At 41.4% G+C, this 288,358-nt stretch overlaps 5 protein-coding genes across 6 annotated transcripts; 3 read left to right on the top strand and 2 right to left on the bottom strand.

Moving 5' to 3' along the window:
• Positions 1-18,053: 18,053 nt before the first annotated feature.
• foxq1b (forkhead box Q1b) lies at positions 18,054-19,699 on the top strand. Its single transcript, XM_039812332.1, has one exon. It carries the CDS (start codon positions 18,233-18,235, stop codon positions 19,124-19,126), a length of 894 nt encoding a protein of 297 aa, XP_039668266.1. The 5' UTR covers positions 18,054-18,232; the 3' UTR covers positions 19,127-19,699.
• A 4,303-nt stretch (positions 19,700-24,002) lies between these two features.
• foxf2b (forkhead box F2b) lies at positions 24,003-28,161 on the top strand. The gene is made up of 2 exons (XM_039812331.1): positions 24,003-25,570; positions 27,462-28,161. Exons 1-2 carry the CDS (start codon positions 24,595-24,597, stop codon positions 27,632-27,634), a joined length of 1,149 nt encoding a protein of 382 aa, XP_039668265.1. The 5' UTR covers positions 24,003-24,594; the 3' UTR covers positions 27,635-28,161.
• Positions 28,162-41,321: 13,160 nt separating this feature from the next.
• Positions 41,322-43,492, top strand: LOC120564954 (forkhead box C1-A-like). The gene has a single exon (XM_039810225.1). It carries the CDS (start codon positions 41,619-41,621, stop codon positions 43,038-43,040), a length of 1,422 nt encoding a protein of 473 aa, XP_039666159.1. The 5' UTR covers positions 41,322-41,618; the 3' UTR covers positions 43,041-43,492.
• An 11,392-nt stretch (positions 43,493-54,884) lies between these two features.
• On the bottom strand, positions 54,885-238,150 carry gmds (GDP-mannose 4,6-dehydratase). The gene is made up of 11 exons (XM_039811883.1): positions 237,880-238,150; positions 225,371-225,415; positions 219,265-219,352; positions 218,841-218,950; positions 175,684-175,876; positions 174,432-174,536; positions 164,832-164,959; positions 96,651-96,769; positions 95,278-95,374; positions 56,193-56,261; positions 54,885-54,975 (listed from the first exon to the last, which is right to left on the bottom strand). Exons 1-11 carry the CDS (start codon positions 237,976-237,978, stop codon positions 54,913-54,915), a joined length of 1,116 nt encoding a protein of 371 aa, XP_039667817.1. The 5' UTR covers positions 237,979-238,150; the 3' UTR covers positions 54,885-54,912.
• Positions 238,151-248,490: 10,340 nt separating this feature from the next.
• On the bottom strand, positions 248,491-274,647 carry mylk4b (myosin light chain kinase family, member 4b). Of its 2 annotated transcripts, XM_039811556.1 has the most exons (14): positions 260,629-260,742; positions 259,984-260,529; positions 257,944-258,025; positions 256,926-257,322; positions 256,547-256,776; positions 255,706-255,811; positions 254,681-254,774; positions 252,743-252,852; positions 252,433-252,574; positions 251,403-251,473; positions 251,159-251,287; positions 250,833-251,064; positions 250,002-250,050; positions 248,491-249,878 (listed from the first exon to the last, which is right to left on the bottom strand). In XM_039811556.1, the coding sequence occupies exons 2-14, from the start codon at positions 260,506-260,508 to the stop codon at positions 249,868-249,870; spliced, it is 2,178 nt and encodes a 725-aa protein (XP_039667490.1). In that variant the 5' UTR covers positions 260,509-260,529; positions 260,629-260,742; the 3' UTR covers positions 248,491-249,867. The 2 variants fall into 2 exon arrangements, with proteins under 2 accessions (XP_039667490.1, XP_039667491.1); XM_039811557.1 differs by lacking the exons at positions 259,984-260,529; positions 260,629-260,742 and adding an exon at positions 274,309-274,647.
• Positions 274,648-288,358: the final 13,711 nt, after the last annotated feature.

Below are 288,358 nucleotides of genomic sequence, written 5' to 3' on the forward strand. Positions count from 1 at the left end.
ATGCTACGCAGTGTGCTGTAGCTGCTTGGCTTAGTCAGATCAGATCTACGGCCCCGCCTTTGTGACATCACGCACCTCGCTGAGCGTGCCAACGCTGAGCTGACAGAAAATGCCCGCATACGCTGGCACGTTATTGTCGCAACAGAGCGGTGATGAGGGGACTGATAGGCAGCAGCCAGTCGATGGTGGAGCTGCTCCACTGAGAGTGCAGAGGAGGTGAGAAGGAGAAACGTGATAAGGTTGTTGTTACATCTCTGTTTCTGATTGCTGGTAAAGCACATGGTTCCAAGGAAAACATAATAAAAAAAAATAAAAAAAGTACTATGTAGTGAAATGTTATTTGTGCAGTTTAACTCATCCTAAGTATATCAGGAGTGGACAGCAAATAGCATCTGGGGAGCAACTTGGGGTTCAGTGTCTTGCTCAGGGGCACTTTGACATGCGGCTGGAGGAGCGTGGGATTGGACCGCCGACCTTGTGGTTATGGGGTGACCACTCTACCACCGAGCCACAAGCCACAGTACCATTTCACAAATCTTCTTGTGAAATGAAATGTGCAACTTGGTATCACATTCAGCAATCTTTGATCAAAGGGAGACATATTGTAAACAGGATAACACTACTAATACATTTGAAAACAAGGGGACACATTTCTATTTGCATTGGCAATGGTTTTTGGCAGTGGACATTAATTATGCTCTGCAGAATCATCAAACATTTAAAGCAGTTCCCAGGGTAAATGACTTTTGGAGTTCTCCGTAACACCCTTACAAAGCTTTCTCTGTGCTTTCCTAATATGTACGTGAGCATAACAGATCATGCATGGATGTAAACGTTTATATATTCTAATTTTCTCATTTTGGCTTTTACCTGAATTACATAGGAAGTTAGTGTACTGTACTTTGTTTACTGTAAAAACAACCCTATTGACGAATGTTGATATTGGATGATTCTGCAATCCAAAGATTACATTTAAAGACAAATTTTTTTAAATTACCCACACAATATAGATGCATGGCTACTACTAAGATTAGGGAAAGCCCATGGCTATGACAAACAAACTATTGTTTAACTAAGGGCATGTTGAGAAAAAGCTTAGTTATCTATATATTATCTTGGTTGTCTTGACTAAACAGCACAAAACATGCAAACAAGTAGATGTTACAGTCTGTTGCCACTGTCTGCTGAGTAAATGTCAACAGATGTCAACCCCAAAGCTATTTTTGTCTGTCTCTGACATGACATGTCAAACTAAATATACAGGCACACTACCTAGATTTATTTCCACGTGTTCAAATGAAATGAGTACACAATCAAATTACAATAATACTATTGCATTTACATAATGTTGTATTATATTTAAATTCTATTGTAAAAGTATTTTAGCAGTTTAGTTGTGGCGTCTCTGTAGAGAGAGCTTTGATTTAGAATAAAATAAGGCAACAAGTATTGAATATATTGCCTTGCAATTTGTTACAGACATTCATGGTCCCCTGAGAATGAACCCCGATGAATTTGGTGATCCTCTGTCTTTTCCTCTAGTGCATCTATGAGGTTGACATTATGTAGTTTTGATTGAAATATCTTGGCAACTATCAGATGGATTGCCCTGGTATCTGTTATATCATATTCAAGGTCCCTGCGGTGATCCTCCAACTTTTCCTCAAGTACTTTCAAAACTAATGACATTCCAATTCAGCCTCAGCTGTACTTTGTTTTTAGTCCAGGCTAACCCTAACCTAAATAAATGGTAAATGGTAAATTGCCCCTTGGGGGACACAAAGTATTTAGACTTGAGAACAGCAACAGTACAAGAAATAGTAAGTTTACCTTGTGCCTAGACTTGCACTGCACTTTGCACAATTTGTTTTATATATAATATGTCACAGAATGCGAATTGGTGTTGTTGTATATATGGACCGGCCACTGATGTCAATCTGTGTATGTCTTTCTAACATAATATATTAACATATATTTTGTCAAATTCTTTTTTTTTTGTCTACGGTATGTGTACTTCTGATTTCATGTTCGCTTGCTACGAATTGCATTAAAGTATTTTGATTTGAAAATATCACTTTCTAAACATCCACATGATAGCGTTGTACTAACACAGAGCTGCTAACATGGCTGTAGAGACTCTTATTTCTTGTTTAAATGTGTATACACATTTAAACAAGAAATAAGTACACATACTTTGAAGTTTGGTTGTGTAATTTACTGTCAACATGGCCTGAGGCATTTAGAGGAATTCTGAGAGGAGAAAAGGTATCCTCAGTGCCACACCTCGCATGCCAACACAACACTAGCGCTATAAATACACTCGTGATTGTTTTTGAGGGCCAGAACTCAGCCAAAGTTTCCATAGAAATATGAAGCCGCATGCACGCACGCACGCACACGCTTGACAGGTCTACGTCAGATACTCGGAGGTTGTTTGGCTCTTACCTCTGTGGGTCTCAGTACAGGTGCTAAGCAGGAGAATAGCAGGAGGGAGTGGAGGAGGGGGGCTTTAGGTTAAAACCATAATTATAGACTTGTGTTATTTTTAGAGCTGCAGTCATAAAGCTAGCATGTAGAACAAAAAACAACAGAAACTTTTGCAGCACTTAAGCCACAGACAAACATGTCCTCACCTTCTATCCAAATCCATAAGAGTAATGTCAGACCTGATTCATCAGCACGGCATTACAGGCTAAGCCGAAATACCAAACCAAATAAAAGCCAGGAAATAAAAAAAGAGGTTTGTTTGTGACCGTGGAGGGAACCCCCTGTATCTGGTGATCCCTGTGCTATTGATATCTGTCAAAACAACATTTCAGAAGAACCAGTTTTTTTAATAGCACGCACGCACACACGCACGCACATACAGACACACACACACACACACACACAAGCCTAACCTCAACTGCTCAACACACACGCGATGCTCTCAACAATGACTCACAGCTATTACCTGAAACTATTAAGCATTGTGAAACACTATCTGGGTCCCCCTTAAGAGTCACATATTGTCAGTCACTGTTTCCTCATATTTCGTGTTAATCCTTTCTTCAGACAAACACGGGTGAGCAGCTAATAGCACAACTATGTTTGGACATGCTGAGTTGAATGACCATGCTGCATGGGAGAGGTGATCTGTCACGCACACTCTACATAAACAACTGGTAAGCACACCAACCGCACTCCCCACACCACACACACACAATAACCTGGGTCAATATGATAAGATACAAGATAGGGGCTGCATTACACCAGGGGAGAGCCCCAGGTCAATGTCATTCACGAAACATGCTCAACCCGCGATAAGAGAGGCCACAAAAACACGCTAGTTATGTAAAATGCTATCTAAACATTCCATAAAGCAGACAGGTGTCTGGTATTGTTGCTGTGATCTCTCACCTGTTTTGAAGATGAGAAATACACCCTTGACGTGACGTGAATTGACGTGTGTGTGTGTGTGTGTAGGTGTGAGGAATTTATTTTTCCATCTAGAAAATGTTGAGCCGTTATGGTGTGGCCCTGCGCTCAGAGGCCTGCATCTGTCTGGACCAGCAAACAAAATAAACTATAAAGTATAAACAAGCACAGGACCAGAGTCCTGGATTATGCTGAGTTTGACACTTGAGACCAAAAAGTTTAGACCTATGATCTTCCTTTTGCCTTTCCCATTTGCGATTACAATCATACAATTGTATTTGGGTGTGGATCAAACTGGAGATGCCTGTGATTTGGGTTGTTTTTGGCATTGACACTCCTATTTTTACAAGTCAGGACAAGTCCATTTATTTATAGAGCATGTTTAAAGAAAAGTAAAAACCAAAAACTAAGTCGTGAGAGGATTAAAAATGTAGGTAATGAGGCATTCTGCTGAGGAAACTCATTGGATATTAAAGACAGAATATGAGTTACAAAACTCACAATGACATTAGTGGAGAAACACAGAGTTGTTATAAGGTGGAGACAACTCAATGTTTGAGATAAAAGCATGCACTATGATTTCCAAATCCCCCAATAAGAGGAATTGTTTTTCCAACAGACCTAGGATAGATACAAAAAATCTACAAGTGCAAACAGTAGTCGTGTTTCCATCAATGTATTTATTCGCGTTAGAAAATGTTGATGGAAATGGCAGAATTCAAAAAAATGTCATCAAATTTGCAAAAATGTTTTTACGCTCGCTTGAGGTGGTTTTTGCCTTTTTCTAAAAAGAGTTAATGCGCAAAAGGAGAGATGGAAACAGCTTTGCCGAATAAGTTGTGACGTAGCGAACATGTAACTCACATGACTATAGTCCCGGTATCCATCGGATGGGGAAAGGATCGGGATATGGGTCCCATCCAGTGCGCTGTACACTTGTAGCACAAGGTGCGTAGTGGAGTTGCGGTGCGCTATAGCCTGTGCCTCAGCCACGTCGGGTAAACTGACGAATTGGTTCAACAGCTTCAATCGTATGGTCCTGCACACCGCTGTGTCTCTGCCCCAACCCTGTATTCTGCACAGGTGGCCAACTTGTACAATGCTACCTCTCTCTATTTAGCCTAAGAACTTAGCTTCTAAACTCTTTGATTTAGCAGGCCGGTTTGCAATCTACAACCATGCGTAACGTCAACTTGTGACCAAACTCTGCCTTGCGTAGTCTAGTTTATTCGCTCTAAACCAGTTGATGGAAACGCTTCTAATTTGCATTTTCTTTTTTGTTCTTTTTTGCGACATTTTAAAAGTTTGCTTGACAATTAGATGGAAACATGGCTAGTGTTGATTTGTTTGCTGAATCTATAGCCAGAATAATAAATCACTAGTGCAGCTTGCAGCTTTACTAAGTAGGGTTGAACAAAGTAGGGTTGAACAATGAAAAATATTAAATTGCAATTTTTCTGACCAAAATTGCAAATAGGATTTAAAGTGCATAGGTTTTTACTCATAGCATAATCACAAATGTTACTAGTTTCAACATGATTTAAATCGGATAAAAAGATGCAGTTGGTCGTTGTTGATGTCATCCCAGGATTCAGACAGTCAAGTAAACTTGTTTTCTGTAGAAACCAATTCAGCTGAAAAGTATTAAGCTATATCACACTGGCAGTATACTTACCATTACTCAATAATAACTAATGATAACAAAAACATATAATCACATTTAGTTGCACTGACAGAGACACTTTAGAGATAATGCTGTTTTTGTTACTAAAAGGAGCACTCTCCCATACAGACTTATCTTTGACTAACGTTAAATTCTAACATCGTTTTAGTTGAATTGATATTAATAGTTTCACTTGTTAATGAAAACCTAGATTTAAAAAACAAAAATTTGCAGAGGAGATGAGGATAGTTTTTGAATAGTTTATGCAGTAAAATAGCCCCTAACATGAGGGCAAGGCCTATGTAGCCTGAGAGGAGAAAGGGGAAAAACGGTCTTACTGCTGGACACTAAGACAACAATGTTCATGCAAACTGGACATGTAAAGGAGTCAATATAAAGAACCTATAAGCACAAACATATATATATATATATATATATATATATATATATACATATATATATATATATATACTGTATATCTCTGTTTATTTTTCAGAACAGATTCTCTATACCATCTATTTCAGTTCATGTGCCACATACCCCTAATTGGATCTCAAGTGGGGCCAGACCAGTAAACCACTCCAACCAAATTTGCAGATCTCTAAGCTCAATTTTGGGTGCTTCAATCTTTTTTATTTCCTTTGTGTGACAAGAATTACTTGGTGCCAGACAGTTGTAAACCTGAGTCAGATCCTCATTGCATCAGCAGCACTTCAGACCTTTGCTAAGAGACAGAAGGAGCTCCTGAAATAAGAAGATCCAGGTTTGTGATTGCAGCAGCAGGCCTCTCAACCAGCGCTCCATTCGCTCTCTCACACATGGACCACCTGGGTGATCTGTTTATGGAAGCCATCCCAGCTTCTGGCCCCGAGCACATTCGAGCTATTCATGCCTCTTTTGTTTAAAGAAAGTCAATTTATAAAGTCTCCTGCGCAAGCAGTATGCAGATTAGAAACAGAGTGACTTGTCCAATCAGTCCAATGCTTTCAATCTGGACATAAGGCAGCTCAGTCCTATAACATAATCACCAGGACATTAAAGTCTTATTTCACTGTTTTGGATTAACATTATTCCTTTGGTGGATTACATATAAGAGGCATCTCCTAAATCTCTAGAAATCTCATAAAACCTTTCCATGCTCCCAGAGGAACATCATGTAAACTGATGTAAAAAAAAAACCTGAAGGAGCAGGTATTACGTGTGTGCGTTTCGTGCGAGGCCAAAGTGTTTCCACAGGTTAATTTGTAGGGAGCAGCTCCCGCTGTTATCACGCACTGCACAGCACAGCACTTTGTTTTGCCCCTGCCGTGAAAAGTGTTTTCCAGCTAACCCAAACACAGTCTATAGTAACAGTGATATTATCTACCTGAGCACGCGGGGCCCACCTGCGGGGCTCTGACACAGCGAGGGAGATGTTTTACCTCGTCTGCACGAATGGGCCAGGAGCAGAGGAGGGAGGCAAGGGGGCGTGTGGGAGCAAACACACGAAGAGAGGGGCGGGGGGCGTGACGGTGACTTTTTACAAGCTAACACGCATGATGCTGTTTGGGCAGGTTGAGCCTGCAGACTCACTGACTTTTCATCAGCTAGTTTTTCTTCGCCTTAACGGCCACACTGTAATTAATCAGATGTCTGGGTTGGATAGGCACGCAAGGGCTGGGTTCAAGACCTTTTGTTTGGATAGATGCCTGGTCAGGTGTGTAGCTGTATAAATAGTTACCGCCTGTTTTCTCACAACGCCTTTCAGAGAAAGTTCAATTAGAGTGGTGTGGCAGCAACACATCTCCTGACATGAACGAGCCAAACGGAGCCGTAATTATGGTTTTCTTCTTTTTTAGTATAATTGGAGATTATTGGTTTGAGTGTAGCAGAGGTGTACACCATTCACTGACACATGATTGTATTTATACGTCTTCTAATGTAACAGAAATGCTCTCATCAGCACTGGAACCAACAGTTTCTCCCAGTGAGACACACTATGTGGCCCAGCTGAGGGTCATTTGACTGAAATGCTTTGGAATACAATCACACTGCTGCATTCTAATCCCATATTTACCACGTTATCATACCGCTTACCCATGACCGCCCATTCCAGTCATCAAGCAGGTGCTGCAGTTTCTCCCTCTAAAGTTGTTTTCCTCCCCTCCATCCACCTGGCTGTCCCAATGGCCAAACCTGTTTCTCCGGCATGCAGGGGGAGTTTAATTGTAAGGAACGAACATTCAAAGGCCAGATCTATTTCCAAATGAAACAGGAGACTTGGGGATTGTGCCAAAAATCACACCAAAAACGTATGCTCAAACAGCTAAACATTGTCAGCTGACACATGGGTGGCATTCATCCTAACTGATGATAAGGTTTTATTGGATGGATAAGCCTGCCGTTATCTTTCTATTTAAATCAACAAATCCCCTGAAGAACCCATATTTAAGTAATAATTTGCTTATTGTCTGTTAATCCACTACCGGATATAGCTATTCCTTCATACCATAGAACTCCCTTGTTAGCCAAAATCAAACACATACATAAAATAACTATTTTTTGTAATGGGTGACAATAGATTTTGGGCACTCTGGGTTTCTGGAAGTACAATAAAAGTCCCATTATTTTTTTCCATAGACAATGTTATGTGACTCACAGTTGAAGCACTTCTCTGGCTTGGATCAGCATGAAACTCTCCCGGTTAAATCATCAGTACAAACGAAGGAAAAAGCCTGTGTAAAAAATAAAAAGATCAAGACAGAAGTTAAATGTGAGTCCCAAGATGTGTTTTGGCAAAAACAACATACAATAATACATATTATGCGACACTGTCATACATGTTCTACTGTGTCTAACATTTTATATTATCTTATATGGGGGCTGGGGTTTGCTGTGCAGCCATGCAGCTGCTGTTTGCTCTGGTGGATCAATGCAGGAGCGGAGGCAGGACACGTAATGACCCCACAGCCAGCTGGAGGAGATTAGGCCTCCCCCCCACCCCCAATCAAACTTCCGATCCTTAATGATAATAATTTACGAATTATCACCGGATCAATATCTAATAGCACTTACTACAAACAGCAGCATCTGCCCAGGAGCCCAGGTTTCTAATTACCGCTGCAGTGAGCCATGTAAAGTCTACAGAGATCAAAAACAAATCTGATATTTGAGTTGGGGGAAAAAAGGGTGAGTCAAGAGTTTCTCTACTTTGGGCTCAGGACCCACCAAGGGTCAGACAGACAGAGACGTGGTAGATTTCTAGATTGGCATACTGGTATTTCTTGTAATATGTTTGTAGTTATGATTTGGTTTGAAATCTATAATTTCTTTAGCTGCCTCTCTGCACGTAGAAGTAAAATGCTGACAGTTTGATGTCATGAAACAAAAATGGGGTTGTAGAAAAGAAACGTTTGAGAAAATTGGAGGTACACATTCAGTATAAGTGAAGTATAAGCAGACAAAGCCCCACTGATCCAGTGACTGCAATGTTGAAATGACTGATGTGCTTTCTCTTGCTCATTTTCTCTTTGTGTGCTTCCTACAAGCCAAGATAGCCACTAAACTACACTAAGTGGCAACCTGATTAAGTGCTAATCAAAGCCTTCAAATCTGGGTCTTGAAAAAAATGTAGTTCAATCCAATCACTCCAGTGATTTAGTATTACACTTCCATAAAGTTAGTTGACTTGCAAGAGAAAAAAATCAAAGCATTATAGGCCGAACTATTCAAATTTTTTAGTCTTAAGTATAGGTCAAACCCCCCCCCCCCAACATCGGATGCCACATTCCCCATACTGCAAATCAAAAACCTACTTCATTAGACCCTGATATGTAAATGATAAGGTCTTTCTAAATCCAAGCCCCCAGTTTGAAACACAAGCTTTGTGTAAAAATCTGAAGTGTCCAAGCTTTGGTGAAGTCATTTTTCAGACATATCCATCCAGAAGACATTATAATACTCTCTGTGATGTGTAAACTGAATTTAATATGTGGAGTGCCCCTTTAAAATGCTTTACTAATGAAATATCTCAAGATAAGTAAAATATTCGCTTTAATCCACCATCTGTCTTTTCTTTTCTAAATGTTAGAAAACCTTTAACCCGTAATTTATTGGCCCTAATGGCAAAAATGTGAAACATTGCTTCATGCTACATTCATAGTCATGTACTATATAATGTGCTGAATGACCAGCAAAAGGTTAAGTATATAAGCTAAAAAGTCCACAATGTAGGCCTGTGATAGTCCTTTTTAAAATGGTAAATTGTGGTAATACATACTGGTGAGAAAAGGGGGATCTAAATATAACCCAAGGACTGATGTTGTCAATCAGCTAGGTGTTTGTTGGGGTTGTCTGTGGTTATGACTCCTTGGTAACTGCTAAAAATCACTGCTATGTTTGCAGTTAAAGCCCTTGAGCTAGATGTTCCACCTCTCAATCAAAGAAATAAGAGGGGCGGTTGAGGTTCAGACTGTGCAGAAATAGCGCTACGGAGCCCCGCGGTAGGTTGAGAGGCAGGCGAAGCATCTCGTGCAAACCACTATGCGTGAGTAGAGTGTTTGGATCCTATTTCAAGTTTAGACAGAAAAGGGCTGAACGGCTGCCAGGTAAACAGTGCAGCGCAGGTACTGATTTGGCCCTGTGTTTATGCTTACACAAAAACAGCCTACAGCACTGCTGAATGGAGGTAGGTCCTATCAGCTGCAGCGATAAAGCGAGGTGTCTATGGCTAAGATCAATCATTGCTTCTTTTTCTTCTTTATCCACACACCTCACCCTCCCACCCCCTACCCTCCCTCCACGCCTCCCAGCTCGGCATGCGAGGGGACTCTAGCGTGTGAAGAGCTGAATTGGATGATAGCGGCAGATAGGGCAGGTATTGAGCCTGTGTTGCCCGCATGGCAGAGGTTCATTGACAGACACGCACTAACAGTAACATTTTACAGGTAGGATTAAGGGGTGCACTCAGGTCTGCTTTTACCATGACCGTGTTTTGTTTTGGGTTTCTGTAGACTGCAGACCACCATTTGATCTCAGGTTTTTGGAGAATCTGTTCAAAGGCCCCAGAAGTGTTCAGGTGATGGTGTAGACTTTGGGCTGTGCAATGTCAAGGATAACAGTAGGCATATATGCACACTCACATATACTGTTGATGCAGAGTTAGGAAAATGTTTAGAAGAAATGGTGTGACCATCCAAGAGGCACCTCTTCCGTTCTTAGGATTTTCACGTTGTCGTTGTAGCCCAGTGTGGCAAACCCCAATTGTTGGGTTTGTGGTCAATTCGAGATGAGGTAACTTTGTCTGACCAAATGACACTGGAGGTCTAGGGGGTCATTTGAAGACCAAAGGGGTACATGTACAGTATATATTAAATGGGCACTTAGGGACCAGATGGCCACTTGGTTAAAAAGGGTGGCATTTTAGCAAACCAAATTGGCCTTTAAGCTGAGCAAAGGTGTGGTTTAACCAGAAGCTAGTCTGGATCAACAGAAGTACATTTCCAGGATAACGCCTGACATCGGGGATTGCTGTGGACAAAGTACACAAGGCGATACACTGGGGGTGCAAATGTTCCACCAAAACAAGTTCCTTCCTTAACTTAGCGCCGACAAAGACGGTTGTGATTGGTTTAAAGAAATGCAAACAACCCAAAGCATTTGTTTCTCCTATCCTAGAACGTATCAGTGGTGTAGCCAAACCTTACTCCACAGCACTGTGGCGATCTGGCAATGCGAGACCAAACCAGAAGCAAACTTTGGGTCAAAATGGTCACTTAGGGACCAGAGAAGCTCTTTTGCTGACCAGACGAGCGCAAACAGAGCTGCACTTAAGCTAACCAGATGTGCCAATGGGCTGACCATTGGGGAAATAGCACCAACAACAGCTGCTGTGGGCTGACCAGAGGGACCAGAGCTCCACTTGAGGTAAGCAGAGCGGCACGTTGACTGATCAGAGGGATTCTTGGGTTTACCTCAGGGCCCTTTTTGGCTGATCATTGGGGAAACTTGCACCCAACCAGTGCTGCCCTTGGGGACTTAAGATGCATTTGAAAACAAGACTTTGCACATGTAAGAGGACCCACATGCCCCACTGATGTGACATCAGAGCAAATGTTAAGCATGGAAGTTTCCAGTTAGTGGAGATACGTCCTGGTATATTATATATTTTTTTTTAAGACCCTCTTTGCATGCTACAGGTTAGAAGTGTAAATATATATTGCATGTATTAGGCAATAAGATACAGGGGGGACCCAGAACAGAATGACATCACTACCTTTGCATGTGATTGAGTTCCTGGCGGTGCCAGGCTGCCTTTCACCTGTGCTTCACCTGTACTTCACCTTTTTCCTTAATTACTTTAATTATACCCTTGTTGGCTCCGTTTATTTATATGTATCTATTATTTTTTTCTCTCTGTTGGTCTGGCAGGGTGTGAGCACCTCAGGTAAGAATGCAGGAGAACCCAAAATAGCAACATGGGGCTGCCAACTGACTGCAGGATATGCCGCTTCATTTTATCAGATTTCATTTATTAATCGCTGACACAGAAGCAGCAGAGATTTACACTTATTAAACCACACTGACTCTGTGAGTCACTGTATTTGTATGTGTGTGTGTGTGTGTGTGTGTGTGTGTGTGTGTGTGTGTGTGTGTGTGTGTGTGTGTGTGTGTGTGTGTGTGTGTGTGTGGTATCCAACAATACAAACTTGAATGCTACAGGCAGCATCGCTTGAGTGAATTCAATATGTAAAGTTCTTGCATTATGTATCAAAACAGCTTCGTGGGAACTTTTTGTTTGTCACTGTTAAGTGTTCAGGTGTTCCTCTGATTACATGGACTAGGCGCCCCCCCACCATTTATCTTCCAAAACACAAAGGTATGATTCTAGAGAAGCGCAACAAAGCAGGCAGCAAACGTTTAGAGGGCCGCATTGTTGGGTAATAACTGTAATCACCGTTCGAAGAATAAACTAGATGGAATGTATGAGTCTTACTCTTCTATTTGGCCGAAGCACATGCGCCATCTCACACACTTTCACACCCACACCTGAGCAGACGCACAGCTGCAAGCAAACATACACCCCCATACACAAACCCCTGTGCCGGTGCCTACAGTGCTGAGTGCAGGAATGAGTGGAATTGATGTGGAATGTCTGATCTTTTGGTTGGCTGTGAAGTAGACACATTGCCGTACCTAGCTGTGCGCCCAAACCAAGCATGTCGACTATCAGCGGCCTCTGTCAAAGACTAAATCTTCTGCAGGGAATCTTGGGAATCTCAGTTACGCAGCGCTTCTTGTTGCCGTTCCTCCCTGCCCTGCCAACCCACAGCCCGCACTTTGTTTATACAAAGCCATGGGCGCTGGACACCCTTCACTCACAGAAAAGAAAGAAAACAAAGATGAGATAAAGGTAAGAAGTCATCCACAGACATGCAGACAAGGGTTAGCGTGTGAGCGCAGACCGCCGCAGAGGTGGGGTTTTTTTCTTTTTTGGAGCTGGGAAGGATTCACCAGATGAATCTACATCACTGGAATTCCACTCATGTCAGCACTTAAAAGACATTTCTCCTCTTGCTCAAAGGAGACACTTTAAATCTCAATAGGTGAGCTAAAACAACAAGGGGCCCATTTTAGGAGAGACACTTAACAGGTTATATATACCTGAAGTGTTTCTTTAGAGCAGAGTTGACTCTTTTGACCTCAATTACCTTGCAATTAAAGTAATTGTACTACATTATATATATCATTTTCCATTAGAACCTAAAGGTAAAAGATGATCCTGACCTTCTCAAATTACGCAATGTTCTGAAATAAGCCCAAATATCCGGGGAGGAATGATAATACGATACTTTATTCATCCCTGTGGGGAAATTGTCTTCCCACTTCTGATTTCAAATTGCCATGTGGAAGATTAAAACTGAAAACAGGTGTGCTGCCTTTCACACCAAATCACTTCAGCGCAGGTGTGTGTAGCCATCTTGGCAGAGTACCTGAAATCAAATACAGCCTCATCACACTCCTGCAAAGAAGAAAATACACGCAGGCACACCTACCACCAACACCGCGGTGTAAAATTCTCTTTTTGCCTTGCCAGAGTGTTGCACAGTGGCGGTGGTAATGATAGCACACATGGCGCTGCTTTCCCCAGCTCTGGTTTTAGGCTCACAGCGGTCGCCCTCCTGAGTTTCAACAAAAACGTTTTTGGCTTCGGCTCTCCAGTTACTGCAGCAATGTCCCGGTGAGAGCGGGAAGCAGTTTCCAAAATCTAAATTTGATTAGAGGATGTCTGACGACCTTTGGTTTCTCTGACATCCTTTCTCCCATCACAACTACAGAGTTTCGGATATCAAAACTAAGTCCAGACTTCATGATGTACTTGTGTTCCTTAATATTTTAAGGCAAAGCACGTCCAAAACCTTCGATTTACTGAGAAATGTCATTTAAATTGCGTAGCAAAGCAGTAGCGTGATGTATTTGTACCGCCAACCAAAGTCTTCAAAAGGGCGGTAATCAGAATGAAGGGAGATAGTACAAAACATCAGACTTTGACACTGGAGACCAAAGTTCATGTTCTCTCTCCGACAGTTTCCAAGATAATATTTTCCTTGGATAAACTTGAGTTGCCTGAACTTTAAAAAAAAAAAAAAAAGCCATGCTCGAGTGTCTTTGTTCAACAATGGAAGCACTACATCAGGACCATAGCTTCCACTGAGGTCCTCAGTATTTTTGATTTGGAGGTCTGTACAGTTTGGCTGATTTGGGACTTTTAGGTCATCCATCCATTAAACACATCCTCATACCTAAACGACATTATAGATTGATTTCCAAAAATGACACATATGACTGGTTTCTTTACTGTTGCAATGGTGGCAGTTTAATCATGTGGCTGTAATTATGTCACTGTTCTATTTAACGTAACAGGCGCAGCTTTAAACACGTAGGAAACATTGTGAAATGGAACTATTTAAGTTTAGACAACAAAAATACTTAGGGTTAGTAAAACATCAGGGGTTTAGGGATGTCATTGCGTCTTGGACTAAAACTTGGTTCATTTCAAACTGACAGTTGACTTATGGTTTCACACGGGACGCGAGCCCCAGTCTCCTGAGTGAAAGGCGCTCTCGTACTTTGTCACCTCACTTTCTCGTTTGCTCTCGCCATAATTACTACAACCATGAGAGGTCGCAGCTTAACAAGAAACGTAATGTGTGGTCATTATGAGCTGCTTGCGTAATCGACCCATACAGTCGTTTTCTGGGTGAGGATGGGCTGTTCTATTAGATATACTTGTTTATCCTTTAGAGGATCAACTTAGTAGAATAAATAAAGGATTCAGTATTTCTGTCCAGACTTTGGCTTCAGCAGTTAACAGCCCTCTAAGACGCATTTAAACTGTTTTAATGATGCGTTATACATTTTTGCCAAAACAATCCCAACTCAACGTCCAACTACTAGTTTTGTCCAGAGCATTCAAACACAGCCCATGGTCCTCATCAGAAGATGGATCTGCTGGTATGATTTCCCTATAATACTTTTAACACCTACTTTAAACAGCCAATGTCAACAGATCCATCATTCTGACAACTGAGCAAACTGTGATATGGTTGAAAACCATTGGGAAAGCACTATTTCCAAGATCAAGAATTCAAAATTTGACATGTTTGACAGAAGGCCTTAGATTGATTGCTTCAGACATGCGTGTGCACATTAACATGAGGGACTAAATACTAATTGCACCCACTGATTAGTCAGAGTGAACATTAACAGCGGCCCACAGTTAACTGACTCAGATAATGGAACTCATTACAGTCAAGCACACGTATCTGTTCCATTTCTAGTCCCAGAACAGTGAACAGTGACAAACCGACAGTTTAACTTTGTTTCCAAAAAAAGGAGCTATCATCAGGCCTTTCATTAACAGGACTGGAAAAACAGACACAGACTCCAAGTCCATGTAATTAATCTATTTACCCTCTGAATGCTGTTGCTTTCCCACACATACACACCAACAGCTCTGGGTACGCTGAGATCTTTAATCGTTCTTGTCATGTAAACCCAAGCTGATAATTAGGTGATAAAAATTAAACATGTAGACACACAAACTGCTCAGGATGCCAAACAGAGATTCATATCTCACTGCTGCCAGGAACAGATTGGCAGTTTACAGTGACCTTATCTTATATCCTATGGTATCATTGTGAAATTCTTCATTACTGTATGGGTCTCAGCAAAGTCCGAGCAGCTGAGAAGGAGGAGTGCAGCAGAAGACAGTTTAATGATTATTACTGGCCTGAGGCCAAGCGCATAACTCATGTTAAGTCTCCAGCCTCTTTCTGCACCATCGACTGGCTGCAAGCTGTTGACAGGAGAAGAGCTAGTGGGACAAACAGACATTTACTTTACAGGTGTCAGGAACGTCAGTTTACTTAGAACCTGTTAGAGAAGCTACACTCCTTACAAATATTAGCTATTTGTCTATAACTGACTCAACGTCTGCAGACAAATGTGACCTAGCATTGATTTTATGGCTCATATATTAATTGGTCGCCAGGGTGAAAAGGGATAAGTCACCAAAACCTGTGTTGCACAAAGTTTAATAGACTGATGGTCTGAAACTAAGTCAGCAGTATGGGGAGCCCCAAAGAAGTGTAAAGTCTTAATTGTCTCGATTTGTTTTTAAGTTTGCCCATGGAAGGGGAACTGTGCTAACACGCTTATATATTAGTTACTTATAGTTTCCCGTTTTCAGCACATTTTTTGTATCACTTTATATATATGTATTATATTATTACTTAAGCTGTAGCAGCAACCCTCATTCAGGAGAACACTTTAAAGCCACAACGTGTAGAATTTCTATTGTGGTAGTATAATTGTTTTATAATTTTTTTCTGATTGCAGAAATTTTATTTGAAGAAAATAATAATAATAATAAAATAACGTGAAAATGCAGTAAGAACTTACAATTTTTGCGTGGATTTCATAAACTGCAATCACACAATTCCATGCTGTCCGTCTGATGCTTGCACCAGGAAGCTCCAACGTTGGAAATGGTCTAAATCAGGGGTCACCAGCACGGTGCCCACGGGCACCAGGTAGCCCCCAAGGACCACATGAGTAGCCCACAGGCCTGTTCTAAAAATGAAAATTTAATATTGATATTATCTGTTTCCCACCTTGTTAAGTCATTGTTGAGAATTATTGGGAGAAATCATTAACATGATCAGTGTCTCCACATAGATGAGTATCATTAATCATTAATAATCATATATAACTAAAGGCAAACTGAACAACTTTGTTATTTCAGAAGAGTGTATCAAACTGGTAGCCCTTCGTATGACTCAATACCCATGAAGTAGCTCTCAGTTTCAAAAAGGTTGGGGACCCCTGGTCTAAATACTTAAATTAGTAGATTTTACTACTTTTTTAAGCATTTTGATTTTCATTTAATGAGTAACGTGTTAAAGTATGAAACATTTTGAAAAGTAACTCAAAGAAGCGGAGACTGATTAGTTGAATTTATTTTGAGTTAAATATATTGCAGGGCAGGGGTACCTAATAAACTGGTAGCTCAAAAAGCCAAAAGGGACAGGCAGAGACACTCAGTGTCAGTAGACCTGCAGCCTCACATGGGAAATCACCCCCAGCCTCCATTGCAATAATAAAGAATTATGAACACAAAATCTCTTGTTCCGGCCCTGGCTCCTCATTAAACAGTATGAGATTCGAACTGACCTAACTTATGCTATGAGACGACCCAGGTGTTCTAATTGTACAAAAGTAAATGACACTTTTTCTTTATATTAAAACTAAATCCAAAATATACTAATACTAATCCAACTTTAAGCCCATGAAACTCAAATAAAGCAAATAAATTAACAGTAAATAAAACGATACATAAGTACTGCTGTTTGGGATTCCCCTACATTTGACTGAGATATTCACAAATGTTTTGAAAGACAGACACTGCCTCCCTCTCTATTTGCATCACCGGTTCCAACGCAGAGTTTTCAGGCTTCTGCAGCTTCAGCGTTTCTTTGGTGCGATGGTCCTCTAAACTATACGTCACCTCTCAGGCTTTCTGTTTTATATATCCCCTCAACACTCTTGCTTAACCTGAGAGCTAACATGTCATTCATTGTGCGTTACGGTGAAACTCATCCAAACCCATCTCTTATTTCGGTTGTGCGTCCGCGTTACTTTCCCGTTCCGCCGGAGCGCCGATGGAGGGAGTAGCAGGTGGAAGTGAACAACTTGTCTACTTCTCCATTTATTCTGCTCTGTTTTTACTGTCAATCCAGTGTATTTATGATTAATGTTCATATGTTTCAACACTGCCCCAAGGGGCTTTGCTGTTGTGCGCAAAAATCGGCATGTTTCACCACCGAACAACCTAAAATCTAATTCGCTCTATAGCAGTTCTTCCCAAGAAGCGATTAAAGAGAAGAAATAATAAGCCAAGGAAAATGCATTTGAACTACCGGTAATTTGACTTTTGAACTACCGGTTATTTGAATGCACTTTCACTGAGCCTGAAATCCAGACAGAAAAGGAACAAAAAACTTTTGTTGATTAATAATCTACCAGAAAAGCCGCAAAATCTAGTTCAGGAAAAGTTAGAAAACTGTAACAGTAGATGCTATTGTGTCTAATCATGTGTGTGCTAAACCTTTTGAAAAATAAATGATAGATAGATAGATAGATAGATAGATAGATAGATAGATAGATAGATAGATAGATAGATAGATAGATAGATAGATAGATAGATAGATAGATAGAATTGGTTACATCTCAGACTAATTATTTTCATAGTAGTCTACCTGCCCTCTCTCACTTCCCTCCCTCACTGTTTTTTTCTCTTTCTTGGCGTGGCGCGGTAGCGTCCAATTGTAAACACACGCTAAATCATTCAATCGCTTCAATGGATTGGAGCTGGAAACCCCGCCTGTGGGCCGTCCCTTGCCGAGGCATTACATTATAACAAGACAAGCGTGTCTCCGGAGATAGATCTGTATTCTGCTGCTCTAGACTGAGACGCAGGGTGCCTACAACGCTTACGACGAGTCTCTACAACACACAAACACACAGACATTTCTGCTGTCAGGACTGCTACACCTGCTCTGCTGCGCGTCTGAGACACTTAAAGGGAGAAGATAATTTTTTTGGGGGGAAAAAATGAAACTTGAAGTTTTCTCCGCGCACCACTTCGCACAGAAGCCGCTGGAGTTGTGCATGGACCCAGAGGGGGGAGTCCCGTCTCCTCTATCCGGAGACGAGCTCGGGTCGGACGGGGACTGCGTGGCCAACAGCCCGGCACCTGTCGCCCAGAGCGGCGACAGCAGCAAGGGGAAACCGTACACCCGCAGACCCAAACCCCCTTACTCCTACATCGCCCTCATCGCCATGGCCATCCGGGAGTCCAGCAGCGGCCGCCTCACTCTGGCAGAAATCAACGACTACCTGATGAAGAAGTTCCCGTTTTTCCGCGGCAGCTACACCGGCTGGAGGAACTCCGTGCGCCACAACCTGTCACTCAATGACTGCTTCCTCAAAGTTCTGCGGGACCCGTCCAGGCCCTGGGGCAAGGACAACTACTGGATGCTCAACCCGCACAGCGAGTACACCTTCGCTGACGGAGTGTTCCGCCGCAGGAGGAAGCGCATCGGCAAGAGGTCTGCTAAGGAGAGGGAGAGCCCGGACATCCTCGGCGAGGACACCCGCCTCCCTGTCCCGGAGGAGAGAGTGGGGGCCAAGTTCTCGAGCTCCTTCGCCATCGACAGCATCCTCAGCACACCCTTCATACGGAGGGAGGACAGCCACGTTGAGGCAGAAACCCACGCCCCCCGGATCTACTGGTCCCCAGGGGCCCACTTACTGCCTTACACTCTGAGCTATCCGCAGCACACGTACCTGTCAGAGGGTGCGTACAGCAGCACAGGGCCCAGCAGGGATGCACTCACATACCTCCAGCAGACAGCACCGGGCATGGTCGCACCTGAGGCCGGTCTCCACGTGCTCAACATGTCCAACAAGGCGCGAGGTTTCCATATAGACTCCTTGCTCTCATAAAGCACCCGGACTGCTGTCAGACTTGTATGTTTTGACCCATGATATGCACTTTTGTGACCGCTCTTAGCTTCCAGTGCTTTAGCTGTTTAACTGTTTGGGACTCTGTCTGTAGGCTACTGAACGTCATTCTGCAGTGAAACAAATCAAAGGACGTGTTGTCAATGTAAATCTAACTGTGTGGTGACACAGCAAATAGATGCTGTCAGTGTGTGTGTGTGTGTGTGTGTGTGTGTGTGTGTGTGTGTGTGTGTGTGTGTGTGTGTGTGTGTGTGTGTGTGTGTGTGTGTGTGTGTGTGTGTGTGTCTTCATGCACCCATGGTTCATTGGTCATTTCCACTGTATGACGGCAACCAAGCGCCATGTTAAAACATAAAAAACTATTCATCTATTTATATTTTCATGTTTTGTATGACCTGCTGTATAAAATAGTGTTGTATATAAAAGAAATGTTGACTGAGCTGCTTTGAGAATGACGTGGCTGCACTAGAAACGCATGGAAATGCTCGATGTTTTCCTAAGATTGATTCATGCATGCCTGGTATTTTTATGAATAAAAAACGTGAAACAATGGGACCCTGATGTTGAATGAGTTGTTCATTATACGGATATGAAAGGGAGAGGGTGTTTGAGCGAAGCAGGTGTGCAGAGCAGTGGGGGCGGGAGGGAATGGGCCTTACACCTGTTCAACGGGAGAGAAACCTGCGCTAGATTTGACTGTAAAGGCAAAGAAAGGAGTGGGTTGTTTGTCTCATAATCTGTTGAAAATTAACTCCTAAATCATAATCATCAAAGTCAGAAAAACTGAATTTAAGTCCAGCATACTGCCTTATCTTGCTTAACTCTTACACTGATTACACCTCTAGTAGTGATTTTCTTTTAAATTAAAATGTCTAAATATTAGTCAGTAGCTTATTTAAATGGCAAAAAGAGAGTCAGTCTTGATATATTCAAATCAAGGCAACAACCACAGAAATAAATAAACATATCAACTATTTAAGATTAAACATTTAAAAAAAAAACACTGTTGTTATAATTATTATGTTGTGTTTTCCAGTGTGTCATGCACATACATGTGCTCAGCCAACATGGACTCATAAGACTCCTGTGCAGTGGTGAAACATTTGTCAGACAATAACATAACTTCTTAATATAATATTTCAAATAAAGCACTTTGTCTCAGGCTCTGCAAATAAAAACCTGCCACAAAAAAAGGTTTATATGTCCAGAAGGACGTTTTACTAACATTTTCATTATTATTGTTGTAATTATTATATTTGGACAGCCCATTTATATTGATACGTTTACTATTTCGACAAAATAACAATATGAAATATGCAACACAATGTTTACTAAAAATATGAAAATGATTTGATGCATGCAATCAGTTCTACATGATTGTGTGATTAGGGATAACAGTTTCTCATAAACTGATAATAAACAAGAGACACAACAAAGACAAGATGTGTCCGCAGTGATCTCACCGTAAAAGAAAACACTCCATTATTTCCGCCATAAAAACTCAACTATCTATGATTATTTATGTCGGCCAGATGTTCAGATTCATATGCACACACGATATTATTTTCAACAGTATGGCACACTGTCCTGCAGGCTGTTTACTGCTCGTGTCCGGAGGAAGCTGCAGTTGCTCTCCGCGGTCCTGAAACAGACCCCAGACTCGTCAACGGTTGGTCCAGTGACGAGACACATTCGTGTAAAATCTCGAAATAATATTACTCGCTTAAGTTCAATATAAAGACGAGAATACACTTTTTGGACTCCGGCACACAGTTTTCCTAAAATTAAGTTCCTGTTATTTTCATAATAACAGGAACTGTGCATTGTTTTTGTTACATTAAATTAAAAAAACTTTCAGTCCGAGAGTTTTCCTCAAAAAATATACCTGCTCAATAAAAAGCTCATTTTTTTTCTCCATATTATGCAATCACAAAACAAGAAGAATAATACCACAAAAATGAGAGGTCATTTTCAGAAATGTAACAGGACTGATGCCGCTGAATTACAAAAGGTTTGTTATTTTTTTTTTAAATTGAATGTAAATCGAGTTTTAATACTATTCGAAATAACAGATCCTCTATACCTAAAATATGTTAAATGACTAAATTCAAGTCAGTTTTGGAACCTGGTGTAGGAGTTTTGGACGTGAGCTCTTCGGATGCAAGTGCACGAGTCAAAACCAATCTGCACATTTCACATTAAATATCCTGTATTTTTTGTCACTTCCGTCATCTCAGTATTTGACCATGTTGACCCTTAGGCTACAAGTCTGATCAGGCCTGCACTGTACATGTCACCCGCCCCTACTGATCGCTATGCACATAGCCTACAGTACATGATGCTGAGGCTGTGCGCAGAACGCGCAGAGCAGTCTGACAGGTGACAGGTGAGACTTGCTCCCGTTTTCAGGGACAATGCTGCTACCTGCAGGTGAAACGCCGGAACAGCACACCTGTCTGCTCTTAGTGTCCCTGCATTGTTAACATCCTTGTTGTCATGACGCGCATCCTTCATATTTGTAAACAGCCTTTCTCTGTATTTACATTTCCACCAATGCCTGTCTCGACCCGGTCCACATCATCATGTTGCCTTAACAGGAAATCGGGCCTGGCTGCCAACGAATAAGGCCCACAGTGTTATGAAACCAAACTTTAAGTCAGGCACAATGTTAGGAAGTCCAAACAGTCTGTCACTCCGGCAAACTGAACCGCGCCTGACCTCCCAGAGTCCCGGCCAGGCAGCTCCAAAGCTCCCGGCGCCGCCACAGGAAACGCAGGCGGAGAAAACCCCGAGCAGCCGAAAGAATATTAGATTACCGTTAAAAGGAGCTGAACTCAGTGTTTGTTATTGTTTTATTTAATGAATTTTGTTTATTACAGGGCAATATAATATAAAAAGGGCAATCAAAACATGGGGCATTTAAGACAACCCTAATTATTATTATGTATAAACGCTGTGTTTGTATATTATATTGGGGGGAAAAAACCTGTTTCTAAATATGTGTTGGTTATTTTTTTTTTGGTGAGAAATAGAGGACCCTTATCATTTTTATGTAATATACTTCATTTAAATAAAGTATAACTGTCGGCCGTGAGCATTTTATTTCAAAATGGCCCGAAATAGGTTACCCGAGGTTAGACAGCCCGATAAACGTTCTCTCAAAATCGTATCTACCTAATCTGTCACGGACGATAAACAATGTATTTCAGCCTAAACAAGAAAACAAACAGAAGGCCTTATTGTGTCGGCATTAGGCTCATATGGGCCTCCAGCCGTGACTGTATTCCAAAGGTAAACTCTTCTATCAAAAACACCTCTGAATAGCTTTCGTGTTGGCCGCTGGTCACTTGATATTTCCATAAGGCTAAATAAGGAGCTCGTATAATCTCGGTGCGTATAAGCAGCCGGAGCGTCGTCTTCAAAGCGCTCCCAGAACAAAGATTCCCTCTGCAAGCCGAGGCATCCTGATCACGGCGGGGGTCATAAGTTTTGATGTTGCAGGAAATTTCTGGGGCTGTAAAGCTCCTCCAAACTGCTGTGTGTGTGTGTGTGTGTGTGTGTGTGTGTGTGTCATGGTGGAAAATGATTTTATCCACACATCCTTTGTTGTGCAAAGTGCAAAGGTTATTATTGCTGGTTATTGTTTGGAAAATCGTCCAGGCTATATCTAAATTTCAAAAGGTTCTGTCGGCAAACACGTGCACAGACACAGATTTGAGTGTGTGAAATGAAGTTTAAAAATTGGAACAATGTTTATTTACTGCGAAGTTTCCACTCGTGGTGTTGGGGTTTGTTTAATCTCCTACAAACATCATCATCATGGGCCTCTGGGAAAGAAATGACGCAATCAAATGTACATATAATTGCGCTGAAATATTATCTATGCATGGCCAGAAATTAAAAAGCATAATAAAAAGAAATCGTGACAAACATGCGCACAACACATCCAAAAAGCTCTCGGTTTAGCGACAGCCACATAACTTGATGCTTTTTTTTCTTCTTCAATGATCTATGTCGCAGCACGGATGTTGATATTACCTTTATGTGATATATAACTCCATCATGTTGGACAAATTTGTGTGTGATGTCTCCATAGGGGAGGAAACTGTCGACGCCCGCTCGCCTAATTTCGCTTTTCTCTCTCTAATGAACGTGGGGCCCATGGGACCGGCTCTGGCCTGGGGCGGTAAGCTGACACTGGCGCGCTGTGTGTGGTATCCAGGGCCGGGCTTGATGGAAAAAGCCTGCTTCCACTCATGTCAAAGTCATTTACTCAGAGCAACCCCCCGCTTACACACGCACGGCAAAGACCACCACCTCTCCATCTCTCACACTCCTCGACCCAACCCGGCACCGCGACAGTTTGTTTTTGTTATCCTCTGGACCAGTTTGGGAGGAAATTATGAGCAAAACAATACAAATAATACAAGTTGGTGCGTTTTTTTTATTGCTCCACAGCGATGCGTTAGAGTATCATCTGCCGCAGATATGTAGGCCCAAGTGAATGTTTAGGCTCATCATTGTTTCAATTGTAAGCTGGACCTTTTGCACATATTGTGGTGGTTTATTCGTGTCAGGAAAATGTATGATCTGTGGCACATCGGGCTGAAATCACAACTTCATACATGCAGGACCAGAGGGGGAAAAAGCTCATTTTTTAGCTTGTGCGTCTGGCGTGTGGCACTGTTGATTGGGATGTCTGGGGGAGGTTTGATAGATGGCTTAATTGCGTGTAGTCCGAACTTGGAGCGAGAGGGTGGGAGGGGAAGAAAGAAGACGAGGAGAGAACGAGGGGCTTTAATGCTGTTGAGAACGGTAAGTGGACTTGGGCCAGATTTGGCAAGAGGGGTGAGTGGGGGGTGGCTCTATATTCGTCACTGATTTCAGGGAGATTTGCAGGCGCACAGTGTGGATGAGGAGAAGGGGTGGGGGGCTCTCGCAGAGGGAAGAAAGATTTATGAAATGATAGGTGGTCGAGCTTTGTTTGGCTGGACTTTTGCGCGCAATAAGTCGACTTTTTTTGTGTTTCCTCCACTTGAGGGATTATTAACGCGGTCGATGGCCACCCGGCGCGCCACACAGCACCACTTAGCGCCGCTGTGACACAACAGTGGAGCCCCCGTGTCGAGCTAAAGCCCTGGACACTCAGTCTCCAGTGGATAACCAGCTCCCCCCACTCTCTCTTCCTCTTCCTCTCTCTGTCAGTGCGTACTCGCCGTGCGTTCTGCATGCGTCAAGGGAGCACCGTGCGTAACTGGAGACTCGTGCGTAACTGGAGACAGATTTCACTCCATTTTGCGCTGGGATTCTGAGGACCACTGGCGGTGTAACGCTCACTTGCAAGGACACTGACCACTGGATCCCGATTTATTTCTCTTTTGAAACATCTCACGGTTCGTCTTTTCTCCCTCCCTCTCTTCACTCTACGCCAGTCGTACGTCAGAGCTGACATGACGACCGAGACCCCTCAGCAGCAGCTGGACCCTCCGCCTCCTCTGAGATCCAGCCCGGCGTCCGGCGCCCTGCACCCCGCCATGCTGAGCCCACAAGCCGCCACAGAAAGTTCGTCCACCGCCATTAAAGGAAAGAAGACGAGCTCCGGTTTACGGCGACCGGAAAAGCCGCCGTACTCCTACATCGCTCTCATCGTTATGGCAATACAGAGCTCCCCCACCAAACGACTGACACTCAGTGAGATCTACCAGTTCCTCCAGGCTCGCTTCCCATTCTTCAGGGGCTCATATCAGGGCTGGAAGAACTCGGTCCGGCATAATCTTTCGCTGAACGAGTGTTTCATCAAGCTGCCCAAAGGGCTGGGCAGGCCGGGGAAAGGCCATTACTGGACCATCGATCCGGGCAGCGAGTTCATGTTTGAGGAAGGCTCGTTTCGTCGCAGACCCAGAGGCTTCAGAAGAAAATGTCAAGCTCTGAAGCCCATGTATCGGATGATGAACGGAATAGGCTTCGGCACCTCCATTCTCCCGCAGAGTTTTGACTTTCAATCTCCATCCGCCACTCTCGCCTGTCACGGCAACAGCTACAACTTGGACATGATGAGCAATTCAATGGCCGGGGGATACGACGGGCTAAGCAGCGGCCACCACGTACCCCACATGTCCCCGAGCCCAGGCTCCACATACATGGCGAGCTGTCCTGTGCCGTCTAACGGGGAGTACGGACCAGACAGCAGCAGCAGCCCCGTACCGTCCTCTCCAGCCATGGCCAGCGCGCTGGACGGCCACTCCCCGTACGCCAGTACATCCGCACACTGGGCGTCCTCCGGTGGGTCCCCCTACATCAAACAGCAGCCTATAACCTCCAGCAGCCCCGCATCCTCTGGTTTACACTCCGGCATGTCGCCTTACTCCCTGGAGCAGAGCTATCTTCACCAGAACGGCAGGGACAGCCACAGCACCGACATATCAGGTACCACAAACTCACGAAGGCCTATGGCTCCCACTGAGGAAGGCGAACCCCGTCTCATATTTTGGGGGGTTATCATAAAAATAAATTAATAAAAACACATATCAATCCTCACAGCATGTCCACCTCACATGCTAAATTGTGTTTCTATGTGCAGCAGAGGCATGTGACAAATTCCTGAAGCAGTCAAAACTCAATTATGAAATTATATGTTTTATAAATATAACTAATAAAATCAGGATTGCCGTGTTTATTTTTAAGGCAACATGATTCCAAAGGGGAGTTTACATAGCCTATTCGTGCCAGGCGAGTAATACAAATAAATATATAATTTAGTACATTTTAATTATATAGTTTAATTATACTTGACTCTAAATTAGTGTTTCCTAAGCTCGGAAGTTGTGGGTGACAAAATATTTTATCAATTGTTTTTATCAATTTGATTGAATAATAAAGTTAAATTGAATGTTAATTGAAAAAATAAAACACACCCAAGACCATGCACTGAACTGAAGACTCGTTCAGTACAATTTTGTTTTAATTTTCAAAATGTTTTTGAGGCCAATAAATCATGAATATATTTAGATTCTAGGAGCTAAATGTGTAATGTATGTCTCTTTAATCCACAGCCTGCAGGATTTTCTAAATCAGATCTATTCGGTCCAAGTGTTCACGGGATATTTTCGCTGATAAAAAGATTAAGAAAAACACCTATTTTGTGATCGCGTTCTTAATTCACCTTCACCAGTTCACGCTCATTTGCTTTAACATAACACACTGAGGCTTTACTAAAGTCTGGGGATTTCACCGAGGCGAGTAACCCATGCTGGAGCCCGAAAGGGTCCCAGAGGTTAACTAAACAAAACTGTGCAGGTCGGACCACACCGGCGGAGGATTCCACCAGAGACGGAAGGCCTTGTTAAACTTTACGCAGCGTCCTAATTGAGCCTGTACGGGGGATAAATGTGTTGGACTGCGCAGTGCAGGGTCGCTAACTGCACACTGTCAGTCAGAGAGGCATGTGTGTGTGTGTGTGTGTGTGTGTGTGTGTTGTCTGTGAAAACGGGCGCAGGGCAGCGAGCTGTGGCCCGGAGGATAAAGCCTGCTGTCTTCCCCTGGAAAACACAGTCACATCTGGAGTCCTTATGACCTGGACGAAGCCACAGCCTCTCTATTTATTTATTCTCTTTCTGGAAATAGAGGCTCGCTTACAGACACAAAATGACGGTCACTGAGTCTCATTTAAATATTCTTGCAGGTCTGGGGCTCTCCAGGAAAAAAAATAACACTCATATTGATTACTGTTATTGGTTATAAATCAAAAGAAAAGCATTCAATGTATTCCTTAAAACAGCTAAAGGAAGGTTCGGTGCCTTTTAAAGAACACACATTATTGGAAATGATTGCGCTGTCATCTTGTGGAAGGTGTACAGAAGGCACATTTTCAAAAAAACATTACAAAATAAGTTATGTCTGCTCTTGTGTAAAGAAATAACAATTTTCTATAAATGTAAATTAATCCGTAAAGATGTGAGGCAGCTAGGGGGGTATATATTTCGTATAAACAATACATTAAAACAAAGGCCTTATCCGTCCTCATGCAGTCAATTTTGTTAGTTTGTAAAGTCTATATGACAGAGAATACAGATTTTGCGGGTTATAAAACATCTTAAGGTATTTTATATTTTATTTTAAAGATATTTGACATGTAAAACATTCCTTTCTGGTCACAACAAACGACATTTACGCCCACACACTGTTTTCTTGCGCAGAATAATTAAATGCAAAACCTGGTTTAAGATGCTCAAAATAATACCATATGCTATTCATGAAGGCTAATGAATATGCACGTCTTCCCCTCTGTATTTACATGTGTTTACCGTCTCCTCTGCAGTGGGGATTCCACGCTATCAGAGCCATTCCTCGGTGTGCGACAGGAAAGATTTTGTGTTAAACTTTAACGGCATCTCGTCCTTCCACCCCTCGGCTGGCGGCTCCTACTACCACCATCACCACCATCACCATCCCCAGAGCGTCTGCCAGGACATCAAACCCTGCGTGATGTGAGACACACGGGCACGCTCAAACTGCAGCTCTGTCACAGGAGAACAAAGCGAACATTTGTAATTTCTACTTCTTTTTTTTCTTTTTTTTTGGAGGATTCATACGAGGATGTTTCATGGCGTCCGCTCTCACATGTTCGCCTCCTACATGCAGCCAAAGTAGCTTTTCTTGGTTGGACTTGAGAAACTTATGCATTGAAGGAAATGAATGAAGAAATTCCCAGATGCCTTGAAAAAGAAAAAAAAAAAGAAAAAAACCACTCTGCCAATATGAACCCTGACAAGCGCTTTCTTCTTCTACAAAAGAAGCTTCAGAAACACGACTTTTTTTTTTATGTGTGTTTGCTCTTGTAACACGTGCAAACTAATTATATTCTATGTAACTATGTTCTATCCTATTCGAGTAACTACACACACGACGCTTTAGGCTAACATGAACTGCAACAAACCTTGCACTTATTGTATAACCCTTTGCCAACTTTTTTGTCCTGTAAAAGGTTTCAATAAAGCTGATATATATTTTAGGCTACATTCCTACAGACTTCTGTCTTTCCGTGCACATTCATGTAGAAAGGTTGTTTACTTTGCTTTAAAAGGGAGCTGATGTTGAGCTTGCATTAAACAGAAACACACAGAATTCCATATTGAATATTGCTTTCTGGCCGTTTACACATCCAGTTATGGCCAGCAGTGGTGGAAAGTACATTTGAGTATTTTAATGATCTGCTACTTTATTGTACTCATTTATTTGGCAGCTGGAGTTATTGTATTTATCAGAATACGATTTAACATGCAAAACCTGAGATCAGTTCATCATATTTCAAGCATGATTATATAGATTAAACTACTCAACAGTATTTCAACTTATCTCCTTTGCAAAGTGCTACAACATTAAGATTCTTATTAGATTATAATCAAATAATACCATAGACAGAGGCCATTCTACTGCATGAGTACTTTTACTTTTGATACTAGTATATTTAGCAGTTAATACTTCTGTAATAGGTAAGGGGTTAAATGCAGGACTTTTACTTATTAAGGAACATTTGTATATTGTATTACTGCTACTTTTACCTAAGTAAATTATCTGATTATTCCACCACTGATGGTCAGGTTTTGAATTAGTATTATTCTCTAAACTGTAGGATATTTAATAACAAAGGAACGCATACAGTATAATAATCTAATGTGCAACTTAAATAGCTCTAAAAAGGCTGCTTTGAATCTTATTTTTCAGATTAAAAAAATCTTTTATCACTTAATAAATAATGTTCATTTTTAAAGTGATTTAAAAGTGAAATTTCTGTTATTTCAATAGTTTCTGTTTTGGTATGCAGTTTGCGATTATATTGGGGTGTTGCAGTGCTGAAAGAAGTATTCCGATCCTTTACTCAAGTAAACGTAGCAATGCCACTATATTGAAATGAAGCTCCATTTTTCTACCCCGTAAATCCATTACAAGTAAAAGTCCCACATGTAAAATCTTTCTTTAGTCAAAGTACAGAAGTATTATCATCAATTTACACTTAGTTAAGGATCAAAAGTACTCTTTATACAACAGAATGGCTGTAAACACAATTTGAATGTTGCATAAGGTCAAAGTGGAGATACTGTACACTACATCCCGTTGGGTAGTTTAAACCAAAATCAGGAATCATGTTATCAACTGCTTCTTTTCACCACCGTTGATAATGTAGTTGTGTATTAGGAAACATACTTTCAAAGCAATATAGAAAGCTAAAAGCCACACAGGCTGATCATTAAAGTTTGTATACTGCTGATATGAGGTGTGAGGCTCAAAAGATAAACGTCCTTTGAAAGTTAGATTAGAACATAAAAGGATAAAGCCACTTCTAGTTTGACTATTTCCAGGTTTTGCATGTTTTACAGCCACCTCCAGCCTGTCGAACGCAGCTGTAAGTCTTTTGGCATCCTGAGGCTGCTCCTTTCCATGTGGACATCCAGGGTTGCCAACATCTGAAGACGCCATATAAACAAATGAAACGACAGGGCCCGCGTCTATGGAAATGTAACAACTTGGTATTTTTAGAGTGCGGTAAACAGATCAGACTCACAGAGAGCTACCTCTCACACAAACAGAGGGCAGGCTGGGGCGGCTGCACTTGTGCTGCTTCTCTTTTTGTCTACATGGCTTTTGGTCGTGACTCAAATGCAGCATCCCTCATGGCTGACATATGCAGATAGAGATTTGGCAGTGGCAGCTCCTCATTAGGCCACTGACATAATCACAGTCTCTTAAAATGCTCTGTGGAGTCACTATTTGTGTGCTGAATGCGACGTCTGAGAAAATGTTTTCGCTGGGATGTTTAATATCTGTTACCTCAGTGTTTATTTGTCGTGTTAAAGTGCACTATGGGTTTCAAAACTTTTCTCTGGAGCACAGTACTTTATAAATATATTTTGTCATGTTGCTTGAAAGTAATTGTCTAGGAAGTAAGAACAAAATTCAGCCACTTCAAAAAATTCTAAGCTATTACACATGCAAACCACATGCTTTCAGAAGTTTTATTTCACATTTGAATTGGCCAAAAATCCACATGTGCAACACAAATTCACAAATTCTTCTATGATGAGGAGAATAAAGAAAGACGTGGCAGCAAATTATACAGGGGATCATCATACTTTATATCTGCTTGTAAGCAAGCTTCAAATCCAGAATCAGTGTCAGAAAACCCACGGGTGAGGGACTAACTGACTCTATCCTGTTAGTCTTACTGAAGTGGCCTCCCTCTAGTGTTTTGAACACTTTGGGGTCCAACAAATGTCAGGTGGGATTGGGAACGGCAACAGCAGTCACAGTTCAAAAAGAAAAGAAAATAACGTCTTTGACTGGACAACAAAGTCCTTTCTAATTTCCTCAATGCAACCCTCCATGATGAAAAGTCACACAAAGTGGCCCTGCAGCTAGTGGATTTTCCATGACAAGATTTTTGAGGAGTGCTGAATTTTCAATATGGTGGAGTATAGTGTCATCTAGTGGCTGGGACCATCCACAGAGATCATTTCTGCAGTAGGGTGCTATCATGAGGGATACACAAAGCCTAACCCCCCAACCCATTAACTTTAGTACTCTGAGAAAGCAAAAATAAATTACTAAAAGCTACTCACACACACATATATATACACACACACTACCGGTGAAAAGTTTGGGGTCACTAAGAAATTTCCATTCCACTCCATTATAGACAGAATACCAGCTGAGATCAGTTGCATTGTTTTGTTAACCAGGGCAGCATTTGTTGTGATTGGTCTAAGGTCTTGGAATCTGGTTCGGACATACTTTGGGAAAGTATCTAACAGTACAATTTTGAAATTTTTAGATCACATGAAAAGTCACACTTTTATCAATAGTAAAATCAGGATTTTTGAAAAATTTGGAAAATGCTAACGTGTTTATTAAAAGTCTTTAATATAAAATATATTTTAACACTGCATTATGCAACTTGTTATGAGTTCATAGCTACCAAATACTTGATTGTGATTCTTGTATTTTCTGAGATACTTATCAAACTCTAGTCTGCCACATGGGACTACAGTTTTAATTTTTTTAAATTTGATAAAATATATAGACAAACAGTAGTCCCATGTTAGACTGGGTAAACCCAGCCCGATCTGCCGGTGATTTGATTTCGCCCTGCAGCTCAGGCTGGAAGCCTGTACATTTATCTATCCTGCTTCCGTTACAAATCTTCGGGGACCAATCACAAACTGGCTTATCCACCTGGCGTGCTATTGGCGGGTTTAACACGATGATAGAGAAGCGACAACAAGCAGCTTTTTGTTTACATTCAACATGGCGGCCACCGAAGCGCAGCAACCCGTTGATGCCGCTGTCGCTGCTGTTTTAAAAGATTTCAAAGGAAAGTTTTCTCTGAAAACAGAACAGAAACTTGCCCTGGAACAATTCCTACAAAAGAAGGATGTGTTTGCCTTACTACCGAATGGCTTTTATTTTCACTACCGACCGGCTTAATTTACCAGCTAGCCCCGCTGGTGGCCAAAAGAATGGAGCTCAGCTCAAACGTACAGATCGTTGGTCTGATTGGTTGAAGGAATATCCAATTGCGTACAGAGTCATTTGAACTATGCCCGTTGATCACGCCTCTTGTGCAGAGAAAATACAGAGCAGACTCCCCAGACTAATGTTCAATCTTAAAGGTCCCATGGCATGAAAATTTCACTTTATGAGGTTTTTTAACATTAATATGTGTTCCCCCAGCCTGCCTATGGTCCCCCAGTGGCTAGAAATGGCGTTAGGTGTAAACCGAGCCCTGGGTATCCTGTTCTGCCTTTGAGAAAATGAAAGCTCAGATGGGCCGATCTGGAATCTGCTCCTTATAAGGAGCAAGGTTACCTCCCCTTTCTCTGCTTTGCCCACCCATGAGAGAGAGACATCATGGCTTTCAAACGAGCAAGGTGGCAGTTAGTCAAGGCCACACCCCCACCCTCCACCTTGTCCCCCCTTCTCTCCTCCTCAATAGCTACAGACACAGAAATGGTACATCCTAAGGAAAGCTCATTGTGGGACTGGCTCTAGTGGCTGTAATTCTGCACCAAGGCTGACTTTTGGGAAAGAGACTTCAGATACAGTATTAGGGGACCACTAAGGCCTATATAAAAGAGACTTCAGATACAGTATAAGGGGACCACTAAGGCCTATATAAAAGAGACTTCACATACAGTATTAGGGGACCACTAAGGCCTATATAAAAGCATACAAAGAGCACCATGTCATGGGACCTTTAACACATTTTTCAGCCAAACGGTTTGATCGATTTGGATTTCAGTAGCGGGAACAAAGAGGTTAATATGGGGCATTCTGGTCCCTGAGGATCTGGGGCAGCAAGAGAGATGGTGGCTGCCACTCTTGTGAACACGCATCTCCCTGCTGTCTGAGTTAATGGTGTTTGAAAATCTTTCAACTTGCTGGCATAGTTCGCTGTGTAACTGTTGCAACCACAAGAAACCACGATGCAGGAGCTAATTTCACTGGTATCCCAGTGAGTTCCCTGGATTACACACTTCTACGCCAGGTTTGAGCACACATATGTCTTGGAGCAAAATCAGCGTTGAAGTTCAATTATCCAGTCTAAGCTAATTAATGAGCGTACGTTTGTATATGAGATATTTATATACAGATGCCTCGGTAACCGCTCACTTTAACATTTTCAAAACTGAGCAGCGCTACACCAATGAGACCATCAAGTGCAAATGATAAAGTATTTTGTTTAAAAATACATTTTGATGGCATTTCTGGCCTCCAGAATGTCAGAAGATCCTAAAACACTCTGAATCAATCTCAAGGGAGCAGGAAGACATGCACGGTCAAGGAAATCCAGATATGAGGTAAGATACAATGCCATGGGACAGAGAGAGGAGCAGACAAACCGACCAACCAAGTTATTATCTTCCCTTTTATTTTGTTATGACTGAGGCTGACTACTTTCCCAACCCTCAGTCCTTTAACCAAACTAGGCTAAACAAGTCCCAGACCTCTCTCTGCAGCCTACTGCACCCACACACATGAAAGTGATCTCTCATTATAATTCTGGATTAGATGGCAAACAAAATTCAAAATGTCAGTGTTTCTTTAATATGGACCACAAGCTGGCAAAATCCCACCACGGTTGAGTCCACACAGACAATGGATTACAAATGTGACCCAGCTTGCTGTATCACTGAAGAAAAAGGTATCTTGACACTGTGAAAAAACTTACTATTCAATTGGCTAAACCTTTATGTTTTAATTTTTTTTAAGTTAAAAATAAGAATAAACTGAACTGACTCTATCTCCCCGTCCCAAATAGGAGTACAGTAGTCAATTTCGGTCCCCAAAGTTACACTAGTGTACCCCCTAGGACTAATTATTGTACCTCAAGGTTTCCAAGAAAACGAAAAGGGTACAACTGTACCTTAGAGGGTACCGCCCCAGGGAAAAGGTGTTGGAACCCTAAATGTACACATTTAGCATATTATTTCGTAACAAGAATTAGTTTAAAGCCCTGGGAGGCTGTAAAGTTCATTACACATGAACACTAAATGAAAAGACAACTTTGGTATTCTTAGATACTCAGTGCTTTGAATGCTGATGTCAACAGGCTAATGCTACAGCTAGCATGGGGGCAACCATGAATGGAAATGGGAATGCATCCGAGTTGTACAACCGACAGACCATCCAACTGACATTGCCAGACCTAGAACCACCCAGCTAGTTACAGGCCAAGAATCCTCAGATGTAGGCATCAGTCAAGCATAACCTGACCGTTTAACAGAACACAGTTGGGTTGATGGGCTGGAAATGGTTCTTGAGGTGTGTGTGTGGGGGGGGGGGTGTGTGTGTGTGTTTTTTTTTTTTTTTTTTCCCCCCCCGCGGGGCCCCCCTTTTTCCCCCCTCTCCCCCCCCTTTTTTCCTGCTTTTTTTTTTTTTTTCCACCATATGGTTTAGCTCAGCTCTCCACAACCTCACATCCCCATTTACACCTTCTCCTTCAGAGCCAGAGAAAGTATTGTCCTCCTATTGCTCAGCCTGCACCGTGGCAGCTATGATCCGGATTTTCTCTTAGCACCAGCTTCCTTTTGCTGATCTAGCTGGGAGGCCTGACTCTTCTCCATAGCCCTCAGAGCCACTTGGTTGACATTTTAAAAGTTACCTCCAGCTGCTGTACTTTAAGGAGAACCTCCTTTTCCACAGATCCTTGTTGTAGGTTCAAGATGGTTTCCTGACTCTCTGTAGTCTGATCGCGAAGAGCTGAAGCTTTTTGTGGCGTTGCTTTTTTAAAAGCTCTAGCTAATGCTGAAGCATCTTCTTTTACAGTTCAAAGGCATTACAGTAAGCTTGATATCCTGTCTTCTCACTGCAGCTGTGGCTTTTTCCAAGAAGCATGTTATCTGGAAAATATGCTTAATAAAACCCGGAAGCTCTGCAGATCTGGAAACTGGCGTAAGAAAAGACCTTTCCAGGTTTTAATCTACAAAGTTGTTGAAAGGACTCAGCTAACCTTCTGCCTGGAAGAGAAAATAAAAGAAAGGAACAAAAGGAAGACCAGCTCTGAAGAAGAGGGTGATGTTGTTTGCTGGTATTACACTAGAGGGCAGAGTTTAGCAGCAGTTTGGGTCTGCTTGTACTACGTTAATTTGACTAACAAACTGCGGTACCGCTTGTTGTTAACTAATACAATACATATCTAGACGCAAAATGACTAAACAAAACAGACTAACAAAACTCATATCAGGAAAAATAAAGTTTGATTGTGAATTCCATTAGCATTTTAGAGACATTGTCCATTATCTCATATCTGAAGGATTTTTATGATGATGCATCTTCTGTCTTTCCACTTTGAGAAATATTGAAAACTTGATTTCTATGTTATAAAATCAATTGTTTACGCCTAATCTTTTTAGTTTGCCAATTTTACAGTCAGGTCACACAGTCCACTGTACAATGCTGTACAGATGGATTAAATAGTTTAATGACTGAACAATGAACTTAATCCCACAATACTATTCAGGCTTTTTCTCCATTGATGTATGGACACATATAGTCTAAAGTTCAAAAGAGACAGTTTGCAGTTAATTTAGTGAACACAAACTGAGTCAAATAGATCTAAATGTTTATTCTGCGCAGTTTCTATGCTAATCTTGATTTCATTTGAAATGGCGTGCAAATAAAGATGGATAAGACTGTTTTTTTGTGTCGTTGGAGAAAATGATGCCGCTCATCAGGGCAGCTAAATCAGAAACAGCTCAATCTTAAGAAAACTTTTCTTCAGTCATTTCCCATGCCCTTACAGTATTTGGATTTTCAGAGAGCCTCGACACATTCATCTGTCTGCTCTTAAATGTCGAGTTTTGGGGTAAGAAAAAGGGGAAGCTGCCACACTGAGGCGCTTTGTGGCCTTGAGAACAACTTTACCCCCTTCAAAACCAGTCACAGCCGAAGAACCAAACACAAGATTAATGCTTTGCACATGGATGATTGGCAGCTATTTATTTGAAAACCAATTCCAATGTGCTCTTTGGGCGCATGAGTTTGAGGTCCTGGGATATTTTGGAAACTGTCTGTGTTTAATTAGGCACCTAATATAAACACTGTCTATGACACACTGAAGTGCCTGCAAAACAATTTCAGAAAAGACCACAAACTGATGTGAGGTCACCAGTAAAAATACAGAATTCAAATACTCTATACTAATCTATACTCATTTTTTATGGACATTCCTTATAGAATTGTGGAGCTTAATAAAACTAAATGTTGCTCATAAATCAGGGTTTCCTTCTTTTACTTCTTTGTTGTTGCAGCGGCCCAGGTTCGAATCCGACCTCCGGCCCTTTGCTGCATGTCATCCTCTCTCTCTCTCTCTCTCTCTCTCTCTCTCTCTCTCTCTCTCTCTCTCTCTCTCTCTCTCTCTCTCTCTCTCTCTCTATCTCGCTCTCTCTCTCTCTCCCCACTTTCCTGTCTATCCACTGTCACTATCTAATAAAGGAAAAAGCCCCAAAAATAATCTTTAAAAAAAAAAATGTCCTTGTTGCTGCTGCCATTGGTGCATGTGCATCAATGTGGCAGCAGAGGGCGCTATGTTACTACTTAATGACAGTTTGAGTGTCATAAAATGACTTACAAGCTGGAGAGACTGGTGGCAACACAGGCATTCAGTGATGATGATGATCATGATCATAATGACTACGATGACTACGATGATGATGACGAAAATGATGGGGTTGATACCTGGAAATGAAAACCAGATATAAAGCTGATGTTCCATTGCATACAGTTGCTGTTTATTTACTATATATATCAGGGAGTGCCGCACTTCATGTTTCAAATAAAATTCAACATTAAGCCTTTTTTCTGACCCGTTTTCAAAATTTCTATATCAGAAATATGGGTTTCTTTTTTAACTACTACCAATTTGATTATATCCTGACCGAACGTTGACATACACCAGTCTGTGATTATTCATCCGTTCTGATTTTTTAACTCAAGAATTAGGTATAATTTCCTATAAATTAGGTTAATTGGCCATGACTTTCAAAAATCAGTGTAAAACTAGTGATAATAAGTAGGTGTTAGTGGTGTTACTACATGGTAGTGGGGGGGGAAAGCGCTGAAAACATTGAAAAAGCGTCAAAAGGGTTGAAAAAAAAGAGACAGAAACATCACCAATAAATGCATCAAAAAAAAAGCCTGCGTTTCTTTGGGAACATTCAGTGGTTGATAGACCTTTATTGCACAGATCCTGTATTTGCTCTCTTCGTCTCACCTGATTGATTGGCAGTCGTCATCCGTCTTCAGGTGATGAAACTCACTTGATATGTTGCACCTGATATGATCAGAATGAAATATGATCCTATCAACAAACTTTTGTCTCTGTCAAAATCAATTGAACATGAACTCAGAGGTCTTTGACTGTGTGAAGCTCCAACCTTAAACTCAGACTACTTGATGGCAAAAGAGTAAAAACCAGTGGGGGGAAGTAACTAAGTACATTTACTCTACTGTACTTAAGTATGATTTTAAGGTACTTGTTATTTACTTGAGAAGGCCTATTTTCATTTTATGCTACTTTATACTTCTACTCCTCTACAATTCACACATATAATCGATCCCTCTAGATATTTAAATAGTTCAAATTAGCTCCACGTTTACCAGCTGCAACATTAAAGTGATGAACACATTAATGCATCAATAATTATAATCCAATAATAATATAGATATTATTCTGAAATGTGCCATTCTGCATAATGATTATTTGTGTTTTTTGTACTTGTAGGCTTTATTTTGATGCTAATACTTTTGTAGCCTACTTTTACTTAAATAAAATGTTGAATGCAGGACTTTAGCTGTAACAGATTATTTGTATTTCTACATTGTGGTGTTGGTACTTTTCTTTTTGTAAAAGATCTGAGTAGCTCTTCCACCACTGGTAAAAACTCACCGACTAGGGGAGACCGGGGATACTTTTAACATTTTCGACATTTCTGTCTGTATCTCAGAGCTCTTTTTTAACCCAGCGCATTCAAAATATGTTACAAACTAGTTACATATGTCTGCTATTAAATGGTGTAGCTGTTATCTTTGTAACCGAAACAGAAAATGCATGGTTTACTCTCAAACACGAGGAGTGAAATGTTACAATGTACCCCCATAGCCCGGGTTAGTTGTGCCATACCCTGGGGTAAAATGTAACATTATGAAATTAGGAATATAACAAAAACTTGATATTGAAACTTTCATTCAACATTGAAATTACTTTTTTCATATAATATTTGTGTTTGTATAGGTTGAGAGCCACGCCTTGGTCTGTCTTTCTTTTCCAATACCGATATTTAAAGAAAAAAACGTAAATACAACCTACCTTGGGGTAGGTTGTAACATTTTGTAACCCAGACTCTTGCTACAACTAACCCAGACTATTGTCGCCATGAACTAGCTAACAGCTAAAAACATTAGCACTAACAACCTGCATTAAATATATCTATAAAGACACACAATACACGTGATTTAAGTTTGTTGAGTTTAACTATAAAGCCGACAATGCTATCACAAAAGTAAATGAGTTAAAATAATAATACTAAAATAAATAAAATAATACTTTCTTACCTAAACAATTGTTTTTTTCTTTCTAAAACGTGCAGTGTCATCACAGGGGGCAACATTACGAATCCCACTATGGCCACTCCAAGACCCGCCCTAAGAAGCAGCTTGATTGGTTGGGGTTAGGCATTTCACCTCAAGTGGTTAAGGTTATGATAGCCGATTGGTCAGGGGATAGGACCTGTACAAATCAGGTTACGTTGCCTTGCGTAAGCATGGACGCCTGGCCAATAGTAGCTATTGAAGGGCGGGTCTTGGCGTGGCCATAGTGGGAATAAAAATATCGCTCCCCGGTCTCCCCGTTTATATACTGTCTATGGGTCTCCCCTACTGACAACATGCATTTATCATGCACTTTTGCGTGCTGGCCATTGGGGGGCAGGAGTGTGTCGTATATTAGGAGAATAATTTCGACAAAATAAAGCCTTCAAGCTTTCTCTTAGCAGGATTTTTTGTTTCAAACTTATCTAGTAAATATCTAATTAAATTATCTTAACCATTAATTTATATTTAAAAAGAAAAAAACATTATCACTGTAATACTCCTTTAATATTTACATATGGACGCGTAAAACCGGTGTGTTTTTTGTATTTGGTCCAAGATATAATCTCAGGATGTGGTTGATTTTCATTGGAATCTCAGTAGTGACAGATGGCAAGATAGTGCTGCACATATGAACGGGTGTAAATCCTGTTCTCTCTCAGAACTCCGGCAACAAATGCTATGACTAATTCAGAAAGTAGCCTTACAAATATTGTATCAACCAGTAGTCTATAGCCACAGTCTCATCTCATTCATCCACCTGCGGGTTGCTGGTTAACTTCCCTGCAGGCCAGGGTTTCCCTCCACACACACACACACACACACACACACACACACACACACACACACACACACACACACACACACACACACACACACACACACACACACGCACATACACACCGAAAGATGCTGTGGAGAAACTTGCGAACCTCGGTGTGTCAGCCGGGCTCACTGGGCAGCCGTGTCCGGTACAAAGGCCTCACCGGCCGGACCTCACAGGTGACACAGTCCGCTCTGCATTAGCTTCCTCGCGAGAGTCCTGACAACACATGCAAATCACAGAACAAAGAGCAGAAAGAAAACACATAAGTGTGAAATTAACTCTTGTCAAAGATTATCAGTTTTAATTATTATTTTCTCTTCTTTTGTTACTTAAATGAAAACTCTACACATTCTGAAAGAGTTTTTCTCTTGATCAATCAGGTCAAATTACAAAATAGGGATATGATAAATAAGCTGACTTGTACCTTTTATTGCATTAGGCCTATATGCAATTTTTTATGATTTCCATGGGCTCTTAAGTGTGTCTTATACCAATAAACTACATGTTTTTTTTGTTTTTAAGTTAAAAAGGCAAAGTTTGAACTCAACTAGTCTCTAAAAATGCAGCCATGCCTTATGATATCCTGATTTATTAGTCAGTAAAGATATTTAGGAAATATTTTCGTTTTGGAAACATTTGTGAAATTTAAAGAACATTCAGGTGAATTTGTTAAACTTACATTTAGTTGAATCGATGCATGAGATAGAAGAGTTTTATAAAGTCTATACAAAAAAAGTAACGCTCAGGAAATTCTAGGTTACATTATTTACAGTTATTATTTTACTACCTTTAATAAACTATAGTTTGGTAACAACAACAAAATAAAACAGAGAAACTCCGGCTTTGGTTACATTAATGTTGCAAATGCCACATGCAGGGCTGCTTCATACGTTTCAAATAATTCTATACTAAAACACACTAAGACATTTTACTTTTCTGATACATACATACACAACAATTTATATTTAAAAACGTGAGGACAGATTGTTTTTTCAACAAATGTTATTCATAAAAAAAACTGAATTAAATACAGAACTATGAGTGGCAAAGCGGTAAACGCCCTCTTAGTAACAAATCACCAATAAAAGAAATAAAGAAAAAAAAGGGACAAACGTTAAATAGTTGTTGTTGTTATTGTATCCTGCAATTTGTATACGATTTTCTCAGTTTGATAATTAACTGTTAATTAATGTATATTATCTGTCAGTTTAAAAAAGAAGACATCCTTCCCTTAATCGTCTTCATCTTTATAATGTTTTTAAACGATCATTTGAATCAGGCTGGAAACACACGTATGTTGTTCTTAGGCTTTGCAATCAACACAACGAAACATAACTTTCCAGAAGCCACGGGGTTCTGATGGCTCCGTTGACACCCGTTCAGTGTGAATGACATTTGGAGGTCTTCATCTTAAAATCCCACCTCAGTCCCAGCAGCCGCTCGCACCCAGGGGACCTTTTCTCACCCATCTCGACCAAATGAGGTTAATTTAACCTTTAATTAGTTTCCATACACCGCCCACCGGCGCGGTCGGGGGGCAGGAGGGAGGCATCCCCACTCTTTCATGTCCGTCTGTTTATTCAGAGGCTCAACTGCAGCTGACGAGAGCTCCTCACAGACTGCAGCCTCATTAGGCTCCTTTTGCATTCCTAATCGCTAATACCTTCGTTCTAATTAGAGGTGTAGGCATCCAAACATATTGTAATAATATACATGTAAACTGTTCATTTTGGAAAAGGCCTATAATTCCAGGGCCTATAAGGCCTCATATGACACAGATATAACAGAATATACTTGTGAATGGCCTTTTTTGGAGCTCTGTTTTGGATCATTTCTACTTTTACGCAGATTGGTTAAATTTAATTAAATTTCGGAGCTGAAGAGGAGGGTACACACATTTGGTTAGAAGTTTTAAGGCTCGTAACCCTACAATCAACTCATTTTCTCGTTTCCAAAATAGATTCAAGAGAAGTTATTTTATGGCTCGCAATATGATGCATTAATACAAATAATAAATGTCTCGCAATTTGAGTCATTAAGGGAATTTGTCAACATTCTAGGCACACCCTTAACAGCATTTTAATAACTCCATGTCTGAGCTGAGGAGAGGGAAGGAGAGGGGGGCGGCGGAGGAAGAGGAGGAGGGGTGGTGTAGTAACTTTTGTCGCCATGCAGCTTTTCCACAGGTTCATTTCGTCCTCCAATTGGATGATGGAGCACACATTCGGGGAGGAGCAGTCAGAGCAGCCAAAAGGGAGGAAAAAATGTGAAGGGTAAAAAAAAAAAAACTTCCTTGCTGTGTAGACTCATGCTCCTCCAGCCTTACTTTCAGTTCACTGCAGCAGTGTGCGCTCTCTCCGGTTCACCGTGGCGAGTTGTGGCTTAAAAAAGGACTTCCAGACGATACAGAAAGAAAAGAAAGCAGTCATAGAATCGGAGCACACGCCGAAGTTGTGAGAGTTTCTGGGGGGACGCAGTTTGGGGAGGTTTTACGCATTGCGCAGGATGCAGGCGCGCTACTCCGTCTCCAGCCCCAACTCTTTGGGAGTTGTACCATACATCAGCAGCGACCAGAGCTACTACCGGGCCGGCGGTGGATACACCGGGATGCCTGCGCCCATGAGCATGTACTCCCATGCAGCCCACGACCAGTACCCGGCCAGCATGGCCCGGGCGTACGGACCGTACACCCCTCAGCACCAGCCGAAGGACATGGTCAAACCTCCCTACAGCTACATCGCTCTCATCACCATGGCCATCCAAAATTCACCGGAGAAAAAGATCACCCTGAACGGAATTTATCAGTTTATCATGGAGAGGTTCCCCTTCTACCGGGATAACAAGCAGGGCTGGCAGAACAGCATAAGGCACAATCTGTCTCTCAACGAGTGCTTTGTCAAAGTGCCCCGGGACGACAAGAAGCCCGGTAAGGGCAGCTACTGGACTCTTGACCCGGACTCTTACAACATGTTTGAGAACGGCAGCTTCCTACGGCGCCGGAGGAGGTTCAAAAAGAAGGACGTGCAAAAGGACAAGGATGACCGGGACAGACCAGGCAAGGACCCCTCTGCCCGCACCCCGGGCAGGGAGCAGGACCCGTCTGTGCAGGGCGCTCAGCCGGTGCGGATCCAGGATATAAAGACGGAGAACGGGACCTCAACGCCGCCGCAGGCCGCGTCCCCGGCCCTGAGTGCCGTTCCCAAAATCGAGAGCCCCGACAGCAGCAGCAGCAGCATGTCAACAGGCAGCCCGCAAAGTGTGCCCTCCACCCGGTCCCTCAGCATGGACGGACCCGAACACCACCAACACCACGGCCAGGCCCCGGCACAGCAGGGCTTCAGCGTGGATAACATCATGACCACCCTGCGGGGGTCTCCGCAGGCCGAGCTCTCCCCGCCACTCATCGCCTCCTCTCGGACAGGTATAACCCCTTCACTGTCGCTCAACTATTCCCCGAACCAGACATCCGGGTACAGCTCAACGCCCTGCAACCAGAACGCCCTGGCCAACTCCAACGCGACCTATCACTGCAACATGCAAGCCATGAGCCTGTACGCGGGGGACAGATCATCCGGCGGCCACCTGGCGCCGTCCTCCACGGTGGAGGAGGCTCTGCCCGACTACTGCATCACCACGACCACCGCGTCCCCTCTCGGACACAGCAACCTGGGCCAGGCGGGCCAGGAAGGCCACCACGGGCACCAGGGCAGGCTCGCGTCCTGGTACGGGGACCTGAGCCACTTGAGCCCGGGTTACCCGGCGCAGCAGCAGAACTTCCACTCTGTGCGGGAGATGTTTGAGTCCCAGCGGATCGGGCTGAACGGCTCCCCGGTCAACGGGAATAATAGCTGTCAGATGGCTTTCCCATCCGGCCAGTCCATCTACCGCACCTCAGGAGCTTTTGTTTATGACTGCAGCAAGTTCTGAAAGCTAAAAGTGTGTATTTTAAATTAATAACTCTAATATATGTTTTATATATTTTTTTTTTGTACTTTTGGTCTTTTATTCACACTCCGAATGGACATAAGAGACTCAGAGACACGTAAGAGACACGTAAGTTTTCTTCCCTCTCACTTTGAGAATTGTTTATAAAAATGGCTCAAATACCAGCTTTTATGACCATAGACTGTAAATTATAGCCTAATATAGTAATTTATTTTTTAGGGCAAGGGAGGGGTTGGATATTGAGGACCAAACGCTTACAGTTTTTCCAGTTTTCTTATTGCTGCCTTTATTTGTCCCAGTTCTTGTATAGAAATAGAGAGGGGACTTTGTAGACTATACTGACTTATTTTATTCATTTTGTCTTATTTGTTAAAAACTATTTTGAAGGCATTACATTTTGTTTGTTTAATAAAGTGCCGTCTATTTGATCCTAATTGGAGTGATTTATTAGCAGTGGTAGGCTAACGCTACAGCAAGGGAGTAGCCAAGGCATGTTTTATTTTTTAAATTAAGAGATAGTTAACAAGAGGGCAAAGTGGGTTTGAGTGTAAAATATTTAACATTATTTTTGGAACTTTCTAAATGCTCTAAAATGGTGGCCACTAAGAAACATTAACATTAAGAAAATGCAAGAAGTGTGTAGTTTTTGTCTGCGTGCATTTAAGTCTCTCAGGAGATCCACATTATTTGAATATTCTCTTTTATGTAAGACAAAACCAATGAAACATTATTTAAGGTTCTTAGCACCTTTTTGTTCGAAGAAGGAATATTTTTATTTAAAGATATGATGGGGGTCTGCTACTTAACGCCTCAGAGGCTAAATGCAACCTCTCCAGCCGAGGTTACCTACAATATCAGACTGTGAGAGATGAACCAGATGCATGTTCATTTTGCCTTTCAGTATAAAAGCTTTAGGCTAACCTGCAGATTGTGTATTTTTGTACATGCATGTGTACAGTAAATGCACGCGGGGAATAAATACACGCGTGGCAGCAGTTGAGCGGGGCGGTTTGAACTCACTAAAGGCCTTGTTAGGAAACAAATCAGTCATTACAAACCGAGCAGGCTTCCGTCTGACTGCTGTTTGTCAATCAGGGGAGGTTTTGGATGCAAACAAAAAAAAAGAAGCTGCAGCTGCATTTGTTTTGGATGTGTTCAGAGGTAGCCTACATTGTGCTGCAGGCTGGGGACGGTCTGACGGCTGTCTGATCCAATCACAGCAGCAGCACTGAGCTGTTTTGACTGATTGAAATATTGCTGCTGTCAGATGTTTATTTATGTTCTTGATGACATGGGGAACCCCCCCTCCTCCCCCCCCTCAAAAAACAACAGCAACACACACACAGATTTCTATGAAGATCAAAACTTTTCATGAAGCGGTTTTTGCAAATCTGTATCGATCCGCTGCATGCAGCGTGCATGCTATTATTATCAGTATATTATTATTAGAGAAAGTTATCATTATGGATACTGAAATAGACTTGTGTACTCAATGGTTTGGCCCACGCACAAAATAGGTAACAGGTGACGTAAATGTTTATAAGAAATTATAATTAAAAATTATTCTGGCAACACCATTAAAATCAGCAATAATAATAATAATAATAATAATAATAATAATAATACATTGGACAGTTTGAATGTTATCTAAGAATAACCTAAAAAGTTTAAAGTGTTGGTTTTATTTGAGCTCTTGGAGACATTTTCATTATCTGGCAGACAGTAAAACACCTCTCGACACGGAGCAGTGTGTGTGTGTGTGTGTGTGTGTGTGTGTGTGTGTGTGTGTGTGTGTGTGTGTGTGTGTGTGTGTGTGTGTGTGTGTGTGTGTGTGCCTTGCAAGGCCGAGGCCAGGCGGTGAAAGCTTAAACGTGACTGTCAATTTCAGGCCTGTGTGGATGAGATTTTAATGAGTCAGTAAAACTAAAAATTCCAGCGCAAACGCTCCCCCAGGGCCACCAGTCAGATGAGTCAAGCCCGTAAAGCTAACGTAAACAATGTGCCGCACCTTCCACAGGGGGGTTTAATGTAAGTTTAACTGCAAAATGACATCATGTGCACAGAAAGTTGCCTAGTAATAATAATAATAATACAAAAAAATAACTAGATTACTGCTTCTAAACAAAGTCTCTGTGATTTATGTGGCACTCAGGGGTCAGGAAGGAAAATCCCGTCACGGATGAGAATCATTTTTCATTGTAAGGACAAGACAGGAGGAGGTGATGGAGGTCAATGGAGAGGATGTCAACAATGCACTTTAGGAAAGGACGGCGAGAAGGCTGCAGTAAAGCCTGTCACTACCTTATCTAAACCACCTTCACTGGGACTCTACAGTGTATTGTTACGGCAGTTTAATAGGCACGCAGCGTACAAATGAAAAGACTCCCAGAGGAGGAGAGGAGGGCTCTGTGGACTGGAAACGGCTGCCAATGCGCGTAACAAGCGCACAAAAGGCCTAATTAAAGAAGGATTAGGTTCTTGTGCCATGTTGTGTTGGAGGGATATTATTATTCAGTTAACTGACATCAGGTTAAAAATATACATCGCCTCAAGGGATTCGAGTGGTGTAGGTGTCTGCAGATGTCCTATCGGGTGAGTTCACCGCAGTGTTCACACTGCGATGAGCATTCCAAAGACGAGTGTCTTATTAATGTAGTCTACTGCTGCGTTATAGCGAGTTGTAAAGCAACCTGAAAGCCCACATGTCATGTAGGCCTATTAACTCTTTGGCACATAGTATTTAGTAGTGTCGTATTTAGGTGACAGGAAACATACCATGCGCATATCTTGCGCAGCCAGTAATTTGGATTTTGAAAACGCTTCTTTATTCACCGAAGCACCGCTGTATTTAACGTTTTTTTTTTTGGGGGGGGGGGCATTCCTGCCTTTATTAGAGAGGAAAGCTGAGATATGAAAGGGGAGAGAGAGGGGGGAAGACATGCAGGGAAACCGTCACAGGTCGGATTAGAACCCTGGACCTTCTGCGTCGAAGAATAAACCTCTGCACATGTGCGCCTGCTCTACCAACTGAGCTAACCGGCCACTTTGACGTATTTTTTAAACTTTCATTTTCAGCACATTTTTTGCAGCTAGAGCCAAAACGCAAATATTAAAACATTCCCGCGGAGATGACTAATAGGCCTATAGCCTATAATCGTGTTTGCATGTTTTAATGTCTAAAATCCCTAAATATGAAATGTAGCCTAATCGTGCTTGTGAGACCCTATAACGCTTATTTCAATTAGTATAAATATGTATTTTATATCAAAACCTTACAAGGACATTGGAAGATCACAGACTGAAGGCGTTTCACTTTAAATGCAGAACATTTATGGCCGCTTAAAACTAATGTAGGCCTAATTGTAAGACTCTCTCACTGTTCAGTCTGGTGTGTTTGTGTGTGTGTGTGTGTGTGTGTGTGTGTGTGTGTGTGTGTGTGTGTGTGTGTGTGTGTGTGTGTGTGTGTGTGTGTGTGTGTGTGTGTGTTTTGAGTTTTCTGCCTCTTATGTTGGTCGAGGGCGTGTGCCCTGAAAACATCCATGAAGTCCCGCAGAGCCAATTCTGTGTGTGTGTGTGTGTGTGTGTGTGTGTGTGTGTGTGTGTGTTTTATGTGTGTGTGTGTGGCCATCATATATATATATATATATATATATATATATATATATATATGATGGCCGTCGTTCAACACAAGTAAGGTGAAATAAAATGTTAAAATATGTCCTCAGATCAATGTCACGATGATGATTCTTTTTATGCGTCACTGACTGTCTGAAAACTTTATTTATATTTTTCTCCGTCCCAAATTCTACAGCCTGAATTATAAATTTACTCCCACAGACGCCTTATTCAACTTTAGTGAGGCTTTGTGAGCTTCTTTTTTTTATTATTATAATTGTGTAACAACACTTCTCTCTTATGGGAGAGCTGTAATATTAAAGATGGTATGGTTAGATTGGTCATTTCTATTTGGTTTTTCTAGCACATAAACCCCAGCTGATAAAAGGAAAAAAATAACATTCTGTTATTTTTAATTACACATGATAGTAAGTCAGGCCTCTAATATGAAATGATGAAAACATAAATAAATTTGTTACTATCCAGCAGGCCTAAATAACAATGTTACGCTTTGAGTAACACAGTATAGCCTACACAGCATCATACCAAATATAGATACCGAATTGAGATTCCTTAGAATGTGTTTTTATGACAAAAAAAAACATGCTGTGGTTTTTAAGTCTGTCAAAATGTTCTCAAAGCAGTTGAAACAACAATAATGTACAGTTTTAAAATTGCTGCTTTGATCGAAAGCTTTTCTTCCTCCTTCTGGAGGTTTAATCTGAGAGTTTATTTCCCCCTGAAGTCCATTAGATCTGACAGAAGAAAAAAAAAAACAGAAATATTCTTATCTTACAAGGACTTATGGAATCATAAGTTTAAATCGACCGTTTTATCTCCTTAAAATGTTTGTTTAGCTGCTTGCAGTTCTTTTTTTTATTATTATTTTCTTTACATTCGTGGACCAAATCCAGAATAGCTTTACTTTGTTTGAGCGCCAGCAGTAAAGCTGATCACAAGGCTCGGCCTAATTGTCGTTGAGCGATCCGCGGTGCACCTGCGAGACGCTGCAGGCTCAGTGTGTGTGTTGTCTGCTCTCCGCCCGGATTCAGGGGCCCGGACGACCTCAGGGCCACATCTGGTCCCAACGCAGAGTCCGCGCACAGACGCAGCGGACGATCACAGACACACTTTAAAATGTCCTGTGGCACACACACACACACACACACACACACACACACACACACACACACACACACACACACACACACACACACACACACACACACACACACACGCACGCAGGCAGGCAGGCAGGCAGGCAGGCAGGCAGACAGGCAGGCAGGCAGGTAGGCAGGCAGGTAGGCAGACATACAGACAGACAGACAGACAGACAGACAGACAGACAGACAGACAGACAGAGGCGATCCCACTCACACTGCTGAGACACTCAGGCCTCCGGACAAGTTGAATGTCAAACAGCTCAACCCCAAAGTAATAGTACTACTGTTGGAGAGTATAGCTAAGTACACATACCAAAGCACATTATGGAGTATATTTTCTGCTGCTTTATACGGTAGAAATACTGCCACTTTTACTCCACTGTTTATCTGACAGCTTTCGTTACTTTACAAATTAAGATTTTATAGGCTGTATAAAATATCAGAGATCATAAATGTGATGCATTGCTTTAAAACAATGTCAACAATTTACAAGGTTAACTCTGATTAACTTGAATGCATCGGATACAATAATCCAATAATTTACTTATTTTAATATTAGCCTAACAGTGACAGATAACAGCTTTGACTAAGTTGATTAGTAAGCATTTTCGCTGATAATACTTTTACTTAAGGGCTTATGTAGGATTTTGAATGCAGGACTTTCATTAATTGTAACGGAGTGTTTTTACATGTGCTCTTTTTACTTAAACTAAGCTGATCTGAATACGTAGCCTATTCCACAACTAGTTAATTCCCCAAAATACTGAAATACACAAATCCACCCACAGCTTTAGGCTATCTGGGGCTTCACATACGATGATAGGCCCAAGAGACACAATATTATCTATTAAGCCTATATGTGCATTATATTCATATATATTTAATATTCCAAGGGGGCGAAAGAAAACGAGAACTTGGCTGAAAATAGCACTTTGTAGGCTAATTACAGTTACGGACTTATTTTTTGCAAAAACAAGTGAGAAGAATAATCTTTAAAGATGAGTGAGATTCACGTGCTGCCATGCAAACCGCATTGCTTGGAAGAAAATTTTTGAATTATTCCCCTCAAAGCAGTTTAAAGATTTTAATCGCGAATTAAGGAGGCAAACTATTAAATATGTTAAGAAGACAGCTCAATAGGTTTAAATAACCTATGTAATAGGGAAGTGTTTTTGCTGTTATCAGTGTAAAACTTAACGACTATCATCAGGACCAGAGCAGGTCGGGATCCAGGCTCTATTGGAGCCAGTCTGGACAGACAAGAGGCGTTTGAGAGCGGGACTCCGTTCCCCGGGAAAAAGAGCGCAGTGTGCTCGCAAATAAAAACCCTGGAAAGCCGGAGCGAGCAGAGAGGAGAGAAACGACAGGAGCTGGGCCAGCCGACCTCCGCACAACCTGGGCAACACACACACACACACACACACACACACACACACACACACACACACACACACACAGGGACACCTAATCGACACACACACACACACACACACACAACAAACCTAACACACACACACACACACACACACACACACACACACACACACACACACACACACACACACACACACACACACACACACACACACACACACACACACTTAACAGACATACCTGTATTTAAATGGAGGAAGATTTGCTACTTGCTGCCCTTATTTCTCACACGTTCACTGGTAGGCCTAAAGGGATAAGACACACACAAAAAAAAGACATAACCATCTGCGGCAAACCTCCATCTTTATTTTTATTTATTTATTTTTTATAAATCTTTTTATTTGCAATTGCTTACAGACATTTGGCAACAAACATTTAGTTTTTTTGCACCCCCCACATACTGCCTATGCAAATAATAGTTATACTGGGAAAAAAAGTACTTATTTCCAACATATATACAGGGTATTGTACCAAGTAGGCGATAAAGTAAATAAATACACATAAAATAAAAATATATATTAAAATAAAGTAACAATATAAAAAATAAATATAAAAATACATATTTAGAGGTACGAATAAAGGATGTCTGTGGATGCACAAGTATATAGGCTAATTTGCCTTATCATTATACTCTAGTATGCTGAGAGCTCAAACAATGGAGCAGGGTTAGTTATGGAGGATGCAGTTCCTTCTTAGTTTTCGGAAAGAGTCTTGAGCCTTTCAAAATAAAACACCAAAGCATCCCATCTCTTATGGAATTTGTGGATCGACCCTCTACTGGAATATTTAATCTTTTATAACTTTAGAAATAGCATCATGTCATTCATCCAAGCTGAGGCTTTGGGTGAATGTTCTGATTTCCACTCTTAACAAAATCCTTCTCCACGCAAGACGAGTTGCAAAGGCAAACTTGTCTACTTGTCATTTGTATACCTTCCTCTGGAACACCAACAATAGCAATTTCAGCACTAGGCCGAATATCTCTGTCAAATGCCTCAGATAAGCTCTGGAATACCGTAGTCTAAAAAGTGTTCAGCTTGTTACAGACCAAAACATGTGGGACAGGTCTTCCTTTTCTGTGTGACAACGATCACATAAGTCATTTACGTTAGGGTAGATCATGGACAGCCTGGCCTTAGAATAATGTTCACGATGAAGAGCCTTAAATTGAATTAAACCAAGGTGAGCACATGATGTTGACCCATTTACCCTACCCAAGGCATTATTCCATAATCCATCAGATATAACTATTCCAAGCTCTTCAAACCAGTCTGCCCAGTCTGCTCGGATCGTATTAAGTGATAATTCACTAAGAGACATGACAGTATTATATATCCTTGAGGTAAAACCCTTAACGAGCACAGGAATTTGCAAAATGATATCCAGTCCCGTTCTTAGCGGTAGACTGGGAAAGGATGGGCTAATGGATCGCACAAAGTGACGAACCTGGAAATAGCGGAAAAGGCTGCAGTGCTATAACTTTAATTTGGCGGAAAGGGCATTACAATCACATTTGGGACCTGTATCCAATAACTATTTTTTTGTAGGTTTGCTGCCTAGTGATAATACATGAGGTTAGGCAGGGCCAGTCCCCCCTTCGCCCTATGCCTTTGAAGGAGCACCTTATAAACCTTGGGGTGCTTGTTGCCCCATAAAAACAGATCTGAAAAAAGATTTTGAGAGGAAGACAGGGTTGCTCTGAAACGGATATAAACATTTGGGCAGTACGTTCATTTTAATACACGCAATTTTGCCTGCCAGAGACAGATTTTATAGACTCCACTTCTGGAGGTCAGTTTTAAGATTGTTAATCAAGGTAACATTTTTGTCATAAAGACCAGATAGATTACGGGTAACATTGATTCCCAAATATTTAAATCCTGACCTAAAAAGAGGGAGGGGCAAGGCTGACTCTGCAATTGTAAGGGATGGATTATTGACCAGAAAACGTTTAATTTATAACCTGAAAAACTACCAAATTGATCCAGCATTTTCACAATGTCAGAGGCGCATGGCACAGGGTCCGAAATGTAGAGCAATAAGTCGTCTGCGTACAAGGACACTCTATATATATTCCATATTTCCTCTGTAGATTCCATTAAAGTGGAAAGTGGGAAGGGTTTGGAACATAGTTTATTAGTCATTACCGAAGCGAATCCATGATACAAGTTTTGGTCCAAATCCACATTTTTCCAATACCGTAAAATAAATATGGCCACTCAACTCGGTCAAATGCCTTCTCCGCATCCAAGGAGATCACCACCTCGGGAGTCTCAGAGGATGCCGAGGAGTGAATGACGCCAAGGAGCCTGCGTATATCGGTAAAAGAATGACGACCTTTAATAAAGACCAGTTTGATGCATAGAAATTACAGTATGTCTGTCATAAACACTGAGTAAAGGTTAACAAGTGGTTTGTGTGCTTATATCCATACCAACAATTAAAAAATAATAATGCAATAATTCACATTTGCGTTGAGCATTGGATCAACTAACAATAACCAACGAATATACATTGCGGTGATCAGTACTATTCCTTTATGGCCAAATTCTAATTCAGTAGTGCATTTGTATCATGTCTAGTGGGCCAACATCCCCAGTTCTCGCGATCACCCTAAAATCAGCTCTATATGTACATGTTACAAGGCATTCATTAGCTCAATACACAGTGTAGCTTACCTATTGCGTTGAGGTAATTGAGATTCAGTTCTCTCCAGGTAAGAAACAAATAACAATAAAAGCAAAGTAAGATCTACTTCAAATTAAATTGTTCAGTTGGCCGTCGGGTATCCTGTAGACAGTCCATTAGCATAAAGAAGAAAAGAAAAATCCTAGTAGCAGTGTTCAGATCAGTTATTGTGATGCGTTGGCGATCCCTTGGGAGAGCTGCTGTCCGGTTGCAGACTAATGTTAACGTCCCATTTAGTCATTGCAAACAATGGGGTGAGAAAGAGGATTAGAAGAAGTAAAAAAAAAAAGCTTAACGCCATTGAATGCAGACCGTTTCTTTGCGAGGGTGGTACTGAGGTCCGTATATATCCTCAATGTAATAGAAGCTAACTTGCTAAATAAGCGAACATTAGATCGTGTGCACGCTTGTCTCTGCTGCTTACTCATTTTGTCCCCTCGAAAGACCAGGAACGCCAACTCCTACACTTCAATAAAATCTTGGTGGAAAGTCATCAGTTATTTGGATAATTAAAGGTCCCATGCTCTTTGGATCCTTTTATAAAGACCTTAGTGGTCCCCTAATACTGAATCTGAAGTCTCTTTTATATAGACCTTAGTGGTCCCATGATACTGTATCTGAAGTCTCTTTTATATAGACCTTAGTGGTCCCCTAATACTGTATCTGAAGTCTCTTTTATATAGACCTTAGTGGTCCCCTAATACTGTATCCGAAGTCTCTTTTATATAGACCTTAGTGGTCCCCTAATACTGTATCGGGGAGGGGGGGGGGGGAAAAAAAAAAGGGGGGGGGGAAGAAAGATTTTATAAAAAAAGAGGGGGGGGCTAATACTGTATCTGAAGTCTCTTTTATATAGACCTTAGTGGTCCCCTAATACTGTATCTGAAGTAAAATTTTTATATAGGCCTTAGTGGTCCCCCTATACTGTATGGTGGTTGGTTTTGAAGTTTTTTTCCCAAAATTCAGCCTTGGTGCAGAATTACAGCCACTAGAGCCAGTCCCACAATGAGCTTTCCTTAGGATGTGCCATTTCTGTGTCTGTAGCTATTGAGGAGGAGAGAGGGGGGGCAAGGTGGAGAGTGGGGGTGTGGCCTTGACCAACTGCCACTTTGCTCATTTGAAAGCCATGATGTCTCTCTCTCATGGGTGGGCCAAATTCTCTGGGCGGGCAAAGCAGAGAAAGGGGAGGTAACCTTGCTCCTTATGACCTCATAAGGAGAAGATTCCAGATTGGCCCATCTGAGCTTTCATTTTCTCAAAGGCAGAGCAGGATACCCAGGGCTCGGTTTACACCTATCACCATTTCTAGCCACTGGGGGACCATAGGCAGGCTGGGGGAACTCATATTAATGTTAAAAAACCACTATGGCCACGCGAAGATCCACCCTTCAATAGCATTTATTTGCCAGGCGTCCATGCATACGCAAGGTAATGTAACTCCATTTATACAGGTCCTATCCCCTGACTAATCGGCTATCCTAACCTTAACCACTCAAGCTCAGATGCCTAACCCCAACCAATCGAGCTGCTTCGTAGGGCAGGTCTTGGCGTGGCCATAGTGGGATTCATAATTTCGCAATCGGGAGCCCACCTACTCTGCGTCTCACAACTACATTGCCAAACCGAAGGTCCCCCAAACCTCCATCTTACATCATTTATCACAATTTTGTGTAGCCTCAGACAAAGATTAGAACAACATGTAAATAGACCAGTCTTTATTGTAGCAAACCGTTTATTTGTTCATATATGTCACACTGTTAATAAACCCGTTGATTTCTATTTTCCAATAAATTATCAAATCATTATATTTATTTATATATTCTGCCATTTCCTCCACCGACAGAAAAAACGTCAACTTTGACGTTTTAACCAAAACAACCACAATGAAAAAGAAGAACAAAAATCATACATAAACCCTTAAAACTTGCCATCATATATAAATAATGACATGATTAGCATGGAAATATACAAAGTAGGGCTGTCAATCGATTAAAATAAATGAACTAATTAATTGCACAATTTGCTGTAATTAATCGCGATTAATCGCTTTTTTAAATTGGGACTGAAGCTTGTAATAATGGGTATTTAAATGCTAAATCACTTAACTTTGCAAATATGAAGAAAAAAACAAACAAGGAAAGGTTCTGCTAAGTTCAGAATGTTTAATATCTTTCAGAACAATTTGGCTTAGTCCTGCTGAAGGCTGCTGGAAACTGCTAGAAACTGTCCGACTTGAGAGCAGATTTTTGTCACCGCCCCCGGCTGCTGTCGCCTGCTCTCGTCTACTTTACAGGCGAGGCGCAGTTCATCTCCAACGAGTCTATGTTCAGTCGGCGGCAGGGCAGTCGGGACTCACCTGGAAATGGCGAGCGGAATGAGGTGACTAGTCTCTCAAAATCTGACGTAAATCTTCTAAACTGACCTTTGTTGAGCTGAAATGAAGACAGATTCAGCAACTGCACGGCCTATTTCTCGCTTAAAATGTTTTCAGAAACACGTTTCAGTGAACTATTTTAGTACAATATGAGATCGTATTCTGAACGGCCACCATGACAGTCTGGCTCTCAATATCCGGAGAAAACAAACCCATGTGACGCGTTCGTCCAATCAGCTGCCGGTTTTCATTACTTGGGCAACAATACAGAGTAGCGCCGCCTGCTGTTATGTAGACGTATTACGTTTCTCAGCCGCCACATGAAGTAAACAAACACAGCTGCGTTAATTTCGTTAATTTTTTTTAACGAGTTAAATATAAAAAAATGAACGCAAAAATTTACGCGTTAATTTTGACAGCCCTAATACAAAGGCATCTCTGCTATGTGATAACAAAACAAAAAATAAAATGTTAGAAATAGACCCAAGACACAAAGGCGATACAAGGTTAAGTTAAACCTCCTCAACAAAGAAGAAAGGACCCAATTAATTTGGTCCCGGCTGGATTGACTGATTTGGACTCAGGCGTTTGGGTTTTTCTTCATTAGCTCGACGTCCGCATCCACCATCTCCTTCACCAGCTCCTGCAGAGGGACAACGTTACCATTTACCATTCATCTTTAATGACATACATCTCTTAATAAAAAAACAGTAAAGCAACTGATTGTAATTAAAATGCTTTCTTTAAATATATTTACATTGTGGTTTATAGTAGGCCTGCCATTAATGACGATGCTAACTCTGTTCAGTATCAGCAATAATTCAATATAATCATTTGTTGACTTTCTGCCGAAATGTACTTTTTAGAATGACGAATGATGAATTAGGCTGGATATTAAACCTCCTTGTTTTTTTTCTACACCGACCAAAACATGTCCAGTGCACAGAATATGGAAAACTGTAAAGTACCGAAAACTGGCATTGAGAGTCAGGTCACATTCTGAGTGTTGTTCACTTATTTCCTGATTTCATTCAAAATGTTGGAAATTGTATACCTTTTTTCTCGTTTTTGCTGCTTGTGTTAACACAACTTTTTTTTTTTTTAAAGATTATTTTTTTGAGTATTTCCACCTTCAATGGATAGCACAGCTATAAAAGGCGCCAACAGTATATGAACATATCATGTTATTGTTTTACTTAATTATGTCTATATTAAGGCTTACAAGCAAATAGTAAATAGATATCATTAAAAAAACAAAAATACAGTTGAACACAGCTTATAGTTTATATGTGGCTTTGAATAAGTTTGCCATATCTTGAAATATATTAGAACATATTTTGGTTTGTTATTTTTATTAAATTCCATGCTGTCCATCATGAAGTTCTGGTTAAAATCTTTTCCAAAAAAATTTCATATTCCTTCCCGTATAACATACAGTAGGTTCACATCAGATTACTGTCTAAGACATAAAAGTAGGCCTGTACTCGCATTTGGTGCCAATTTGTTGGTTTTCAGTTGCTTCTTGTGCGGGTTACATGGGCCTCTGTAGTCTGGTCACAAAACTATCCATCTCACTAGCCCACCCACATAATCTGCTTAACCCACCCACCTTCTACATCTGTAGATCCATACAGAAATACAGATTCAGACGCTTCAATCTCCAGCAGAGTCCATTGTTTTCTAGATCTGCCAGAAATCCTTCAAAGATATTCTTTGGTTTTTTATCTTGTCCCGCCTGTGGCTGAATTATGTCTCATCAAATCATTCCATGTCTGTACTTGTGTGGCAAAATATCCTCATTCATAGGACCATATTGACTTCAACCACGTCGTCCAGCTCTATCGGATGTGTGACACGCACCTCAAAAGTAACCTTTGGCTTCCAACCCAACCTCTGATATGCTTTGGTACTGTCGCCTTGCAGGAAGTCCTGTTAAAAAAAGAAAGAAGAGAGAGAGAGAGCGAGAGAGAGAGAAAGAGAGAGGGGGAAGAAAAACAAACAAATCATCCATCATGTCTGATCTGATGAGGAGAACCCTGCAGCCAGCTGATGTGTCTTCCTCACATGAAGACATACTGGATTCAACTCTATGTCCAAACTTGACGTCTTCAACAGGATGCAAGGGATGGAGGGTGATGCACACACACACACACACACACACACACACACACACACACACACACACACACACACACACACACACACACACACACACACACACACACACACACACACACACACACACACACACACACACACACACACTCCCTCTCTCTCTCTCTCTCCTCTCTCGGGGAAAAAGGGAGGTCACAGAGTCTCGCTGGCCATCAATCCCCCCTCTCGGCTCCCCACCACCAATCTGTCCAGACAGCCCCCGTCGGTGCCAGAGGATGATGAATTGTGGGACTCTGGTGGTGTAACCCCCAGCCCTGGACCCCCCACTCACCCTCCCTACCTCCTCAACCCCTTACTCATTTTCCCCCCTGTTGTGTTTTGCACCGGGTTCAAGATCCAGCGAGACCCTGCTTGAGACCACCAAAGAGACAGAAAAAAAAAACCTTTATGTTTATAAAGCTCTCTCTCTCTCTCTCTATTCTATTTCCATCTTAACTTTTGGGGGGATTTTTTTTTTCTTCTCTCAGGCATCATCTTTATTATGTTTGTATCAGAATCACACATGTTGGCCTCAAGGGGTCTAATAAAGCGTTGTAGTGAAACCTGATACTGAAGAATCTCCTTTTTTCAATTAACTGATACTGTGGTGATTAGGTTTCCTAATCCTGCAGCTAATTCCAAAATGAATGAATCCTCCAAGAAAATCCTTTGTTGAAAGGATGACAAAGACTTCTGTTTTGCTTTTAGAGCTTTCTCAAAAAGAATGTGCTGGTCTCACACACTTTATGGCCAAAAGTATGTGGACACCCACGCATTTCACTCACATGTGATTGCTGAGCATCTCACTCCAAACCCACTGGGCAGTTACTGCTGCTATAATAGCCTACACACTTCTGGGAGAAGCTTTCAACAATATTTTGGATGCTGGATGCAGGGATTTCCTTCAATTTAGACACAAGAGCATTAACGTTGACTTATAGTAATGCTTTAAGGGATTACAGTGTAGCTACAGAGTATGTGCATGTAGCCACGCAGTAACTGAAAAATGCAACTACATGATGGGGCAACGGTGGCTTACGGAGATACCGCGTGGAAATCTGGAAGAACTTTGCCGGTAGAGAAAGTTAAAAACGTCCGTTATCTTGTCCTTTTCATTAACAAACATTTAGTAAAGCCATCTGCTCTGCAAATCTTCACAGTCACTCTCCATCATGGTGAACCAAAGAACCTAAATATGGCAACTGCATGGAATAGTATATATTAGTATGCCGGAGAGTCATACTTCTGTTTCTATAAAGTCAAGAGAATGAATGTCTGTTGTCTGAACATCTTTTATATTTGTTAATTTAAAGGCCCTTCTAGAAATGGGCGTTGGAAATTAGCAGTAGCTATAAATGCTGTGATACATTGCAGTGGATATCTGTTGTGCAATTCTCTATGCAGACTGTATTTGTCCCTATAAAATAAACAATAAATGAAATGAAATAAGCTCATTCACTATTGAAACAAGGCAGACCTTACCACTGTTGCTTCTATCACAAAGTAAATGAAAGAATGTAAACTCAGTTATTGTGGGGAAAATAATAGAAAACATGATACGGCCCGATCCAATCCATCCGACTATTGTTTCAGTGATGCTATTAACAGGTGAAAATCAAAAGCTGAACTACAAATGAAGACCCAGGTTATCCCAAAAGGTGTTGGATGGTTCTTACACACCAACCTGCTTTAACTATTATCCATTAATCCATTAATTGGAACTAAGATGCCTAACCCAAACCACTAAAAAACAGCCCGAGACCTCGAAGTACACAGTCGGCCAAATATAAAAAGGAGAGAAGTGACGTTGAACCTCTTGAAAATGTCTTTTCTGGGTGATCTTATTACAGAGGAACGCTCACAGCAGCACTGGCATAGTTCAGCCCTTTAGAGAGCAGGGACCCACATCTCAAGAGAGGCTCCATGGTGCTTAATCACACTCTTCTGATTACACACAAAGGCAAGAACACTGAACACACACATAGTGAACAAGTACAGGCTGATTCAGGCTGGGACGCTGCTCAGTTTGAAAACGCGGTTCAATTCTGGGTCCTTTTATTTTTAACTTCACATGGTGCACATACAGGCAGCCCAGCAGCAGATGAAAGCCCATTTTCTCCTCCGTCTGTAACGGCAGCACAAACAGCTCTTTCTCATGTGAGCAGCTCTGTACATTACTCACATCCATTTTTGGCTCTGAAGCCATAACTGGAAACATTTTCAGACTAATTACCTACAGCAATGAGACATAATTTATCATGGAGCTGAATGTAATTATTATAGGGTGACTTACTCCACAATTACATTAAATAATCCACTTGCCTCATAATTATATTGATTAGGGTTTGTAATGGAGAACATTTTCGTAGCTGGCATAAAAGAAACATCAACTGTTCTCGTCACGAACACTGAAGCTGGTCTGAAGTGTTACAGAGACTATTTTTTTTGTTAGAGACTAAACCTGTTTTAGGATTTGTGTCCCACTTTTTATATGTCCCTTGTTGATTGGTTACTAAATGCCACGAGGGCGGGTCTTATGTGATATGAGTCTGTCCAAGGCCGATGCCAAAAAAGGGAAGATAAATGCAAGCAAGTTGGTGTGCTGCAGAGTAGTGAAAAAACTAAGACTTTTGTTTAGTGATTGTGTGTAATATGTTAATCCCATGAACTGAAACAAACTCAAACTCAAAGCTGTGATGCAGTGTCCCATTGATTAAAGCTGTAGTGTGTAGTTTCTGTCACCGCCATGAGGAATTTTAAGTAACGACAACAAAACCGTCGGTGCACCGAGTCAAGGTGCAATCAGTCTTTGAGTGACTCAAGAATGTGTTTCCTGTTTCTAGTTGAGATTATTATTTTGGGCATTTTTAGGCCTTTATTTTGACTTGACAGATGAAGACATGACAGGGGAGAGAGAGGGGGGAATGACAAAGCACCGCAGGTCGGAGTCGAACCCGCAGCCCCTGCATCGAGGAGTAAACCTCTATATATGTGCGCCTGCTCTACCAACTGAGCTAACCCGGCCACACCTTTGCCAAACTTTAACCAGCAAATTTGTATGGGCAACCAGTAAAATTGGTTGATACATCTTGTGTTTGGAGATGGAGAACTTATTATTCTAGCTGTGTGCCACCATGCTGTTTTGTACAAGATTACACAACCAGAATACAAACTTGGCTGCACGCTGGTCCACACCGACTCTCACGGTCATGGGCAGATGACGATATTTACATCACACGAACACGGAAAGCATAAATTGGCTTATTGGCCGAGGGATCAAGACATGAGAACCCTCATTTTGGTAAACCTGTTCTAAAACAGACACATAAAATCATTATCAATTATTAATGTAGTTTCACCGCATGAAAGGTGATCATTGTTTTTACCTGTACATTAATCACATGTTTTTGTGACTTCGCCACTGGTAAAAATCCAGCTGACCGCTCTCTTTGCTGACCAGCTACAAATCATTGAGAGACCTGGACCCACAAAGTAGGGCGGAGCATTGAACCGCCATACTTTTTGAGTGTCAACATCAGATGCTCCGTCAAATTGGTCTTTTTGTTACGTATTCTTGATCGGATATCATTTTTGATGTTATTTATGCAAAGTTCTTGTATTGCCGCTTGCGTTAAAGACATTAAACACCAAGATGTCGGGCGTACTTTGTTAAATGTACAATTCCTTAAAATACATTTTTTATTCTTTACTGAAACTCTGGTATTGTATTGCACCCATATCGAAACAATATCGAAACATTTCAAATGATACCCAAGGCTAAACAGGAAGAGCGCAGAGACGTGCCTTGTATTATCATCATCATCATCTTCGTCATCATCATAGTCATGCCTGGCCTCTGAAATCTCCATCTGAGCTTGGCAGGAGAACATCTGTTGAAATTAGACTCTTGTCTGCTAAGTCTGCCGTCTTAGCAGACAACCACACAGTTCAGCATCCAGGAAGTTAATCCCGCGCCTGGTCTTTCTCAACCAGGATTTCTGCAGGTGACAGACATTCTCACCCTCGTAGATCCGTCTACAGAGTGCGGCTCAGTGGAATAAAAGCTGCTTCCAAACTGCTAGCAAGAGCGTTCTGCGGCCAAGTGAACTCACCCCAAACAGAGCATGTAGCAAATAATTCAACACGAACTACTAACAGATGGGGGCACAATATAATCTTCATATGGATCCGATTTGGAACCAAACCCAACGTTTTGGTACATCCTGTTTAAAGCAGCACTCTGCCCATGTCTGAAAATATGCAGCAGTGATAATAACAACAACTGGTAGAAGTAAGCCGAAGATTAGCCGTGACAAAATGTGCCCCTCACTCTGCGAGCATTAGACATTTTTAGAGATTAAATGACAATTTGAACTACGCCAACTCACCATCTGAGACTATGTTACAGGCCTGTGAGTGAGCATCACAGTCTCTGAGGACTGATGTGTATCACGAGTAGGAATTAAGAGTGGGAAAGCGCATATGCAAATGGTTTCATACGTGAACGGAAGCTGGAAAAATTGAGACATGTTTTATTTGTTTATGATGTCTCTGATGGATTCAGAGCAGGCAGAGTAGTGGGAACCCCGAAACATCACAGCTGTTACTGGTAACCATTATCATCATGATGCCCATCACCACCTACACCACGCAACAGTGTGATCATTTGCAATTTACTCATAACCGTAAGCTCAATGTTACTCAACAGGGACACCATTAGCCTTGGTGGTTGTTGCTTACGTCACAGCCATGACATGCATGCTCTAGCGTGTTCAAAATATAGATATGGATATAGACTACCCTAACTCTAATTAAACAGGTTTTGTGCTAAAACATAAACAATGTAAATCATCTCTGTAATTGTCTTGGAAGGCATGGACAAAGAATGTCATCTTGGCAATATGTGGCACCAGATCAGACAATGCTAATATAGGTAACATGACATAGAACTTATTTTGTCATTTGGTTTGGAGTACTGGTTGAATATTTTGTTTTATCAAAAGCTAGCTGAGAGAGAGGGCATAACCTTGGCTCTCTATAGGACTGTTATTGATATAATCTTGTTGAGTTCTCTTCAGCTTTAATACAATTTTTAACTTCAATATCTGCTTGCCAACTGCATGGCCTATCATTCCCCATCTCTCCCTTCTTGGCTTTTTCCTGACACTCTCCACTCTATTAAAGACTAGACGCCATAAAAAATAATCTTTTGAAATGTAACAGTGAGAGACGAATAGAGTGTGATCATGGTTCATGAAGCACACAGGCAGTAAAAGGCACTCAGAGAAGGCATTTAACGCAAAGGAATTCTGGTATCAATATAAGGCCTTTCCATAAATCACACAGCACGCCGGGGCTGACCTCCAAACACATAAGGGCACGCACACAAACATGTAGCTGCGTACACACACACACACACACACACACACTACTTGTATGAAAAACTTCTCAATGTCCCCAATTTTATTTAGTTTTCTTCCGACTGTAAACCCACAAACTTATGGGAGACACATCAAAGGTTCTCAAGAAAACAACTCTCTTCTCTCTCCCTCTCTCTCTGAGGAGGGCATGCTGGGAGACTATGATGTGGTTTTGGAAGTCCAGTAGCGTCTCTGGTATTTGTACAGTAGTGGACACGAGGCTGTGAATACAGAGACGTCAAAGAATCTCAGATAAAGCGGCCGAGAATGCTGTGAGAGTCAGGAGCCCACGGACACCATGTCCCCCAGCAGACCCAGATGTTCCGACCAGACCCGGATGCTCTGACCTTTCACCTCGCTGGGGTTTTGATGGAAGAACTCAACCCTGAACCTGAGCTTTTTATACCCAGCATGACTTGCCATTACGACAGCGATGGGGACACAAAGAGGAAAAAAAATCCACTTTCCCTCCAGAGCCCCGTCGCTGCTGCCTTTCTGCAGGAACATGGAGGCCGCTGTGTTGACCGCGCGACCAGGTGTGTGTGAGCTGATATAAGTGTGTGCAGGTCGGGACACACTCCCAGCGAAAAAAAGAAAAGGCTTCATCACTCCTAGTTGTTCAGGCTCAGAGTCACAAATCTGTCACTGTTCAATTTCTAAGGCACCTCCACCAGCATCGCCTCGACTTACTTTAAAGCACAAAAGGCCCCCAGTTTCAGCTGGAGGGAGGAAATAAGAGACTTATGAGGTAATGTGCATACAAATGGTTGTCTATGTTATTTAAAATCCAGAATTATTCTACTTAGTGCAAACCTTGTAAATATGCTTTGACAAAATATGCTTAATGATATTGCAAATAACTAATTTGAATTTGACTGAATGTATTTGTACAATCAGACAGGAAGTGCATTTCAAAAACGCAACATCAGAACAGTGTTTCTTTGCCGATTAACCTAACTGAATTAATTAAGTTGACGATTAACTAGACAGAAAAGAAGACAAAACTGTGTTTTTAACAAAACCTTTCTAAAAAGTTTGCTTTTCTCTTTGAAAATTCTAGAGTTTGACTTCTACAGGGCTTCAAACCTCTTCAAATGAAACAATCTGAGATGTAACCTCCCACAGCTAATAGCCACTATTAGAATATATTTACATATTACGCAAAAAGTGATCAAGGGTCGAGAGTAGACCTTTCTTGGCTTCAAGGGTCACCAGCCAAAAAGGTTGGGAACCAGTATACTACAAGTTAACGTACATAAGATAGATTTATATATATTTTTTATATTTTGATTTTGTTTAATTTTCACTTTTAATAATGTCCTTACATCAACAGATTATACTGTAATCACCACTTTGTCAATTTGTGCTAATTAAAAAAAGAAAGGAGATAGAGACTTCTGTGATAAATGTAGTGATTGATTTTGATTTATTTTATTAATGCATCATATTGCATTTGTATTTATATTTTTGGATTGCTCTGGAACTATATCACTGTCATGAAGCTCACTGGATTGAACTGAGCGAGATTTCAATGTTACAATCGACATGTTTTACATTTTTAACATCTTAAAAATCTGTTAATTTCTCTTATATTACCCCTTCAGTTGCTTTAAAAATAATGGTACCGTTTGCATGACAGCATCACATTTACTCTGCATCAGCTTGTTCCAGCGCTTGATTGACACTGTGTGATGTTTACAGCGAGTGAAATACGTAACCCAAGACTTCATGTTATCTGTTCCTTCAAACTGTACATTCTACATTTAGCCTGCTTTATTTGGCATCTTAGGAAATCCTGGCATCTCAATAGAATATTAAATGAGGTTCTGTGGGTTTGATTTTGATTTATGATGATGGAGGTTGAAAAGGTTTACTGTTTGTGTCCCTGTGTGTTTACAGACTTTAGCAACACAAATCACCGATTGTATGTGAATTCTTTCATTAAGCTAATAACGCATCAGATGCTGCGTCTTTAGGAATCCAAGACAGTTATTAGCCACTCCCAGCAATAGGTCAAAGGTCAGGTCCTGTGTGTGTGTGTGTATATGAGAGAGAGAGAGAGAGAGAGAGAGAGAGAGAGAGAGAGAGCGCGCTGTGTGAGTTATAGCTCAGGTTTCCTTCCCTGACTCCCCATGCAGCTTGGCCTGCACACAATGTGTTGAGTGACCTCTGAAGGGTGGCCCTGTCACACTGATGAGTATGTACACTACACCACACATAAACACACCCCACAGACATGTATGGCAGCCTAAAATCTTTAAAGGCTAAACATCTCCATTTACAGACAGACCGATGCAGGACACCACACACACACAAAACAAGAAGCAATTAGCTCGAAAAGCAGGAAAGTGTGAATCTCCACAGGAAGACAGTGAAAGCCACTCGTGATATTAAAAAGCCAAAACATCCCGTCACAAACTGTCACTACACTTCATCTCCTCGTCTCTTCTGGGCTCTGCTGTGTTGATTGCTCTCCATCAGTGCTCATTAAAATTCCTGGGGGAGCCGTGTGATAAATATTTACGCGACTGAGGACACACTCCACACACACTCCAAACACACTCGAGCGGCTGGATCTGACTGCCGATAGTGTTAAGTGCCCAGAAGGCTCTGGCAGCGAGAGAGATCCGCAGCCCCGCTGCGTGGTTGTATACGCGAGGCATTTACTGTCAAGATAACGGGAGGAGGGCGTCGATTTATGGCCGTTAATCAAGGCCTAAATGTGTGTTTCTGTGTGTGTGTGTTCACGTCCAAGGATAATCTTTTAATGTGTGAAGTTTATAGAAATGAAGAGGAAAATATCGCACATTTGCACATCTGGATGTAAACGCATTTGCACACACACACACACACACACACACACACACACACACACACACACACACACACACACACACACACACACACACACACACACACACACACACACACACACACACACACACACACACACACACACACACACACACACACACACACACACACACACAGTGTAACCACAGTGGAGCTGGACTCCTCACTACTGTTCCACTAAGCTGTTGCCGAGCCACCCCCTCCTGTATTCTATTATTCCTGCGGACGGGAAACAGATCATAATTCCTGGAGTCAGCAGAAAGCTGCAGACTGAGAGAGGGAGAGATGGAGATATAGAGAGAGAGAGAGAAAGAGAGGGGGGGGTATAGAGAGTGGGGGGTTAAGGTGACTGTTCACTTCCACTGGGGTCAAACTGAAACTGTGCAGTTAAGTCATTTCCAGTGAAAAGTGAAATGTGTGTTTAGTCTGTTTGCGCGTTTGTATAATATAGTTTGGGTGAAGTAGCGCTTTGTGTGCGTGTGAGGAGTGATTTTCTATCAGCCTCTGGGTGTTTCATATTTCAGGAGACATCAAAGTGGAACATAATTTCCCTTCTTTAAACAATCTTTAAACATTTGTTACAATCATGCTACAAAAAGAAAAAGAGAGAGAGGGAGAGAATAAGTGAGAGGGAGGGAGAGGGAAATGTCATCCAGTCTTATCTTAACTGTTGTGTAATCTCTGTGAAGCACTGAGGGGGCCTGTCTGGGCTTTGACACCCAGCCGCGGTGTTTAGGTAGAGGATGATTGTTGAACAGCTTCTTGAACTCAGTTTTTTTTTTTGGAGAAAGAATCGTGCTCCATATTCTCCTGTGAAAATCTCTCTCACCAGAAATAATGCTAACATTGCTAGATGAAGCTCTATGTAGAAGAGGGTGCAGACGGCATGGCAAAACAGGCAAACCACAAAGGCAAATTGTGCTTAATGTCTCTTATTTTTGGTATGGTTACTCAATGTATTGCATAAATGTTCATTCCTATTTTTGATAAAACAAAAAAAAGAGTCTCCACTGACTAAGGTCTGAATGTGGGAGTAATGGACACAATGGTATATTGTACTTGTGTTCTTGCACAACTTCACTTCAGAGGGTGCTTTTTAAAGACACCCTCTGCTACACACAAATATATTTTTTGAGGAGACATAATTTTGTCTTTGTAACACAGACCTCCAGGGTCCCCGGGCCTCACTGAGAATCACTGGTTTAGATCACTGGAATAAACTGGACCTGTTTGAAACCCTGTGTGATTGCTAAGGTTGCAGTGCACCCTTGTAAAGCTGTGGCTGATGGGTAAAATGTTATTATAATCAACAGGATTGCTCAATTACACAAAGCACAATAAACATATGCCACTTTTTCTCAAAAGTTTTTGTATCTGGATTAGTAATGTTCCACTTTATCTACAGTTTACAAACGTGTCTCTTCGTGTATTAGTATGAATTCAGGAGAAAAAAAATGCAGTGGTGTTCCTGCTGGGTGGTAAGGACGGCCGCCCCAAAGGAAAAGCAAAATAGCAAGATGATTAACAGAAAAGCCGAATAACCTAATTCTCCCAAATAAAATGATCTTTATAAAAAAAAAAAAAAAAAAGTTCAGACTTTTCTCGAAACTCAAAGCTTTTTTCTGCTAGACTTACTACATGATTTCTCAGATTTTCAGGGACAATCTATAGATGTACTGTATGTAACCAAGATTTTGGTCATCACTACAACAAAGTCAGACGGGGAAAGAAACACAAAGCAGTCAGGTGACCAGATTTTCAGCAAGACAACTGTGTATCTATATTATTTAAGTGAAAGTCTGGGCACCTAAAATTTGGTGTAATCCCTCATTGCACAGGAAAACTGCATGCCCCCCTGTGCTATAGCCTTGGCCTCTATCACACGAACACGATCTACATTCGGTCACCCATCAGCCCCCATAAAACACAAACACAGATTACATACATACTACATAGGTTACATACCAACCTCCATTTTAGGAGCTGTTTTGGTAAAGGTGACTAATAGAGGGAGAGAAATACAGAGGGGAGTTATGGTTGAAGGACAAACACACAGTGCAGCTCACACACACACACAGTGGATGTGATATATGTGGTCTAAAATTCAGGCCTTGGCTTTCGGCAGTGTTGGGGTTAGGCGAGGTGGTCCAACACAAAATCTGCTGTCTGCAACTCTCAGCTCCCAACACACTATTTATTAGTCTCTCGGTCTTTTTCACTTCAGCTGCCTTCAGAACATGCTAACATACATTACAAACTCCTCCATCCTCTCTGACTCTCACAGCCATCGCTCATTCTCTGCATTCACTCTGGGTCGCTCAGAGCAATGCTTTGCAAAGCTAAACATGATCAAAGCCATTTCCATTTTGGATGTGTTTCCAAGTTGGTAAATTACCAATACCACAGATTTGATAAGCACCGAACTGAACACACCTCTTAGCAAATCTTTTCTATCGGCTGTTTCTGTTGATATTTAAAAAAAGATTTAATCAAAAAGATTCTTCTGACTTATCTTCTATATTGTTTTATATTAATATCAAAACAATGAATGTTAATATTTAGCTTCACAGAAATTTTCCTTTTCAACCAAACCTTTGAAAAATATGTTTTTGTTTCCTCCAGCGGTATTTAGCCATTGGAAAGTTTGGGATTTTTTTCTTCTTCACCCCAACACATTGTGGTAAAAAATGATCAAACTCAACAGTAACATCTTCTTCCAGAGACCGTTCTCTGGGTATTCTGGATAATCTACAGACTTCTCTCAAACAATTTTACTCGGGACAATTTCTTAAAGTGGTTCCAGTGAAAACTACTGCTAAACAATTTAGCATCTCATTATTAAATAGAAATGGAGTAAAAGCAGTAGGTAAAAGGAGGGCAAGCAGGAGAAAGAGGGCGGCTTGAATGGGCATGCCCATCAGTCTTGGGTCACTGGATTTCAATCCCTGCCCCTTCTTCCCCTTGCCATCTCTGTCCTACCTAACCAGCGTGGAGGGAGACAGAAGGAGAGGAAAAGCCTGGTGTTGATGTTGGGGGGGGTGGGATGACATATGGGGAGGAGGAGGGAACAGTCTTCTATAGGCTACATCTCCTCCCGAACGGCGTTTCCTCTCTGAGCAGCATTCCTCATCTTATCAGCCCCAATAATCTGCCGTTCTCATCGTGCCCAAACAGGGAGAGCCAGAGTGTGTAGGAGAGACTTCTTCACCCGCTCTCTCTCACACTAACTCTCTCTTTCTACGTCTGTTGGCTGGTGATAGAGTGATAACACCGGGAGAAAAACAGCGAGCTGTCTGCCGCTCAGAGGAAGTGGTCGCTCCGTCCCGCAAACACAGCATGCTCCAAAATCCAAAGAATCGGAAATAGAGAGCAAAAGTGGAAATGGACTTAACACAATCAAGTACTGTGCACAAGTACAATCTTGAGGTACTTGTACTTTACTTGAGTATTTCCATTTCATGCTATTTATATGATATACATTGCTTAATTTCAAAAGGTAAACATACTTTTGACTAAAGATTTTTCATACAAAACGCATGATTTAAAAAAAATAAATAAATAACAACTGTGCTAGATTAAACTACCTTGACCAAATGCCCCCTTAAAATGTTGCTTATATGTTAATGCATCAGTAATCATCCTGGAGGGGCAGGTGTATGAAAAACGTCTCCCAGCCTTTTATGTGTGCTCATGTTAATGGCGTTAGTGAAAAGATTATGGTGCACAATGTAGAATACAAAGTGTCCAGACTTAGGCCACGAGTAATGTAGTCCTTCCTACCTGTGACTTCTAGCTTGCTATAACATACAGTACTTATAATAACATAATACTAAAAAAAAGAGACATTCTGCACAACATTACTGAAACGTTTGATACTGTAAGAACATGTGGTTGATAATAGAACTTTAAAGAACACTATAGCATATCACAACTTGGGTTTTATTTTTGTTGATCTGGCCATCGGTTCTTCTGCCTAAAATAACTTATGAACACAGCAACATGCATGGCTAAAAAAAAAAAAATAAATAGGTCAGACGGGGCAAAGAACAGGAGCAGTCAAATGATCACACAATAACTTATGTGGAAGAGAACAAAAGTCAAAAGGTACAATTATCACCTGAATTGTGCCTTGTGAACATCAATTACAGGTTACAGACCGATTTACCGGTTGAACCTGCGTAATTATGACTGTGCACACTCACCGTTTTATTGTGTTTGTTTATTGTTTACAACCTGTCTGATTGTCTGACTGCCTGTGTGCAGTGTTATTGTAACTGATAGAACCAACGACTGGAGCTATAAAAGTAAGACCCAAGTTGTAATAAACTGTAATTTTCCTTAAAATACATTTTTAGTGCATGACTTTACTTGAAATAGAGTGTTTTTTTTTCATTTTGGTACTACTCCTTTTGCACAAGTAAAAGATGTGAATGCTTCTTCCACCACTCGAGTTGAGAGAAGCAGTTAAGGAGGGAGGTGGGAGGGAGCACAATATGACGGACGAGCGAGCTCAGAGAATGATTGAGTGAGAAAGAGAAATAAATTGAGCAAGAGTGAGAGAGTGGGAGAGAGGGAAAGAGGAGAGAGAGAAAAAGTAATGCGACAGAGCAGCCTTAGGGTTACAGGAATGTGGGGGCTCCTGAGTTCAGGAGGGTTCGAAAGTGTGTGTGTGTGGTTCGAAAGTGTGTGTGTGTGTGTGTGTGTGAAAGAGAGACATATGAGTGTGTGAATAGTGGGGCAGCTGAAGAGAGCAGCCCCAGAATTAATTACCCAATCAAGATAACAAGCCAGGGAAAGACATTAAAGAGGTCACACTACAATTAACCTCTTAGTCTAAACCTCTCACTCACACACACACACACACACACACACAGAGGGAAAAAGGCAAAGAGGTGGAGGGTTCTTTGCAAAAAACAGTGAAAGAAAGTCACAGCTCGATATCACCTCCCAGGACGGACATTTGCTGAGCACTCGACCCAATGGGCTTTTATTTTGAAGCATTTCCTGTATTCTGTTATTTTTGGGGAAGGTATGGCGACTCTACCTGTCCCGTTCCAGAAACCCTGGCAGAGCCGGGTTGTTCACTGTGGGATATTGAGTGAGTCGGGGGCTCGAGTGGAGTGGAGTCGGATGTGGTTCACACATTCCACCAGAGACTCAGATTACACTGCAGGAAACACCGGCCCTGCAAGACACACACTGCCTGACTCTGATTTATAAACACACTGCTCTATGGGACACACACACTCTTGCAGGGACACACATTACAATCTCAGCGACTCGCTCTGAGCCGGTGCTACACCTCCATCCCACACTCACTTTCCTTCTCCTTTCCTTCCTTCCTCCCTTTCCTGTCATTCTCAAACTCGCGGCTGTTAGCTACGCTAACGTTTTCTGCTTCTGTTGCTGATCACAATGAAGACAAGAGACACCAGAGGGATGACATCATCTGAAGTAAAGATGATTTCATGTATTTAAATTGTGGTTTCTCAGACTGACAAATATCACAGTAGATTGCATACCAAAAATGTCATCAAATAATCATAAATTCAACACTGGCACAGTCTGAAATAAGGTTTATGGTTTAAAAAGACACTTGCTGCCAAGACCTGCCTTGATTAAATGGGATTCTAGGCAGTCCGTCCTCATCAGAAAATCAATTGCATTTGTCATTTGTTTCATATTCTTAAAACGAAAATGTTTATGATTTCTATGATTATGATTTTTAAAACATGACAGGGGCCACAGGTGACACATTTCACTAGCTGCAAGAGTAAAACAGCCTGACAGAACTGATGCAGTAAATCATTAAAGCTTTCATGAATTCAATGCAACCCTGTATTTCTGTAAACTTCGCTCATGGCAGAACGATGGATTTAGTATCCTTCTCATGTTCAAACTTTTCTTTCTGGTTAACTACTGAACTTTTCTTTCTGGTTAACTACTGAACTTTTCTTTCTGGTTAACTACTGTGAAGACTGCAGACAGGACACGTTGCCCAATCACTTCATTCAATTTGTGCTCAAGGAATAATTGCCATCAATCAGATGGGAATTTATTAGGAAATTTAAAATAAAAACATGTAATATTTGCTATCACATTGGTTTGCTGAAATCTTTTTTCAGATACAAAAATGTGATGACTGCACGTTTGTTGTTGTTCACTCTTCTTCTGAAAAGTGCAGGGTTGGGCGAAATGATGATGTACCACGAGACAACATAACTGTCACCCATCACAGTTTTGGAACAACGTGACACAGTACTTTCAATTTTCGTGTATTTACTTCACATAATTTGTCAAAAAATGGACATTCCCACTTCCATATTTTAGCCATAACGTGATACATCGGAAGAAGAACTAATTCTTACTGGGGTAGAAAGCAGGAGGCTTTATGGGAAATGTATTCCAAACACTGATGTTCAAAATATACAGAGCCTGAGATAACTTTTGGCAGATTGATTGCTTTCTATTCTCCTTCTTATAATCCTCACATTACAGCCCAACATTCAAAACAGAAAACATCATCATTTATATAAATATCACACAGTGTAGGCGAGGGCTGGTCCCAGTTCAGCCCGAGGCTTGAGGTCTAAGAACCTGGCCAGATCCTCCTCTCTTGACAGTCTGACGGCCATGTTCTTTGGGGAACTGCTCAGTGGAGAACTCTGGGTAATCAAGCCCAGCTGGGACTCAGGGGGCAAAGACACAGGCTGACATAGCTCACCCTTTTCTCCCTCACCTTGTCAACAAGGCTCTCTCCCTCTCTTCCCCTTCTCTTTCCACCTCGTCTGGCAGGTTTCTCTCGTCAGGCCTAGCGCCGAGTAAGGCTGGCTGATAGCGCAGGAATCCAGGCCCACAATCCTCGGTGCTCCCTCGCTATCTCGGGGGCAGACCGCGGCCAGCGGATTACTATAAAGGTGCTGAAGATACACCTATCCATCACAGTGCTGACATCATGGTACAAATAACTGCAAAGTATGCAAATACAGGCATCACAGAAATAACCAGACTCTCAGACCATTGGATAGCTGCCTACAGCCTGAAGCAGAACTGGAGACACTGCCTTCGCTTGGCAAGAGACCACGCGTTCCTGCCTTAATAACAACCTACTCCACTGTTTGTCACCTTATTTCATCAATGCTCCTTTATATTAGTACACCTTCATATCTAACGTGGCTCCACACTGCTGCCATGTCTCTCCGTTTCTCTCTGGGAGCAGTACCGGGTCAGTCTGTGGGTTGGACTGCTGAGGGGCCCAGGGTGGTTCCGCTCTGACGGTAGGAGGAAACTCCTTCAGGAAATACCAAACTGCCAGACACACACACACTCCACAATCTCTCTTTCTCCTACAAGCAGACTAAAGCTCCTGCACAAAGTGCTTGGGTTAAGAAGCCCAGCATTCTTATTTCAGTTAGTTCCAGCAGCGTCAGACCAGGCTTCAAACACAATGAAGCCATCACAAAACACAGCTCTGCTCGGAATAGTCTAATATTTACAGGTATAGTAGGTTGCAAAGCCTAAACTTGTGGTGTTACACAACCCAGTGTTTGGCTGGCGGCCAGACTTTTTATGGCATCAATTACAGCTAACTTTAACGAGTCAGCTCAATTAAACAATAAATCACTGTAGAGCCAAATTTCTGCCAGCGAGAGCCCAACCTCTCCACTCACACTAGTACAATTTGATGAAGTTATTTGTTACCCGAAGACTGAGACAATTAGGTAAATTAGCATCTAAGCAAACAGACACCTCAAGATTTTACAAACATTTACAAGAGCTGCTGGGATGCAGTCGGTTTGTATTAATCAAACAGTTTGGGCTACTACTGACAACATCTCATTTTATTCAAATAAGATTAAAAACTATGTAAATAGATTTAGACTAGAATTTCAGTTGTCAAATTTCTTGAATCAAGAGATATTAATAGACAGACTATTTTCACTGTAGGTGAAACTGCAACAGGAACAAGTACACCTCCCTCTCCTCAATGTCAGATGTGGGGGATTTTCTGCAGACTAGGGGAAGACCAAAAGAGGAATTAAATCCTGTCCTCCTCCCCTTGACATATTCAAATCCTTATAGGTTAGTGATGACTCAACATCCCCAGTCTGTTTTGCATGCCGTTGATATCAGTGACGCTCGTCTCTCCTTTAGAATCAGCAGTCTCTGTACATGAGCACCCTCTCATTTTCATATTTTCTTGTAATCTTAATGGGATAAAACAATAAAGTTCAAGAGCGAAAATAAACTATTTATATGTAGATGAAACCATGCCAAGTGGCCGTAGGTTAGAAATCAACGCTGTGGTTTCCATCATGGTATCTAACAGATTTGACGTCTCTTACTGATTTGACTGGCAGAGCTCAGATTTGATAAGACAACTCCGTGAATGCAGGGGAGGTTTCTGCACTAATATTAGTAAAATGACAATTATAGACATTTCTTGTGACAAGTTGAGCCTTATTTTATATAATATAATGTGTTTAGGTTTACTGCCATGGGCACAACACGCAGCTGCTACAGCGGAGACCCAGGTTCACTTCCCAGCTGTGCCAATTGCTGCACTGGTGACTCCAAATGCATGGAGAGGGTTTACACTTCTTTTTCCTGGTTAATCAGGTGTAAAGCTACCAAAATAATCCATGCCTTTTTAACTCCTAAATTGAGCTGAACAGGGCTGCACAATACATCGTTTTTATATCAACTGGCGCAATATACTCATCGCAAAAGAATGCGGCATATCGCGATAAACACAAAACAGATTTTTTCTTTTTGTTGAAAGAAAATTATCAGTAGAAAACCGCACATTAAAATGTAATGCAATTCCTTTTTTAGTGGTGGCTTTTATATTCAATAAAACTTTTTGGGAAATTTATTTTTTTGAATTCAACAAGCATGTGTTGTATTTTAGAAGAATGCTGAAAGCAACAGAACTTCAGAACTGAGTCCACTTTACTATCTGATTAATTAGCAGAAGTAATATCGTTGTAGTGACATGCAACAACGTTATCGCATATTTTCCGCATATTGTGCGGCCCTAAAGCTGAATTAAAAAAGGCAAAAACTAGATTCAAGAACCTTTATTTTGAATTTCTAAAGTTTAATTGCTTATTTTAAGTCGTTTACCAGTTTAAAACGGTCAGATACTGTTCGTGGCTGCCCTTTGGTTTAGCTTTTTTGTTAGATATTTGCAAATTTCTCTAGATTACACGGCATTTGACAGTTCTTTTTTGTTTGTTTTGCAGTTCAGCCCTGCCTAACATCAGATATGTTGTGATTCTGACTGCAAAGTTAAATCTATTTTCAAAATGTAAAAGTTTAAATGTTTTACACATATTTCAATGTAATGTTTGTCTGAAAATGTACCTTTGTGTGTGCGCCTACATATGTGTGTTCCCAAGTTGCAGCACTGTGGCTGACCACAGGAAGCTCTAATCAGCAGCGCGGCGTAGCTGCTACCTTCCCTTTCCCCCGGTGGCCTCCTCCCCACCCCTCTCCTTTCCACAAAAGAGATACCAGGATCACATTACAGACTCTGAAGGTTAGGGGTCAATCCCATTTTTCAGTCCTCTCTGTCCCTTTTTCCCCTTACAGATCCTTTCCCAGGGGTTAAAGCGTCCCGTCACCTAAATTCACATCAGTTCACGCGTGGAGAGGGAGATGTAGCTGTCGGAAACCCTCCGTCTTCTCTCCCACACTCTCCTCCCTCTCCTGTTTTAGTATCCCCTTGACAGACAGTTCTCTGATCTCAGGGACTATTCACACAAAGAATTGGACATGGTTAAAAACATGTTGGCCTCTTTGTGTCATTGTGTTGCCGTGTCTCTGTTACACTCCAGTTAAAGTCTGTATTTTAGTGCTGCAGAGGATCGGGTTACTGGGAGGTAACGCTGAGCCGGTGATGACCTCCTGCAAAGGAAACCAACCATTTAACAATACTAATGCAAAGTAGGAGGAGATATTTTTGGCATCCTGGGTTCCTGAAGTAAAAGTCCTGTTCATATTCTGCAAAATTAGCGCTTCTCCACTGCAGCAACTTAGCCTGTTGCCTGAGGCATCTCAAAATGTGAACTTAGATCCCTAAGATCCTTAAGTGCCTTTGGTGCAAGGTTGTTAAATGCGTTTCTGCATTTTTGTTTATTATTATTTTTTTTAAATGGGACATTTAGAATATACTTTATGAGAAAGACAACAGCTGGAGTGACTTAATTTTCATGTGCTGTAGAAAAACAAAAAAAGTGTCGTGGATATCGGATAAACATAAGATACGGGTTTATATGCCGTAAAAGAATCCAGCGCACTGCTGGGGCCGACACAAACCCGTCAGTGGCCAAAAACAGAGTCAAGCATGTCAAACTATTTTGTCATTTTTATGGTTTGCTCCACAGCACACTTTGTAATGCTTTGTGTTTCTGTAATCTTGCTACATCTTTTTAATTTTGTTTTGGCTGCCTGCTGTATTCCCATTTCTGCCAGAGGTCCGGGGTTGTGCTTGTTGTAGTCGACTTTGTTGTCATGTGACAACATCTGCTTGACCAGTCACCAACCCTTTAAAGTACCTGGAACGTATAACATTTAGTATAACATTCTGAGCAGTGCCAACATTTAGGACACTTTCCAGAACAAATGATGAGCAGTTGTGTTAGAAAATATTTAGTTCTTTTATAATACATCAAAAGATGAAGGAGCATTTTGGAGGAATGTAAAATTCTGTTGCGTGGAAACCTGATAAAAACATCCAGCAGGTTAAATCAGCTCATCTTTGGGGGGGTCTGGTTAACTTCTGGTTGAATTCATCAACTATGGCTGCGTTTTGTTAACAATTGCTACAACAAAATATTTGAATATTTGCTCCAGCTCTGATTCTAGCCTCTGATTTGCTCAGAAGAAACAAACATGATTTCTCATAAACTGTGGTGGAAGAAGTATTAAGAGCCTTTACTGAAGTAAAAGTATTAATACCACACTATACAAAATACTCCGTTACAAGTAAAAGTCCTGCATTGAAAGTGTTACTTAAGTAAAAGTATGTAAGTATTATCAGTAAAATGTACTTAAAAGTATTAAAAACAAAAAAGGTACTCAATGCAGAGTTACATTACACTACTGCTCATAAATCAAGCTAAAATAATAAAAAATGGTGGCCATATAACATAAACCTATAGCAACAAGGAGAGTCCTGCGTGAGCCCCCATATCATTCAAAATAAAACGTTAAAATGGGAATTAACAGTGTTGAAAATGACATCTGTCCCCAGCGGCTCTGTCCACTTTGCAACTCTATACATGTGGCCGATTGGGAGAAAAAGAATAAGAGCCAAACAAGCCACTTAGTATGATATACACATGGCCGACAGCAGAGCGGTGCTTTAAATCATAGCTTCTATACTAAAGAAAACCGCACCCAACCCTAACATGAGCACGATGGTGAACTGTGCATGAGTGTGCTCTCCCTCAACACAAATCTGCTTTTGATCAAATCTTTGTTCCTCAAGTGCATAATCCCTTTTAATTACAGTTGGACTCTCAATCAAAAAAGGGAGCACGAGCTTAATGTCACTGAAACTGACAGGTGGTCATTCACACACACACACACACACACACACACACACACACACACACACACACACACACACACACACACACACACACACACACACACACACACACACACACACACACACACACACACACAAAAAAGCACTAGACTTAGTGAGATTTATAGCCCACTTGGGTGTTTTTTCATTTAATATACATTTAAAGACATCACTCCTTTAATATATTTATCGAAAGTTCTGTAACATTTTTTGTCTTAATCTACTTATTGTAGATTATACGCATTTAAAAAAAATAATAATAATGTCAAGTTAATCATCAAAGCGTCATTGAACTGAACTGAATAGGGAGGGAGAGAAAGAAAGAATGGCTTCATGAGGAGAGAGTGATAGTTGGTGTTAACGATCAGAGAGGAAGTGGCCCTCATCAGATAAGCAGGTCTATGGAAATGTGAGTACAGACATGACGAACAAACCTGCCAAACAGTAGAGGGAAGCTGCCGTTACCATGACTACACATCAAACCCTGCACTTTTACTCCATGGCATACTTCATGGCTCAGTGGCTGAATGGATAACAAAAAACAGGAAATAAACTGAGGTAAAAGATGATTTCTTTTTTTTTTTTTGTCGATTTTGAAGTATAAAAGAAAACAGCCATGCAAACTAGAGCTATGATCGGGCACAAAAAAAATCAAAAAAAAAATCAGGCCCGACCCTACATGAACCTTCATAGTTTCTGTCCGAACCGTGGCAGAACCTGAATAAAATAATTTATATATTTATAATATATAAATATAAAAAAATAATCTTAATAATATTATCTTAATAATATCTTAATAATATTAAGAAATTTATTTCACCGTGAAGTGAACTAAAGTCTTTTCAGTGCAGTAACAGACATTTGTGACATGATCTCCGACATGCACGTTCTCGGATGTTCAGCACAGCTCAAACACTGTCAGATGCCATATTAAATAGAGATTGTACAACATTTCTCCTCATTAATGAGAGGCGAAAGTCGGGAGTCTCGGGACTGTTTGAGGCAACTGCTTTCATTGACATGATTTTTTTTAACAGCAGCGGAAAAAAATTCAATGAGACAATAGTCAAATGTGGATTATCAAAGTCTGCTTAACAGTAGGTATTTGATTATAGGGGTGGTGATGGCGCAGTGGATATAACATGCCTTTGGTGTGGGAGACCTTGGTTCGATTCCCACTGCGATACATCTACCAATGTGTCCTTGAGCAAGACACTTAACCCCTAGTTGCTCCAGAGGCGTGCGACCTCTGACACATACATACATATATATATATATATATATATAAACACACACACATATATACATATATATACATATATATACATATATATATACATATATATACATTATATACTATATACATATATATCTTATTATATACTATACTATATATTTTATACACATTATATAGCAATTCTAAGTCGCTTTGGATAAAAGCGTATAATGTAATGTATAGCACAAAGCATTCCTGCTCAACAAAAAAAAGAGAAGGGAAATTAGCCGACCTGATTCAATCGGGTTCGGGCAGAGAATAAAATGTCTGCAAACAAGACGTGTATGGTCATTTACATGCAGACGTATAAGCAAGTTCTACTTCCCAGTCTTGTGAGCAGCTGAACCATTGAGTAGCATGAGCAAAGCAGTAACAAAGAGAAGAGTTAATGAATAATATCAAAAAAGATGGCCTAAATGGACTGTATTTATATAGCGCCTTTCTAGTCGTAACGACTACTCAAAGCACTTTAACATAGTACAGGAACCATTCACCACTGACACACAGTCACACACTATGGCCGAGGCTGCTGTACAAGGTGCCACCTGCTCATCAGATAAACATAAACACAGCATCGGGAGCGATTCAGGGTTGAGTGTCTTGCCCAAGGACACTTCGACATGGAACTTCAGGGCCCACCAACCTTCCGATTGGTAGGCGACAGCTCTTACCACCTGAGCCACAGCCTTGCATGGTGAGAGGAACTGATTTGGGTTAGGATAATAACACCTGATGCTTTACTTCTATTTCAGTCACCATTTCCTTTGTGCACTACACCTGAAAGAACTGCTGTTGTTTTAAAACTGTAACTTGAAACTTGCATACGTCATTGATGCGAGGGGGAAGAGGATGTCCAACTTCTGTCCAAACCTTCCTGTCACAACAGATCCAGATTTACATTCCTCTCTTTCTCATTTTTTTATACAAACCATTACAGGAGAGCTGTGATGTGGGGCATACTTTACAAATGCAGTCAAACAAATAACTGGATTGAAAAATATGAATATCAGAATACTGAATCGGATATTCAACATTGATGGACAAAGACTTGACTGAATATCCCTAGCATTAAAAAAACAATCAATCAATCAATAAAACTATCAAAGGTTTCTGGGTCTTGAGTCACAAAAAAATCGTATCTAAATATTTATGGAAACTGGCTGACAAGCTAATGGACGCTGACAAACTTAAATACGAGTACAAATGTGAGACTACTTCTGCTACCTTGTCTTTTATCGTTCCCTATCATTTTCCATCCGGAGCAGCAGAGCGCCTGGCTGTCAGCAATCTTTCCAGACAGCAGAATTCCAGGTAAGGGAAAAAGGGAATGGTTTTACTGTGAACCATCTTGGAAAAGGACACCCAATTCCTCCCTAATATACGGAAACCTTTTAGAATAATGCTACTATTTCATGCTTCCTTTGTGTGAAAGTACCGTGGACCTCTGCCAAACATCCAGACTCAGCACTGATAGCCGTTTCGTGTGTCAAGTGCCATAAATTCAGCCAGCAGACCTCGACAAAGCTTGTTTAATGGATAAATCTTACTGCTCATAAAAGCATTTGCTCCTTTATGTCTGTCTGGTGTTCAAACATTCACCTCAATCCATCAACGCTGCAAACTGCTGTCAGAACACGAAGGCCTCTCCTAACCTCACATTTCCCCTTATCACTGGCTTCTACTAAGAGGAATCTGAGGAATCCTGGAGCTCAGTCTGTTCGCCAACGCCCAATACGACACGGTGAATAACAGACACACGCTGCTTTTAAAACACAGACTAATTTCTGACACATAAATCGCACAAATTGATCACAGATGCTGGTGCTAACTACTGCGGCTGAGAAACAAGTGTGGAATAAAACAACATAATTGACAGTGATGTGTGATCTGAGCTTTGGGACGATGTTGTGCATGATAATAAAGTCATACACTGGCTCACGGCCGAGTCCGACCGCCACCTCTTCTCGTTTTAAGACCTATAGTACAGTATAGGAACTCCACCCAGTGAAATGGGCTGAGTTTGCTGCCTCAGCACTTCTCCATCCAAACGGCTGCGGTTCAGTTAGAGGTCTTGCTGCCTCGGCCCCGAGATGAAGCACCTAAGAAAGAGCCAGCAGTCCAAACCGGCCCCTGGCTTCCACCGCCGGCCTCTGACTGACACCACTACCCTGCCAGAGACATGAAGCAGGATAATAATAGCTGCTCATTCCTCCCCCTTACCGACCAGTCAAGCCCACATTGTCCAAATCCATATTTAACGGCATGATAAAGGTGAATACCTCAGTCCACAGGCTTACTGAAGTCTGATCTATGGGTCCAGTTCAACATATTTAGGCAGTCACTATCTTGGCAGGTCATTGACTCCGACTGATGGATTTTGTGACAGCCTTGTAATAAAAGCGAAACAGTCCCTTAAAAGGGAAATTCCATTTTATTCATGACCATGGCGTTACTTTTGTCCATCTTTCCTTCTGGGTATGAAGACACCATAGTTACTCATTCTGATTGCTAGAAACAGCTTTAGGGGACCACTAAACTTCTCGTTTCAAAGTAGTCACAAATCTAGGTGTCAAAATAGACAATGGTTTTAAACTTGATAAACATAAATAATGTTGTTAAAACCAGCTTCTAGATTAGATTTAGATATATTTTTTTTTATTGATCCCAAAAAAATGGGAAATAATGGTGTTGCAGCAGCAAAAATATCAGACACACAGCACACATACAGAGAACACATACAGAGTATATTCTATCACGCTTTTATTTCAACTCGTTTAGACTGTAATGCACTTTACATTGGCGTAAACCAAACCTCTCTTTCACGCTTACAGTTAGTACAAAACTCATCTTTTAACCGGAACTCGCAAACATGAACACATAACACCAGTCTTGGCCTCGCTACATTGGCTCCCGGTCCATTTTAGAATACATTTTAAGATTGTATTGTTTGTTTTTAAATCACTGAATGGTTTGGCACCTCGCTACATCTCAGACCTCTTACAAGTTTACGTCCCCTCATGGTCACTTAGGTCTACTGATCAACTTTGCCTGGTCGCTCCCAAAACCAGGTTAAAAACTCGGGGCGACCGCGCTTTTTCAGCTGCAGCCCCTAAACTGTGGAATGAGCTACCTCCACAGGTCAAATTGGCCCCGACCTTCGAATCTTTTAAATCTAGTCTTAAAACTCATTTGTATTCCCTGGCTTTTAACCCAGCATGAGAACTGTGTGATCGTATGTTGATCAATGTGTTTTATGTGTTTATATGTGTTATCTCTTGTTCAGCACTTTGTAAACCTTTGTTTTTTAAATGTGCTATGTCAATAAAATGGATTGGATTGAAAGTAGAAATTCCCAAATGTCTACTCTAAAAATAAAAGGAAGGGGTACAAGCAGCATCACCACATGAACTTTCAGGAAAGGTTTAAACAAGTCCTCACTTAAAATCAATTACATAGAAAACATCAACAGAAGCGTACTCCAATTGACTGATATATTAATGCTTTTCTTCAGCTTGCAAACTACTGACACTGGAAGGGCATTTGCCCAACCTATACCTTCATTAATGATGGCTTTTTGGATTTCTGTTTATTGGATTAAGTACCCAGCTATATACTGTGACGCCTAGCATGTTGAATCATCATTAAACTCAATTACTTAGACTATATATTGTAACAGAACTTTTGAACCGAGGAAAATCTCCGCAAAGCAATGTACGTTTGAGGGACAGATTGGGATAACTAACTTTCATCTGTACTTCTGACTTTGATTTCCCTCTTTTTTTGGCTGAATTTTCCAAGTTGAATTCTGATATGTCAGACTGCACCGTTTGCAGCCCATCAATGGTTCAAGTTCATAGTAGATTTCCTCTTCTTCAGGACTCTTGACAACTTTGTCAGGGTAAGTGCCAGTCACACTAGACGACACTACAGGAAGCAGTACATGAGTGGTGGCATGGTTTGGGAGTGAAATATAAAGCTGACTTTCGCGGAGCAGAACAGTGAGCAGAAACGAGAGGGGGGAAAAGGGGCAGCATGTCATTACTCCTTTCCACACATTTTCCATCACTTTTCTCCTTGTTTTTATATTACAGTGAGGTTGACAGGTATGTCATTTTGATAGATCGGTTTTGTTTTTTGTTGCCTGTGTTGTCCTGTAGACATCGACTTTTAGGGGGAAGTCTAAGTGCTCTTCATTGTAGAGCTTTGTCTTGCAGTTTCGCCATAATTTTGCAGCTTTATAATCAACCTGGTGGTTAAAATGCTATAATAACCCAAAGGAATAATGGCCACAAGAATGAAAATAAGACCCACATTCTAAAACCTAAAATTTTCCTTGAAGAAGTAGAATATGAAACAGCTGATGGACTCAATAGCCTCTTGTGCTATTAAAAACCTCTCAACTTGATGCCTGAAAAGAATTACAACCTAATACTAGGAAACTCTAAAATAGCCACCATATTTCAGGCTTCATTAAATAGCAGATATTACGCAACAAAACAGGCCAACTGTTAAAACTCTTCTCTGGGGCACAGGGACAGAAGACTATGAGTTACTGCCTGCCAGGAGCCATTATGTCAGCAGCACACACGTGTGTGGGGCCATACCTGTTTTTCTCATTGTTAGGATAAAGAATTTGCGCCACAGCGGGATATGACACTGCGGTTGCTGCAATCTTACTGCGTCTGTGTCTACCACTAGTGTTATTTTGCACTAGAACGTTCAGAAAGTAAAAGCAGTAACTGGTGTGGATTTAAGAAGGGTTATATGATGTCTGCTGAAAAACAGACACTTGACAGCAACTCAAATGGAGCTTGTCTCATCCTTTTCCAATCAGAGAAACTGTAATACTCATTCTGTGTGTGGAGACAGCACTACAAGGACCCTGGGAGTGGATTTATGATGTCTGGACCGCCTGCATGGAGTCAAATGAAACCCAACACCAGCTCTGTTTCTTCAACAAGGCCTGAGAACCAAGCACCTCATTTCTGCTGCTAAAAACGAGACCCTACTGACTCTAAAGATGTCACTATCCTTCACCAAAGTGCTTGTTGCATGGTCAAACAGCGCCTGTAAACCCCTCCTCCAACCCCTTTTGGCATCGTATTGGGGGGGGGTGACTGCTTCTGACTGAATTTAACTTTTCCAAAACCAACAATTTGACAACCACAGCTTTTCACTTTCGACTGTTGCCATTCGGAACGGGTACAAAAACTTTTGCTTCCCAACGTAGACTGACAACACCTTGTACTAACTAGTTCTTCTTGAGCATACCCTTGCCTTAAGGTCCCAGGTTGTCCATTGTGATAGTCATGTTGGTGAGAGTCTCATCCCTACTTTGCCAGCCTGTAACTTCTCCACCTTTGCTTGTATAGCAAGAGATATGTAGTAATAAAACCCATTAAATGTTTTAGATGCATGCTGTTTCAACTCCCACAGCTGCAATGTAACATTAATTTTTTTTATATAGAAAGTAGGTAATCTTGTTTTAAAACTGAATAATAAAGCTAAAGTTGGGTTTTCTGAAATTAAACTCCATCTATAGTTAATATTCAGAGATAATGGGGGTGTGGGGGTTCCACAATAATGCCCATTTGTTCAGCTTGGTACCACCGAGCAGACTTGTTAAATACATTGTGTAGCTTTAAACTCTTGAACTCCGATTTTCCCCTCTAAATTTCTTTCTTAAGCAGCCTTGACATTAGAAAATAGAGGCCTTTTCCACATTGTATGACAACATCACACATATATTACGTCTCTGCTTGTTGTAACACTTCATTGAAACTATATGATGCTTACACTAAATGAATTATTTAAACCACCATGTTTTCATGGCTGCACCATAACATCATTTGGAATCTTTCAAGCGGTCATGTGATTTTGTACACACTACACATTTTCCCACAGTTTCGTCTGACATGTTTTATATCCCTCGAGTCCTCGAGACATTGACTAGAAGTTAAAACAAAGTTTTGTGGGTTTGAAACAATGGTCCAGGTTGAAAAGGGTTTAAGGAAAAATGTTCTCAAACACACTGTGACAAAGTGATATACAAGTACAATACATTGGGTTTTTCTTTGTCCTGGAGATACTTTGAGAAAGATAATTAAAGTGCCCATATTATGAAAAAAACACTTTTTCTGGGATTTGGGGTGTTCTTTTGTGTCTCTGGTGCTTCCACACACATACAAACTTTGAAAAAAATCCATCCATGCTGTTTTGAGTGAGATACGGTTTCTGAATGTGTCCTGCTTTCAGTCTCCTAGTGAGCTGTTCAAAATCGTCTCGGACTGTGACGTCACAGTCCGAAATGAGCTGGCTAACCACAACCGTTAGCTCGTAGCGTTAGCCGGCTAACGCTAGCATGCTATGTCGTTCTCAATAGCAAAGCACTGCTACAACACACACAAGTTCACCATAATCTACAAAAGAACTACTTACATGTGCGCCCTCATTTAGAAGTCTCCCAGCTAATCCTGCCTTGTAACTGACTGAAGTTGTAGAAACAGGCTCTCTTTTACTGTCTCTAGAGTTAGCTAGCTGACATGCTCTACATCTGAGCTACTGCGCATGTGCGAGTACAATCAAAGATAGTACAGAAGAAGAAGATAAAAAGAGGTCTCACTCTGTAGCTAAAACAGAAACCAGGTGAAAAGAGGATCTGCAGCAGTGAGAGAGAGCTGTGCAGTACAACAAAAATATGGTGTTTTTTGAAAATTAAACCATGTAAACCTATTCTGGTACAACCTTAAAATACAATTATGAACCTGAAAATGAGCATAATATGGGCGCTTTAAAGTGCAGCTAAAATTCAGCCTTGCAAAGTATAAGTGCTGCATTTCAGGTTAAGTTCTGTCCCTCAGAATCAGACAGAAAATAGCTTTCTTTCTGTAGCTTTTAATCCTTTTACAATAATATTCAACAACCACACAGGGAGAAATCCACTGTAGAACAAAGGAAGAAGGATGTTGTCATGGTCACAGGTTATCATTTCTCATTTTTGAGGCAGGTCCGTCTTATATAATCTATATTAAAAATATAGGACTGAGCCTTGTAATGCTACTTAAGGTATTCATAATGCTATTTATGGTGTGCATATTTCTGTTTTGGGTGTGTTTGATACGGTTATAGTGGCTGCTTACAAACAGTACATATTTGAGACCTGGAAAAAAAGAATGTGTTCATGTTTGTTACTTTTGTTTTAATATTTTATCACAACGCATAGCATTTCTAACTGTACCTGTATGACATTGTGCCATGCATCTTCAAGATGAACTAGACTAGCTTATTGTATGATAATGTGGTTTGTGCACATACATGTCCGGGCCTTGTAGCCACTCTGTGATGGCTCTGATTGGAGTTTTCAACAAACCACTGCTTGCAAACAAGTTTTCTCGCAAACTATGTCAAACCTCTGCTCAGTTCAGGCCCTGTCTGTTGGAGCAATCAAAGGACGCTCTGTGAGACTCATGAGATCACTAACTGAAGTAGAGTAGGCAGGTCACAACACTTCATCACAAAGCCACATGGAATGCATTCAACATCACACACTGATGATATCTAACTGTGGCGTTGGAGAGTATCCAAGGGTGGACTTGTCCTTTAAACTCAATAAAGCTTGACAATGCAAAACAATATTTAGTAACCAGATCAGTCAGGTTTGTCTTTGTCATGATGATGACTTCAACAGGTGGATTGACAACAGTCATAAAAGGTTACCACAACACCAGCAGTCTTCATTCTCCTGGATCACTGGATCCATTGTCTGAGCTCCTTGTCCAACGACAGGAATGACGACGTATGAGAATATGCAGTAGAGTGTGTTTTTGGTGAATTCGTTACGCACACCTCAGTACTGGAATGAAAGCCATCCGAGGCAAGAAGGAAGTTTAGAATCAAGATTTCGCATACGCACATGGACAGACGGTTGACAGATGCAGAGGTGTGGTTTGTCAATAGGGCTATATTTAGGGTTTGATGTGGGAGCTTGTGATTCTTACCTGCAGTCTGAATAAAATAAAAATAAAAAAATGGGCCTGGTAACTGCTCTGTTAAACTCTCACAGGTGTGAATGCAACCTACATTTTGCTACATATCCTTTCATGCCTGTTTCTGCTATGATGCAACAAATCCAGAGTGAACCAATGTGAAATTTAGCAATCCGAAAACTCTTCCTGCCAATGAATAAACAATGGCTCCACTAACCAGCGAGAACATGGTCTGATGCAGTGTCAGGACGTTGCTCGGGATCAGAGCAAAGATAAGAGCAGGATTTATTTGATCAGTGTCTTTCCTCTATTTGAATGAACACAAAGATAATCCTTAACCTGGAATGACAAACTGTCTATTACAGTGTGTCTGTTTATGTGTATACAGCACACACTCGACACTCCCGAGACTTTTCGTTTGTGTTGCACTGGAATGAACTTGCATATTTAAAATAAAAAGGTTGATCCATCGCGTGTACATGACTGCAACGCAGGGAACGCTGTTACAGGACTCTAACAAAGCCTAACTTGCTTTTCTTCCCCGTTTTTGATACATGGGAACTCTCTGTCAATCAAAACACACCACAGAGAAAAATATGCTTCAACTGATTCCACTGTGAACTGCAGTGATGTCAGTGTGATGAGTGATGAGTATTGTGCTGAAATAGTTGATTAATTAGAACAGAAAATGAAATGACAATTTTGACAAACGATTAAACTAAAAGTCATTTATCAAGCTTCTCATCTGATGTCACTTTGGGCCCTGGGAACTAATGTGCATTTCCTACGATTTACATACATATTCTAAATATTAATATGATCTGATTAAGGAAGATTATCGATGGAAAAAAGATCAGATAAAATTAAATGGCTTTAACTTGGAACTCAAGCAGAGGTGCCTCTGCCTAGCCCGCCTTACAGCTGCCAAGAGACTGATAGCTCGTAGATGGAAATCTCTCGAATAAAGATGACTTCTAGATTGTATTGATAAAGTTAGTGTGGCCGTGGAACACAGGGGAGCAATGCACTATGCTAAAACTGATGACATGTCATGCTGGGAGCATGCTTTTGTCACTACAAAATCCTATAGATAATCTGGTCATCCAAAAAGGTAAAACTTTGCTGGATTTACTCTGGTTTGATTGTCTGGAATGATTGACTCATTTTTCCCTAACTCCTAATAAACTTGTAACCCCATTACTATACGGTTTTGATTAAACTTCAATAATAAATTATCAAAACAAGTAGAATATTATTAGTTGCAGTCCTACAAAACTCAGAGTTGATTTCGATCATCAGTCCTGTCTGCCTGATGTCAAGATGAGGATTCTGATTCTGGTCTCTACAGCAGAGTGAGTAGGTGGTAGGTAATAATGGGGGCAATTGTCTGCCTGCTTTAACTTACAGGAGGATAATCTCGCCTGGAAGGGCATTCCTGTGTTGCCGACCAGTGTTCGTTACATCACTGTGACCGTAACACAGACAGAAGTGCAAAAAGGGCCAAAAGGGTGAGGAGGTGTCCTTGGAAAATGACAGTGTAGGAGTTCTGCGAAACACCGATGGGATAGATGGAGATAAAGACAGACTGAGAGACAACTTCCCATTCATCACCCCTTCTCCTCCTCCTCTGCATGAGAGGTTGGACAAAAAAAAACAGCGCTGTCACTCAACTCATAGCAGTTTATCCCCCGCAGCGACACATGAACTTGGAAGTATGACAACCGGGCTGCATTAGCACGGATGCGCTCAAGTGCGTACATGCACGTAGACACACACCAATGCAAATACGTGCAGTGTGCACAAACATAATCGTCACGTCATGAACACTCCAGTGCTAAGGGAGACAAATTGGGATCTGCAATAAATATTTGTGATTTATTGATGTTTAAACAAAGAAAAAGAGAGAAACTTCTGCAGCTATTATCAATCACATGACACAAGTTGTTGGGTAACTGTCCGATGAACTGAACTTGCGTTTTACACTTATTTTAATAAATCTTGGGCCAAATGAAAATACTATATTGGATACATTATGTTATTGGGAGTATTGAAGAGAAACGAATTGAATGAATTAAAAAAACATTAGTTATAACATTACAACTTAAATGTCATTTTAGATTTTGTATTAGAACATCTGTTAAAAGAGTCCCCTTGTGCACTACCCTATCCCACCCATACGGTTATATTTATTTACAAATTTACATACTGTAATTACACCTGTATACATAGCCATATTCTACTGCTCTTCATACTATTCATCCTGCACATACACTTATCCTTACTACTCTTATGTTACCACACTGCACATAGCTGTACATATCTGTCTATATGGTTCATACAGAATCTCCATATTGATTCAGTTTTTCTTATTATATATTCTGCTAATACACTGCATATATCTAAATTATTCTTACTACTATTATAATGTCACTGCTACTACATTGCACATATCTGTACATGTTGTTCATACATTGTTCATATTACATAGCCATATTTATTCTGCTCTTATAACACTGCAATATATTTCTTGTCCTGCCTATGCACCACCTGTCTATACTTTGTATATCACATTGCACTTTTCTGCATTTTTGCACTTCTGGTTAGACGCAAACTGCATTTCGTTGTCTTTGTACTTTTACTCTGCACAATGACAATAAAGTTGAATCTAAACTAATCTAATGTAAGTAATGTTGTAATTGAGTATTTATGACTACTTAGTGGAAATTATCAACTCAGAGTTCATTAGTAAACTGCAGTAAGGATTTATCTTTGATAATGTAACATTTTGTAATAAAGAGGGGCTCTCTAATTATTTTACACATTACAAAAGATCAGCTCCAGAAAAGAGCCACAGCTTTTGAGACTTCATTTTTTAATTTATTTTTAAATAAAGCCATTGATGTTTATCAAACAGGGATGGTCCAAAAAAAGGCAATACAAAGTTGCAATACAGCAGAAGTTTGTAAACCGAGCTTGGTTTATGTAGTTAGGCCCGCTGATTTTGGCAACGCACCAACACGTCAACAGTAGCAACAGAAAATGTGAAACAGCTCGTTGAGGCAATAAAGCTACTTAAAGAAGCAAAATGTAGTGATTTTCAAATGCAGCTTGAAACTACAGGAGCTAAAACAAAAAGAAATATGATGAAGAGTATATATCGAGCTGTGTTTATTTGGACTGGCTCAAGAGACTCACCATGGCCTCAGTGTATGATTTGTAAAGAAGTGCTAGCTAATGAAAGCATGTGTTTCAAGGACAGAGTGGTGAAGGAGTTTTTTTGGAGAGACCCAATGTGGAAACATTCACACAGAAATATATAAGGTTTAAGATATAGTAAAGATGGTAACCGTACCAAGAGTACCAGGATTATTGGGAGAGGGTTGGGGAGTGGTGAGGGTGCAGTTGACTCTACCTTTGTCTGAGTAGGGGCTCACAGTGTTAGACTTTGAAATAGGAAGTGTAGGATTCAGTATTTTTGGTGTTTGATCCACACTAGGGAGTAAAAATCTGGCCTCCACGCAACAAATGTGATCTGACATAACTCATAAACCCCCAACTTCATGTGTGTGCAATACCAAATCACTGAAGTGACCCTATAACTGCTTTTGTAGCCTGAACTTTTCTTCTTCCTGGCATATTCTGTAACAGTCTTCCCATGTTAAAAATATGCTGGGAAAACACACGCACACACACGATTACTCCACCTAATTCATCTATTATATTGTACTAATTCACAAACCTATTGTCAATTTTAGCATCTCTGTAGTTACCTCCATATGCTATGTTTACACCCAGTCAGTGATCATTTCCAGCCTTGTAAATCTCCTAACAAGGTCTAAACACAACCGTGAGAACCAGACAGAGGAAACCCTCTGATCATACTAGAAATATCCACGACCTCAGCACTGTTTATTGCCTGGCAACCAAAAGTAATCCTAACTATTAGAGCATAATACATGACACACCTTTGCAAAGAGCTCAGGTAGAGGCTGCTCTGAGCCAAACCTCAGTTTTGGCAGGATCCCACAGGCTGACAAGTGTGATTGAAAGCTCTGCACAACAAATACAATGGAAACAAACGGCAGCCATGACAGTTGGATCAGTTTGAAACTTAGCTGATGGGTAACTCATAACACCCCCGACAGCTTCAAACCACACGTCTTTTGCTTTTACATGTGAGTATCTGCGAAAAAAAAGGTGGTAGCTTTGTTTCTTTATTTTCAACCAGCATGTTTCATATGAAGTAAACAGCTTCCATGAGCACAGGGAAACTCGGCACCACCTCTGCAGCCTTAAGGCATTATATTCCAAATAAACACATGCAAGTGAATCACTCACACACACACACACACACACACACACACACACACACACACACACACACACACACACACACACACACACACCACATGTGAAGCACACCTGCATATTTAACCCGCTCTCACACCGCTCTGGTTGATCGCCCCTGTCCCAAGGGGCTGGGGAGATAAATGAGCCCATGTCAGACACACACACACTGACAGGGATAATGATGAATTACATATATATTAGTGCACACAGCCTGAACACCCACTCCTCTTAGGTACAGCCACAGCCAAACACAAACACAAACACACACACACACACACACACACACACACACACACACACACACACACACACACACACACACACACACACACACACACACACACACACACACACACAGGCCCCACATGGAACCAAATTTTCTTGCATCTAAATAGCAAACACTACCAAAAGAGTTTGAGTCTGTGTCAGCGGGATTCTTATTGCACACACACGTACAAACACACACACACACACACACACACTTGATGACAGGTATTTCCACTTCAGGAGAGCCACAATGCTGAGCTGTGAGCCCGGTGTCAGTCACTTCCTGTCTGAAGGGGTCAGAGGTTAAACACTCCTCAGTCCCTTTAACCCCTACCACAGAAATAAAGAGACAGTGAGAAAGAGCAGAAAAATCCCCTCTGTAAGTGAACTGCTTCCCTCTCGTTATCCCTGCCGTCTTTCCCCTCGGTTCCCTCTGAGCTACACATGTTTCAAGTAATAGAAACCGCTGGATATTCTACTTTTAACCTGGAAAGTGAAATGCAACCTCAGACCCAAAGAATAGAGGAAGCGATTGACAGACAGAAGAACAGCTTTAAAAATTGAAACCTTTAATCCAAAAAACATTTCTAGGTTCTGAAATGTTAGGATGTTCTGCTTTTTTCCGTTTTATACCACTGAAAATGGAATATCATTGGGTTGTGGACTGTTGGTCGGTCAAAATAATAAGACGTCACCTTGGGCAGTCGGAACTAGCGATGCCTGATGAAGAGAGCAGTGTTTTTATTAGTCGACTAATCAAACCATTTATAAAGCGATAGTCGTAATTTTTTTATGCAAAGGTAACAGCCTCTCAAATATTGAGATTTCCCGCATATTAAACTGATTTTCTTTGGGTTTGGGACTGACAAAAACAACACTTTTAAAAAGGACAAAGCCTTGGACTTTGAGAAACTGGGGTGAATATTTTTGGCTTTTTTCTTAGATTTTATAGACAATTTAAAAAATAATCTGCAGATTAGTTGATAATGAAAATAATAGTTAGTTGCAGCCCTAATGATGAAGGTCAGTAACAGCAATATTGCATGTTTAATAAGTGCTGCAGTGAGTGTGCAGAAGTAATTTCTTTTTTTTTTTCAATATCTCTATATGGTGTGCAGTAGACAAGGCTTGGTTTGACCAAACACTTAATGCCAGCAGAGCGATTGGATTGTGTGACAATGTACAGGAATTTCTATTTTTCTGGTCTATTAATCTATAAAATATTGTTCACATTTGACATCTCTCAAATTTACCAAAGTACCTTCACAGAAATTATTTTTGTGTTGTTCTGGCCGGATCTTGAAACCTTTCAATGCTGCCTGCAAAAATTCCTTTAGCTGACAAAGTCTGTAAGCAGATGTTGCAACTAGTGTTAGCTTTATCGATTGACTGGGTTGCCTGATGGGGTAGGTAGGCATCAACACTACAGGATATATTGTCCATTTGTCCATGTATCACAAAAGCTCTTGTGAAAGACACTGAACTGTTCCTTTGCTGATAGGTTACCATTGGCTGATTTGACCAGTGTCTGGAGTGGTTTTCAGTGCTGTTTCAGGGTTAAGACCTTGAATGAATGAGCCGACATGCACAAAGAATATAGGCTCAGGTGTGTGACCGGTGCTTACATCGCCTCAGCAGGCCTTCAGCAGGGCTTCCTTGCTAATCCCCCACCATCACTCAACTGGATCTCAGCTTTAATCTCGCCAGGCCAAAGCTCAGCAGAGGGGCGCTCCTAGCTTTAAACTGAGAACCTGACAGCTAATCTCAGCCACAACACCCCTGGGTAACCCTACTCCGTCCCAAGGGGAACAGCCACAATGCCCCTGGGCCACAGCGATGAGAGAAAGACCTCCCAAATATCAAAGACACTTAAAGAGAGATGGAGAGAAAAAATGACTGCTCATTTTTTGGTTTCACAGCTGTTATAAACACAGGTACATGCACACTTGTCCATGCGCAAGCTGGTACAAAGAGACACACATACTTTGTGCTTTCAAAGCAGTTTCCAATGCAGCAGAATTGCCTCAACAGCTGAGTGAGTCAATCCAACATGCCCAAAAACGCCCTCGCTATTAAAGTTACAGTGCCTTGCGAAAGTATTCGGCCCCCTTGAACGTTTCGACCTTTTGCCACATTTCAGGCCTCAAACATAAAGATATAAAACTGTAATTTTTTGTGAAGAATCAACAACAAGTGGGTCCCAATTATGAAGTGGAACGAAATTCATTGGCTATTTCAAACTTTTTTAACAAATAAAAAACTGAAAAAGTGGGCGTGCAAAATTATTCAGCCCCTTTACTTTCAGTGCAGCAAACCCTCTCCAGAAGTTCAGTGAGGATCTCTGAATGATCCAATGTTGACCTAAATGACTAATGATGATAAATAGAATCCAGCTGTGTGTAATCAAGTCTCCGTATAAATGCACCTGCTCTGTGATAGTCTCAGAGGTCCGTGTAAAGCGCAGAGAGCATCATGAAGAACAAGGAACACACCAGGCAGGTCCGAGATACTGTTGTGGAGAAGTTTAAAGCCGGATTTGGATACAAAAAGATTTCCCAAGCTTTAAACATCCCAAGGAGCACTGTGCAAGCGATAATATTGAAATGGAAGGAGTATCAGACCACTACAAATCTACGAAGACCCGGCCGTCCCTCTAAACTTTCAGCTCATACAATGAGAAGACTGATCAGAGATGCAGCCAAGAGGCCCATGATCACTCTGGATGAACTGCAGAGATCTACAGCTGAGGTGGGAGACTCTGTCCATAGGACAACAATCAGTCGTATACTGCACAAATCTGGCCTTTATGGAAGAGTGGCAAGAAGAAAGCCATTTCTTAAAGATATCCATAAAATGTGTCGTTTAAAGTTTGCCTAAAGCCACCTGGGAGACACACCAAACATGTGGAAGAAGGTGCTGTGGTCAGATGAAACCAAAATCGAACTTTTTGGCAACAATGCAAAACGTTATGTTTGGTGTAAAAGCAACACAGCTCATCACCCTGAACACACCATCCCCACTGTCAAACATGGTGGTGGCAGCATCATGGTTTGGGCCTGCTTTTCTTCAGCAGGGACAGGGAAGATGGTTAAAATTGATGGGAAGATGGATGGAGCCAAATACAGGACCATTCTGGAAGAAAACCTGATGGAGTCTGCAAAAGACCTGAGACTGGGACGGAGATTTGTCTTCCAACAAGACAATGATCCAAAACATAAAGCAAAATCTACAATGGAATGGTTCACAAATAAACATATCCAGGTGTTAGAATGGCCAAGTCAAAGTCCAGACCTGAATCCAATCGAGAATCTGTGGAAAGAACTGAAAACTGCTGTTCACAAACGCTCTCCATCCAACCTCACTGAGCTCGAGCTGTTTTGCAAGGAGGAATGGGCAAAAATGTCAGTCTCTCGATGTGCAAAACTGATAGAGACATACCCAAGCGACTTACAGCTGTAATCGCAGCAAAAGGTGGCGCTACAAAGTATTAACTTAAGGGGGCTGAATAATTTTGCACGCCCAATATTTCAGTTTTTTATTTGTTTAAAAGGTTTGAAATATCCAATAAATTTCGTTCCACTTCATGATTGTGTCCCACTTGTTGTTGATTCTTCACAAAAAATTACAGTTTTATATCTTTATGTTTGAGGCCTGAAATGTGGCAAAAGGTCGAAAAGTTCAAGGGGGCCGAATACTTTCGCAAGGCACTGTACATTTTCATCGTTGCTTGCCTAAATATGAGCACCCATTCAGCACCAACTGGCAGGATGCAGCCTACATTACTCTTCAAGAGGCGGACTGGCTTGTTTCCAGTTGTTTAAAAGCATACAATAAGCAGCCAGAGGCTGTCAAATGGACCCATTACATCTGATAAGTGTATGGTCCCAGACACAATGACCGGCGATCAGATACATGCAGAAACAACATGTCATATAGAAGAGGAAATATCTGCTGCGCTGTGTCATGAATTGCACAGAACTATATGAATTACATTTTATCATAGTAGATCGACTTTATTCTGCAGCAGGGAGTGCAGTTTGTTGATATGGTCTGCATTCCTGCATGATAAACTGCACAGCAAGCAAAAAATCTGAAATAAACTGAAACAAATGCTTATGAGAAACAAATAGTTGGCAATCATGAAGTACAACGTTTGTAGTTAATTGGCTAAAACATGCAAAACCACCAGTATGGTCCTTATCATTAAGTGACAAGTTAGCTTGGGCTGAAGTCAAGAGGAAAAACCCTTTTGTTTCTGACACATCTCTAAAGTCAACTGTACAAACGAAAGTACAAAGTTTGAAGATCATGATGGCCCGTCAGTTATGGGCTCACTCAAGGCAATATCAACAACAACAAACACAACACGCATGATTGGGACAACTAGTGTCAACCCAGCTGTAGCTGTGGCCAGAGACTGTTTAGAACTTAAAAAGAAAGAGCTCAAAGTGAGAGAGGGTCATGTTTATTACTCATCACCCATGAACATTCTTTTTAAAATATACACATTTTAATGGCATTTTTGCCTTCATTTAATAGTACGACAATATACAAAATAACACAAAAACAAGAAAAACAGGGAGAGAGATGGTTTCGAAAATGGAGGTTGTGGTTGCATACAGTACTGTAGCATGCATGTTAAACCACCAGGGCACCCTGAAAACAACTATTTTATAGCTAAATGCTTGTTACGTTAAATAAAGGAGCATATTTCAAAAATAATCTTGATCCACTTACTCGTTTTTTTATAAAGCTAGTGAATGGATAAAGTGTCAGCTAATACGTTAATGTGTGTGCACATTAAGTTCCTTCAGCTAAAGTATGGAGCCATTAACGCTAAATCAAGTAAATAATATCTAAAAAAAAGTTCATTTCAACCGTATAATATGTGTTTCGGAAAAATACTGTTCCATGAAGAAGATATTAATGCTAAATGTTAATCGACAGCGAAGAGCAAAACCAAATTCAGGCCAGAAGATGATTTGAACAAAGATGAACAACACATAGGTACACACAAAGACAGACGGGGAGAAATCTGACTTACCACTTCTGTGGGACGGAAGTATTTTGGGTCCACGTTCACATGTACCACTCCCGTCTCTTGGCAGCGGCCAACCTCCTGCTCATCCTTTCCCTCCCACCTGGAGGGACACAAATCTTAGCATGAAAGGAAACTTTTCCCCACAGCTGCTGGAAGCTTCAGCTGCCTGTTCCTTCGTCTCCCTGATGACTTCTCGTGCAGTTTGTTTCTTTAACGACTCGTGCAGACAAAACATGTCACCTGTCTTTTTTTTTCTGAAATCAACACACACCTTCACCAACATGTCAGAGTCTTCCAGGACACAAGAGGGAGGTGAATAAGAGGTGAGACAGAGGACGGGACTGAGACGTGGCATTCAACGGGAGACAGAAGTTTCGACAATATAGCTTCTTTCAGACATACAGTAGAACCCGTGACATTGCTGGCTTCATCTATCCAGGAATGTTCTGTCATGGCTCTTTTTTTTTCATTCTTTTTTTTTTTAATGGCATTTGTAGGCCTTTATTAGATAGGACAGCTTTAGACATAAAAGGGGAGAGAGAGAGGGGGAACGACATGCAGCAAAGGGCCCCCCCTGTCATGGCTCTTTTCAAACATGAACCACTACAGAGAGAGCTGCAATGTGTGATATTCAGAATGCATGAGTGAAAGAATTTGAAAACTTATTTTGAAAATGAAAAACTGGTTCTGGATCTCCATTGCTTAATGGATGGCCATCCTGCTGCTTCTCATGCAAAAAAAAAAAAAAAATCATTTTTAAACTCTGCAGCCTTTTTCAGTCAGACAGTAAAAAAGCATGATTACAAAAGTTAGAAATGGAATTTTTATGTTTAGAGGCATTTTGCGGTGTATATTTAAAATGTTTTGCTTGGTTAGCTGGATGAAAGTTAAAACGTGGAATTAGCTGATAGTCTGATGATTACTGTGCTTTTCTGGGGTGTTTTTGTCTTTTGAACCTGATTACAAGGTATAACAATAGATACATTTGTATAGCCTTGTCTCATGTGATGTCATCGTCTCTATATATTCACAGTAAAATTGGCTCATCGACATTATTTTCTAGTTTGTTAGACCTATTTTACTTACTTTAGAATAAGAAATGATGATTCAATCACTCATTTATTTCAGGGCTCCTAAGAAGACACAAACTGTGCATTAAGTATCTATGAGTTCATGCTGTGATTTTTACGTTAATGTGATGGCATTCAAATCCGACTGGAAAAGTGCTAAAAAGGTCAGAAGGTACGTCCTGTGATTGTTGTGACTTTCATGGAAAAGTGACATGGGGGCTTATTCATGATACGGACATGTAAAATCGCCAAAACATGTATGGAAATGTCTGATTGTGTACCAAATGTGTATCTGTGTGCACTCACACAATGGTCTTCCCCACACGTTTGAAGGCCTTCTCCACAAACTCCCTCACACTGTGCACCTCCCCCGTCGCTATGACCAAATCCTCTGGCTCCTCCTGTTGCAGCATCAGCCACATAGCCTGAAAGAAAGAGTGAGACAGGGACAGAGAGGTTAAACCACTGAGAGATCATAAAGACAGTTCAGCGCTCAACACTGGACCCTGCCCAACTTAGTCCTGACAGACAGGAAGTGAACCTGCGACCTCTGAGCGGGGCATTCGCCCGTACCTCTGTCCTGACGTCACTGCAGGGGCTCATGGGACAAATATCGTGGGAAAGGAGGACCGAGCGCTCCCACAGGCCCACTGTGCTGCTGGCACACACAAAAGCACACACGTGGCCATGAATGCACATGCACCTATGCACGCAAACACAACTGAGACATGGCCCAACCGATACATTACACCACAAGTTAGTAGCAACGTTAAGGAGATGATAAACTTACAGAAATAAAACGTACAGCAGCATCTAGTTCTGACTTGTATTTCTAACTACACAGTGCAGCCAGTATTATCATTAGCCTATATAACCCAGTGAAAGCTGATAGTCTGAGTCCCTTCATGGACCCAGCACTATATTAAACAGCCAACATGGGCGTCTGTGCGTGGTTCCATAATATTTATGGTGAACCAGAGCCAGCAGGTCAGAGCCACTGACCTCTGGCACGTCTAGCCTGATTAGTAGAGACTCAACGGGAACGAACAGACAGACAGACAGACAGACAGACAGACAGACAGACAGACAGACAGACAGACAGACAGACAGACAGACAGACAGACATTTTATTGATTCCGTGTATCGATTTAAGTCCTTATGTGCTTCGGATTCTTGGCATACTGTTTGAGCAAAGAAGGAAACCAAAGTATGTTAAAAGCTAAGTTTATTCGTTTTAGTAGATTTGTGTTACCATTTACAGTCATAAATGTCAACATGTTCTGCAACCATAATTCATAAATCATGAAACTTCATACTGAAAACTCAATGCAGACATAAGACTTCCTGTCGATGGCTCAGTCCTAATGATTTTGTTGTGCCAGTTACACCTTCTTGTAGTCTCAGTAACTGACATAGGCACAAAAAAAAGTTCTACATAGAGAGATGATGTTTTTGTGCATGTTTCAGTTGAAAATATTTGGAAGAGGTATGATAAAATACTAAATAGATTTAGTGAGCTGATTTGATGAAGAGATAAATGCAACAGGTGCTTTACAGACGTTTAGTCTCAAAACTAACTTACTTGAAGGTAAGTGACAACTTTTACCTCTTCTGCTGTATGGAAAACTACTTGTGCAATGAAGTTTTAGCCACATTGTTAACCACTAGTTCTGCTCTGGCCTATTGTAAATGTGTCCAACCACACACACTGTCTGTTCTCCACAGCAGAAAGGTGGATAGGTGTGGAGTGGGTTTCCTCTCTGTCTCTACAGAGGTAACTTAAACACTTTGCCTGTCTCGCTCTCCGAGGATCACAGCAGCACAGTTTATGTGCTCTACTTGGATTTGTATTGAATGGTGTGTGTTCCATTCAGCCACATCAGGATGTTTTATGTGATACAGTTGGACAGAGCAGAGACTGGCTGTCTCCCTCCGCACATGTAGCAGATTCGGTGTTCCCTCTGCAGTACTACTCATAGGTGTGTCTTTTGCAGAAACACACAAAGAAAAGACTAAAAACCTGAGTTCCCAGGAGCTTCAATGTTCATTACACCCCACAAAAAAGCACGTGACGGAAACATTCTTTTATTCATTTTAGAGAATAAATGTATGTCAGTATATGTCATAACAATCTACCTATAAGATTTAAATATTTCATTTGCATAAGTAAACATTTTTGTCATAAATTGGTGCTAGACGAAATGTCAGGGTGCCTCAAAAATATAACAATATATGATATGACAGCCATGATTATCAACAGCAAATTTAATGTGAATCTGCTTCAGACTGATCTTCTGGTGATCATGACTATTTATATAAGTTTTAATGGCACAATGGCCGTTAGACATGTTGCGTACAGCGTACAACGTTTACATTTGACGTGTTGGTGTTGCTAAAGGAGGCTTTTTGTGTCCAAAATGGGAAACGTTCATTCTCTGGGGAGCAGGAATACGTTAGGTTATACTTAATAGCAATACAAAATATTTTGAAATTTCTTGTGTATAGGCACAACATTTTGACCTGTGACAATGGCAGAGGATGAACAGAGGACAGGTCAGGGTGGGTCATCCAAATCATTAGGAATGATTTTTTGGGGACAATGAATAGAGATTTTTTTTTTTTTAAATGTTATGGCAATGATATCTTACTCTGGGCCAATCAGAAAAGACTGAAGGGTCAAGGTAAGTTGTGATACTAAAGTACTGTATGTGCAGATTGTGGCTTTGTATAAGCACATGCCTAGCTCTGAAACACACCCACACCCACACACACACACACACACACACACACACACACACCCACAGTGATGGAATGTTCCTCCTTAGGGAGGCGAGGCCATCCTATCTGAGGATCGTTCAGGGTCAACTGGCCGCTCAATGCTGACGGCTCCCCTGAGCCTGACCTCTCACCCTCCGGCCCCGTTGAACACAACAGATTCTCACACTGCTACATGAGCCAATAATTGCATCCCAGTGTATGACTGACAGCAGGACAAACAAATCAAAGCATGTTTTCACGACCAGAGCGCCATCAGAATCTGGGTTTCCAATTGTTTCCACATTTTGGGTTTGTTAAGTTAATAGGAGTATTACATTATTTTACAATACCAAGTGCATCCTTGGATGTGCGCAGGCATGAAATAATCAAAACTGGGACGCACTCATAGAAAAACAGCCTCATGGTGCTACAAGAGGTCTACAACTGCACAGGGAACCTTTAAGGAAAAAGAAGGGTACAAAAAACATACATGGAAAGTCTTTTTTTCTTCCTTTACCATAAATGATAAAGCAAAGCCGAATTTCAGCACATGTAAAAATGCATGTTACTAATCCTAAAAATAAACAACAATTAGATGGTTAATGCACTGACAGATTTACAATAAGTCAACTTTATTTCTATACTTTTTTTTATGGAGGTTATTGATGGATATTAAAACACGGAGAAGCGGAGAACAAATCAACCACAATTGATTGGGTTTTCAAGCAAAATGGAAAATTTAAGTAATAAGACATTTCAGCTTTGCTGCTGTTCTCTGTTATATATGACTGTAAAAGGAATATCTGAGTTTTTGACTTTTGGTCCACTTTTTAGGCCATTTTCTAGATCAAACAAAAAAAATCATTACTTGCTTCTTGCAGCCTGACATACAATATAGTATTTAAGAAAACAAACCATACCGACCATAGATCTTGCCTGAGAATTAATTCACATTCTGCCATTTTAAAATAATCCAACCTTTCCCTTCTCGATGTGAGCAGGATTAATTATCACTAGAAACGGTGAAATATCAAAACACTGACATCTACACTGTAAAACTGTTTTGATCATCTTGACTGGCTGATTATTTGAACTTGTAATGAAGCAGGCTCTTTCCCTTTTCCTGCAGACCACGCTGATGAATGTGTGGCCTGTAGTAAACTGGAGTGTGATGATGGGAGTTGGGAATGCAGCTCGGCTTCTCTCGCAGCCAGAGAAAATGTTTACGGCAGGAGCTGAGTGATATGGCCTCTGCTGATTTTTTTTTTAACCAGGAAATGTGATAAATAATATGATGTGTATTTGTCTGCTCGTTGTAGTGGGAATAGAGTGAAATCATGGGAGACTGTGGTTCATTCTTCTCTCTCCGTTCAGGGATAACAGCTTAGGGGAGAGTGCTGGCTTCACTGCGGGTTTTCCCACATTGAACTAATTTTTTTCCTCAAACTCTTTTACCTCACCCCACCCTTCTCTCTTTCTCCTTGTACCCCCTTTCTCTCCTCTCCTCTGCTGCCCTGCTGTCTCTTTCAGTGTCTCTCAGCATTGCTCTGCTTCATTAGATATCTGATAAACAGCTCAGAGGCTCAGCCCTTCACACTAAACCCGTACCTTCCTGTTCACATGGCCACAGGATGACCCCCATCACACTCCGTACTCGACCAGCTCAGAGACAGACAGTGACCCCTCCAACCACCCGCAACCCCTTTACCTGAATTATATTCTGACACACACAAGGAAGAACCTGGTGACCAAAGTTCAAATGCTCTATTTCTCGTTCACAGACGGTCGTAAAACATGCATGTATATAATGTCTGTGACATTTTCAGATCTGGTTACAAGTTGGTAAAATACCCAGTCTTGTTAAGCTTTGTTGCAAAGTCGAACACATTTCTGAATATTTAAGTAGGATTAAAATACAGTATATACCGTTAGAAATGTGCCATACTGTTTATATTGCAAACCAATGAGTAGGACTTTTTTTATTGGATTTGCCAGATTTTTACACCAACGTGATGAAGCATCTCGATCCGTCAGATATTTAAAATATATAACATAGATTAAACAATATAATCCTAAAAACATAACAACTTAAAAATAAATTCAAATAGAGAGAATAGGGTTTTAAATGAATGAATATGATATGATGAGTCAAGGAAACGTGCTGCTAACTTGTCTATAAGCTTTTAGGTCTCCTCAATGGTACTGCAATTTTCAAAATAAAACTAAACTTGTAACAAAAAAAAAAATAGTAATCATTGCATCAAATAGAAAAAAAGCAGCAATCCTTCACAAATCAGTAAATTCTTTAGGATGCGCATTTCTGGTGAAAACGGTCACTTTAATACAGTAGGAGTTTCATAACTTTAGCATTCAGCTGTGGTGGCTGCCACTTCTTTTTTCCTGAAAGTGTATTATATTTAATCCTTTCCATATGCCCCTGTCAGATAGAGGACAGATAAAGCACAACCAAAGCTACTAGGCTGCGGGAAAATCCCTGGTACAAACCAAAGGTCTGCTGACTCAGAATAGTTATGTATAGGTCACATAGTGCTCACTCTCAGCACTGTGATACCAAAGGCTGCAAAAATGCTGTTTCAGGCCGTGAACTTTTTAATGCTTACGCCTAACATGTGCTTGTGAATGCAACAGACTGTCATAATTAAAATAATTTATCAATCTCTGTAGCGTAGATTAATTTGCCCTAGATGCTATTACAGCACAGCATCTCCAAATAAATAAATACGTGTCTTGCTCAAAGACACTTCAGCAAAGTGGATGGGAAGAGGAACCAACCACACCAAATACCAGCTTAAGTGACGACTTATCTGGACCTCACTTCTCTACGGCCAGCTGACCCCCTCCATCCTCCCCCTCCCCCTCCTCTGTGTCTCTTGCTGCCCTCCCAGCGTCCCAGATTTTTACGCCCCCGTCCTCCGTCTCTGGCTTCTTGACTACAGCTGACATGTGGAATGGCTCACAGTAAACACTTAATGGAGCTGCTATTATGGTCGCAGAAAGCCATCAGGCCCAATCACGGCCTGCTAATGCCATTAACCCCCAGGGTCACACACACACACACTTTATGCCTCACCCACACGTGCAAACATATGACAAAGCCGCTTTTACATGAAACCACAAATGCACTACTGCAGGGATTCATTCAAATTCCTGTACAAATACAGACAGAGCTTAAAGGTAAACATTGTAAATTTCAAATAATCTATCTATCTATCTATCTATCTATCTATCTATCTATCTATCTATCTATATATATATATATATATATATATATAATATGGCATAAATGGATTGGCCGCTTTTCATTTCTAATCACTTAAAGCCACATGACCATGACATGACATGAGTGTGTCTGAATGATTGCGGCTTTGCCAACAGGCAGTGTATTCTCACAGAATTTAACATGGGCCCTAATGGTATAGCACCGAGAGTTTTGGAGAATCTTCCACCCTACAGACCTTGACCAGAGCGGCTTTTCCAGATCATTAGTAGCTTAAGAGGTTCTCAGCTCTGTTCCACAACATGCTTGCATAGCTGCCAGACAAGAATGTTGAAGCCTGAAAAATAAGAAGAAAAGTGTTCTTATTTTGGCGTGGGCCAGAGAGAAGCCTTGAATTGGAGCAGACGCAGCTCCGGCCTGCCAGCCCAACCTCATACCACTGATGAGATTAATGACCTGCGCTCACAGCTATGATACAAGACATTCATGCATCAGGGTGGGACGTCACAATTGGGCTCCAACGTGGTTTCGCTCATGTACGTCATGAGTCTGTGTTATCAGCTGGTCTTTTCAGACCCACATCCATCAAGGCCACTACTTCCCGGATACACTGGCAATCATCTGCAGCCATCTTGTACTGAGATTAGGCAAATAATATTGAAATTACGACTCCAGAATGACTTAGGCCCCAAAACTGATACAGCACTGAGGCCAGATAACCTCCTACTACTGTAGATGTTTACATATGCCTATATTTAACTCCAAAGTTCTAATTACAGCTTGCATCACAACAATTCAGAGGATGACAAACACCATGGGTCACTCCCTCTTCCCATACACAGATCTCCATCTTGACTCCAGTTTTAGTTCTTAAACCCTGGCCAATGGTTGAAGCCAATCTTATCCTTATACTTGACTATGGAGAAATACTTTCTACTTGTTATGTAACTGCATTTCGTATACTATTTCCAGAGCACAATGAACAAACCATCGTAAAAAGATGCTGCAATGGATTAGACCTTGTCCATACTAAGGAGGATAAACTTGATAACACGTATTTATCGCCCAGCTTCGGCTCTTTCATTCCTAGAAACAATAATGTGGTCCGAAGGGGATATACTGTACATAAAAAACGCCGGTCTTGCCCAAAATTGGCAGTGAACAACGGAACGCATTTACACTGACAGAAGAAGCAGAGATGTGTGATTAGGGTTGGGTATCGTTTGGTTTTTTTTCGATTCCGGTGCTAAATCGATACTTTTAAAACGGTGCCGGTGCCTAAACGGTGCCTGAACCGGTACTTTTCAATAAAGTTAAAAAAAAAGAAGAAGAAAAAAAATAAGGGTAGTAAACAACAGTCAGTGACTTGTTTATTGCTAAGGCCATGGTCAAAATTAAAGATTTAATAATAATGTAATAACTATAACAATAACAATAACTTATTTCACCAGTATATTGCTGTTGAACCCCAGATGGGAAAAGGGTATTTTACAATTACTGTGAATGCACCACGAGGCTACCTGTTTTAAGTGAACGCACCGTCTGTGTTGTTTAATTCCGACAACGGTAGCTGCGAGTGAACGCACCGTCTGTGTTGTTTAATTCCGACAATGGCAGCTGCAAGTGAACGCACCGTCTGTGTTGTTAATTCCGACGACGGCAGCTGCGAGTGAACGCACCGTCTGTGTTGTTTAATTCCGACAACGGCAGCTGCGAATGAACGCACCATCTGTGTTGTTTAAAGTCAAGCACCGAAATGAGGCACCGAAACTTTCGTTCTTATTCGGTCTCGTTACTACCGTTTACGTCGGCACCGGTTCCCTATTGGCACCGAGTTTCGGTACCCAACCCTATGTGTGATGCAACAGTCAGTCATTCATATAGGTCATACGCAAGTTTACCAGTGAAATGAAGCCGCAGTAACAGTGGCTTATTTACTTCTGTCCACAATCAAGATTTGTCTGAGGAGTCTGACAACAGTAAAATATGTCAATGAAAACACCTGTACTATGTTTGGCTGTGCTAAAACGGAGAGCACAGACCTCCACTATGGACAAATGCCCTTTCGTGAACAATTATTTGTGTATCCGCCTCGTGATTCGGATCCGCTCCCAAAGTTAATGGGTTTTACTTCCTTGGCTCATGCTACACTCTTCCACCACGTTTCATTAAAATCGGGCCAGAAGTTTTTTCGGTAATCCTGCTGACAAACAGACCAAACTGAAAACATAACCTCCTTGTTGGTGGTAACGGCCATGGATGGTAACTTATCCTGAGATGAAGAATTTGTAATTTGCAAAGACAAATTCAAGCATTGTTTTTTTCTCAAAAATGTACCATCTACAATTTTTTAAGCGTCACAATTGTGAGCTGCAGTTGAAACTGTTGCGGTGAACGTCTCTCTAGTAGACACCAACAGTGACCCTGTCTTTCAATGTCATTTTGGTCTTTTACCATCATTTTTTGGCAACAAATTGATTACCATCAACACTGTTTTTTGGCAACAAGCCTCTCTGCGGTATCGTCCCCTTAAGGGATTTAAGTGTTATGTGCACCTCTACATACAAGTTTATTTATTATTTAACTGAACCTGTAATTCTATGTTGTTATACACTACCGGTCAAAAGTTTGGGGTCACTTAGAAATTTCCATTCCACTCCATTACAGACAGAATACCAGCTGAGATCAGTTGCATTGTTTTTTGAATCAGGGCAGCAGTTTTCAGATTACATTATGTGCTTACATAATTGCCAAAGGGTTCTCCAATGTTGTAGAAAGAAGTGGCTGATCTTTAATGCAGTATCTATCTACATTGCCCATTATCAGCAACCATTCATCCAATGTTCCAAAGGCTCATTCTGTTTACTAATCTGATATCATTTTGAAAGGCTGATTTATGAATTAAAATAAAAAAAAAAAAAAATTTTTGAAATCTGAAATCGAAAAGATTGTGATTATGGAGCAATATATTAGTAACTGAAACTGGTGCGCTGTTTTTAAAATAGTGTATTCAATGGATATGTGTCTAATGGTGGAGTGGTCTTAGAGAGTTTTTTTTTTTTTTTTTTTTTTTTTTTTTTTTTTTTTTTTTTTTTTTTTTTTTTTTTTTTTTTTGAAGAATGGACACGTCTGACAGCTTCCTCTGAAATTCTGCTCTCAAAGGATCCTTTTGTTCTTTGAGCGTACGTGCCGTAGTACAAAAAGCACACACCCTACACACACCCACACACACACCTCTGGGCTTTGACAAGTGGTTTCACTCTACAATATGTTAAGTGGGATCTTATAAACCAGGTGATTTGTGTCCTACCTGCCTCTCTAAATAGCACAACATAACATAAGAACTGCACAGCGCCGCCAGCACAACACTGTCACACAATCCATATCAGTACAAACATTGTGACATAGCACAGTAGCTGGGACAGAAAGGAGAGGTAGTTTCATAAAAGTCTGCAGGATTAACTTCTTTTCTCTGTGGCTGGGTATTAAAACTTAATACTATTTGAAAACTGAGCGAAATGTGTCTGTTTTGAGCATCAAAGTGCATTTAAAACTTGACACTTTTGGCATCAAATTAATGGTCAGATTGATGAGAACTCTATTGTTTGATTAGATATTTCCAGATCTAAATCTGGAAATTTGTCTAACTGTGGACATTAAGTTTTAGGTAAAATCAGAACAGAGGTATACAGTTTGGCATATTTTATTGAATGAAAAAAGAAGACAATTAAAATGTGTTTATATTTACCAAACTAAGGTCTTATTTTGGTGTCAAATCTAAGGTACCATTACTGGCACCGAAATATACTTGGGCCTACTTTTGATAGACCACAGAAACTCAAATTTCAAAGACGTTGCAGCATATTAAACCGGAAATAATTCCTAACAAAAGCATCTGGTGTACATAATAAAGGCTACTTGAATGGTAATTATATGTTGAAGAGAAAAATAACAGAATTGAAGTATGACTAAGATGTCTTGAAATATTTCTTTATCTATATAAATATTTAGCTACTATGTGATATTTGGAACACAACAGCCAAACAAACAATCAAAACTTTCCATATTTCCATATTTTCATATGTTATATATAACATACTATGGTTAATAATACTGTGGTTATACTGCATTCACCCTACTGGGGGATGTACAACATTTAGAGCACTAGACTATATACATATGTGGAGCCAAATGTTGATTATATACTGACAATAACATTTTAAAAACAAAATGTTTATATTTATTACAAAATAATAGCTTGTTCCAACTGGAAATGTCTTACATATGTCTTTAACGATAAAAAAGCTAATTACACAGAATCACCCAAACCATAAATAGAGTTAGCTAGAGTTAAAATGTCAATACAGTATGTGCAGCAGGTCACTTGATACAGAAACATCAAGACTATGTCATGAAATGATGTTGCATTAAACAGTATTTCCTGTGAGTATACTCGTAATGGCCATAACAACCCAATAACACAAAACTCATATGTTTCTCAAATTGGGCCTGCCGAGACATTCAGTCTGAGGCTCAGTGACTAAGTCCTGCCACCCATTACAACCCAGTACAGATAAACCAGCTGGTAAAAATAACATTTAAATGAATGCAGTTGAGCACAATAAAGGCCTACACCCTTTCAACAGACAGCCAGAGGGACCAGATATAGAGTGGGAAAATGGATTAAAAGCACTGAAATGGAGACTGGTGGGCTCACATTCCTGGAGTTCCTTTCATCGAATGAGTTTTCCTTTCAAACATATTTTATGCAACTTTACTCGATTATGTTGGACTACAGTCTATTTTCTCATTTAAGGACTAGGCTTTTTTATTTATATGTCCGCCTGCATCTCACAATACTGATGGTCTTGTAATGAGTCAGTAAAGGGCAGGACCTCGAACCAGACCAGACCTAACCAGACCGTACCAGGACAAATTGGGCTACAGCAGCCCAAACGAGACTGCTGTATCTCTCACACACACACACACACACACACACACACACACACACACACACACACACACACACACACACACACACACACACACACACACACACACACACACACACACACACACACACACACACACACACACACACACACACACACACACACACAAAAAGCTAACTTTCCCAGGCTCCACCTCAGGGAGCCCACATCATCAAATGGCTGCTATGGAGCTGTGATTTTTAGCAGCACGTTTTTTTTTCCTGTTACTGAGCCCCCTATTTTTAGAGATGGCTGAAATTATTAAACCCCTCCTCCTCTTCCCCCACACAAACACACTCCCTCCTCCTCCTCCTCCTCCTCCTCCTCCTCCTCCTCCTCCTCCTCCTCCTCCTCTCTCCTGTTGTGTTTTGACCAAAAAAGTCAGAGACTGCAGCGTTTCTCCTCGTCAGACAGACTGTCTGGACGTCGAGTTAAAGACAGACAAGGCTATATTTACAGGCCGACTTCACCCCATACGCACACAGAGACACATGCACACGCTGCTGTAACATGGACGGGGATGACGCAGAGATGGCCGCACCTCGGCACTGTCTGTTTCACTCTGACCATGTTCTGCTGGCCGAGCCTCACAGCAAGTGGTTAACCTCAGAGGATGCTCTTTCGCAGTCAACAGCCCATTACCCTGAAGAGGTCACACAGTCTGACAGATGAGGGAGGTTGCAGTCGATCACAGAGGGTCCAAAACATTGTATTCACACAGTGCTGATTCTGGTGAGTCCCCAACGTCTTTTAAATCAAGACTGTGTCCAAGGGAAAGACAACTTAAAGGAACACACCAACATGTTAAAGCTTTTTACTCAAATCACTCCCATAAACCTAACTTAGCCTAGGACAAAGCATACAGTATTTAAGGCTCACTAATTATTAACACAATGTATCTTAAGGCTCACTAATTATTAACACAATGTATCTAGGTTATTTAATCTGTAAACAAATATTCAAAATGACAATTTATGGTTTCAGGGGGGAGTTACATGCTGGAACTATTTCTTGGCGAACATCAGCTGGGAGCAGTAACTTTACAGAGTCTTGTAATCACAGTGAGGTTGCCAAGTCTGGTACTTTCATATCAGTACAGAGAGCTACACCAAAGCCTAAGCTCACCACTTGGATCTGGCAACCCACATCCTAGCCAGACATGCTGCACAGAAATGAATTGTTATTTGTTAAAGAGGTCTGAGTTAAAAATCATGTTATTAACTTCTGATTCTCACGCAGATTGTAAGGATTTTTTTTTATTCAAACATCACCTATTTTAATACTCATAAACTAATACATCTTTCATACAAAAACTTAACAAAAAAGAAAAAAAGTTACCGATGTATTAAAGCTATAGTGCATAGTTTCTGCTGCTCCCATGAGGAATTCTAAGTAATGACCACAAAACTGTCGGTGCATCCACATGCTACAAGCCTTCCGTGACCGCACACTGCCCCAGAGAGAGTTGTGTGCAGCCGATAGTCTTAATTAGCTTTGTAGCAACTCATTTGGCAATGGCTTGATGAAACGGACATTCATTAATATCAAAAAGTTACGCACTAAAGCCCTTGCACACGTATTGTCCATCCCCTCATTTTTTCATGTAGTTTGCTTGATATACATCTCCTTTAGTTGCACCAGCACAGGTGGTACTTGTTTTTTTCCAATCATTCATATGAGTACATAGACTCTAATGACCTCACATAAATCTTAACGCTGCCCAACTCCAACCTGAGCACAGGTCGTTCCAGCCCTCTGTGTGGGTGCACAGGATCTTGAAGTAATCATACACAACAAGCATTATCCTAAAAGCCAGAACATTAGATTTGGTTTCAGCTAGAAGGGGGGGGGGGGCAGGATGAATTGTAATGACACAAGTGTACTTGATAGGCTTGTTTAAGGTATAAGTAAAACAAACAGAAGGAGCACTCTTTGGAACGTCTGTCAACAGCAGAAATCTCTCTAAGCATTCAACCGTAACAACTGAGCTTTGTTTATGCAGCAAGAAGAACAGTTGACTAGACTTCTACAGTCTTTAAACGGGCTGGCTGTGGCTCAGTAAGGCCCGGCTATGGTAGAGCGTTTGCCTGCCAATCGGAAGGTTGGTGGTTCGATACCTGGCCCTGCAGTCCCATGGCAAAGTGTCCATGGGCAAGACAGGTGCAAATCCCGTTCTTCAATATTTCGGTGATATCTTTAAATAATAAGCAGTCACTCTGTGAGGTGGTTGGATTTTCTGTGGATGATGACTTTAATTCTAATAGATGTCTTCATCAGACAACGTAGCTTCCAGCACAGTTCTTCTCCAAACAAACCACTGTTGCTGCTGATGAAAACATTAGGGATGTTTTTTTGGCTAAGACACCTACATGACAGCTCCAGCCTTAGAGTTTACCACAACACCTTGCTTTTGTGATGTACCACATCAATATCTTACAGATCACATCAACATGTAGATGGATACATTCTGACGGAGAAAAAATAAAATCATAAAAAGGAAAACAAAATTCTCTCGAGCCTGCAGCCATTCCTTTGATATTATCAGTGTAGTTGTGCATCTAAACATAGCCACATGCACGGGGAAGTACACACACACACACACACACGACTGTGACCTCTGGCTGTATGAACAGTGAGTCCTCAGTAAACAACCTTTCCATGTTTTCACCAGAGGAAGGGAAGGGGTCTCATAAAGACTGTCATTCACTATTTAATGTTAACACACACACCCATGCACACCCACCCTCACACACACACACACACACACACCCACGTTGGGCCCAGCTCCTTGTAACGTGGACAGAGCTGCTGATTCTTGGAGCTCTGCGATAGCGTCATTTTTACACCGTGAGAACATGAGAAACACATTTCTCAAAGGAGCCCTCTTATTTGCCGTGGGTGTGTTACCATTTTTGTGGGGGGAACCGGAACACACACACGCACACGCCAGTTAAGTTAAAAGTTAAGTTAAATATAGTAGATACATGCTAATCTGTCATAGCTGGGTTATGAATAGGCAGTGTACAGGGGCTTGAGAGAATGTGAAAGGAGTTTAAAAAAGTCGCTTCAGATTTTCTGTACTTTATTTAACGTAGTGTAACCCAGTATCACACATGCAAAATGTACACACACATCCTCGGCTGTCAGAGAGAGGGTATCGATAGCAGAGGGACGAGTGATACTGGGCCAGAAAAGCACTTTATTTATTTTGCCCTCTTTGAACAGGCAGGAAGAAAAACAAACATCAACAGGGGGAGGAGAGTGATGTGAACGCTGGATCCCGACTTAAAGGACCCGCTGACTGGGTAGCTTTACTTACAGTATATATCGCTCACCACAAACTGCCTGCCGCATGGAATATCACAGCACTTACTTCCTATAGAGGGAAAAATCTGCAGGAGGACGACTAGCACAGACGGGGAATGGACGGGGAATAGGGCATCAACTTCTCCATTTTATTAGTGGTGAAACAATTGGTTGCTTAATCAATTTGGCAATTTTGTTAACATTAATCACAATTGCAATTGTGTAAAAAGTAATATATAAATGTTAATGTTAAACGTTCATTGGTTCCGACCTCTCAAATGTGAGGATTTGCTGTTTTTATATCATTCTGTTGGTCGGACAAAACATATACTTGGAAAACATTTCCTAGGACTCCGAGGAAAGTTAAAATAAAGGCTAACTAGACTTGGTAAAGGTGACGAAGACATTTCGTCTCACTTCTTCAGTTCTGACTCAACGGTAGGGAAGCCCAGCTATCTGTGGGGTCGTCGTCAAGATGATCGATACCGCTTTGTTCGTCCGTGCTGTTAGGGCTGTTGTGACGTCCTTATGGTTGTTGGAGACACTCGAGGCCAAGTCTGAACGACCATAGTTGGCATTCTAAACGGATGCCAAATGCGAGGCAAGACCAATCACACAACGCAATGAATCAAAGAATGCCTGCGTTGATTAGCTGCAAGCAAAACCACACATTTTATTCTAGATATGGGGGAAAAAAAACTGCGAAAAATGCAGGTTTCGTTTGACTGGAGAGGTTTTGATACTACTTGGTATTGGGTTATTTCAAGAACTGATAGCCAGCTGTAATGATGAATCCATTTTTTATAAATAAATTCAGAATTCAAGTCCATAAACTACAGTATGTCAGATGATGTACCCTCCCTTGCTACAAACAAGTCATGCCTATAAGTGGGACCGTCATACTAAGCCCTCTCAAACACTGCAGAAAGATAACAAGTTAGTTGACAAGATGCCTTCACAAAGTCTAAGCTGGTTGGCTAATTTATCTTATCATCTCTCTTATTTATAAAAAAAAAAGATGGCGGCGGTCTTGGAGAACAGGCAGTTATGTGAATTAGGGATGAACAGATACTACATTAAGTCAGACTCAGTGGTGAGTGAAACCAAAGCAAAAGGACAGACACAGAGCTGTAGCGGAGCCAAAGTAGCGCACTTTTTAATTAATTCACTTTATCGGTTATCAGGCAAATAAAACGCCAATACAGATAATCTGCAAACTGCCCAAAAACAGCCCAATAATCGGCCAGGGCCGATAATCGGTCTATCCCTAATGTAAATGTGACTACAGGGAGTGCTACTGTACAAAAAGGCTGCACACAAGTCAAAAAGGAGTGCTCCTTTTTTGCTATCCTCATCCAACCCACTGCACCACCATGCCACCCACAGCGAGCTGCTACACATTTTCATTATTTAATTAGTTAAAATGTACAAATGGACTTTAAATGTCAAAATTTAAACAATATAAAGCAGTGACCTTAATGCAAGGGGGACGGAAGAAGGGATGTGTAACAGGGAGGATAGTTCCCCCCCCCCGTAATCAAGCCCAGGGTATGTGTGAAATGGAGATAACACCATACACAACACAGGAAGCAAATTGTACATATGTTTCGTTATCAGTGATAGTGTAATGTGATTGGCTGCAAGAGCAAGTCTGATAGCAGGAGATAGATTTAGTTTAAACCGTGGGAAAGGTAATATTTTATTCCACGAAATCTGAAAACAGATATCACTCTGGGAAACTGGAATCAGACAGACCAGATGAACAGATGAATGAGGTGTAATCATGAAAACAAAAGGGAAGAAAGGAAAGAGTGAGTCAACAGAGAGTCAGAGATTCAGTCTGGAGAGTGACTCTTTTTACAGGGTTTAAGTGACAAACCAGAAGCAGGGAAGACAGTAAGGGGGCAGCAAGTAAACTGTCCGGGTGTCAGTCCAAGCTAGCTTTGTGAATTGAATTTCCAGACTTCTTCGACAGGTTGGGTTTAAACTTTGACCCCTTGGACCTCAAGGCTGAAACCAGGAGCAGCACTGCCAGAAGACGACTCCGTTTACACTGTAAATGCTCATAAACGCTCCACTGCTGTTCCTCTGTCACTCAGAACAAAGTCTGCTTTCCTCTTCACAGCTGTGTGTGTGTGTGTGTGTGTGTGTGTGTGTGTGTGTGTGTGTGTGTGTGTGTGTGTGTGTTTGTGGCTGTTTGTTGTCTTTTAGAAAAACACCCATGGTTCCAGGCGCAGTGATCTCATATGAGATGCTATCAGCCTGTTTACTGTTTCTCTGCTCCCCCGAGTCCCCTGCGGCCACTACATCGCTTACAAATTGGACAATCAAGAGCAGGTGTGTGTATGAGGTACAAATATGTGTGTGTGAACCACTAAAGCAGCCCAGTTGGAGTTTTAAATGCAACTACATCCTCTCCCCCTGCGCCTCAAATCTCCACTGCAGGTGGAAGAGTCACTCCTTCCCTGGTGTAAGCAGGGTGCACACAGACGCCCAGCCTATAAACTTTTAACGGTATTTTGTCACATATTTAAGAAAGCTGTTAGTGTATTTATGGAGGTGCAGGGGCCACGAGCCCTCCGGGATGCTGCCGTCCAAATGAGAGCCATGTTGGATTGATTAGGCAGTCTGGGAGGGGCTGCAGGGCAGTAATCATTTGACACCAACAGTTTGGAGGGCAGATCTTACACTGCAGTCAATGGACTCTGGATAAAAAAAAAAGATAATAGCCATTTTCTTTACATCTGGGCATATTTTTAAATTTTTGGTATAGCAAAAAGGTTCTCAGGCCATTTGAAGACCAGTTTCCATCATGTTCATTTGAGTTTCCTACAGGTATTACATTTTTTTCACATCCTCAATCCATCCCGATTCAACTCAATGTCACATTGTAGCCAATAATCCTCGTTTCCGTGCAGTATAGGGCGGGACTAGTCTCGCTTTGCCAGACCCTCCTCCAAACCGCTGGAGGAGGGTCTGGCTACTCCACATAGCATTTGGGATGGGAGGAAAACGTGCTCTGGTTTATTGGCATTTCTTTAAACCAATCATAATCGTCTTGGGCGGTGCTAAGCACCGGAGAAAAGCTGCGGTGCCTCTGCAAAATAGGCTCGGAAGGAACTTGTTTCGGTGGAATATGTGTACGTTTAAAAGTTGCTTTAGTCGTGCAACAGAAAACTTAGATTGGACAGATTGTCTAGCTAGCGGTCTGGATTTACCCTGCAGAGATCTGAGAAAAGATTAACCATAGTACTCATAAATCGACCAGAGTTTAAAATGCCAACACAAAGAAAGCCCAAGGCAATGCATATCCGGCCTAAATGAGTGAAATCCGGCGGATTTTCCGGCGGCAACGGAGCAATCCTGGAGGTGGAACGTCAAGGATATAGACTAGGGTGGGACAGACGTAGTCAAGAGATTGATGCAATACACTGTCCAGGTTAGGCCGTCTGTCAGAGAGAGGGTCTGTTCCATATGTTAGCCAGGGGCTTGTGAATGCTTTATGTCAGCCTAGTCTCCCTTGGAATTAACTTCATATTGTAAGATTCTGCAGCACACTATTCATGTCCAATGTCAATGTTGAGTGCCAATGAAAGAAGTGGTGTGTCCCTTTTTGCAGCGAGATAGAAACAATTTCTGCGGGTGTCAGAAATGGCGGTGAATGGGCACACAGAAAGTGGGCTTTAAGTAAAAAACCAGCATGTGTTTTTAGTCTTAAACCAACAATTAAAATTGTGTTTTGTCAACATGACCATAACCTTTTTTTCTAACTTTAACAAAGTGGTTGCCTAAGCTGAATCAAACTGTTTCCTTACTGAAGTTGTCGTATGTCGGTATAGAAAGAATCAAAGAAGAAATGGCAAAGGAGGTTCAAAAATGTTAGAATTGAAAATAATGTGGGTTTTACAGAAACGTCCAACATCAAGGCTGTCTGACGAGTGGTTTGCCTTATCTTCGTATGCTGAGACAACACTGATAAAGTACTGGGTGACAAAGAGAGAGAGAGAGAGAAAGAGAGAGAGGGAGGGGAGGGTTGTGAGCTGGTCGGGGTCTTTGGGGACATCTGGGAAACTGCACATTCATCATTTTCACAAAACATGGAGGTGGGCACAACATAATATTTTAAAAACAGATAAAATCCCGCTCCATCCTCGGTCCTCTTTATCTCTCTTTCAAGTGACTATTGATTCATTAACGTTATCTGACCACGGCAGCAGGAGCAAAGGGAGCCATGAAACACACACAAACACACTCACCTTTTCCTGAAACACACTGGCGCGCACACAAGTTTCCTGTGGGAATTTATTTTCATGTCAGCTATCTGCGATCACCTGCTGTACGCTGCTGCTGCCAGCCTCATCCTCCAGCTTCTATAACGTCATTAAAACATCACCGTCTAATACAGAAACCAGAACGAAAGTGAGGACTACAAAGATAAAAAAGATGGAAAATTGGATGGAAAACATTGGGACGTGGAAGGTTACAGAGAAGAATAAGGCCAGGAACTGCAGTATAAAGTTTTTACCCGAAAAATAAGCAGAAAAGAGTTAACATCAAGATGAGTGAGGCACACCTGGGAAATGAGCAATACAATGTAATCTGAATGTTTGATATCAAGAAGTAATATCAAGTATAACTTTAACAACACTGACACACACACACACCTGAAGTGCCATAGTTACAACAGTTACGGTTTTAGACAAATGAAGACTGAAAGTAAACACGTGCGTTGATTTTGTAGTTTCATTTTAGTTTTTTTAGTAGGATCCTCTAAAAGCTAAACTCGATCAATCGACATGTTCATTTTTGTCTAAGAGGCTTTATTATGGTCATTTGACTTTCCTTCCATCCTATAATTTGGTCAGTTAAGTATTAAAATAAATATAAATTAATTATTTTCTCTGATACGCTCTCACTAGTCTATTTCGACGGCGTTTCATTTACAGTTTTAGGTTGTCTGTTTTTCACCGAATATTTTAAATATGGAACTCCCTTGAAAAAGAGATTCTGAATCTCAATGGGATTATTTCCTGGTAAAATAAAGGTTAATAAAATACAGGATTGTTCCGGTACCGCCGGAGTTTCCGCCGGATGTCCCTCATTTTCGGCCAGATGTCCCTCAGCTTCCGCTTTCTTTGTGTTGGCATTTTAAACTACAGTTGATTTGGGAAACATCCTCCAAGGTAGAACTGACAATCAAATTATATTGATCTTTTGTTGAGTAAAATTCTCATCACACACTCAACAGACATTTTAATTCCAGAGTCCGTCTCCCTACGTGCACATGTTCCACCAAAACAAGTTCCTTCCCGAGGCTATTTTGCAGAGACAACTTTGCTCCGTCCGGCGCTTAGCGCCGCCCAAGAACATTGCGATTGGTTTAAAGAAATGCCAATAAGCCATAGCACGTCTAACTCCTATCCCAGAATGCTGTGTGGACAAGCCAGACCTTCCTCTGCAGCGCTGTGGAGAAAGGTCTGGCAATGCAAGACTAGGTTCTCACTAACATCACTTCACCATCAAATGCATCATTGCTTGTCAACAAAAATGTACTGCCACAATTCTCACACACACACACACACACGCGCCAGTGTTATCAGCAGGGAAACTAGATCAGATGAGAGCGGCGTCCCTGTTGATACTGAGGCGATAACATCCGGACATTAACACAAATATTCAGGGCCACATGGCACTGTAAAGGACAAGCGATTACCAGCCAGTGTCATCAAAACATTGCACACACAATCTCTGAGCTCATCAGAGGTGTGTGTTTTTTAAATGTTCCTGTAATGTGTCCAATGTGTAAGATAAGACAGGAGTAGTGTAAACAGTAGAGTGTGTGTATGTGAATGCAGTGCCTCCAACATGTTGAGCATAGGAAACAGATGCCTCACCCCTGGCTATGAAGAGAGAGAGAGAGAGAGAGAGAGAGAGAGAGAAAAAGAGAAGAAAAGAAAGAAGAGAGAGAAAGAAGAAAGAAGGGAAGAGAAGAGAAACGGGGAGAGAGGTTGTGTTTGTATTGGAGCTTTCAGCAGGGACTCTGCAGTCTTGTGGCTTTCGTTCCATATCGTTCCACAGTCAGACGCCCAGTGGGGTACAAGGATAATAAAGCAGCGGTGAAGTTGGGCCATTTTCAGTGGTTCATGCTGACCTTTGCAAATTCTTCACATATGGCAATCTGTGCGTCAAAGGTTCTCGAGAGAGGTTTTAAAAGTCTGCACGGTTACCCTGTGAAATACACACGGAAAGTTAAAATGGTACAGTAGCGGTGTAGAGTTAACTTGTAACCGCTACAGCTGATGGAGAGGACCGGTGACGCACTGGTGACACCCAGGCTGCAAACATACACTGACTTTTTAAGTGTTTACATATATGAAACTTATAACGTTCAGCGTTTTTGTTGTCGTTGCTCAGACTGTGAAAGAGAGGTGTTAAAACAACACCGTTTATTTCAATAACGGTGGACAAAATATTTGAAACATTGATACCATTTAAGGCAATTCACAAAAACACTTTTGTCTTGCAAAGCTAATTATTAAATTATTAGTTCCATAATGCGTCCAAAACACTTGCTTTCTCTGAAGATAAACTGCAAAATCGGAGGTCTTCCGTTTTTGTTCCGTCAGCAGAACTTTATCAAAAATAAACTTTTGGAATCTGTGAATCGATTTAGAATCGGAATTCTTATGTGAATCAAAGATTTTCTTCTACCCCTAACCACCAGTGACCAGAAAATTAAGATAGATAGATAGATAGATAGATAGATAGATAGATAGATACACACACACACACCTTAAAGATTATTAGGAACACCCGTAAGATTTGCACATTGCAGCTGCTTCAATGCATTTAGGGGTGTGGTCCAGGTCTAGACAATCTCCTGAACTCCAAACTGAATGTCAGAATGGGAACGAAAAGTGATCTAAGTAACTTTGAGCGTGGCATGGTTGTTGGTGCCAGACGGGCTGGTTTGAGTATTTCCCAATCTGCTCAGTTACTGGAATTTTCACGCACAACCATTTCTAGGATTTACAAAGAATGGTCTGAAAAAGTAAAAACATCCAGGATGCTGCAGTCCTGGGAGGCCAAAATGCCTTGTTGATGCTAGAGGTCAGAGGAGAATGTGCAGACTGATTCCAGCTGATAGAAGATAAACTTTGACTCAAATAACCACTCGTTACAACCGAGGTATGCAGCAAAGCATTTGTGAAGCCACAACATGCACAACCTTGAGGCGGGGTACCACTCATCTCCACTAAAAATAGGAAAATGAGGCTACAATTTGCATGAGCTCACCAAAATTGGACAGTTGAAGACTGTAAAAATGTTGTCTGGTCTGATGAGTCTCAATTTCTGTTGAGACATTCAGATGGTAGACTCAGAATTTGGCGTAAACAGAATGAGAACATGGATCCGTCATGCCTTGTTACCACTGGGCAGGCTGCTGGTGGTGTAATGGTATGGGGGATGTTTTCGTGGCACACTTTAGGCCCCTTAGTACCAACTGGGCATTGTTTAAATGCCACAGCCTACCTGAGCATTGTTTCTGACCATGTCCATCCTTTTATGACCACCATGTACCCATCCTCTGATGGCTACTTCCAGCAGGATAATGCACCATGTCACAAAGCTCGAATCATTTCAAATTGGTTTCTTGAACATGACAATGAGTTCACTGTACTAAAATGGCTCCCACAGTCACCAGATCTCAACCCAATAGAACATCTTTGGGATGTAGTGGAACGGGAGCTTCGTGCCCTGGATGTGCATCCCACAAATCTCCATCAACCGCAAGATGCTATCCTCTCAATATGGGTCAACATTTCTAAAGAATGCTTCCAGCACCTTGTTGAATCAATGCCACCAAGAATTAAGGCAGTTCTGAAGGCAAAAGGAGGTCAAACACGGCATTAGTAGGGTGTTCCTAATAGTCCTTTAGGTGAGTGTATATATATATAAAAATAACATCAAAAGGAAAAGAGAGAGATCCAAGGCTACACCTGCATACATTTTAGATGAACTGAAGTAAATCATTTTGTCCTTATAAGCTCCTGACATGTATCAGATGCCGTTGAGATACAGTGAAATTAACTCATCAACAATTAGCAGACCTGACCCCTGGTCTATGGTCACTGAGAACATACAAAAAAAAATGCCCATCCATCTTTTCCCTCCCTTCTTTTCACATCCATCCATCTCTCACAACGTTCTCCCTCTCAGTTTCCTTCACCCAATCATATCTCATTTTGCCCTCCCCCCTGCCAAACTAAATGGATCCATCGCAGTGATGGTGCCTGAGGGTGCACTAACTCTGCCCTTACACTTCTGCTCTAGCCCTTCCTGTGGAGCTGCAGTGGGAGTCACTAAAGGAAGTCTTCATCTCAGAGGACAGCCCACTTCCTCCTGAGAAAGCCGGAGGGAGTTGAGGGCTGAGAGTGAGAGAATTACAGGACAACAAACCTGTTTGTTTGCAACAAAGTGAACAGAAAAAGAAAGGGACCCCTGTATGTTTTCAGGCAGTAGTTCCAAAATGTTGGCTGACGTTCTAGGTTATGCCTTGAAAGCCTGAACAAGCCTAAAATAGATTTAAGCGTTGTTACAATCCATTCACTGTTTGTTTTTTTAAAAAGCCAAATGGACTTTTTGTTGCAATGCTAAACATCTGGTGAAATAAAAGTGAATGATGTTAAGTTGGCATGTTTCACAAACCTATCGACTGACAGTGTTGACATTGGACGATACCGCAAAACGGTTAATTACGCTATTGAGCGTTCAATACGACAACCTTTGAAATGACTATTTAGTTATTTCTACAATATCCGTGCATGGCGACTACAGTATGGTTAAGGTTGGGACACTAAAACACTTGATACATTTTGGGAAAGATCATGGATGAAAATTAATTGTTGGTCTGCGACGGGACATGAGGGTCCTCTCCTGCTACAAGCCCATCCACTACTACGCCCCCCACATTCTTTGCCTCGCCACATAAGAAAAGAACACCATTTCCTGCAGCTTACTGAAGGTTGGCACTGGACGCTGCAGAATCTTTCAACATGATCGTAACTCATAGGGATAGAGGGCCGATTTAATTAATAAGAACAATTGTGTAGCCAGAGGATATATCAGCTGGTCTTTGCTCTAAAGGAGGCTCCTGTTGAGGCATGATTAAGGTTTGGGAACAAGCTCAAACATTTAAAAAAGTCTGATTTCAAATTCAGTGTAATGCAGCCAAAAGAGAGGGGATTGGCTGGGCAGTAAACAGGTGGGTGAACATGTGTGCAGTGCATGTGTATACTAGCAAACTTTATCCAGGAACCTCATTGTTTCCTCATCACGGCTGAGTAAAACTTCTGTCAGACTCTCAGTAATGCCGCATAAATCAGTGGAACCACTTAATATTTCATCTGCTGCTGCTGGCCAAAGGCCTTGGCATCTACAGCCACAAATTTCCAGCGTTTCAGCTGTATGAGCATGCATAAACATTCTGAGTAATGAAAACATGCACCTGTACTCACACACACCATAAACACGCACACACATAAAAAAAAAATACTGTAGACCAAGCTACAAAGTCAATCCGGCGGTGTAGTAGGACAGGGTTAAACAATTCATCTTTGCAACCAGCCTGAACAATAGAGCCAGTGTGATCTGAGGTATGTACTGTAATATGAAAAAAAATAAAATCTGTCACTCTTATTCACTTTCTTTCCCAAAAGTAAAAACACATACTCGTTCTGTCTCTACACCGCATGCTATTGTACAAAAACCTCAAAGGGCTACATCCACTTGCAAACTGGAACATTCCTATCTGTGGATGCAAAACGTGCGCAAAAAAATTCACAAGAAACAAAAGCACTTTCTGTATGCTAGCGACAGTTGGCAGGGAGCGCTGTACAGAACAAACGACACGGGTGTTTTGAATTTCCCCCAGGCACACTCACTGGGACTTAGTGGGAAATATTTTCCTTCCTATCACACACACAATTGCCTGAGGGTGTTTCCCTGCATCTACATATTCAAAGAATCCTTTGTTTTGATAAGATAACAGTTTAGACTCCGAGGGAGGCGACGGCTTGAGTGAGGCACTCATGCAACAACAACAATTCCTCTATTTGTATCCGTAAACTGTGATAAAAAGGCTCTGGTCATCTGTGTGTGTCATACTGAGTTTATTATACACAAAGGGACGCCAAAAACACCAGCACTGAGCTTTCCCATGTATTTCTCAGATAGATTTTGTTTTACTGTAAATCACCCTTGACTACGACTTTTCCATTACAACTCATAACTGGCACTTGAAGCCTCCATTACCTTCACAATCATCAGGATCATGTCCAGTCAACTCTCCCCAACTCAGACCGATCTAGGGAAGCAAATCAGAGCTGCCTGGAAAACAGTAAACAACTCCGCTAATATTCATACAATTAAGAGATGCTGGTGATATTTTATTTTTTAAACAATTTGAGTTAAATCTGACATTTAAAAACAAGTGGGGGCTGTAATATCATAACTAATCAAAATAGCATTTTGTTTTTACACGACTTACTACTGATAAAACAATACCATTACTGTTAAAAACGACACCCCTTATTGAATGAGACGCCTACAAGCTGTGGGTTTACCTTAGAAATATGAGCAGCTATTCAGCCTGTCTTCGGTTGTGATTTATGCAAATGCTAACTGGTGCTATGTGGTGGTTGGACTAGAGGGATATTCCCAAGAGTGAAAGAGTGAGACCTTCAACAGCCCCCCAAAAGAAAGAATGTCCTTCTCATTTATTTAATTATTTTTCTTTAAGTCATAGTATACTATGTAAAAACATTACCGCTCTAAAATGTAGTGGGGGAGAAGTAGAGATTAGATTAAAATGAGACTGTACAGTAACAGCAGTAACATTATAGTTACACTACAGACCTTGTTCAACCTGTTTTGGCAAGACTATATTCAATTGTTATAATGTCATTCAAGCGAATGTAAGAAGAAGAAAGTTCAAGAGGGGAGTACAGAACAGGGGAGTAGAGATTCAGATCTGGATGGGGTTAACCTAGAGTGGACCCTGCGGGTGGGTGGTATAGAACCAGAACGGCTTCTTTACATACTTGAGTTAAAACCTCGTTAAAAGCCAATTAGGCAAAATAATAATCTACGCCAAATTAAACAGAACTCACAATCTGCAGCGCTGCCTTCTACCAAAAATAAAAATGAAAGGAGATCATTGTGAACAAAGGAAATATGATCTCCAGTTATTTTCTTCTCTCTCTCAGTGTGTGTGTGTGTGTGTGTGTGTGTGTGTGTGTGTGTGTGTGTATGTATGTATATGTGTGTGTGTCTGAGAAGAGAGGCTGGTTCCCAGGCTTGTGGACCACCGGAGTGAGCAGGTCCAGCTCCGAGGCAGTAAAAGCCCCAGGCGCTGTAAAGGACAGAACTGGACCAGGTCTTCTTTCAGAGCATGGGGGGCCATGTGTGAAATGGAGGGGAGTCTAATTGCTGGGAATCCAACGGCCTCAACGAATACAGCAAGTGGCCATAAAAGCACATGGTAGTGATTAGGCCACACAGATAAGCATCTACAGTATGTCCTTCCGTCTTTTTCTTGCTCAAGTGCACACCCACAGAGCTATTAAAAAAAAAAGAAAAAAATGACGCAAAACAGGCATCTACAGATAAGAATCTGATAACCACGCACACAACCTAAAAGGAGCCGAGAAACACCTGCGGTCATGACTTCATACAGGTGTGGTGACAGCTAACCGCTAAATGTGTGTTCTTCATGCTGAAATGGCTCTGATTAATAGTTTTCCGTGCCTCAATCAACAGCCATGTTTGCGTCAAGCACACGTCAGAATCTGCCATGATTGACAACAACAAACTAGAACTGCAAGCAGTTATGACGGGGCCCAAGCCTCCGATGCCAGTCGCCTCCGATGTCAGTCGTCCCCGACGCCCCGGGGAGCCGCGCCAGTCGCCCCCGATGACCCGGGAAGCTGCGCCAATGCGGGACCCGAAGCATTACGTAGGGGGCAAACGTTGGTGAATATCGAGAGGTTTGATGCACAAGGTCTGCGGTACTCTGCCATGGCAAATGTAGTGGTTAACAGTTCATCTCCATGCATATATAGACTACCTTTAACAATTCTCTACTATAAACAAACTTCTTAACCCCCATGACCACATGGGACAGCAGAGAGAAATGAGAGAGTGACTCAGAGGGTGGAGGGGGGGAGGCAGGTGTGGTGGTTGAAAGAGCAGGGGAGGTGGTCAGGTTGTTGTAAATGGTGTCATAGGCGCCGATTGATGTTTTCCTCCGTGGGTGCTCAAAGGCGCACGTCATTTAAAAAAAAAAAAAAGTAGTCAAAAGTTGTTTGCATTTCAAAACCTTAGAAAATGGACAGCGGCTGCCACGAACACACGCGCCTATTAACTCGATAATTAAGCCGTAAAGTAGGCTTTCAACTCAGGACAGCGCCGCTGCTCACAAATACAGATAGGATTGGAGATGAGAAGTTTAACTGACCTGTGTAACCGCGATCAGCTTCGTAGGAAATTAAGAATCAGTGCCACTGACATAACCAATCACACTATGATGGACTCTCCACTAAGCACCAACTGCAATGTTTAATTGGATGTAACAGTATGGATTAATTTTACAAAGACCCGAAAAACTCTGGACTTCTAGGCTGAATGCAAAACCTTCTGTAAGGGCTAGGAAGACAAAGCAGCAGAAAGGGGCAACTGTTAGCTTTTAGCTCCAAAAGACCCTACGCTTCGACTATTTATAATTATGAAGTTATAAAGTTATTATTAAGAAGTGCCGTTTGGCATTGCATACAACATGCTCGACCTCAGAAGGGATTAAAAGGCCCAAACTGGTATATGTTGACTATAGCGGCCGATCTTCGCCAAATTTGGCACAGAGCCTCAGAGCGGCATGCCGAACGAGTGTCACAAGTTTTGTGTTGATTGCTTTTACTGTAGCAGAGATATTGCAATTGCAAATTTCCCATTTAAATGCATTGAGTTATTGGGCGAAACAAATAAACGTTGCTTATAGCGCCCCCTAAAGGCCGATCTTAGCCAAATTTGGTACAGAGCATCGCAGTGGAATGTTGAACAAGGATCTCAAGTTATTTGCTGATAACATTAAATGTAACCGAGATAGGATATGATACGTGTGTGGTAGCTAGCTGGGAAAATTTGTTTGGTTGTCAAATTGGCATACTTTAACGTAGCAAAATTCTTTCCATAACGTTTTGTCAGGTCCATCTGGAGATGCTAACTACCAGGTTTCGTGCAGATCGGTCACACGGCCCTAGTGACCAATTTTCCTAAAACGCGTGGGGCACCTCCAGAGGGTCATGGCAAAGAATAATCTAAAGTTTGGCGTTGATTGCTTTCATTTTGGCCAAGATATGGCAAAGTTGGTGTTTTCACAGTTAGCTACACAAATTAGTTTGTGCGTTATATGCGCAATTTTTATCATATAACAATTCTTTCCATAGCTTTTAGTCAGGTCAGTCTGGAGAGGCTACGTACCAAGTTTCGTGAAGATCGGTCGCACGGTCTAGGAGGATTTCGAAAAAGTAGGTTTTTGATAAATCGCGATTTTTCACGCATAAAAGTCTAGGCGGAAATGGCCGTGGCCTATATCACGTGATTCAGTTGGATCCAGTGAACGCGTAGATGTATGGTTTTTGAACCATACAGTTCGGAAGTACGGTGTGGGAGTTACAGGGCCAAACGCGTTTTTTTCTTTTCGTTGCGGGGTTTTGGACCAGTCCTGAAAATGGCACCCCCCCACGATGTACGGTTTAGGCTGCAGTCAGAGTTTTAGGCGGAGAAGAATAATAAAAATCAATAGAAAAACAATAGGGTTCCACGCTCTTGCCATGCAACACGCGGTTCCCATGCCCCCTCGGGCTTGGACCCCTAATTATCGATATAATAATATACCCACTGTTGATTCTTAAAGATCATTTTTGGGGATTTTTGGCCTTTAATTGATATGACTGTTGTAGACAGAAAAGGTGGGAGAGGGGGAAGACATGAAGGTCGCAGGGCCGCAGGTTGGAATCGAACCCTGGGCCGCTGCTGTAAAGACTGAGCCTTGGTACACGGGACCCCTTTGCTGTTGTTTCTACAGTTGATTTGCATTCCTTCACTTGGCAGAGGATCATTTGGACCGAATTTAAACATATACTGTATTAGCATTAATATCCAAACTTGGGATATCACATCCTTGATATCTGGAGCTTCCAGTGGATGCGGCAGTAGAATCTGAAGCTCATGTTTGTTTGAACGCAGAAGCAAAAGCAAAAACAACTATTCCTTCAGTTTCTATCTTGACAAAGTGGGATTGTATGCATTTCCTATTCGCAATAGCAAGCACATGAAGAGGTGGGCTTTTTTGGGCTGTTAAAATACTTGAAATATGAACTTCAGTGTAGGATTTTGACTGAAACAAAAAGTGAAAATGTGTAGGTTATTTTGTAGTTATAAAACCAAAACAAGACAGACAAGTTCTGTCTTTCCACTGCCATTGTTTAAACATGGCACACTGCAGTGCCAGAGCAATTCTGAACATACCAAAATAACCTTCAAATACCTAATCATTATAGAAATAGAAAGCCTCTGTGTAGTTTCAAAACCAATGTGCATCTGACTATGTTGTTACAGCTCTAGCCTAACACGGAAGTCACTGCTGTTTACCTAGCGATCACCGATTGATTCCAAATTTAACAGATTTCTACGTGACTCAATTGAATCAACTGTTTTAACCCTTGTGTTGTCTTCCCGTCAACCTTGAAACCTTTTATTTTCAATGCCTTTTTTTCAAAGTTTGTTCTTGCTTTTTCCAACGTTTTAAATTGTAAAATTTTTCTTCGACACATTTTCAGCGCTTATTTCTACATCCCATATTTTCTGATATAAAACAAAAATTGAAAACGGGTCAATGTGACCCGAAGTCAACACAAGGGTTAAAGCTTTTCTTCTATGTTCTAACAATAACCTGTGTCAGTATCGCCGTTTTGATGTGGTCACATGGGATACATAAATGTACTTTTGAAGGTACAAATTGTAGAGGTACAAAAGGTGTGTTCAAAGAGAAAATGAAGGAAATTTTCACCCCACGTCATTCGATCGTTTTTTTAACCACTGGACTGTGTGCAGTCTGCGTTGATTCAAGATTCCAAATCCTTTATTAATCCCACAATGGGGAAATTCACACCTTTCACTCTAAAGATAAACAAACAAATTAATGTAGGTAAAGAGGATGAATAGTAAAATTCACCACAAACACCCAAGATACCAACTTTACAGACGATACCTAGAAACAGACACCTGAAGGAACTCCAGTCCTTCACTATGTGTATATTTATGAAACAGATTCACAAAGCAGCGGGATTAGCATTCAGATTATGCTTAAATTAAAAGATTTTGAGCTGTTTGTGTCCATCGAACTGGCCTGGGTGAATTCACGTCTAATCGTACAGTAGGCTACTGGGCGTATACTGGGAATTCCTTGACGGAGGTTTTGTAATCCGAAAAGCACTTTTTTTGTGGTTTTCTAAGAGTTGTTAATGTAAGCTACTGCTGCTGCACTGTCAAGGCTCAAAACAGCATAATCCCGCACTATGAAGTCAAAGAAAATAGATGCACTGTGGAGGGACATCTACAGTGGCTTTCATATTTGCTGTACAAATCCTCTCTCTCATCTCTCCACTAATCCACCATTCACTGCTGCAAACTTTACATTCCTGCCAACAATTACTCTCCTCAAATCCAGATGTAGATCCTAAAACAACCTCAAGCAACATCACCTCGCCCCTGCAACACAAAGAAGTAAAACAACCTGCTTGTTGATTAAAAGATGCGATCAACGCTAACTGGCTAAATCAGTACCATGTGGCTCACAGGGAGCCTCCCTGCCCTTTGCTTTTCAATATAGTTGGATGAACATCAGAAAGGATGGGCTGACGAGATACATATGTCTAACACTGCATTACCACATGTGGGTGTACAGCAGCAATCCCTTTAGGTCAAGGGTTGCACATTTTTCAGTTTGAGATCCAAATTATGTCTAAACAGTGATACCCTGGGAGCAAAATGTATCCGAACACAGTTCTTCCATCAGGCATTTGGGGTTCTAAAAAGATGTTCCAAGTTCTTGGAAATGCTGCATTAAATTACTTTAAATTAAACACTTTTGTAAAGAGATCAGGGGTATCTTAACTGGTACATTTGCTACTACAAAACCAGCGAGATCCACAGGTACTGTAGTTTAGTCTACGTGGCTAGAAACTTAAGCAGACATTATTGCTGTGTAAGCACTGGAGCTGTTCCTCCTTGGAATGTCTTTGTCTGTTTTCCAGAGGGAAACCGTATCCCCGGTATTCCTGCCTCCGTTAGGCCATCGAGGAACGCCAGAGAGAAAGCGAGCCCAGCCCGCCCAGCACATACCTCCGGCCTCCCTCTTATTGGAAAACTGGGATGGCGCACAGAGGAAATGCCTGGCATATTCCCAGAACAAAAAGGAGTGATTTAGACATTGAGGGCAAAGAGGAAAATATATTGAGTTAAAATTAAAGACATTTTTGTCATATTCAATACGCAAAGTCAAAAATCAGAATCAGATGAGGTTAACTAGGCTGTAGAAACAAGAGAGCTGGGTGATACTTTCAACCTGCTTTGGATACAGCTCTAAGCAGTTCAGACATATACGGTGTGTGTGTGTGTGTGTGTGTGTGTGTGTGTGTGTGTGTGTGTGTGTGTGTGTGTGTGTTTCTGAAGTGTGTTGTGACTTGTGAGTGGTGTAGACATTAAGTGGCTGACATTAGATCTAGTCTTTGTGGGCTGGTCCACTTGTGTGTCTCCTGTGTGTGTGTGTGCATATGTGTGTGTGCGCATGTGTGTGTGTGTGTGTACACACACACACACACACACACAAGTGCTTTCCAGAGCGTGCACCTGTGTCATATAAATCCTCTATGAGCTTGCTCCCGTAGCAGCGCTACATTTCCAATAACAGTCACAGAGAGGGCTCGAGGCGAGGGGCGGAGAGATGGCTACTGTACATTGCTGTAATAGAGCACAGCTGTGTATGCATGAGTGCATGTGTGTGTTGTACGCACATGTGTTAAGACCGTCAGAGAAGTTTCACGGACGAGCGCGTGTTTCTGAGGGAGGGAGTTGGTTGGGGAGCTGCTTGTAAATTTAAGAGATTGGATTTTGATTGCATTTGGCTGCAGCTGAAACAAAGCAAATCACTTTTTGATGGGTAACCAGAACAACTAAAGACGTCTACTATCTTTCTGTCTGAAGTGTGGTAAGTGTGGAAATGGTAAAATTAAAAATAAATTGCGGGATTGCAGGAATACAATATTTTATTAAACATGATTGCACTGACTTGCCCATACATAGCTAGAAGTGCTGGTTATTATTGGCATTTTTTTATACACACCAATATTTTACCCGAATTTGGGTTTTGATACCAAAACAATTAAACAAAAGAAGCCAAAGTTCTCAATTATTAAATGCTGTCGCACATGCAGCCTATAATAAAATAGTCTGGCTTAACAACACTGTGATTTAATTTAGAAACGTTCTGATCAAAGATTAAATAAAGAAATTACATAAATAATTCAGTCCTTGACAGTTCTTAATACTCCGTTTAATAAACATCTTTCGCTCCAAAAAGAAGTACTGAGGTTCTTTACCCAGACCTGATATTTACAACCAAGCCCAGTGGAAGATGTAGGAAAAAACTGAAAACGCTGACAGCGAATGTACTGTCTGAATGTACAGATAAGTACATCATGAGCATGTACCATTTGCAGCTATAGTCACTACACTACATTTATAGTGATGTGTGACATTTTATAGTCACACATCACTACATTTTAGCATTATGCTGATTAAAAAAACAAAAACATTATGTTTCCTACTTAACATTTGTACACGTTTGTTAATGCAAATTAGTTCTGTATAATCTGTGTCTGTTGGTTTGACTATGAAAATGACACATGGACCCATAAAGAAAGAGCACAGAGTAAAGAGAGACTTAAAGTGTATAATAGAGAGAGTAGGGAAGGTCCTCGCCATCCCAGCCTAGCAGCGGGCTGTGTGAGGGCCCAGGATGCCTCTCTGTGTTTTAACTCTGTGGTTTCACTCCGGAGTTCTTCTTCTCTCCTGGGAAATAAAAACATTCTTGTTTTCCCTCCAAATGAGCATTCTGGGGGCAGCCAGATGTGCAGGAGGGGAGGAGGAAGAGGAGGAGGAGGAGGCTCCTCTTCTCTCAGACTAAACTGAGGGGCTGGGCGAGGGGACCTCCAGCACAAGCTCCTCTCCTCCAGGAGAGGCAGCCCGCAACCTCGCCTTTCACCTCTGACCCCTCACCCCTGACCCGAGGGATGGGGAAGGGAAGGGGGGGGAAGCTGAGCTGTTAAGAGCTCAGAGAATGTAAACAGCCAATCACCACATACAGAGCGACTTTCCCCAGAGTCTTTTTTTTGTGTGTTCTTGCTGGAACAAATCCAAACAGATGATGCAGATATGCAGATAGTGTTCTTCTTTGCACATATGCATACCAATACTTTATATGTGTGCTTGTTGAGGGGTGGCACTTTTTTTCTTATTATTTTGGTCTTCCTACGAGAGAATTGCGTCAGCTATCTATTTCGGCCTGTTGGACGATCGGGAGGAGAATACCATCAATCCTTCCGGGACCTCGCGAGAGACCACCGGCTAACACGGAGGAGCTGTCTGGGAGGAGGAGGAGGAGGACACGGGTTCGAGCCCTGAACCATGGGTGGAGAGACAGAAAGATGGAGGGAGGGAAAGATGGAGGCCGATAAGAAGGTGAGGGAGGGTGGGATGGAAGGGAGGAAGGGAGGGGAGGGGACAGAGATGGGGAGAGGGTGGGCATGAGGTGTTAAGAAATAGAGGATGAAGCAAGAGCGAGGGAGTTGAGAGAGGAGTATGAGGTAAAGTGAGCAGGGAGGGGGAAAAGTAGGAAAGGAAGGATGGAAAAGGTCTCAGGGGAACAAACTTAGTACAGGACATCCTAATGGAGTGGAATGCTACTTCTTTCTTCATCTCTCCCTCTGTAACCGATCTGACTGAATGTGAAAAATAACCCGGCAAATTTATCTGATTACTGGAGGAGTCTGGACTTTATTCAACTAGCGAGTTTTGGCGCACAGAATGGCAAAGAGCACAGCCTACAGATGCAACCAAAGGCTATGAGGCTAATATACACACCACAAGATGGCTGAGTCTTTATCAATTAAAATAAGATATTGGTATAAACTTGTAAACTTCCAGTCTCTGTCCGAAAGCATTCATGGTGTTGCACTCGGTTGTGCGGTAAACTGGAAACAAGAAGAAAGCATTCAAAAAATACGGTGAAAAGAACTGAGATCTGAAATTGCAAAGTGTAAAAACATTTTAGCCTATCATAGTCAAGCTTCCCTGCAGACTTCATGAAAAACATTTTGACACCGTGTGTGACGTGACCAGAGACTCAAGGCCCAGGCACGCAACTCCGCAGACTGGAGGTTTGTATTCAGCTAGTCATAGAGGACCAGCTTAGAAAGGATGTGGCACAAAACATTAGAAATTACATTACACAATGAAATCACACAAATACAGTAAAAACTACCACTCATATTCACGGAATATAGTCTAAGAAATGAGGTACGTTTAAGACCTAAGAAACACACATACGTAAACAATTTAAGTGATCTGAGAAGCTTGCATCACAGAGAGATGAACGGGGATATTAGCATTAGTTAGTTAAAGTTATAGTTACAGCTATGTTGTTTGTACAACATGTGTCTTATTTTGAAATTTCTATAATGGAAGTGAGAGTGGACATCTATCTTTCTCTCTCTTACCAACCTGGTAAAGTACCCTGTTGAAGACTGTGTTCGTTTCGGTGAAACAAAGTGCAGTAAGTTATTTTTCCCCTTTTGATTCCCTTATTACTCAAGCACCTAGTTTGCAGCGACAGCATACTCTTTCTTTTACCCTGAGCTGAACAAACGCCCTCTATTTTCTACCTCAGGGTGCGGGTCGATGAAAAAGCAGCCCACAGGGCAACAGTCCAAGGTTACTTTGACAACCTCTCGCACTAAAACGGTTGTGAGACTGTTGAGAGTCAGATAGCTGGCATGGCATTCTTCTCAACAGGAAGCGGCTCTTTTCTCTGTGCTCCCAGACCTGGCATGCTAGGAAATCAATGCACTGCCCTCATAAAAGCCCTCACTTCCTGTCTATACAGGAAACAGTCACTCGCTTGCTGATATCCTGCAGGTCTCAGTCTGTCTGTGAGATTGTTCTGCCAATCAAAACATGTTTATCAATGAAAACAAGCACAAGAATTTGACCTTATCGGCACGTCATTTGTTGTCTGAGAGCGAGCGCTGAGAATGGATCGCGTTGTGTGATTAATGGAGTGTAAGGCAATAAGAAAGTCTAATCACAGACATGTCAGTCCTGAGGGAGCTGGCTGGTTGCATAACGTGTCTCCATCGAAAGCACACACACATGCACACACGCACACAGTCACACGGAGTCCGTCTTTACAGCTTGCCTCCTTCCTTTTCCACAGTGTAAACCTAAAGTTTCTTTCTCTATTGTTTATTTTCTTTCCTTTTTACAGTGAACCTCATCTGTACATTTTCATAGCAAGACTGAGTCTCATGTTACCTGTTGCAAAAAAACACGTAAAGTGAAACGGAGCGCTATCGATAAACTCTACTCCTGCCTTCTGCAAGCAATCAGCACCCGGTGCTCCAGTTTGTGTCTGCACGAAAATGAAAAAATGACAAAAAGACAGAATGCCCAGTAGCATCACTAGCGGAGAGGATTTTATTCTTCCCAACATCACTAATCTTTGAAATCAACTCCCACACCAGAGGTGCTAATCCAACAATGGTTATAAACTTGTTGGATGGTTGTCAACTCCGCTTCCTCTTCAGGTGAAATATGCCCCCTCCCTTCAAATCAATTAGCCCCCTCCTCCCTCCCAGCTGCTGAGCTCTTATTTATGGGCTGAACCTGGAGCCTGGGATTATGGCAACATTTGACCTCCCACCTTCGACCCTCCAACACGACCCTACGCCATTAAACTGCCTCTCTCCCGCTATTACCCAATCTGATGACTCACTTAAGGGGGGTCCCAGGTAACATGAGAACAAGATGGCAGATCTACCTGCTACAATGGCAGCTGAGGAAAATGGCTGCCAATTACAGGAGAGAGGGGCTTCGGCAAAATACAACTTCTGAGATCACCAACGGCTCTTGGATGCAAACAGAGCTATCGTTTTACATCTCTGTGGTATGCCACCCAGCGGCACCTCAGGCAACATCTGCATCATGGAAAAGATCACAGAAAAGCACAATACCATCTGGGCCTTTTCTTTTCAGTTTTTTTATTCTAAAAGAGGAACTAAAAAAAAAACAAAAAAAAAACAACTGTTTTCCCCCCAATTTAAATGGTATCTGGCAAAGCTCATTTGCAATTTATTCCTAATTTCCTCTTCACTTTGTTTTAACGGAAGCATTTCTTTAACTTCTAACATCATAAGAGAACCTAATTTACTATGAGATGCAATCAAAATAAAATCCTGTTGAAAATGGCTTAAACTGATTTGCTCTTTTAAATTCTTTTTTTTCCCAGTTTTGACAATTTCTTTCTACTAATGTAAGTGCAAGAGTCCCATGACTGTGTGGGAGTCCTGTTTCCTTTTTAGAGTTATAGAGTTTTCATTAAAGAACAGCAATGGGTGAAATAAGTCGAACATTAGGAACCAGCTGAACCTGAGATAGCAAAGTGGAAGCCCCAGCCAGCACCCCACCTGGCCTAGCCACGTTTATTATTACCATTATCCAGTGGTTATGGAGAGTTGAAACAAACACTGGTGCACCTGTTAATTCCACCCCCAGGGAAACGGGCCCACAAACTCTCCAGCTATTTCCTGTGGCCTTGGGGAGGGTGAGGGATGGGCAAGCAGAACCAGATGATGGGGTGTTTGGAGGTTGTGGAGGTTACAGCTCAGTAGTGTAGTGGCCATCAGGGAGGTAGAGTCAGAGGGTAAAGGCTAGGATGGAAGGGGGGCAGGGCCACACCCAGTAGGACAAGAGGAGGCTGAAAAGGGGGGAGAGTTGAAGAGGACCCGAGCCCTTCATGTGAATCTGTTCCAGACCCAGAGCTAAATGATAGTATATTGGATCCAGACATAAGCGGGAGGCTGTGTGTGTGTGTGTGTGTGTGTGTGTGTGTGTGTGTGTGTGTGTGTGTGTGTGTGTGTGTGTGTGTGTGTGTGTGTGTGTCTACTTGTATGATGACATTGGGTGATTTAGGTGTCACAATTGATCAGACCAGTGTGGACCCTGGAAGATAAAATCATCCAGCCGCTGCTCGTTGTTCTCATCAAGATCGTCTAAAACATTTTTATGGTAACATTTATGGAATTGGGACTGTCAACATCACATGTAACAGAAGAATTAATAATTTAAAAACTGTTCACAAACCCTAAAATAGTCTGGTGTGCCATGAGTGAGAGGGCATTATTATTTTATTATCCACTTCATCAGGTTTCAGTGCAGATCCAGCAAGTTTAATCACGTCCATCTCTATCTGCAGAGTTTCGAGTTATTTTTCCCCCAAAGTCCATTTACAAGGCAAACGGTTTTTAATTGTGGATGGATGTTTGTCCTATTGTAACAAAAGGAGTTTTTGTTCCTTCATGATTTTAAGGGATTTGCTAAGAACATCAATCTAATCATAACCTACGTATCATCTTCTGTATTCAACAGGTGATCCTTACGGACTGTTAAGACTAAAACAAATATTTGCATGTTGGTGACATAATGTGTGGGGTTTTCTGGCCTACGTAGGTTTGAGTAATCTTAAAGGATACTTAAAAAAATGCTGAGATCTGACAATGCAGTGACATTTTTACAGTCCAAGCCATGACAAGCGAATTAGTCAGAGTTGTTGCACCCAAAATGACAGTAATAGCGTGGCTCAGTAGGGAAAGCAGGCGGTCCACTAACCACAGGGTTGGTTCGATCAACAGCTCCTCCTATCCACATGTCAAAGAGTCCTTGAACTTTGCACTTGAGCAAGACACTGAACCCCAAAATTGCTCCCATGCAAGGTGACCGTCTGTGACTAACTTGGTAGGTACAATGTTATTATTAGCGATAGGAATAACCAATAACACCTAAGTTGTAATATACAGGAAGTATCCCTTCAATTCTGTTCCTTGCATTATTTTGTCAAACCACCTCTGGGCCTTCAGGCTCAGAGCAGACATAAAACCATCGGTGTACACCGATATACACAGAGACGCTCCCTCAGCCCACCCGCCTGCTTCCCTTCAGTGTGAAAACATGATTCCTTCCCCCTCATCATCCTCCGCCCCCCTTCATGCTCCTTCTCTTCTCTATTCCCCCCTGCAGTTCTGCATTGAGGGGAATTAGAAAGCATAACAGCCGAGAGGTTCACTCTCATGGAACACCCAGGTCGCGCTCTTCTCCCCGCCCATTGCCTCTGCTCCACCTCCTCCGAACTTCCTGCCCACACAGCAGGCCCTTTCTTCTCTCAGGCCCGTGTTTCAGGAGGAGCCAGTTCACCAGTGCACCACACCAATGATGCAGGGCCATAAAGAAGGGCTGTGAGCTGTGGGGATGGACCGGTCGGTGAAACGGAGCATGGCGACACTAAATCCATCACAGAGAGGGGAAGGGGGATGCACATAAATATAGTCTAAAGAAGACAGGGAGAGGGTGGAAAGAAGCAAAAAAATAAGGGTGGTGGCGAAACAATGGACAGAGAAAAAAAAAAAAGGAGGAGGAAGACCGAGCGTAGGACTTCACACTGGCTAGAACAACAAAAACCTCATATGTTTCTGTCAGCGTTTTGCGTAGGCGCCAGACTTTTTGTGCAATTCCGAAAATCTTGCAACTACACATCGTGGCTACAGAGATACAGAGACCACAAGAACTGTGGCAGCTTGTGCTGCCTGAACTGAACTGACAGGGCAGACAACATGGAGCAAATGGAACCGTGATTGTCTCCTTTTCGGTGACGCTAGAGGCCTGAGTTCAGACCAGCATTAGCACTGCATGAAAAAATGCAGCCCTAGCATTTATTTTCCTGCAGGGTTGTCAGGCAAAAGCGTTAAAGCTGGCTTCACTTCCACTGCAGCACAATGTGCACATATGCCTCATGAGGATAAAATAACTGCTGTCCATTATTTTAAAATCCTGCCTCATAGTGTTATAAACCTCTGAAGGTGTGTTTTGTTGTCTGATGTCTAAAAATTAGGGCTGTCAATCGATTAAAATAAATTAAATAATTAATTGCACAATTTGCTGTAATTAATCGCGATTAATCGCTTTTTTAAATTGGGACTGAAGCTTGTAATAATGGATATTTAAATGCTAAATCACTTAACTTTGCAAATATGAAGAAAAAAACAAACAAGGAAAGGTTCTGCTAAGTTCAGAATGTTTAATATCTTTCAGAACAATTTGGCTTAGTCCTGCTGAAGGCTGCTGGAAACTGCTAGAAACTGTCCGACTTGAGAGCAGATTTTTGTCACCGCCCCCGGCTGCTGTCGCCTGCTCTCGTCTACTTTACAGGCGAGGCGCAGTTCATCTCCAACGAGTCTATGTTCAGTCGGCGGCAGGGCAGTCGGGACTCACCCGGAAATGGCGAGCGGAATGAGGTGACTAGTCTCTCAAAATCTGACGAAAATCTTCTAAACTGACCTTTGTTGAGCTGAAATGAAGACAGATTCAGCAACTGCACGGCCTATTTCTCGCTTGAAATGTTTTCAGAAACAAGTTTCAGTGAACTATTTTAGTACAATATGAGATCGTATTCTGAACGGCCGCCATGACAGTCTGGCTCTCAATATCCGGAGAAAACAAACCCATGTGACGCGTTCGTCCAATCAGCTGCGGGTTTTCATTACTTGGGCAACAATACAGAGTAGCGCCGCCTGCTGTTATGTAGACGTATTACGTTTCTCAGCCGCCACATGAAGTAAACAAACACAGCTGCGTTAATTTCGTTAATTTTTTTTAACGAGTTAAATATTAAAAAATTAACGCAAAAATTAACGCGTTAATTTTGACAGCCCTACTAAAAATAATGGAAATACTAGTCAAACTGGGCTTTCAGAAGTGTATTTCTGGTAAGTCCACCAACACAGCCCCTTACACATATTTGTAATGGCGATCATTACATTGTTTGAAAAAACAAAACAAATGTAAACAAGAATATTATAGGTAAATAACCTATATGTTGGGATTTGGCTAGAAAAACCCTTTGAAGTACAATCCTTCTTGTTGTCACTTTATTTTTGAAAGTGAATTCAAGGTAGTTTATGGTCTTCAGTACACTGACAATCACATCTATGTAGTGTAACAGTGGTGCCATTAAAATCAAGCGGTGAGCTCCTGCGCCAAAGGCTTCTACGGCAGGACCACTGGAGCACCATGAAGAAGACGCAAGAAGAAAGTGGGTGAGGGTGTAAGGAGACTCATTAAGTCAATTATCACCTCATCGGTTAGGGAGCTGGGGCCACTGTGTGCCACTGGACTCTGTGACAGAGATGCCGTCACGCTCTCTCTGTCTGTCAGTGAGTACGGGGCTCCTCGCCATCGACAGAAGGCTCGGCGAGGAGGGCACGCTGACAGACGAGACGGGAAAACAACAGCCCAAACAGAGTAAGACTGAGAGAATGGCGAGACAATGAGCAGACGAGCAGGGGAGAGAAAAAGAGGGAGGTCAGGGAGACAGATTGACAAAAGAGAGAATGGTATGTTGTTCCATTTTAAGGAGGAGGGCTGCAGATGATTTACAAGAGCTGTGAGAATCCCTCCAAACACGATCTGACCAGACGCAAGCACAAATCACTGCTCAGTGGACGGCTGCTATCACCGCCATGAACTAACCCTCCTATTTCAGACCCGTGGCATGTGCCGAGGAGGATACTTCAAAAGAGTCGTTACATTACATATTACCAATCCGACACTATGCCTCATCTCTGCTGGACCTTCCCACCTATTAATCCTCAAACTTGTTAAAAAGGAGTGAATTCAATAAGACCGCTATCTCTTTTCTCTCCCACCTGTGCCAGGAATTCCCTCTCTCTCTGCCCCCATCTCATATAACATGTCACATTAGTTTCCATGTTCCTGCATGGCCTGCTGTGTGTGTGTGTGTGTGTGTGTGTGTGTGTGTGTGTGTGTGTGTGTGTGTGTGTGTGTGTGTGTGTGTGTGTGTGTGTGTGTGTGTGTGTGTGTGTGTGAGAGAGTGAGAATGTAGGCAGGTTAGTCAGTGGCCAGTGGAGAAACATTACTCTTCGAGTTTGATACCAGCCTTGCGACCCTTGAGCCAACTTCATCGCTATGGAGATTACATACTCTGATTTATGACCCCGACCCCTGGCCAGAGATCCCGCTGGTAACATCACTCACTCACTCACACACACATACACCGACAGACACACACACACACACACACACACCTGTCCCTGACCAGCTCTGAAAAATCCCTTTACAAACGGTGTTGTCTCTCTCTGGTCTTCCTGGATGTGTTTGGCCAGGTTGTGCAGCAGCTTTGCCAAACTCTTCTTTCGGCTTTGCCCTGTTACAAGGAGTTGCCAAGCAGTATTACATCTGCAAAGTTAATGCAACCAGCCAAACCATTTGATATGGGAGACTGACCATGGGAATTTGTGCTGGCAGTTGATTTCTGCTAGAGGGAGGATAAGGTTTGATAGCTGGAGGATGAATTACTTGTTCATTCTGACCAGAGTTCTTGCACATTGTTGTGGATACCAGTGGCCAGGGCTGCCAGTCTATACGTTTTGAACGGCAACACCCTAAATTGTAGTGTTTTTGGTCAAATCTCAAGCAATGCAGTCACTGTAAATGCCACAAATTAGAAATAAAATATATTGTGTGTGTCAGATGTTCCTTAATTAGAATTAAGCTAGTCTTAAAGTCTCACCATGTATCTCAAAATCTGTCGTTATATGGGGATGTGCTTCTTGCAAAAAGCCAAAAAATTAATTTAAGGAAAGAAGCCACATGGATAAAGAGACTAAAAAAAGAACATGACATATTCTCTTTGCATGCTAAGTCTAAGGTCACAAGCCTACCCCAAATATGGGATAACATATTTGAACTAGTATATGGGTGTAACAATTTACCGTGGCACAATAAGATACAAAAATGGACTTCAATATTAACTGTATTATTAACGGATTGGAACGCCCCGCACTCATTTTTCTTCTACATACTTTAAATACCAGAGGGGAAAATAAATGTTATCCATTAACAATGTAAGTTATCTGTGTTCCCGCTTTAAGATTTTGTGGCCAACTGTTTGGAGAATGTTACTCCAACAAAGTTGAGACATTTGCTCTTCATCTTTAAGAGGCTGTTCTTATCTCGACATTTTTATTCTTAATCTTCTTGCAATATGCACTAAATCCTACAAGAAAAAATAGTTTATTGATTTAGTTCGTTTTCATTACAACTTTTCTTTTTGCAAAATACTGTAAGCAAATTGAACAGTAATCCCTATATCTTGTATCCTACTGAATTGTGTGCCAACTAATGCTAGTATAAATGCATGTCACACACAGCAAATGTTGTACCTGTTCCTGCATATCCCAGCAATATTATTAGACTGAACTAAGGTGTATCCTTTTTGACAGTACTAACTATCCATCAGTCAAACATCCATTCAAGATATTGAAGACTTGAACTCAACCCCCCTGCACTCTGATAAAGTAAGGAGAGAGTCGACCAAACAAACTACTGTCCCTTTAGAAATGTGAGTGGGACCTCTGACCTCGAAGTCGGATCGGGGTGTGGTGTCACAATAACCCTAACGCTCCATCGGGACCCGGAATTTCACGGTGAGGACAAAGCCAGCACATGCAGCAACAAATGGCAGACGTCCGCCATGTAGGTCTCTGATACCAACGCACACGTCTTCACCTCAGACCAGAGGGCAGACAGAAGACTCCGGAGAAGTGAAGAGACAGAGAGAGGATGGTCTGGAAGGGGTCATATGCTAAATAACCTTAAACCCTTTCACAGAGAGACAACAGATGGTGGTTTGTGTTACACACACACGCTAACACACATTCTCAGGCACTCGCACTCCAAAAATCCATCAAACAAGGATGATTCATGATCTCTGGAGTCACAGGGGAGCAACAAACACACCGGACACACTTCTTACTTGTGTCATGCGTGAGGCTGGTAACCACAGAGATTCTGGTATGAATGTTATCTTACATACAGTCAGTCCTTATACTACTAGGCCTGTACTTCTATGTTTTTATTCTAGAATACTGTAAGTTGGCACAACAAATACTGGATCTGCTCAGAGGTGTTATTGTCTCCACAGCTCCTAATATGTAGACAAAAAATGTATCACAATCACCGTAGTAGAAAAGAAATAGATACTGAGTGATAAACCGATGAGATATTACTTTATACGTCATATACATACAGTAGCATCAAGCTACTCATAACATCCAGATATAATCTGTCATCAAGGCAGAATATCAAAACCAACGTTACTAAAAAGTAGTTAAATAGTTTAGAGAAGGTCAGACATGTGGGACAGTGCAAGGTGGGATGTTTCTCTACCTGATAAGCCTTCCTACTAGAGCTGGGCGATCTGGAGAAAATCAAATATTCCAATATTTTTGACCAAATACCTCGATATAGAGGCGATAATGTAGGGTTGACAATTTGTGCTTTCACAAAACATGCACACAATGAGATTTTTTATAAATAATCATCACTTATGTTGATATAACTATGTGGGTAAAGGCAAATAATAGAATAGCTAGAACAGTCTGGTGTGTTCAGAAAATGACAACACTCTACTGTAATGCAGCCTTTAAAACCAGGAAAAGACAAGACTTGTGTCACATCAGGATATTACGATAACCAAAATCTGAGACGATATCTAGCCTCATATATCGATATATCATCGATATATTGGCCAGCCCTACTTCGTACTGTATGTTCATGTACTCTTTTCTGAAGATAACTTTAGAGGTATCCAGTTGGACTTTTCCAAAGAAAGGACAGAAGTGTACATCGACACCTGTCAGGCAAGAATCAGCCTAAAGCATTTGACAGACCCGACTTACTGTAGGGGAACAGACGTGCCATTTACTGCTCGTCATAGTGATGCGATGTGTCATGCTTGAACAACACTGAGTCAAAAATTGAAGAACCAGGTTGTGTGTGTGTAATACTGCAGCCCCAAAGTGTGGTGGAGCATACACATGTATAGGTTGTTGTTCAAATCTGATTTTTCCTAGTTTTCGCTTTCATAAGGCCCGACACAACTGCAAAAAGCTATACAAAAATACCATAAACCGACAACAAACCGTAGAGAATGAAACGGTGTCCAGTATTTGTGGTGATACAAAGACAGCCAGAGCGTTGTGCGCTCTCAGGTAATTGTTGAATGTGTGTCGACATGCTTTGCTGCAGGCGACTTGTCATCGGTTCTGTCTGTGGCAAAGTGGAGTGCAGCAGAGTCGACCGAGAGGTGCTAATACTCAGACAGACAAGACTCTCAGCTAGAGATGAGCTGCAGACCCGTCACAATTCACTGGTCTCCTTTCAGCACTCTGGATTCTGCTGGAGGCTTCGACGTGCCACTCAACACTGCACTACAACATAAAAAAACACACACACAAACATACATTTCTATTGTGCACAAGGTCAGAAAGAGGGGTTCTCTGTCTCTCACTTCACACACACACACACACACACACACACACACACACACACACACACACACACACACACACACACACACACACACACACACAAACACACACACACACACACACACACACACACACACACACACACACACACACACACACACACACACACACACACACACACACACACACACACACCTTCACTTAGCCAGCATGCTTATCGATAAAAGACCATTGTACCGGGGAGGACAGCAGACAGAGATATTTTTTGTCCAAGAAAGGGAGTATTTGATATCAGACATGCGCAATAAACCCCAAATTTCACTGAAGTTCTAAAAAACATTTCCATTGTTTGAGTAGAAATGCTCTGTAGGTTAAAAAGGGTCAGTTCAACCAATTAAGGAGAAATGGATATTTTCCCACAAGTGCCATCAACCCATGTAGATCTTTTTTTTTTTTCAAAGTTTTAAGAACTTCACTGAGAACTTCATGGAGAAACACAACTCCAATACATTGGAGTTGAATGTTAAATTTGCATCATTGCATTTAAAAGTAGCATCTCTTTCCATAAACTACATTCTCTTGCCAATTTGTGAGGTAGACCTCCCCTAAAGACGCACTCAACATAATTCTACACATGAAGTTCAGTTTACTCAGTGTTTCCAATACATTGATATATTTGTGGAAGCCCGCCACACAATCAATGTTGACCGCCACATACTGCCTCTCTCTCTCACACACACACACACACACACACACACACACACACACACACACACACACACACACACACACACACACACACACACACACACACACACACACACACACACACACACACACACACACACACACACACACACACACACACAAGACCCTACTCCTCCATGCAGATTAATTAATCCCATTGCTTATTCTAAACATTCCAAAACAATAACGTAGGTGGTGAGCCTTAAACTAATTAACACACAGAAGAAGAAGTTGCAATTTCCGACATCAATCTTTTTCCCCGTAGAGAAGGCGGCTAGAGTCGATTTGTCGTTTGCAGAGTCAGACTGTACCGGACTCTCCGGCGGACAGAGAGCTCCGACTGAATTGAGACAATTTCATAACCTGTAAAAAATAAAAACGTCTTGAATGTCGGGTTAAATACTTTCCCCCGTGTTTTGGTACAGTTCATTTTAACACCTGATGCGAGCCATTTTGGAGTAGCCTACGCATGAAAGTCAAAATTGTGAGTGCTTTAGTGGCATTGACCCGACTCCACGAATATGCAGAGACGTCATCTCGCTCCGCCTCTCTGCTGAGGCCCGTTCACGTAACAGCACCAGTTAAACTGTATTTCACACTATGATGGTTCCGTTTGCAACAATCTGCGGTTCACATGCATGCCGACCTGTAGGGGCAGTCCGTTACTCTACGTCACGGACAATTTATTTATCAATATTTGAAAATAGAAAAAAAATTACACTTTATAATGTTTTGTATTCATAACACTATTGTATTATTGTACAAATTAGCTACAACAGTAATAGCAGTTACCTTATGTAAGTCACTCCTACATTTTTCAACCAAGGAGCTAAACATGCCCCTTGGTAAAAAGATACAGTTTTGCCCTGTTCACACTAATCAAATGAGAAGGACTTTGTTGTCAGATGCGAAAGCCCCCTTCCTTTACTGCATTATACCATTACATTTAAAATTGTCATTTGTTACTTGCAGAATTTTGTATAAAAATCGCTCCCAGTTCACCACTTTATTTAAAACCCTTCCATGACCCTTGAATGATACAAGATTGTTGCTTTGCTCCTGCTCTCTCTACTGTAAAAGGAGCTGAGCAGAGGAATGATAACAGACAGCGGGATCAGGATGATGTAACTGTAGGTTACACGGTAAGACGAGATGTTCGATGTCAGACAAAAATAATCAGCTCTAACTCTATTAGATATTTTGTTTTCTATTTCTGTGCTGTATCTAAGGAGCAGACTGGAGAGAATCGCAGTGGAGACGGTGGTCAACATGACGTCAGTGGTCAACGTGATGTCAGTGGTCAACCAGCTTGCAGAGAGAACCGCACACAGTTTCAACACAAATGTCCACTCTCCTGCCCACAAAACACATCAATAACTGCTGTCAGTTCAGTCTGGTTCTACCTCATTGGCCGTGATTAATTGTCTATCATGTTTTCCCATGATTCTCAGCGTGGCCAGCAGATTGACTCTAGCTTAGCATTCTGGGAGTGGACTCTGGCAGTGCTTCTCACCAGAGCTATGACCTCTTCTTCCACCCGCCCGTCCCCCTTTAACCTTTCCACTCTACCCTCGGTGGACTCAGGATGGACAGGCAGCGGTCGGGTGAGGAGGCTGAATTATAACCCGAGCCAGGACATGGTCGACATGCCAGGATTTCCCATGCAGGACTGAGAGCCGTGGCAATTACAATTTCAGCCAATAATTGGAAGCATAATGAAGATGGATGGGGTCAGCAGCGAATGCGTCGAGGTCGCATCACGGGCTAATTCACATCATTTATTTCAGAGCACAGCGAGCTAATTGCTGGGATACAACAGGTGAACAGGGCTAAACAGAGGACGCCCATCCCTCCACCCAGAGGGGTAAACATGCAAACAATCAGCATTCACAAGTGGAAAAGAAACTGACTGTCAGTCAGTTGTGTCAGATTTAGACATTTTTAACAGACTGATGGAAGGAGAAGAAAAGCAAATTAGAATCCTTGTGCTGAAATCTGGAAATGTAGTTACCATATTTTTTGTCAGGTTTATTACATTTTCAGGCAAAAATCATAGCTTAGATCTTTTTTTTTTTAAACCCCAGTCCCACTTGATTGCCCCTAAACTTTTAAGAGTACTTCTGCGGCCTCAAGGTGCATATACAGTAAAGTAATCTACAAAAGCCAAAACCAAGTAATTACAGACGAATAACAATACACTTAGAGTAGTATTGTTTTAGACAAAGCACAAACATTTAATGGAGATGGATTTATAGAGAAGAGGCTTTAAGGTTTAAAGGTTTTGGTTCCTTTTGATTTCAACTTGGTTCCCAAGTTGAAATCTTTGAGCAAATGATAGCAACACAGCCGAGTGAACTAGTTTTGGTTATTTACAAGTAAAAACACATAAAGCTGTTGATTAAAACTGGGCCAAATTTTGTTGAAACTGTGTTGTTTCAATCTCATTTCAGTGACTATAATCAAAACATACAGAAGAAAGTTGTAGAGCAGAGTAAAGAATTATTGTGTAGGTTTAGAAGTGACATGTCATTACAATAGTAGTGGTTAATAGCTGTATACTTTCATCTACAACCAAATCTGGATTTGTGCAATTGCTGACATTAAGATTACAGACCACCGACTGCCCAGATCTTCCAACCAATAACAGCCATAGTGGGTTTGTTTAGCCACTCACTGGTGGTAAGGGCATTGTGCTATCTAAAAACTGCCACCAACGCTTTTGGCAAACTATAGTCTAAGCTACAAAAACAGCACCAAAATCCCTCTCATGCTGGGAAAAAGGATATCGTAAGCAGTCGTTGTGAAAATAGACAAGAACGAGACACGGATAACTTGTTAATAAGTTCTAGTCTGTTCACAGCGAGCTATATGAAACACAATAGGTCAGGTTTTTGTCCATAATGTGTGCTCAATCGGCCATAATCTCTTCATAACTCCGAGTAATGCCTAGTAATATGAACAAGGGACGAGTCTTGGAGTCTCTCCTCCCGTGAGTAAATATACAACGACCTGGGAGCCGCGGTTCTCATATCTGACCCATCTGAACACACTAACAGTCTAACACAGGACCATCTGTGGACCTTTGGAAGGACATTGATTTTTTGCCTTATTGTGTTGGTGTGGGTTTTTTTTGTTTGTTTAAGTAAGCCCCCCCCCCCCCCCCGGGGGGGGGGGGGGGGGGGGGGGGGGGTTGGGTTTTTGGGGCGCTTTTTTTCCCCCGGGCCCCTGGGGGTGTCCTTTTTTACTTCCTCTTTTTTTTTTTTTTTTTTCTATTTTGGTGAGATGCAAGATAAAAATGTCAAAATAAGTCCGTAAACAAGGTGCATGCACAGCGCGAACTGGACCTGAACCCGGCTCAGTGTCTGTCTAAACGATCCAAGTTAATGCGAACAAATATCCAGTGAGCTGCTCAGAGGTTTCCTCATATCCTGCCCTAGCCCACACACACACACACACACACACACACACACACACACACACACACACACACACACACACACACACACACACACACACACACACACACACACACACACACACACACACACACACACAATATTCTCCACCCGAAAAAAAGGGGCCCCATAACTACTGTAACAGTGTTAAACCATTCCTGTAGCATTCGTGAGAGCAAGTCAAATCCCTCCCTCAACAATGCACTTTGTTTCTGTGTCCAGGATGTATTTTTAAAAATGGCGCCTGGGCTGGTTTGTCAAAATTGATATTTTTGTCGCTCTAAAACTCCCAAGCTTTTCCCTGCTCTCTCAGACTCTGGGCGTACCTCAGAGTGACTTTGCCAAAGCTTGTACAACTGCTTGGTAAAATAGTGCAAATGCAGTCTGAATAACTCACAAACTGCGTTTTGGCAAAAGCTACCAGCATGTTTCTCTGACAGTGACCCACTGTGCTTAATATGGCATTGCCTGCCAAGGGTCACTTTCCATTTGGCTTCAACGCGCTGAGACACAAACCGAGAAAGACGTGGAGAGAGTGAGAGAGAGAAGACGCAGACAGACGGAGCAGCCGACCAGGCATCTGCTGCTGTTTAAGCAGGAAACACCCTTCCTCGGTGACAAATAGATGAACAAGCCCACATCACACTTTTCCCCTAATCAATAATTCATCGGTGACCTCATATGAATAAGAACACGCTCTGAAAATTTTATAAGCACAGCTTTGTCCAGGGCAGCCAAACAGATGGCATGCATCTACAGTTTGCACTCAAAATATTCAAATCCTATTATAAACCTTGCGCTGTTGATTCAAACTCGGTGTCTCTGAAGATGTGGGAACGTAACACCCTGGGGTGTCAGTAGCCTGACACTGACTGGTCTGTGTGTTTACAAAAGCTAATTCTCATGTCAAACTGAGCTCTTTCTCACAGCTCCTGTCTGCTTCTCTGGAAGAGCAAATGCTTCTCTGTCGCTTTCCGTCTCCGTCTACATCTGTCTTCTACTGGCAGCGATAGCTGTTTGGAGCACAGCAGGAGCTCAATAACAACTCGTTCCTCTGAGGTCTGATTTCAATATGCCTGAGCATCACACTGATGTCTGAGAACAACAGAGGAAGAGGAAGAATCTGGTCTGTGGTCTGAGAATGTCAGGACATATATTGGGGACATCAGAAGAAAACGGTGGACTGGAAACTGCTCATTTGGGGCTGAGAGAGAGACATGTACACAGACAGGGAGAGAGGAAGAGAAACTGACAAGAGGTTGAGGATGATAGATAGCTTTTCATATAGGGCCCATCCATTTTCCAGAGGCTAAAAACAGGCATGGCAACTGAATCTGGCTTGTTTTCAAATATCTGTATATGAAATCTGCTTTATTTAAACCCTAAATCTGAACACAGCATAAAAGGATAATTCTGTCATATTACATGTTAGATCTTATTTCATGGGTTTTTTCAATTTTGGTTATGGCAACAATAGACTCACCACATTGAATGCTGAGATTTGTAAACATATCGCCATCCTTACAAAATCCAACGAGGCAAGAAATACGAGCAGTAAGGCAGGTTGTAAACAAGCAACAGTTTAACCAGATTATCTAAAGCTTTCATAAACTGAATGTGATCACACCCAAAATGAAGACTATAATCCCTCAGTGCACAAAAAAATGGTTTGCGTGCACAACTGGGGTAAGTACAGTACGTCAATTAGGGAAACAGTTCATTCTGGAAACAACTGAAAATCTTAAGTGTCCACTTAACAATTGGAGCTTTCTGGAGCTTTCAACTGCATATCACAGACTTCATCAGACGTTAGATTTTGTCATCATGTACTTAAGTAGCACATGTGTCAATCACATATATGTAAACTCAGAAGGGCTGAAAAAGGTGACACATTTTAAAGGTAACATCCCCCCTCCCCCAGAGAAGAAAATAAAGGGAAAACACAACATTTTCCCGGTGCTAAAACGATACTTTTAAAATATATATAATCTTTATTTTAAAAAAATATATTTGTTTTAAATTTTAAAAAAAGGAGCACAAAACGACATTCAGCGACATTATAGAACAGCATGTTTATTGCTAAGGCAAAATTAAATGATTTGTAATAAATGTAATAACAATAAATTATAACAATCACTTATTGCACCAGTAAGTTCCTGTTAAACAACAAAAAGCCACTGGATGGGAAAAGGGTATTTTATAATAACTTTGAATGCAGCACGAGGATGGCGAACAATCTGTGTTGTTTTTCCGACAACAGCAGCTGCACACTGTTATACGTTCATCTCCAGAGAAATACAGACACACTTTTACACCATTTAGCGGTCAGCATTTTAACCGTGTTTACTCCAGCTGCTAGCTAACGTTACCTGCTGCCAAGTGTAGTGTTAACTAGCGTGACATGCGGCGATGTTTAGGTTGCCTCCAACGTCTGTTTTCGGAGCATCAGAGAGAAGCGCAGGCATTTCAGTGGCACCGAAATCCATGTTGCAATTCAGTCCGGTAGATAACGGTCGTTAAGGTACCGGTGCCGTATTAGCACCGGGTCTCGGACCCCCCCAAATAAAAACTATTTGGATCTACATGATTCACGTGGATGACATTTTCCCATTCAAATCAATTTTGTTATGACTCCAACCCCCACATACAACTACCTGTTATCACATGGATGAAGTTCCATGCTTAGGTCATGTGATGACAACCAAGTTATCTCCATGACAACCGAGCAAACTTCATCCGCTGATGAGCCATGTGATACAGCTGAGACCTCTGCATAAGCTACTGAAGTAAGTGTTGTGTTCACTTCTTTGTCTACTACCAATCTGTGGCACTTTTGAAAGTCTTTTAGACATGCGTGATCATTACCGTAACTGACTGTAGGAATTTAACCTAAAATTTAAGATTTTTATAGGGCAGAAATATCCTTTTAAAAAGTGTGGAATATTTTGTTTCTTTTCAACAATTTTGAATCTTCCAAGACTCAACAAATCTGGGCCTGCAATGTATACACAGAAAACCCGCCACGGCTCCACAACCCCACCTTTGTTTCTAACCTACTGAAGCTGAATGGAGGCAGACCCCCATCAGTGACACCACCCACCCTAGTTTACTTCTGTTGCCAACTGGGAGATAGAAAGAGCAAAAAAACGACAAAGTCAAATGATGAGAAAGTGTGTGTTTAAGTGTGTGTCTGGGATATGAATAATGTATGAGTAGCAGATCTGATTGATGTGGGGTATAGGGTTTCCAGCCAGCCAGTGGAGGAGCTGTCTGTGCCCAAACCCCAAAACACTGCACTGCTGACTTCAAAGGGTGTGGTCTGGACTCACTCATATACAAACACAAACTCTCTCTTTTACACACACACACACACACACACACACACACACACACACACACACACACACACACACACACACACACACACACACACACACACACACACACACACACACACACACACACACACACACACACACACACACACACACACACACACACACACACACACACACACACACACGACTTCCTGTGCTCCCAAACAGGAACACACAGGGTGCTGTGTGCTGAACGGTGGGTCTGGGGTTTGGGTGGAGGGAGGCCCGGCTTTCCACACCTGTGTTTGCAGCAGTAATTAAGGCCGCATGCTATTTTGGGGGGCGGCGAGTGGCCGTGCGCTCACACACACACTCTGAAGCACACAGAGAGCGCTGTCAGTGACTGAGGCGTACAGTACACGTAGGCTGGTGTTTGCTGTGCAGCGGCTTGTGTTTTCTGTGGTTGGAGAGTGTGAATGCCAGTGGAAAGCTCTAAATGGCCTGTACATACAAACAGTCATATTTCCATTTAAGAGCTCATCATGGTCTGCCCACGCAGGCCTTTAGGACATGACAAGACAAACCTCGAGGATATGAGCTCAGCTACGATGCTAAATAAAATCCTCAACACACGTCTTACATCTTAACGATTATTACGGGCACTACCTGTTCATTATTGTTATCAAAAATACGACGAGACCAAAACTATCAAATGATCTATCCAAGTGTGTCTGTGTAGCAACAACCTGATGTAGCTTATACGTATAGAACTCTACCATATAGTCCAAAAACAATTTAAGCCCCATTAACTGATAGTTTGGATATCAAATAATGGCATTTATATTAAAGGAATTGGTGACAAATTGACAGAGGATAATTCCTCCCACCCTCTTTGTTCAGGGTGTTTTTGCTCGTGTACTGCTGTTATGTGAATTTCCTTCCGGAAAAAATTAAGTATCCATCCATCTCTCTATCTATCTTATCTCTATTGTTTAGCCTATTTTAGCTCATTGTTTTGGTTTTAAAGCACATTAACTCTTTGGTTAATTATCACATCAGCCTTGATTGATGTTAAGCCTCTAATCAGCTTAGCATCAAAAGGCAGACAGAAAAAGTTAAGAGCCTAGCTCTTAAAGAAAGTGAATCATTCAGCAACAAGAGCCAGATTTTTGAGATTTGGTTGAGACCAAAAGAGCTGAAAGAAGAGTGAATATTAACCTTGCAGTTGGAAATAAACCCAACTCCAAATTATGTTATGTTATGTAGCTCTGGGTCTGGTGTATAAACGAGTGATTTTACACACCCTAGTGGCCAAAAAAACATTAACAAAGCTTTAAAGGTCCCATGACATGGTGCTCTTTGGATGCTTTTATATATAGACCTTAGTGGTCCCCTAATACAGTATCTGAAGTCTCTTTTATATATACACCTTAGTGGTCCCCTAATACTGTATCTGAAGTCTCTTTTATATAGACCTTAGTGGTCCCCTAATACTGTATCTGAAGTCTTTTATATAGACCTTAGTGGTCCCCTAATACTGTATCTGAAGTCTCTTTTCATAGGTAGTTAATTTTTTGCCTTAGTGGTCCCCTAATACTGTATCTGAAGTCTCTTTCCCAAAATTCAGCCTTGGTGCAGAATTACAGCCACTAGAGCCAGTCCCACAATGAGCTTTCCTTAGTATGTGCCATTTCTGTGTCTGTAGCTATTGAGGAGGAGAGAGGGGGGGGGCAAGGTGGAGGGTGGGGGTGTGGCCTTGACCAACTGCCACTTTGCTTGTTTGAAAGCCAAGATGTCTCTCTCTCATGGGTGGGCCAAATTCTCTGGGCGGGCAAAGCAGAGAAAGGGGAGGTAACCTTGCTCCTTATGACCTCATAAGGAGAAGATTCCTGATTGGCCCATCTGAGCTTTCATTTTCTCAAAGGCAGAGCAGGATACCCAGGGCTCGGTTTACACCTATCACCATTTCTAGCCACTGGGGGACCATAGGCAGGCTGGGGGAACTCATATTAATGTTAAAAAACCTCAAAGTGAAATTTTGCCATGCCATGGGACCATTAAAAACACAGAGGAACAATATATTTGTACTGGGTGACATATTTCCAATGTGCACTTTATGAAGCAACTCTCCAATTGCGTTTTAATCTCTGAAGAATATTCCATGCCACACAGATGTGAATGAAATGTTGTCATTGTTTAGAACTGAGTCATACACTATATCAGCCTGTGGTTTTTGTCTTTTAATGGGATTTATTTATACTATTAAAAAGATAAAACACCAGCTCCATCAATTATTTAACACAGTATAATATCAGGTAAAAAAAACAACTCTTTTTATGAGTTGTGTTTTATTTTACCTGATATTATACTGTGTTAAATAATTGATGAAGCTGATGTTTTATCTTTTTGCCTTGGGGTAAATGAGCACTGGTCACAGGTCAAATGTTGGGGAAAGCTTGGAGAAGCTAATCTTTGTCAGCCTCTTCATCAGATAATTCCACACCTCTCTTACAGTAACTTCGATTCTATTCTGATCTGGATTTCTAAATTTGAATCTGGTGTATTTTTGAAAGCTGTACGTGGCCAGCACATGAAAGACTACATTACCCACCTCGCGGCATGTCACCAGTCTGCAGCTCAACATCTCAAGGAATTAAAACAAGCATGACAGGCCGTGACAGTCACCAATCTGCGAGGTCTATACTTTGAGGTTGCGCTGGTTTGGAGAGCAACGAGGCAAGCTATTGCTCTGTGAAAAACGACCGAATTGTGAAGACGGGGAGTAAACACTGGGAGGGTGAAACGTGCTTATTCATTCTCTTTCCTCCTCGCTCCCTCGCCATCTCGTAAACACATGCGCACGGTAATTACGTCTCATTAGAGCACTCCGAGCCTTTCATGTAGCTGCTGAACATGGCCACCGTATCTCCCCTCTGGCCCACAGGCATAAACAAACACTTCAGCTGGCCTGCCCCCTGGAGCCAGGCAGCCTCCGCTCCCAAATGGAGAGCTAGGGATTCCCCTTCGCCATGGCGCATGTCCCCGCCTCTCCCCTCCACAGCGCCACCCACATCTTTTGCTTTTCATCTCATCATGCTTTTCTTCTGTTCTTTCCTGTTCTCTAAACAGACCCGATACAAACAGATGAAGACAAAAGAGGGAGAAAGAGTTGAAAACAGAAAGAAAGAAAGAAAGAAAGAAAGAAAGAAAGAAAGAGGGAGACAGAAGTCAGAGGGCTGCCTGCCTGCCTGCTGTGGGTCGGTAATGATATAATGAGAGGACTGCCGTGTTTAGTGGGCGGCTCTTTTTATAGCAACTGTCGAGACAAATGTGCAATCATTCACTTTGATTGAGTGAGTGTGTGCGCTCGCTCGTGAGCATGCATGCATGCATGCATGCATGTGTGCGACAGCTCAGTGCACATGTGTGACGGGAAGCTGCCTAGGGGGACTGTGAGGTAGGGCGAAAGAGAGGTAGAGAGGTTGAGAGTGAGGGAAAGCCAAGAGAGAGGGAGTGAAAATGGAAGGAAAGGACGTGACCGGAGGAAAAAGAAAAAGCAAACAGAGAGGTGTCATGGTCACAGAAAAGAGAAGGGGGAGAAAAAAGCCTTGCCCTGGCATTGAGCGGAGGGTCAGCGAGAGGTGACGGCCGGGTCAACCTGAGGTCACATAAGGTGCAAAACCAGTAACTCTGGGGCAAGTTTAGAATGAAAACAAACTGCCGCTATCACTGCAGGTCACAGACAGGGCCTACACACACACACACACACACATACACACACTTAATTAAAAAAGGGCTCCCTGGCACTCCCTTAGAAAGTCCCACCTTCTAAAAGCAAATACACGGCTCTCCATCGCAGCTGTTTTAACGAGGATAGAGTTCAATACGAGCAGCGGTGAGTGAAAGCCTCATTGTGGTGGAGAGAGAGGCTCTGAACGCCATGTCCGTTCTCTCCTCATCCATCAGACCAACACCTCGGCACAGCATTTCCTCACCAATTATAAACAGGTCTCCAACATTGCTATACATGTGCCCAAGTGCACACAAGCCTGTTTTGTATACAGTATGCTTGTGTGTCTGAAAATGTGTGTAACAATATTCACAGCACAATGTATCGTTTATTACCCTGACCTTTTTCCTCAAATTGCCTCCACATTATATTGCAAACACGTGTGTTTGTGCATGCCAGTGTGTTTTCCCGGTGTAAAATATCTGCGTGTGTGTTTTTGTGTGAGCTCGTGTGCCATACAGGGATGTACGCCCGGTTTAATATCATAAGCTTGTGCGAACGTGGATCTACTATGAGTTTAATAAAGAACAGACAACATGAGGAAGCCATTTGGCGCTGCGCGATGAGGGAAGACAGGCTTTCAGTGCACCGACCCAACAAATGTTTCCATTCCATTAAAGCCATCAGGCCTGTTTGAAGTGGACTGGTGGGGATGCTGTCTCTGCCACGGTCAATAGACTAGAGGCAGATCTCAGTGGGCCTGGCGGGAAAATGCTGCCTGGATCTGAATCACTCCATCTCTGTACCTGGAGCTGTGTCGGCTCATAAAAAATAATAAAATAAAAACACAATCAGGTTGCTAAATGAGGCAGTTCTGTATAAGTAGAAAACTCTCAGTGGAGAGCAACAAAAACAAAGGCAATGTTCTTGACTTGGATGTGGAACAAAATTGACTTAATCATCTTTTTTTTAGCCTGTGATGCTGCTGCAACTGCATTATTTTATGAAGAGTTTATTTACTAACACACAAAGGAAAAGATTTCTTGCACAGGTTGCTTGCAGATTATTTTAAATCAAATACAGCAAATAAACAATAATACAGGTGTGGGTTACTTAAAAAAAAAGTGTACAAATTAGAATATACTGAAAAAGTTTATAGTGAACAGAATTCATTCTCTACAGAAGCTAGGGTGATTTAAATTCCAGACGGAGCACATGTACAGCCCAAAATACTGCTTTTGTTGGTCTGCCAATACATCAGATCCTTTACAAACAGACATGTTAAATTTGAAGGTAGATTTCTGAGTTTTTACGCAATGCTTTTTACTGAAATAAGTTTTGGAGAGCCAGACCCCACAAGCTACATAGACCGCTGTAATGGGACCTACAGAAAAGACTGCCTTCCTCTAACTGCTTTAATGGTGAAGGGAGTGCTGTCTGTTTATCTGTAAAATAATTTTATCAAATAAAACTTATAAAACCTTTTTTGTCTACACGTACGGCACTTTTTGAATCAATATCACTTTGCACAATATAATTTGTATTCTTTATGTTTCTGTGGTAAACCTGACACCACAGATGACCTTTTGTAGGGATGAAATAAGCAGTAGTACAACTGTATATATTAAACATAAATTGAAAACAATATATCACACACAATTTAATAAACACAAGCAAACAAATACTTTTCAGATGTGCACAATGGGAGCTATAGATCCTTATAGACCAAGTAATATTGAAGCTCCCACATAAGCACGCATGCATGCAGTGTGAATACATGCGCACATGCACACAAACACAGCCACACAAAGTGCGTCCACAGAGAGCTAAGTATCAAAGGGGTCGGCCAGTCAGTCAGACAAAAATGTAATAGAGAGAGAGAGAGAGAGAGAGAGAGAGAGAGAGAGAGAGAGAGAGAGAGAGAGAGAGAGAGAGAGAGAGAGAGAGAGAGAGAGAGAGAGAGAGAGAGCTGTGAGAGAGTAAGAAGAGCTGAGACTGTGACTGAGCTCTTGTAATATTTGGCTCAATTTTGACACTCTGCAGTCTGGACGGAGAATCTTCCCACGAGCGGCTCGACAGAGCGAGAGACACACAGAGAGCGAGTGAGGGGAGTGTGAAGGAGCGAGAGAGAAGGTCACACACATTCCAGTCCCAAAGAGTCGACCAGACTCCTCACACAATTAAAATAAGATGACCCCCCCACCCCAACCCCTCTAAACATCCCTCTACTCCATCAGTCTTGTCTGTTAGACCACTGAAGGATTCACTTCACTCCCTCATACTCCCTAGAATGTCACTACATGAGACTCAGCCTTTTCTGTATGACAAACGCACACAAGTACAGACACACACACAGACAAAGGCCTGGGAGGGATTATTGCATTAGGGTGCCTCTCACACTTGTGCTTCCCAATCAGGGAGTGTCTTGGCTTCACAGACCAGCTGTGGACTCTCTACCTACTGCTGCTGCTCTCTCTGTTCAGCTCAAATCAATTCCATTGAATGAAGCGTTTTTTGGCATCGCTAAGGTACGCACTGAAATGTGTCTGTAGCACTGAGCAAGTCAGTAATCACGTTTAGTTTCTTCTTTGATCAGTGAGTTCCTAATTTGCATCATAATCTTACCATTTTTAGACCATTTGTTTTGGAAAGGCAGATTTATCAGTATAGAAGATTTTAGCAACAAGGTCATTTAAAGTGCTTTATATATGACATCACTTTAGACACATTTTCTTGCGTTTAAAAAACATTTAAGAACTTTTGGCTTCTTTCCTTAAAAGAAAAAAAGTTTTTTGTAGAAAAAGCATGCTTATATTATTCAAAGTGTCAACAAAAAGCCAAATATATAGATAGAGGTGTGTGTGTGTGTGTGTGTGTGTGTGTGTGTGTGTGTGTGTGTGTGTATAAAAACAAATAAAAAATTAATGATATAGCAAATAAATGAAACAAGTTATTACTGCCAACAAACGTCCAACTGAAAACTAACTGTTGATTCAAGAAACAAAAAGGAACATTTAGCATACACGTAATATTGTAATGTAAAATAAATAAAGAAGGTTCCAGTTGTCTTGAAATATGCCTTGCTTTTTGACAAGCAATTATAGCTAACATTTTCACCAGGGAGAGTTTGAATCAATTCTTCTCTCAAAGGAAACATAAGGGTTGAATTGGTAGGGGGATGTCATGTGTTTGAGTATTTATAAAGTACGGGTTGTGACATAACTTCACCTGCATGCAAGCAGCACAGAGAGGAGAAGCAGACTTGAAACATTAAGTTATTACTTTACAAATATTTTGGGAAGACCATGGACTCCCTTCTGTCTCGAATTCTCCTCTCTTAACACCCCTACTCATCCTCCCTCCTGCCCCGACCTGTTAAACCCCCACCAGGGTACTGAGCCCTCCCACCATCTACCCCCTCTGGAGCCATCAGCCCATCCATTTCCCCTGCTCCTTCACCCTCTCCTGCCTTCTCTCCTCCTGCTGTGCTCCCTCTGTCCAGGTGGGAGGTATGACTCTCTGCTGTGCGTGTCCACACACACACATACACACGCACGCACACACACACACACACACACACACACACGCACGCATGCACGCACACACGCACACACACACACACACCTGCCAAACACAGCACTAAACCGCAGGACAACACAGAGGCTGCACTGGAAAATAAACTCTGTGGTCTTGGTTTCCTGTTTTATATCAAGACAACTGAAATAAGCCACATAAATAACGTGCTGTTAAGACGGCGCAGCATGTTTACAACAATAAATCATTCATGTTGAGAAAAATATTGCACAATCACTTGCGGCCTCAGCCTTTATTTTGCGAATATTGCATTGTAGACCGTTAGGACGGGTTATGAATACACTCGACCATACCAACTATAGAAATCTCAAACACCAAGCAGTCATTGAATGTTTGGCTAGTCTGTGATCTTTGTAAACTCATTCTTTCATCAGATATTTCCTATTTTTAATCTAAGTTTTTGTTAAAGAAAAAACTAGGTATTTATATAGTTTGAGTTCTCATTCAGCAGCTCTTTGGATATAGGGGAAACGTTTGGCTTATTTTATTAATGAAGAAACATTATATAAAAACATCCTCATATGCTTCCAAGTGAGGTATCTGGGGATTCATTGGTTTTGGTGTCAGAACTTAAACTTAACTTATTGGCAAAGGTTAGGCAAAACTGAACACTGGTTCAGATTTTGTGAGAAATCAACTAAAAAGAAGACAGATTGCATCAAAGCTCAAAGCAGGGATCAATTTCCATGAGCAGAAATATACAACTGTTTCAATTTGATTGGCTCATCTTCCTCTTCTCGGTTTTCAAAACAAATACTCTCAAAGGAAAAGTTGAGGCAGGGCAAGTATTACAAAATATTTATCACAGGAAGCAACAGAGTTTATGGGAAAGATGGTGTCAATTTTTTACAAGAGTTGTGCTGCGATGTGAATAGATTTTTAGTAATTTCCATTTCCTTCTCCTATTCTTATGCCACTTTATTATGTTGTCTTTGTAGTGTTGTAGCCTGTTAGGGAGGAAGAGGTTGCATTTTTTTTTTAGTTTGGATCCATTTGTTCCTGACTTGGAAAATGCAATAACGTTAAAAGAGTTCGCCACAGAGTGCTGAATTGCATTTGACTTTGGGGTTGCCTTCCTTTTTTGAATAATGAGCTCCATATATGTGAGCGTCTGTATTGTCTTTCTGTACGTCCGTTTGTCGAGCTGACCGTCAGTCTGTCAATGTTCATAAGTGTTTCTTTGCTTTCTGCAGGACACTGGGGTGCACACTACCCTGCAGGCTTCATATGAAAGCTGAGGACTCTGGTTACACAAGGCGGCAGGGAGAAAAGAGAGAGAAAAACAGATCGGGAGAAGAAGGAGGAGAGCATCTGCTTTCATCCTCAACCCAGCAGGGGAGAGCTTAGGCCTGTCACTCTGAGAGAGACAGCCAGCTGCTGCACGCGCACACACACACACTCACTCTCGGACACACAGTGAACCACAAATAGACAAACACACATCTGCACACTCATTCCTCACAAATACACACACACACACACACACACACACACACACACACACACACACACACACACACACACACACACACACACACACACACACACACACACACACACACACACACACACACACACACACACACACACAGCTTATTTCACCAACTAGTACATTTACAGAGCATGATGGCTGAACATTCGAAAAACATAACGGACTGATAAAGGATATGTGATCCCAGATCAGACTAGAATTGGTTCATGAAGCCTCTAAGGTGTGTCCTTTTCGAATATTGCCTCAACCATAGCCATTTCTTCCAGTGGTTCTCAAAAGGTAATTGCTTGTATTTTACGGGTTTTTCCAATTAAAATGGATTACAGTTCATGCTCATCATCAAGGTAATTAACTACGTAAGGCTCATAGACCTTTACCAAAAAATAAACACACACTTCTTATTTTCTGGAGTCCCATTACAGCTCATAGGCATGGACGTGTCTCTTGTTTTCACTATTATAAAGATATATTCCTATTTAGGGAATATAAACATTGAGGAAAAAGCTCATACTGCAAAGTAAAGGTTCTAATGTGTCCAACAAGTTATTTCCAACATGAAGGACTTTCAGCTTTTCTTCTCTCCTACAGAAAGACAACCCTCATACCAGAGCCGTCCCAGCTGTCCAGCTGGACCGACCAGCTCTAGTTCGCACTAAAGGCAAAGACAAGAACCACTTGGGTGTTTTTGACTCCATCAGACAGAAAAAGGCATTGGCATGTCTACTATACATTTTTTAGGAATCTTTGGTTCCAATCACTTAAAAATGATTTGCACTTGCTATCAATTCTGCAATAAAACCTTATTAAATCTGACATAAATTTCTATTACAACTTCTAAAAGTTGTTCTTAAACTGGACGGGGAAGACTATTTTGGTAAAGTATTTTTGTAGGTTCTTCTTCCAATGTTTTATGGAGTGAAACAGCCTTGAAACAGGAAAATATAGTCATTACTCGTGTCAAATGTAATCATCTTCACTGCCGACTCCTGCAAAGAGGGATAATGAGTGCTAGTTGCTTCATTTTTGATGGATGGTAAGCCAAAAGGATCACAAACTTCGAATGAGACCGCGGTAATGGACAATTCCGCTTCCAACCTGTAGGGGGAACCGAAGAGGAGAAGTGCTTTGGTGTTGCTTTAACGGTCAAATTGAGAGCAGCTAAAAGTTGTTGTTTCGCTGTTAAATAAAAAATAATAAAGCTCTATTCTACAATAAGAAATTGTTATGGGCAGATGAAGCAAGTAAAACCAGGCTAATTAAGTTAGAGACTTGATTCAAGAAGTTTACCACAGCATTTAAGAATGAGAACCAAAGCACAGAGCAGCGACTGGATGACAAGAAAAGTATCTAAAGAAAGAGATTTGACCAAAAAAAATAAATAAATCTATCTAGTAGTGGTTCTGAAGCTTTCGAATGTATCGCAATCTCCCTCACCCTGCCCAGTTGTCAGGATATTATATTAAAAAAAGAAATGCAGTCACAAAACGGTGTCATTCATGACAACGGTACATTTGAAATGAATCTCAAACTCTGCTTTTTGGTGCTCTATGTCTATTTGTTCTCCTCCTTAAGTAAAACTGCAGTTTTTATTTTGGTAACCCTTTTCAGGTGAAGGCATCATTAAGGCTCAAACATGAATTAAAAAGGTGCTGTGCTCATAAACTTTATAACCATCAAGGTACAAATAGGGACGGTCAACTTTTAGGGTTGCAAATCTGCCATATGTCCATTAGGAACACTGCAATATCGATTTTACTTAAAAAAATGAACTCCCTGTTGAACACCGAAGGACTTCCAGCATCCTTCCGACCTTCTGTTGTTCCCTTTACAAACAGTGTTCCAGCCAATATCAGCTTCGATCCAACTCTTACAGCCAATCACCGCGAGCTGTACGGCCAAATACTGACTGGGAAGAAACAGAGGGGTAAGAAAGAAAATAAAAGACGTTCCCTGAAAACCCCTGAATCTCAGCCAAAAATGAGGACACCTCCTGGGTCAGGTTTCAGTCTGTAAAGCTGCAAACCCTACCGTGGCCTCCTCACAAAAGCAGTAACCCTAGAATCTCTGCTGCCATGGATCTGTCTGTTATCTGTTCCTCTATTGTTAGAGCAGCAAGAGGGAGTCACTTTTACACAACCTTCCTCCATTAATCTTTCTGCAGCTCTAAATTATCTGGACGGTGAAAACCCTCAGTATAGCTGCTCTATGACTCCCGCTGAACCTCTAACCCTGTGCCTCTGGTACGATGCCACAGTAAATACTCACCCTGTGTCTGATGATTTAGGATTTGGACTTAGATGGGGCAAGAGTGTCTCCCTGGAGATCTATTTTTAAGTCTCTCACCCAATTCTTTATTCTTATCGTCAAATCTCATCACCTCCTACGTCTCTTTCCTGTGTGTTTATCCAAGTGCAACTCTCTGTCTACCTGTGTGTGTGTGTGTGTGTGTGTGTGTGTGTGTGTGTGTGTGTGTGTGTGTGTGTCTCACATTCAAATATGTACAAGAAGTACTTCATGCTGAAATCAACAAGTGATTTACATAATCACCCACTTAACGGAAAAACAAAAAAAAAACACAACATTTAAAATGAGTCTATCCAGTTGTTATGGCTATGGTTGAGGTCATATTCAAAAAGGACACACCTTAGAGGCTTCATGAACCAATTCTACTCTGATCTGGGATCACATATCCTTTATCAGTCCGTTATGTTTTTGTAATGTTCAGCCATCATGCTCTGTAAATGTACTAGTTGGTGAAATAAGCAGTGTGTGTGTGTGTGTGTGTGTGTGTGTGTGTGTGTGTGTGTGTGTGTGTGTGTGTGTGTGTGTGTGTGTGTGTGTGTGTGTGTGTGTGCGTGTGTGTTTCAGTGACATTTTATTGCTGTGAGCCACAGGGGAGGGAAGGGGGTCGGGGGACCCCAGTTTATTAAGCTGCTGTTAGGGCCATGGGTCGAATTTCACCTGCAATTAACGTCACAAAACCTGCACACACAAAAACACACACAGCTGCTGACGTTTACTCATCCTGCTTGTGTGGGATGCCAAGTCAACATGACAGTAGCTTCCGTCACAGCCTCTCTCTCACTAAATGATCTACACTCGTTCGAGCCCCCCTGCGGAGCTCACACACACACACAAATCTCAAGAGATTGCATTATGATTATGCCAGGGTGGGTGTGTTGAGGCAGCACTGGTTAAGGGGGTGGGGGAGATGTAGTGGTAGTCAGGAGGTTTTGGTGATGAAACCCAATGCGCCCTCTCCTCTGCCCAATTAGCTCCCATTTTAGCTATTTACCACTCCAGCTGTGTTTATTAAAACCTTACAGAGCAGCCTATGGTATTTATCAGCTCCCTGAATCACTGCTGTAAAGATCCCTGCTGTAAAGATCCAGGCATGCAACACACGTGGGCTGTGTGTGTGTGTGTGTGTGTGTGTGTCTCTCTCCCTCTCGCTCCCTGTACAAACACAGCAAGGGGACAGCGCCCTCTACAACACAGCAAAGTGCACTAGTGAGCCATTATAAGTTTCAATGCAAATACGCAGCACAGGGCTTTAGTGATTAATCCATCAATCCGCAAGATAATCAACAGCTAAATCCATAATGAAAATAACCATTAGATGGAGCCCTAGTTGGAACTGTGCAGTATTATATCGCCTTGGCTGTGTGGCCACTAAGTAGTAAGTAAAATGGACTGAGTTGAATATAACTTGAATAAATTGGTAGAATACCACGATGAACCTCCGATATATTATGTCCTTTTCGGTTTTAACTAGCAAAGAACAATGTACAAAACATGGAGGCTGTCAGGCTCAAACACCCCCCAAAAAGTAGCACGTCTTACAGTATGTCTGATCTCCACAGCAAAATATCCAGTGTTCATCTAGTCCAACGCCCTGTCAAAATGTCTTTTAGAAAGATAATGAGGCTCTTTCGCATGCTAAGTCGCACTGGATAAGCGCCTCAGCAGAAAGTTCAAAATGTAGACGTACATGTCTAGTTTACTGTACCAAGTCCCGGAGCCTGCCCCCGCTGTCACCTCCCAGGCCAAAAACATGTGATGAATGGCCCAGAACTCTCATCAATCATCTGTGATTGGCCCTGATCTGCGCTGTGATTGGCTAATTAGCCTCATCTGTAACCATTACTGCACAGAGAGGCAGCTGCGGCAGAAAAAAAAAAGGATAAGAAAAATAAAAGGAGGTGAAAAATTACACCATCAGGGCTGTCCTGTCACCTTGCTGCCTCCCCACAATGCCAGGAATCAGACAGCTAACGCCACACAGGGGCAACCACACACACGCACCTGAAGACTGCAAGGAAACACCTTTCAAAGCCCAGAATTTCACAGGTAATTATATTTTGAAAATAAATATGCGAACAAGACAAGAGCAGGGAGGAGGAGTTGTCAGGACTGTGTGTCAGCAGGTCAGCCACATCTCATCTGGCAACAGTTTATGGTCCGCTACAGCAGTGAGAACAGCAACGCCAGCTCCAGTCAAGGGAAATATAAGAGCTGGTTATTAGATGTCAGCGGGAAATATCTTGTAACTGGGTGGTAACTGCTCGCCAAACGAGAGCCAGACCAGAGGGAGCGACAGTTTGGTGGAGCACTGGTCTAGTGACGCAGCTTTTCAGAAGTACAAAAGACCAAAAAGTAAAAAGGTTAAGAGGCGGGAGGAACATGAAGAATAAAAAACACAAGGCGGGAGAGGAAACAGACAAAAAGACAGAGAGAAAGTGAGGCAGGATGGAGCCCGAGGGGAGAGAGAGGGCCAAAACCACCAGGCCGACTTCTGCTCCCTCCCAGCCAGCCCTCTTCTCTGCACAGGAAATGGCTCTCTGCAGCCAGAAAGGGAGGAGGTAGGCAAGGGGCTCCAAACAGCTGTACCCACCACAGGCCAACTCAGAGTGGGGGCACAGGCTGAGAGGAGAGGAAGGAGTAGGGAGGAGGGCAGGCCTTTGTAAAGATGGACGACTCTTTATCTGCTCTGATAGAGTCTTTAGTGAGGGATTGGTGCGGGTTTCCTTTTCTCAAAAATGTGTTCTGTATCGCCAAATCCCAGCTAACCGCACTCAAAACAAATAGACACAGCCAAATGTTTCAAACGGCATCACCGAACTGTAATGGTCCAAAGCTTAACCCCTTTGAGGAAAATGAGATCAGGAGGTTTTAAATTATTTCATCTGCCGATTTTAAACTAAAGCGTTCAGCTCCCGGCATCTATTCCATAATACCATAATAATAATAAAAGGACTCCATTGAGAGTAGCTGGGCAGCTCCAGGTCTGTCTGCCTGCCTGGGACAGACACCCGATACCCGGCTGAGACGATGCCCAGCCAGCCGCACGCCTTCAGACGTCGTTAGAACAGACACACAGCACGCCCCTCCTGCCACCCGCAATCCATCCACAGCCAATTACAAGCAATTTCCCTGTCCTGGGTGGGGTGAGGAGAGGGAGACAGAGAGAGAGAGAGAGAGCGAGAGAAAGAGAGCGAGGGAGGAAAAGCAGTTGTCAGCCTAAAGCAGACACACATGGTTCTGTTTACAAATTGCCAGTTGTTTGGCTTTGCCATGGTAATACAGTGCTAATGCTGGCTGGACGGATATTTCAAAGTGAGACGGAGAGAGGGGGCCGTGGGGACAGTCGCGGCCTTTGATGGTCTGCAGGGCGGGGTGAACTTTCAGCTGGAGAGATGGTTCATTTATGCATAATGTACAAACGTCCCACAAACAGGCATCTGTTTCCCTCATGCCTTCATCCCCCCCACCCTTCCTCCTTCTCCTCCTCCACATCAGTTCCCCTTAAGCACCTTGGGCTTCTGTTTGGCTTCCCGAGATCCGCCTTACCGAAACTGGAGACACACAACGAGGAGGTGCCTGATTCACCAGAACTGGAATGTCGGCCGTCCCCACAGGAAACCTGGGGCGTCTCAAGCCAGGGTGCCCTGGACAGGCGAGTGCACACACACACATAAATCCAGCAGCACAGGGTTGCACGTACAACACATAAGTACACTTACTGGTCAGTTAGACTAACATAACAAGATGCTGAATGTGACCCAACAAGAATTATGCTTGTACAAGAAAAAAAGCCAGTCATGTTGTTTAACATAGTAGCTAAGTGGGCAGAGGTTCTGGATGTTGTTTTGCCTCAACTTAAAATTAAATTTAAAACTTAGTTTTTGATGACAACATCAATATTTCTCAAACTAGTTTACTATACTACAGTTGGGATGAAGAAGACAGCAGCCAGAGGTACAGGTCAGCGCTACAGTTTACGCGATTTTGAGCACTTGAGCGCTGTGATCAGGAAGCTCAGTCTAGTGATTTGTACGTAGCTTTTATTGTCCACGGTTTCCAATTATTTGCACTCATAATTCATCAAGGAGAGTTTAATGGCAATCAAACAAAAGATGTGCTCACATCCGAGCGTGAGGCAGAACTTTGCCTCACTTTATTCCCGCCAAAGTAACTGCTGGACTGTTTGAGCAGTCCAAGTTTATTAACCACAAACAGCCAAACAGTGACTGTACGGACATTGGCTGTAGCCAACTAGCACTGTCCATGTATAGAGAGAGTCTCTGTGTGAAAGCTCAGACTGATCTCACAACCTAAAACTCATTTCTCTACGTTCATGAAGCAGAGTCATGCAGGAACATTATCAACTCACACAAGGGCATGTCTTTGCTGGGAATCAGAGTCTAGTCATGCCCGCTTGGGTTTTTCCATCAACTTTGTATGCAATTGTGCTGCCTATAAAATTCACTTTTTTTTCCTTCCATCTTTTATAGAAGTGGCGCTGTGTCTGAGAAAAATGAAATGGGCTTTTACTTCCAAGATCATCAAGATATTAACAATACATTATTATAAAGACCATCCATTATTTTGTCAGATGTGAATCCATTCGTGTGACAGCGAAATACCATCCTACAAACAGTTTCTTATTCAAAAACAACAAACCTTTTGTGATTCCATTTTACCAAACCCAATTCAAGTCCGTCAGCCTACCACAGGAGGCGAATATTATTCAGTGTGGTTACAATCGGATATGACTGATCTGAAGTCTTCCCGTATCAGGCGGTGACTGCTTTACTGACGCCATGTACGCCTCCGTGACCGGCCTTAACAGCGTGAGCCACCGCTTCACTACCATCCTGCGCTGACGCAGTGACCCCACACTGCGATCTGCAGTTAAACCGAGGTCCCCCACCGTAACCTCCTCACCCCCACTCCATCTCAAAGAGCGCCCCCCGCCACCTCCGCCACCATCACCTCCTAATAATAACACTGTCCGCAGTGAGGGGGTCTGCTGTCAGACATGGCAACCCGTCGAGTCTTTCATCTCAACAGCCACACACACACACACACACACGTGTTCCAACCTTAACCTATCACACGCACATAGGAATTTGCACACACACACACACACACACACACACACACACACACACACACACACACACACACACACACACACACACACACACACACACACACACACACACACACACACACACACACACACACACACACACACACACACACACACACACACACACACAGAGGTCCGTCTGCTCCTGGACGTGGCGATCCCACTGTTCGTTTCATCTCCCCACTCCTTTCTCTGCTTGCTGCTGGCACCATTACATTAACACAAACACCATATTTCTGTCATCGTCCCCAGGACACAGCGTTCCCTTAATATCTCTCTTTCTTCTGCGGGCGCTCGGGGAATGGCGATGGGGGCCTGAAGGGATCTGGGACATGGGTGAGTTGTGGGAAACCAGAGTGCAGTCTGTGGCCTCACAGCATGAAGCCCTCTCTCGCTCCTCCTGCTCCCCTCTCTTTCTCTATCTCCGTTTCTCTTTTGGCAGAGAATCATAGGAGGCTTCATGCAGATCGCATATTGCGGCCTCAAATGATCTGGGAAAACATGCCCTGTTAATGCTATGTGCACATCTGAACCCTGTTCAACTCTGAGGCAGTGCGCGCACAGTTTGTGTCCATTTCTCTGGGCTTGTGTGTGGTTATGGTTGTGTGTGTGTGTGTGTGTGTGTGTTACCTCCACATAGTCTTTGGCGTGGCCCCAGTCCCTCTTGGAGTCCAGGTTGCCCAGGCTGAAGCTCTCCAGTTGACCGAGGTGAATCTTTGCCACAGAACGGCTGATCTTACGCGTCACAAAGTTTGAACCTAAAAACACATACATTAAAAATGCTTTGTTGGCATCTTCTGAATTCAAATCACAGTTTACATTAGATATAAATATTACAGGAGGTTTAGCTCGGTCCAACACATACAAACACAGATAGTCAGAAACCGAGACACAAAGAGTAGATAAGTGAGATCCAGGCCTCCTCATGGAAGAATTTAGAGAGTTTCTACATCACTCACTCTCTCACACACACACTCTCACACACACACTCACACAGAGACAGAGACAGAGAGAGAGAGAGAGAGAGAGAGAGAGAGAGAGAGAGAGAGAGAGAGAGAGAGAGAGAGAGAACAGCCTTCCAAACCTCCATTACTGCTCCAACTCCTCTATAGCCAAAGCAAAAATCCACCCTGAGTCAAATCAATTCGTTACCACCTCACGTTACAGCCACTAGATCATTTTAGATTCCTTCTCTCTCATTTTCCACTCTAATTCCCTGTTTCAGTGTCAAATCTGGGCTGGATCCCAAGACAAATCTCAGAGCATCAGTCTGTCTACACCAAAAAAAGCTACAGGGAAGTGCCACAAAAAAAGAAAGAAATGACAACCAAACAGGACCACCCTAGCTCTGCCGGCTCAGCGTCCAGTCCAGAATCACCGCATCGTCAGCCGATTCATCTGCCAGATCGCCCAGCGGTGCTCCTCATTCCGAGCAGACACACGTGGCGATATTATCTGCAGGAAATGAGCTCCTAATGACTATTTCTGTGCCACTAAAAGGGTTAGAGAAGTTTTTAGGGTGCTTTTGGCGGGACACTGATGGCCGGTGTCATGTTCTCTGTTCCTGCCGCGGGGGGAAAGATGCCGCAGAGAGCCTGCGAATAAATGGACCAGTCCTCCAACCCAAACACAGCATTATACCGATGGAAATCAACACTAAATATTGGTGTCTAATATTGCCACCATCTTAGTTGAAACAGCTTATTAGAGTTTTAACTCTGGCTCGGCTCTTTGGTCTCGTTTTCAAAAGCTAAAGTGGCAGATATGTGGGAATATGTGAAAGTCTAATTTCAAAGGAAAGCTTGAAGCTTGCATCAAAGAGTTGGCTATTTTTAGCCCACACAACATCTCCGCTGTACATAAATCTCCCACAACCTTGCGTGAACCTTTTCGAGACCTCTTAAGCGCTCCTCAATGCTGTTTTTTAAACTCATCCTGTTGGAGATGAACGTTGCCTTTTAGCTCTGCGCCCATCCAGTCCAGAATACCGCGGCTCTGTCTCAACACTGTATCACTGTTGCCCTGACATGGACCAGAGCCTCCATTTAGACACAGGAAAATCCCATGAACCCAATCATGCGAATGCACCAAATTTGTAGTAATTATTTCATAGGAAAGCGACAGCCCAGGGCAGGCTGAGCAAAAACAGACCAGAGAAGGTTAGACACGCTTATTTGAGAAAATACAGCATGTTGTGTGTTGGTAGCAGCATGCCCCCCCCGAGTCAACGCTGCTCTGTCGCCATGTTGAGCTGGAGTTTAATAAGGTTGAAATGAGGCTGGAGGCAGTCTTTGGACTTTCTCTGGATTCAAAATGCAAACATAAATCTATGAAGTCTGAACTCCGAATCCATCCATTATTCAGAATTCTTTGAATCAATATTATTGACAAGTTTTTCAGGAAATGGCATGTGCCTACAGCGTGTAGATACATTGTGGATGGATGGAAACCCCCTCCGATGTCAGTCCTGTCCTGTCTTTGCATGATAGCCTCATCTGGCCCCAGGGACGTTCTCCAAATTGGCACGTCATCTGTTCTGGCAGGTACCACTGCTCCCCCTAACTACAGTCAAATGTTAAGCAACAATTATTCATCTGCCACTGACACATGATTGTCAGCTTTGCTCTCATCCATATCAGCAGGCACATCACAGGGTGAGGGATAGTTACCATGCAGCTACACACACATGAACACACAACACGTCATCTATCTGGTGCTCAAGCGATTAAGCAATTAGTCAATGGACCGAAACTTAATCGACAACTATTTAAAAAGGGGAACTCCACAGATTTTACATCAGTTAAATAGTCATGGGGAATGAATACTGCTCAGCCAGAAACAGCTGTATAATGTTTTCTGTGGCTCAGGAGGAACTTTCTAAAGTCTGAGAAAGCCACCCCTTGTGATGTCACCAGGGTTACATTATCTTAGCTCGGGCTTTGTAATGGAGAGCCACTTTTAAAGACGTGGAGTTTTTAAACCATGCAAGCAGGGTCTTATGAAAAGATGCTATGGAGTTGCATTTTAGGAGGTGAAGAATACAGTGTTTTGGGATATTTGCCCATGTTAGGGACTAAAGTTAAGATAATTTTGCAGCTTTGATTTGAGTCTGGTTTCCCTCTTAAATGTCAGTATGTGCTGCTTTAAACACTGCAACATGAGTAACTTCTATTTAAAGCCTTCTTTTTTGTACTATGTCTTTGCACTTGCATTGTGTCCATAACTTCAGCACACAGTTCACTTTTTGCTATAAACAATTTTTGTTTTTCATTTGTTTCTCTATTTTATGTCGTAAACTAAAAACTAATAATACAAGCATGCAATTTTATAATGTCACCCTGGGTTCAGGAAACTTGTGATGGACCTTTGCAAAAATTTACATTTCTGGATTAAAAGATGAATCAATAGGTTACACAATAATTCATTTTTCATTAGTTGTAGCTCTATAGAATATATTGCATATTAGGACCCAATAGAGGTGAGGCAATGTAACAAGAGCCCAGATTGGTAACTACAGTAAATTGGAAGGCAGATGTTTGACTTGATCCAACATCCAAGGGAAACTCAGGTTTGCAGGTTAAACACAGGTTGTCAAAACTCTGCAGAGCCGCATAAAAAAAAAAAAAGCCTCTTAAAAAGGTGGCAGAGGGATACAGTGTAGCACAGTACACCCAATCAGTAATAAAGTCCATTATTTCCCCCCAAGCACACCTGTAGTCCCCTTGTAAAGCTCACACCTCTGTTTGGAATGGCTCTGCTCCCTGCCTGCTCTAATTGGTGCGGTGTGGACCAGAGCGTGGGCCTAATGGACCGGCATGCCTGGCTGCGGACAAAGCCTGCTCTGTTACTGGCCCGGGTGTTAATGTGTTTCCTTTACTGGCAGCGGCACCGCAGGACAGCCAGGAGGAGGGGGTGGAGGGGGGCCAGAGGGGGCGAACAGGAGGTTTCAAGCCCAAAACGGGGCAGCGTTGGCCGTTTAACCTTGCCCGCGGCCCGGCGGAAAGTCTAATAAAACCATGGGCCGTGAAAACTGAGCAGACAGCAAAACCCATGCCAGAAATGGACACTCAATCTCTTTCTCTCCCTTTCATTCTCACCTAACCGTTTCTTTTCTCTTTTTTTCCATCATTTCTTTTTATTTTTTGGCAAGAGAAGCAACAGGAAAAACGTAAGACACGGGCTTCGTTGGCACAGCTGTGCTGAAGCATGGGGAGAAAAAAGGAGGAGGAGGAGGGTGAGGAGAAATGTGCGGAGATGTCTCCCATCCAGAGCCAGGCCATGTGGGCCCAGACAGGATGGGGACGGGAGCTGTCAGCTGGGGGCTCTGGTGTGGGCGAGTCAGGGAGGGGACTGTGGGTTTGAGGGGATTTTGGCTTGACTGGCCTTAGTTACTCAACAGATTCTGTTGCTAGAACCATGCTGCTAAAGAAAGGTGACTTATGAAGTCTGTATTCAAACTGTGTGACGGCCCAGCCCTTACTGTACGCACTCAGACCTCAAGATGTCTGACTCACACTCATCCATATTACCATCTGAGAGTGTATTTATGTGCAGTTACTAATTGAGATTAAAACCGCAGTGTAATTTATTCAAATCACTCGTCTGTAACATTTATTTTGAAGACTTAATATGTGGTCGTGGCGCAGCCGAATGGCACACCAGCTGTGGAAAAATGGAGTAAATTCAAGGTTTGAATCATGTCAAAGATTTATCAAGTTGATCTTTAATGTTACATTTGCACAGGTACAACATCTACTTCCTTCCTAAGCCAAGTCTCCTGTTCCAACTTTAGACCTGGCATATGTTTTTCATCACCACATAAATCTGCTCTAAGGTGATTTGCAGGATGTAACTTAGTTCTCCCTTTTCTTAATAAAAACGTGGAATGATTTGGTAACCCAGACTGCTTTAATGAGCCACATTCTAAAAATAGGACAGTGGGCCGCTTACTTTTGTTTAAAAAAAAAAAGTTGAACACAAAGACTCATTCCAAGTATTTTCCAGATATTTGACAGTTGAGTCATTTCTGCCGTGAGCTTGTCTGAACTTGCCACTTTCTGAAGCTGCTAAAGAAAAAAAATAGCCAAGACGTAATTTTGATTGCCAATAGAAACCCTTGGGTTACCTCGACAAAGGGATTACACACCTGTATTGGAATTCAACCAGAGCTTAAAATCTCATCATCCCACTCTGTCTTTTACCAATGGCTTAGGGGAGTGAAAGGCTTTGTGGTAGATTTGACGTGGAAAATGCAACTCTTAAATTTACATCTCCACCCCCACGTTTCAGGATTTCGGTCGACCCTGTAGCCCGGTTTACATTAAAATCAATGTGTACTCATTTCATACCCATCTTGTTTATCTGCACTGAGTTATGAGCAAAATACCTGACTTGCAGGAGCACTGAGTGATTCTGCAGGAGGAATCTTCCCCTGGTCGGGGATTGGCTAAATTCCACCCAGGCCAAAGACTTGTCAGTGTCTGCCATCACCGTTATTGCACAATTCACGTTCTGACTGATCTCCGGAGCCTTGACGAAGGGAGACTATTTGCGATACATCCAAAAGAAGTCATGCGCTCAGCTCCGCCAACACAGCATCTATTCACACCTGACAGACTGCTGCCCTCGCTCCGAGCTGACTCAACTGACAGGGAAGGTACAGAGAGAAAGAAATGTGATGTGAGGAGGGTTGGAATGGGGGGGGGGGTTGTGGAGACAAAGTAAGTCACTTCTTTTTTTCACTGGGTGTGATGCAAGAAAATGGATGGACGGCACAGGGTGTGCAAAGGTGTGGGGAAAGAAAGGGAGGGTGTGGAGAAAGAGAGGGGAGTAGATCATACATGTTTTTCTTGAGCTCCAACGCTGACAGCACCACCTCCACATTGCAGAACCGAGAGCGCTCGAGACAAAGTGTTTCACCCCAGTATCGAAAACAAAGATGTAATTGTGTCTGGCAGCATCCCAGAGAGTTTGACTCAACCAAATAAGCGTATAGCGAAACGTTTTTGGGTTCGACTGTCCTCTGAGAGCAACTGGCAAAGGTTGAGAGAGGCAACGGGGAACCCTCAACTCGCGGTACAATTAGCGCTGCTCAAAGTGCGCACTCAGTCAACAAGATTCTTGGATGCCATGGTGATCTGGGACAACAAACAGATTTGAGGGCGGCAATGGGGATGAGTGAAGGTTGATACCTAAAACGACCACGTGACAGGTCTAAAACCAAGGTAGGCTGAGGCGGAGGGAAGCACCTTTTTTGGCCACGTGACACAAGGTGGTGGAAGGCGTGGAGGGAAGTAGAGAACTCTGTCGTCAGCTCTGCTTTGGGGCGTCAGATGCCGCTCTTCACCTGGCCACAGTTCAGCTAATGTTTGGACTGCTCTCACTCAGCCTTTTCTCATTCCCGACGAAATGAAAGACCGAAAAACTAAAAGTGCAGAGTTCCTTCTTACGAGATCATTTCAAATCCCCTCGACGCCCCCCTGACCGAGTCATTCCTATTTGAAGATTTCCTTAGAAAATAACCTCTCCAATAAATGGAAAACATATCCTCTTACAAATCTATCATGCGATCTGACCTTTTGGGCTCAACCTCAACGAAAGCAGAAAGATGAATCCGAGGCATGTAGCGGCTCAGCGGCTGTATGTGCGAGTATTTGAGGGGGCAGCATTGAATTTGGCAATGCTATTCTAACTTCCCCAATGCTAACTGGTCTTCTCTCCTAACATAACAGTATATTATTCTATACTGCCAAGCGTGAACCACAGAGCTCTCAGGGTGGAGAGATGGATGGGACTTATAAACCAAATAAACCAGGGGATTAGCCTACAACTGGAGCTGGTCAGTAGCAGCAACAGTGGACACACACACACACACACAAAACATAGTACTGTGCTGATTTACTGCACAGCCTTAGATCAACACACTGCTAATAACTATAAATTAAGCTTGGGTTTTGTCTTTTACTGTCAAAATGAGATTTTTGGGGACTTTGAGGTGCTGTATGTTTGTTCAATATGACGACGAAATAAATATATGAACCGGTTATTTGCACAGGTTTCAGTGCTGATTATTCGCGTGTGGAGTACTGCACTGCGTCTCATATGTCAAAGCAATATGGAGTCTATTTAGCACCCCTGCTAACGCTAATCCCCCTCTCCAGAGTCAGGGCGAGGGCTATTTGTTATGGCTAACAGCTAAGCTAACCAGACAGGAGCTAGACGCGGTGTGAACCGGCCGGCAGATGCAGGCTTCTGTTTGCTTTGCTTCACGCTGGATTTCCACCGGGATATTTTTCTCCCCGACTGTCCGATTCCAACCTTTCGCTGCAGAACGATGGCGATTGGCTGTTTATTGGTTGAACGGTCAGGTGTTTATGAGAACTATAAGAGAAACCAGAAGTGCATTCCTGCTGGGATTAAGTCATCCTGGGCTCTGTAAGAGACAGAGCTCCTTGTTGAATCCTACAGAGGGACAGTAGGTCTGAGGAGAAACTGGTGTTAAGCTTTGCTTTCCCCTCCCCAGCCATTCCCAGCAGCCACCAGACCGTGCTATATGACCCATCACACCACGCCACACTGCGCCACGGACACGATTGGTCACTGGTACTGGTCACTTTGGCCTTTAGAGCAAGACTCAGTGAGTTTGTTGTGAAATAGAAAAACTTCCTCATAAAGGCAAACATCGATTTGTTTCTCAAACAGAGGCACACATGGCCACTGGCACCCTGGGACAATGACGTCACAGCTTTTCCTGTGTGGGACGGGTAGGCCGGAGAGTGGTGATGTCAGCGCCAGTGACACTGACACTGACATCATGGATTTCCTGCGGCATTAGTGACTAATTATCCATGAGTGCAAGTGGTGCATAAAAGCACAGTAGGGGCAGGTAATAATAAGTAATGCTTTATCTCTCTCTACCACAAGTGCGTTAACACACGTAGGTACAAAAATACTGAACGGAGACGTTCAGGGTGTGGCTGAGGAGAAATGTAAAGGTCTCTTAAATTATGTCATTATATTGGTGTTTTGTTAAGCAATTTCACTGAAGTCACTTGGTAATCAAAGAGAGCAACCAGTAGTATGAATGTATTGATTTTAAGGTTATATATTTTAGTGTTATTGGTGTAGTTTTACGGTTAAGACAATTTTAGTTTCTGTTGGTACAAGTTTCATCTTTAACTAGTTAACCATCATCATAACTGCTGAGTTCTATTTTTTAATTCATTAACGTTGAATTTTTCACTAGAAATATCTATGTTGTGTCCCAATACGACACTGTACCCTCACATTATAGAGTATATAATCTGTACAATGATGTTGAATGCAATTATGTAATATTTAGGTCTATATAAAGTAAATTGATGTTAATCCATTTATGTCTCTCTTTACTAAAATACAGAGATGTTATATTTTGTACTTCCAAAAAAACGATGCAAGCTAAAATTTTCATTAACACACTTTCAGTTTATGACTGAACACTATCAGCAACGTTAAATGTATTCATTTTTTGAGGCGTCACTGGAGTCACCATTTCAGTTTCCTGTTCAATCCCCCAATGCAGCATATAACTTTAAAACATAATTCCAACTCAAACTGTGCCATGGGGGTGTTTTGCAGCTCAAAGCATCAACTCCTCCCCTCTAAAGCCCTCCTGTGGGTGCCGAGTGCACGGCCAAACGCCCCCTCAGTGCGGCAGCGGCAGGGTCACGACGGGCCCCCGGGGGCCTGGGTAAACACTGGCCAATGCAGCCAACACAAGCGCCACACTGGGTTGTGCAATACAGCAGTGGGACATCTGGCCACATCACAGCACAGCGTTCCTGCTTTATGAGCAACAACAGCCGTAACTCTGAGAATAGAAGTGGCAGGAGCAAACCCAATGGCCTGCTGCAGAAATGCTGACTGTGGAAAAAGGAGGATGAAGACATGGAAGGAGGCAAGAGAGAGGAAGAAAGAGAAAAGGAGTGTTTGTAGAAAAAATGGAAAGATGGAAGCGAAGTCAGAGAGGACGTTGAGAAAGAGCCGACCAGGGATCAAAAGGCTAAGGACGCGTTATCTGGCGAGCAGAGAGCTTTGCCCTTATAAGCTCATTGTGTGTGTAATGAAAAGGACACAAGCATCTCTGATTTCACAGGGCCACTCAATCAGCATGTTTGTTTATCACTAGAGCTGCAACTAATGATTATTTTCATGATTACTAACTAGCTGATTTATAGTATTTTGATACTACTTTATCGCAAAGTCTACACAATGTCAGAAAACAGTGAACAGTTTCTAAAGCTTCTAAACATTTTTTTTTTTGTCTGAACAACTGTCAAGAACCTCAAAGATAGCTAATTCACAAAGGCAGCAAATCTTCAAATGTAAGCTGCTGGAACCAGAGAATGTGTGCGGGTTTTTGATAAATGACCCGACCAATCAACCAATTATTATAACTGTCTAGGATTCATTTTCTGTTTAAGCACTACTTGTTTATCTCCCGCACTCCTCCTGTCATCCAACACGTTCTTTCTTCTGGCTTGTACGCGTTACGCACCATTCCTAGGTCGACTCTGTCAACCAATTCTGCATTGCATGACCTCAGTGGCGACCGCCCCATCTTTGCTGAGCTGGCTGTGAACTGCACCGGTTCCCACACCTATCTATCTGTGGTAACCCATTAGGGTTTATTGGCTGACCCCTGACCTTTGCTGGGGTCGTAGCCAGGGCCTTCATTAGGGGATAAATCATAAACACCTGAGCGGCTGACCTGGGCGCAGCACTGGGGCTGCAGTCATGTGGTATTCATTTTGGGTCGCGGTGGCGTGTAAATCGGGTTAAACCAGCGCCTGCGACCCTCTGGGCTCAGAGCACATATTAAAAATGTGACCACAACCCACTCACTATGTGTCAGAATGTGTGTAAGAATGTGTCAAGTGTTTATGAGAAACCTGGCTCCACCAGTGAATGAATATGACTTTATATAGAGCATGTAATTGAATACTTTTACACAATCCAACAATGGTTTACCTTCTGTTTTACTGCTTTATTGTGGGTTCTGCCTGTTGCTAAGTAATATTTTTAGACAACGTAATTTCAACTTTACAAAAAACTGTCATAATCATTCTTGTCTTCTCCTCTTCTACTCTATTACTACCAGGTGCTACAGCAACCTCAATTTCTTTTTACGTCAGGACAAAAAACAAGTTTGTGTTATAGGACAGCAGGATGCGTGTCGCGCTGCGAGCTCACCTCTCCTCGGGCTCTCATGGTTAAAGAGGATCCCGTTGACAGCGAACATGTTGTAGGCCTCTCGAAAGTTCACCACGATCCAGTAGGCATAGAGCTTCGCGGCACCTGAGGAGAGAGGCGGAGAAAGACCGAAACAGAGGGAACAGGGTGACAGAAGCATATTAGTACCAGAAAAGTGAAGAGGTATCACTGCACACAAAACCCAACAGTCTCTTCAATCGTTCCTCTGTGGACTACAACAGTGCACAAGCAGACTTTTCACACTCACATGATGCTTTTATTCACTCAATCAACAAATTAAACTTTCATGTAGCCACTAGCACAGTTTAACCTGACAGAGTGACCATGTAAGCAGAGAGAAAAACACTGATCCTCTCTTCCCGAAGCAGCAGAAAGACCCTAAAAGAGAAAAGGATTCTGTGTTGTAACTACACTACATGTCATGGTTGAACACAGCGGTACCGCAGATCACATTTCACCGTCAGGAACGTGAACCACAGACTCCTGCTGATTGACCGAAAGCAGGCTCGTACAAAAAGTTCTCCCTCTTTACCTCTCACCATCTTCCTCCTCCCTTCTCCTGCGATGAGGGGAATACCAGAGCAAGCAAAGGGAGGCGCCCGTTGATTAAGCCGTAGGTCAGGATGTACACTGGAGGTGAAGGGAGGTCGCCATGGCAACCCTTGCCTCCCCTTTCCAAAGTCTAATTAATAGAGGAGCAGCCCTCCTTGTGATGGTATGCGCCTCCCATGCAGCCTCAGATTGAGTGCTGACAGATGGGGAAAGTGTCAGTGAGGAGAGCATTTAGACAACAGAGAACATGAAACCTGATCGCTCACACACGTGTACAGCCTGCCTGTGTGTGTGGAAGTGTGTTGAAAGTGAGTGCTGTGGATATAAAGGTGTCTTTGTTAAAGTGAGAGCCACTCTAGTCTTCAGTCAGACGTTTTGGCCTCGGGGTGTGTGGAGAGCTCAAAACGCTGCCTGAGCACTGAAGCCCCCCTGTATTCTCACTCTTACACACACACACACACACACACACACACACACACACACACACACACACACACAACACACACACACACAGCTGCAGAGGTATCAAGCAAACTGTGTTTGTATGCAAACTGTGTTTGGATGCCCTTATATGGCCATACGCAATAGTTTGACGAATAGTGCAAGGTAGAAAATGTTAATCGTGCATGTGTTTCCACATGGATCTACAGTGCGTTATGTATGGGTGAGCGAGTATTACCGTAAGGTGAGCGAGGGTAGAAGGGAGTGGTTTCCTTCTGAGGGATCTCCTGAACTTTGCCGTACAGCTCACTGGTGGAGGCCTGGTAGAATTTTACGCTGTTGGTCAGACCGCACGTCTTTATGGCGTCCAAGAGACGAAGCGTACCTACGCCGTCCACGTTAGCGGTGTACTCTGCCAAATCGAAGGAGATCTGAGAAAGAAAAAGAGATGACTGAGTGATCTTGATAACATTACCTCTACTCATTATTATTAAACATTCTGTAAAGGATTCATACTATTTAATGTAGACTATAGAAAAGAAGTGTAAACTGGAGACATCGATTTGTCTTAAAAATAAGGACTTAAGGCTTGCCTTTGACTCAACTTAGGCAAAAACATTCAAGTTTTGACCTGGTGAAATCACGGAACAAGAAATAATAAATAATACTGCAACAGGCAGGCCTTGCACTGCCACACAGTTTGCATAGCTACTTATTAGAGATGAGAGAGACAGAGACATCATGGCTTTCAAACGAGCAAAGTGGCAGGTGGTCAAGGCCACACCCCCACTCTCCACCTTGCCCCCCCACCTCAGCCATATCTAAATTAAGAGGAGCTGGTATTGTCATGTCAGACAATCAGGGTGCAGTATTGTGACTGTTCTGCCTGTGAGGTCTCAAGTTTTGAAATTCATTTAAGAGATACCCTTTTAATCACCAACATGTAAATAATGAAGGCTATTGCCAAAGTATGCCTAAAAACAAAATGATGCAAAGTGAGTCACTTGACAGATGTCACAAGGTCACTGCACATTACACACAAAGTCAAAGTCTGCCATAAAAGAAGAGGGGCGCGACAATGATGCCGAACGTAATTGGAGAATGTGTTGTTTCTGGAGTCCATCAGAGCCGATCAGAAAGCTCATACCTCAAACTAAATACTCCAACTCCCAGAATGCCTGTTTCCACTGCTGAGGGCTAAGATGGGAGGGAACTTAATGAACACTTGGGGGGAAATTAAGTTTAAATTAGAAATGGATGTGCCGTGCACGACTGTGCACTTGGACTATGTGTGCTTGTTTGAGTGCCAGGTTGGCCTCAGGCTCCAAATCACGCGTGACGGTTTAAAGCCGTGCTGGTTAGTGGTCATCACACCTGGAGCGAATGGCATGAGCCCCGTCTGTACGGAGGAAACCCTTTGGCCCTTTAGTGCTTCCACACCGGCGCTGTACACACAGCCAGATAAAGACCCCTTATTTAAAGCTGGGACCCAAGAACACTGGGCCTCTATTCCACTCAAAGTCCATACACACACATGCACTGACACACAAACACACAGTGAGCAGGTTTGATCAGGTTCAATTACACTCCACAGCTCGGTGTAATTACCTGTGACGCTCCACTCACGCGTTTACTTTGCATTCTGACATTTTCATTTACTTCATTTACAAGAGAAAGTGAGGGGACACTTTATACACCAACATATACTGTACGTTTACATGACATTTTCTACATGACACAAGAGGTGCACACAGTAATGGCAATACCTGTGCAAGTCCACTCCGAAATCCCAACAAACTGAATAGTGTACTTAAAGTTGAACAGTTGAATGCACAGGTAGACTGGAGAAAAATTATTATTTACTGAGGAGATGTTTGATGCACGTAAAGATGTCCGAGGGACTAACTGCTGACCACACGGCCTCAGAATGTCAGCTACTTCCATTTTGAGTTAGACTTTTTTTTTACATGACATTCATCCATGAGAATTCAAGTGATCATAATATTAAACGGAATACATCGGACAATCTGAATACACTAACACAAACACACAGGTATAAAAATGTTTTGTGTCTTCAATTTATCTAGCCAACATTCAATTTATCAAGTTATCTTTTAGTTTATAGAATAAAACAGGTAAGGTGTAAGGTAAGGTGTAATCCATCCACAAATTCTTTATAGTCCGACCAACAGCCAAAATTATTTCATTTGTAATGATTTGGAATAAAAAACAAGGAACTCTTTGCATTTTTAGAACGGTACCCAGGATATTAAAAACTAAAACTTCCAGTCAATCTATTGATTCACTGAATATTTGTTCCAGCACTGGTTTGTACTTCCAGAACTATTTGTTTAATTTATTAATGTGAGGAACGTTACAGTCTCCTCATCGCTCGACACAGATCTGATATTTTTGTCTGACAATATATTACTGCTTTACTTCTGCTTTTACTACTTCAGGGGACGTTTGAGTGACATGCTTCATGTATGTCATGATGATTTGCTTTTCCACTCAGTACCACTCAATGTGTCACAACGATGGCTACTACACTATAGTTGCACCAGTGAGTTAGACAATAACTAATAATAATATTAGACAATTTTATTTCAAGGTCCCATGACATGGTGCTCTTTGGATGCTTTTATATAGACCTTAGTGGTCCCCTAATACTGTATCTAAAGTCTCTTTTATATAGACCTTAGTGGTCCCCTAATACTGTATCTAAAGTCTCTTTTATATAGACCTTAGTGGTCCCCTAATACTGTATCTAAAGTCTCTTTTATAAAGGCCTTAGTGGTCCCCAGATACTGTATCTGAAGTCTCTTTTATATAGGCCTTAGTGGTCCCCCGATACTGTATCTGAAGTCTCTTTTATATAGACCTTAGTGGTCCCCTAATACTGTATCTGAAGTCTCTTTCCCAAAATTCAGCCTTGGTGCAGAATTACAGCCACTAGAGCCAGTCCAACAATGAGCTTTCCTTAGGACGTCCATTTCTGTGTCTGTAGCTATTGAGGAGGAGAGGGGGGGGGGCAAGGTGGAGGGTGTGGCCTTGACCAACTGCCACTTTGCTCGTTTGAAAGCCATGATGTCTCTCTCTCATGGGTGAGCCAAATTCTCTGGGCGGGCAAAGCAGAGAAAGGGGAGGTAACCTTGCTCCTTATGACCTCATAAGGAGAAGATTCCTGATTGGCCCATCTGAGCTTTAATTTTCTCAAAAGGCAGAGCAGGATACCCAGGGCTCGGTTTACACCTATCACCATTTCTAGCCACTGGGGGACCATAGGCAGGCTGGGGGAACTCATATTAATGTTAAAAAATACTCATAAAGTGAAATTTTCATGCCATGGGACCTTTAAAAGTGCAATATGTAATACTGACAGCTAGTGTTTAAAATAGTTACTGCAGTACACATTCGAAATACTGGAGAGAGTCGTCTCCCCCACCCCTCCTCCCCAGACTCCAAGTTCACGAAGGTTGCCAGTCTGAAACCGCAGCATCCACAACAATGTTGCTGGACGCTTGTCTCACATAGCCAGACATTACATCACAGCACAGCCGAGTAGCTAACGTTAGATGCTGGCTATATTGACAGTCATAAATGCCCGCGCTCATGCGGAGCTCTGTCCCCAACTGACAGACACAATTTTTCGGCTTAGAATTACAGTAGGAACCGCTAAAAATAACACTACCTTGCCATCCTTTCCAACCGACTGAACACACTTTATTGGCTTAGAATTACGGCAACAATCGCTACACTGCAAACTCACGGTCCTCTCTTTTTAGGATTTACAGCCTCCCTCTCTTGGCTTAAAATATGTAACTAACCGTTGTCGGCTAGCTACGGCCGCTGAACAGGCTACACATTGTAAACAGCCGTGGCCTGCTTGCCTGGTCCTCTGGTAACGTTAGCAGTTAGCAGGGTTAGCAAGGCGCAGTTAGCCAGGACCAGTCGAGATCACTTTACTGGCTGTGTCTCAATTGTTTTTGCGAGTAACCAACTCGGGTACTCTAGCTTCACTTCAATGTGAGTACACGAATGTTGAAATGACAAAAAAAACAAAAAAACTTTAGATTTTATCTCAAAAACACACACACACACACACACACACACACACACACACACACACACACACACACACACACACACACACACACACACACACACACACACACACACACACACACACACACACACACACACACACACACACACACACACACACCAGATTCCCTTTCTAACAATAGACATGTAATTCCAGCTCTCTCAGGTCCACCTTCAGCTCTTCCATCCTTACACATTTCTCCTCCTTTTTTGTCACTGCTCACTCTCCCTGGACCTCATAAACCTTATTTTATGCTACTACAGCACCTTCTTCACCGACACCCCCTCTGTCCTGCTGTCTGTGTGGGAGTCCCTCCACTCCTCTTGTTATTCCAACACCAAAAAAAGGCCTGCGACACACACACAGACTCCGGGTATCAAAACCAGCTGAGAGGGGCAGGGTCCAGGACGCCTTGACAACTTAAATCAAACAAATTGCCTTAATGCCTCCATTCTCTGTCATTATGTAAGGCAGGGCCTGAGCGCTGACGGTTTAAAGGCCAGACGTTTGTGTACAACGCTGTCTGTGTGTGTGTGTGTGTGTGTGTGTGTGTGTGTGTGTGTGTGTGTGTGTGTGTGTGTGTGTGTGTGTGTGTCTGCTGCTGGGCCCCTTGGTCGACCTAGCAGATATTGTTCTGTTCTGGGAAGTCAGCCAGGCTCTGTCAGCATTGGGGGTCTGCCGCCGACGCGGAGAAAAAAAGCGATCTGTTTAAAAGGTTCTAAATGTACAGGATATACGTGCTGCATTTAGTGGTTTCATTTCTTTCCTGCTCACACAGGGCCTGTTGAAATGCATGCTTAAAACTGGGGAATGTGCCTCTGTGCGTGTGTGAATGTGTGAGTGTGTGCGTGTGTGAATGTGTGCGTGTCACATACAGTAGAGTGTTGGTGTGTGTGCGTCTTGACAGATGTATAAATATAAGCTACGTGTATTCAGCCGTGGCCTCCCTCTGCATACCTGCATGGCCTTCCATACAGGATAATATGAAGGCATTAAACTCTATATATACACAGCAGTGGAAGAATGAAGAGTTCTATTGTGCGTTCAGAGAGAAAAAAACCAAGTCAATCACTCCGGAGCATAGAAGCAAAATTTCTAAAGTGATTTTAAACGAGGAGATCCACTGATATTCAAAAAATACAATTTTATGGTTTGTCCAAAAAATAGATTGATTGATTAACTGAGTAAAGAACACACATTCTGGTGAGAGCTTCATAGTATTATCATTATCTTTGTATTAATACAGCATTAGCTTGTTTTTCTCTGTTTGATATCATTATAAAGTGATTCTGTTTGGCAATAGATAATGACAATTATGTGTTTAGCACGCATTGTTATGTGTTCATGGCCCAATTTGACATAATCTGATATATCAGGGATTAATCTGATGATAATCCTTAATATGCCATTGACATGGGCATGTCAGCTGTTTTGTTTTTTAGTATTTATGTTACAGGTATATATTTGTGTAAATTTGTGTCCAAATGTATTTTTTGTTATTCTCAGTTTCGTTTATGCTCTTTTGAGAAAGTACAAGATTACGGAGCCCCACACATGACGTTCGAGAAAAAAAAGGGGGTTTCAAAATGTGTAATTCTGAATAAAAAAAAGAAATTACACATTGTTCAATTGCTAATTTGTATTATGCATTTAAATAATAAATAACATTCACATCAGAGAAATGCATATTTTTGAGCTATCCTCTCCACCACTGTAAATTGTGATGATTGTGGTGCATGGGATCATAAAATCTAGGTAAATATATGTAATCGGATTTACTCTACTGTAAATTACCAATTTTCACCCATATCCCCCCCCCGCCCCCTCCTCCACGCAGGTGCTAGTAGCCAAGAAGGAAACTGAGGATTAAAAATACATGATGATGGACTCTTCAGAAGAGGTCATTATCTTCACTCAAGTTTCCGCGCAGGAAAGTCAACGGATGCCACAATCTTCTGAACATAGCCATACTGAGAAACACAGAGAGTGGTGTGGAGCTGATAGTCTTAATTAGCTTTGTAGCAACTCATTTGGTAATGGCTTGAATGTAACGGACGTTCATTAATATCAAAAAGTTACACACTAAAGCTTTAATCACAGCTCAGATTACAGAGATATTACAGGAGAAAGACTACCCGTCTGTGAGCGTCACTTTCTCGTGAGAAAACGGGAGAGTGAGTGCGAGTGTGTGTGCATGAGCATGGGTGGGGGTTTGTTGGGGGAAAACCACAGTCAATTACACCTTTACTCATCACATTACAGGCCAACTGAAATTAGAGCAGTCGTGTGTTAACAGGGCAAAGACAAACAGGCTGAATTCCCTCCAGGAGAGAGAGGTTTAGACCCGACCTGGCAACCCACGCACCGCCAGACAGATCAATTACTCCACTTTCATCAGCTCCACTACAGTGTCACTCATCTGCATCATGAAGCCAAGATCTAGACCCCACTTTCCCTTGCAAACATGAAGCCTCAGTGCAGCGCTGCTCCTCTCCGTGTTTGGAGAGTTTGGAGTCTTTTTCTTTGCATCAGTGATCAGAAGGTGTGAATATTGCTTGGGCGAAGCAGTTTTAAGATAGTAATTTGTGTAATAATAAAGCCTCTTGGGGTGTGAAGTGTTTATAGATGCTATCTGTTGGATCAGTCAGGCTATATATAAACGGAGTTTAGATTTTTCTCCTACCGATAAATTAGGTTGTTTCGTTTCCAAGACTACCTAGTTAAGGTTCAGGAAAGATCATCTTCATGGTTGAAAGAAACCAACATTGACTGCTGGTGGGAGACAGAATGCAAACTGTGATCTCCACTCGTGCAACTATTCAGTCCAGGTTCAAGCACAGACTGTGGGTTTACGGATCACAATGAAAACTAAAAATCCTGTCTTTGTATCACCTGCAACACATGCACCACTCTGCACCAGGAACTACACTGGTTCTATTATGCCAATTAAAACACATTAAATGTCTGACAACATTGTAGTTTTGGGATGGCCAATCAGATCAGACACATGGTGTCAAATCATTTAAGGAAATCCTGGTGTCATTTTCAAAACCTTTATCTGAGGGGTTTTCCCTGAGCCCAAGTTAGCATCCTAAAAGGTCTAGTTTTGTCCTACCAACAATGAAAACCCAAGAGATATTCGGCTGACAATGATATACGACAAACACAAAGACAGAAGCAGCTAATCCTCTCACAGATTAATCGAATACCAAAATAGTTGTTTATACCTTTTCTTTTTAGCTGATCAACTAATTGATCAATCAATTAATTGTTGCAGCTTTAATTTGACAAAATAACTTTGTTAGTGTTGCTGAAAATGTAAGATGCTTTCACAGTGTACAACCCAAGAAAATCTAAATTATTACTACTGTAGGTTACAACAATAGATTAAGGCAAATGTCTACAAAAAAATTGATTATTATGTCAACCACGATAGTAAAAAGTCAGTACGAATCATTAAAAAGGAACATGTGCTTACTTTGAAGTTCATACTTGCATTTTGGGTTTCTACTAGAATGTGTTTACAGGTTTTAATGTTAAAAAACAAGAAATGTTCTCATAGCGTCTGTCTGCACCATCATTGCAGCCGGGGAATGATGTAACGGCACTGTAGCAGGACTTTCTCCCGATATATAGTATAGTTGTGACATCACAACTGTACAGAAGTCCTGACAGCTCGTTTGTGTTGACTTCGGGTCACACATTGACCCGTTTTCAATTTTTGTTTTATATCAGAAAATATGGGACGTTGAAATATGCGCTGAAAATGTGTACAAGAAAAATTTAAAAAATTTAAATGTTGGAAAAAGCAAAAACAAACTGAAAAAAAGGCGTCAAAAACGTTGGGAAAAAAAGTGTTTCTTTCAACGTTGACGGGAACATAACACAAGGGTTAAAGGCACAGTTTCTAAATACGGGCTGTGTTCATTTCTCTGTGGTTTGAGCGTTTGGATACTTTCACAGTATTTATATATCGCCTCGACCTGCTTTATAATAAGAAATGACATGGAGTCTCACTTTTTACAATATGGGACGTGTGATTTCTAATTCAGGTCTGTGACTGTATGGGTGTAGTGCAACATGATATGGAATTACTCCACAATTATTCCATGTTTTCCCCAGCTACCTGCTGTAGCCTAAGCTACTGTTGCTGTATGCATGCCCACGCTAACAGCCCACTCTCCAAACAGAGCTGTATCTCCATCATCATGTGTTGTGATGAAACTTGAGGGGGAATCAATCCACCTCCAGTTCTGTCTTGTTGTAATTGTGTCACTCAAGCTCGTCTGTGCATAAACACACACACACCTGTTAGAAAAACAAAGTGCTAATTTTTCCTTGCAGTGTGCCAATTTGCCTTACGCAGACACAATACAATTTAAAAGGAGAATACCAGAGACACAGTGAGTGACAGGGAGAGCGAGACAGAGGCATGGATGTATGACATTGCATCTTCCACCTGGAACGTGTGATGCTCATTGAGTGTTTTCACGCTGGGAACAAGGTGTTCTTAAAATGGATTTCAATAACAATATCACCCCCCAACATACACACATAAACGCATCTTTCCAAGAGTTCCCTCGTCAGTAACATCCTTTGTGTTCAACAGGTGACATTTGAAGGCTGACGGTTAAATATAGACAAGCGGAAACAATGCAAGCCTCTAAAGAGATTTAATTACAGAGTGCACCTGAAGGAAATCCGAACAGTTGAGTTTATTGATGGAGCGTCTCTTTAACATGAGCTCCCAGAATAGCACAACAGGTTCTCATGGTCTACATGAGTAGTTTTATAGTTTGGGTTAAATGAAGGACATTAGTTGGAAGGAAGCTTAGGAAGCTGGGATTAAAAAAAAAATGAAAAGATGCACGTCTTTGAATACAAAAGGCCTGAAAGACTTGTTGAAAGTGACAAGAGTGTTTTCATCTTCATCTTGTGAGATGACAGGTATAGTCCCATTTAAGCTTAACTTCACTATGGGATGCAAATTATCACAGATGTGTTTCTTGGCAGCCGCCTTTCATACAGGGAATGAAATGCTCCAGCATGCTTTGAAAACAGATTTTCTCCCTCATTTACTCAGGTGTTTCTTTTATTGTGTCTATTCACTGTATGCAGAGCTAAAGTGCAGAGAAAGTGACAGAATGTGAGGCTGAACACTGAAATGTTGATCTACTTGAAGAGAGTTTAAAGAAATAGGATTATAGAAATAAACTTCAAGGCAAATTTAAGGTCAACATTTAGTTTTCAAATCAGGGATTTGCACATGGCATGACATGCATCCACCCAGCCACTAATCCCTCCCCCACTGATGTTCACTCATCATTGCGATCATATCTGGATCTCTGCGTTTTTGTGTCTAATTACAGGCGTCTTCTGGACGGTTAGTGTGGAGGCTGCTGCAGCTATGGCAATGAACAAATACAAGTCAAACAGATCAGGTGGATCTGAGAGACAGATGGGAGACGTGGGAGTGGGAGTAGTGCACGTGTGGAGAAATACGTGCTGCAGCAGCGTATGTCAGGGCAGGTAAACTGAGAGCTGGAGATTGGCTGTCAAACTCTGGATTTATGCAGTCGAGTCTGGAAAGTCCCTGTCTGCCTCCCGGCGCTCCGCTCTACCTCTTTTACTCCTTCTCTTTTTCTCTGCATCGTTTTCTCTTGATGGCATTAATGTGAACAGGTGGTGGCCAGTCTCTCAGGGCACCAAAATGAAGGAAATTTGAGGGGTACCTGAGCCAATGCAATCGGTTTTTAGTCCAAAACTCCATCATTTCATTTTGATAGTTTTTCCAGTACCACTGCCAGACACACATCCTTACAAATAAATGATGTTACAACGAGCTTCAACTTTATTAAAGTAATACTCTGACAGAAAAAAAATAAAACGGCCATAGCAGGCACCTGTAAAAGCTCTAAAAACTCATAGCACCAAACTGCAGGCGAACAAAGTTAGCAACTAGCTAGTGTCCCTAATGCCAGGAAGAAACTATGTCCCCAGTATAACACAACAACAAAGACTACCTACAGATAAAGCTACAAAAGACATTTGGAAAGTAGACGAAAAATGCGTGTCAATATTTGCTTGGTCACAGATCTGATGAAAGGCGGGAGGTAACAATGTAAGGTAAACTGCTACAGAATGGTGAAAAAAGTGGTTGGCACTAGCAATAGAATATTTAAATGGAAATGAATTGCTGGTGGCAGAAAGGTCTTCATTAAGATGAGAAGTGCTGAATGCCATTAGAGTCGTAATTGCTGAAATCCATCAAATGGATCAGATAAGAGTGTAAAACGTGTTTATTAGGGGAGCAGAGGTGCAGTCGTACCCATTCCTTAAGCGTTGGATAAGAGCGCCTGGAATGGGAACTCCCTGGAAAAGTCAATCAAGAAGAGAAGAACCCCTTCCTTCCCGGGATCGCGTGATCTACCCTTCAGACATTTACCACCAATCAATCACTCCGACCTCGCAAATATAAACACGCGTGTAAACACAGCAACAGGTCTTACTGCAGCGGGCTGCTGTCATGCCCCGGGGGCTGTTTGGAGCATTCACACGTGCGCACATTAACACACATGAATACACAGGTAGGAACAGCTTTGTCTTCAGTGACACTCTTCAGGAATTTCAACAGTGGCTTTTGGGGGTGTAAGGCCATGTCACACTACAACCAGCTACAGCTAACCTGGTCAAATAAAGGCTAAAGTAAAATAGAAAAACAACCACATCTGTTGCCAGTTGACTACACACTTATAAAATGGTGATAGTGATAATGTATGTGATCATGGGTCATTAGCGCTACCTGTTAAGCAAGGTGAAGAGTAATCCCTGGGCCACTGCACTGAGACCCTACACTAACTAAATCAGTATTTGAAAGAAACTCACCTTATCTTCCAGCATGAACACAAACACACAAACTAGTATTCTGTGAGCAATCATAATTGTTTAAGTAAATCTTTGTAATTGCGGTCAAAACTAGAATAAGAGACGAGCATTTTCAAGTTTATTTTTATTTTTTTAAGAGCTGTAGAATAATTGTACTGGACCAAGTTCAAGTATTGATGCCGCTGAAAAACAAAATTAAATTATAGAACACAGTTTGTGAATTTTTAGTTTTTATTAGTTTGTGGTTTAAAGAATTAATTAGAAGAATGCTGCACATTTACACTGATAAACACATAACCATTTGCCATGAATCTATTATCTCAATACAAAGGCTCTTATGATCTGCTTTATTATTTTCTATTTGAGTTTTTTTCCCACTCATATGGTTAAAGTCAGGTCTTTTCTGGCTTTCACTTGTGACCAAGCTCTAACATATTTCATAACAGGAGGGAGACCTGATGATCCCCTAAAAACTTGAAAACTACAACTTAAAATTCTGTCACACTGCAACTTTCTTCACAACACACCGGAAGACAACAAAATAGGGCTGGGCGATATGGAGAAAATCAGATATCACGATATTCTTGACCAAATACCTCGATATCGATATTACGGCGATATTCTAGGGTTGACAATTGGTGCTTTAACAAAATATCTTCACACTTAGATTTTAGATAAATAATCATCAGTAATGTAGACATTATGTCTGAGTGGGGAAAAGTCAGATAATAGAACAGCTAGAACAGTCTGATAAGTTCAGAAAAGTACATCACTTTACTGTAATGCAGCCTTTAAAACCAGTAAAAGACAACACTTATGTCATATCACGATATCCAAAATCAAAGACGATATCTAGTCTCATATCACGATATAATATCGATATATTGCCCATCCCTACAACAAAACACAACAGCATCCTAAATAGGAGATAACCACTCTCTTTCTCTCCCTCTCTGGGCGTTTCCCCTCACACTCTTTATCAGCTGACCAGGACCAGATGTCTTCAAAGGGAGCGCTCAGAAGAAAGGTGAGGAAGGACCTCCCACATCTGAGACCCCATGCCAGGACCAAACTGATCCCCTTTACGCCTCCACCCCCCCCCTCTTTTCTCACTCACCTTACCCCCCCAATTCCAGCTGCTGCCCCTGCTCCATTTGGCTGTAATCAGCACCCAGCATCGCCTCTGATTAGACAAGGTGGGGGTGGTGGGAGGTAAAACTTGACAAATTGGCACATTCTTCTCCACCCCATTCCCCTTCTTCCCCATCTCTCTTAATCCTCTCTTTCCCTCTAACACACACACCCACAGACCCCACTTAAATATGGCAGCACCCCCCCAACCCACCCTGCACCAATCATTTGATGAATGCTGTCCTTGTGAGCAGAATAAGACACACACACACACCCCTGGCATTGCTTGCATGATCTTTAAATAGAAGTGAAGTTTGGGGACCACCGCCCCTGCAGGTGCTACCTCTCTCTGGTTACACACACACACACACACACACACACACACACACACACACACACACACACACACACACACACACACACACACACACACACACACACACACACACACACACACACACACACACACACACACACACACACACACACACACACACACACACACACACACACACACACACACACACACATAAATACACACACAGACCACAGTCAGCCACAATAACTCATACCAACACACACTCTGGCTGCCCTGGTAGCTGTCACAGAGCCATGTTACCAAAACGGAGCCCAGATTCTGATCCAACATTATGCCTGATTTACACAGCCTCCCTTCTCTCTCTGCACTGCTGCCCCACCTCAAACCCCAGTCAGGCTATCCCGGCCCACCCAGGACCCCCTGGACAGGAACAGCTCAACAGCTGCGTGTGTGTGTGTGATTGTGTTGTAGAGAAAGGGGAACGAGCAGGATCCAGGTTATGGCCAGGGAAGTTCCATGGTGCCTGTTCAGTTATAAATACCTTGTCGTCTGTCTTGCAGAGTCACTGAAAGTGTCTCTTCAGAGAGGTTTACGAGGCGTGTGCTGTCCTGATTGCAAGCCTCTAAGATTATTTAAAAAAAAACAAAAAAAAAACAGGAGTGATCTGAAAAAGAGCACCATGGCAGAGCAGGATACTGCCCAGAGGAAGGCTGGAAACAATTAGTGTGTTTACAGGCGCCCAAGTAGACAAGACACCCAATTTCTATAATCAGGTTGGGGGATTAAAGATCACCAAATCAATTTCTCCTGGAGAAAGACGATTTCTTGCCACGTATACCAGGCCTCTACTAATTTTTTATTTTGACAAACTAAAATCTTAACTCACCGTCAACTTACTACCTTTTTCTGAAACTTTAAACCACATCAAACAGTCTTCCATAGGGATTATTTTATTACATCTTCCATACAGCTTTTTATACATGCAGATTTGACTGACAAAGACAGTGAAAGTATTGCTGTGACACCAGTACAACGCAATGAAAGGAATGATCATTACACATCATTGCATCCTGTTTTTTTTTTTATATATACACACTTTAATAGTTTAGGTAAAAGTGAAACTAATGCCAAGTCGTCTCTGTAAGTCTAAAAAAGTTGTTCTCCACGGCTCAACAGTCGACCATTGACACATTCGTGCTGTTAGAAAAACCACTTCGCCTCCTGTACAATTAAAAGATAAGTCTAATGATATTCTCTGTTTTCTTAAACACATTAATGGTTTTGGTCTGTCAATTTGCGGATAATGAGAAAAAAATATATACAACAGTGTCTGCTGTATCCTTTAAAATAAGTAAGCCATGGCTTCAAAATAAGTTCAGTGGTTGGGAAGAAATCTCATTACTGACCTGCAGCAATGTGTTGTGCAGTGTTCTTGTATCCAAACAACTAAATCCAAAGTCCAACTAAAATGAAGAGAGATTATTGAAGTCTAAATAATCAGGTTTTCATTCAATTTGAACTACAAGGAAAAACTTTGGCCTTCACTACAACGTAGCGTCTAATATTTTTTTACATGAGCCAACCTAGATTCAAAACTATGGTCATTGGGAGACATCAAATTTCTGAAAAGATGCAAGCAAATCCTGGATAAAGTAACCAATAACTGCAATGGATGTAAACCATTAAGCCCCTTTTCCATACACATGTGGTGGCTTGGTTTGATTCAGTGCGTCAGCCAAGGACGGCAGGGGTTTGCATCTCCATTACAACAGGGCTGCCCACTTGAAGGTGTGTGTGTTTACCTGTAATGTGCTTGACTAGAGTCCATGTTCAAAAGTAGCTGGCTGATCCATGGCTGTGACTAGTGGTCAAAGGAGCGGCTTTAAAACGGTGAATAAACATATTTCCTAATTAATTCCTTATTCATTTCCTATAAATTCTTCCAAGTCCCCCATTATTTTATTTAAGAGCTTGCATTATGAAGCAGCAAAATGAGGAAATGTTGGGTTTTCATCAGCAGTAACTTAACATGACTCATATACAGCTGAAAGCCAACATGACCCCAAACCACAGAGATTCAGCTAAAAGTTTCAAAAGGTGGCCGGGTTAGCTCAGTCAGTAGAGCAGCCGCACATATGTAGAGGTTTCTCGTCGCAGCGGCCGTGGTTTTGGCCCTTTGCTGCATGTCATTCCCCTTCTCTCTCCACTTTCATGTCTTCATCTGTCCCGTGAAAATAAAGGCCTAAAAAATGCCCCAAAAATTGATTCTCGCAACACACGTTTGACCGGGAGAAGGAGGGCTGTCATGGCTATGGGTTGGCCACGGTCAGCCAGACGTCACCGCAACATACTTAGAGGCGGGTTAGCCGCACCTTGGCCCGACACCAGAGATTGTCCATCTCGGGTGCAACTTGGTGCGTTTAAACTGGTAATGGAAACGCAAATCAGCGCAACACGGTTTGACACGGTGAGGCCAAAAGTGCCAATGGAAAAACACCATTAGATTAACATTTTAATCCAGCAGCATTGTTTTAATATGTAAACGTAGTAAGTGATGAAGATATAGTGAGAAACCTGCAGAGCCACCCTGCGCTGGCACACTGCTAAAACAAAGACAAGCAAAGAAAGACGAGGGCTGGGCGAACGAAACTGACAAACCACCCTCGTCCCACAATCAGATGGGTGTGTATTTGTGTGTGTATGTGTGTGTGTGTGTGTGTGTGTGTGTGTGTGTGTGTGTGTCTCTCTCTCATTAATATGGTGATGGCTCGTCTGACAGCATGATGAGGCCGAGCTATAAAATATGGTGTGATGTAGGAGTGGCCAACCTTTCCCATCCTTTTCCAACCCCGTCACACCAACAGCTTTCATCTGGAGCGGATTAGAGACATTAGCACTTTCTTATCTCTACGCCTTCCTCCACATCTTTCACCATGTCCCCCCCTCTTCCCCCCCCTTTTCCTGTCTCTGGCCTCCCACAAAACACCCACCCCCTTTATTTCTCCATCTCTGTACCCGTGCATTCTTAAAATACTCTAAAAGGTGCTAAGGAAAACAACTAAAATAAGCTTTGCTAAATGAAGGGGTGGACCAACAAGGAGTAGACAACAAACTAGACTTTTATTAGGGTCTGTTGTTAAACTATTATATTTGTATTGAGAAAAGTTCTGGCGATCATTCAAGTACATAAATCAGCACACAAGCTCATATTTTCATATTTTCATTTTGAGCGCCCGCCAAGTCCACTCTGCTCTGTTCGAACACAAAGTATGCAGCTTAGTTAAGGGAAAAGAAGTTGATCAATCACAACCCTGACACAGGGTCTGCACATAAACAGGCAGATAATGGGCATTGTAATCACTAGTGACCCTGCTACAACCGTTAAACCAAGTAGTGCGTGCGTGCGCGCGTGTGTGTTAGTGTTGTCGATGGAATGTGCAAGAGGCTTACAGATATTACAGGAGAGCTTGCACAGAGGCTAAAATTAACCTGGCACTTATAAACAAACACACATACACACAGCCGGTAATCCACATTAATACCAGTCATCAATCTTGAGATGATGGCACGTTAGGCTGTCCTTATTGGGAGAAGATATGACGGCGTGCTTAGTGGGAACGTGTTGCAGAGCCTGGGCCGTGATGGGAATTTAATACCTGCCATCTATCTCTATTAAAATGGCTCCAGATAGCCGATGGGTTGACACTGGTCTGACAAGGCTACGCTGTGGCTGATTCCGAACATCGCAATACATGGACAATGAGTATGAGCAATGCCTGTCAACTGAGCAGACAAACTGCACGTAACACCATAACCACCCTGCTTGACGACGACTCTCTCCTGCTGAATATTTGCTGATTATAAGCCAAGAGAAAACACGGAATTCTTCTGGTCCAATCAGGAACCATTATGTTGTGTTTTTTTAGTTCCCTCCTTGGGTTAATAAGTGACAGGTGACAAAGGGAACAAAAGGACATGTCATTCTTCTAAAAAAAACAAACAACAAAAAACACTGATGACGTGCGATGTGAAAAAGGGCACACGCATTTATGAACCAAAAGAAAAGGATTAGTCAACACTGATGCTAATTTTTCCGTTTTACAGTACATTTGCTGTATGGTTCAGTCTCAGCACTCCGTAATCTAATAAACCTGTTTTGAGCCAACAAGCACCAACATCTAACTTCTAAAGAGGTGGACATTTTTCTCAAGATTTCGTGTAGACAAAAATAATGACAATAATGGGCTTTTATTCATTAGATGGACAAAGAAAATACTTCAAATGGATGCTAACGTTGCCCTTATGTCTGCTGAATGTGCAAATAGGTAGCTGCTTGCTAACAGGTAAGCCATATCCACTTTATAATGTCGCTGTGTCTCTATCATAGATGGTATATAAACTGGACCAACAGATCCCGTGTCTCTGGACGGAGACCAGTGAAGGATATTAGAAGCACTTTTCCGGTGAGCGCTGAGCGTTACTGAGCAGCCTCCAACTGAGCTTGAAGACGTAGATGTGACGCGAGCAACCTGTCTGAAAGTTGTAAGTCTTCTGGTAGCTGTGCCAAGAGAAATCTCAATCATTCCCAAACTTATAGAGACGGAGAGCGTAGGTATATGTAAGGAGAGAACATGGACACTGGCTAATTATTGCTAACTAAAATGCTAGTTAACATTAGTAATTAAACTTAAACAGCTAATGTGAGTCGAAACTGCCTGCAAGCTTCTCCTGTACTATACGGTAATTTCTCTACTATGCGACAGTAAGTCGCTTGGTCATGACACAATCATTAGGCTATTTTTATAAAAACGTCTGCTACGGGGCCAGAACGTGAGGTACAAGGTAATGGAGCTTTTTATACATTGTCGTGTTTCTTTAGAAATAAACAATGGACAAATAAAGTCTTTAAACGCTTCAGATGTAAAGTTATTTGCTGTCAAAGTGACGTCAAAATGAATGGCAGTCAATGGGATGCTAGCGGGAGGTGATCGTTTGGTAGCATCAAAATGGCGCCATAGGAGGTTTGAGTTCTGAAGCGAGGCTTACCCCCTTGGTCTCCATGAACTTATTTAAAAAAGTTACTCTGCCTACTAGTGGCCAAAATCAATGAGTGCAGGTTTAAATATAGTGCCAAGATGTTATGAAGGGAAACTTTGCACATGGCTAATTAACGGTGTAAGCCACAATTTTTTTATTATTAACATATAGCTTGTTAGATACATACAGGCCTTGATGTAGCTTGTGATATATATTTTCTAATATATTCCAATTTGTAATTTTTTTCTTTTTTATATTATTTTCTTTCTTTCATTGTGATTATATCCTCAGGGGGTGCTTACTGTGAGGCAAACGTAAAGTTTGATTTAGGAAATCTCTTATCATCAATCAAAATGTATTATGCAGTCTATGATTTTTTTTTTATTTAGAATATGATGGTTTTCTGTTTTTCTGTTCTGCTTTTTCTTTCACTATTTTGGGCGCTGCAGCTAAATGTATGTTTGCATGTTTATCATTACATGGTAGAAAAAATATAATTAAAAAAAAAGTCAAAAATAATAATTTATTATTACAACAATATTAACTTAATTAACTTAAGTGTTACCACACTGCATTTTGTCTTTTTTGCCAACACTCATCTGGGCTGAACATAATCTTTTCCAAAGCCACTGCCCTAACTATGACTCATCTCTCATCACTTTAACAACGATCATCTCCTTCTGCGAGTAATCAGATCATCACTATACCGCCATTACAGTCTATGACCTTGAATATCAGCAACATGTCATCTGCAGAAACTATGATTCACACTTTCACAGACCCACGTGGACACACACACACACACACACACACACACACACACACACTCACACACACACACACACACACACAGGATAGCAGGAGACAATCGCTTAGGTTCAAGTCCAGCCTGCCTCCACCCGCCTCTCTCAACAGGGCGGGAACTTCGGAGCAAGGGTCGGCATGCCGGGTCGGACCGTTGCAGGTCTTTGAAGGAGGCCTGTGGCGGGGAAGGGTTTTCGGGAACAGGAAGTGCTCTGCTAGAAGTTTTGGATATCAATGGAAAGGCTTTCTCTCTGCCATGCAGGGCAGCAGAGCGACTTTCCTTTATCTTCCACTACTTATCCCACCACAACAGAAAGACAATGTCAAGGAAACATGTAACAACAATATTTCCAGGAAGGGACAGCCTAAACAACTGCAATCCAATCCCTGAAGAAGAGGATGCTTGTTTGAAAGTTAAAACTGCAGTATTTTAAGTATTTAAGTAGATAGAGTACATGCATAAATGCAGTCAGTGGTTGACAGACAGATGAGGTTTAGCTCACAGGAGAACGTGTAGGAAGAAGGTCCGCTGACCCGAACTATCCCACGATCCTCCAGCAACCTGGCTTAACCACAAGCACAACCTCTGGCTATCCAGCTGTTTGCTCCAGAAAATTTCACTATATTCACACACACTTACAGAGACACACTAACACACACCAGCAGGGAGTAGTTTGAAACTTGCTCTCAAGTTACAGATAAGGTTGAAATGTGCTCTCTCAGTAAGCGTCTGACAATGCCTCATTCACCATGTCAAAATTGAACATACATAGAGCAGCTATCCTTGGGATTTGTAAAGTTGAAAGTGTTGAGATAATAGACAGAAGGTTACGGGAAATAAAATAGTTCCTTTTAAATGTATGTATTTATGCCACCTAAAGGACAGTGGCATAAACTGAAATATAAAGATTGTTGAAAAAAACATTTTGGACCGCACTTGAAGCTCCGTTTACTTTCAGTTACAAAAATAGGGCTAACATGCACCCTAGATGTTTGTCTGGCATACAAGTTTTAGCTTTTATCCTTTATATTAACCAGACATTTGGTTTAATCTGGCTAAAACATATAAATCACGTTAATGTCAATTAATGTCCCCTCACAATTTGTCCTAAAATGGCTGGTCCAAACTATTCAAGAACAATGAACACTTAAAAAGGAGTTCCTTTTCTCTTTGGATGCACATAATCTATATGCACAGGAGATCTAACTGCTATAGTCAACCAACCTGATTTGGTACACATCGGCAACATGCCACGCTCATATCTGGTGTCCCGTCCCCCCCTCCCTGTGTTTATCTCTTCACAGAGTTCTCTGTCCTCACCTCTACTCCACTGCTCCACCACAGCAGCCGGAGCAACAGAGCTCTCCCTCCTCTCAGACCTCCGCCTTCCCGGCGAGGCTGACCACAACCCGTCCAGCCCAGGGTCGCCTTACCCATTTACCGCGTGGGAGCGGATACCGACAGGGGCTCACAGAGACCCATTCAAAGCCTTGCATATGAAATCTCTTCCTCTGCAGTGATACCTTACACTTCATCTGCATATTCACATATTCAGAACCCGGTGTTCACTTCCTGTCTGTGCGAGATAGAGGAAAAACTGGGCACAGACAGAGTTGGTGTGTTTTTATTAGTTTTCAAAAGGGTTTTTGTTACTGCAGATCGTCTTCGCACAGAGAGAGACGTAATGAGACTGAAATATTTTAGTAGGAATCAATAGGACACGCAGGGAGATGGCTATTTCAACGCCAAATACGTCACGTCTATTCCTATCACAGATTTGTTTGTGGAAAGCAATAAGGAAAAGAAATCCATTCCAACTGTTGATGCCATTTGAGGAATTCTGCTCAGACCTGCCCATCACGTAGCTGTCAAGTATCATCTCTCAATCCACCAAGTGTCAACAGACGCAAATATGGACAAATGAGAGCTGCTATTGTGTGACAATCTCCTAGTGCGGTTAGACTTGTAAGCAAACAACAGCATACCACATTGACACTCCTGGTGCTCTGCCAAGTCCGCCCTGGCAGCTGCGCCGCTCGGCTTATTACTGGCTCATTGAAGTTGATGGTTTTTATAGCGTTGTGTGTGGAAAGCGTCTGCAATAGTTGGAATACAGATCGATGCAGCATTCCGGTCGTGTAGGAACAGTCAACACGTACCGTCGCTGATGCCATCGGCTCTTTCACTCATGTTCTTTCCCAGGGGGTCACCGTGTGAGGTATGACAACGCTCTGGATTCGTAAAATGTCTTTGCACATAAAACAATTACACCTCATGAGAGAGGCTCCACACAGGGGACTTGAAATGTACAAGGTTGCTTGTGTGTGGCACGATGCATTACATATATAGAACAGTGGGTCTAATGAGAAATACTGACATAAAGGACTGGTTTACTAGACCGATATTAAGTCTACAAACCAAATTAACCCACACTGTCTTAGTCCAACGTGGTTTGAAATGGTCCTGGCTAAGCCTGGTCTTGAACAAACTGATCTGACTTCCTGAAGAAAGACTAGATTTACCCCAGGGCGTGGCCAGGTTGGGTCAGTGGGTAGAGCAGGTGCACATATACTGAGAGGTTCAGACCTGTGACCTGCATGTCTTCCCCCTCTCTCTCCCCTTTCTCACCTAGCTGTCCTGTCAAATAAATGCGGAAAAGCCTTTTTATGACCTGCGCCCATGGGCGTGCTGGTCTTACAGGGAGGGGTGTTCAGGTAGCCTGACAAGCCAGACCCACATCCAGATGTTGGGTCTGGGAACTCACCATTGACAGGGCTCAATCCGAGGGGCGGGATAAACAGTTGTCTTTCAAATTCCCTCTGCACGCAATAGGATAGCGCTACAACCAGGCACAGCAACGCTAGTTGATAGATTAAACTTTTGCCATATCCGGTCGAACACATCTTTCTTTTTTAAGAAAGACTTCAGTGCCGTTCTTTGTTCTTTTCTCAAAGAGAAGCTTAACTCCAAGTCTTCCAGAATTGCGGCCAAAGCCGATTCGACTGCTGTTCGCCACCAGCAGCAGCCGCCATCTTCTTTGTTTTTAAGTAGCAGGGAATTCACGCGGAACCGTCGCAACTCTGCCGTCATTATGTTAAGCCCGCCCACCGACTATATACACGATGTGATTGGCCTGACTAGAGTTTGGTTTTTCCAGCTCGCAAGCCAACGGAGAGTTGCTAGACGACCCTGGCTGCAAATTACATTTGCTGCCGCTAGGGTGCATCTAGCAACAGCTAGACCCTGCTTAGCAATTCAAAGTTTAAATTAATCAATAAAAAAAAATCTAATGTACATAAAAAAAAAAAAATGCAGATATGTAAAATGTTTCCAACTTCAATATACACGGATTTAGAAATACTTTAGCTGCATCAATAACAATAAATCTACTACTTGATTTTGTTTAAATTGCACAAATCTAAGTATTATAACTTAAATCCTTCTCATAATCCTTTGATTTTGTTTAAATTGCACAAATCTAAGTATTATAACTTAAATTCCTTCTCATAATATTATTATATACACTTTCTTTGTGTGACTGCATATAAAGTAAAATCCTTCCCAGAAACCCCGGCCTCCATTAACAACTTTCTAAAGAACAAAAATCCCACCACTTCCTTCCAGACCTATTGTTGTGTTTTTTAGTACTGTGTGTCACTAAGCTGATGTTTCTGCATGTTGCCGGCAGTTAAAAAAAAAAAAACTCACCAGGATCTCTTTAAAAATCATAAAATCCTCTTCATCAAAGCAATTTCTTAACGTGTCTAAGCACAGCATAATGATGGAATCAGTGTCACGCCGATTTAGTTGAGAATAAAAAGGTTTAAACACAGAGCACTCTTTAAATTATAACAGCTACAGTAACAACCAGAGCTTGATCCATAAATCTGCAGAAATAAGGAACAGTAGCATTGAGACTTCACATGCGGTTATGATGGGCCATATTGTCTTACTTAACCCACAAGTCAAAGTCAATAAATGAGAAAAGAACCAACCCCAACCAGAAAAGCGGCCTGCAACAATACAGTTACCCATGGCTAACTCTATGCGTCTGTGTGCCTGCGTCCCTCCCCCGGGGCAGTGAGGCGCTGACTGACACTCTGGTAATGCAGTTGTGTCTCTTAAACCTGAGCAGGGTCACACACACACACACACACACACACACACACACACACACACACACACACACACACACACACACACACACACCTGAGAGCGGAGAGAGAAAAATGTCTGGCTCTGAGACGTTCTCTCGCTCGCTCTCTGAGGCCCCGGCTGCCAAAACGATGCAAGTTAAGACACAATCCAGCAAAATACGCTGCACGACTTTTCTGCAACAGCAAGCATCACCAACTGTGGAGGCTCACACTGTACTTTACAAATATTTGTATGTTCATTAGGCTTTAAGGTTAAGCCTTAAGTTTTTTTTTTATTATTATTGAATTGTAGTTACTTGATAGTTGTACTCCATTATTACTTTAGTTGGAAAGAAAAATAAATTAGATATTGATAGCTTAGTTTGTTGTCTGTTTTCAAAAACAAGAAAGAGAATATAATTCAGAATCATGCTCAAAATGCAATATTCATTTTGTTCTGCTTTTTTGCAGCATACAAGGGTGGAAAACACAACAGGAACATCTGTATAATTTAATGCAAGCGCCCTGAAATACACGATTACTTTGTGAATCTTTTAATGTTTAATCAGAGAGGTATTGACTCAAGTACATTTTTTATAGACTTTTTTGGACTAAATTATTAAACAATACATCAATTGAGAATAACAATATTTATATAGGTGATGATAATATGGTTATTACACATTTCCAATGACAGAAATGAATGAAAACCATATTTTTCTTAAGCAGTAACAGAAAAAAAGTGACCGCTCTAGAAACTGTTGAACATTATAATATAGTATATAATATAATGTAAATATATAATAAAATATTAAAGTATTTTTTTTTTAGGTTGCCATTTTAAAACTGGCAGATGAAAATTAGCCTGCTGCGTTAACGTTGCTGTTGATTAATGAACACGGTCCCTGTCAAATAAATAAATGAAAATAAAACTAATGTGTTTTTTTTAAAGTGTTGTTTTATGTTTTTAATAGGTTTAACTACATATTCTCATACTTGTATTCATTTATCAGTATTTATAATTATAACAAAGTATTGTGAGATCATTTTGGCCAAGATATTCACTCTGATCATATATCACACATTAAAGGGCTGGGCATTGAACCTCACTAAACCCTGCTAAAAAGAAAAATGTCTAACAGATAGAAACAAGTATCTGATCTACTTATTAACCTTGGTTACTTATTTTTAACAACATAGTTGCTGACTTTTATTAAAATTCTACAAAACTTTATTACTATTTTTTTATTTTATTTTTACTATTATTCTATATAGGCACAGTTCTTGTACAGCTGCTTTATCAAAGTATTGTGTATTGTATTAGCACCAGTGTAGAAGAATTTCAAACAAACCGAGCCCTAAACACCACCAAACATTCCTATCACACACATTTGGTTTGCACATAAAAGAAGAGTTACATGCTTGAAAACTACTTCCAACATATTCCCACCACAGTGTCTCCACACGCTGAACTGGCCGTGCATCGAGCACACAGACACACAGACAGTGTCACACCTGCGGATGATGACGGCGGAGGTCTTGGCAAATACAAAGTGTGTTTTTATTCGAGTTCCACAGTTTACAGCCTCGCTGCCCGAGGCACGACAGTTTAATTTGACTATAATAAGATCAGCACGACAGATTGGTTTCCCTGCATTGGGCGAGACGCTTGACTTTTATTACAACAGGCATCACTTGGAGACTAATATTGTAAACGTTTAGCTGTGGTGGTGGCCTGCGCTGGCCACACATGTATATAAACTCCCAGCTTAGATTACTGAGCCAGAGCAGATATTGCTATACCAGTGGCACGGAGATGTAGGAAAGAGTTAGCATGGGAAGATCAAAATCCCAGGTGTATGTGTGTATGTCTGTGTGTGTGTGTGTGTCTGTGTGTGTGTCTGTGTGTGTGTGTCTGTGTCTGTGTCTGTGTGTGCGTGTAATCGTCGTTCCTGTCAAAATGACTGGCCGGTCAAGGGAAAGTGTGAATACTGCCCTGGCCAGTGTTTGTGTATCTATGGCTTTTCCCCCGCTGTCATTATGTGCATAATTTGGGGAAGGAATGCTTGAGGGAACAGTTAGGAATGTCAGGGGACCCTCAAGCTTTGCCGCTAAGCTCCGGCTACATCCTGACACCCCGAATATGACGAGGCCACCTACAGCAGAGAGAGAGAGAAATCCAAACACGGTGGAGAGGCAAATTTGTACGCAGACACAAATGACGTTCACACAAAAAAAAAAAAAAAAAAACACCCACTCTTCCGTGTGTCATCTCTTGCTAAACTCTGTAATCGTTTAGTGTGTGTGTGTGTGTGTGTGTGTGTGTGTGTGTGTGTGTGTGTGTGTGTGTGTGTGTGTGTGTGTGTGTGTGTGTGTGTGTGTGTGTGTGTGTGTGTGGAAAGCAGAGAAAAGTAAAGAAAACAGCAGAGTGTTTTCTTTGGAGTTTGCCTACATTGCACACACAGACGGAGGAGAGCAGAGATTATCTCCTGACTAATCGTGTTCTGTTCTCTGTGAGATGGCACTTATCATCAATCCCCCACCTCCCACTCACCCCCTTCCCTCGTCGTCGTCATCTTCATTACCACCATCCTACACGGATGTCAAATCACACATCCACATACGTAGGGATGCAAACATATGCTCAAACGGCTGCACACGCGCACAAATATCACTCATATCTCAGGGTCACTTACTGCAGCTTAAGCATGTCTGCGATGCGCCATCCGCTAAGAGGGCACTTTCAGAAGTGATTTACATGCCTGAGAGGGGCGCCCGCCACAATTTCATCCTAAAGAAAACAGCTGTGAGATGTTTTGGACTTCAAAATGTTTTTTCTGCTCATCCCTGACTCAGCATCATGGTTTACTTTACAAAACCGATATCTAAAGCTGAAATGATCGGTTGATCAGGCCAATTAACAGAACAGTTAATAACAAAAATACATGAATTCCTTTAATAATGTATCAGGCAACCATGGCAAAAAATATTTGGTTTCAGCCTCTCAAATGTGAGGTTTTGCGGTTTTTCTGAATATCTTTTGGGTTTTGGGCTGTTCTAACAAGCAATTTGACAACACTCTGGGAACTTGTAATTGGTATTATTGGGCCCTATATTCTGGCATTTTATAGACTAAACATTAACTTGTGAATCATTTTGTTAAGATTTAGTACCCAACCAATATAAAAGCGGGGTAGTATTTGACAATAGTTTATCACAGATATATCAGCACAAAATAAATTGCAGTACAGAAACGCAACAAATATTTGAGGTAGTTAACGAAATAATCTCACCATTAGTAGCTTTAGAGCCCTTCTCATCCAATGCTCCAGGACAGCTACCAAAATGTCAAAGACCAATGTGAAGAATTAATTTTCAGCCTCAATGTTTGAGTTAATTTAGAGACCATCACAAAGTTTATCCACTAAAGAGCTACCTTCAAAAAAAATAAATAAATAAATAAAAATCAGATTTTTTTCCAAAACTTGAATCCAAAAAGGACTCAAATATAAATATGGTATCGGTCTCAAAAATCTAGTATCTGTTGGGCACGTTTACTATTACTTTAATTATTTGAAAAAATAATCAAGAGATGACTTGTTCAGTTTCTCTATGTTAAATGATTACGCCATCATTGGCTGATTTATGTGATAATGATGATGAAACCAGGTTGGATTCAAACAAAAACAAATAGGGGAATCTGTCTGCAGGATGAGCTCAGGGAGGCCCAGAGGTTACAAGCTTTTAAGTCAACAGTTGGAGGTTGGCGGCCTCTTGACAGTTCAGTGCTCGTCTGCCTCACATGTCCGTCAGCCTCGCCCTGTCTGTCCGTCCACCTAACCTGCCCTGCCAGACGCCAGTGCTGATGATTGATGGTACCATGGAAAACTGAAAACCATTCTTCCCAGTGACAAGAGCAGGAGCCATTTATCACACTTTGCAACTTCTCACACTGCCAAAGACGTTTCTCATAACTGCTGCGGATACCTGCTCTAATGATAATAATAATAATAATAATAATAATAATAATAATAATAATAATGAGGCGTACTCATGATTTTAACTGCAATCCTACAGCAGCCTGAGGGCGAGAAGTGATACTCTTGTAGACACTTTTTTACAACTTCGAAAGATCCTGATATACTTTAAACTAAGAAAATTTAAAATTTCCCTCCGTCCCTAAGATGGAAAAAGTAAGAGGCAAAACGGCCGAGGCAGGACGGCAGAAAGAAACAAGTGCTGATAGTTTGATTAATGATCACTTTTTCTATTACACACACACACACACACACACACACACACACACACACACACACACACACACACACACACACACACACACACACACACACACGGCAGGAAACTGCTGGACAGAAGGTGCCGGTAAACGGGCCATGTGTGTGACCACACACTCCCCTCCTGATTCATACATGCACACACTCAAAGACATCGATCAACAACGCTGCCTTAAAGAAAGGCATGATGTCTCATTTTGATACTTTAATTTACTTTTTAAAAACAGTTATGTAAATCTTACTTTAGTACCTATAACAACTATATGGCCAAAAGTATTTAGACATCACTAGCTATTTACAGTACTTTTGTGTACGGTCTGTTTTTAGTTCCACTTAAAAAGAAATATATATTTTAACATGACAATATCTGATACCTGCTCAAATGATAATAACAAGGAGGCGTAATCATGATTTTAACTGCAATCCTACAGCAGCCTGAGGGCGAGAAGTGATACTCTTGTAGACACTTTTTTACAACTTGACAATGACAATATCGCCGTGCACAAAGCAAGCTCTATAAAGAAATGGTTTAGCCACGTTGGTTTGAAAGTATAGTTGTTTTTATCATTTAAAAAGTAAAATTGAAATTTTATCAACTACCTAAAAAGCTGTCACATGTCTCCGAAGGTCATTTCAGGTCTTTGAGTCAAAACAAGAGTACATCTCCTACACCGCTCACTGTCTATGAATAGTCCACTTAGCAGCTGTGATCGCTGTTTTTTGTACCTGAACATCCCGCTCTATTTCGGAGAATAAAGGCCCGTTTGTCTGGCTGACAGCACACAAGGTAAGAGTGAGTGGCCCAACCCTTCATAAAAAAAAAGGTATGACAGCCTGATTTAAAGCTTCAATTAAAAAATACAGTACAAAGGCAAAGGCAACAGCCTGCGCACACACACACACAAAGAAGCTAGAGATAAAAAATAAATTCCACAATGTACAATAACACCTCCATTAAGTTAACGAAAGACTAAAACAATTACACTCATGTAGATTAGCATCTGATGTCGTAACTCATCTTTGCCCTCGATTCAAACTCTACCTCTCCTCTTCTTGCTTTTGTTCCCCTGATCATCATCTCATGATGTGATCCAAACAAGTGAGATCATAGCTCATTACAGCAGGCTTTTGTAAATGGATTGCAATCCTCATATTACCCAACAGAAACACGTTTGAATGCGGAGAACGTGGAACGCACCCACGCGCACTCTTAACCAAAACAATATAGGGGCCAGTGCCTTTTGGAACGATTACAGATTATGACACTCTTAAAAGGGAATTTACAGGTTGTGAAATAACAATTATGCCACCCATTTTCGGGGGCCCTGACTTTCATCCCTAATTGGAGATTAACACCATTGTTTTCTTTTCGAAACAGTTAGAAACAATAGCTAGCCCGGGATCTGACTGCGGGCCACGCTGTGAAGAAAAACTCTGAATTACACAAACATGCCATTAGCAGGGGAAGTGTTGGTGTGTGTGTGTGTGTGTGTGTGTGTGTGTGTGTGTGTGTGTGTGTGTGTGTGTGTGTGTGTGTGTGTGTGTGTGTGTGTGTGTGTGCACACAGCAGAGAGTGGGCAGCAGCAGTCAGGACTTGTGTTCACGCATTAGCAACCGTGTTTACTGTGAGTAATGAGCTTATGTCACTTATGGAAGTGTGGGTGTTTGGGGATACAGTGTAATTAAGAGGCTGCACTGATGATGGAGGAAGGATATATTATGGACTGATTTTCTTCATAAGATAACAATAAAGTCTAGGTGCAGTTTGGCAGCCACCTCTTGATACAAACAAGTGAAAACAGACTTTAAAAAGATGCCCAGATCTCTTCATGCATCAACACTAAGCCTTTCTGCTTGTGTGTGTGTATACAGTCAGTGAGTCTGCTCACAAAAATCCCTTTGTACACATGATATAATGTCTATGTAAACAGCACTATGTATGCACACTAGAGAAAAATACCAATACTGCCAAATCTGTGTGTCAACTAAGCTGTCTCTATGTTCATTGTATAAACTCATTTGAACCTTATTTTCACACAGGTATTTCTGTCACAGGTGTGATTTACCCTCCCTTTTCTGGAAGAACGAGGAGCGACGCTAACTGATGCTAAACTAAAATAAATACCGCATGCATGAAGCTTATACGCAACACAAACTGTAGATATGTTACCTTTGGGTGCAGTTGCCTCAAAACTACCGCTGCAGCTGAAGCATAAGAGGCCATCGGTGAAGCCACAACGTCAATAACAAAACCAAACCCTACAGTGACTGGCTATATTAAGTACTGTAGAGAATATCTAAATCATCCAAAACGATGGAAATAAACTAAAATATCATGGAAACATTTTTGAAACGATGACAGATGTGCTCATTTTAATATCAAAAGGCAACAAACTGAAGGAGCGGACATATCTGTGATGGATATTTGGTTAAAGTAATCTCGAAGATTTTCATTTAAATAAATGTCTTGTTAAGTCCGTATGTTTTGCCGAACGAGAGCAAAGACCCTACAAGTCTTTTAAGACACAAGTGCTATATGAATTTAAAAAAGAAATGATTATTACTAGCATACATATAACAAGCCTTCATTATAGGCAAGTGTACAGCTACTTTTGAACTTCAAATTTAAATTGCTCATATTATGAGTTTTCCCTTCCCTTTGTGTCATATATCTTTTTTGTGCACGTTATAGGTTTACAAAGTAAAAAAGCCTAAAGTTCACCCCAAAGGGACTTAGCATCTCCAACAGAAAACACTGTTCACCAACTGCTCCAAACAGCTCTATTGTAGTCCAGCCTTTACTTCAGATACGAACATGCGTCACTTTGTAACACACGTTATAATGCTCGCCTAGCTGCTAGCGTGGCACGCCCTCATACTCTGCTTCTGATTAAGCTAGCAGTGCTTACTTAGTTACTGCGCATGTGCGACTCCAAACAAAGATGGTACAGAAGTGAGAGGTCTCACGCTGTAGCTAAAACAGAGAGCTCAACACACCGGGTGAAAAGAGGAGCTGCAGCAATGTGCAGTACAACAAAAATATGGTGTTTTTTGAAAATTAAACCACATAAACCTATTCTGATATAACCTCTAAATACAATTATGAACCTGAAAATGAGCATAATATGAGCACTTTTAAAAAAAAAAAAAAAAGCAGGAAAACCAAACTGCAATGCGTGTTGTGAAGCATCCTAATAACATAACAATGTTTGCGAACAACTTAATTTCGTAAGTTACTGTAAGTGAACAATTAGTTTAACATTAACTTCAAATCACAAGTTCTAATTTAACTGGGCATTAAGTCAATGATGAAAGAAAAGTTAACTTAATTAAATTAATTGTACAGTGTTAAGTGTGGTCATTACATATTTAGTTGTGGTCATTACATATTTAGTTGTCGGCAGTGGTGAAATGGAACTAAGTACATTTACTCAAGTACTGTACTTAAGTACAAACCTGAGGTACTTGTACTGTACTTGAGTCTTTTCATGTCACTTTCTACTTCGCCACATTTCAGAGAGAAATATTGGACTTTTTACTCCACTACATTCATCTGACAGTTTCAGTTAGTAACTTTACAAATTAAGATTTCTAAAATGTGAGGGTTTTTTTCTGCATTGAGTACTTTTACTTTGAATACTTTAAGAACATTTTCCTGATTACTCTCACATACTTTCACTAAGGAACATTTGAATGCAGGACTTTTACTTGTAACAGATTATTTTTTTTACAGTGTGGTATTAGTACTTTTACTTAAGTAAAAGGATCTGAATAATTTGTCTACCACTGGCTGTCGGTCGGTTACATCTTTTCAACAAATCGTCTGGTTCTCTGAGTCTAAAAGTTTCCAGTTCAGGACAGGGTGTTGCTAATTGCAGTGATTCCAACTTCACTTTTGTCAATTTTCTCCATAAGGATTGTTTTGAAATACAGATGGAGATATTTATAGATATAATGTAATAATGAGCTAAATACCAAAAACAAAGTAAGACTCTAATTACAGGTTAGGTCTAATTACCAAAAAAGTCTTTTTCATGCAGCTCAAAGTCAGATTACTTGGAAGTAGTTGATGAAGAATCCCTTAAGATGTGACATGCCCTGTTTAGTGATCACACAACCAGCAGATCTCCAGATAAATCATTACAGAACATCCAGTACGACGCTACGAAGCTGATTATAATTGCCAACTGTCTCCCTGGAGGCCATAGCAACAGGAAGATTGATGAGTTTGATAAATATTTAGTGTAATCCCTAGTTACAGTCTTCTCACCTTGGCTCTCCCATCTTACCAACTACACCAAACTAATTAAGCACCCGATCCCAGCTTTGTGTGTTTATTGTGGCAAGTTGTGGTACTGACAAACACGCTACGGGCTACTGTCAGTCACTCACTCACCACAGAGGTAAAAATGGAATGAAGGACATGCAAGGAGGAGGAAGAAAGTTAGAAGGGGAGAGACAGGGGAGGATCACTGAATCACTGTGCTAATCTTTTTATTTCTTTACAAAAGGCTTCATAGTTTAACAAATAATATTTACATTTATACTAAGATATAATCTAACGAATCAAATTGTTTTAGCATATGCACTAAGAGTGAAACACGTTCTTGATGTGCGTGCGTGCGTGTTAGTGTGTGCGTTAGTGTGTGCTTGTGAGTTCTGAAATGCACTTCAAATCAGCCCTTTCCCTTTGATTTGCCTTTGTAACTTTTGTTTAGGTACAGTGTAACATGCATTGAATTGATGTCAGTTGCATTGGTTCATGGGTATTCTGTGTTGCGATTGTGCAATTATTTTTTAAACATATCCAATATATTTCTAATATATTTCTCTTGTGTTGTGAAATGTAAAAAACTAACAAAAAAGGCTACATCAAATTCTTCCAAGGGACACCCATGAGGGGGTCCCCAGTATATTCTCTATCTCGCAAAGGGCCCTTGGCTGAAAAACCATTGAGAACCGGATAAGGAAAATAAAATGCAACCAAAGTTTTGTCAGCGGCACCGTTTCACCAGTTTTGAGCTCTTCCCAGTCTAACTTTCCAATCTTTTCTCCCTCTTGTTTTCTTGAATTCGCTCTACTTTTTACGCATTTGATTGAAAAAGTTGAAAAGTAGGCACTAACTTAAGAGCTGCAACCCTGAACCAGCTACTTAAAGAAGAGCTGTAATGTGACAGACTGACCTGCAGAGGGTCTCATCCAGACCTGGCTTCTAGCATTAATTCAAACAAAGATAAACCATCGTAGAGCTGAAACTATTGTTTTCACTATCAATTCATCTGCCGAGAACCTTTTTTGAAAAAGAAACCATAAGAAAGAAAAATGTTGTTATTTCAGAAGCTGGGAGCAAAGATGTTTGGCATTTTTTGGGTGAAAAATAATGAAAAATAATCGATTATTCAAATTGCCGCAGATTGATTTTCTGTCAATCGACGGTTTAATTAATCAGCTAATCATTTAAACTCTAAAGAGGTTTTTATATCAAGTAGAGTAAGGATAGTTTTTCTTAGCAATGAATCTGTGAGTTACTTTTAAAATGATCAACTATTATAACATGGGTCTATAAAATGAATTAATGAAAAAAATGAAATGTTCATTGCAAGTTCCTGGAGCCCAAGGGGACGTTTTTAAATATTGTTCTGCCCGACCAACAGTCCCAATGCTAAACTATTCAGTTTACTGTCACATAAAACAGCCAACCCTAGCACGGAGGATCTGAAACCAGAAAATAAAAACACAAAAGTTGAATTTATTGATTATCACTATTATTTATTATTCCTTTAAACTTGTAAAGCAGTTCTAATTTTTCAAAACCAAAATTACTTTTGATAAAGATACATCCTTTAGATTTAAACTTACAATCATATGAAAGAGAAAAGCAGCAAATCCGGTGATGTGAGAAGCTGGAATCACTGAATATTTAGCATGTCTGCTTGATCAATGACTTAATATATTATCAACACTGTTGTTGTGATTGACTTATCCATTCATCTTTAAAGCACTTTAGATTCAAATACCTGGATTACTTGAGTTCATTTTTCTAGTAACTATATTATTAATGATAATATATGCAGTCTATTTTGGTTTTATAAAGATGAAATCTTTGAAAATGGATGACTTGTAATGAAGGTATATATATATATATATATATATATATACATATATACAGCCAGAGTACATTTTCAGTCCCCAGACCTGACAGGGACTGCTGCTGTTGTTTAATACCTAGGGGAGTTGTTCACAGTGGCTCACTGCTGCCATCTATGAATCACAGGTGAAACTGCATCTGTCTGCATTGTTTATCTTGGCTTCTGTATGTCACACGAACAAGACCGTCAATCTGGAATATTTGGGGTTTGATTTAAGATACAGACTTAGATGCAATCATATTTAGCTTTGTGATACTATTTATTGACTCAGTGTATTTACTTAACAAACCTCAAAAAGACCCCCCCCCCACACACACACACACTTACTTCTCCTTTCCCAAACTGCATGTTTCCATGTGTTACAACTTCGCTGGAAAACAGAAAAAGAACTGACTCATGAGTGGAGCAACGAATCTGACCCACAAAGATCAACCACAAAACATTCCCTGACTCTGAACGAGGAAAGTTTAGACTTGTTTCTCTTGGCACAAAAGAGGCTATTCTTAAGCTAAAGTTCACTTTCGATCCAGGTCAGGCAGGCTGCCTCGTGTGAAGGCCTAACCTTTCAAAAACAGGGACCGGCCTGCTCAGGGAGCTATTCTAGACCGCCGACAACCAGGCCACCAACACAACACGGTCCCGTTTGTGCTCATTCAATAGGCGGGACGCATGAGAAAATGTGGGCTCAGAGATTATACTGCATCTCCATTTTGGCCAAAACCACCAGGATTCTGATCCTGGCAATTTTAAAACAATGGAAAACATGGCACCTTAAATACACACAAACCGTACACATGCAGCTAATGAGTCCTAAGAGACAGAAATCACATACTTCAGTGGGGAATGCGCTAATTTCGTTCCAGGCAAGTCTTTATGAGATACACACAACCGCAGCAAGCGTGCCGTTGAGGGCTGATTGGACGGGAATAATATAAACACCAATCAGAGAGTGAGTAAACCCGGCCAATGGGCTGTTACAGAGACGAGACCGCTCATCATTCACTGAGGAGTTTGACGCTGTCCTGCGAAAACCAGGTTTCTCCGAAACTTTTTATGAACTAAGGAAAACTCTTGTTTGTATCAATGAACTTTTTGAGATAATCTGAAAGGATTATAGCCCAAAGAAGCAGGAGAATGACCACTGTCGCCTATGAAAACAATTCCTCTCAAATATTTCAGAATTAGGACAAGCAGTGTTATTTTGAGTTTTGTAACAATGTTTTTGTTTCACTACTACTAAAACGTCTTTTTTATGACGAAGTTGGAGAATTGGTATTTACAAAATGATTATCACTTTCACACATCTGTCAAAAAACAAACCCTGTTTGAGATAGATTTTTTTTTAAATAGTCTAACAGGCTTATTAGGGAGGGCTAGCTTATTCTGCATCTCATGGCCTTCATCACTTTTGGGGGAATTTTCTGATGTAAACTAATTCCTGCAAACTGTCTGCTTTTCATCAACTAACAAAAACCATGTTGTTTTAAGCTTTGCGACAATTCGTTCTTGAGATAATAAGGGTAAGGGTCCTTAAAGGTTGTTTAGCCTGAGCAGCAGGGGATTTGTTGTTAACATTTTTGAAAATATGTGTGATTTGATGATAAACTACAGAGATATCTTCTTTTAAGAAGAAAGAATATGAGACATGCAGAGCCTGTACAAGCAACAGAAATCACTGCAGACTCTCAGCATCCCCTCTTGTCTGAATACGAACCTCTGCCATCAGGAAAAAAGACTGGGTGTGCCAAAGTGCAAATTGAACCGCTTGAAGCCATCGTTTATTCTAGCCTCCATCAAGCTGCTGAACTCTATTGATAAATCTTAGTGCAAAAGAAGAGCACTGCGCATTAAGTACACAGGCACTTTTAGCTGCCGTGATGTAAATTCCAAATGTCTTATGTTTTCATGTTATTGTGATGATATTTTTTTTTGAAGCACTGTGCCCGATAAAAAGTTTACTCTAGCTTTGAGACAATGCAGTTTTGATGTAATCTGAGGGGTTTTAAATGGTTTTATTAGTGTAACAAATAGGAGAATTGGCATTTGCAGAACTATCCTCGCTGTCCTGTGAAATCCATGTTTCCCAAAATGTCAACTTTTCAACGACTAGGCTTTGTGACAAAACCTAGTCCTTGAGATAATCCAAGGGGTCTTTAAAAAGCTTTTATAAACCTAACAATGTTAACTTTTCATGACCTAAGAAGAACAGTCTTTCTGACAATGCTTTTCTTACATAATCCAAATATATTTTTTTTAAATTAGTTGTATTGGCCTAAGAATGAGGCAAGTCTTCAGATGTATTGTTGTTGTCCTTTTCAATTATCAATACATTTTTTACTTTATTCAATAGAGTTTAATTAGCCTCAGAAGAATAATCTCAAGCCATAAAGGAGCATTTAATACTTCAGTTTATCTGAAAACAAAAATCACCAAATTGGAAACACATGGTTTTCACTGGAAAGCAAAGTTCAGCTTTTTTGGAGCAGAATTGGCAAGTGTTGGGTGTAAAAATGCACCCTCAACAGTTAGAGGGCTAATAAGGCCGGACATTGTGCGTCTAAACACACTACAACATCCACAACCCACACAACATACACTACTGGATGACACAAAGGGAAGCAAAACAATCAGTAACAACTTACAAGAATTGCATAACATGCCCACAAACTGTAGTAAGTAGTGGTATTACTGCCCGAGTATTAGAGTAAACTGCTGGCAGACTGCACAATAGCCATTTCAGGCCTATAAACACATCAACACACGGAGCAAACAGTGCAGAGCTTTGTGGGGAAACAGGCGTGTTAAATCCTGTGTGTGTCTCTGGCGTGGGAGCTTCTGCAAACCCGGATGGGGGAGAGACCAAAGGGTAGCAGAGAGAGAAAGAGCTGTAAGAAGATAATAGGATGATGACAAGTCCTTCGGAGGAGGAATTCGGATATGGATAACGAAGGATATAGATGAAGGAAGTCTGTCTCCTGGATGCAATCTGCACTTTTGTCTTCAGAAGCCATCAAACACAATGAAGTGGAAATTAGTGCTGCTTCATTATAGATATATACCCTCTCACCTCCCAAAACTCATCCCCCCTACCCCCTCTCCTCCTCGTCATGAGCGAGGTGTGTTAATAATTCAGCCCGTCTCCCTGTGTGTCTGCTGCGACAGCTGCAGGTGGGAGTTCTCGCACGGAGAGAGGGACGTTGAGGGGGTTTTGTTCACGGCTTTCCTGTGAAGCGCTTCAGCGGGAGAACACAATGGGGTTGTGTTGAACCCTCAGATGCACAACAGATTACTGGGAGCAGCATGTAAGCACTTCCCCATTTCAGGTTCGTTGTTCATGCATATTTCACGAGTCCAGTTTCCAAAATATTCAATTGTTATTGATGCATAATTCATTAATTATGGCAACAATTTTATTTTTTTAAGATTAGTCTGTCTTTTTCTATTCAGTCCCTCCAGAAAAACGGGATTATGCGATCGCATAATTCAACGCATAATCAGCCAAAGTCCACATATTTATGCGGGGGCCGCATTTTTTCAAATATGCTGCACTTTCGCCGCATAAATTGCCGATTTCCGCGCAAAATATGCGGGGCTTGCATGATTTCATAATCCCCGCATTTTGAAAAATGTTGCGTTTACTTCACACAAGAGCAGCCATTTTCCCGTTGCCATGGGAACGTTACGAAGTGACGTAATTACGCAACGTGAACATCATTGAAAAGCAGGGTGTTGGGGGAAATCACTTTTCCATCAAACCGCAGTTTTTGCAAGTTCCCGCAATTTCATCGCATAAAATTGCATAAATATCCCGCATATTCCATCGCATTTAGAAAACGTGCCGCATAATCAAGGATTTTTGCCCGCAACAATCACAAAAAAACTTTTTTCTGGAAGGACTGTCTATTTGGTTTAACCTATTAAACAGTCAAAACAAAGACTTTAAATTCGTTCATAGGTTTGTGGTGTTTCTTGGGGCCGGGACACACCAGGCCGATTATCGGCTGTGGGACAGTCTGGCGAGGTCAGTGACTCAAATCTGTTCGGTGTGTCCCGTGCCGTCGTCCGTCTGGGGGGCTGTCGGCGTTCATTTTGGCCGACCTGACATCTCTCAAAATCTGACGAAAATCTTTTAAACTGACCTTTGTTGAGCTGAAATGAAGACAGATTCAGCAACTGCACGGCCTATTTCTCACTTAAAATGTTCTCAGAAACACGTTTCAGTGAACTATTTTAGTACAATATGAGATCGTATTCTGAACGGCCGCCATGACAGTCTGGCTTTCAATTTCCGGAGAAAACAAACCCATGTGACGCGTTCGTCCAATCAGCTGCCGGTTTTCATTTCTTGGGCAACAATACAGATTAGCGCCGCCTGCTGCTATGGAGATGTATTACGTCTCGTCTCCTCTCGTCTTTTTGGTCTGTTCTGTGGCACTTTTTTGGACCTCGGGGACGCGACTGATCATATCGACGGGGTTTTCTGTCAACGGTCGGCCGTCTGCTATATGTGTCCCAGCCATTATATTGGAGCACTTCCTGCTACAAGCTAAGAATAAACTATATAAAGCAAAGCACATTCAATTCTCCAATTTGGAGAACCTGACACAAAATGAGTTTGACCAGTCTATTCTCTTTTGGTCTTTGAAGCCCACAAACTACACACATAACCTGCACTGCCACGAGTCCCAACTAACCCTCATAAACTGTCCCTCCTGAACGTTTCTGACCAAAGCAACAAGACAAGTTCTGGATGAAGCCATGGCTGTGGTTGGTTTGTACACATTGCAGAGCAAACTGGGACCCACAAACTTTTCTATAAAAAAGGTAAACTTGCTGCTTCCTACATGCTATTTAGCACTGCTTAACATAATGGTTATTTTTAGGTATTAGATAAGAAATGGCTCAGCTTTATAAAATGGTCAACAGGTCATCAGAATCATAGTTGAAGTTGAATAGCCTGGAGACAAGCGCTGCCTGAGAGGAGAGGTTCTAGGAGGACATAGTTCTCCCTGCTGTAGATAAAGGTTAGCTTATGGATATGGATGTGGATGCGTGGCTTGGCTCTAGGGATGACAATGTCAGTTGGTTGATCGGCCAAAACACAACTTTGGCTCAGAAGGATTGGACGGATTGCCCGACTTTCCCTGTAGCGCCACCTTAAGGTCGAAAGTTTCTGTTTTTTTTTTATTAAATGTTTCAACAACATTCAGATGGATTGGTACAGATATCCGTTGTGCCCAGAGGATGAAGCCAAGTGACTTGGGTGGTCCTCTGTCTGAGAACAGCAGATCAGAACCTTACTTTGTCCAATACTTTGGTTAATGGCCAAATATTAACTAAACTTATGACTAGGGCTGGGCGATATCGATATAAACAAATATATCGATATATTTTTAAATGAGATATGGAATTAGACCATATCGCATATATCGATATAGTTCAAATGTGATCCTTGCTCCCATAGATATGTCGCCGTGAGGTTCTAAACATACGTCAAAACCCGCCGCCATCTTGGAACAGGGGTCCGAAGCATTCAGATCAACGCTAAAGATGCCGGACTTTTGTACTGCTTAATTATGTTCGATAGAGGAAATGAAAAGAACAAACAGCATGGATAACATTTAACAGGTGACAATGTGTTTTATGTTTATATATGCCGCTCGACCAGCAATCTGAGCTCCGGTAGCGGAGCGAGGAGAGCCGCGTGGCGACGCAAGCGTCTCTTCCCCCGGGCAAAAACACAGCTTCGTCTCGCTGCTGCGGTCCCCGCTGATCCAGATCGGACCAGCCAAAGACAGAGTTGTGACCGGTAGGATCTTACGTAGTCAATACGAACTGTATGTCGATATCGGCGCGGAAGTTCCACTAAGTTTGCCGGGCGAGCGGCGGACGGAAAGAAGCTACAGCGGGGCAGCGACCGTCTGCGGCTGCAGGATCTGGAGCTCAGTGCCCGTTAAAATTACATGTAACGCTTAAATACATACAGAAATAAATAGTGGAGGAATGAGCCTGGACATTTCAGTCTGTTTAAACTTCACCTTGAAGCAGAAACTCTTAGTTCAGAAGGGTGAAGTTTCGTTTGAACTCAGATCTGTGAACCGATCATAATAAATTTCTTTGTTTTGTTGTCGATAGTTCATCTTTTAGTTTACTTAAGTGGAAGCAGTATCAAGTGGAAGAATGGGACTATAACCTAGGCTTACAGGCATGAGGCATTACATTGAACAAAGTAGATTATATTAATATCAAAAGCTTAATTGACCTTTGGACAGATCACAAATAGCCTATGGAGCTTTGATTTCAAAAAGTTACTCCTGTTATACAGTATTTAGGTTTACATTTTATTGTTATTTGAACAGCTGAGCATTTAATCATGAACCAGGTGAAGAAACCGGTTTATTATTTATTTGATTTTGCAACTGTTTCTATGAAACTACTTGTGACATGTCATATTTGATTTGGGCTTTGACTGAACATTTGCTCTCACTTCGCGGAAAAAATATCGCGATATATATCGTATATCGATATTCAGCCAAAATATATCGGGATATGACTTTTGGTCCATATCGCCCAGCCCTACTTATGACATTCTCTTCATCCTCAGCTTCATTTTGTTTAGTAAATGTTGGCATGCTAAGTAAAATGGTGAACATTATCTGCTCAACATGTAACTAAGTTAAAATGCGGACATTCGCATTTCGCTGAAAACACCACCAGTACAGCCGATGGCGTGGCTGTAGACTCTTCCTCTCTTCCTTTGCAAACAGTGAAGAAGTTCACCGTTTGTACAATTAATCTTGAGGGCTTTTAAGTGCACAGTCAGTCACTTTTCAAATGATGCTAATTGGTTACAATCCATCCCCACAGCTTATACTAGTTGAGTTAGTGCTAAGCACACTATATAATAAACAATCCACCAATAACTTGTAACTGAAATACTGTTTTAAGTTTTACTTTTGGCCCTCTTTCCTGTGGCTTATCATAACATATTTGGAATATCCCTTTAGGGAAAGCCGCCTGAGCACGAAGATCAAACTGATCAACTCTTCTGCTATTACAGTCACACAAAACAGACATAATATCCCTTCTGTTTTGTCCGTGTGCTGGTCTTTTGATACTGCAGATGGCTGCCTTTCTGACCCTCCAGTGTCCGTCCACTATTCCCTGTCCACCTCCGCCCCAGCAGCATTAGAAAATAACCTTCACTCTGTTCTCAGTGATGACTCTACAGCGGAAACCAGCACCCACACAGACAGCTCATTTTAAACCAATACTACAACTCAAATAATTCAGAAGGGATTCCCTGTAAGACGGCGGCAGCGGGGAAAGGGCTGATGGGATGGAAGGGAGAGATGCTGAGTAGCCGGTGTGAGTGATCTTTTCCTCTGTGGTGAGACGGACTGGAAATTGCTCCACACCACTGCCGCCAGATATCCAGCCGGCTCAGCTGTTCAGAGTGGGCAGCATGAGGTGAGGAGCTATCAGAGACTGGTTTATTGGTGTGGAAACAAATAAACAGAGGAGAACCTCGTACAGGGATTTATCTGTCACTCAGAGAGTGTGTGTGTGTGTGTGTGTGTGTGTGTGTGTGTGTGTGTGTGTGTGTGTGTGTGTGTGTGTGTGTGTGTGTGTGTGTGTGTGGCCTGACTCAGGAGGATCTTTCATGTGGGAGGTGGGAGCAGAGTCAAGGATGTGGAGAGAGAAGTCATCGCTTGCCCTTCGCATTAATTCTCCCACTCTCTTCTTTTTACTTTCCGTCTGTCTTCCTTCCGTCTTTCCTCTTTCTTCAATCTTGGGCCCACTTTCATGCCATTAGAGCATCAGCAAACAGTTATCTTTCTCAGTGAATAATCAATTTCTTTTCCCTAATAAATGACTAATCCTTTAGAGCCTATAGAAATGAGAACAAAGTTATTGTGAACCTAACATCTCAAATAGTATTTCAAATTGTTTATACTAACACTGTATCAAATTCATTTTTAGCCTTTTTTAGCACATAGTTATTATACTTCTATATGATTAAGTCACAGAGCTCTCTTGTGCTGCAACTAGGAACTATTTTCATTATTGACTGATATGCAGATTACTTTTTCGATCAATAATTTGGTCTAAAACAATATAAGAGCATAGTAAACGCCTCAGGGACGTCATCAACTATCTTCTTCTGTCCAACCAAAAGTCCAAAACCCAAAGTTATTACAGGAGAATTCCGGTCAATTCAACCCGTAAGCTCTGTTGTCCGTAAATTTGGGGTGCTGTCAGTAGCGAGAACAATCGGTGTTGCCTACACCGTGTTGTCCTCCTGCTACAGTTTGCACCCAGGAGGCTGAAACGGGGCAAGTTTTAAACATGCTTTTATTCTCTTAACATGTTCGAAATGTCATTACAAGTGCCTAACCATGTGAAGGGATTCCTGAACCAACCAACTGAAATCAGGATATGTTTTGCGTTTGTCCTTTATAACTGAAAAAAGGGATTAAACGATTATAGAATCTATAATACATAGAGTACATTTTCTGTTAATTTACAAATTAATTAGTTAATTTGTCAATTTAGCAAAGTGTATACTACACCCCAAGATGTAATGGCTGACACGGCTCTTCCGGTTTTACTCAGGGATTCAAAGACTGGGGTCAATCTAAACTGAACTAAATGATGAAATGGTACCAATTTCCTATTGAAAAGCAGTGTCATGTTCACATTACAAATGGCCTTATTATATATGATCTGAGTAAGCCTTTGGCTCTGAATCCCACCCAAACCAGGAGGATCAGTGCTGCCTGGAGACTGTGTGTCAGATCCCGGTGTGGAGGAGCAGGAGGAGGGGGGTTGGTCGGCGCCGAGGGATCTCCTGGGATCACCGCGGAGCTCCGAGACAAAAGGGACATTGTGGCACAAACTGACCCATCCAAGAAAACATAACTTCCTGTCCCATCAGCTCCAGCGTCCTCGGCACATGAGCTGCTCACTTCCCAGAACTAAGAGTCCCTTTTTTTAAACATCATCTGCTGTTAACCAATCACAGCAGCAGTCAGTCAGTACTTACCATATGCACACACTGGCACTCAAACACAGTGAGCTATATTTGTGGAGGAACTGGCATCCACTACTGTGGGTTTCAAATTGACTTGACAAATAATGAGTTTAATAGACAAGAAGGTCATTACATTTTCTAGATGCAATAGTGAAAACTCACGTCCAGCAAAAGAAGAAAAAAAAATAAAAATAAAAGGTGTTAGAGACTTTAAGTAGCGTGTTTAAGGCAATACATGTATGTTTAAGCCCATTAATTACAAGTCTTGCATTACTGCAGCCAAAGAATAACGGATTTTGGAACAGTTTGCTTTCTTTGCAGCCGCTGGCTAAAACTCATGTTCGTTATGCTATGAATCTAAACTTGAAATGATGTGAAAGCTGCTGGACATACTAGCTAATCAGCCTTAAAGTTTAATAAAAGGGAACTTGAAAAATTAAAAGAAATTGGAGGTGTGGAGTTGAAAAGAAGTGAGCTCAGAAGACCTCTGTAGTCAGCTTTTCATCCCTGTTGAAGGATAGCCACACGACACACCTGAATCTCCGACCAAACTAAGTAAACACTTTGAACCATGTTCCACATGAACCACTCTTCACTTCAGCATCAATTAGATCCACCACACAGCACTTATTTAGAAAGAAAATACATCACTTTCAAAGCTGGTTCGCCTGCTACTTCCTTACAAGCAATGTTACAATTAAAAGGCTATTTTTCCAAACAGCCAGACGCAGTGCTCACTCGACATAAAACGCTATATTACGTCATTTCCAGTGAACTTCACAGAGAACAAGAGGGACAAAAAAGCATCACCAATCTGCTTTAACTGAATATTCTCTGGTCCAGCTCAGCTAAGAGCACAAAAACACAGAATCCGTCAGCATGATAGCATGTCGTTCACTACCGAGCCCATTTGAAACTGGTAGGCTACCGACTATGCTATCTTCACTTCACCTGTTCAACTGACTTTAGAAGTTGATAAGGGACACTCAACTGTCCTGCGGTTATAACCGACGTAAACTAACCACAGGCATTTGCCTCATCCACGGACTCACTGCGGTGCGCTGCTGCAGATTAAATATAGGGGAAACACTGGAATGATATTTGGCGTTATTTTTGCCAATAAATAAAAAATTGTTATGGCCTGACAGGGGTTCCCATTGTACAATCAAAGGGGAAAGACTGAGGAATTTAAAGGGAAAATATTTAAACAGTCCCTGCTCAAAATTTCACTGGAAATCTATTTAATGCAACAAGTAACAGAAACAAATTTTACTTGGACGCCACACAACCTTATTCATAACTCCCGTTCACTGTTATCAAGACTTATCAGCTCTTTCCCATTGTGAGGCTCTTTAAAACAAACCCATGTGCAGCGATTCCAGGGAATGGGAAGTACGGTAAGTTTACAATGTTTATCTGAAAAGTGGCGGTCAGCAACATAGTGAGTTGCACAGAGTGAAGATCCATGAGAGTGTGATGCATTTGTGGGATCACGCTACCTTGACATGACTCTGAGCGCCCAGGTTGTAGATCTCTGTCGGCTTCACCTGGTTAATGATCTTCACCAGGCACGTGCTGTCGGTCAGATCGCCATAATGAAGCTTCATTTCTGGTAAAGAGGGGGAAAACACAGAATGATACTCTCACAATAATTCAACCTCATTGGTGATTGACATATTCAATCATCAGCCAGATAACGTTAAATCGGTTATCTTGTAATTTCTAGTCTGTGTATGACGTGGGGCTTTACTACGGTCTGGGGGAAGTGTTCTTTAATGAGATTAAAAAGTACCAATCTCTAATTCATACATACTACCTACAACTTTAATATAAATATAAACTGCCTGCGTTTGTACTTATATAGTATGTACATGGAATTTGGAGGATGAACTGCAACATTGGTGGTGTAGACTGGATACTTACTGCCTTCAGTGTGCGTCTGTGGGTTCTTGTAAAGATGCTCAATGCGACCCGTGTTGAAGGAACTGGAGCGACGCAAAATACCATGAACCTGTGATAGGAGACAGGCTTTTATAATACCATATTTATTTTACAATAACTATTTAGACCACTTCAGTTTTAACACTACAATCATTACCATGTTGTTACCTTTGTAGATAATTTTATATTGTCTTAATATAAATGTTTTTTTACGTTAGCATATTAATGCAAACTTTGTGCAGCTCCTTGTCAAAGCATCCCCTGATGAAAATACTGCCGATCATAGCTTTTCCTGTGAAGCAGCTGCAAAAGATGTGGACTGGAGAAGCGACAGGATGCCAGTCATTGTCATTTCTCAATGCACATGGTTGCACTGGCCTTCGAATCTCAGACTCAAAAGTTGACCAAAAGCAGGACCTGAGGAGTGAAAAAGCGTGCCCTTCATGCAAATATCCTCTGAAGCACCGTGGCAACAACCAGCGCCTGTTTTGATTCTCGTCATCGATACTGGGAAGAGCTCGAACGCACATAGAGGGCCGAATGCAGATACATTTTGCCGGTGTGCGCTATTATTTTATCATACAGTTTCAATAACACAAACTTGTTCATCAAGGCATTGCAAGGTACATCAGGGTTCTCAAGTCTCACGCATTGACCATGAGACACACGCAATTCAAGCAGTTCACACGCTCACACGTATTTCTCACGCTGAGAACCGTACGTTCGTTACCAAGTACGCAACATAGACGTGCGAACACACGGAGAAGGTGAGTTGGAAGAAAGCTTGTCTACCGTTTTTTATATTTTCTCCAGAGAGGCCAGAACATTTGGTAATATAGCCAATTTGTGGCTTCATTATTATCTGCTTTGCAACCTCAAGCTTTGGCTCAGTTTGGCTGGCTTACGTTATCTGAAACTTAGGTACTCAAAGACACTTTTACAGTAACATCACATTAAAAACAGATATGCAATAAAACCAACACATAAAACAAGCATATTAGAAGCAATTAAAAACAATAACATCTGTAACTATCAGGTGAAAAATATAAGACTATTGTACGTGGAAATTTAATCTGAAGAGAGGTGTTTTGATCAACGAGGATTTCCACCAGATGCGTAACGGCTGTGGACCGGCTCCGCTGCGTGTCGGCTGCGTGCTCCGCCGTCCGTCAATACCCACCGGTTCCGGATTTGTTGCGGCACGGCTGCAGCCATGACTGACAGCTGTAGTCACGAGGACCCACAAGTTCTCGCAAATTCTCGGGAAACAGAGAGCCAGTGGAGGTTCTGAAGGACGGGAGTGATCACGGGAACGAGTGTGGGTGAGGAGACGGGCAGCAGAGTTTTGGATGTATTGCAGTTTATTTAAGGCTTTTGCAGGTGAACCATAGAGGATGCTGTTGCAGCAGTCAATTCTGGAAGTGATGGAGGCGTGAATCAAAGTTTCTGCAGCATAGAAAGTGAGTGATGTTTTTAAGATGAAAGAAGGCAGTTCTGGTTATTTGGTTGATGTGGTTTTCAAAAGTGAGGTTGCTGTCGAAGATTACTCCCAGGTTACGTATGTGTGGGGATGGAGACAGGGTGGAGTTGTTGACAGTCAGACCAAAGTTATGGGTGTTCTTTGTGAGGGATTTCGGGCCGATGAGCATCAAGTCGGATTTATTGTAGTTGAGTTGGAGGAAGTTGGTTTGCATCCAGGTTTGAATATCGGTGAGGTAGTTGGTCAGGGTGGAGGATATAGCTGTGGTGATGGATTTGGTAGAGATGTAGATCTGGACATCATCGGCGTAGCAGTGGAAGGGAAGACCATGTTTGCGTATGATATTTCCGAGTGGCGGGATGTAAAGGATGAAAAGGAGAGGACCAAGCACCGAACCTAGGGGGACGCTTTGTGACAGAGGAGCAATGGAGGAGGTGCTGTTGTTGATGTGTATGAACTGTTGTCTGTTGGTGAGCTAGGAACGGAGCCAGGATAGTGCGGTGCCACTGATGTTGAAGTGGGTTTACAGTCGGGACAGGAGGATGGAGTGGTTGATGGTGTCGAAGGCTGCAGTGAGGTCAAGCATGATAAGAATGGTGAGGTGGCCAGAGTCAGAGGAGAGGAGGATGTCATTTGTGACTTTGAGAAGGGGTGTTTCAGTGCTGTGTTGTGAGCGGAATCCAGATTGAAAAGGTTGAAACAGGTTATTGGCAGAGAGGTGGCTTTTAATTTGGGCAGTGACAACACGTTCCAGGATTTTTGATAGGAAGGGGAGGTTGGATATGGGTCGGAAGTTGGACATGATGTCTGGGTTTAGACCAGGTTTCTTGAGGATGGGGGTGACTGATGCAAGCTTGAGTGTTGTGGGGACTGATCCGGAACTGAGAGAGGAATTGATGATTGTCGTGATGAGCAGGGCGATGGATGGTATACAGGTCTTAATGAAAGCTGATGGGATGGGATCAAGGCTGCAGGTGGAGCTGTTCATACCTGTGGTGAAATGTGAAAGCTCCACACGGGACAGCAGAGAGAAATGAGAGAGTGACTGAGAGGGTGGAGGGGGGGAGGCAGGTGTGGTGGTTGTAGTAGCAGGGGAGGTGGTCAAGTTGTTGCAAATGGTGTTGATTTTGGATTGAAAAAAATTAGAGAAAAGAGTTGCATTTGTCCACTGTGAAGGTTGTAGAAATGTTGTCGGGGGGGATTAAGAGGTTTGTCTATTGTAGAGAAGAGAGTCTTGGGGTTGTTGGAGCCGGAGTGTAAGAGCTGTGAGTGGTAGTAGGACCGGGCAGTGTTTAGGGCGTTTTTGTATTGGTGAAGGTAGTCTGTATATGCATGGAGGTGAACTGTTGAACCAGTTTTATTGTAGAGTCTTTCCAGCTGACGTTTGCAGGACACCATTTGGGGAAGTTCAGGAGAGTACCAGGGGGCTGAGTGTGTAAAGGAGACAGTTTTAATAATGATGGGAGCCAGTAGGTTGAGACAGGAGGACAGAGTGTTGTTGTAGTAGTCCACAAGGTGGATTGGATCATCAGACACTAAGGAGGGGGAGGCAGATATTGAATTGGAGAGAGAAGCTGAGAGAGCAGATGAATTTATGGATTTGAGGTTCCTGAATGAGATTTTGCGCTTGTCTTTTGGGATAGGAATGGGGAGGTTGATGTCCGTGATGATTGCAAGATGGTCTGAGATATGGACGTTGACGCTGGAGAGATGATTTACTGTGAGACCAGTGGAGCAGACCAGGTTGAGGATATGACCATGAGTGTGGGTAGGGAAGTTAACATGTTGTGAGAAGTTGAAGCAGGGTTAACAGTTCCAGAAATTCAGTTGGGTCAGAAATCTGAGAGAAAGGTGGGGTTTGGCTTGGGGGGGCGGTAGATAACGGAAGTGACGAGAGGACTGGGACCAGAGAGTTTGAAGGGGAGATGTTCAAAAGACAGGGCGGCTGGGATGGAGATGGTGGTTATTTTAATGTCCTTTCTGTGATCAGTGGCAACGCCACCTCCCAGGCCCTCAGTGCGTAGTTTGTCTGTGTGGGTGAATCCTGTTGGTGTGATCTGGTTGAGTGAGAAGTAGTCCAGGGGTTTGTGTCAGGTTTCAGTGATGCAGAGGAAGTCCAGTTTGTTGTCAGTGATGAATTCATTCAGGATGAGAGTTTTATTACTTAGCGATCGAGTGTTGAGCAGGGCTATTTTCAGATTACGTTGTTTTGGGATTAGTTGGGAGGACTGGGGAAGGGGACAGAGGTTGAGCAAATTGGCATGCTGTGAATTGCTGTGTTGACGTGATGACAAAATATCAGGCAAAAGAACAGGCACTTAAGTCAGCAAGTGGGATTGCAAAGTTTTATGCTTCAACTTCTGACAGAACAAGAGACCAAGGTACACGGTACATATGAAAACCAAAAGACTGGTGGTAATGTTGCACTGTCAAATATTGGGATGGCTCCTCCCCTAATGCATGTAATCCCCTTCCAAACTTTTGATAAAACTTGAGAACCCTGTAAATACAATACAAATCTAGAACATATTCTACATGTATAACCAGTGGGAAATTAACTTTTATGCGAAACAAACCTGACCGCTACAGACTCACGACGCAGCTTGCGTGTGTGAATAACACATAGGAACTGGTGGAGATCCAGTTTAGATCAGATGTGTTCAGTTTTAACCAGGGTTTAAACTGGTTAAAACTGCGGCTCGCCAAGCTTTAATTTGTGGCTTGCATGGCAGTAAATAATATGTTGATATGCTCATGCAGTCAATACAGATATTTCATAAAAACATTAAAAACAAGTAGGGCTATAACATTACCCTAAGTCTGCTCTATTACAAATAATTTATATTTAAAAAAAAATACCCAAAACGGTGGCATTACAAGGTGGAAATATAGACTAGAAAAGATATTTAAACTTGCTCTGCCCTTCCGTCCATAACACTGACTCACTGTGAAGTTGGTAGTTTAGGCGGTCTTTCCAGCTCTTAATGCTGAAAGTGCTCTTGATGGGCCAGTGTAGAACAAACTGCATATTGTATGTTCAGGGATGACAGATTGATAAGCAGACCAGCTATTTATGACTGGATGTAACTTTTGATACTCTGCGGTAAAAGTGGCTCTCCTATTGACTTTGTCCTCAGTGTGGCTCTCATGAAAAAAAATAGTGAAGACCACTGGTGCAGATGATTGTATACCTTTTTTAATCACATTACTGTCAGTGTGAGTAATTTAATGAGATGCAGGCTATGACTGAACTCAATCAATTTGGTATAAAATATATACAACAGGCATATTTCATCTGGCCTTAACATAAATAGTTCATTTTATTATTTAAATATAGTTTTTTTGGGCTCATCTTACATTTTGGGGTTTGTTATAAATGTCACGATGTCATGAACACTGTCTCTGAATGTAGATGTACTATTTATCTATAGTTTGTCATGTTTACTGTATTCTATGTATATGTATTTTTCTATGTATTTTTGTTACACACAGTTTACTGATTTTCACGACAGTATTTTGCTTTAAGTTTGACCAGATGTCCAATGTGATATAGTGGCCTACTTTGATTTATTATGTCAGATTATTTTGTATTGCAACAGTTGATATTAACAGTATTGTGTCTCCAGCTTGCGGTGTTTTTAAGCTGCCTGTGATCTGTGATCTGTACTCCATGTTCTGAGGGGGACGTGCGAGGAAGCTCTGCTCAGGACAGATAACAGAACCTGATGCAAGGGGAGTCCATTAGTGGGAGGACGTTGTGCCCTGACCTCACTTCCTTTATTCACTGTGGACTTCCTGCCTGCCTGTGGGCTCCTCTTTAAATTGCACCCCCCAGCCCACCCCACCCCACCCCCTCTACATGCAGCATCCCCAACCTGGACCCAGTCCACTTCCTCTCTGCTGTCTCTGAGGCGGGCAGCAGATGGCGAAGCAGACCAGGCCGGCTAGGATGAAGGTGTGGGTTTGTGTGTGTGTGCTGCTACACATGTGCGGGGAAATGAAGTCATGCAGCTACTGTCAGGAAAACCCAACGTGCGCTGGTGCCACACGTATGTTTATGCAAGCACGTTGTACTGTATGGATAGTCACTTTACATGGGTGTGAAACCAGTGGTGAAGCATTTATGTAGCAGAAACAGCTTGTTAACCCCTGCATCCATCGACAGGCTGTTGACTTTTTGTGCTCCTAAAAACACATTGGGCAGCAGGTGAAAGTTAGTGACCTCACTCTTATCACCGAATAATAGCAACTATTACCCTGTCAATGGTCTGACCCAGGAGTAAAAGGTGAGGGGTTAAAAGGCTTGAAGCAGCACAAAGGGTCTAATCAGGGTGAGGTGTGAGTCAGTCTATGTACAAAGTCAAATTACGTCACGATCCCTCAGGAGCTCCCACACACTGCAGTGGCTGGATAAAGCTTATCGAGGGAATGTCGCTCTGTGTGGGTCTGTGTTCGTTGGCATTCACGAGTGTCTGCATTCATTTCTGTGTGTGTGTGTGTCTGTGTGTGTGTGTCTGTGTGTGGGTGTGTGTCTGTGTCTGTGTGTGTGAGCTTTCACAGGACAAATTCTTGGTACTGTGAAGCCCGCAGTCCGGATTTCTCTCTCACCTCATAGCCTTTAGCGAGCAGGAACTCAGCCAGGTAGGAACCATCCTGAAAAGACAGAAGACAACACCGCTTAAAACATGTCAAATGGCACACATGCACACGTGTGTTCAGACATACTGATCAGAGCTACTTGTACCAACTGACTCACAGCCACTCAACCAAAATATGATAAAAACATTCACCGGGCCATGCTTGGGAAAACTGAATTCAACAAATCACAACATGTAGATGATTCACAAACTCTAAGGGCAGAGACTTTGTTGTAGTCTTTTCTACAGGCCAGGGAAAAAAAAAAAAAAAGTCATACTCATTGTATAGTGTCACAGATTTACAGATGCACACAGCAGGCAGGACTGTGGATGTCATGGGGATGTAATAACCGCTATCTAATAGTTTAACTATGCAACAGTGGGAGAACACTAAATAGATCGAAATGAAAAATATTGACATGCAAATAACTGATAATGTATGTATGCAATTCATAGATGATGTAGCATGGATTATGGTGTAATAACCAAAATGATTACTTTTTTAGTCTGTTAATATTATGTCATTGAGTCAAAATGTTACATCCCTTAATACATTATTAATTGCCTATTAATGAGTTTTATGTAATAACTTTTAATTGTGTGTGTGTGTGTGTGTGTGTGTGTGTGTGTGTGTGTGTGTGTGTGTGTGTGTGTGTGTGTGTGTGTGTGTGTGTGTTTTGAGCGGTGAAAACGCCTGTCCCAAAGGTCTTGTTCCCCTCACCCATGTTACTCCTCGTCTTTTTCCCAGCTCAGACTTTCCGACCGCACATTCTGCAACACTCTGGAACATTCCGAACTAGTCATGGCATTCATCCCTCAATCCCTCTCACATATGTGCACACACATTTACACACACTCTCGTACTGCCAGCCCCATGCGTCCTCTCCAGGTCTGTGGGGTTACCATCAAGGTGGATGGCAGGGAGCAGTGGAGGAAAGGGTTTGGGGGGCTGAACGCACCCAACCTGCACTCAGCACCGGGCAGGATTGTCATGTTTTGGCAAGCGGTGTTTCTGGAGAGCCTGTACAGGTGGACCAAGTCTGACATGGCCTTCCCAAACTGATGACTACATGCTGGTAAAAGAAAACTCAGGTAGTGGTTTAAAGAAACCGCATCTATCAGACTACGTTCTAAGCGAGTTGTGTTATGCCAAACCTTACACCAATTACTTTTCAAGCGATTCCACTGTCGATTTTCAACCCTTCTAAAAGCGCGTCATCCAACAGGAGTTTTACCAGCAGTTAAACGCCATTCATCTGCATGTATGGCAGGAGAGAAAATTGGCAAACTTTCCCTTAAGTTACCAGCTAACGCTACCGGTAGCTAGTTAGCTTGGTTAAATTGTTCAAAACTAATCTAGTTGTAGCCTTGCAATTTGTGGCCCTTTAACACCTTAAAAACAATATGAAACTTGGCATGTGTCATGTATGATGATGTGACCAAATAATCTTAACTCAAAATGTAATTATTAGCATTTTCCAGAGCTTTAGCAGACAGAGTTTGCTAAGTTTTATTGCAGACCATGACAAGTTGTAATGTAACTTATTTGCTCAAAAGGACTCTTTCAAACCAAACATTTTGACTGTCATAGTAAGAAGCGCACATAATAACATTAATAAAGTGTCTCAGTAAGCCATGACAGTGACACTGAAACTAAAAAGTAGCTAAATGGAATTCAGCCATCATTAATTTAATTCTTTACACCTGTGCTTCTCATATTGTGACACATCAAAATCCTGGATACTATGAATCCTGATAAAGTTCCCTTGGCCTTTGGAATTGAAATAGCCCCACATCATCACATAACCTTCACCATTGGTCTAGAGATTGGCATGGGCTACTTTCCATAAGATCATCTCTCAATGCAAATCAAACCAGCTATTAGGCTAACTGAAATAAAACCATGCCAGTCTCTAGGTATGGTGAAGTGTATGTGATGATGTGGGGCTATTTTAATTCCAAAGGCCAAGGGAACTTTATCAGGATGTATAGTATCCTGGATCCATGAAATAACTGGCCTTTAAAAATAAAAATCTGCCTGCCTCTATGGGAATTTAACAGCGGTGTGCATACTTATGCTCCCTGTATTTTAAGGAAGAACTTTTATTTATTTATTTACGATACATTATTCATTCACAAAGAAAGTGTGTGTCCTTAAAGGTTGGATTTTTCCTAATTTTTTTTAATTAAGACATTAAGATCAATTTCCAAAAGATGTTTTTTTATTCCTCTTTTTAGTCAACTTCAGCATGGGTGTGTAAACTTATGCAAGCCACTGTATATACACCTCATGGCTGCTACCCTGAAGAAGGTGTAAGCCAAAACATTTTGCTGTTTTTCTAGCTTCTTTTTACCCTCTTGAATAAAGGCTTCTAAAATTTTTATTTACACACTTCTCACCTTCGTCATTGTTTTAGCCCTGAAACAGAAAGAAATGGGCTTAAAATTGTTTAACTGCTACTACAATTCTCTAAAGACTCTATAATAGCAAACGCTTTACTTGCTTTATAGAAATGGATGTATGCCTTAGCACTACTCAAAATGTTACATTTTCAGTTCTGCAGGTTGAGCACTCAGGTTGTGCAGCAGTTGGCATTGATGCTCAACCTGTTTCTGCCTAACCCAGAGGTGGTGGTGGTGGTGGTGGTGGGGGGGGCAGGAGTTGGCAGCCCCTCACCCGTCCCCACGGCGTTCAAAGCTCCGGCCGGTGTCATGTTTTCCTGCCCCTGTGCCAGGGTCAAAGCGTTCCACGCCAGACCAATATGGAAAACAAGCCTGAAGAGCTGCAGCTCTGTTTCAAAACAAGAGGCTCCTTTGAGGCCATATTAGCCCATAAACCCTGGCCTCACCTCGCTGTTTCCTGTTTTGGGGAGCTGGGCGCTTGGTGGGAGAGAGGGGGTGAACACACACACACACTACATGCTCACCTGCCAGGTCAATGTCACACCACAAAGACTCATTTTGGCCTTTGACAAAGTATGATCTCTCCGCTACACTGAATATAGGCCAAACGGCTGGTTCAGCAACAAGAGGGTGAAAGTCAATTGAAGTACAAGACAATGATTGTCTTATATTTGAATACTGGCATTATTAAAGTGTTAACTGGATCCCTCCTCTAAATGTTGAGGAGTGTCTGCAGTAGTAAAGATTGTCTGCAGGGGGGGCAAGAGGGTAAACAACTAATAAAGGTACCAAGTGTGAAACCTTGTACTACTACTGAGCAGATTTGGGTGAACGGTGTATTTCTGAAATGTAATGCTAAACAGACTTTGATTTTCATGTTTAAGGAATCTAACTTCTTTAAAGTCATAATTCTATTAATTTGTGTCGCAAAAATTGGCTGTTATTTTTGGGGAACACAAAGACAACACAATACAAATTCAAAAAGATACAAGCAATTCCTGACAGTAATTAAAGGCATATAAAAACAAAATCTCAGACATTTTAAAAAGGACTAAAATGCGCAATTGCAGCTTTTTGGATGCAAAGGTTTGTGTGTTTTAATGGTTTTAATATATTTTAAAGGCTTTTCAAGTTTGTGTCCTAATTTTCCAGTACATGAAAAAATCTAGGCCTTTAAAATCCTAGTTTTAAATACAATCTCTATGAACAACATAAGATAAAACTAGAGAATACAAAAAAAGGGTAAAAGAGCGGTAACTCAAATAGAATAAAAGACATTAGGTAAACAGAGAAAACGCTCAGGAGAGGGTGAAAGGACAGGGGGGGGAAAAACAAAGGCTAATGTTGATGTTGGACTAAATCAGTCCATGTGTCTGAAAAATGTTAACAATGTTCGCTCATCAAAAACTGCCCCTGTGAGGGCTACCATTAGCTCCAATCAACAATCCCATCATCATCATTATCACATCATCATCGTGTGGTTTCATTAACAGGATGGATACACATCAATATCAGAAGGTGGTACTGCTGTGTGCGTGCGCGCGCAAACAGTATTCTTAACACCTCTCTTCAAGAAATATACACATGATTTTCCACAAAACCCTTTTTTTTCATTTCATTTTCTACCCAAGAAAAGCCGTACAAGAACAATGCCAAGATAAGATACAAAAAATGACAAAGTTATGATTTAAATCGGTAACTATCTGATCAAAATAAACAAGATTAGAAATGAGTTAATCCCAAGTTTTGTCACTTGATATATAGTTTTTGATATTACATGCAGCAAACACATTGCGGTTAATATCAAAAGTACCCAAACTGTTGAGATGTTATACCCAGCCCTAGCTGTGCCCAAAACATTTAACAGGATGGACATTTTTAGCAACAAAATTAAACAATGAATTGTTGAAGCTTAAACAATTTAAAGATGTGCAGACATAAAAAAGGAATGAGAGGAATGACAAGAAATGGAAAATAAATAGCTGACCATACCATTAAAAACAATCGGTCATGGGGAAAAGCCCTTAATAATATAAACGTACATCAAAGACAGAGCGGCAACCACTGACACCAAATTCAGATTTTAATTAATTGAATTGTTTTTAACAGTATTGCAACATTTTTTGGGACAAAGTTCCTCCTTTGGTGTCATGAGGATGGACAGCCTTTTTTATAGTTTCCCTTAATCTGCCAATCATTTCTTGATTAAGCATTTGGTCTACAAAATGTCAAATTATAGTCAAACATACCCATCATAATTTTCCCAGAGCCAAAGTTGACTGATTCAAATGTCTTTAATTGTCCAACCAAGATATTCAGGTTACAGGTTAAAAGATGTAAGCATTTGAATTTTTGGCATTTGAAATGCAATGTAGTAAACAGTCTTAACCTAGTTAACCATTAAGACTATCAACACAGCTACTGGTAGGGCTGGGCAATATGGACAAAATCACTGTCACGATATTTTTGACCAAATACCTCGATATCGATACCGCAATGATATTGTAGTGTTGACTATTGGTGCTTTCACAAAATATTTACACATTGAAATGTTTGATAAATAATCATCAGTAATGTGAATATAATGACTAAGTGGGTAAAGGCAAATAATAGAACAGTTACAAAAGTCTGGCAAGTTCAGAAAATGACATGACTTTACTGTAATGCAGCCTTTAAAACCAGGAAAAGACCACACTTGTCATATCACGATATTACGATATCCCAAATCTAAGCAGATATCTAGTCTCATATCACGAGATCGATATAATAGATATATTGCCCAGCTCTAGCTACTGGCATACCTTCATTCAGACAAAGAGGAGAAGAAGTGAGCATGTGATGTCTTTGCACAAACCCCAGCACTATGAGTTTAGTACCCCCTGCTGGTGGAACAGTGAATTAATGGGGGCCTTTACCAATAATATCACTAGGGCCGCTCTGTGATCTTTAATACCTAATTAGGGTTAGATCACCTGCCTAACATTAAAGCAAAAATTAAAGAGTGTAGTTTGTGTGCCTGGAGGCATTATGCATGCGTTTCTCATTGAGTGTAAACTACAAATGAATCACTTTAATGTGCTTTCATTAGACCGCAGAGAGATGCTGCCAAGCACGCCACTGGTCTGCAATTAGGCCTGATATGGTTCCATGATGCTGCAATCACAACACGCACAAGCAAGTGCACACACATACACACGCTGCAGTAAGTAGGAACACTGGGTGTGCAGACTGAATCCCTACTTCTCGACTTCAGGACCGACTCAGGCGTGTCGCCGGAATAAATAAAGGGAGCTTCAAGATATCAATAGGACTTCCTGTTACCTTGACTCACTGAATGTACAGTATGCATTATAAAACTGGATTTCAAATCCATATCCATGTTTAGTCCTAACTTGCGACTCTTCCTGTGGAACTGCAAGACGAGGAACAGCCTTGGAGGAGCCATCAGCAGCCATTATGAGCGACAGAGGAGATGTCTGCGTGGATTCTGAGCTTTATGATTATTGTTGCTGGCACTCGCTCAGATTCTAGCCTGTGCTGCTAACAAAAGGAGTCAGTGGAGGAAGCTAAGGAGAGTATCAAAACGCCAACAAAAAGGGTGAAGAAAAGAGGCTTGTAGGATGAGCATCAAACTGCTCAAAAGGGTCGTATCGCAGTGCAGCGTTGTTTTCTCAACCAGAGAAGCCGGAGAAAGACGTGTGAACCTCAAAGCCAAAATAAAGTTTCTGTCGAAGAGAGAGGCTGGACCTGTCCTCTTCATGACCCCGGATCGTAACACAGTACTATCAGCCAAAGCCCCTGCCCAGCTCTGCCTTGGCACTCAGGTGGTCTCCCATAACTCACACCCTCTCGCCTCAATACTTCACACTGAGACACTAGTCAAAAATATTCAGACTGAGCAACATGCTGCCCTGAAATTTATGAACAGTAGTTAGCCAGCCGATTTATGGCATCGCTGTGACCCTGACAGCCCGGCGGCTAGCGACTTCTGAGATGGTCTATCCAGATGCCTGCCTGCTTGCCTCCTGCATGAGCTCTCGGTATTCTACAGTATCGCCAAGACTGGCGGTATAAAAATGAATTAACACTGTTATTCTTTGTTTTCTGCTAAAGACGGTGAGGGGAGCAGGGACATGGGAAAGCGCTGCTTGACAAAAAGGAATGTGCAATGTTGAAAATGACTTTCCAAGACCTCTGATAGTTGGGGAATAGGAGAAGGGGGAACCCTAGAAATAGAACCTATTTTTCATGCGAGACGCGAGCGTGTTGGAAGCATTTCCAGGCAAAATAGAATAGGAAAATATGTTTATATGTCATTTAGACACGAATGCACATTAATAAATGACATCTTGATGTTTGAAAGTCTAGGTTTTGACGTCAATGTAGATATTAATGTAATACAAAATTTCAGAGAAAATATTTTCAAATATTGCACCTGTCATACAGAACGAAATATTCTGTAACATATTTTGCAGTCAATACTGCCGACGTTGTCTTGCTTTAATCAAATCAGTAGGCTATATATAAATGGCAGGATAGGCTACGATAGGCTTCTGGTGTGTAGGACACAGAAAAATCCACGCAGCTGAGACGCAACAGAAACGCGACGCGCGCAGTGTGTAACTGGCCTAAGACTCTTCCCTGCTGCTTATTTGCTTATTTGTTTCATTTGGAAATTAACTCCCAGAAACTGACAATCCTCTTCTTTGCGCACATTACAACAAAAAGGATACATGTTCACACACTTATATTCACATGCACACACAGGACCACGGATGCAAAGGTCTCCGACAGGTAGTGCTGGGTATTGTTCAACAATTTTCGATACCGGTACTGATAACGTGACTTTGATACCAGTTCCTAAACTATACTTTTTCGATACCAATTTTATAGAACAGAAAGAAATTACAACATTATGGCACAAATCTTTTTATTTCTTTTTTAGCTCCTACTACGTGAGCCCCGTCTCTGTGTGTAACAGAGTTTTTCCTGCCTTCCTCTGCAACGTGTAGTCAGCAGCCAATTAGCAGCATTAATAGATCTTGGTAGAAGCATGCTACATGTATGCTTATTGGCTCACTGTCTCTGATGAGATTTACTACTTACAGTAATATTGGAATTGGGTATTGAATAGATGGAACAAATTACATATGCAATAAGGCTACAAAGACCCACATTTATAAAGAGATGGAGCCCTGTAATGAGTTTGCTAATGCAATAAGAAAAATATACTTTTTGTATAATTATTACTTTTTTATTATTGTTTATTTCCTTTTCTTAATTTTTTTTATCTTATTTTTTATTTATTTTTATTCTTTATTTATTTTTTTACTTGTTTATCTGTGTATTTTTATGGCAGCTGTAAATGTGTGAACTGTAAGGTAAAATGTAAAATTGTATTGTATGTATGGAATGGAATATTTTGGTGAAAATAAAATACGAGTTCCGGAATTGGGTATTGAATGACGAGGCATTTTTCGATACTCAATACCTTAGAGGCAATCTGGTCAGTGCCTAAAAAGAATTCAATTCGGTACCCAGCCCTACCGGCAGGTTCATGGTGCTGCCACTTGTTTGAGAAACAGCCATGCTATAAAATTTAAATACTGTGTAATCTACTTTTTGAAAACATTAAGCTTCCTGAAGAGCATAGTCCCCTCACTACTGTGGCCAAGTGGTTGTTTGAATAATGTCAGACAAATACCAAGACAAGAATCTCAAGTAGGGCTGCAGCTATCGATTATTTTAGTAATCGAATATTCAACCGATTATTCCATCGATTAATCGAGTAATCGGATAAGAAATACTTAGTAAGAAATACTTAGTAAACAGCAATAGTAAATATTTATTATTGCTGTTTACTTAAAAAAAGGAAACCTGTTGCTTGTATATATACACAAAAGACTGGTTTCCTTTTTTAGAAAAAGCAAAAAATTGTATTGCCAAATTCCAAGACCCTTAAAAAGAAATACATTACAATAGTACATTTTTGGTGGCCCAAATGTTAATATTTTTCACCCAATTCCCCTTTTTGCCTCTGGCTCTTTGCACTGGATATGCAAAAGAGCTGTTCACTGACCAGAGGGTTTACAGCAGGGCTACTCAACTACACTGTTCTGGGGGACACATTTTCAGAAGCCTAATACGCAGTGGGCAGGATAGTAATATCTATGGTGAGGAGAAAGAATAAAGAATGCATGATGACGTCATTCACGTGCATATTAAGTAGCCATGCTGGGGGGAGGAGCCGGTTTGTCTCCGGCAGCAGCTACATTTCCAAAGATTAGAAGCAAACTAATAAAAAGTTACACTACAAACCGACAGCTTTCGTTTTAGCTTGGTAAAACATCGCTATTAGCAGAGTAGCATGTTGTAGGCTAGTTGTGTAAAACATCGCTATTAGCAAAATAGCATGCTGCAGGCTAGTTGTGTAAACTGCGCGGTGGACGAGAGGAGCAGAAGTGGCTACCTTGTGTCGGGTTGGCTCCGTGGAATGGATGAGTACACTGGAGGTTTGTTACAGAGGTGATGTAGCAGCATGTTTGCAGCTTAAAATGATCCCAAACTTTCTGTCGTTTTCTCTCGCCTGTCTCTCCCTTTTAGACCCTCGCTATTTTCGTCTTCCTTCATTTGTAATATGGGCCGTCAGTCTTGTGTCCGCAGAAGCGCAAACCTCTTGTGCGCTAGTAATAATCCTCCGTGCGGAAACACAGTGAGCCGTACAACCTTAATCACATTGATTTAACGAAGCTTCGAGGCAAAGAATTTTGCTTCGAGGATTTTTTGTAATCGAATTATTCGAGTTATTCGAAGAATCGTTGCAGCCCTAATCTCAAGAATTCCATATTGCAACAAAATCTCTACAGGTTTAAAAGTCTAAATTGCCTTACAGTTAAAAAGCTGGGCTAAAAACTGAACCCTCCTTACAACAAACGCTTCGACTCAGTCCAAACATAACACTAGGGTTGGGTATTGTTTGAATTTTTAACGATTCCGATGCCGAACCGGTACTTCTAAAACGATTCCGATTCCTAAACAGATTCTTGAAAAACTGAAAAATGACATCAAAGATGTAATAGGTTTACTTGCGATCACGTGCTGTGAATGGTCAATATGATTTTACGTCCGTTTTGGTGAGCCCAGAGGGAAAATAATAAAAGTAGCCTACATTTACGGTAGCTAGCTAACTGTAGACTACAGAGAAAGTGTGACATTTTACGTCCGTTTCGGAGCGACAGAAGGAAAATATTTCAGCCAACACAATAAGTGGAACCGAAATGAGGAACCGAAATTTGCATTCTAATCCGGTCCAATTCCTACTACGTCGCGTAGGAACCGGTTCCATAGTGAAACAGGGTTTTGGTACCCAACCATCATAACACCGAATGGACTTAGGCATGTTTGACTTGCAGGGTGAGTTTTTAAATGAGTTATGGGTCCTTGTCCTTTTTTACTGTAACCATGAAACAACTTCCCGACCTTCAGGCAAAGAAACCAAACAAAGCAAGCCGTAAGAGGACAACATCATGGCAGTAATTTAACCACTGATCCATACTGATGTCATTCACTCTTTACATGTATACCAGTAAGGCCAGTTCTGCCAAGTCACCACTCCTTTCTGCCCATTGTCTTGATGTTTTGTATGGGGATATAATCTTAGGTGAAAGGCACATTTAAGCATCTTAAACATGACAAAAGGTTTCACAATACAGTAGCAGAACATAGTCAAACAGTGAATCACAGTGACGTCAACCTGCTATCTGCCTTCCTATAGATCCTACACAGAATTAGATGCTTCCTCAATGTTTTTTTAACAGCTACAGAATTGTGTCTGTAGTACAAAAAAAATATAACATTTCCCCAGACAAGACCTCACCAAACTCAAATACAGTCCACAATTGACAGATACCAAACATCACCACTTAAAAATTACATTAAATGGTTTACTGACACCCACAGATACATCCACTGTTACACACTGGCAAACCGATGATTAGCTCCATTCATGTTGGCCCACACATGGGCCAACATGTCTTTTATCCAGTCTTTCTGGGTCAGGTCATGAGCAAACTGTCAAGGACTCCTCCTAAACTACAGAAAAGCTATTTGATTCAGAAAAAAGCGACGCTATTGAGAAGTAGTAATATTAATAATGCTGCGGGGCACCCGGGTAGCTCAGTTGGTAGAGGGCCCATATGAAGAGGTTTATTCCTCGACGCAGAGGCCCAGGGTTTGATTCCGACCTGCGGCGGTTTCCTGCATGTCCTCCCCCTATCTCTCCCCTTTCATGTCAGAGCTGGTGATTAAAAAAGGTGCAAATGCCCAAAAAATTATCTAAAAAAAAAAAAAAAAAAAAGTGGTAATGCTACTACCCAACCCTGCTTGTAATACAAGTTGGATTTAGTGCCATTGGATTTAGTGCCGTGAGGCCGTTGGCACAGGTTGCTGATGCAGGCTACTTTTTGAATTTGCCCAGGGGACAAATGCAGTCTTTGATTTGCACACAATTAAACCGGTTTAGCCAAAGGACAAAAGACAAAAGTCAAAAGGACACCCAGGCTGGTTCACACAATACCAGATTAGACAGAAACTGTTTAGGACAAGCAGGAAGTAGGCGGGGTGGAGCAGAGACTGTGATCCTGACTCCACACACTGAATCTAACTAAAGTAGGCGTGTAGCCTATTATAAAACTGGTTTTCAAATCCACATGTTGCAACCGTAGTGAGAGACATGCAGTTAGCATATTAAAATATGACACTGAAATCGTAATCCTTCTTGCCAGCTTTTATAGGACACAGTTAAAGAAATATCATATTTCATCTTGAACCTTAGGACAACAGCTTCTGTTGGATGTACTTTCTAGGTGTTATTTTCCGGTTTTCTTTATAATGCTTGCTTGTGTGTTTTGTTTGTATAGATATTGCCGGTTCTATGGGTTTTGTTTGTTTGTTTGTTTGTTGTCTGCTTGTTTTGTTTCACTTTTGATGCGTATTAATCTCATCTTTGAATTGTTTTAAATAGGTGAGGACTGATTATTCGGTCTCTTCTTTTGTATCTTCATTATTGTGCAAATAAACTAAACACACATAGGTGTTACTCCACCTAGACTGATCCCTATTCCCTACTGTTTATATTTTTATATTTTATATTTTATGATCCGAGTGATGATCTGAGTTTGGTGTTGTATATATTTTCCGTGTAATTTAGCAAATTTAAGTCAATATAAGGGATTGGCACACTTCAAAAGCCAGAGGTAAAAGACAAGAAAGATTATCTATGCTCTGCTGTGCCGCGCTACATCCTGTAACGCCCTGCAGCACACTGATATGACATGAACTACTACAACTATCATTTTAAGTCACTATTCCTAAAAGTGACTATTACTGCCTCTGTTCATCACATCCCCAACCGGCATCGTCGGACACGGCCTACCAAGAGCCTGGGTCTGTCCGAGGTTTCTTCCTGAGAGGGAGTTATTCCTCGCCACTGTTGCACTAAATGCTTGCTCTTGGGGGAATTATTAGAATTGTTGGGGCTTTGTAAATTATAGAGTGTGGTCTAGACCTACTTTATCTGTAAAGTGTCTCGAGATAACTCTTGTTATGAATTGATACTATAAATAAAATTGAATTAAGTTTCAGGGCAAATGGGGATTTAATGGACCTTTTTCACAGCAGACATTTTGACTTGTCATAGTATCATAGTAGGAAAAGCACAGCTGAAATTGATAACTTTAACAATGGCTCAATTCCATCAAGTGTCCCAGTAAGCTATTTCAGTGAGTCAGCATGCACAATACCAGGACCTCTCCTAAGTGGAATGCAGCCATCATTCATGGTTTTGAATACACCTGTGCTTCACACGTCAACCGCGAAAAAGGTCTATAGTGACGCACTGGGTTTTAAAGCACCTGGAGCAGGTGTATGAACGCCACCGGCACTTAAATCATACAACAACCATCTCCCATTAAAAGAAAACACTACAAAGAAGGTGTAACGAGGTTTTGGAGCAACAGCGTGTAGCTAGACACTACTGGGCGAGGATAGATACTACAGCGTTAGGGTAATGAATGTTACCTGTCCGGTTATGCCAGTGATAACGGCCACCTTCCTCTCCTTCTTCAGCTCCCCGTTGTCCGTGGAGCTAACACTAGCAGGCTCGGTGCACAAGGCCATCTTTTCTCGGCTAGATGTTTGATACAGTCTGCTGACACAGCGAGCGAAAGAACCTAAAATAAGATGAACTGCCTGTGCTGTGTGTTTACTGTGAGAGTACCGACGAGCCTCCTCTGCAGCTCAGCATCCGCAAACCAAACTACACGCCAGTACAAAGTGCAGTACGTAGCAGGAAGCGGCCGTGAGATCAGCCAATGGGAAGAGAGCAAGTGGGAGCAGCAGAGGAGGCCTCACTAAAGAAGGCAGAGCGTCTGCGAGAGCTGCGTGACCTTAAACACAGCGCCGTTGGAGGGAGGATGGCAGCTTCCTGTTATATCATGGCTAATTGTTAGTAGCAGCAGTGCACTGTAACTAAGTACTTTTACTCAAGTACTGCACTCAATTGTTTTAAATCTTGGATTATTAGTTTTGTTGGGTATCACATTGTCTATCCTGCTCTGACTCAAGGGTCACAGTGAGTTGGCAGTGATTCAGTGATTCTGTTTACTATTTATTAGCATACTCAAACATGCATTTGAACATGTGTTTGTGTGCTCTCTGGCTTATGTGCCTTAGCTTTGTAATGTTAAACAATAAAAAAAAAGTAAATACCGGTAGGCCTATGTAATTTCCCCTAGCAGGATTAATAAAGTAGGCCTATGTCTTCTTCGTCGTCTTTGAGTCTGCATGCAAAGTCAGAGGATGTAGAAGCTAAATGGGGTATTTTTCAAGAAATTAATCTAATTTCGAAAACCCCCAAATCATAGCAGCGATGAAACATGAGTCTATTCTGGCCCTGGATGAAGCAAAAACATTCATAGTTGACATTCTGCACATCTAATAGTGTGTGAACCAAAGCTGTGCTCAGAGATCCCAAATGTCTCAATAACAACTGAATAGTTCCTTTCCAAAATAAGTATCCTCTATCATCAGTCACTGTAAACCCAGAGTAAAAAAAACATATATGAAAATTGATACAGCTACACAAACAAATAGCTTTGTACAGTAAGGCGTCTGCAAAGACGTGTCAATCAGTTTTATTTAAGCTCAAATCTCCCGAAGCTACAAAGCTGAAGTGTGCTGAGAGAACTTCTCTCTTTGTTTTCGTTGTGCAGGGGCGTTTCTAGGACTTGAGGAGGTTCAGGGCTTAGCCCGGACCCATTTAAATAAACTGAATGCAATGCAAAAGGACGATTGGCTTGCCCAGCTTGTTAATAGCCAGTGTATTTAAATTTTAGCTTCCAGTTTGTGGATGTAAGTTAGATGGCACCAACATTTGGCCTAATCATCTTTTGTCTTTTGGCAACCCAAAGGCCAAGGTTTTGTTTCCAGATATGTTTAGTGACTTATGATGCTTATGATACATTTTTTAGCATTAAACACTTCATTTCCTGCATTCTGGTGAATTTTATGCACCTTATTTCTGAATCAATATGCTGGAAATATCTTTATGTAAAGGGAAACATAGATTACAATCCAAATGTAAAAAAATAATGGAATATATTGCAGTATTGCTTTCAACTATTTATTCTCCTTTGGATCAACTTTTCTAATTATATCTGAGTCAGCTCACATGTAGCCTAGGCATAATGTATTCTTCCCTTCTCTTTTGCATCTTTTGTTGGGGAAGAAACCTCCTTAAATGTGCATATGACAATTATTCACCTAAATGATACATTATTCATTTTACTTTATTAATAAACCCCTGGACTGTAATATATTTCTGCTCATGTCCAAAACTTTGTGTGCATTCAAAATACAGTATATCTCATCTGTGTTCTCTGAGGTTTGGAGGAGTCGTGATATTTTTAGAAAAATAAAGTTATAATAGGCTATTACAAAAATAAAGTCAGTATATTTCAGAAAATAATCTACCTGCACCATAGTCTGCTGTAAAATACGTGATTGCTCTGCTGATACGGTAGATCTCAGACCTTCTGATAGACACAGAGCCCCGTTTGGGTCTCTGGTCTCTGGATAAGACGAAGTTTAGGGAAGTGGCTGTACGCTGCTCTACATCGGAGGTGGAAACCCGAAACTACGGCTGAAATACATGGAGCACAAACGCGACACATCTGCATTTCGACAGCAGAGCGCATCCACAAACTTGAAGCTGCACAGCTTTTCACAGCGAGAGTGGACACTAAGCGACACACAGGTCTGCTTCAGAGCTCCGTGTGTTTGAGTCTGAACCGTAGACTGGAAACGTCACGTCACAGGAACTTCAAACTAAATCATTAGTATTGCGCTCCTAAACTTTGTGTTAACGGCAGCAATGTAGGCTATTAGACTGATTTGGCTATGATTCCTCCGAAATCTACAAATTTCACAGCTTTCCTCACGTAGAGACAGTTGTTAGGTGAAAGCAACAAATACAGGATGGTCAGACACCGCACGTAGCTGCCCGTTAGCCTGGAAATCCATTGAGTAATAAAAATGGCCCAACTTGAGGGGCGGTACCCATAGACAGTATATATTGGACCAATAGACCCCGTTGCTCTGGACGGAGACCAGTGAAGGATATTAGAAGCACTTTTCCGGTGATGGCCAGCTTTACTGCGCAGCCTCCAACTGAGAGAGACAGCGTAAATGTGACGTGAGCAACGTGTCTGAAAGTTGTAAGTCTTCTGGTAGCTGTGCCAAGAGAAATCTCAATCATTCCCAATCTTACAGAGAAGGAGAGTGTAGGTATATGTAAAGAGATAACATGGGCACAGGCTAATTATTGCTAACTAAAATACTAGTTAACATTAGTAATTAATCCTAAATAGCTCATGTAAGTCGAAACTGCCTGCAAGCTTATCCTGTACTATACGGTAATTCCTCTACTATGTGACACAATCGTTAGCCTATTTTTACAAAAACGTTTGCTATGGAGCCATAACGTGAGGTACAAGGTAATGGAGCCTTTTATACATTGTCGTGTTTCTTTAGAACTAAACAATGGACAAATAGAGTCTTTAAACGCTTCAGATGTAAAGTTATTCGCTGTCAAGTGGCGCCAAAATTAATGCTAGTCAGTGGAATGCTAACAGGAGGTGATGGCCAGGTAGCAACAAAATGGCGCCATAGGAGGTTTGAGTTCTGAAGCGAAGCTTACCCCCTTGGCGGCACCAAGCATTCATTTTGAAATCTCACTGCACACAATTGGATAACACTACGACCAATCACAACAATACACGGGGTGACGTATCCAGAGCGTACTCAAATGCTTAGCTACCAGCGGAGCTACCTGGTAGATTAAACTCTTAGCTACCAGCGGAGCTACCTGGTAGATTAAACTCTTAGCTACCAGCGGAGCTAACTTTTAGATTAAACTCTTAGCTACCAGCGGAGCTAACTGTTAGATTAAACTCTTAGCTACCAGCGGAGCTACCTGGTAGATTAAACTCTTAGCTACCAGCGCAGCTAACTGGTAGATTAAACTCTTAGCTAGCAGCAGAGCTAACTGGTAGATTAAACTCTTGCCGTATCGGCAAAACAGCAAAAACGTCCTTCTTGCAAAGGAACGATTTGAGCGTCGTCTTCTGTTCCTCTTTTAGATAAAAAGCCAAGTCTAACTCGTTCATTGTAATGGCCAAAGCCGTTTCAAACCATTGGTGTTCATCCGTAGCCATCTTTCATGCCATGTTTACTAATGACTTCGACGTCATGGCGCTGTCGTCATCTGTTCAGCTCGCCTCTGGCCCGCCTATATCAGATACACTGATGTGATTGGTACAGCTCGGCTCCAAGGGCATAGTTAATGAGCATCATTACTCAATGCCAGAGTGACTCGCTGAGCAAATTCAAATTGCGCTCTCGTGAGAACTCTGGATTTCCAGGGTAGCCGCCCGTTCTATTCGCCTCGGAAAAATAAACTGGACAAAGTTACGGTTCTGTTTGTACAGCAGCATTGTCAATATCCAAACAAAATAATGCACTTTAAACTATATAACATAATGTCCCTGCCAAAAAATGTTCAGTAAACATCCTGGTCAAACACCATAGAGGAGGAAGTGTCAGTGACACATCTGGTTTCATATTTAAGTATGACTTGGTATTCTGTAAACATTATTTGTGTTTGGTTAGCATCACTGTAACAGGAACTATTGCTCATTACACTCTCAAGAAAACATTTCCTCCTCTCCTACAAATGCTTGTTGATGGACATGCATTGTTCAAACCCACTAAACTTTATTTCAAATTTTAGTTAAGATCCCACAAATATGTCACCTTAAAACATGAGAAAACGTGTGTATAATGAATAACCTTTTTTTTTTTTCACTTGCTGCAATCAAGCAAACTGCAACTATCATGGCTTCAACTAACTGTGGTAACAAAAAAGAAATTATATATGGCATATGAAAAAGAAATATGAAATTTAAGAAGGAAAAGATTTAAGAGGAAAAGTCTGGGTTTGAGTTGTTACAGGTTATAGAATTGAACCGTCAGTATGCCAAAATAAACAGGAGCAGAACCTAATACGTGGACCCTGATAGAGGAATTCATTTCACATCACTTGAGACAATATCTTAACAGGAGCGATCAAACGCTCAAAGCAGCTCTCTTATTATCTTTGTACATTTGAGCATGTATGACTACATCTGCTCCAGCTGAGCGCATCAGTAGCGCTGTTAAAGCACTCTCCCACTGTTCGATCTCCCAGAGTGCACAGCACGATGGGAGGTGTGATTTCATTACAGTCTAAAGTAAACATGATCGTTTATATATAAAAAAAAAAAAAGACAAAGAAAACAAGTGCCTGGGTTCCTGAGAAGCACAGCAGTCTGCTCATCCACCCTGCCTGATCAAAAGAGAACAGCACACAGCTCTGTTACAGCTCAGGGCTCTTCTTCTCTTCTCTTGTTTGGACGGCAGGTGTCTTGCTGTGTGCTTCGAGCTATTTGACTCTCACTGTGTGTCCACTGCTGTGCAGAAACCTTCGTCCTTCACATGAGTTGTGTGTGTGGGAACACTAGAAAGTGCCTACCCCCTCCCTTTCTGAAGAGTCAATGAGTTAGATTGAATCCACAAACAAACTGTGGAAAAGTGAGTTTCCCAAACGGGTCAGTAGCAACAACAACAACAAAAAAGATTCCCTTTCTTGGTGCAAAATTCTACAGCTATGTTTGCCATCTTTTTTTTGGGACATTTCTGCCTTGAAAGATGAGATATGAAAAGGGAGAGGAGGGGAAGACATGCAGGAAAACCATCACAAGTCCGATTTGAACCCTGGACCTGCTGCATCGAGGATTAAACCTCTGCATATGTGCGCCCGCTCTACCAACTGAGCTAACCAGCCACATGTTTGCCATCTTAAGCTCTGGCACAACCTGTTGGTTTTCATTGTCTTGAAATATTTTGAGTGACTAATTGAAGGAAACGCCTCAATACATGAATGGAAAAACAGCACATGCAGATTAACAAGCAGGCCCTGTAGAGCTTGATTTTAGGTCAAAATGGCAACTTTATAATAACCATTGACAACTCCTAAAAAACTGGTTTGTAATTGATATAATACTTAATTTAGAAATGGTGAATCCATCATTCACAAATTATTAAAAAAAATACAATCAATATACATATTATAGAGCTTATTAATCAAGAATAAAGCATTTTATAACTGTTTATGAATTACATACTAATGTAGTATTAATGTAGGAACAATGCTTTTTAAATGATAAAGTATGTATTTACTAATACTTAATCAATGCTTCATAGTGTGTAGTCATCAGGGGCGATTCTAGGATCAGACCTTTAGGGGGGCTCAGCCCCTAATGGGAATGGGACACGGATATAGTGCATGCAAAAGTGTTAACCCCCCCCTTTTTTCACACTATTAACACTATGGTGGAACTAAACCTGACACTTTATAAGTCACAGTAATAACGACCAATTTGACACAATGTTCTAACATTCAGCAATTTTAGTTTCGTACGTTTCAATTTGGGTTCTAATCTGCACCATGAAATGTGCAGGTTAGATCATTTGCCCTTTATTGACTGATTAATGAGTGTAACACCTTGGTTGAGACGGGTGTATCTTCAGGTAGCCAACGCCCCTCTTACGCACAATCACACCTGTTGATGATTCTTATTAAGGGCTTCATTGCCCATTCTCTCCAAGGACTCTGATGAAGATGTAACCTTACATTGAAACGTTAGTCACTGTTATGCACTTTAAGAAATAAAATTATCAAGTAAGAAGACATCTGTGTTGCAATCTTTTGTTACTTTATGCTGTTTTGTCCTGCCTTGGTTGCACCGGATTGTTGTGGTCTGCAGAAGCGAACTCTCTTTTTTACCAGATTAGATAGAGACTCAGCCAAAGGCGGGAGTCTGGCACCATAACCTCTGATTGGCCAACACTGTGTTTCTGTTAACCCTTTCATTGACTGGGTCACAGGTGCATAGCATCGATGACAGCGACACAGGGTATTAAACCTGTTTCAAGCCCTTTGAACCTGTAATTGTTTGTCCTCTGTCACTAACAGACAAGTTCGCAAACTCTAAATTGAAGCACAAAAATTGATTTAAAAAAAGGGGGGTGGGGGGACTGAGATGAGACCCCTAAAATGGTCTAAAATTGCCCATAGTAGCCATCATAAAGGATTACCAATGTTACCAATTCCATCCTGACAGGAGTGGTCTCTTTCAGGGTAATAAGGTCCACATCCACAGGGCATAAGGGCTCATTGAATGTCTTGATGCAGGCCTTGATGATTATGGAAATGATGCAAATAATATGCTACAGCCTTCACAGTCACAATATCCCAGCCTTATTGATCATCTATTGGATATATGGTTGTTTTATTATTCCACATGAATGAAACTTCAGACAGAAAAAAAACAGATCTCTGAGAGTTTGTTGCGATGAAGTTGTGAAATGATTTGTGATAACTACTTGGATTTTGGTTGGAGCTGGGTTTTCTCTTCTCTTCCTGTTCGCAGAGCCCATTCACTTGCTTCAAATGTTTGATTAATACGCTGATGAATGAAGCTCATTTTGTCAACAGTCTGGTATTTTGATGGATGTGAAAAGTCATAGAGAGGCTTTATGTGATTGTGTAAACCAAGGGTGTCCAAACCTTTTTTTAAAGAGTGCCAGATTTGATAATGTGAAGATGCCCACACATTCTCACTCCCATCAAGTAAAATATGGACACTTGGTCAGGTGCCTTTGTTGTTGTTATTGTCTAAACGTGCTTTATCTAAACGAGCTGGGTCGGGACTGTTGGCGTCACTTTTGAAGAAAAGAAAAACGGGACAGTTGGGTTCTGGGGAGGAAGAACGGGATGGTTGGATTTAGTAAAAGAAGAACGGGATGGTTGGGTTTAGTAAAAGAAGAACAGGATGGTTGGATTTAGTAAAAGAAGAACGGGATGGTTGGGTTTAGTAAAAGAAGAACAGGACGGTTGGGTTTAGTAAAAGAAGAACGGACAGTTGGGTTTAGTAAAAGAAGAACGGGACGGTTGGGTTTAGTAAAAGAAGAACGGGATGGTTGGGTTTAGTAAAAGAAGAACGGGACGGTTGGGTTTAGTAAAAGAAGAACGGGATGGTTGGGTTTAGTAAAAGAAGAACGGACAGTTGGGTTCAGTAAAAGAAGAACGGGACGGTTGGGTTTAGTAAAAGAAGAACGGACGGTTGGATTTAGTAAAAGAAGAACGGACAGTTGGGTTTAATAAAAGAAGAATGGACGGCTGGGTTTAGTAAAAGAAGAACAGATGGTTGGGTTTAGTAAAAGAAGAACGGACGGTTGGGTTTAGTAAAAGAAGAACAGATGGTTGGGTTTAGGAAAAGAAGAACAGATGGTTGGGTTTAGGAAACGCGGGACACAAACCCTGGTCTTGACCCATCCACCACCCCAACCAATCTCCCTATGGAGATTTTTGGGCTTTCATACTACTCACTACTGTAGTCGCTCTTAATGCTGTGTCATCTTACATTACATGTCACTTAGCTGACACTTTTATCCAAAGCAACTTACATTGCTATTATAAAAAAGCCCCATTTTTTTTAAAATTTTATATATCTTACAGTGGGTTTAGAATAAGAAAAGAGGGGGAAATCAAACTCAGATCTCCCACACCAAAGTCATGTGTTATATCCACTGCGCCATCGCCACCCATCTTCAAACGCTGTGTAGCTGTTGTAGGGTGCTTTTTACGTCGTATCTAACGACAGCCACTGCCCAAATCTCCGTATTTTATGAGTTCGGAGTGAAAACGGGTTGAAGTTGCTCGGGGGCCAATGGTCCCTTCTGACATTATTTCTTTACATACTGATCTATAACAATTTTTATTTTCATTGTCACAATTATAATAATTTTTTTTAAATGGCAATGTAACCATATCAACACCACTCAGGCGTGAACAAATCTAAAAAACAAAAAGAACAGTTCTGCCATACTTTTACATCTGTAGTCAGATAACCGAACATACTGTATGGAATAGCTTAAACTTGATGTTAATAAAAATCTTAACCTCATTTTCATTTTAAACATGACTTTTTATGCTTAATGCAAAGTGTGTTAACATTTAAGCTTACAACATATAACTCTTGCTCTTATCTTTCACAAACCGAGGCTGCGGGCCGTATGAAAACTGGCCGCGGGCCGTGATTGGCCACCGGGCCAGACTTTGGACATGCCTGGTGTAAACCCAGAACTGTAGTCAGTTGTCTCGTGTGTTTATGAAAACAAAGTTGTATTTCTCAGTTGGGAAGCTGACTGAAATCTATCATATAATAACATATCAGGTGATGACAGATGCCCTCATATTCCTCTCCAAGATTTCCTACTTCGACCCGCTACGTTTGTCTCTCCCTGTGCACACAGAGGTGGTTGTTTTTCCAGGTGAATGATACTGAGGGGAACATAGTCGGATCTCAGGGTGTTAAATGAAGTTTGGATTCTCCGCAGCTGACTGTGTGAAGTGATGATAAACTCTCCAGCCATTCATCATCACTTTCACACAACCGTTAAAACAGAGACTGAACCGGAACAATCATTAAATGTAAATAAATAATGTCTGTCAATTCTTCTTGTATAATTCTCAGATTGACAGATTACATGAAAGTGTGATGATAAAGTTCAGGCCAGGACAAGTGTTTTAGGAATCAGTCTAAAGCTGCTCCTCCTCAGTGCAGCTGAAAGCCTCCACAGTTACAAAAGGACACATGCTTTATTATTTTCACTTTGTGCTTCCATTTAATGCATATGATGCCAATGTTTTTCATTTTCCACTTTCATTCTGCATGTCCAAAGTCTTATAATTGCCCATGGAAGTTCACCTCAACATTTGAGATAATATATACCCGGCTAATAATCTTATTGTTAAATGTACAGACATTGACACTTACATTTTGTAGCGAGAATAGGGAAACAATTTTAGTTTTTATTGTGAAATATCCAAAAGATTTTGGACAGATTTGGAGACTTTTTTTTGTTCTTTTTTTTATTATTTGTTTCTATGGTAATCCAGATAATGGTGCTCTTGAATACATGCCAAATTTTATATTCACAAAAAGAGATTTTTTAATTTTTTATTCATTACCTAATGTCCTACATTTTCTCATAGAACAGAATTCTTTACTCAAGTCACTCAATTTGGTAAACAACTAAAATAACTGAATATGATTTTATTTGTGTATACATGCTATGTAGGTCAGTGTAATGCTTATCAGTTCAATTTTGTAGGCACAAACGGACATTTGGAAAAACAGAAAAATTAGTTCCAATATCAAATGTTTCATTTTTTTTCCACCTTGCCAAATTAAAAAATTGGATCTTTAAACAATTTTCTGTTTTAATTTAGAGGATCAGAAATTTAGAAAATTACAAAATTGCGTCTGGGCTCCAATTATTCAATACTGCAATGATATTCTCTCCTCCGTTCTGCCTAGCTACGTCCCCAGTTATAATGACCTGCATATTCAGCAAAGTAGAGGAAGAGAATACCATTGCAGTATTGAATAATTGGAGCTCAGACGCAATTTTGTAATTTTCTCCATTTCTCCATCCTCTGAATAAAAAACTGAAAATTGGTTAAAGATCCAAATTTTTAATTTATCAAGGTGGAAAAATTGGATATTTGAAACCATTTTTCTGTTTTTCCAAATGTCCGTTTGTGCTTAGCAAATCAAACTGAGTGACACTGACCTATGTACCTCTGTTGTTTTATTTATTCTTTGTTATGTCATTTATCTTTGTTTCTCACTTTATATTCATCATTCATATTTTTGATTGATGTGTGGTAATGTTCTTCACCTCTATCTTTGTCTATTGCATTTTGTCAACAAAAAAAGAAAATCATGCGTGCAGATTTGAACTTCTCTTGTTTTCTTCAAAGCTTCTGCTGATTTGTGGACAGGAATATGAAACAGCAGCTACCTACATTAATATACTATACCCGTGGATAGGCCTACATATTTACAGTCTCAGTTTTTCGTAAAGATGTTTACATTTCGAACTGCACCTTTGTATATTCTTACGTATTTATTCCCATATGACGTAGTTTTATCTCCAAAGAAATACACTGTAAGAAACACTGCAAATGTTTTCTGGTGCGCTTTATTCATTTGCTTAGTTATATTCTACGTTTACTTATGTCTCATCATTAAACAAGAAAACTTGAAAAAGTATCATCAATTCAAATAAACAAGTATTTAAAATCACAAAGCGTTTTCCATTTCCAAATGAAGTAGCCAACAACTGAGTGACAAACATTCATCCAACTTCCAATCTTCAATTCTTATAGAGAACGGGACAATAAAGCACTGACTGATGTTGTCTCCGCTCTGTTGTTGGCGCACCATCAAGCTGAACTGTGCATTTACACCATACATGTGCTCGAGGTTCAAGGTTCTTTATTTGTCATGTATGGAGAAACCTTTTTCGACTCCCGTGAAAGAAATCTCATCTTGAATAAAAGCTTTACACTTCAAGTACAGTCTGGCGTTGAACCAGTAAATAAATGAACATAAGAATCCACTTCAGTCATAAACATGATTAAATCATAGGTAGTATTCTGTTGTTCGTTATGCCTTCATGGAAGGTGAGTGGGGGGGCTACTCCAAACTGCCAAAGTGAAGGCGAGCTAGTGGCATGAACGCACACAGAAGGCAATCCATCAGTCTACAGTGAAAATGTACCAGAAATGTGGGCTGAATATGGCTCGAACCAGGAAGTATTCAGTCATTGAGATATTCTCACTTCTCATGGGAATGAGAGTATACAATGTTGTGTTATATACAAAATAAATAAATGTGGTGTGTCTTCAACTTCAACCAACATGTATTTTTAGTTACCTTATGTTCAAGAAAGAATGACATTTTTATAAGACTTGTAAATTAAAAGAAAGAAAGAAAAAAATCTGTATTCACAAAAATATAATATTTAAATAGTAACATTCAGTCTATATTTTGCTTAAAGTTGTTTGCTAAATCTTAAAGAAATAGGCCAAAAAGTGCAAAGCATGCAACAAATCAGGACAACAGGACTGTCAGAGGGAGAATAACAGTGTCTGATGCTGGACTGCTCCTTTACCTTTTTTTTTCGGTGGTACACGTGGAAGTTGCAGAAGCAATTCAGGTCTTTAGTCTCTAATATTTTGGATCAACCATTGCGATACAGGTCGTTGTACACTCCACCATAGAGCGAGTGAGTCCTCACTGGTTCAGTCTGAAGCGTTGTGCTCTACGGGACAGTAAGCATGCTTGCAGATGGTTTGTGCCTCGACGGCAGCGTTACAAAAAAAGTCTGTTTTTCTCCTGCGGGCCCGATCACGCTATTCAGGCCAGAACTACAAGCTGTTGAGCTAAGCTAACACGAGGATGCAAGAGTAGTTATCCAGTAGCCATACAGGTACAGCAGCATTGGTCCAGTGTTGCGCTCCAGGGCTCTACATTGTGAAAAGGCATGCTGAGGGCCTCACAGTTTTTCTAGGAGAGAAACAGAAAAAAGGCAGATTTGAGGTTTTAAGTTTGTAAGCAGCCAGATGGTAAAGAACCAATGCTTTAGATGGAGAAATGAATCACTAACTAACAGGAAAATATCAATCTTACCTGTCTGGCTCTCTGGAGAAGGAGCATGTGTGGAGTGGCACTTGTTTTTCTGAAATGACAGAGGAGCCACTGCGTTAGGGCACTGAAGCAACACTGGTTTGTTTGCCAATCCATTAGTAGCTTTTAAAAAAAAACGTATTTACAATAACTGTCACTGTGCTTTCTCACACACATTGCTCTGCAGGTCAAGAATGGTGTCTCCACTAACACACTACTTCCAAACATACACTTATGGAGCTTCCATGCTCATAAGTATAACTTTTTGCAACTGAGACATTTTAATTAAAAATATCCCTGAAACACCAGTTTCAAATATATATTGAATGAGCTAAATGAAGTCTGGAATTAGTGTAGAACCTTTAAATGCATGATCAATCAATCAATTGATCAAGTGAAAACATTAAGTTTTAAGATTTTAATTCTCTATGGACTACGATCTAAAGTAAAAAAATGTCCCCAAAGAACAAAATAGATCAATGAATTATGAATTTTTTAAATCCAATCTAAAAATTATTTATGAAAAAGGCTCTACATGTTGCTGTTTATGATGCAATGTGCCTATCATATTCCATCTCATGATCATTTTTCCGTGGCTTTAACATTTAAAAATTCTCATTTTCGTGATTGCTTCAACTTAGATACAGCTTAAATAAGCTGTGTGCCACCTACAAATGAACTTGCAGAGGAGCAGCAAGAGCTCTGATTGGCCAGCTGTTGTGTTTCGCATGATGCTACTGCCTTTTGCTGTAGCAGGAATCATGTGTGTTCAGAGCTCTAACCACAACAGCTCGCTTTCGCACCGCATTATGGCGGTCGTAAATACATTTTTACCTTCTGGTTAAGTCGATAGTGCAGACTCCGGTCTGACAGCCAGGGGTGTCTGAGGGACTCTGCTGCACTCATCCTCCAGCTCTTACTCTTCACCAGCAGAAGGGTGATGAAGTCTTTGGCCTCGTCCGAGATGTCCGCAAACTCTTCTTCCTCAAAGTTCCACTGACAGGCCAGGATGTTGTTCAGTGTCTCGTTGTCGTCGTCCCCTAGAAACGGAGACAAGCCACTGAGCCTGCATGGAGAGGAAAGAGGTCAGGGATGCTACTGTGTGTATTTCTATATAGTCTGTATACATATGTAGGTATGCGAATGAGCATCCAACTCACAGCATGTAAGTGATGACGCCAAGGCTCCACATGTCTGTGGGGAATGAAACAAACTCGTAGTTGATGACCTCAGGAGCTAAAAATTCAGGGGTTCCAAAGTTGACCCTCAGCTTCTCCCTGGGTTTATACCTGTCAGAGACACACGAGCAGAAATCATAAGAGATACATCTGGGCTTGAGAAAGTCCTGTTATGAATGGTGAAAGTTAACAAAGCTTTTAACTGTAAATAGATGACAGATTTTACCTCCTGGCCAGGCCAAAGTCAATGATTTTAATCTTGTTAGTCGCTCTGCTGACACAAAGAATGTTCTCCGGCTGAAAAGGAACAATAGGGGAGGATTACAATACAATTCTGTTAAATTGCTGCTTTTGTATACTGTTTTTAGACTAATTCTTCCCTCTGGGAGGGATATAGTCAGAGAAATAGTCATTCAAACAGGACAGAAAGCCTTGTTTGCGCTAGAGAATCCTGTCATCCAGAAGGAGATTTCTGATGGTTGCATTGTGTTTTATCCCAGTAAGAGACTGCAGTGGAGCATTTATTGTAGTTTAACATCACTAAGAAGTGCGATAGAGCTATACACAAAGAGAATATAAATAACAGAAAAAAAGATTTTAATTGGGTTTGAGTTGACAAATAGTAAACCCAGTGGCTGGTTTTAAGATGCTGTTAAGAAGTCATCTGTTTCATACGAACTTTGTCCTGTAAAGTGTGTTGTGCCTCCTGGATGGCTTTTATTGTTCTATTCTTGAGTGTTTCACTTCTGAGTGCCTTTTATTTTGTAGTTTTGATTATTATCATTACTTTGTTTTCATATGTTTTTATGTTGTTACCTCCCTTTTTTTTACTGTCAATTTTTTCAATGTTGCACTGTACAGCACCTTATAATTGTAATTGTTTTAGGAATAAAGTTTACTTTCTCACTTACCTACTTACCTTACTTACTTACTTACTTACCTACCTACTTACTTACTTACTACATACTTACTTACTTACTTACCTACCTACTTACTTACTTACTTACTTACTTACTTACCTACCTACTTACTTACTTACTTACTTACTTACTTACTTACTTACTTACTTACATACTTACCTACTTACTTACTTACTTACCTACCTACTTACTTAATTACTTACTTACATACTTACTTACTTACCTACCTACCTACTTACTTACTTACTTACTTAAAACGGAGGGATATTGCTGACTGTGAGATATACACAGTCATATACATACATGATAAACATAATACAAGATAAGCAGGTTTACCTTAAGGTCAAGATGCAGGATGTACATCTTATGCATGTACTGCAGCCCTTCACAGATCTGGCGTATGAACAGCACGGTGTCCAACTCTGTCAAGTTGTAGTTCTCATCAATGATGCGGTCAAACAGCTCTCCTCCCTCCACACTACGGCAGAAAGGGAACCACACACACACACACACACACACACACACACACACACACACACACACACACACACACACACACACAATTACAGCAAGAAAGAGCTTGTAACTTTGTAGTATTGAGAAATGAGAACACATACTGCGCATGCACGCAGGTACCCTGACTTACTATTCCATGACCAGGATGATGTCATGGCGCGACTCGAAGGCGGCATACAGCTGGATGAGGTTGGCGTGATTTAGCTGGTTCATCACCTGCATCTCATTCCTCACCACGTCCTGAGAGACAGACAGACAAAAGACAGAAAGACATACAAGTCAGTTATAGTTGTGGTAAAGTGCTTGTATACAAGTAGATTGTTGTGGAGTGATTTTTGGAGACTGTGAGACCAGTAAATTGAAAAAATGTATCGAAGTCCATAAACGACAAAACTGTTAGCCAAGCACAAAAAAATCTCACAAAATCAGCTCTCTGAGTGACATCAGGCTAGTTCCCAGTGTGATGCATCACCTTTTTAAAATGTGTAAGAGACTTCTGTGAAAAGCTGAAAAGGATTTGAATTAAGCACCCCGATATAGAGCATGCACAAAATGTAATGATCTAAGCCCTGAAATAAGCTGTATTGTTGTGGTTGTATGTATTTGGTTGTTTAGATTTCTGTTGCCTGTTTGTATATTTCTGTTGCGGTATCCTGTTATGGTTCTGTACTGTGGTTTTTGTTTCCTGTTGATTTTGTATGTTTCTGTGATGATTGTGTAGGTTTCTGTTTCCTGTTTTATTTTGGTAGTCTGGTTTTCTGTCTTGTCTTGTCTAGTTTTACTTCCTGTGTTTTCCCGCCTGTCTGATTGTCCTGCCCCGCAGCCAACAACTGAGTTCGAAGTTCCTGGTTTTTGTACTACCTTTGTTTTAAACAGAAATGGAAGTCTCGCTGTATACTGATCTACTCTCCTTTGCGAGCCAGAATTGTAATGAAGTTATTGTGTGAGCTAATGTTAAGAAAAATTATTTCTTACAGCGGCTTCCCAGGAAATGCTCTTCACACAAAAAGCTACTGAAATCAATTTATTATGAAGTGTAATTAACAGGCTACATTAGACTCGATCCAGACATTTTTAGCAATAATTTAGCATTGTTTCTAAATGTAGCACTTGAAACAGCATATTTGATTAACTTGATGTACTTGCATGATTCTTGCAATTTTGGGGTTATATTGACATGGTTGAATGCACTTATTGTAAGTCGCTTTGCATAATATATAACATTACATAATATTACATAATAATGTAATTTAATGTTTAATTTAATATTTATATAAATATTTTGCGCATTAATGCACAAAACTGTGCAGCTCTTTCATTTTAAACATATATTATACATATTTTTAGAGCATTATTTCATATTTTTGTTGTACATTTTTCTACACTATATCTTAACTTCTGCAGCACTTGCTTTTAGTTTTATTTTCTCTCACTATGTTCATTGTTATGCACCAAAACACCAAGGCAAATCCATTGTATGTGAAAACCTCCGTGGCACTAAATCTGATCCTGATACTGATCCTGATGTAAAATTGCAAATTTTGCAGGAGATACATTTGGAATAAAAATATCTGCTTGCATCTAAGCTTGTTGTAGTATGGGCAGCTTTTTTTTTTAGGTCTTACTGTATCACAGGCTTTAATGCTTGCACACTATAGTATCATAGGAATGTCAACACAGTCAGCTTTGTCACGGATGATCACTGACAGCAACATGAGCTAGCCAAGGATTTAGCTGTGTGTTTGGAGGGCTTTCGGGCGTGTCCGAGTCTTTTGAATATCAAGATGATAATGTAACCCCAGAGCTATGCTTGGACATCTGACCTCTTTCACATCACTTTCAGATGCCCCAGAGCAAAAAAAGACACAATGAGGTTGACAAATTGCCACATGCCCACGCCCTCTGGGCTGTTGCTGTATCTAATTTTAAAATGTAATCCTTTATGGTTCTTAGCAACACTGAACGTAACAATCCATTAGACTGTCTGGGGAAACAGGGATCCCAATGCCGTTGCTGAACATGTATTCTGTTATGTTATTCAGTATTTATTGGCCGATCAATACTGCACCTTCTCTTTCTGGCTCCTGGCTTTGATGATCTTGGCAGCCAACGTCAGACCGGACGAGTTCTCTATGCACTTGTGGACTTGTCCGAAACGTCCCCTGATGAAAGAAAAGCAAACATATAGATGAGTCAAACAGATATATACGAGAAGAGGTACCACCTTGGATTTATTAAACATTACACTATCAACAGAAACAATAAAAATATTCTTTTTTTCATGTATTATAATGCTAAAATTCCAAATAATTGTTGGTTCCACCATCTAAAAAAAACCAACATCTGCTTTTCTTTGTTTCATTATCATAGTAAATTGGATTTTGGACTATTGGTTTGACAAAAACATACAAATTTAAGATGTCATTTTAGGCTTTGTGAACTGGTGATGGGCACGTGTTATATATATATATATATATATATATATATTTGTTTTGTTTTTTAAGATTATTTTTCTGGGCATTTAAGGCCTTTATTTTCATAGGACAGATGAAGAGATGAAAGAGGAGAGAGAGGGGAAGACATGAAAGAAAGACATGCAGCAAAGGGCCGCAGGTCGGAGTCAAACCCACAGTACGGTAAACCTCTATATATGGGCGCGTGCTCTACCAGGTGAGCTACCGAGGTGCCCGTGTTTTACTATTTTTATAGACCAACAATAATTGATTCATTGTAAAAAAATGTTTTTTTAATTTAAATAACTTGATTATAAAAAATAATTATTATTATTAATCATAATGGCTCCTTCAGTCTGTGCCATTATGTCAGCAATTTGAAAATTGTGCTTGCGTGCTGAGGGGTAATCTCCAGGATTTAGCACTGGTCTATTACATCAGAGAGGCCCGCTATTTCGCAAGAGCCCCCCCTGAGGCTCACAATCTAATGCCCTTTAGGAGGGCAATAAAAAGGTCTTGGAAAAAACTATTAGGTACCCCCTCACAGGCTGTGAAATCCTCTGTCATTTCATTAGGGAGGGCCGATGTGTTGAAGTGAAATGAAAACAAACTGGAGAGCCGGGTATTCGGTGGTACTCACCCTCCCAGGACCTCGTCTCTGTTGATAGTGTAGTAGCTGGCTATCTGATGGGGTTTGGGAGTCACGATGCGGTGGTCGAAAGGTGCCAACGGCGGAGGGCTTGAGTCTGAAGAAACCATAGAGAAATATAGACTACTTGAGTGAAAAGAAGAGATTTGCTGTCGCTGAGAACACAGAGTATGAAACAGAGACGGTGGAAGAGGCCTCAGTTCCCCAGAAACAAAGTGGATCAAAATAGCAGCATGCCAATGTCTCATTATCAGCTCTGCCAGCTGTGGCGACTGACATGTTAGTGACGCCTGAACAGCCATGGTGTTATGACACCTTCAAAGTCTGAGCAACGAAAGGTTAAATGTCACCAACTAACAACCAAGTTGGGTCTAATACAACCAGGACCAGAGCCAGGATTTTGGAAATACTGAGGTCAGGAGTCCTAGATGTACATGCCTCTTTTATGGATACAATCTGCTTTTTGCCTGAACTGCAGACTTATGGTTATACTAATTTCATCATTTCCAAACAGTTTTTGAAAAAATCTTGTATTTGAATGTAAATGTTATCAAACAAATGTGCATGGAAGCAAATAAAGCAGACCCCTTAAAACAAAGATGATGTTGAAGTGTATTACACCCTGTTACATTACATGGCATCTTTTCTATCAACCACACCAAAGAAATAGTTATATATGGGTATTTGACAAACTTGAGCCAGGCTCCAAATTTCAAAATAAAAGTTAAATGTTACACATTAGTTAGACAACCCCCATATTCCCTACAAAACCAAGGGCATGAGTGTTTTCTTGGACAGGTTTACCATGCACTGTAAAAACATAATGTCTCACCAATTATAAATTCCTTCACCGCTGACTCTTCATCCTTCCCTTCCTCTTCCACCTCTGTCTTTCCCTCGTCAGATTTGGAGGCCTGAGGCTCGCCCCCCTCCACCACCTGCCCATCAGCATTTTTCACTTCACCGTCTTCCACTCTGCTCTTTTTCAGGTCGTCCTTCACCGGGTCTTCTTCTGCGACACGACGTTTGCTGCATGTGGCCGCATCGCCCACCTCCTCAGAGCTAGAAAGACAACATTAAGCACCTGAATATTTTATTGAACTTTATTCAATTTTGTTTTATTTTTCTTGTCCCACCCCCAAATCATTTACTCATAACTGCCTTAAAAAATACTAGTATAGAAATGATATACATGAATTGGCTGGAAATACCTTTCCTGTGATAGGAGAGAGGTCTTGCAGATATCTGCGTTGACGCTTAGGGCGTCAACTGCCTCTCCTTTATGCTTTTTCTTCCCATCATCCTCCACTTTGCCAGCCTGTTCTGGACGAACATCTTCTGCCTTCCCCTGTTCGTCCTCGGACTCAGAGTCCTCAAAGACATCCTCCTCCTCTTCCTCCTCTTTCTCCTTGGTTGCCTCCTTCCTGTCCTCTGACTGGGCGGCAGAGGTGTGTGGTCCGTCCAGGATCAGCTCTGCAGACTCCTGTCTTCCTCTCTCCTCCCTCCTCTGATTGCCAGCCTCTGCTTTTCCATGGGAGTGCTCGGTGTTCTGCCTGTTGAGCTTTTCCACCTGCTCCTGCAGCACTGGCTCATTCAGCGAGGACGTGTCTGTCCCGGGAAAACCAAAGCAAACAACCGTAAGGGATTATCGCCACTCTGTATGGACATTACCATTACCACTAGGCTATTACATTAAAACCTCCAAACTGTAGTATTCAATGTGTTTTGAAACTTAACGACCCTGGAATGGATACAATTCACCCATGGTATATACAGTACAAGTATATGATTTATGCAATATCTTAACCTCACCAAGGGCTCTAGGGATGGCCATGCTTGCCAAAATAAAATTAAGGTTTGAGGTTATTAAGAAACTGCTATTGCATATGTTGTCCACTAGAGAGCACCGGCAAGTTGATTTTCACTGTTAAATGTCCCACTCACCCTCAGTATGTATTTTAGTCACGATATAAAACCCATTTGGAGAAGTTTATATCACATTTGTTTGTTTAAGTTAAGTGTTTATGTAAAAAAAAAAGAAAAAGAAAACACTATCAGTCGATATATTGTCAGATTTTAAACACCCAAATAACTATATTGGCTTCAAAGATCTAGTATTGGTCAGGCTATAGTCCATATCTATTCCAGCAGATCGTCAAATATGCTGTGCACATCTCTGCATAATCTCAGGTGATCGGAGGCAAGGCGTTATTTCCTGTTTGAGCTTACCTGACGTGTCCGCAGGCCTCCTCTTCTTCTGGGCCTTCAAGCCCTTCAGGCTCAGTTTGGCTTTCTCCTTGTCATCCTTTGCCTTGTTGTAGAAAGAAGAAACAAAGTATAAAGCATTAGACAACGGATCTAGAATGAGGTGAACAAAACTTGAACCCGGTTTAAATGTCCAAACTCTGAGATCTTATATTTGCCGCAATTATTTTCCACTTGTCAAAAGGGGTCAAAAGGAATTTATGAGTCTGATTTCTGACGGGAACAGTTTAGTGGTATACGTGAAAGTGTTTGTTGGTGTTGCTACGGTTGCCCCCGTAACTCAAGTATAATGTTCTGCCCGGATGGAGGCCTCCTCCAGGAGAAAGAGGAAAGGTCACATATCATCTGTAGCAGACAACATGCCACACAACACAGGAAACACCTTTATTCACTTTCCCACATATACATTACGGTTACGATTAAAAAAAACATAACATATGGGAAGTCAACATTTTCATATATATATTTTCAGATACTTTACAGGATGGCAGAAAAGAAGTTTGGGTGATCCCTGCTACGGTTTCTCTGTCATTTAATGTGGAATACATCTGTTTGTTTAACCACACACCCATTCCTAAAAACCTGCTTCTGAATCAGCAGAATTCATGGAAGGTAAGTCATCTCACGTGCAAACATCGTCATTGCAGATGTTTTGCCAAGCCATGGCAGTAACAGCTATGCAACAGTGCTCGGTACATTCTTCATATTGCTCCAACGTTCACCAAGTATGTGGCTTAATACAAGAAAGCCATTCCGTCTTATCAATCAATGCAGTAATGTCACCTATTCAGAACAGGCCAGACGAGTGCTAAACTGAGCCTGTGCAGCTGCGGCCCGACCCACCGCTGATAAAGACATGGTTTGGATAAGATAATCAGTCTGACTCTAATCATTCACACCTCAGAGGCAAATGACAGTGACAGCACGAAGGAAAATGACTTGACATTAATGACATGTTGAGTTAAAGCAGAGCTAATAATAGATGTACAAGGAGCTATATCAGAACGTAAAGGAAGGAGTATGCTTTACATGCAAACAAGGACTTACAAAAACTTTTAAAAGCCATTCAAACATGTAATAATAATAATAATACATTTTATTTATGTAGCGCTTTACATGGTACTCAGACACTTTAAAGTAAAACCAGCACATAAAACAAGCATATTAAAAGCAATTAAAAACAATAAAAACCAGTAACTATCAGGTAAGAAATATAAGACTTATGTACGTGGAAAGTTAATCTGAAGAGGGGTGTTTTGATTAGTGTTTTGAATGTGTCCAGGTCAGTACAGTCACGGATGTGTATGGGTAGGGAGTTCCAGAGGGAGGGGGGGCTGCAATGGTGAAAGCTCTGTCACCCCTTTAGTGTATTTTCCCAAAACAATTCTTCAGGTTTCAGAGCCAGTTATTTATAATGTCGCTACAAACAGGTCACATCTTCCATCAAAGAGGATTTGCAACCTTTCGGAAAAAGCTTAACGCATCTGGCACTATGATCACCATGCAATTAGACCTCTCACTATGTTGCCATTAGTGACACAGCAAACAGTAACAGAACCACTATGAGAACGTTGCAATGCAACTGCCACAAAGTACACTACGTTGGAAATGAAAACAGAAAACAAGACGGAAAAAAACATTTGATTTGGAGGCCACTTCTTGTAGGGAAACCTGGCTTGTAATAGGGCTGTGCTCGATTAAAGACATTCTTAGTCGACTAACACTCATTCAATTGTATCGACTAATCGATTAGTTGATTTAATCGACAGATCTGCAAATCTGAGTTTCTCCGCAAAGAGTCATGCAAAAGCACCACTTTAATTCTTGTGTTTACCAGAGATGTGCTCGTACGTTTCTCGGAAATAAGTCATTCAGCACGAAAAAAGCATCAAACATGACTAATGGACTAAAGAAATCTAAGTTGACTAAGACCAAAACCACCGATTAGTTGACTAATCGACTAAGAGGGAGCAGCCCTACTTGTAATGTTGTTAAACCTCTCACCTTCTTTTTAGCCTTCTTTCCAGGCTGTTTAAACAGCATCTCCACCAGCCTGGAGCTCTTCACCACCTCCCCAATGAAGCTGATCACCTGCTGGGTGCCCTCCACCAGCCTCTCTACCCCTTCCAGCCTGCGTCCCTGACTCTCCATCCGCTCGCTGGCCCCCTCCACGACCCCACGCAGCTCTCTGCATGCCGCCTCCACCCCAGACCTGTGTCTCCCCCCGTGGCCATCATCGCGCATAGAGGCCAGATCCTGACCCATGCCCCTGACGTCCTGGGACAAGCCATCCAGCCGGGTCAAGACGGTGTGCTGCATGTTGAGCAAACACTCCATCTGAGAGCTCAGCGAGTCCATTCGGCTCTCCACGCAGCGCAGGGCGGCATCGTGAGAGGAGGAAGGTGATGATGAAGAAGCTTGGGACTTGTCTGATCCATTAAGCGAGAGCTTCCTTCCGCCAGGCTTCTGACCGTGAAGAGGATTCGGATCGTAGACTTTGGCTAAAGAGTTGACAAGGCTGGAGCTCATGACTGATTTAAGGCAGAGCTCCTCGCAAACAGCAAAAAGAAAAAAAAAGTTTCACTCACTCAATCAAGTACGTTCACTTTCATGCAGGCTCGATGGAAACGACAACAAAGACCATATTACCAGACAAAGCCACAGGCAGCCGAAAAGAAGTGGAGGGAGAACGGAGATCTCTCCCTCGACACTGAAGCACACAGTTGAGTTTTAAGAATAGCAAATGGCTGTCCTCCAAATTAAAGTGCAGCCCCCCGTGGACGTCAGGGACTGAGTGGTCGGTGATAAGAGCAGGGGGCTCTGGTTTGCAGTTGGGGATTGATGTGAGTTAGAGGGAGATGCTGGAGAGGGTCGCTATGTGACATTTGAGACTCTTCAAAAGCCCTTCAGTCAGGTGTCAGAATCCCAAGAATCTGGGACTGAAATATGACGCCATAAAAAGTAAGACAAACAAATAAAATGTTCAGCCAATAAAAAAAATAAAAAAAATAAAAAAAACAGAGGAAAACCAAAACTCATGATTAAGAACTTGTGCAAAGTTTAAGGAGCAGATGTAGTCTGAGTATACAGTATGATGCGTAAGACATTGATCTTAAGTTAAGATTCTATATGGAGTATATGGTTTTCACATTGTTCCATAATAGGAAGAGGGGTGACAGGTGCAAGCGTGCACTTGAACCTCTGTTAGAGACGAAAGCATTGTGGGTATTTCTGAACCTCCTCAAATGCCACACGGTTCTCGCAACTGATTTGTTGATGTGTCAGCAGAACGTTGCATAATTGCCAATCATTCCCAAGGTGAAGACTTAAAAAAAAAAAAAAAATTGTTCTTTACTTCAAATAACAAATTGTATTTTTTATGTTTGGAAAAATATATTCCAGTAATTCTTCTCAGGATATGTATTATATCACTTATTACATGTCAAAACCTTTTAAAAAAAGATCACCAAACTCAAAAAGTAATTCATTTTGTCTTATCTTATTCAGTTATTATTTAAGTATATGGACTAATATAGCCTAAGCAAGCATCCAAGTTATATATATATTTTGTTTTTATTTTATTTAGGTTTTCATATGAATACTAAACACTGATGCAAAGGAAAATATACTTCTTTATTTTGTTTAAATACTGTTAATTATCTGTTTCTTGTTAACATTGTTGCTTATTTAAAATTCTACTGATGTTTACGTCTTTAGAATGAATTGTTAGATCCTGCCCAATTTTTGAATTACAAACAAAAAGTTTGTTTCTATAATAAATGTTTTTTTTTAAAAAGCGACTTTAAAAGAGAAGCTTTTCACTTTAACATTTTACAAAGAGGAACAAGTTTAGTTACAGAAATTAGAATAATAGTGGTTTAATTTGGAGTTGGAAAGAGCCTGGGAAGTTCCCAATATAGATTCACTGTTCGTGCAACATGGAGGGACAAGACAACGGGAAGAAAACAGGAAACAGGTGATACCACTGACACCTGAGAACTGTTGCTACAGAGGAGAAGGGTATTGTGGGAGAGGAAACTTATGGCACGTGTTGTTACTGAGAATAAAAGAGGATGGACTGACACAGATATACACATGGACGCGGAAGTTCATATTCAGGAACAGACACAAACGACTGACGCTTATTGAGACGTGTCTGAGCGTGCATTTTGGCCTCAAACTTTTCCACGTCTCAGTGCGGTGATATCTGGAGTGGGCAGGGTGACAAAGCGCCGGTGCCTATATACTATCACCCATCTGTCAGCACTGGAAAAACCTGACCTATAGCCTGTCCCTCGCACTGTTCCCAGTACAGACAGCTCGTCAGCTGTCAGGTTTAACTCTTGTATCCCCTGGTGCCTGTTTACCAGCTAAGGTGAGAATGAAAGAGGACACTATGTAAGTGCAGATATAGTACATACATACTGTGGAAATACACCCAACGGACAAAGGAGGCCACTGATTCACACTAACCTGGTTTGTAAACATTAATACGTCTTTGTTTGTCAGAGCTTAAAGGGATAGTTCAGATATTTTGAAGTGGGGTTGTATGAGGAACTTATCCATAGTCAGTGCATTGGCTACAGTAGATGGTGGTCAGCCCGCCCCCAGTGTGGAGAAGCATGCAAGGAAGCTAAGCAATGTAGCTTACCTGCTGTGGGCGGGGGCAGCAGCAAAATATATTGTAGACACCTAAAAATTCAATATTTGTTTAAGCGTATGCTATATTTAGAATATTTTCACCGCTTTACCTTGCCATCAGACAGCCCTTTCCAACAGGGAACTGAAGCAGTTATATCCATCTAGGCTCTCTTCAAAGCCACCAGACTCCTTTGACAAAAACAGCAATTTTACCTTGCAAAACACAGGATTTGTGGGTCTACTGCTGCCTCGATCGGTCAGTTTGTTTGAGTTATTGTGCGACTTTGGTGAATCCAAACTAACCCTTTAAAACTCCAATAACAACTCCCACAATAACACAGTAACTAATATCTCTAAACTTCAGCAAATCTCATCAAAAAGCACTACCTTGACGGATGAATCGCAGAAAATAAGCTTTTAATGGGAACTTCCTCTTTCATCGCTCTGCAAACTGGTAAGTAAGTAAATAAGACACATGGACATGAAAAATAAGTATTTCTAATTGGCTGGCAGGATTCATCAAACAACAGACAGAGAGCAAGGTAGAATAAACTGTAGGTAACCATAGCAACAGTACCGCTGATTCATGCTACGTCACCAGTTTGGGGAAACTGACCAGACCAATTAACTACAAACACACTTAAAGCGGCCTTAACTTACTTTTTGGCTGCTTGGGGACAGTAGAACGAGCTATACACACAACATATTATCAGCATATGAAGTTGTTATGTCAAACATGTTAATCAGCAGTTGCTTATGTATACATCTAGCACATGCAATGCAACATTAGCATTCATTTGGAGTCATATAAGTCCTAGTCTATATCCACGACGTTCCACTTCCGGGATTGCTCCGGTGCCGCCGGAAAATTACGCTGGATGTCTTTCTTTTCGGCCGGATGTCCATTACCTTCCACTTTCTTTGTATTGGAATTTTAAACTGCTCGATTTATGAGGTTAACTGCTCCTCAGATCTCTGCAGGGTAAATCCAGACAGCTAGCTAGACTATCTAGAGTTTTCGGTTGCACGAATTAAGCAACCTTTTGAACGTACACGTTCCACCAAAACAAGTTACTTCCCGAGGCGATTTTGCAGCTTCACTGTGACTCCGTCTGGCGCTTAGCACCGCCCAAGACGATTCTGATTGGTTTAAAGAAATGCCAATAAACCAGAGCAGAGTTTCTCTCCCATCCCGGAATGCTGTGTGGACTAGCCAGACCTTCCTCCGCAGCGCTGACGGTCTGGCAATGCGAGACTATATAAGTCCAAAAGTCACTCTACTTTAAGCTCTCTTTTGGTATTACTCTGTAGCTGCTGAATGCGCCGCTATTTTCATGAGCCAGTCGCAAACTTTGAATGATCGGTGAGACTGAATCGAAACAGTAAAGTTGCGGGTCAGAAAACCAGAACAAAGAGCTGAAAGACGCTCTGTGGAGCTGATGGGAACTGCAGTCGAATTAAAATTGTCTCTCCAATCAACCCCATCCACATTACACACATAGTCATTTGACTATGTGTGTCAATGTTAATATACAAAATATTATATATATACAAAATATTGATTAGTGCAGCTTTAAACACTGTATCCTTTATCATAGCAGTAAGGGGTTGTGGTATAAGATTCATAAAGCACTCATTAGGGCTCCACATAGATAACAATGGAGTCAGTGAGGGAAACGCCATTCCCTATTACCATGTTGGCACTTCACCCTCATCCATTAATTTTCTTATAACGGACTTGACACAACCACTATATTAGGTGTCTGAAAATGTGATAGATGGCTGATCAAATTAAAGACAGATATTTTAATGACTAAAACAATCCAGCAAAACAGACACTACGAAGAGCAATGAGGAAGAGGAGCAGGGTGGTGGTTGATTGGTCTCTGGTGTTGAGGGCAGTGGGAGGTTTAACTGTACCCTGTTGGACAATCTCTGAAATCCCCAGTCAGAAAAGGTTACACGGTAAGATGAGAGCCAGCGTGGTACAGAAAAACCGTTTCGGAATGAGAGTGACGCCGCGGCCTCGCCAATCTCACCACATATAGTTACTCAGAAGGAAGACCCAGACAATACATAATGCTTATTCTAGTGCCACAGGCTGTCCAGTAATCCAATATCACTCCAGTGCAATGATCTGGACAACATGAATGCAACGAGCTTTAGCCCAGAGACACAATAATAGACTGTGTGACATGCAACAAAGATGTGTCTCACGCTAATGGCTGCTGTTGTGGTGAACTGAGTACAGTATAGTACAGTGCGGTTACTTCAGTACAATACACATTTTAAAGTACCTGCATTTTACTTGTGTATGTCCGTATTTTGAAATGCTACAGTTTACACTTTTTACTGCACTTTTTCTGACAAACTTTGCAGAAAAAGATTGATTTTGTTATGTCTTTTATAGAAATTAAACAGCATGTGGCTTCCTTTGTATTTTCACTAAATATGTTCAAACTACATAATCTTTTATTTTTATTTTTTTTGGGGGCTTTTTTTCCCTTTACTTCAGAGTGACAGTGGATAGACAGGAAAGGTGGGAGATAGATGGGGGATGACACGGAGCAAAGGGCCACAGATTGGATTCAAACCCGGGCCGCTGCAAAGGCCTCAGCCTACATGGGGCGCACACTCTTACTGGGTGAGCTAATAGTTGGGGGGTGACCCCCCAACTACAGAATCTTAAAATTAAAAATCTTAAAAAACATTAGATTACATTAGATTAGATGGACTTTATTCATCCCAAATTGGGAAATTTCAGTGCTACATGCAGCAAAATATAAGACACACAGCACACATACAGAAAATACAAGAAATAATAAATAGGATAAAATACAAGAACTGCTATTAAAAAATACAAATAAAAAATACAAAGGAAAGAATGTAAAAACGTAAATAAAAGTGGCAAATAAAAATGTACAACCTACTTCAATAGTATTTATAAAGACGTAAGTAAAACCTATGCTTGTGCAAGTTGCACTATAGTGCAGTATTGCGATGCATATGAATCTTATCTAACGCTCAGTAATGAAGTGTTGAAAAGTTTTATTCCCTGTGGTAGGAATGATTTCTTGTAGCGGTCAGTGCGCAACATGCAATCTATTCAAGTCTTTAATGATGTATATTCACTCATAGAGTATTGACACTCAGGCAAAATGTGATCCATTTTAGGGAACTGTATACGTTGAAGAACTCAAAGCTCATGACCTGTGTCTACAGACACAGACTACCAGGGGTGCTTAGCAATAGGCTAGAAATCTTGGTTCCACCTGACTCAGTGACAGCTCTCTGATCTTTGGCATGTTCCAGGGCTCTGGTCCAGCTCTGGGGTCCCTGAATCACCCAGGGTTTTCCACCCGCATGGCATCCCTGCCCAGGATCCCAGGATTCACCATACCATCATGATGACTCACCCCACACAGCCTTACTGAGATCAAAAATAATTGCTTTCAAATGGCATTCAAAGGGTCTTTGACAACTTGTAAATCCTGTCGCCTCCAGGTTCACCACCAGTGGGTTTCACTTAAATGGCCAATAAAGTACCAAATACTCATTGGTTAAGGTGTGAGCTGTGATGCACTTTCAATTTTGTGATTGACAACTGGAAAGCAAAGTACCAAGCCTAAATACTGTATATTCCTCTTCTGCCCAATCATAATGTCTTTTAACAGCCTGTGTATCATAGTGATTCACAACATATACAGGCTGCTAAGCAGAGACAATCTGTTTATGAGCAGCTTCTGTTATTCCCATCACATGTATTTTGCTGACGCTTTTATCCAAAGCGACTTACAATCTGACTTTTGTGTTTTCTTTCTACTTTTTATTTTTACATTACAATGTTCTTTTATACAGCACCTACGTGCTTTTTGTAAAGCACTTTGGTCACCTTAAGCTGTGTTTAAATGTGCTTTAGAAATAAACTTCACTAGATCTACGTGGGGGTTGAGAGAGGGTTTTTGTTCTGTTCAATTGTGCTTGTCTGTTCTGTATGTTCAAAAATATTGAAAATAATAAAAACAATTGATCTAAAAAAAGAAACAAACTTTACTTACTTACAATAAGTGCATTCAAATGTGTGGGTAAAACCCGAAAAGTGCCGGAATTATGCAAGTACATCAACTTCATCAAATATGCTAATCAGCTTCTGCTCCATTAAGTAAGATATAGTAAGAGTTTGTTTGGTTGGTTTATTATTTATTTACAAGTTATAGCAGCTTTTTCAATTATGCAATGTACAGTATTTACCTGTGACAGCTGACTTGTGACACATACTTAATTAATATTCGAACCTAAGACGCCGTGTTTTTATAGCTACACAATTACATGAAATGCAAATGTTCAACATGTCTTAAACAATCTATTTACGCGCATTTCGCCATAATTCACCCCGACAGATTTGGTATTTTTGGAAACCTCTGCGTTATGACTAGAATTCAAATAAAGTTATTTGGGCTGGAAGAGTGCGTCATAACATCAATAACATGCAATGTTACTGATGGAATCACTGGGAGGTTTTGCAGGGTTAAAAAGGTTTATGGGCTATAATTCCTTGGTGCTTGAGGATGGATGTCTGGCGCGTACATGACAATGGAAAGAAGGCTACACATTATCTCTGTAGCTCCACCTGCTGCTTTTCTATCTGACAAACCTACTTGTGTCACCACTGGCTGATGACAGTCTGTACTTTCACAGTTCAGCTGCTGTGATAACATTCGTACAGCTCCCTCTGTAATGACCTCGGACAGGGAATAAATAAATTCCTTTCATGGAATAGCGGTTCTGTATGACGTCAGCAAAGTGTGTGTATATATCTGTGTTTGTGCTGGGGAGGGCGATATGGCCCAGCCTGTAAATATGTTACATAAGCAACACAAGTATGCGCGCAGACTTTTAAATACAGGCAACTTCCCTCGGTTATTGTGAGTTTGCTGCCCACTGTCAGTGTTACATAACATGAAGACAACTGGGTGTGACCGGACCGGCGTTTGGAAGAGGATTCAGGGTAAATGGTGACCTTTGACCTGGTGGAAAGACTATCCATCCCACACACATACACACAAAAAAACAGCAGATCTTAGTGCATAATTCAAGCAGAGGATCTTATATCTCCCTCCGTCTCTCAGTGTCACAGCGTCAACACAAACTTGTGGTCAAGTTGCAACTTGAAAAAAAATATCAAAATGTTAAACACAGGTAAACAGGCAAAACAAATAATTGATACGAAAGCTATTAACATGACTGCATCAATTTCTTAACCAGAGGACCAAGTGCAGGACTCTAACATGCTACAGTGCCCTTGAGCAAGGCATAAACTCTGAACTTTCTCTATTTCAGTTTCACTAAAAATGTTAATATATTCTATATAATCAAGTTTATTATTTCGAACTATTACTTTAAGATATAGCACATATGGTGCCTTTTAGTGTTTGAAATTTTCACATGTAGCCCATTTTGTGATATAAGACTAGACCGCTCAACAAATTGATGAGGACACTCCTCCCATGAGGAAAACAACAACAAAAAATAGATAAATGAAAGATAAATGTTGAAATAAATTTGTTCATGAATGTATAAATAAAAGTGCGTGAAAAAACAGAAATGGGGCGCCTGGGCAGCTCACCTGGTAGAGCGCGCACCCATTTATAGAGGCTTAGTCCTCGATGCAGCGGCCGCGGGTTCGATTCCAACTGCGGCCCTTTGCTGCCTGTCATTCCCCCTCTCTCTTTCCTTTCACGTCTTCAGCTGTCCCATTAAAAATAAAGGCCTAAAATGGCCAAAAAATTATCTTAAAATGTTTTTAATTTTTTAATTCATAATTTAAACAAGAATAAATGTTTTATTACTGCAATTAATTGTATTACTGCAATTATCAATTAATGTATTTCTGTAAACATTGTTTACTTAAATTATTTTTTATAATTGTATTTTTTTTATTTCTAAATTTCCCTTTTCAGTTGTGTACGCTTATTTGTGTTATTTGTGTTATTGCTTTGATGTTTTGTTCATTTATTAAGCCTTTTTAGAAAATATAGATGGTTAATTGGTCAATATGTCACATTATCAGCTTGATGGGCCTTATAAATATATTGTTCTGGAATGTATTGTCTGTATTGCACAGTTATATAACTTAAAGCCAACTAGACGTTTGTTGCAATGGACCACCTAAGTTGCAAAAAAAATGTAAACATCTGCTGTTTTGCAAAACTGTCAGTGACAATGTAAAGTGTATACGATTAGGAGCAAATTAGCTATAACATGTTAAATCATCAGCAGGCAATATGGAAGGTGCATTTCTGTCATGCTACCAGGAGATGGCAGAAGAGGACCACAGACCCAGGACTCCCCTTCTAACCACAGAACCTGCTGATGACTACCTGGGTATTTGGAAGCAATAGGATGTCATTTTGGTGGAGGGTCACACCCAGCTATTCTCTGGTTACCTTGAACCCTGACCTACTAACCTCCTGCACACACATGTATACACTCAAAACCATCTAGTCAATGTTTGCCATGTAAGACCTACTGTACATGGTGACAGATCATAAACACCAGTTGTGATTCCATATTGGTCCTAGGTTAATTTCAGCTTCATTTCATTCTGCTCTCATTCACTACCTCTGCACTCTTCAAGTAACAAGCCAGAAAACCAATTACCATTTCCCATTACTGCTCAACATTTTAATACTCTATACCACTGTGTTTTAGACTTTGGAAATGGGTTTTTTCCTTTAAATAATCCATCATAATCAATACTGCCATTACCATTTTGGAGTGATGCCTCTATTTGTTAACTTCAGCTACATCCACATATGCTACGCAGCTGGACCCAGTACATATTGTACATCTGCAACATCCAATGCACCCTTTAAAAAGGGTGGTCTGGTTACGATAACTCTGCTCTCCTCACTGTTTGCAGCTGCAGGACTGCTTGCAAGTCTAGACATCCACACTCATTGCAGTTTATTAAAGCTCCATTATGTAATGTTTTGAGTTGATTCTTAGCAAAACCCCTTTTGTTCTTTCACAAATATGTGCTCATTCATGTGTAATTACTTCCACCAACTAATCAAAGTATTCTCGTAAGCATAGAATCTGCCATTCAGAATCATTCAGAATACATGTATCATGGATGTATTAAGAGAACATATGTATTCATACAGTAATGGTCGAGCTCCAGAAGGAGGCACCGGCTGGCTTACTCTTCTACATCACAAATAAATATAAAGCAAATGTGAACTTCTAAAGACTACTTTTCATGTCACGTTTGTGAGTGATTTTCGATTTACCCTAGCCTAGACGTTTTTATGATCTGCTTTTGACATTCTTCTAAAGGATTTATTCACCAGGGGATACTGCTCCACTTCACAAAGTTAAGTATTTAAGTGACGACATGTTTATTTGACTAAATGTTTTGGCTGAATTTGGTTTAATTGCTTGTTGCTTTTACAAATGTCATAGATGCTGCTAAGCTGACCTAGCATTAGCTGTTTTTGTCAGTTGCATTTTAGCTTAGCAGCATAGCATATATAGCAGTTTGATAGTCAGCATGGCTAATTGGATTTAACGACTCACTTTTATATAAATAATAATAATAATAAATAATAAATAATTTAACATAGACATTAAATGTAACCTAATAATTAAAAGTTTATCTAGCTATTTGTCTGGCAGTGACCTACTAACAATGCTTTGGATTGAGGGAAGACCTTTGGAGGCAGTTTAGCAGTCCTATCCTTGACATCCAAGATAATTAAACTCTCAGAAACTCACCTCAGAAAGTATGACACTGCAATGGCCAGCAAGCACTTGCACTCATGTGTATTGTGTGTGTGTATTTTGTTTGTGTGTGTGTGTGTTTGTGTGTAGGCCCTGCCACTACGCATCAGCACTGTGCTGGTAATGAGTTATGCAAACGGCTGAAATTGAACACCAACCGAGGCCAGAGGAGTCCAGGCTAAAACAGCACATTCCCCCGGAGTCCTCATACCAGAGAGAGAAAGAAACATGGAGCCAGGAAATGTGAGGATTTAAAGTTTAAGTAAAACGTTGGTTCTAATTAAACTTGTTTAAAAAAAGAAAAAGCCCCCTTTCCTTCAGTTCACACACAATGTACAGTTAGTCTATGTAACTGATATATATGTAAAATACAGTGAGATGCTGTTAATGGAATTACTGATGACTGGAGTAAAATATGCATTATATATTTATAGTAAGGACCAGTCACAAAAAACCTGTGTAAAAATACAGTATGTATTTGGAGCAGAAATGCTGAAACTATAGAAAAACTGTAATTCCATCATGCACCATTAGGTAGTTAAATGAATAAATACTTTAGCAACAGTAGGGGAAATGTGACAGTCCTGAGTATAATAAAAGTAAAAAAAACATGAATATGCTAATAGGAATAATTTGAATAAGTTGAAGATCTATTTTTCATGCTTATAATTAAAAACACTCCTGGCAAACCAGGAAATTCCAGTTTTTCTGTTTTCTAAATCCAAACGGAATAGTGATGTTTCCTCCTCACGTAATGTCAAACCCGAACATCCAGTCTCAACAGAAAATACTTCAAATAAAAAGACTAAAGATATTGTATTTTTAAAATGGAACGTGTCTGTCAATTGTTAGATCTAACAAAGATATTACAAATACACACAACACATTCACTCCTAAATGACCTTCTTTGTCTTTTTAAATCCTTTAATCCTTTACATGAAACTTTCACTGGCTCTGTTCCTCCATCCCGCCTCTATTTGTTTGTGTGCTAATTTTGTCTGAGCTATGTGAGTGTGAGAATCTGAGGCAGGAGAAGTCCTTGTCACGTTAGTCATGCTCACCCGCATTAGCACAAACTACAGGGCTACATCCACGATACTACCTTTTCATTTTTAAACAGCGTTTTGAGACAAAAATGATCTCTGAGCATTTTATCTCCGTAGCAGAACTCCATCCATATTAACACGTCTGACAACACATATCACAGTTTACTCTGTACACACCTCACACAAAACCGTTTGTTTGTATATTGAATGTCCCTAGTCTAACAAATGCATATAACTGAACTACTTTTCTTAAATTTTGATAACAAAGTTGTATGTTTTACAGCAAAAAGTGTATCAATTCAACTATCTGTTCAGTTGAACCCATATAAATGACACAAAACTAAAAATGCGGTGCTGTATTGTGTACATAAATAAAATATAAAATGGTCCACTCAAAAAACTGTTTCTCCTGTTGCTCAGTAGCTTGTGTCTATTATTGTCTATTGTACCTGGAAGCAAAAGAAAGAAAAACAAACCATTATGTTAATTAAATGAATCCATATTCCAACACTTCAGTTGATTAAAAGAACTGTTGCTTTGAGAGCAATAAAGTGACAGCATAAAAAAAAAAAAACATTATTTCAGTTAAATAGAATCATTAACGTCTCTGTTGCATGGACACAAATAATAATAAATAATGTATACTTTAACAATCCCACAAGGGGAAATTACAATGTTTGTCAATGTTGTTATTTAGAGGATGGATACCCAAACCGAGCCCATCGGGCCGGGTTCGGACAGATATTTAGAAATGTGTGCGCTGATGCGCTCATCTGTTGACATTTCCAAATGCCTTCCTACAAACATACATGTGTCATTAGAATGAGAAAAATGAGATTTTGACTGTGTTGGGCTCGGACATAAATGTCTTAATGCCTGTCGGGCTCGGGCCGGGCTCGGACAGAAAAATGCGTCCCGATCCGCACTCTATTGTTATTACACAGAGGCCTGAATTACACACACATGCTCAGTACCTATACATGCATTAATGGAGAGATGTAGCTGCCCATGGAAAGGCGCCCCAAGCAGTTGGGGGTTCGGTGCCTTGCTCAGGAGCACCTTGAGGTGAACTGGCACCTCTCCAGCTAACAGTCCACCACCATACTTTGGTGCTTATGGGGACTTAAACCAGCAATCCCCTGGTTTCCAACCCAACTCCCTACTGACTGAGCTACTGCCACCAAACAACAGAGCATTGAATATAATGAAGAGGCACCCAATCTGATCTCATTCTCATGAACCTGCAAAGATTCACAGAAATATGTGAGATTTTCTGCCTGGTTAAGCTATTACTGAAGCTGTTACTTTGTTTTTCCCAGGATGCTGCAAGCTGGCGTTTTGTGTGTAAACCTGAAGTTGAAGAAGATAATCCTCCCAGTTCAAGTGAACATGCTCCCACATGTAGGTTCAGGTTAGCGGGGATTTGGCATGAATGAAACATGGCTACAGAAATCGAGTATAAAGTAAAAAAAGTTAATTAGAAGCCGGCTAAGAAACGGGGAACTTTAACTCAAAGTTCAAACTTGAATTTAAATCCCTTCAGATCAGTCTGATCTATTATTTATCACAACTGTATTCATCTTAAAGCCTGTGCTGACAACATCTAGACACATTTGGACTAAACTGTCCCGCGTAGTAGAAACGATAAATAGAGTTATAAATCTAGTTGTAATAAGCCCACTGTCAGCGGAGACAAGAAGACTAATAAAGATATGGACCTGACACTGACAGGCTGTAACTGCTCAAAGCACCACAGCTCTCGCTTTATGAGGAGTCAATTACATTTGCTTCCTGCTGGATTAAGTAATAAACTGGTTTATACTGGACACGGTATGTGTAGCATAGAGGGCACAGGCTCGCCAGGATGGAGTAGTGGAGTGAAGTGCTATTGGGCAGAACATCACTACTGGTGACAAGTCTGACGAATGTCAGATGTCAAGTGACGTTAAGTTTTCCAATGACTGTCCCAAGCTCACACACACTGGCTACAGATGGATGCCTGACTTACCAAAGATTATTGTTGTTGCATTGTTTTGGCAAAAGCAACATGTTCAGTTCATTTCAGCAGTTCAACGCAACAACAGAAGGTTCCAGGTTACAGATGCCAGGGATAAGTCAGCTGATTAGTTGTACTGCCATTACACAGTTAAAACAGCTGTAGTCTGTACAGTCAGTAAATGCTCTACTTTATCCAGGGGAAGACCAGTTCTGAAAGGTGTTAGCCTTTTCACATCACCAGGAACACAGCTCCTATTCTCGGAGTGAAAGCAGAAACTAGGCCACCCACAGATAACACCAGCATTGCTGGGCTCAGATATTCCAGAGTCTTCTTTGCAAAGTCAGATATGATAATCAAGCCACCTACATGATATGTCTCCAGATACTGCTCCGCTCCACTAGCCAGAGCTTTGCCATGAGGTATGGAGGTCTAAATGCAGCAGAAGAAATATGATTTAGAAAGTAGTCATATACATCTTCCAATGCTTCCAATCTGTTTATTTATTATTAATAGAAATAGAAATAGTTTTCCAAGTTTTTAATTCTGCCCTTCCTCGTTCTTACTGTAAACTCAGAGTAAACACATTGACAAGGCCTGACTGGACAAGAACCTGTTGACACTTATGGTCCAGGGATTAGTGCCGGTGAAAATGTGATTGAAAATTTTAATTTCTTGAAGTATAACATTTCCAGTTCATGCAGGCCTTCAGCTTGTCAGCTTCTGCCATTATCCTCAACATGACAGCTGAGTACAATAAACAAAGATTTGCTATTCATTCAGATTGAATGAACTTCTGGCATGTTCCCAAATTCACCTGTTCACCTGCAGCACAGGTGCACAGACCGTCTCTCGCTGTATTACCTGTGTGTCTGCAGACGCTGTGGTCCTTCCTCTCTTCTTGGCGGAGAATAATTTCCACAGCCGTCCCCACAGGAAAGTGGCCACCAGACACACACTCCCTAATATCCAAATCTCTTTATCCTTTAGGAGGTTCTCCATGATGGAAACCTTCCTCTTGCAGTCCCTGATGTCCACCTGCACAAGCTGTCTGTCTTATCTCAGCCCCTCTAGCGCCCGTGGCGAAGGAGTCTCAGGTGGCCGGCAACGAGTTGTTGACATTGGGCAAGAGAGCGGGCGCTGATTATGAAATAGTCGGGCTCCTGCGGCTGTGCATTGAATACTCAGGCTCTTGCTCGCTACAGACTCGGACAAGAACAGGGGGTCTGTGCTGTCAAGCCACCTGCCCACCCAGCCAACCATTCACCCGCCACCCAGGACCTAAAAGGAGAGAACATGCTGTCTCTGAGACGAGAAGGGGACAGGTGGTGTTGGGTTCAGGGTGTCGTTGCTTTACGCAGAATCAGATGCACTCCTTCTGCTGCTGGCATGTTAGTGAGACCCCTTCGGTATCCTTTAACTTAGGACACAGCACTTCATGCATGCATGCATTCTCCTGAGTATATCTGTCAGACAGTTGCTTTGCCTCTCTGTACCTCTCAAACTGACACAATCGGGTGCATGCATCGTTGCAGGCGCATATAATGGCGAGCCAGTTGACAATCACGCATGCATGTAAACATGCGGTGCCAAGTTTATCCTTTCTGTGGCCACATGTTGCACAGGTGAAAACAAGACAAGCAGTTGTCTTTTGCTGTGAACTACAACAGTATGTCCACACTGTGTGAGAGAAAGGAGGACTTCTACATTTTATTGTCCTCAGCCCCCCTAAAAATTATATTATTATTTATTTTTTTAAATACATTTTTGTGCTTCAAGTTAGAGTTTGTGAACTTGTCTGTTAGTGACAGAGGACAAACAATTAGAGGTTTAAAGGGCTTGAAACAGGTTTAATATCCTGTGTCGCTGTCATCGATGCTATGCACCTGTAATGCAGTCAAGGAAAGGGTTAACAGAACAACACAGTCTCACAGCAGTTCGTGAAATGGTCACGTTATCTTGAATCTATTGATTTGTGTTCACGGGGACGTTTTTCTCGTTTTTTTCGTGGTGGCCAGCACAAAATGGTCTATACGGAAAACATCCCCGTGAACACGAATCAATAGATTAAATAACGTGACCATTTCACGAACTGCCATGAGACTGGGTTGAACGGAAACATACATGTAGCGAAATTCATTCTCTGTATTTAACCCATCCCTCAAGGGAGCAGTGGGCAGCCAATCACAGCGCCCGGGGACCAACTCCAGTTCTGAGCCAGTGCCTTGATTAAGGGCACTGACATGTTTTAGATGGTGGGGGAAACCAGAGGACCTGGGGGAAACCCACGCAAACATGGGGAGAACATGCAAACTCCACACAGAAAGGCCCCGGAACGACCTGGATTCAAACCCAGAACCTTCTTGCTGTGAGGCCACAGTGCTAACCATTGGGCCAACAGTGCCGGCCAATTGTAGGAGGTTGTGCCAGACTCCCGCCTTTGGCTGAGTCTCTATCTAATCTGTCAGAGGGAGATCAGGAGAGCGGTTGGGAAGTTTAACGTTGGTAGTCCCCAGAGAAGAAGTTGGTAATTTCATGGTGCAGATTAGAACCCAAATTGGAACGTAAGCAACTAAAATTGCTGAATGTTAGAACATTATGTCAAATTGGTCGTTAATACTGTGACTTATAAAGTGTCCGGTTTAGTTCCACCATAGTGTTAATAGTGTCAAAAAAAAGTTAGCTGACGTTGCTGTTCAGTAGCTAGCTCAGAGAATATCAGCTAATGAAATTACATTAGAAGTGTGGGGGGGGTTAACACTTTTGCATGCACTATATCCGTGTCACATTCTCATTAGGGGCTGAGCCCCCCTAAAGGTCTGATCCTAAAATCTCCCCTGCAGCAGAGGATGGCAGAGTTTTCTTTTTGGACTTCATGTACATCTGTGTGTGTGACAGATATCTGTCTGGATGGTAGCTGATGATTTATACTGAATAGTGGAATGAGACCAGATCAGATCCCTCCCCATGACCTGCCAAACTTGTCGGTTTAAACTGTGAAGGACTTTTAACCTTGGTGCCTTGACACCATTTTTTAAGAGAAGATGAGACATTTCTTGTGTTATTTGACATTCCTCAGAAAATCATATAGAAATATGTAAATGGCAACTGAAATTTGATTATTTCATTCATGACCCCACTGTAGAGAATGTCAATTGTTATTGGTCATTGCCACTTCATCTAGAAAACAGCATACTTCTCCCAGAACTTTCATATTTTCATATTTGAAGTTTGTTCAGACAGGCATTTTGTAAAAACAATTGCTTTAGTTTGAATATTTCTGCAAGATTCTGAAACAGTCCAAAGCAAGCTTGATTTAACAAGCAGCAGCAGGTGGGGTGGTTAGAGGGTCAAAGGGGTTACAGAGCAGGACCCCTGGGAGGGAAAATATTCCCCTGAGGGAATCTGAGGAGAACCTCAGGGCTGGAGTGACAACGTTTGTTAACCCTTGTGTTGTCTTTCCCTTGACCATGACCATTGCTTTTTTCAACAACAAAAATGTTATTACGTTTTTTTTTTGGTTTTTTTTTTTACATTTTTATCGCTTTTCCCCCTCCCCAATGTCTTTGCCCCTTTTGTTGACGTTTTGTCACTTTTTCGACGTTTTAGCCGCTTTTTCCAAAGTTTTTGACACTTACTTCCAGTGTTTTTGAAGTTTTTTTCATAGTTTTTGTCACTTTTTCCAGTATTTATTACGCTTTTACCCCCAACGTTTTGTCGCCTTTTAAGGACATTTTCAACGCTTATTTTTCGGCCTCCCATAATTCTGATATAAAAAACAACAACTTGGAAACGGGTCAAATTTCACCCCAGGACAACATGAGGGTTATCTGATGGATCTGGTGGCTGACCTGCATGTTTCTGATGTGTTTGTTGTAGTCAAAGTATCAAGAGTGCCAACAGCAGGTGGGCGGAGGATGGAGAGCAGGGAACAGAAGGACAGGTGGTGGAGCAAAGCTGCAACTGAGGTTGGAGTTTAGCGATAGAGAGGAAGGTGAGAGAGTTATTCACTGGGCACTATGAAAGGCTGAGGATCTAAAATCACATATGACACTCCCATGTAACTGGAACATTTCCTTCAGCGCTCCCTGGTGGTCACTTTGAAAGGACCACTGATTTATAGTTACAGACAAGACAAAAAAATTATAAAAGTAATAATAAAAATAATAACCAAATCCCCAACATAATGTAAAAAACACTTTTCTCCACTTAGAGTTAAAGCTTACAGGGGCTACACTGAGATCGCACAGCTGCTGGACTCTATAGAGACAATACATATATGTGTACATGTTCTCTGGCCAGTTAAAGGTCTTACTTCATAGGTTATATATTTTTATAAAACTTTTGAACTGGTCAAAAAGGGTGGAAATTACAATAAGGACTTAAGAAAAGCTGCAATCCAACAATGAGTACAACAAATTGTACCACCTGGCAACTTGTAAACTTCAGTTTACTTTGCTTTTATTGAAAAAAATGGCCACTTGCTTTTGAATTTTTTTTTTTACTTATACTATACTGTATGTTAAATAACTTTATATACTGTATATTTAACAGAAGTACTGTACATTTTCCATCTACTGATGGACATGTTTAAGCTTATGTGTTCCTCGATGTCAATCACATCCAGGTGTTTGAATACAGACTTTCACGTGACCTCGTCAACATTTGTTTATATGTAGAGCAGTTAAATAGCTCCCAATCAACTCAGTAATCAACCCCATATATGAAAACCACTTTGTACTCAGTAGATGTGATGTCAGCTTCAGTGTCAAGGAGTATCACATTTCTGAAAAATTAACATCCAACATCTTGATGGTGACTGACATTAACAGTAACTCAAGAGTGCAAGGCATGGTTTTCTAAACGAGCAAGCAAACTGGCCCAAGGCCGCCATCTTGTGGCAGCTAGATCTATGTACGTTGACCAAGCGCCAAACATTCATGTCAGCCTGTGGTTTACTGCGCGAGTTTGTGTGTGGCAGGCTGGGAGTTGAGGAGGTTCAAACAGACAATAAAACAAAATTAAAAGATCAGCAGCTCCCTCTAGTGAGCTCGTTGTATTCCATCTGTCAGAGCATGTTGTGCCTGCTAACAGGTGCCGAGAACCGGAATAGTGTTTGCGGCGGTTTATTTCAGTTCCCTTCTTCCTCCCCTCTGCACAGACTGCTGATTGTAGCTCAGGTTGAGCACATGGCAGTATTGCCTTCAGGGGGCACAACTTCAAAGACGGAGTCTTTCTCATGCAGTCTCAGTCCCATAAATACCGGCTTTATGATGGACCTAAAAAGTCTAGCAATGGTTAATTGATCAATAATTGATATAGTTCAACTAAGTAACCCAATTTTATCTTGTCAAACTAAAGGAGGATGGTTAAAAGGAAGTAGGGAAAGCCGTGATATTTTCTATTCACATAGACAGGAATCACTGATTTATCTGATCAGCCCCAGTTCTCAGGGAGTGATTGTACTGCTTTTTGATGTGATGATAAGGGCCAGGAGAATACAGGCAGTGCATGTTACCTGCTGGTTTCTTCCCTCCATCTCCACATGTTTGAGCTCCCAGAAGCAGCGCATGGTCTCCACCTTCTCCAGGTGTCGGTAGAAGGCCAGTCGGCCCAGACGGAGGCTGTTGCTGCGGTTGCGGATGGCCTTCAGCCCCTCCATCTTTTCAACGATGGGTGACATGGGTATGGGTGGCGGTACGGCAGATGACGGGACTTTTACATTTTTCTTGCCAGAAACAGATTCATTACACAGAGTCTTCTTGTCTGACCTGTAATTACAACAAGCAGTTTATCAACCTTTAAAATATATCATTATATTAACCATGAATCCATCAACACAACAGCTTTGAAATATGAAGCAAAGCGATTAGTTTATCAACAGGAAATACATTTTGACGATTATTCTGTTACGTACATCTTCTATGACACAAAAATAGCTGGTTCCAGTTTATTAAATGTGAGAATGTGATGTTTAAATCTTTGCAAATTTAATATATTTGGATTTTGGATAGTTGATCAGGCAAAACAAGCAAACATTTTATAGACAGAATGATTAATAGAGAAAATAATCTGCACAATAATCAATGCTATAATCAATACAGCATAAATAAAGTGAAGGCTATTTGTAACTTTCAGTTTGTGTTGATTCTATTATTCTAGTGTTTTTACCACACCTGCTGTTGTGAAGATCTTTTCTTTACGGTGCTATATTACTGAGTTAGCGTTACCGGGAGGTCGTATAGTTTCGATGAATGTTTTGCTCAGACAGGAAATCATTAATTTACAATAAGAGAATAAGTCACAGATGCATTGTTGCATTTCAAGTGTTGCATACAGTAATTTAGCCTGGATGTAACATGAGCTAATCCGGGTAACAATATCACTGTCTCAGTGTCACGAGCCAAAGCATTAAGAGTTTGTCGGATCAACGAACGAAATAATAACTTAGATTAATATAGCGCATTTCATGAAACCCACGGACGCTTTACACAGGGGGGGACAAGGGGAAAAGATAATATAGGCCAACACAAACACAGACTGAAAAGGGATAAAAAAAAAAAGGATAAATGGAAGGGGGATGTAATTTAATATAGGCTACTGACATACAACCACATTGCCTATTGTAAAGTTATTTATGATTGAAATAGACATTTTACATACCTAAGGGCCAATTAGAATTATTTACAAACCCGTAATTGTTTCCATCTGTTGAAAGCCTGACCGAAGTTGACTCGTTTGTCGTCTGTCACTTTCCCTTTAAGCTTTTAGTTGTTCTTTGTTTCATTTCCTTTATTCTGTGATGACCCTGCCCCTGTATCGCCATACCTACAGTGCCTTACGAAAGTATTGCTTGAACTTTTCGACCTTTTGCCACATTTCAGTCTCAAACATAAAATATAAACTGTAATTTTTAAGAATCAACAACAAGTGGGACACAATCATGAAGTGGACAATTTATGATATTTCAACTTTTAACAAATAAAACTATATTGTGCAAAATATTCAGCCCTTAAGTAATACTGGCGCCACCTTTTGCTGCAATTACAGCTTAATACAGGGTATGTCTCTATCAGTTTGATGAGACTTTTTGCCCATTCCTTGCAAAAAGCTGAGCTCAGTAGTTGGATGGAGGCGTTTGTGAACAGATTTTCGTTTTCCACAATTCGATTGATCAGGTTGACTTTGACTTGCCATTCTAACACCTGATATGTTTATTTGTGAACATTCATTGTAATTGTATTGTTGTGTTAAGACAATCCCAGTCAGGTTGACTCATCGTTTTTCAGAATGGTTATAAACAAAGGAGGGGTGCGTTTATATCATAATTGTTTATTAATGTGTATATTTAATTTTTTTTTATATAAATTTATTAAGTACATAAGCTTTTCCGGTGTTACACCGAAATCTGTGACCAGTCAGAATGTGTTTCTGTAGAGCCTGCCTCATCATCATTTTGTGACTTTGCGGGAAAAATCGGACCCGGGCAAAGGCATTAATAAAAACTATATACAAATAGCGTTCTTTTCATCGTTAGTCTCGTCTGCTGTTACAGGTCATTTATGATCATCAGATGAAAAATTACAGTTTCAGAAACATTTAAAAGTTACAGTAACTTTAAAAGCAATCTGTAGATAAACTATCCAGAAGGGATTTTTTTTTTTTACTAACAGTGAATCAAATACCTGCAAAACTCCTGTAGATCCAACACTGCCATAAAGCAGTCCTGCTCACTGTTTGCAACAATGTAACCATGGTCATTAAATTAAAGAGATTACTGCATTCATATAAGCAGAATATCTAGCCTAATCCATGACCCAACTCTTATCTGCACTGTTAAAAAAGCAGTTCACACCATATGCTTTGCCTCAGCCCTCCAGGGGGCAACAGTATCTTTGCACTATCTCTGATCCAAGTGGGATGACTGATGATTTGGTGGAGAAATCCGCTCTGACGCCTTCTGGTGACAGCTGGCTTTCTGCTGCGCTCTACCTGTTGAGCCTCTGGGGGAGTCATGGAAGATCACCGGGGATATTTTTACCTCCAGAGTGTAAATGTCCTGCCTTTGCTTGACAATTACAGAGGTCAGAGAGTGGCTGTAGTTTCAGCACAGTGCATGAACCCCCGATGCACAGTATATGTAGCAGCCAGGGCTGTTCTTCAGCATCTAAGGGTTGGATTTCAACTCCAGTGCTAAAACTGAAAGAGTGGCCAGAGATGCACCTGTCAGTGTTATTTATGTTGGCCTTTTTACATTTGGTGATTTATTTACAGTTGTCACAACTTCAAAATCTTGTACTTTACATTAATTTTATATTTTATAAGTTATATTTTATTATGTATTGTCCTATGGATAGGAAGGAATGGGTTTAGGCTGCAGGTGCATCAACTTTGCAGATACATTTACACATCTCATTGATTAATAATGTTAATTAAAATGTGCATTGCACAAGGTAGAATGATTTGAATTACCACATTAATGACAGGATATTTTAATAGTGTTAGAATTCTTAAAGGTCCAATGTGTAGGAATTTCTCCCATCTAGCATTGAGATCATATATCGCAATCAACTCTCTTGCACCACGCATTTCAAAGTACATATTACAGCTACGGTAGCCTTCAAAAAGCCGGTCTCTTGCTCTTTTCAATATCCTTTTTCTTTTTCTGGGCGAAGAAGAAGTTGGATATATATAAGAAATTTGGATTTTGAATACGTGTGGTCCTCCATGTTTCCTTCTTCCAACTTGCCGTGGCCAGGGAGCTACGATACCCATTAGCAGCATTAGCAGCACCTGTGAGTTTATCATGTGACAGCGAAAATGCAAAAGGCAGAGCAGTATGTCCTGTATGTCCCTTACCGGCTAACGCTAAATTCCACATTTCTCATAAGCTGCTAGTATTTACAAAGTAGGTATTTGTGCCTAAGTGAACAGACTTCTTACAAAACTGATACATGCTAATAGTAGTTCCACAAGAAGCTGTGTCATACACAGAACAGAACATAACCAAAGTTTCTTTTAATCTTATCTGAATGAACAGAAATCGTCACATTTATGATTACTGATTCACGTTCCAGGCATGTTTTAATGCATAAATAATATTACACTTTTAAAGGGACAATTCTTCATAATGACTATGATATTTAAGTACATTTTACTGGTAATACATGAGATCTGATTGAAGGTGTTTTATTTGTAGTATTTTTACAGTTATTTTTTACTTATTAAAGTGATGGTTCGGAGTAATTTTACCCTAGGGTCCTTTGCACCATGACCTCGAGCCAAACACCCCCCCAGAAGCTTTTTTCACCTGGGTCGAACATTGGGAGAGTTAGCGTAGAGTAGCGTTATCAGCTGAATAGCTTAGCGCAGGGGCTAATGGACCCACGTTTGTATCTCGTAAGTTACCCCACTAATAATGCCCGAAATGATACCAAACGTCTACAAGTAGTACAAATAGGTTATGCTCTCATAAAACGATGGATTGGAAAGTTTGTAAGTACACCAGAAGTTTATGTAAATAACACTTGCCTGATGGCTTCTGCTCTCTACTGTTGTTGCTGCTGTAAGACGAGTGCTTAGGGCCGTCTACAAATTACAACACCGAAAAGAGATGCAACAAAAATATTTTTTAATTTAACTTTTTTTTTTAAGTAAGTGCTGTAGTATAACTAGCAGGAGACAAGTAATAATTGAGGTAAGGTTGGAAACATTACCTTATTTAATCATTAAATGAATAAATATTTTTGTTGCATCTCTTTTCGGTGTTGTAATTTGTAGACGGCCCTAAGTACTCGGCTTACTGCAGGTAGCACAGCAGCAACAGCCAGCGAGCAAGAGAGAGAGCAGAGTATTCATAAACTGTCTAATTACATATCCATCTTTTTATGAGAGCATAACCTATTTGTACAACTGTAGACGTTTGGTATCATTTCGGGCATTATTAGTGGGGTAACTTACGAGATACAAACCTGGGTCCATTAGCCACTGCGCTAAGCTATTCAGCTGATAACGCTACTCTACGCTAACTCTCCCACTGTTCGACCCAGGTGAAAAAAGCTTCTGGGGGGGTGTTTGGCTCGAGGTCATGGTGCAAAGGACCCTAGGGTGAAATTACTCCGAACCATCACTTTAAAGGAGCTGAGTATTTCCTCCACCACTCAACTGTGAGACACAACAGTTGTCCGACCTGACCGCCACCCAACCTGTTACTTTAAATTTGGTGTTTTAAAGAGGGCTTTTCAAAACTCTCGTGGCTGTTTTGACGTGGTCAGCTGGAGCTGAAATGCCTCACGGCCCTGGGGAGCCCTGATGCTCCTGCGTCATTCACTTTAAAGAGTTTTATTTTGGGTGCCTCGTAGTACAAGGCGAGGGTCAAGGGGCACGCTATCACCAGAAATGGAAACTGCCCATGGATGAAAAACCATTAGGCTGCAGGAGCTTTCGCAATGCTTGTTGCCAGGCGGACATGAATTAAAGCTGAATAGCCTTTGACTCTTTGACTTTGTTGCTTTGACCACATAAGGATATTGTGTATGGTATGTGGCTGTGTTTTATGCGTGCTAGTAGAGAGTGTGTTACTGTCCAAGCAATGCTGTAGTTTGTGTATGTTCTTTACTTTGCTTGGCGGCCCTTTGTAATCCCTTCTATAAAACGGCTGGGGGGTTCCTATCTGTCTGCTCCATCATAATCCTTCCATGTAACTGATAGGAAGACCCGCATGTGTCTCATAACTCTTAAAGTAGCAATGAATCATGGACACCCCTAAGGACTGTGTGAGTCCACCAGTGTATGTTTAGATGAGCCGGAGAAAAAAAGAAGGTGGTGGGGTGGGGAGGTCGGCATCGTTCAAGTCCCCTCTAAAATGCCAAATCACAAAGTGATGAGAGGAAACATCAATGTGATGACTATCTATCTAAATCTATTTATACTGGCTGTCTATGGGGGTTAGAGGAATTTGAAAACATACGGCATACACGATAAGTGTTGATTATGACAATAATGCTAATTGGAGGGGACAGCCGTCAGGATGTTTTTGGTACTGTAAAATAATTTCTCCATGTTTAGGACTGTGGCCAATTGCTGTATCAAAGTCTTTACATAGCTGTGGGTTTATTGTAACAGGCTAATGGTACAAGCTGTGGACAATGGAGAGCATTAAAACGAGAGACACTATTAGAAACGGTAGCAACAGGTGACAGTACAACACTCCTCTGTCACTCTTCTTTATGTCTTGTAAATGACATGGCATGGTAGTGGGGTCAGAAAGGGTGCAGTAAGAATATATATATACAAAAATGGTGGTCTTTTTTTACATAAGAGCTTTTTACATATAAGAAATTAGTGAAATTCCTACAAAAAGGTGAACCTAACAAAATCGAAACAATTTAGCCACACCAACATTTGTCAAAACTGGTACTTCCTGTCTTAGATAACAAGATGCAAATCAGTTTCTTCCAACATGGGTTTGTTTTAGCCTAGCTTAGCTCAAAGACTGGAAGCAGGGGGAAAACGGTTAGCCTTGCGCCATGAAAGCTGCCTTCAAACAACTCCTTTGCCGCGTACAAAGTTACACATTGTGTCTTGTGTAGCAAACACGTAGAAAATGTGGTTTAACAAGCAGTTAGCTTACGCAGTTGTCCTCGTTTTTGCGTTTGATTATCACCAGCTGTTTGCAGTGAGAACTTTGCTTTCTACTCTTTCAACTCTAAAAAAAAAAAAACTGAGATCACTCTTGCTTGTGCTGGAACTATCTTTGTAGCTTGTAAGGTGAAACATGTAAATAAGAGAGCAATAAATGCACTGAAAGGAAATATATATATATTATTACACATTTTCCAAAATATCCAGTGTCTTTACACTAAAAATATAAATTTACAAAGTAGAGTTAATGGCTGTACGAATATGTTGATGTAATGAAATGTGAAATAAATATTCAAACTGGCAGTGTCTCCACATTTGAAATGCGCTATGAATTATTTATTTTTATCTGGCACAGCAGTGGGCCCATAGAAATAAAATTTTATTTCTATGAGTTGGCCTCGCCGTCTTGATCTGACCGGTGTAGAATAACATGCCAGGCTTGAATATTGCACATTAAGTCAGGGTGAACTAGTTCTGCCCAGTCAACATTTTATGGGGCATATTCTGAAATGACAGTCTAGAAATCATCTCAGCTTCTGCTTTGTGTATCCGCTGCTAGGTAAACAGACATTGCAGTCGCTCTCAAACTAAGATAACATTAAGTGGCGAGGGGAGCCACAGAGTCTGCTGCATGCATCGTTGCTTGTATTGTGTTCACATGTCTGTGCATCCATGTATATGGTATACTTATACCTAAGTGTGTAAGTAATCCAAGGGCTAACTCTGCTAGGCTTTGTTTGTTACATGTGAGATTGCTACAGAAACAGCAACGGAGTAGATTAGGGGTCTTTTTTAAGTATCGGGCCAGGACAGATGGTGCGTGCATGCGTGCGTGCGTGCATGCGTGCACGCGTGCGTGCGTGCGTGCGTGCGTGCGTGTGTGTGTGTGTGTGAAGAATAGAATAGTACAGAACAGTATCATCCAATTTGTCTTCAGTCTCAAGTCAGGAAAAGTAAGCAAAAATTTTAAGTTAAAATATAAAAAATAAAAAAGTCAGTAAAACCCAGTAAACATATACTGTATGAGGCCAAAGGGCTAAAGGGCCTCAAGTGTTGATCTCCTTATTGCCTCTGCTAAAGAACATAGTGTTCAACTGCAACCTCCATAACAAAAAAAAGAAAAGAAAAGTACATATTTCCCAGCCCACACTCCATCATTAGAGAGGGACCTCAAGTGACCGTAGCCACTTCTCAAATTAATGGGCATGAATTTGAACATGTTGATGCCCGTCAGGATAATATCAAGTGATCAACAGGTTTAGTTTTCCGCGTCTAAACTCAACATTCCCTCCTTTCCAGCCTGCCAGCTTGTTGCAGCTTTCAACGCGGCTTGAGCCAAGTCATGATCAACGTAACACCGCCATTGCTCTCTGAAGTGTCCAATGCAAATAGTTGGACGGAGGATGTTCCCTTGTGAAGGGGGCCAAATTGTTAACGAACCCGGGCGACCATGGAATTCTGCTGCATGTGCCATATACAATACACACACATAAATAAACCCATACACAGGGTATATGTGACTACATTAACTACAGGCTTATCGGAAAATGCACAGACCCTGCACGGTCATCACACTTGGATCACACTACTTTTACACGCACTGCTATACAGTATGCACATATATACACACTCACACATTGGTGCCCTAATATTCGATACCCACAGCCCCTCCAATCAGTCACACTGGAAACAACTCTGCAACCTCTGCAGAAGTGTAACTGTAGAGCTTCCACTCAATGTGCTTTTCTATCTCGCCAAGAACAAAGCAGAGCCCTTATTTTAGTCCACAGCAGATAGAGTTGCAATCTGCTTTGCAACAAAATTGTGTATGAACCGGCATTGGACTCAGTAACCATATATAAAGCAAATTATTCTCCCACTTGTTTTTTTATTAATTTGTTGAGCTAATAAATCATTGTGACACAACCCTGACAGTGTGATATAGGAGGTATTTTTTGAAGATTTTATTTGTCCAAATAAATAATTTAGGCTGTTTACTTTTTGTCTTTGAACGTAACATATTTAAAATAAATAAGATGGGTTTTTTTTATTATTATTATTTCAAACCATACTGTGAAGTACAATAAATGAGTGCCAGATAAATCAGTGTGCCGAGTAACTTGACGAGTGGCACCTTGCTCTCTCCGTGCGTAAGTGATACCACAGGAAAAGAGGTGTTAGAATTCAAAACATGGTCATTATGCAAGTTTAAGATTGCTTTGCATTTCTGAAGAATAACACAAATAGTCAGGCCATAAATGTCAAACTATTCCAATTAGGGACAGTCAAGACAGTGAGTTGCAACAGAAGACTCACCCTTGGTAGTTGGGCACATTTGCAATAACCACAATCTTCTTTTCCTTTCCTCCCATGTCTCTCATGGGTGGGATGAAGGTTGCACTCCAGGTTTCTTCTATTCCTCCACTGGTTGGTGTTTTTAGGTCCTGGTGCTGGATGCTCTTTTCCTCCCTACACACACCAGGGCAGCTCGGATGAATTGATCCAGCGTGACTGGCATACAGACTGATCAGGAGGGACAGCTCATTGGGAAGCTCTGGCTGCCTGTGGCTCTCTGCAGTGGGAGCCACAGACGCCCAGGGATAAGCACCAGAGGGGGCGGGTGAGGGAAAGAGAGGGTGTGTGGGAGGAGGGGGGGGGTCTGCTCTGGGACCCAGGGACCACAAGCAGGGACAGCGCAAAGGAAGTGTTCCAGGGAATGTGGCTTGTTATAATGGAATGAGTGGCATGCCAGAGTACCATGTGTCTCTGCAAGAGGAGGGATGATAGACTGAGAGAGAGAGATATACAGCATGGGGGACACAGGGGGGGCTGAAGGAGCAAAGAAACAAAGTGGGGTTATAAAAAAATACCCTCTTTGTTTGTTGTACTTTTTGTTTAAACCGGCAGTAACTGATTTTTTGGCCACTTCAAAGCAGTGGAAACATGCTGTTAGCACATTATCGGCAAGTTTATTTGGGTTGCAGAGTCCGGTGATAATTACCTGTGGGTTCATCACTATGTGTGACAGCTTTTACATGTGCGTAGTCTTTTGAGACATAGTTGATACAAATATATTGATTACAGCAGCTTTAATCTGTCTTTAATCTGTTTAACCAGGATGGAGGGACAAGCCTTGCAAATTAGTTTGGACTATAAATGCAATGATATATGGCATCGGTCTATTTAAAGAAGATTTTCTGCTAATGTGTATTGCCCTACAAAATTCATCTAATAAAATAAAATAACAAATAAACCGTGTGTAACAGCACAT

This window comes from Perca fluviatilis, chromosome 9 (assembly GCF_010015445.1).
Source record: "Perca fluviatilis chromosome 9, GENO_Pfluv_1.0, whole genome shotgun sequence".
Lineage (NCBI taxonomy): Eukaryota > Metazoa > Chordata > Actinopteri > Perciformes > Percidae > Perca > Perca fluviatilis.

Coding starts and splice junctions, on each gene's coding strand:
- mylk4b (XM_039811556.1), bottom strand. CDS start 260,508: ATGAGCTCCAGCCTTGTCAACTCTTTAGCCAAAGTCTACGATCCGAAT. Junction 258,026..259,983: donor GAAAGAAGGCTAAAAAGAAG/GTGAGAGGTTTA, acceptor TTCTACAACAAG/GCAAAGGATGACAAGGAGAA. Junction 251,288..251,402: donor GACTTTGGCCTGGCCAGGAG/GTAAAATCTGTC, acceptor TGTCTCTGACAG/GTATAAACCCAGGGAGAAGC.
- gmds (XM_039811883.1), bottom strand. CDS start 237,978: ATGGCCTTGTGCACCGAGCCTGCTAGTGTTAGCTCCACGGACAACGGG. Junction 164,960..174,431: donor CCATGAGAGCCCGAGGAGAG/GTGAGCTCGCAG, acceptor ATGTGTTTTTAG/GTTCAAACTTTGTGACGCGT. Junction 56,262..95,277: donor ACTTCCGTCCCACAGAAGTG/GTAAGTCAGATT, acceptor TTTTTTTAACAG/GACTTCCTGCAAGGCGACAG.
- LOC120564954 (XM_039810225.1), top strand. CDS start 41,619: ATGCAGGCGCGCTACTCCGTCTCCAGCCCCAACTCTTTGGGAGTTGTA.
- foxf2b (XM_039812331.1), top strand. CDS start 24,595: ATGACGACCGAGACCCCTCAGCAGCAGCTGGACCCTCCGCCTCCTCTG. Junction 25,571..27,461: donor CCACAGCACCGACATATCAG/GTACCACAAACT, acceptor TCTCCTCTGCAG/TGGGGATTCCACGCTATCAG.
- foxq1b (XM_039812332.1), top strand. CDS start 18,233: ATGAAACTTGAAGTTTTCTCCGCGCACCACTTCGCACAGAAGCCGCTG.